The sequence below is a fragment of the Ischnura elegans genome, chromosome 3 (assembly GCF_921293095.1).
Source record: "Ischnura elegans chromosome 3, ioIscEleg1.1, whole genome shotgun sequence".
NCBI lineage: Eukaryota > Metazoa > Arthropoda > Insecta > Odonata > Coenagrionidae > Ischnura > Ischnura elegans.
In genome coordinates, this window is record NC_060248.1 from 2,518,894 (window position 1) to 2,773,062 (window position 254,169).

General features: G+C 39.3%; 4 protein-coding genes and 2 long non-coding RNA genes across 6 annotated transcripts; 4 read left to right on the forward strand and 2 right to left on the reverse strand.

The window, feature by feature from the left end:
• The first annotated feature begins 15,190 nt into the window (after positions 1-15,190).
• LOC124154936 lies at positions 15,191-17,174 on the forward strand. Its single transcript, XR_006864050.1, has 3 exons — positions 15,191-15,223; positions 16,413-16,645; positions 17,088-17,174. It is a non-coding gene; the product is annotated as an uncharacterized LOC124154936 (long non-coding RNA).
• A 174-nt stretch (positions 17,175-17,348) lies between these two features.
• Positions 17,349-18,055, forward strand: LOC124154937. The gene is made up of 2 exons (XR_006864051.1): positions 17,349-17,454; positions 17,604-18,055. It is a non-coding gene; the product is annotated as an uncharacterized LOC124154937 (long non-coding RNA).
• Positions 18,056-65,035: 46,980 nt separating this feature from the next.
• Positions 65,036-69,701, reverse strand: LOC124156651 (piggyBac transposable element-derived protein 4-like). The gene is made up of 3 exons (XM_046531309.1): positions 69,421-69,701; positions 67,671-69,214; positions 65,036-65,206 (listed from the first exon to the last, which is right to left on the reverse strand). Exons 1-3 carry the CDS (start codon positions 69,557-69,559, stop codon positions 65,036-65,038), a joined length of 1,854 nt encoding a protein of 617 aa, XP_046387265.1. The 5' UTR covers positions 69,560-69,701.
• Positions 69,702-76,501: 6,800 nt separating this feature from the next.
• On the forward strand, positions 76,502-194,293 carry LOC124155329 (protein FAN-like). Its single transcript, XM_046529056.1, has 17 exons — positions 76,502-77,035; positions 77,106-77,339; positions 77,427-77,634; positions 95,819-96,004; positions 96,085-96,156; positions 113,395-113,609; positions 132,877-133,039; positions 144,143-144,297; positions 145,824-146,005; positions 161,685-161,816; positions 161,904-162,077; positions 164,432-164,684; positions 173,698-173,925; positions 180,265-180,353; positions 186,285-186,429; positions 189,989-190,107; positions 192,355-194,293. Exons 1-17 carry the CDS (start codon positions 77,022-77,024, stop codon positions 192,459-192,461), a joined length of 2,676 nt encoding a protein of 891 aa, XP_046385012.1. The 5' UTR covers positions 76,502-77,021; the 3' UTR covers positions 192,462-194,293.
• Positions 194,294-216,863: 22,570 nt separating this feature from the next.
• LOC124155330 (transcription and mRNA export factor ENY2) lies at positions 216,864-220,298 on the reverse strand. Its single transcript, XM_046529057.1, has 3 exons — positions 219,957-220,298; positions 219,724-219,869; positions 216,864-217,000 (listed from the first exon to the last, which is right to left on the reverse strand). Exons 1-3 carry the CDS (start codon positions 220,004-220,006, stop codon positions 216,924-216,926), a joined length of 273 nt encoding a protein of 90 aa, XP_046385013.1. The 5' UTR covers positions 220,007-220,298; the 3' UTR covers positions 216,864-216,923.
• A 1,777-nt stretch (positions 220,299-222,075) lies between these two features.
• On the forward strand, positions 222,076-222,927 carry LOC124156652. The gene has a single exon (XM_046531311.1). It carries the CDS (start codon positions 222,076-222,078, stop codon positions 222,925-222,927), a length of 852 nt encoding a protein of 283 aa, XP_046387267.1.
• The last annotated feature ends 31,242 nt before the right edge of the window (positions 222,928-254,169 follow it).

A 254,169-nucleotide genomic window follows, 5' to 3' on the forward strand; every position in this document is an offset into this window, starting at 1 on the left:
GTTCAGAGGGGGAAAGTGTTCTCTTTTTAAGCAGGGGTTCTGGATACTCACAATTGAGAGGAGCATGGTGGAGGTTCTGTGTGGCTCAGTGAAGGGATGGTGAATTGTTGCAGATGCGATGGGCACGGGCTGAGAGGGAGTAGGGGATTGCGTGTTTGGTGTGAGGTGGATGGCAACTGGTGTAGTGTGAGTATTGTTCATGTTTGGTGGGTTTTTTGTGGATGGAGGTGATGAAGGTATTGTTTTCAAGGCAGATGTTTATATCCAGGAAGTTAAGGGAGGAAGCAGAAATAAATGAAGTGAAAGAAACGGATGAGGTGGAATTGAGGGATGCTATGAATGTGTCAAGCGAATCACGCCCATGGGCCCATAGTAAAAATATGTCGTTGATACACACACAGACACACAATGTTTTGGAAAAATGAAATGCACGTAGCACATAATATAAAACATCAGAAATTATTATACTCGACTCGATACTCGCGAGTAATTTTTAACTTGACTCGAGATCAAGAAAAGCTACTCGCACATCCCTACCAATAATCTTTCAAATATAACTAAATGCTCCCTGCCTGAGGATGAAATGTAGTACGAGCGTTATGATTGACTGAAACACAAAAATTAAAAAAGTCGTAATAGTTCGTACAATCCCTCCCGTGCATGAGTTCGACTGTTTGCACTCCCTCCGTTACAGGATGTGCTCTAGGGTGTTACTTATTTTTTATTTTTTCTCGGATTTTTGATTTCTACCTCTTAAAATATGCTATGGGGTGTAGAATGGATATCCTAAAAATTTCAGCTAAATTGTTTAACATTTAGAGGTCGCTCAAAGAGCATAAATGCAATACCATTAAATTTTCCCAATTTTTTAAAGTAACACCATTTTCAGGGGTAACGCACGATTTTACTGCCCTTTAGGGCCAAAATTCGCTCCATTTTAACGTCCAATCAACAGTTTTCCAGCAATACAATACTTTTCCGCGAGCTACAGCCGCGCGTCACACCCCTGACGCCGAGCTGGTCGCTCGCAGGCCGCATCACGGTCAACTGATAGGTCCTGCGCCTCTCATTTCCTTACGCCCCCCTCGTGCCTTCCCTAACGAGACTCGGTGGAAGACGGGAGGAGTTACTTAAAGACCTGTTTTGTTTTACATAGTTATAAATTCATGAGACTCTCGTTGAGATTAAGTAGAATAGGTCGAACCATTAAGAATGATGTTAAGGGTGCGATTCATAGACGACACTGAAATTGCTCACTTAACAAAGTCTCTCTTTACGGTAAAGTGAGACTTTAGCTAAAGTTCGATGCAGAGTCGTTTCAAGGATCTCACTTTATAAAGTGGCACTTTAGCTCAGGGCTTTGGCACAAGGCGGGCGAACTGTTGACAGCGTGCGACACAACAGTGTGACGGGCGTTTTCTTGAACTAACGCTATCGTTTCGTAAGATTATTTTTGATTAATAAATATTATTGCGTAAAAAATTATTTCATAACTTGTGTAATCCCACACAGCACACGGACACCTTTCGGACATCCGGTGATTGTCCGCCAAGTGGCCTATGGACATCCTACGGACAGCCGAATTCATACAAAATGATGTCCGCTGCAAGTCCGCATGTCAGTAAAAAAGGTGGCCTATGGACGACCTGAAATTGTCCGCTCTGGACACCTTGAGGACACGTTTAGGTTAGGATTGCATTTTGTTCGATACAAATAAATAATAGGTCCAGACAAGAATTTAAATAAATAAGGCATCAATTCCATGCACAATATTTATTTGGCTTCTTAAAATAATACAATGCAAGAAACTACATACATATTATTAAATTTTCTTCTTCCCCTGCAACCGCTCCTTGGCGTGCCTTAGCCAGTTTTGGATGGCAACCTCCACATCTTTTTCAGCGGTCATGCTCTCCTGCACTGCTCCTGTAATAATGAAGTATATAAACATTTCATTGTAGCAAGAAATTGTATCTTGTACGTAACAAGCAGATTACATAAGACAGGACGCTATAGTCTTATTAGTCACGTGTTTAACATTCTTAAGGTTTCAAAATTAGGAAACCTGTCCATTAGAGGCTGAATACATTTTACAAACTTTTCTTTAACTTTTTCTTGTTCTTAAATAAGAAAAGATGTTGAGTAAAAATATTAATATGTTAGTAATGTATACATTATGATTAAGAACATTTTTCATAGAACAATTGTTGAACTAGATTTTAATCCCAAATATGAGAAGACTGTTTGCCTGTTAGACCCTGGTGCACCATCTAGAAAAAAATTCTTTGATCCATCCTTGCCAGACAGCTAAGTAGAGGTCTCGAAAAAGATATTGGAAAAAGCATTCAAATGGAGGATAATATTTCTGAACAATTGGTCTCTGCTTGAAGATTATGACTACACTAGAGTGAATTGTGTTACATAAGCTGGAGCTAAGGAAGACTAATGCAGAGGAGCTGAATATGATATAGGAGTAAAGGAAACTAGAAAATTTAAAGGAGGAAGTTTAAGTGGACTAGATCTCTTGGGATTAGTGTGAAAACAGCCACACTGATTTGGCACACAAACCACTTAGCTGCATTGGCCGAGATGCAACTTAAAAAAATAGAAACTTTGAAAAACTAGCAAAAACTTGCTGTAGTTAAGGCCATTCCATGATTTAGATCTCCGAATTCTTCCAATCTTAATAATTAAAATAGATCTTCTAATGTAGTCTGGTATCGAGGCAAAAGTGAAAACCTAGCTCACTGGCAATATTCACATTTCGACAGAGACATAACAGGTGAATAGCAGCTAAAGCCTGCTGTGAGCTACTGAAATTTCTATAGCTCCTACAACAACACCTACTTCAAAACAGCTTAGTTAGCTAGAGCTACTAGAAAATAGTAGCTTCTGTAGTACTGTGCAACTACCATCCCTGTTGAATAAGTTATCCCATTCTTAAGTTCTACAGGTGTTATACATCGAACTTTTATAGAGCATGAGATCCTTTTCAACCATGTTTTTGGTAATTATACCTCCCATATGCAGAACAAAAATTGTTTTCAAATGTTTGAATTACTTGGTAGTGGAATCTACATCTGAAAATAATACATAACAATACTATTTTCTCTACCTTTAGCATGGAAGGGTGAACCTTGTATTACAAGATGTTCAATAATTATTTAAATTTACTTTATATGAGCTCCCTTAACAGGAGCAACTTGCGAAAAAAGTATCCAGACCAAAATTATTCCTCCTTGCCCAAACCTATATAATAATCAAACGAATACTTACACCTCTCTCTCATGTCTTGCTTTAGCATGTTCCAGCCAACTCTTCACTGTAACTTCCACACTAGAATTGGTGGCTGTATCGTCCTGGTTCAGAGCAACATCTGTAAAGAATGAAGACAAATAAGTATACAGACAATTATAAGAAGAGAGACATACAAACTTATAAATAGAAATAGGAACTAAATAAAATACAGATAAGGTATTTTTATTCAACTCCACTACATGAAAGCTATAGTCAGTAAATGCCTCCAGGTAAATATATCAGGTTCACGATACTCTACACCAAAATGTGTACCGATGGCTGTACGAAAAGATGCACAAGTTCTATTTTCTGGGAATAAGATTTCATGCAGCAGTTTGAGCAAATAAATGAACCATGTAACATAGCCGTAAGGTTTGTTTACACAATATATCACTTATAATTAGACCTTGTTTAGATTCATCCCAAGTTTCTTACAGTCGTCCTATAGTTTCCACTAAATTAAATGCATGGATGACTAATAGCACAGTTACTTAGTTTGTAGTTAAATTAGTTTATAATTTAGTAGGTTAGCAAAGTTGGGCAGAAAAAATATATTAAACGCTATAAAAGTTACGTCGGCATTGTAATTTTTTAATCCCTAAGCCTTATCTTTACTGACATAATAGATCATTTATTTATTTAGGACCTAAAATCTTTAATTATTAACCTAGTTCCATCAAACAGATAAAGAGTATAAAAACTTTTTGTAAAAAGGCTAAACATTGGTGGTTATCCTATCATAACCTTAATCGCCATATCCTATCATAACCCTTCGACCTGAAGACGCTGGCAGGATAGCCAGCGAAACTGTTGTCAACCAACAATCTGACGCGGAAGAAAACCCTGGAGAAATGCAGAGATCAAACCATCGACGCGGAAACCTACGCTCTAACATCCTATCATAACATTAATGTTCTTTTTCGATGCGTGCGTGAATATACATATCAAAAGAAATCACACTGTGTACTCCGATTTCAAAGAATTAATAATTTACGTGAAACCTATTAATCATATATGCGTGTTGCAAAATCCCCCGGTTACACGTAAGTACAATTCCTAGTTATATATATATATTTTAATATCACGAGATGTGGGTCAATTCCTAGTTATATTTATTGCCAAGAACCCTACTTGATTTGATTTAGGAACGGAACCAAACGGACCGTTCGGACAACAAATTCAGCCGTAGCCTACGTTATCAAAACAACAGGTTCTATTTTATTCGCTAGCACTTACATTATTTCCTATACGTTCTCGCGTACAGAGACTATAGTACAAGAACTTCCACTTTAAATTATATCATGTAAACAAGGAACAAAAGCGAAAATTTCACCATGAACAACGGAAAAAGACGCTACCTTTAGTTGCCAAGTAACGGTTTTACCGAGACGGTCATGTTGTTCCAAGCAGAGCCATATTTTTCCTCGAGATGTTACAGGCTGAGTTATAAGAAATATAAGGAGCATGCGGAAACACTATACTGCCGACAGTGAACGCCAAGAAAAAATTATTTGGATGTCACATCAAACTTACTTGGAATACATGTAGCTGCATCTTTGTAACCGCCAAACCACCATGCTGTCTCCGGTGTTCCATTCCGGTTCCTCTGTTGGAAAGGAGGAACGGAGGAATGTGGAGAACCATGGGAAAATCTGTATCGCGGAGTAGCGGTAGATTCAAAATTCGTTCGCCACCAAAAAATCTAGAATTTCAATATAAAGTAAAGGTACGGCAGTACTTACCTTCTATTGCCTATCCTTAAATTGGACAATTACAATGTCTAATCTGGGAATGAGGCCATCGATGCCGTGATAATTTTAGGAGAATTCTTACCATTAAAAATTAAAATGAATTTAAAGCGTTATGTTTCATTAAAATACTTTCCAATCAATCGCCTCTGAGATTTTTTAATCCCTAGAGTGTAAATATTAATTAATCAATAAGTTGAAAGAGTTCATTTAACCTGCAGGAATGGAATGTCCCCGAGACGGCTACGCGACGTCGGCAGGACATTGGTACATAATATAAAATTTCAGTAAAAATCGATAAATTCCATTATTCCTGTTGTTAATTTTTGTAAAAGTTGCTAAATTTAAGTAATTTTTATAATCATGAAAGAGTACGGGTTTATTGTTCATCCAACGCTTCTCAACCGTACAACATGCGGAAATTTTTAATTTTTTGAAAATTGCTAAAATTGTTGCTAAATTTGTTAAAACTTTAAAAATTGTTATAAATAATGTAGAGAGTCATAAGTTCGTTCAATTGTTGTTGTTTAACCCGTAAGGCATGTAGAAATTTTTAACGCTCGTAAATGTTACTTAAATTGTTGCTAACTTTGTTTAAACTTAATTAATTGTTATAAACAATGTAAAACTTAAAAATAGCGTACATTTGTTGTTCTTAAACTATAGAAGCGGTAAATATGTCAAATTTTTTTTTTCGTTAAATAGTTTATAATTTCCTCCCAGAGTCCACACTCCAACAAGAGGATTACACTTGGTTACCTAAAATAATCCTCAAAATAACTCTTCCTCCACGAAAAATTTCCTCTTCCTCGATCGGGAGGAAGTATTCTGGCTTCAGAAACGAGAGAGAGTTTTTTTTCTTTCTCCCTTCTCCTATACTCCCTACTCGGAGGAGGATCTCGAGACTTTCTCTCGGAGTTCCTCCTTGAGGAGGTGAGTGTTTTAAGAGGAAACCAAAACTCCGAAACCCTGCATAATGGGACACTAGCTGGACGTCCGCTGGACATCCAAGATAGGACAGTGTGCGGACGGATGGCCAGGACAGCCGGCGGATGTCCTCTGGCTGTCCTGAAAATCCGCGGACACTGAGAGGACGCGACGGACGCGCAGCGGACGTCCTCTGGCAACGATGTGCTGTGTGGGATGTCACTCAGTTGGTATCTTTAATAATAAATAGGAAATATGAAATATGTGTGCTTCCTCTGTCTCACCCATTGACCAATCATGAATCGGCCAATGAAATTTCGTCTCCTCATTTCGAAAGTTTTGATCGTTAGGAAAACATCTACTTACTGTGGACCGGTTAGATCTTGTGTTCTCGCGATGTACGGTTTTAGGCGTTGTTTGTATATAGTTGTTGATTCTATTTTAACTTAATTATCTCTACATCAAGTTTTCAAGCCTGCGTGTGGTGTGTGAAGTGGTTGACAACGTTATATTTTCGAAAAAGTCACGTATATTCAGCCCATTAACGCTTATGTATAGTGATCTTGATTTTGCTTACGAATTTTTGTTTTTAAACAATCTCATATTCAGTGCAGTGAAGTGGCCACTGGTAAAGGAATTTTCTTTGTGGTGTTCCTATCCCGTAATTTGTGATGACACTGAGGAATTATAGTTCGCTGTGGGTACGAGGACTTATGCGTACACAAGTGAGGCATAGAGAGATTCTTGTCAGGCTTTCGCCATCCTGTGTATAGTGTTTATTTATATACTAATTCAATTCATTGTATTTGGCAGGTGAGTGACTTTTATGTGAACTTTTATGAAATAAATGGGCATTTGCTTTGCACATGTTATGATTTTATTTAAATTATATCCCGCATAGTATCCCTACCGCATGCAACACGCAAAGCAAGAATAAAAGTGGAATGGGGACTGGAGGGGAGGGGGTACGGTAGGGGAGGGTGCTAGTTTACGGAAAACGCCCGCAGAATGCGCTGTAGTGGCCCCAGCCGCGTCGTCCGCTACGCTACGCTGTCTACACTTTTTAACATTGTGTGTCACGACTGTGCTTTAGCTCCTAAAGTCTCGATCATGCATTGAAATTTTGAGTGTTGGCAATGAACGCTGCGAAAAAGTGAAGAAAAAGATGACACACGATTTTAAATGCGTACTTGTTTACAATAGGGAACTTGCATATATTTCAGATATAATCAATAGCCCCAAAATTATATAAAAATATATGTTTGCATACCTCGGTGAAAGTTTTTTTTATTATTTTATGACGTGGTTTACGATATTTAATGCATCAAAGTTCACGAGAATTTTCAAATGCAAGTGAGAAGCGAAAACGCCCGATGATTGGCTGGTAGAAAAGTGACGTCATAGTTCAGTACGAGGAGAGACGGCGGCACGGTCATAGTAGAGGTTGCATACTTACACATGCCACGGCGTGGTTATGATTCATTTATTGAAGTGCAGACGTATCGCAGTTGTTCATTGTGACTTCAGGGCTATTATTTGATCTATTTTTTCTTCATTGAAAGCGATAGATTGCGTAAAGATGAAGGAATATGGTTATTCTTAGGCTGATCCTAGCAAGCTTCCTGTTACTGATTCCATCATGATAACAGGGTATTTTAGTGAAACTGTAGACTTCGTCGGCGCCGAAAGTCGATTCCGAGAAATGGAAAGGTAGCTGATGTGCATCTGAAATGTTTTATAGTTCATAACAAAGTGAGACTTGCGTATAATATTGGCGAAAGCGTATACTCATGTGAAATGTGTATTCTTTTGGCAGTCCGGTAGTCTTATGGTGAACTTATTTCCACCTAAAAGCTTTCGATGATACTTTCAACTTAAAAATACCTTGCCTGGAGGGCGACAGGAAGCTCTGAAGAAGCCAGACTATTAATGTTTCAATTTAGTAGCGATAATATAGACGAACTTCCAACACAATCTACCATCTTGTGACTCAAAACCCCGAAGCCACTTCCTATTCTGCAGAAAGAATCGGTCAGTCGCTCTTCGATCAATATAATAAACACAACGTATTTAGGTGTTAATAAGTTACTTTTGTAAAATGTAAATCCTTCCTAATTTAGCATTAAAATGTGAATGTTTTCCAAACAGAGTCTAATACATAATGGGAGCTTTTCTCACGATATATCTGAAACTCTAAAGGCGAGCTCATCGTCATTGCGATCGGTTGTCACTTAAAAATTCCGAATCGGAAATCCTAGAGGGATGATCTTCGACGATGACCATGATCACCTGCACTCTCACTATCACTGGAACCCGTGGTGAAAATATCATCCCAATCCAATTTTTATTTGGTTTTAACTGGGGAAAGAGCAACATAGAACTGCGCATTCTTTGGGCAACTTTGGGTTTGACTTTCCCTCAAACACCCCATTTCCCCTGTAGTGCATCAGTCCTATCTTTTTACGATGGCCTGACAACCTTTAAATGGATCCTTTGTTTATCCTGACAACCAAATAAATGGAAATTGCTGATCCACACGTCTTCCTCTATCTCCACAGTTTCCAAATCAAGGGCCGCGGAACATTCCTCTTGTGACTCAACTTTTTCTGAAAAGCAAGCCGGCGTAAAATAAATTCAAAGAATGCTGCGATTCATTTTTTGTGACCACCTCTGGATTCCATTCTTTTTCCATCTACAACTTCCTTTATCTTTCGGGGTAAACTATGGGACAAGAGTTTAAATAATATCATTACCCATACAAAAAAATCTGTGCTGCGACTGCACTAAATCTGCACTGTAACTGGACTAACCTCTGTGTTTAGCACAGTCACAGTACACTTTTCTGTACTAGACTGTACTATGGCAGCTAGAATTTGAGAAGAACTGTACTGTAACAGTGCTGGATCACTGTGCTTGAACTGTGCTAGAGCTCAGACTGCACTTTGACTGGGCTGGGTAACATGACTGGAGCTGTACTATGGCTCAAACTGGACTGTGACTGGGTTGGGTAACCGGACTGGAACTGTACTATACATAGACCTTGGATATAGCTATATTCAAGGTCTATGGTACTATAGCTCAAACTGGACTGTGACAGGGCTAGAAAACATGACTGGAAGTGTACTGTGGCTAAAAGTGGACTGTGACTGGGCTGGGTAACATGACTGGATCTGTACTATGGCTCAAACCACTGCGACAGGGCTGGACTTAAACTAGTCATTGACAGGAGAAAGTATTTCCTATATTATTTCATATTACGATCAACTATCATTACCATGAGAATATGAATGCGTAAATCATATAAAAATTTATGCTGACATTACAGCGGCAATGCATAGCTCCAGCTTGCTTATTATTTTGGTAAAGTATGGTCAAAAGAACAACTTCCGCCGATACTCAGCCATCTTTGTTAGAGCATTGGTGTTGAACCGTTTGTAACATTACTTGTTTACGTGCTCTGAATTCTACGCTGTACTGTGACGTTACGTCGTAAAATCTGGTTGATTTTTCACGTAAGTCCAGACAAGGGAAATACTCCAACCGTCGGTCACATGCTGGATCAGGGTAAGACTCCACAAACAGAAAAACAGCTCACAAGAAAAAGGTAGCCAAAAACAATTTACGAGTTATTACCGTACGATATCTATTCAAAGTAGAGTATTCAAAAAATCAGAAGTATTACAGAAAACAATGATAGTAAATTCATGATCCCAAAGGAAACATTACCAGCAGAAAATTGCTCTAAAAATCTCATGGCTCACAAGACATGTGACTCCCAGCAGGTCTCGACCAGAAAGAGAGCTTGCCTATGCAAGGCGAGACAGCATTTGAGGGGAGGGCTTCTTCCAGGGAGTGGAGGGGTAGCCAGGCGAATTCAACAACCGCCCACTGATGCGTCACTGCCCCTGCAGAAACGGCCGCTCCACAAAACACCATTCCCTGGTTTTGAGACAACAGCCAGCACCCAGAATTTTCCCCTCAACTTCTGGGTTGAGACATCAGAGGAATCGTTCATTGGAACACATGGAGGGGAAGGAGATACTGGGGTGAGGTGTTGGAGGGAGAGAGAGTTTGTGATAGGACAATGGTAAAACTTCTCACTCCAAGTGCAATACTAAGGCCTTAGCACCGATTTCCCCTTGCTTGCCAAGGAGAAGTATTTCTCCGCAGTAGTCCTATATAAGTCTTGCATTGCAGGTAGGTTGGTTCGGGGTTGGTTCGGGGTTGTTTCGGGGCTGTTTCAGAGGCTGATTCCAGAGGCTGAGTTTCCAGAGGCAGGGTTTTCAGAGACAGGATTTTCCAGAGACAGGATTTTGCAGAGACAGGATTTTGCTACAGGCCTTTTGCGCGAAAAATCCTTTGCGCGAAAAAACCTTAGCGCGAAAAGTTCTTGGCGGGAGAAGTTCTGCGGATAAGTTCGGAGGAAGTTCGAGGAATTTCTGGGGGGGGGTACCAGAAATTTTGGGGGGGGGGGGACACTAAAAAATGCCACATCCTCTGTGGGAAAATGACCACAAAAATTGCTTGAACTTGGGGACCAAGACACGTCCACCAAGAACTGATTAATGCCTAGAAAACTTATCGAGGCATCACAGGTCCACTGGTTTTCACTGGATGAACCCCCACTGTTTAACCCCCATGAATTTCACAAAAACCATTATTCAGTGGTTAGAATTGAACTGAATATAAAAAGTTTATTGATTGAGACAATAGTATTCAAGAAATATCACTCAAAAATAGTTTTGACAAGAACATACATTTTTATCACTCTGTAAATAATAACCTCAGAAGTGATGTTTGGAATTCAACAGAATTCTTAAGTGAGTAACATGACATAATTACAAGAGTGAGACAAGAAATATTGCTGAATTGATATAGAGTAGATTAATTAGTATTACATAGCAAGAAAATGAAATTAATAATCAATATGTCATAATGTGATGCTTGTTTCGGTGAACAGTGAATCAAAATTACAAATAATTATCATCAGCGACCAGAAGGAACTGGGAAGATTTTTATTGGTATAACACCAGGATATCTTTACCAAACTCAAATGTTCCTTTTCTCATCAGAGATATTTTGTGGTTTTTTTTAAAACCAAGTAAAGCAATACAATAACCACCCCAGTGAAAATTTTGTATACAATTTCTATACAGGATGTATACAATGTACACATTTTGTATACAATTGTATACAGCTGTATAGAATGTATAAAATGTGTAAATTGTACACAATGTATACAATTTTATACAGAATGTGTACAATGTGCACATTTAGTATACAGTTGTATACAGCTGTATAGAATGCATAAAATGTGTAAATTGTATACTATGTATACAATTTTATACAGAATGTGTACAATGTGCAAATTTTGTATGAATTTGTATAAAGCTGTATAAAATGTTTAATTTGTATAAATTTTATACATTTTATGAAAATTTATACAGTTGTGTAGGCTGTATAAAATTTGTACATTTTATACAATGTAAAGGTATGCGTACATCAATGTGTAAATATCTGGGTTTGGGAGTTAAAGCACCACAACTATGCTCATTTTCTATTCTTTACACCGTAACGCATTTTTACTTTAAAAAATGGTGTTAAAATTGTTGCTAATTATTTTTAAACTTAAGAAATTATTATAAACACCAAAGAGTTCCAATAAACCATTCCTTTATTGTTGGTTAACCGAATTAAATTAAAGAAATTGTAATATTTTGAAAATGTTTCTAAAATTGTTGCTAACTTGGTTTAAACATTAGTAATCGTTATAAACATAATAGAATAAGAGTATCACTCATTCCACGTTTCTCAACCGTATAAAATGTGGGAATTCTTAATTTTTGTAAAAGTTGCTAAATTTGTTTACATTTAAGTAATAGGGAAATTGCATACTTTTTATAAACAGTATGCTGAAATACTACAGTAAACACTTAGTACCGCAAGATACTTTTTTCCGCTAAAATTTCAGTTTATACACTAGAAAATGACTCCCAAAAGTCTCCCGAGTTTCGCGGGCTAAAAAATACCGCCCCCACTAATATTTGGCCGTGACGTCATAGTTCAGTAGGAGTCCAAGATCCAAGCCCAAACTGCAGGTTTGGAAGAGCCACGTTGCGTTTAAAGGAGAACATGGGTGAAGTAAGGAAAAATTACAAGTGGTGCATTGTTCCTCTGTGCAATAACACCCCAGAAAAAATTTTCGTCTGCATTCCCACGGAGGAAATTAGAAGAAAAGCCTCAATGTATGCCGTCTGTCGGGATGAGCGTTACGGAAAAATAAGAGTATAATAAACAGAATGATAAACCCGTGTGCTATGTGAGCGAAGATAACTTTAATATAAATAATATTTCCATATTTCATTGACTGAATAACTTGAAACTGAGATTTTTCGATAATTCGGCCGCCGTAGAATAAAAACTCAAATTTACAACAAAAATCGAGATAGGTGTTTCTCGATGGTTACGGATGGACTCAAATTATTTATGGCACTTGTTCAATTTCAGTTACGGAAGGACATAGAAAATTCCATGATGTTTAAAATCAAGGGAGGAAATATGAAAATATAGAGCAACGTTGATCCTCATGCATTCGAGTGCCAGCCAAGAAGACAGCGTTTTCTTCTACTGTCGGCGTCAAAATGATGAGCCGCTGTACTTTGCAAATTTATATCCTGGCTTTACTGCATGCTATAATAATGAACTATACGTCATTTTAAAGGAAATTTTATCCTAAATTCTGATTTATTTTATTACAAAAAAATTGAAAAATGTAGACACGGCCTGTGCAATAAATGACTCCGCGCACCGAAAAATTAGCCGTTTTGTCAATTTCATGAACTTGCAAAACGTCTACAGCATTCATCTTCCACATTAATTTACACTCATCAGTGCGGATTAATAAAATGGCTTTTGGGTATTTTTAGAACTTTTATTTTGTTATAAATTAATGAAAATATTTAAACATTATCTTGTCCCATAGTTTACCCCGAAAGATAAAGGAATTTTTAGATGGAAAAAGAATGGAATCCAGAGGTGGTCACAAAAAATGAATCGCAGCATTCTTTGGTTTTATTCTACGCCGGCTTGCTTTTCAGAAAAAGTTGAGTCACAAGAGGAATGTTCCGCGGCCCTTGATTTGGAAACTGTGGAGATAGAGGAAGACGCGTGGATCAGCAATTTCCATTTAGTTGGTTGTCAGGATGATCCAAGGATCCATTTAAAGGTTGTCAGGCCATCGTATAAAGATAGAACTGATGTGCACCACAGGGGAAATGGGGTGTTTGAGGGAAAGTCAAACCCAAAGTTGCCCAAAGAATGTGCAGTTCTATCTTGCTCTTTCCCCAGTTAAAACCAAATAGAAATAGGATTGGGATGATATTTTCACCACGGGTTCTAGTGATAGTGAGAGTGCAGGTGATCATGGTCATCGTCGAAGGTCATCCCTCTAGGATTTCCGATACGGAATTTTTAAGTGACAACCGATCGCAATGAAGATTAGCTCCCCCCTTTAGAGTAGGTTTCAGATATATCGAGAGAAAAGCTCCCAAAATGTATTAAAGACTCTGTTTGGAAAACATTCACATTTTAATACTACTTTAGGAAGGATTTCATTACAAAAGTAACTTATTAACACCTGAAGACGTTGTGTTTATTATATTGATCGAAGTGCGATTGACTGATTCTTTCTGTAGAATAGGAAGTGGCTTCGGGGTTTTGAGTCACAAGATGGTAGATTGTGTTGGAAGTTCGTCTATATTATCGCTACTAAATTGAAAAATTAATAGTCTGGCTTCTCAGAGCTTCCTGTCGCCCTCCAGGCAAGGTATTTAAGTTGAAAGTATCATCGACAGCTTCGAGGTGGAAATAAGTTCACCATAAGACTCTACCGGACTGCCAAAAGAATACACATTTCACATGAGTATACGCTTTCGCCAATATTATACGCAAGTCTCACTTTTTTTATGAACTATAAAACATTTCAGATGCACATCAGCTACCTTTCCATTTCTCGACATCGACTTTCCGCGCCGACGAAGTCTACAGTTTCACTAAAATACCCTGTTATCATGATGGAATCAGTAACAGGAAGCTTGCTAGGATCAGCCTAGGAATAACCGTATTCCTTCATCTTTACGCAATCTATCGCTTTCAATGGAGGGAAAATAGATCAAATAATAGCCCTGAAGTCACACTGAACAACTCCGATACGTCTGCACTTCAATAAATGAATCATAACCACGCCATCGCATGTAATCAATTCAAGTAATATGGCCGTGCCTCCTCGTACTGAACTATGACGTCACTTTTCTACCAGCCAATCATCGGGCGTTTTCGCTTCTCACTTGCATTTGAAAATTCTCGTGAACTTTGATGCATTAAATATCGCAAACCACTTCATAAAATAACAAAAAAACTTTCACCGAGGTAAGCAAACATATATTTTTATATAATTTTGGGGTTATTGATTATATCTGAAATGTATGCAAGTTCCCTATTGTTATAATCAACAAAAAGGCTCAGCCAACTCTTCTCAACCATACAACATGCGGAAATTGTTAAATTTTTAAAAGTTGCTAGCTTTATTTAAACTTTACATTTTCTTATGAACAATGTAGATTAATAAGTTATTAATTTGCTGTTTTGTAACCCGTAAGGTATGTAGAGATCGTTAATGCTGGTAAATGTTATTAGCATTGTTGCTAACTTTGTTTAAACTTAGTTAATTGTTATAAACAATAGTAAACTTCAAAATAGCATTCATTTGTTGTTCTGAAACTATAGAAGGGGTGAAAATGTAAAAAAATAATTTCTCGCATAAAATCTCGCAAGTGAGCACGCTTCTTATTCCCGCCGATTATATTCAAATAATCGATTATGCAAAATAATCGGATGTCCATAATCGATTCAATAATCGCAATAATCGAAAGCAAATAATCGATTATTACGTACAATCGATTTCTTTGCCCATCTTTTGTTACCGTTATTTTGTGATGGCGAATTTAGCTGTGATGAAAAATATTGTTTAGTAGCAAATATACGTTGAAGTATGCTATGGAAGAAGAAAATAATCCGTGCTTCGTAGTGAATACTGACAAAAAGGGATTGAAAGAATACTGTTTCATGCACAATTGAATCAACGCCTGAATAAGTTTTTGAATTCCCGGAAACAGTGGCTTTTAGCGTCACGAAGAGATTTAAGAAGTTGCCATTGTCAGCATCAACCCATCTCTGCTGTGCTGCATGTTAATGTAAGTAAATGGAACATTTTTTTTCCATTCGATACTTATGTATGATTAATGAACCGCCAATTACTATCCATTAATTATTTAAGATTACTCATTATTTTATTCTCAGGGTAATTACAATTTAGCATGGTCTTTACTTTCGCTGGCATAGTGAAAAGAATCCATTCAGACGGTTAAAGTTGAAATATCAGGGTTCTCGCAGTAGAATCCACTTTGTTAACAGTTCTTTATGACATTAGTCTCAACCTCAATTAACTCATTTATGAATGATTTATCTTGAAAATGAGTAACTATTTTGAATATGTCGAGGAATAATAGCAATTAATAAGCTGTTCTAAACATAGCCATCAGTTGAACTCTCTCCGATCGTTATAATTTAGGCATTGATTTGTGCTTTAGTACATTTTAACAGACAATCCACTTGGCTTAGTGTGTAGTTTTATGGGGAAACACAAGTGCTGCTGCTAGAGCATTCTCTATGCAAAAAAGAGCCTTGAAAGTTATGGCAAATGTGTCCATCAGGTCTCCTGGAAAGCCATTATTTCTAAAATATAATATAATGACACTACCAAGTATGTACATTTTTTACTGTGCATTATTTGTAAAAAAGAACCCTACCTTATTTTTACCAAACTCCTCGGTTCATGCCTATCTGACCCGTGGGAGTGAAAATATACATATTTTACAACAATTATGTGCCAAAAGAGGTCCACATCACTCTGCCTCGCTCATTTTTAACAAATTGCCTACGAGTATAAAACATATTTCAAATATTAATGTTTTTAAGACAGAATTTAAAAAATTTTTACAGCCTAAGGGTTATTATAATGTAAATGAATTCTTGTCTGATAGTGTATGACAACATGTATGTTTTGATGTTCTATGTCACATGTTTGACCCATGGAACAATAAAGATATTATTATTATTACATATTGCACTCAAGGGCATAAGTAACACGTTTCTAAGTTGTTTCTGTACAATAAGATTGCAATCCTTAAAATTTTTGTTATGTAATCAATTACTCGTGTTTGTTGATAGAAAAATTAGTGGTATATTAAAATCTATGGTTATCACCTGTTTGATAAGCATGTAGGCAGGATTTATGATGATTAAGTACCAAGTCTGCTAAGGAAGTATAATGTAAGCAAATCAATTGGTATTAGTGTATTTATAACAATTTTATATTTACAGGCTGCAGTAAATTAAAACAACATAATAGCCAGTGCCTCATGTGGATGGGAGGAATGGCACCTGGGTTTTCTCACTTGGAGAGGAAAGTAGGTGCTTTATTGGCTTGTGACCCAAAGCAAAAGGGTGCTGCTGTGGAGGAGATGAAATTCAGCCAATTGCCATTGACATCAGATGAGGATTTCATCAAACTCTGCCGTAGGATAAGTGAAGATCCCTCATTTGAGCCAAAGGTGGTAAGTGAATAATGATAATTTGTGTGCTGCCATCCTGATTCAAACAATGTATGATTTTTTAAATGAAAGAACAATTAAGTTTTTGTAAGAAAGTTTCATAAGAGTTTCATTTGTAAGAAAGTTTCAGAAGTATATCTTGAGCTCGCCAGACATTCGTAGGTGCTTGGAATTCCAACTGCTATAAAAATACTCAAGTACAACATAATTTTGAAGTGGGTATGGATTAATGTCCAATGAAATATTAAAAAATTATGGTATGATTATGGTATGATTGGATTTTTGTTATTTCATATGCACTTGTGCACACATACTACATGTGCATACTAACCATGACAACTGTGTTAATTTCATTGGTGAATTTTTCTTCTGGCTGAAAACATGATTTTTATTATTCTTGTATTAGCTGTTAACTCTTCATTGATTTGGTCTTTTTTATCTCTAGATGCAATGTTTGGTAGCAGTTGAATGAGCACTTCTACAAAATATGTTGCGTCGTCTTAGAATGACAATGTAGCAGAGCTGTAAGCCCTTACAGGCAAATTTCAGAAGAATTCGGTTAAGAAATCATTTTATAGCACTCCAGTGTGTCCTGTTATTTTTTATGAGTGCATCCAACAAGATATTCTAAGATTATTATAATAATTGATCATTGAAATGAACTTTTAACTTATTACATTAAGTGATATTAACAATGTTTTTTATAATTTTATAGGTGTATGCAGAAGGGTCGACCGTGATGCATCAGATGTGGAGCTGAAAGGGTGTCTGAGTAATTGGCTCAACCAGGCTAAAGTCGGGAAAATAAGATAGTAAGTAGTTGCTTCTCATTTCTCTGCCACACTAATTCGATCATCCCAGACATTTTCTTCATATTTTCCATTCCCTCTTACAATAGGTATACACTATAATGTTCCATGATGTATCATTTCACATGGAGTAATTACTATTTTCTCTTCAGGGATTGGCAGGATAAACAGACTGAGGATCAGGCTGATGAAGACAATAATTTTGCTTAATAAGTTCATCAGTAACGATCTATAAGTATGTAACCATGTAAGTTCCATGCGCAACCTTGTACTCCCATAACTAAACAAGAATTCAAAAGAATGAAGTTTTAATTTTACATTCTCACAGCCAATCAGCATACTTGTGAATGTTTTGATGAAATTCGAGCAATATGTTTTTACCTTTTGAAGATTTCTGTATTTTAGTTATTACCATGTGTGGCCTAGGGGGTCATAAATTTTTTAAAGTGTTTCTGTCTTTGATGTTTCCTATTCAGTTTGTAAGTATTTCACTCACTTCATTAATAATGATTAACTATCGATGACTAGATATCTACTTTCGGTATGTCCACCGCTGCCTCAGCATGTACATAATTAATGAGAAAAATAAATTCTTCAGCATTTATTTGTTGCCCATTTTATTAAATAAATTTAGCTCCCAAATTCTGTGCATGTGAAATGACTAACAATTGATAGAGTGGAAAATTTTAAATTTTGTTGTTCTAAATTAATCATTATTTAGGAGAGCATTTTAAAAGCAGAAATTTTAAGTCAGTTTTTCCTCAGCAAGTGTCACTACAGAAATGGTAGGTGTGGAACTAGTTTTCCTAGTATGTAGCAATGTGACACTACACATTTTCAGCAGGTGTGATGTGACAAGTTTGATGCGACAAGTTTGCTGCAAGTTTGATGCGACAAGTGTGCTGCATGTTTGAAAAAGCATAACAAGGCGGTTTGATTCAAGCTTGCAGGCTTGTCATGACAAGCTTTCTGCAAACTTACAACTATGTCGTGACAAGCTTGCAGCAAGTTTAGCATGCTATCTGGGATCAATGTTAACACACATAAAGAACTCAGAACAATATTTCAATTGCCAGCTCACTGAAGAGTCGATGAACTAATATTGTCCACCAACAAGAAGATAAAGGTATCACCAATTATCAATGGGAACACAAATTAAGAACTCAAAAGAGTAATCTAATTGCCAGCTCACTGAAGAGTCCATCAGCTAACATTGTTCATCACAGGAAGCTAAAGTTCTAAATACAAATGTATACAATTTTATACAGGATTTCCTGCATAAAACTGTACACAATTGTATACAAAATGTGTACATTGTATACAAATTTGGCTTCATACAATTGTATACAGTGTATACAATTTACACATTTTCATACACTGTATACAATTGTATACATTTCATACAATTGCATACGTTTCATACATTTGTATACATTTCATACAATTGTATACATTTCATACAGTTGTATACATTTCATACAATTGTATACATTTCATACAATTGTATACATTTCATACAATTGTATACATTTCATACAATTGTATACAGTGTATGAAAATGTGTAAATTGTATACACTGTATACAATTGTATGAAGCCAAATTTGTATACAATGTACACATTTTGTATACAATTGTGTACAGGTTTATACAGGAAATCCTGTATGAAATTGTATACAATTGTATACAAAATTTTCACTGGGGCAACCACTTAGTAAATGGGCAAGATTGGGTTGGTGAAGCAGTTGGGTTCATCAGAACCCTGGGTTGTCCCATTAGTTGGGTTCAACCACCTTATCAAAAATCAACGATTGACAAAAATGGGTTTTAACTTCTACCCAAAATTCATATTGCAACCCAAGAGAAAGTTAGGGTCGACCAACAAAATATATACCCCATATTATATAATCATTAAGTACAAGTTTATTCAAAAATACGGTTATTCACTAAATAATTATTAGTTATCAAAATACCAGCAAAAATATTCAGCATAATATGTGTCTCACTTAATTAATATACATTGGCATTAGTATTTCTCCCTTTAAACCCTCCATGTTTGTAAATATTATCAGTCCATAATTAATTATCAATAAAGAATCCTCCAAAATTCAACAAGATTTACATAAATGACAATAGATTGCACTAATTTCCTCGATTTTCCAATAATTATTAACAATTTACAAGGCATATGGTATTCATGTCAGCTATTGAACAAGTACTGACTAAATTTAATCAAGATGTGTATATATATCTCTCAGAATTAATTAAACAAGTCAAAAAGAATCATAGGCGATGCTAACAAAATGAGAACTGCATATTGCATCAACAAAAGAAATCACTCTAAATTTCACTCTTCAATTAACAATAGAAATGAGAGCTACATGCTGGTTGCGACAAGATGAAAGTTCATACTTGTCGGGCGATGAAGGTCGCAACTCAACGCCAAAACCACACTAAAACACAGTAGGCAGTCTTAAGATCAGCTGATCAATTCAATCACTCAGCCATCGATAGAATATCGAACACTGCAAAATCACGACACTTATCACTGTCCAGAATTGTGAGAATGTCCATAAAGTCTTGGTGGAGGAAAGGTGACACAAAACACAATTGAATCTTAATAACTGGGGCCACCTCCACAGCTTATCTGGAAACGAGCCATCTCGGGGATTTCCCCCCAAGTTAATCTCCCGTCCTCTCCCTCCAAGCACCCATAATTCCTCCACCTTACCCCATCTCACAATCACAGTAGACCAACACTAAATTACATGAGTGAATTAAGCAGATGAGAATAAGCAAGTACAATACAATATTTCAGAACAATTTCAATTACAAGCATAGAAATAGACTTATTATTCATTAATCAAAACAATATTATTAGGAATCAAGAGAAATTCAACACCGAAATCAAGCATCAAATAGTATTTGAGAAAGCAAACATTAGCATTCATTGAAAAAAAAAGAATAAAAAAAAATCAATGATATTTCTCTCCTTTTAATTACTGGAATTACCAATGCCATCATGATATGCCTTTAAATGAGAAACATGACAAATTTTCTCTTTCCCAGGAGAAACTTCCAGAATAACTGTTACAGGAGAGAGATACTTTTTAAGGACGAAAGGTCCATTCCACAGAGGTTCCAGTTTTGCCATTTTCTGTTCACCTTTAGAACTGATAGGATGGTTTTTGCAGAGAACAAGATCTCCCACACAGAAAGTGATTTGGGAGTGAGATTTATTATAGGATTCTTTATACCTATTTCTGGCCTTTTTTAAATTAGCAATAACATGATTCAGGAAAACTTGTCTGTCACTATCGCTGAGATCATTCTCGAATAAAGATTTTGGAATGTCCCACTGATTAATTAAAGGATGCTTTAGTTCTCTGCCGAAAATTATTTTGGCAGGAGAATAACCACTGCTCTCATGAGAGGCAGTGTTCAAGGCAAAATTTAAGTCAGCAAGCATAGAGTCCCACATATGGTGAGCATTATTGCACAAAATAGCAAGTGCAGATTTTAGATTTCTATGCAATCTCTCTACCTGATTAGAACAGGGATAGTATGGAGAAACAAAAATTTGCTTAACCCCCAGTTGCAAACACATCTCCTTAATGGCATGAGATTTGAAAACTTGTGCATTATCAGAAACCAAAAATTTTGGAAAACCGAATTTTGGAAACACTCTTTGAGTGAGTATTGAAACAACCGAACCGGCCGTAGCCTTGCGAACTGGCTCAAGAAAACAAAACTTAGAAAATCCATCAATAAGAGAAAGTACATATTGGTGTCCACCTTTAGTCAGAGGTAAAGGACCCACAAAGTCAATATAAAGTCTTTCCCAAACATCAGAAGGATTGTGCGACGATAGCATGCCAGGAGGTGGAGCATTTCTGGGTTTACAAGTTTGACACAGATGGCATTTTCTGACCATGTCATAAACCTCTCTTTTCATATCCTTCCACCAAAAGTGTCTGCTAATCTTATCATAAGTTTTAGCCATGCCCAAGTGAGCAGACATACTAGAGCAGTGAAAATATTGAAAAATCATAGGCCTCAAGACCGTAGGCAAAACAGCTCTTCCTCGCTTAATTTTAGAATTCCCATAACATAATAGCTGTCCCTTCAGAAAATAGTTTTTGTCGTTCAAGGAATTATTATTAATCTGATTGAAAATATCCTTTAGAACGAGATCAGTTTCTTGGTGTTTTCGAATGTCGACAAATGACAAAGGCAATTTATGTAACACACAAGAATAAGGAACAGCTGACTCCTTATGAGTGTTAGATTCCACATCTAAATGACTATTTGTAGATGAGGATGGCTCAATGCGAGAAAGACAATCTGCGACAGAATTAGATGCTCCTCGAACATGATGCACAGTGAATTTATAAGAGGATAATTTAAGAACCATCCTGCCTAGTTTGCCCAACTGCTTAGGATGAGAGAAAAGCCATGTCAAGGCACCATTATCAGTGTACAAGTGAAATGGTTTTACTTGTAAGTAAACACTGAATTTTTGAATTCCAAAATGAATTGCGTGACACTCCAATTCATAAGAAGAAAATTTACGTTCATGTTCCAAGAGTGCCTTACTAGCGAAAGCCACAGGGACAAAATCACCATTTACTTTGTGATTCAAAACGGCACCAACCGCCAAATTACTGGCATCGACAAATAAATGAAATTCCTCGTCAAATCGAGGGAAAGATAACACTGGTGGATTGGTGAGAGCTTTCTTCAACTGGCAGAAAGCCTCATTTTCAACGGCTGTCCATTGAAAAGGAACATTTTTACGTTTCAAGCGATTCAGTGGCATAGAGATTTCAGAATACCTTGGAATAAACTTGCAGTAAAACCCACAAAGTCCAATGAATCTGGCCACTTCCTTCACATTTCTGGGAACTGGGAATTGTTCAATTGGTCTCACTCTCTCAGGATCAACTTGCAAGGTTCCATTTGTGATGAGATGGCCCAGAAAAGTGAGTGATTCCACACCAAGCTTAACCTTGTCCTCGCACACCGTCAAACCGGCACTGCGTAGTTTGTTGAGGACAGCATTAACATGAGATACATGGTCTTCAGCAGACTTGGAATAGATACACAAGTCATCAATATATGGGTAAACACATGAATATTTCAAATCGCCCAATACTTCATTAATGAGACGAGTGAATATTTGAGGAGAATTTACAAAACCAAATGGCAATCTATTATACTGGTACACTCCGAACGGCGTCACAAAAGCAGTTAATTTCTTAGAATTCTCAGATAATGGTATTTGATGAAAGGCAGAATTGAGATCAAGAACAGTAAAATATTTTGCATCAGCAAGATATTGGAATGCATGTTCAACAGAAGGTGTAGGATAACCGTCCGATTTAACAACTTTGTTCAACTTACGGTAATCAACCACTAATCTTTCAGATCCATCCTTTTTAGGCACTAGAAAAGCTGGCGAACACCAGTTTGAATTGGAAACCTCAATCACTTTCTTATCAAGTAAAGATTGGATGTGCTTCTTCATTAAATTTGCCTTTGGAGGTGACAATGAATAAGGATGGGATCGAATCGGAGTAGAATCTAGCAGTTCAATTTCGTAGGTCATAACAGATGTGACCCCCAATTCTTGAGAAATCACATCAGGATACTTTGACAATAAACCCTTCAACTTATCACACAGCGTGAATTCAGTGGACGACAGAACATGTGATTCGGATGAGTTACTAACTGGCGCCGATTTAAACGCTTCGCAATTGTCCGTAAAAGAAAAAAGAGAATTCGGGGCAATTTCAAAACTGACGTTCGCCGGACGAATAATCATCTTTGAATTACAAATGAAATCCACACCCAGTAACACGGGAAACGGGATTTTAGCTAGATAAAACACGTGGTTCCAAGAAAACTTGCCTATTTGAACCTTGAGTGAGACAGAGGAATTAATATGAAAAGGCTGCCCCGACACAGTGATTAAATCGACGTCAACATTCTTACGAATAACCTTTCTCCGGCAACATTTCAGAGAAGCAAAGAAATCTTCATCACACAGTGAAACTGAACACCCAGTGTCAATTAAAGCCTGGCATGGCATAGAATGAAGATTAATAGATAATATTGGCAATCGAGTCGAACACTTGTCACGGACGCTCATCAAACTCACGGCAGGCTGAGTAAAGCGTCGTCTTTTGCGACACTCGTTCACTTTGTGGCCAGGTTTATGACAGTAAGAACAATTAATAGGAAAAGAAACTTCCCTAGGCGCACTGGAAGAGGCAACAGAAGACGGATTCCTAGAGATACGATGGAAAGTGTTGGAATATTCAGCACAGTCCATTAAATGTTTAGAAGCCTGCGTGATAACAGAGTCCAATTCTACAAATGTGTTAGGCTGATTTGAGAACATAATTGCAGATTTTGTTAAAGGATTTAACCCTTGAATAATGAGTCGCACAATAGAAGACTCGGAATACTGCAAACCCAGCACCTGAGTGGCATTACGCACAGAACACACGAAATCGTGGGGCGTTTCGCGAGGGAACTGAAATCTTTTAACTTTCGTAGTGATCAAACGATCAAACTCTCTGTCACTAACAATTCTAGCCCAAACTTTTTCTGTGATTTGAGACCATGCGAGATTCAAGTTTAACATAGACAACCAAAAATGACGAGAGCTGGCAGGTAGTTTAGATACTACAAGGTACAATAACGTTGACAGAGGAACCAAGGACAAAGAAACGATTTCATTAACTTTTAACATGAAATTAAACCAATTCTCACTGTTTGACACTTCAAATGGCGGAAAATCACTGAGTAATTGTTTGACAATCACTAACCCTTCAGAAACTGGCAATGTCTGAGAAGCAGACATTTCGTGAGAGACGTGAAAATCACTGCTTTCCTCGTGCGTTGGGCGAGGTGGAACCACTTCTAAAGAAGATTCCCGTTCATTATTAGAAACTTCACTTCCTACGGACACATTAGCCGTACCCCTGGCCTTACGATCCTCGCCCGTGGTTAAATAAGTTTTTTCGTACGGGTTGTCAGTATTACCTCCAGGCATTTTGAGAAGTGAAGTGACGACAACGAGAAAAAGAGAGAGAAAGAGCGAGATTTAAAACTATCTATCTCTGCTGGAAGAGTCCAATCACCAAAAATAGTGCGAGAATAACGAGCTGCTATCCAAATTATCAAGAACATTACGAGCATTACGAACATTAATGTCAAATGGCATATGACCACGAGGAAAAGTCGGCAACACTAGTCACGTAATCCCACACGAACCAAAAAGCACTTAATGGAACATAAAATAACTCACTTTTAAGAGAAGAAACAACCAGAAACTGCAAAAAGTGGAGAAATAGTGGAGAAATGTCACCATTGTCCAGCACTCGGGAGACCTCGACGAAAGGACAGGAAATCGAACCACGCTCTGCTACCAAAATGTGACGTTACGTCGTAAAATCTGGTTGATTTTTCACGTAAGTCCAGACAAGGGAAATACTCCAACCGTCGGTCACATGCTGGATCAGGGTAAGACTCCACAAACAGAAAAACAGCTCACAAGAAAAAGGTAGCCAAAAACAATTTACGAGTTATTACCGTACGATATCTATTCAAAGTAGAGTATTCAAAAAATCAGAAGTATTACAGAAAACAATGATAGTAAATTCATGATCCCAAAGGAAACATTACCAGCAGAAAATTGCTCTAAAAATCTCATGGCTCACAAGACATGTGACTCCCAGCAGGTCTCGACCAGAAAGAGAGCTTGCCTATGCAAGGCGAGACAGCATTTGAGGGGAGGGCTTCTTCCAGGGAGTGGAGGGGTAGCCAGGCGAATTCAACAACCGCCCACTGATGCGTCACTGCCCCTGCAGAAACGGCCGCTCCACAAAACACCATTCCCTGGTTTTGAGACAACAGCCAGCACCCAGAATTTTCCCCTCAACTTCTGGGTTGAGACATCAGAGGAATCGTTCATTGGAACACATGGAGGGGAAGGAGATACTGGGGTGAGGTGTTGGAGGGAGAGAGAGTTTGTGATAGGACAATGGTAAAACTTCTCACTCCAAGTGCAATACTAAGGCCTTAGCACCGATTTCCCCTTGCTTGCCAAGGAGAAGTATTTCTCCGCAGTAGTCCTATATAAGTCTTGCATTGCAGGTAGGTTGGTTCGGGGTTGGTTCGGGGTTGTTTCGGGGCTGTTTCAGAGGCTGATTCCAGAGGATGAGTTTCCAGAGGCAGGGTTTTCAGAGACAGGATTTTCCAGAGACAGGATTTTGCAGAGACAGGATTTTGCTACAGGCCTTTTGCGCGAAAAATCCTTTGCGCGAAAAAACCTTAGCGCGAAAAGTTCTTGGCGGGAGAAGTTCTGCGGATAAGTTCGGAGGAAGTTCGAGGAATTTCTGGGGGGGGGGTACCAGAAATTTTGGGGGGGGGGGGACACTAAAAAATGCCACAGTACGATGGATACGTCGATGTAAGATCGACGCTAAGAACATGAAGAAGTGAACTTTACTTCAATTACATCAAAATTAGCTACTTAGCCGAGAATTTTTCTTGCGGGTGAAGTGATATCGTCGATTTTGCTGAAATCCGTGTGGTTCGCGATGAATCAACTTTCCACGATTGATTTCAACGACTCGCAATCTACTCCTTGCGAAGCACGAGAGAGTTGAAAAAAGACATATCTTTATTTATACTCTGCTGCTGGAGGTAAGTACTCAACTTCTCTAAAATTAAATTCAGACAAACTTAAACAGTCAAATTTTGAAGTAACACTTTATTAGATATCAGTATGTAATGTTTTTTCCTTTTAATTTCAGGAAGGAAGCCAAAGAGGCAAATGAATTGAGCGGCCATGCCTTAACAAGACTTTCATTTTTATGTTTATAATCATGAGTATATTTGAATTTAATAAATTTCTTTTATTTTCATATCTTATTGTCATTTATTGTGCTCCACGGCGTTAGTACTGAAACTTCATCAACAAAAACTATCGAGGTGGGCATATTTGTGGCAACTAGACAAATAGCACTGAAGTAAATTTTGGTGGTTTTTATGTTGAGTGCCCGTTGATGTGCAGAATAGGATTTGTCAATTTTTCTCATAGAACCTAAGGGCTTCGATAGCACTATTTTTAGTACCATAAACTTTGTTCATATTAAGGAAGTGGAACGTAACAAATTCAGTGAGTGTCTGTTAGGAATATGGTTTATCTTTCCTTAGACTAGTCAACATTCGAATGAGTGTAGTCGTTTTGGCCATTGTTATCTCTTTGCGGTTTTCTGATTGGATCAGGCAACCAATCTTCAAACACCTAAAAAGGGAACTATATATCTCTGCTAATTGGCCTATCTTGATTTAATTCTGCTTCTTGTTTTCAATAAGATATACAGGGAATGCAATAGCCACATCAAGACTCAATTATTGATTCATGGACAAAGTATTACAGTAAAAACTGTGCTATGGCAACTGTACTATGACTGTGCTAAGGCAACTGTACTCTGACTGTGCTATGGCAACTCCACTGTGACTGTGCTATGACAACTCCACTGTGACTGTGCTATGGCAACTGCACTCTGACCGTGCTATAACTGTACTGCGATGTTTCAATTCAAGTGCAGTTTAAGTAGAGTCACAGTACAGCCCTTTTAGCACAGTTACAGTGCAGCTTTAGTACAGCCACAGCACAGATTTTTTTGTATGGGTAATTTATAACAAAATATAAGTTCTAAATATACCCAAAAGCCATTTTATTAATCCGCACTAATGAGTGTAAATTAATGTGGAAGATGAATGCTGTAGACGTAGTAGTTTTCCTTAGGTTGAGTTGCAAAGTTCATGAAGTTGACAAAACGGCTAATTTTTCGGTGCGCGGAGTCATTCATTGCACTGGCCGTGTCTACAGTTTTCAATTTTTTGTGATAAAATATAGCAGAATTTAGGATAAAATTTCCTTTAAAATGACGTATAGTTCATTATTATAGCATGCAGTGAAGCCAGGATATAAATTTGCAAAGTACAGCGGCACATCATTTTGACGCCGACAGTAGAAGAAAACGCTGTCTTCTTGGCTGGCACTCGAATGCATGAGGATCAACGTACGTACAAAATATTAAAATACAGAGCAACGTTGCTCTATATTTTCATATTTCCTCCCTTGATTTTAAACAATATGGAATTTTCTATGTCCTTCCATGACTGAAATTGAACAAGTGCCGTAAATAATTTGAGTCCATCGTAACCATCGAGAAACACCTATCTCGATTTTTGTTGTGAAGTTGAGTTTTTATTCTACGACGGCCGAATGATCGAAAAATCTCAGTTTCAAGTTATTCAGTCAATGAAATATGGAAATATTATTTATATTAAAGTTATCTTCGCTCACAAAGCACACGGGTTTATCATTTCGTTTATTATACTCCTAATTTCCCGTAACGCTCATCCCGACAGACGGCATGCATCGAGGCTTTTCTTCTAATTTCCTCCGTGGGAATTCAGACGAAATTGTTTTCTGGGGTGTTATTGCACAGAGGAACAATGCACCACTTGCAAGTTTTCCTTACTTCACCCATGTTCTCCTTTAAACGCAACGTGGCTCTTCCAAACCTGCAGTTACTGGGCTTGGATCTTGGACTCCTACTGAACTATGACGTCACGGCCAAAGATTAGTGGGGGCGGTATTTTTTAGCCCGCGAAACTCGGGAGACTTTTGGGAGTCATTTTCTAGTGTATAAACTGAATTTTAAGCGGAAAAAAGTATATTGCAGTACTAAGTGTTTACTGTAGTATATCAGCATACTGTTTATAAAAAGTATGCAATTTCCCTATTGTTTCTAGCGACTGGGTTTTCGTGTTGTAATTTGCTAAGATTTTATTAAGCTGCATTTTCTCGTTTTCTCATATTATGTGCGAATGTAAATGAATACTGATCATTGAAAGCTTTTCCCCACTACCTTTTTTGTACGTTAATGACTGAGTTAGCTGAATAAAAGCTCACTTTTAATTAGCTTCGTGCATTGCCCTTCGATGTTTCCAGCGATGTAAATATTAAAATGATGATATTTTCACGACATTTTCTATGATTAACTGCAAACGGTTGTTAGGACTACATGCTAGGCGAGGTTTGAGGGTGTACTTTCATTGAAGGTGGGTGAAATAGTGAAATTCTCTCGCGTTAACTTGAAACTGTACCAATTATTTGAAGATATACCGATCAGTGGTTGTCTCAGTTGGACGCATATTTTGAATGAGGTATGGGTGTTTGCTGAATTCTTTTCTGCTTACCAATATTTTAATTCTTAGAATGTTGAGCTAAGGCGTTATATACTATACTAGAGAAATGGACATTCAAGAATACCCACATCATCAAAACCAATGAATGAATGGCCACACAATGAAACATTTTGAATGTGAGAATGGATTTATATCAATAAATATCTCTTTGTCTGCTTCAAATGATGCCTCGACATATGTGAATACCTAACCCGAGTATCCATTCACGAATTTTGTAGTAAAAAATGTCAATGAAGTCTGTGATGCTGTGTAAATGAAATTTCATAACAATCCTACATCCTCGAGAAAACATTGCTTTGTTGCAGATAATATGATTATGAAGGAAAGTATGTTTTAATTTTTTTGCTGCCTTTCATGACGAGATCTTACATCATCATTATAAACATTCAAATGCATAGTCGAAAAAGGAAACAGAAACTCGACTCAATATAGTTTCAAAATCACAGAAACATGTTAAACGTGATATGGAGGCATACGGCAAGAGTACATTAAGCTAAATTTGAATAAAAACGCTTAAAATGCAATGCACGGTATAGAAGCTAGCATTTGGCTGACCAAACGACATGAAAATCAAGTCTTCGCGTACGAAGGCTATTGACGCCAATGTAAACAGAATTTTGCTATCATATTCAAGTATCTTAGGAAAATCATGGAACATAAACGCATAAATAACAGAAGTACTTAACAATTAGCTTGTGTACAAATGCAACATAAATTATGCTAATATGTCCAACCACTTACTGTGTTGTAATTATCACACGACCGATAGAGTTTAACTTCAAAACATAAGTAATGGGTCATCTCCATCAATACCGACAGGATATATTTTCAGGGAAAAGACATATATTACGTGTCTGGTTATTTCTTGAAACACGCCACTCTGCTGCTGTATTCTCACCAAAAAATTAGTTCCTATTCATTTCCGTAACCCAAATATCTTCATATTTCAACTTCAATAACAGCCGGTGCCGCCATATTTATTTATCCGTAAAGGACACTTTAGCCCTAAAGTGAGCTCCGGTTGGGCACTTTACGGTAAAGTGACGATTCGGCCATTATTCTTCTAAAGTGGCGTTTATGAAACGGAAAAAGCAGACTTTAGCCCGGCTAAAGTATACTTTAGCCTAAAGTGTCGTCTATGAATCGCACCCTTGGACTATGGCTGCTATTCTGGATGGAATAGCATTATGCTATTCTCCGATATTGCAACCGATGTTGCTATAATATAGCGTATTGCAACGCCTATGCTATTTGGTATTCAGAACGGTTGCAATTCGTGTTTTTACTACACCGGAAGACGTAATTCTCAGAATAGCATAGGCCCGTAGCAATTCACTATTCTGAACGGCGAATTGCAACCGGTAGGCTTGCTATAATATTACGCGGTCTTCGAGGCCGAGCTATTCGGTATTGCAACCCTGAAAACGTGCGTATTGCGATGTCGAATTGTTTTTCTGAGGTTAAAGTAACATAACCAAGCATTGAAAAATGGAATAATAGCCAAAAATAAAATGTTATCTGCTTTATTATAATTAAATAATAGTAGAATAAGTGATGAATATTTAACTAGTTAAGTGAATTGGTTAGAAATTAACATTCGAGCTTAATATATGAAGCTCAAGCTTGCTTCATCGACAGTACGAAAACAATAACAATTAATGCAAAGAATTACTACGATTAGCCCAAATTTTCCGAGTTTTATTCATATTTACAATTCATAATTTTATTTCATCACTTGACTTGCTACTAAAAATATCATCAATGTAGGCTATCAGGTCGATTCTTGAAAATTTTCAAGCTTGTGTGAACACAGTAACTCGCCAAATATAATAACAGTTATAGCCTTCAATGAAAACCATATATTACCATAATAATACCATATACTTTGATCAGCCGTTCATTTCCTCAATTGGACAGTATATACAAAAACATGCAACGAGTCGAAATTATTTTCCCCACTATAGTAATATTCCCTAATATATTCGCTACCTTCTACAATTAAAACTTAAAATTTACAAACTTATAACACGGGCAGTCGACTTGAATTACTTGCTTGAAAACAAAGGATTTCTCCGAACACCAATAAAGTTTCCGAACAAATATGATTCGCCACAAACGTTTAATGGAATATCCATGCACTACATCATTAATGCAATATATATCATGTGGAATTGAATACAAATTGTTTCCTCTATAGGCAAGTTAGTTATTCACACAATTAAGTTTCAGTATATCGGCACAGTTCAGGGTCTATCAAAAATTTCAGTGAGCATATTAAAATCAGCTGATACGAAAACAATAATAAGTGACACAACAGCACTTTCCACACGATTCACTTTTTCACAGTTGTTCCATCCATCCTCAAATTCACCATCACATCCCTCTGCTTTTTCCAAATATGCAGCTGAAATATTGATACTATTCCATCATATTACATGAAAGCACAGCGGTGACGTTGCCACCTACTTCATTTCCTAAACAGAGAATGAATTGAAATTAGGGAGTCATATAATATAAAGCTAGTATTAGAAACGAAAGCTTCTAGTTCATACAGTAAAGCTATATCGTCACGATCAAAGCAATAAAAGTTGGTACATATTTATTTTGATATGCAACGAACAGACAGACTTCGAAGCCTAAGACAATTACGAAGAAAATCAAACATATTTAGCTTTCAATGATTATTTCGCATAACATACATCTCACGATAAAGGACCGATCGGATATAGGTAAATGATTCAATATTTATGCCCGATAAATCATCATTATAACAGTAAAATTATGACCTAACCCACCTGTCTGAAGCCATTGTGATATTATCAAAACAACAACAATCAGCTGATTTCCTAAACGAGATTTTCAAAGCGTATTATATAAATCCACGGTTTAATATAATTTTTAAATGCAAATGAAGCAATTATTTGTAATTGAAAGTCAATATTCCATAAAATACAGAAAAATACATAAAATATCTTCTCCCTCATTGGTTGCGCAAACTGTTCAGAAAGTTTTTCATACGGGAAGGGGCGGAGCTTCCAAATAGCTCGCGCAAGAAATAGCATGCTGCTATTCCGAACAAAATTATTACTACGCTTCATTCTGAATACGGGGTCGTTGCAATAATGACCCGCAGAATAGCATATGCTATTTTTTGCAACGCTTATCCAGAATAGCAGCCTATGTATGTTTTCTTACCGGAGTTTGCGTGTTTCATACACCCTTTAGCCTCATCGCTGTCGGATTTTGAATGGCGTAGAGTAAATTTTCGGAGTCGAGACACTATTGATAAAAACAATGTCGTTCATCGCACGCAAGTCTATTGAAGTATTCCTAATCGGCGTCCCAGCAGCTATAGCCGTTTCTTTCGCGAAAAATAAGCTGCTTTTGATTCGCGAAGTGCTGCAGGGCTGCTATTATGGATGGAATAGCATTATGCTATTCTTCATTATTGCAACCGATGTTGCTATAATATAGCGTATTGCAACGCCTATGCTATTTGGTATTACGAACGGTTGCAATTCGTGTTTTTACTACACCGGAAGACGTAATTTTCAGAATAGCATAGGCCCGTTGCTATTTACTATTATGAACGGCGAATTGCAACCGGTAGGCTTGCTATAATATTACGCGGTCTTCGATGCCGAGCAATTCGGTATTGCAACCAGAAAACGTGCGCATTGCGATGTCGAATTGTTTTTCTGAGGTTAAAGTAACCTAATCAAGCATTGAGAAATGGAATAATAGCCAAAAATAAAATGATATCAGCTTTATTTTAATTAAATAATAGTAGCATAAGTGATGAATATTTAACTATTTAAGTGATTTTGTTAGGAATTAACATTCGAGCTTAATATATGAAGCACAAGCTTGCTTCATCGACAGTACGAAAACAATAACAATTAATGCAAAGAATTACTACCATTAGCCCAAATTTTACGTGTTTTATTCATATTTACAATTTATAATTTTATTTCATCACTTGACTTGCTACTAAAAATATCCTCAATGTAGGCTATCAGGTCGATTCTTGAAAAATTTCAAGCTTGTGTTAACACACTAACTCGCCAAATATATTAATAGTTATAGCTTTCAATGAAAACCATATATTACCATAATAATACCATATACTTTGATCAGCCGTTCATTTCCTCAATTGGACAGTATATACAAATACATGCAACGAGTCGGAATGGTTTTCCCCACTATTCGCTGCCTTCTACAATTAAAACTAAAAATTTACTAAATTATAAACACGGGCAGTCGACTTGAATTACTTGCTTGAAAACAAAGGATTTCTCCGAACACCAATAAAGTTTCCGAACAAATATGATTCACCACAAACGTTTAATGGAATATCCATGCACTACATCATTAATGCAATTTATATCATGTGGAATTGAATACAAATTGTTTCCTCTATAGACAAGTAAGTTATTCACACAATTAAGTTTCAGTTTATCGGCACAGTTCAGGGTCTATCAAAAATTTCAGTGAGCACATAATAAAATCAGCTGATACGAAAACAATGATAACTGACACAACAGCACTTTCCACACGATTCACTATTGCTAGATTCACTTTTTCACAGCTGTTCCATCCATCCTCAAATTCACCATCACCTCCCTCTGCTTTTTCCAAATATGCAGCTGAAATATCGATACTATTCCATCATAATACATGAAAGCACAGCTGTGACGTTGCCACCTACTTCATTTCCTAAACAGAGAATGAACACTGAAATTAGGGAGTCATATAATATATAGATAACATTAGAAACGAAAGCTTCTAGTTCATACAGTAAAACGATATCGTCACGAGCAATACAATAAAAGTTGATACATATTAATTCTGATATGCAACAAACAGACTTCGAAGCCTAACACATTTACGAAGAAAATCAAACATATTTAGCTTTCAATGATTATTTCGCATAGCATATATCTCACGGTAAAGGACCGATCGGATATAGGTAAATCATTGAATATTTATGTCCGATAAATCATCATTATAACAACGAAATTATGACCTAACCCACCTGTCTGAAGCCATTGGGAAATTATCACAACCACAACAAACAGCTGATTTCTTAAATGAGATTTTCAAAGCGTATTATATATTTCCAAGGTTTAATATAATTTTTAAATGTAAATAAAGCAATTATTTATAATTTTAAGTCAATATTCCGTAAAATACAGAAAAATATATAAAATATCTTCTCCCTCATTGGTTACGCAAACTGTTCAGAAAGTTTTTCATACGGGAAGAGGCGGAGCTTCCAAATAGCTCGCGCAAGAAATAGCATGCTGCTATTCCGAACAAAATTATTACTACGCTTCATTCATAATACGGGGTCGTTGCTATAATGACCCGCAGAATAGCGTATGCTATTTTTTGCAACGCTTATCCAGAATAGCAGCCCAGGGGCGGAATTCTGTACACCGTACCGACGATTGTCGGTGTCGGTAAGCCGGTCCTACCGATAAGTCTCGGTACGAGCGATTCAGGAGACACGTTTTACCGACGATTGTCGTTATCCCACCGACAGTTGTCGGTAAACCCGTCGGTACATACCGACGATTTCAAAACGCTCGGTAGGACCTACCGACAAATTTTTAGCAACATGGCGGACTTTTGTTTACACTTTTCGGCCTAAGCTGACGATTTTAAATCATAATCTACGACGCTAGATCCGTGGAAGCGCTCTAATTGTATGTTATTTATAATAAAAATGATTGATTAAACACTTGAAACGTAAAATTTACATAGTGGGAGCAGTATTTAACTTTACCAATGTTACACGTATATTACATTATGCGTTCCAATAGCGTAAGGTATTTTACATTATAAATATTCCGTAATTTTAAGTATGTAACGTATTGCTTTGCTTTTAAATTACTCACAACAAGACACGATAGGTATCTATTGTTGATTCGTAAAGTTTGGATCCGAAATTAATTTATGTTTTCAATAAAAACGAATGCTTATTGATGCACTTTCAATGAAATATATACGTGGACATTTCGTTCACTTTCATATTAACTTCAATACCCTATGTGAGCATCTGAGAATGAGGTTTATAATGAAAATAACTCTCCTACCTTCGTAAGTACTCTTGAGAGCATCAGACAGCAACGACGAAATAGAAAAAGCATATTGCTACTATATTTTAGAAGAATATAAATGGCATCACTTAACTCCTCTCACTCTTTGACGTCGTTACCGGTGCACAAAACTTCCCGTAAAATTAATGCTGAATTTACTTTACCATACTAACCATACACCGTACGGGACTTCAAGATAGATTTTCATTATTACTATAAGAGCAGTGAGTAGGTACGTACCGTGTATTCCATCGGTAGAAAGGGGCAAATAAAAAGAATGATTGCACGAAACAAGGAAACATTTAATGAATTATTCATCATAAAACTACAAAAATTTCATTTCAACACGAGAAAACCTTCATACTTTCAACGGTATATCACAAATTAACACTGATCAAGCATATTTAGTCAAAGTCATATCAACGCAAAGTTTGAAATAACACACAAATGGTATCAAAATGCAAAAGTTAACACTTCCAAATAGATAGCGTAAAGTATGTCACTCAAGTTCACAATCACAACACTTGACGCGATGATATTGATGATATCTTCCGTGACATCCGCGGAATCTCGATGTTTTTCTCAACGAATCTATTTTAAATAGCCCAAAATGTGAATTCAAGCGACAAAAATGTTTTCTAATTAAAGAATTACCCTTGTGGAAGTATAGGACTTACGGCGAACAATGAGGCAAACGATTTAAACAAGCCGTGGCTCAAGATGAAGCTACATTGTTACAATACTAATAAAAATAATTTCGTCACTGCTAATCCCAAGAATACAATTAAAATAAGCGTAGGTGAACAATTATGTAGCAGACAAAGTCCTCTTCAAGACAATTATACTTGAAAATTCCAATACATTGAGCACCAAATGTTGCCGGTGTTCTTCTATCAACGACCGTTGAATCCTTGAATATAAAGGCTTTTTTACTTGGGCTAGAAAAAATCCGATAGTAAATACAGCAAAATCTCGGAATACAAGCCACATCGCACCAACGGGAGTAAGAAATTGTGTTCGCAGAGTGATTAAACATCGTAAGTATCTCACAAAGCAGTGATCAACTCTTTTTAACTTCTTCGCGGGCTGACGAATAACAGATGGCGTTTTCGGAGCCTCATTTGTTTAATGCAAAGAAAGGAGAAATATGATTGGTCGAGGCGCCTAGCCTCGCGTGCGGGTGCCACTTTCGTACCGACAAAAGCAATACGTCACGAATTTGTCGGTTGCACCGACAATCTGTCGGTAGCGGCGTTTTGTGAATCACATTTCTATCGGTGCTACCGACGATCGTCGGTAGCTACCGACACCGACGATCGTCGGTATCCGTGTACAGAATTCCGCCCCAGTAGGGGCTTTCTCTAACTCGTTAACGTTTTCTTGTTAACGGGTTGTTAACGAAAGTCCTCTCTTGCAACGACACCCTCTTATCGAAAGTGTGTTTCTGTATCTCACCTTAACGACAGCTCGTCGTTGCAAAACAAGACCACGGCTCGTCGATAGCAAACAATACACCGTCGGCGCCTGCGAGTGAGGCTAGAATTTTCAACCAATCACATGCCTAGATTTATTCGTTCGGTAGCATTAAGAAGCAGTGCCTAACTACGGTAACTAGTAAACGATAAATAGTCACCATAAATAAACAAGAAGCTGCTAAAGAACGCACCGGTCGATTTGGAAAATAATAATAAATGACGGAGAAAACTGATGAGTATCCCACACAGCACATCGTTGCCAGAGGACGTCCGCTGCGCGTCCGTCGCGTCCTCTCAGTGTCCGCGGATTTTCAGGACAGCCAGAGGACATCCGCCGGCTGTCCTGGCCATCCGTCCGCACACTGTCCTATCTCGGATGTCCAGCGGACGTCCAGCTAGTGTCCCATTACGCAGGGTTTGGGAGTTTTGGTTTCCTCTTAAAATACTCACCTCCTCAAGGAGGAACTCCGAGAGAAAGTCTCGTGATCCTCCTCCGAGTAGGGAGTATAGGAGAAGGGAGAAAGAAAAAAAACTCTCTCTCGTTTCTGAAGCCAGAATACTTCCTCCCGATCGAGGAAGAGGAAATTTTTCGTGGAGGAAGAGATATTTTGAGGATTATTTTAGGTAACCAAATGTAATCCTCTTGTTGGAGTGTGGACTCGGAGGAAATTATAAACTATTTAACGAAAAAAAAATTGACATTTTTACCGCTTCTATAGTTTAAGAACAACAAATGTACGCTATTTTTAAGTTTTATATTGTTTATAACAATTAATTAAGTTTAAACAAAGTTAGCAACAATTTAAGTAACATTTACGAGCGTTAAAAATTTCTACATGCCTCACGGGTTAAACAACAACAATTGAACGAACAATTGAACTCTCTACATTATTTATAACAATTTTTAAAGTTTAAATAAATTTAGCAACAATTTTAGAAACTTTCAAAAAATTAAAAATTTCCGCATGTTGTACGGTTGAGAAGCGTTGGATGAACAATAAACCCGTACTTTTCATGATTATAAAAATTACTTAAATTTAAACAAATTTAGCAACTTTTACAAAAATTAACAACAGGAATAATGGAATTTATCGATTTTTACTGAAATTTTATATTATGTACCAATGTCCTGCGGACGTCGCGTAGCCGTCTCGGGGACATTCCATTCCTACAGGTTAAATGAACTCTTTCAACTTATTGATTAATTAATATTTACTCTCTAGGGATTAAAAAATCTCAGAGGCGATTGATTGGAAAGTATTTTAATGAAACATAACGCTTTAAATTCATTTTAATTTTTAATGGTAAGAATTCTCCTAAAATTATCACGGCATCGATGGCCTCATTCCCAGATTAGAAATTGTAATTGTCCAATTTAAGGATAGGCAAGTAGAAGAAGTAGTAGAAGATAGAAGGTAAGTACTGCCGTACCTTTACTTTATATCGAAATTCTTGTTTTTTTGGTGGCGAACGAATTTTGAATCTACCGCTACCATGGTTCTCCACATTCCTCCGTTCCTCCTTTCCAACAGAGGAACTGGAACGGAACACCGGAGACAGCATGGTGGCATGGTGGTTTGGCGGTTACAAAGATGCTGCTGCAAGTAAGTTTGATGTGACTTCTAAATAATTTTTTCTTGGCGTTCACTGGCGGCAGTATAGTGTTTCCGCATGCTCCTTATATTTCTTATAACTCAGCCTGTAACATCTCGAGGAAAAATATGGCTCTGCTTGGAACAACATTACCGTCTTGGTAAAACCGTTACTTGGCAACTAAAGGTAGCGTCTTTTTCCGTTGTTCATGGTGAAATTTTCGCTTTTGTTCCTTGTTTACATGATATAATTTAAAGTGGAAGTTCTTGTACTATAGTCTCTGTACGCGAGAACGTATAGGAAATAATGTAAGTGCTAGCGCATAAAATAGAACCTGTTATTTTGATAGCGTAGGCTACGGCTGAATTTGTTGGAAGTCCCAACGGTCCGTTTGGTTCCGTTCCTAAATCAAATCAAGTAGGGTTCTTGGCAATAAATATAACTAGGAATTGTACTTACGTGTAACCGGGGGATTTTGCAACACGCATGTATGATTAATAGGTTTCACGTAAATTATTAATTCTTTGAAATCGGACTACACCGTGTGATTTCTTTCGATATGCATAGTAACGCACGCATCGAAAAAGAACAATAATGTTATGATAGGATAACCACCAATGTTTAGCCTTTTTACAAAAAGTTTTTATACTCTTTATATGTTTGATGGAACTAGGTTAATAATTAAAAACTTTAGGTCCTAAATAAATAAATGATCTATTATGTCAGTAAAGATAAGGCTTAGGGATTGAAAAATTACAATGCCGACGTAACTTTTTTAGCGTTTATTATATTTTTTCTGCCAAACTTTGCTAACCTAATAAAATATAAACTAATTTAACTACAAACTAAGTAACTGTGCTATTAGTCATCCATGCATTTAATTTAGTGGAAACTATAGGACGACTGTAAGAAATTCGGGATGAATCTAAACAAGGTCTAATTGTAAGTGATATATTGTGTAAACAAACCTTAAGGCTATGTTTTATGGTTCATTTATTTGCTCAAACTGCTGCATGAAATCTTATACCCAGAAAATAGAACTTGTGCATCTTTTCGTACAGCCATCGGTACACATTTTGGTGTAGAGTATCGTGAACCTGATATATTTACCTGGAGGCATTTACTGACTATAGCTTTCATGTAGTGGAGTTGAATAAAAATACTTCATCTGTATTTTTATTTATTTCCTATCTCTATTTATAAGTTTGTATGTCTCTCTTCTTATAATTGTCTGTATACTTATTTGTCTTCATTCTTTACAGATGTTGCATTTAACCAGGACGATACAGCCACCAATTCTAGTGTGGAAGTTACAGTGAAGAGTTGGCTGGAACATGCTTAAGCGAGGCATGTGAGAGAGGTGTAAGTATTCGTTTGATTATTATATAGGTTTGAGCAAGGAGGAATAATTTTGGTCTGGATACTTTTTTGGCAAGTTGCTCCTGTAAAGGGAGCTCATATAAAGTAAATTTAAATAATTATTAAACATCTTGTAATACAAGGTTCACCCTTCCATGCTAAAGGTAGAGAAAATAGTATTGTTATGTATTATTTTCAGATGCAGATTCCACTACCAAGTAATTCAAACTCAGAAGCTACTATTTTCTAGTAGCTCTAGCTAACTAAGATGTTTTGAAGTAGGTGTTTTTGTAGGAGCTATAGAAATTTCAGTAGCTCACAGCAGGCCTTAGCTGCTATTCCCCTGTTATGTCTCTGTCGAAATGTGAATATTGCCAGTGAGCTAGGTTGTCACTTTTGCCTTGATACCAGACTACATTAGAAGATCTATTTTAATTATTAAGATTGGAAGAATTCGGAGATCTAAATCATGGAATGGCCTTAACTACAGCAAGTTTTTGCTAGTTTTTCAAAGTTTCTATTTTTTTAAGTTGCATCTCGGCCAATGCAGCTAAGTGGTTTGTGTGCCAAATCAGTGTGGCTGTTTTCACACTAATCCCAAGAGATCTAGTTCACTTAAACTTCCTCCTTTAAATTTTCTAGTTTCCTTTACTCCTATATCATATTCAGCTCTTCTGCATTAGTCTTCCTTAGCTCCAGCTTATGTAACACTTTTCTTCACCTCCACAATTCACTCTAGTGTAGTCATAATCTTCAAGGGGAGACCAATTGTTCAGAAATATTATCCTCCATTTGAATGCTTTTTCCAATATCTTTTTCGAGACCTCTACTAAGCTGTCTGGCAAGGATGGATCAAAGAATTTTTTTCTAGATGGTGCACCAGGGTCTAACAGGCAACAGTCTTCTCATATTTGGGATTAAAATCTAGTTCAACAATTGTTCTATGAAAAATGTTCTTAATCATAATATATACATTACTAACACATTAATAATTTTACTCAAAATCTTTTCTTATTTAAGAACAAGAAAAAGTCAAAAAGTTTGTAAAATGTATTCAGCCTGTAATGGACAGGTTTCCTAATTTTGAAACCTTAAGAATGTTAAACATGTGACTAATAAGACTGTAGCGTCCTGTCTTATGTAATCTGCTTGTTACGTACAAGATACAATTTCTTGCTACAATGAAATGTTTATATACTTCATTATTACAGGAGCAGTGCAGGAGAGCAAGACAGCCCCTGAAAAGGATGTGGAGGTTGCCATCCAAAGCTGGCTAAGGCACGCCAAGGAGAGGTTACAGGGGAAGAAGAAAGTTAAATAAATCGTATGTAGTTTCTGGCATTGTACTGTTTTAAGAAGCCAAATAAATATTGTGCATGAAATTGATGCCTTATTTATTTAAATTCTTGTCTGGACCTATTATTTATTAGTATCGAACAAAATGCAATCCTAACCTAAACGTGTCCTGAAGGTGTCCAGAGCGGACAATTTCAGGTCGTCCATAGGCCACCTTTTTTACTGACATGCGGACTTGCAGCGGACATCATTTTGTATGAATTCGGCTGTCCGTAGGATGTCCATAGGCCACTTGGCGGACAATCACCGGATGTCCGAAAGGTGTCCGTGTGCTGTGTGGGATATCATTTTAGTAGTGGATTCATTTACTGTTTTTATGATGTGTCGTAATATATTTCCATGAAGAACAAAATAAAATAAGGGGGAAATTAGTGTAAGTAAGCATGTATATTCAAGGATTCAACAGTCGTCGATGGAAGAACATCGGCAACTTTTGGTGCATTATGTATCGTAATTTTCAAGCATAATTATCTTGAATAGGACTTTGTCTGCTACTTACTCGTTCACCTACGCCTATAATAATTTTACTCTCGTGGTTATAGTAGTGACAAAATTATTTTTATTAGTATTATAACTATGTAAATTTCGGAGTGCATCTTCAGCCACGGCTTGTTTACATCGTTTGCCTTATTTCCGCTATAAGTCCACAACTTCCACAGCGGTAGTTATTCAATTAGAAAAACTTATTGACGCTTTCATCATATTTTGGGATGTTTGAAATCAATTCGTTGATAAAAAATACCGAGATTACGCGGATGTCATGGAAGGAATCATCGCGAGTGTTGTGATTGTGAACTCGTGTCACAAACTTAACGTTTTTTAGTGTCAATTTCTTGAGTAAAGATTACGGAAGTGTTAATGTTGTTGGTGTTGTTGTTACTTATAATTATATTCTACGCAAAGCGAAGATAAACAAAATAAAGTAAACATAGAAAAAAATGCGCATTTAAGGAAGTAATATAAATATTTTCATAGTCGCCCACCATGTTGAGGCATCGAGTTACTGATTAAATTCACACAAAAGCGAAGCGTAGCATAGGTTTGTCGTTGGTAGCCACAATTAGGCATAGGAAATCACTGCAATCAGCAGCTGAAAATGATACTAAAATAAGTGTATGCCTGTACCCATCAAAACACAGGCATATTTTTCGTTGGGACTTAGTTTAACAGCATTGCAAAAGTTAAAAGTGACGACTAATGTGTTCTGAGTAAATGAGGGAAACCGTAATTATTTTCGTGAACGGTGGCTTTAGCCAGCCAAAAAAAGGCGTCAAAAAATCCGTCAGTGTTACGGCCACATTGGGGGTTATTCAAAAGGTTATTTTGAATTAAAAATGCGGCGAAAATTAGTATTCTGAACATTCCTAAGTCGTCTTCTCTGCACTAGATGCTTAATTACATTTGCTCTCTCCTCAAGATGTGGTTAGATCCCTACCTAAAAAGTTAAGACCCATCAATCGAGCCTAAATAAACTGCCGACTGAAAATAATCGGAGCACTATAATTGGAATGTGTAAATATTATTTTCACAAGGTAAATAACTTTCTTAAATCTACTTCAAACAACATGTTTATTCCACCGCAAAAACTAGTGTCTCTGTTGCCACTTTTTATAATCAAATGATTGCTGCAAAACGTTTTAATGCTTTCCATCTCCTTTGCAAAAGTGTATCTATAATTTTTCAAGTAAAAATACCTTTATCGCCTTGTGGTAGCAGAATTATAACTTTGCCACGCACTGAGCAACCGATACCTAAAAGCATTATAGCGGGCGTCGATAAGCTTAAGACGGGCTCCCGAGTCCCCGGATAAGCTATCGGCATTTTTCGTTAGTGCTATCGAGAAAATATCGTTAAGCGAGCGTAGAGAAAACCAATTGTCGTTAGTGAAGATTTTCGATAAGCTAACGACGCAGCAACGTCGATAAGACTTGCTATCGAGTTACAGAAAGCCCCTACAGGTGTTCTATCACCACCACTTCTCCCTGAGACAAGGAGTGTGCGCCAATACGAGACTAACAATGAGGTCCATGGTCCCATTCCGGACTATTATGGCTGCTATTCAGGATGGAATAGCATTATGCTATTCTTCGTTATTGCAACCGATGTTGCTATAATATAGCGTATTGCAACGCCTATGCTATTTGGTATTACGAACGGTTGCAATTCGTGTTTTTACTACACCGGAAGACGTAATTCTCAGAATAGCATAGGCCCGTAGCAATTCACTATTCTGAACGGCGAATTGCAACCGGTAGGCTTGCTATAATATTACGCGGTCTTCGAGGCCGAGCTATTCGGTATTGCAACCCAGAAAACGTGCGCATTGCGATGTCGAATTGTTTTTCTGAGGTTGAAGTAACCTAATCAAGCATTGAAAAATGGAATAATAGCCAAAAATAAAATGATATCAGCTTTATTTTAATTAAATAATAGTAGCATAAGTGATGAATATGTAACTAGTTATGTTAATTGGTTAGAAATTAACATTCGAGCTTAATATATGAAGCACAAGCTTGCTTCATCGACAGTACGAAAACAATAACAATTAATGCAAAGAATTACTACGATTAGCCCAAATTTTCCGAGTTTTATTCATATTTACAACTCATAATTTTATTTCATCACTTGACTTGCTAATAAAAATATCCTCAGTGTAGGCTATGAGGTCGATTCTTGAAAATTTTCAGGCTTGTGTTAACACACTAACTCGCCAAATATAATAATAGTTATAGCTTTCAATGAAAACCATATATTACCATAATAAGACCATATACTTTGATCAGCCGTTCATTTCCTCAATTGGACAGTATATACAAATACATGCAACGAGTCGAAATTATTTTCCCCACTATTCGCTACCTTCTACAATTAAAACTTAAAATTTACTAAATTATAACAGGGGCAGTCGACTTGAATTACTTGCTTGAAAAGAAAGGATTTCTCCGAACACCAATAAATTTTCCGAACAAATATGATTCACCACAAACGTTTAATGGAATATTCATGTACATCATAAACGCAATATATATCATGTGGAATTCAATACAAATTGTTTCCTCTATAGCCAAGCAAGTTATTCACACAATAATTTTCAGTATATCGGCACAGTTCAGGGTCTATAAAAAATTTCAGTGAGCACATTAAAATCAGCTGATACGAAAACAATGATAACGGACACAACAGCACTTTCCACACGATTCACTATTGCTAGATTCACTTTTTCACAGCTGTTCCATCATCCTCAAATTTACCATCACCTCCCTCTGCTTTTTCCAAATCTGCAGCTGAAATATCGATACTATTCCATCGTAATACATGAAAGTACAGCTGTGACGTTGCCACCTACTTCAGTACCTAAACAGAGATTGAATACTGAAATTAGGGAGTCATATAATATAAAGTTAGTATTAAAAACGAAAGCTTCTAGTCCATACAGTAAAGCTATATCGTCACGATCAAAGCAATAAAAGTTAACAAAATAAATATGTACCAATTGGTACATATTATGACATGCAACAAACAGACAGACTTCAAAGCCTAAGACAATTACGAAGAAAATCAAACATATTTCGCTTTCAATGATTATTTCGCATAACATATATCTCACGATAAAGGACCGATCGGATATAGGTAAATGATTCAATATTTATGCCCGATAAATCATCATTATAACAGTAAAATTATGACCTACCCACCTTCTGAAGCCATTGTGATATTATCAAAACAACAACAATCAGCTGATTTCCTAAACGAGATTTTCAAAGCGTATTATATAAATCCACGGTTTAATATAATTTTTAAATGCAAATGAAGCAATTATTTGTAATTGAAAGTCAATATTCCATAAAATACAGAAAAATACATAAAATATCTTCTCCCTCATTGGTTGCGCAAACTGTTCAGAAAGTTTTTCATACGGGAAGGGGCGGAGCTTCCAAATAGCTCGCGCAAGAAATAGCATGATGCTATTCCGAACAAATTTATTACTACACGTCATTCAGAATACGGGGTCGTTGCAATAATGACCCGCAGAATAGCATATGCTATTTTTTGCAACGCTTATCCAGAATAGCAGCCTATGTCGAGAATTCAAATATTTCAATAAATACGTGAAATATATAAAATAGAGGCACTGTGCAGTGAGTTGTTAAAATTCAAGATTTATTTTTAACGGTGACCTATGCAACAGCTAAAGAATGGCATGGAATTGAATGAAAAATTGGATCAGTTTTTTGATGTTGCCGCTCTAAATGCTCTGGAAGTTATTCAAAATGATGTGGATAAATTGCTCTTGAAAATACAGAGGCGACCGGGACATCCACTTCAAAATATCCTAAGCTAGCACTTATAGAGAGAGAGTTTTCAAAATGTTTATCTTTCTGAAAAGCTTCCATGAAATTATTAGTTTTAAGTTTCTGCTAGCACCAACAAAACTAATCACCTTGATCATAAACAAATGCACATTATATGAAATGCATTGTAAACTGGCTGCTTGGGGTGGACTTGGTTTGCCGGGACAGCTATAGCGCGCCTTAGCCTTGCCACATAAAGAGATCCTTATTCTACCACTTAATAGAGAGAGAGAGGAGTCAGAAAAGTCGGCGCGTCGAGTGGAGAGGAAGAGAAGATATGACGACTCAAGTAAAAATTTCTCCCTTGCAACTTGACTGAAACTACCTTGAAACTCACTGCCTTGCTTCTATGTTGAAACTGCATTGAAATTGAAACAAACCAGTGGAGTTTGGGAGAGGGAAGGCAGTGCAGTAGCAGTGCAATTAAGAACTCCAGCTACTCCAATGAAACTCCCTTGGCTGACTAAACTGAAACTCCCTTGGCCACTAACTAGACTGAAACTCCCTTGGCTACCAGCTAGACTGAAACTCCCTTGGCCAGCTAGACTGAAACTCCATTGGATAGCTAGGCTGAAACTCCCTTGTATGCCAGGCTGAAACTCCCTTGTTAATCCATTAAATCCATTGAATCCATTAAAATTCCCCTGTCAAATCATATGAAACACAGTCAATTAACAACTTGCGCAACCCAGCCAACAGTGGATGATCACATAACAGATTTCTCCCACAACTTTGGATGCATGATAAGAGATAAAGGGTGGATAGGTGATTGCGATCAACAATAGTTATTATAACTGCAATGACCACAACATTTTTCAAGACACAATTTATTAGAACATGAAAATACATCAATAAATTAATAACTGTTAAAAGCACATGCAAAAATATTCCAAATGAAAGAAGTCATGGAAGTTAGATGCTCCTGAAAAAGAGAAGAAACATGACTGATGAGAGTCACAAACGACTTAACTCAAAATCAAATTATCAAAATTGCACATGAAAAACTCTCCTTTTACTTGGCTTATTAGTTATGAGGTGCATTAATGTGAACCATTCAAATTATAGAAAGCAAAACTTAAATTATCACTGAGGAAGCATGCGCTTTGCATCATAGTTAAATGAAAAACGAAGCGATGACTCGTTACTTAGGCTATGTGTGAACTCCAAACGAAAACCACGTAAGATTCCAAAACATTCAGCAGTAACCAATAAGTATAAGCAGTAAATATACATTGCACTATAGCGAAACATACCCGCATTCCTTATTTCTTCGAAAGCCCGCTCGAGCTCCGGTCCTCCGCAGGATGACTAACGGACGGCGCGGCATTGATGACCGATCCTCCTCGTCCGGGGTATCCATGAGGCAGGAAAAGTGGACGGCAGTCGCCAACGCGTTGAAAGAAGTTATTGGCTGCATGACCCCCGAAAAAGGAGCTTGAAATCCTTAAACGTGCCTGGATTAAAACACGAATTCAATGTCAACGTTCTCATGGCTAAACATGGAAGGAATAAACATGCCATCAGAGAAGTTAAAACGCTTACCTCCAATTATGACTGCAGTCACCATCACCGACCTCGTTCTCCCCTTCACCTTAATTTCGATTAATTCTTGCCGTTAACAAACGTCGAAGTACCGGGAAAATATTTATGCCATCAATCTTTTCATGCTAAAACCCACGCTCACCTCGCTCCTAGCAACTTGAGAGAAATAACGGCAACCGACAGCTTGACGCGCGGGAAAAGGTATACGTGTTGCCAAAAGCTAAATTAAAAAAAATACATTGCCGCTGAAAACAGGGGTCGCGTATATGTCCGGTAGAAGGGTTCCGTATGTTGGCAAATCTTACGATGGGTGGCACACGCGCAGCAAGGGAGAAGCAGTTCAAATTCATGAGGGAGAGGGGATACCCAAATGCTGCAGCAGCTCTGTGGCAGGGCAGTTAAGACATTCGGCAAGAGAGATTCAGTGGAGTTATTAAGTTGGCCTGGCCTTTGAGCCTACTGTCCAGCTCAGTGCCAGTAGAGCTCATGTGCAGCAAGGGAGAAGCAGTTCAAATCCATGAGGGAGAGGGGATACCCAATGCTGCCGCAGCTCTGTGGCAAGGCAGTAAAGACATGCGGCAAGAGAGACGCAGTGGTGTCATAAATTCGGCCTGGCCTGAGCCTATTGTCCAGTTCAGTATCAGTGGGGCACATATGCAACAAGGGAGAAGCAGTTCAAATTCAATGGACTTGCAAGGGAGAATGGCATCAGAGTTTCAGTTGAGTGCTCTTTTTCTTGTTGAGGACAAGGCAGTGCAGTGCAGTGACAAGGTTGTTTCAAGGCAGTTTGAGCGCATTCAGTGGAGTTTCAGCCCAGAATCAGCTCTGTTTCAAGGGAGAAATTTTTACTTGAGGAGTATCGCAGCAAGTCTGAATTAAAAAGTACACAGAAAACTAAGCAGGCCTTGTAAAACTAAATCTCTATCGATTCCCTTTTCATATAATGACATTGTTGTTAATGATACATTTTTATTTTAAGAAGTGACGATATCTTGAGCAGTGAGGATTGTTTCTGAAACGGTTTCTATTGATGATATTCCAACGAAGTCGTCAATTAAAAGATAGATGGGTAGGAAAATCCTAATTACACCCCAAATTGCTTTCAAATGCCCAAGGCAAAAAAAAATCTTTTATGCCTTGGGCATTAGCGCGAGAGGAGCGGCAACGGTTCTTGTTGCTACAATATAACAGGGGTTACTGTCTACTAAAGGAAATATTTACTAATTCGTTGAATCAAGTAAGTAAATATTATTTTGCATATTACGTCATTAAATGCTTCGATAAATCTCATGGCCGATTGATGAAATAAAAACAACATTGAAGGTTACATAACTCACCGGAACTGCCAGTGGGCGGGCCACTGCTGAGATAGTTCATGACTGCGTTTAAGAGTGGAGATTAGCGAACATAATAAAGCATCTTCAATTGATTCGACAAGCGCAAATATAGTTAACTACCTGTTTTCATATCTTAGGCTGTCAGTCTTTCATGTTTTTTTTTGGATTTTTAACATAAAAATTTCTTTTTTTTTATCATTAATTAGGTTCGAAGAACAGTGATGTAGTTATTTTGAAGGATAAACAACAGAAAACACTCGATATGAAAAACGCCAACATAGTTCTCGTATTTGACTCCTCCTTTCTTCCACCGAGTCTCGTTAGGGAAGGCACGAGGGGGGAAGGGGTAAGGAAATGAGGGGCGCAGGACCTATCAGTTGACCGTGATGCGGCCTGCGAGCGACCAGCTCGGCGTCAGGGGTGTGACGCGCGGCTGTAGCTCGCGGAAAAGTATTGTATTGCTGGAAAACTGTTGATTGGACGTTAAAATGGAGCGAATTTTGGCCCTAAAGAACAGTAAAATCGTGCGTTACCCCTGAAAATGGTGTTACTTTAAAAAATTGGGAAAATTTAATGGTATTGCATTTATGCTCTTTGAGCGACCTCTAAATGTTAAACAATTTAGCTGAAATTTTTAGGATATCCATTCTACACCCCATAGCATATTTTAAGAGGTAGAAATCAAAAATCCGAGAAAAAATAAAAAATGAGCAACACCCTAATGTGCTCGCTTGTAGTCCTGGCTCGTCCTCTGTTGAAAGTGATATCGACTGAGATGATGTCAGACGAATAATCAAAAAGCCTTATATCATCCTGCATATTTCTGCATGCCACATGCCTTCTTACACTTCCTTGACGTGCTTTACATAGTTTTTCCAGTTCTCCGAAGTAGTAGTATCAAAGCTTTCTGCTAATAACTCCACCTCAGTCTTTGTGAAAGTTGAATTTTTCATCCCGACGTTATGTATTACCATAGAGTAAGTATACTCTAGAGGGCTCACGGCATAGGAGGAAATCGTATCGACAGTTTTAATTCTCAAAAAGCAGGAAGATGGCACGACAGTAGCTAGCCAGAGGCGAGAGGGTCTTTTTCTTCAAGGTCACCTCGCCTATCCCCTTTCCTTCCCGCTCCCAGTCTTCCAAACTCTTCGTCAGTCCCCCAAGCATCGAAGGAAGGGAAGACGATGTTTACATCGGCCTGAGAGAGCATAGGAAAAGGAGAGGCGACGCACGAAGGCCGAAAGTTTGACCAAAATCAGAGATTATCGTTGGATGTCTTTGAAAATTGCTCTCTACACGTTTTTTGGCATGCTACTTTCATTTCTGCAGTTATTTTTGCGAAAAAATATTATTTTAGGCGATACGTGGAACTTTAACTTATTATATGGCTAATCGTAACGCTGACTGCATAGACGAACGCAAAACATGATAAAACATGAAAATAAATGATAATTAGTTATGACGTATGAGTTAATGATCTTTGAAATTAGTCAATAAACAAAAAAGGCTAAAAAGAGGGTTGTTGGGTTCATTGACTTACGTTAAAGAGGTGCGATTTCCAGATTTCGTGAGGTTCTTCTGTATGGATTAAAAGTAATTTTTAAATAAATGTCAAAATAGTATTTAAGTGACTCTTTTATTCTCATATAAGCATAGTTAATGATTTATAACTTTACGGATTATGTATTACAATTATTCATCATCAGATTCTTCCCAATCCCACCCATCCCTCTCTTCGCATTCGCTCGCAGAATTTTGAGACTCTAGCAAGACCAAGAGGTCACGAACCTCCAGCGAAAGATCTTTAAGGCCCCGACATTTGTTCAGTCAGTTCCTAATGTGCTTATAAAAGGGTTCGATGTCAGGATCAGTCACCGGAAAATATCCTCATTCGTATGAATTCGAGATATTTTTCTCGCGTAATGCTCGCGGTATTTTCTAATATCTTTATTGCGAGATTCCTGGGCCTCCTCCGATAGTTCTTCAATAGGAAGAAGAGCCGACTCGATTACATCTGCACCATGTATGCACTTTGTGCTCCGTGGGTGGCATGCAAACCATCCATAATGTCTCACAAAATTTTACGCTGTATCTAAGCAGAACTTCTTAAATTTTACCGGATCAATCAATAATCCGCAAGACAGAGATCTCAAAATTGTTGAGAATTGAAAGATTAACTCTTCTTCTACTCCTGCAAATTACTTGACTTCAAGCAGCTTCGTTTTCCTAATTTTGGAGCGCGCAGTAACGTCAGTAAATTGTTTACTTGGCCTACCCCTTTGTATATCCGGATGTACCTGTTAAAAAATGAGACTACTAGAACAATATCCCAGGGGACCCCATGTCACCATTAAAATACTAGGAAAATACGAACCCGAGGTGCTTGGAAGGTTGCGAAATACATCAGGGAAATCAACAATTTAGTTCAACCAGTTGCCATTCCTCTAAAAAAAAAAAGAGATTGATCGTGAACTAGCTCGCCATCTTCTCTCGTCGGAATAAAAAAATTTCATGTTCAAAAAATTAATAAGCTCAAGTTTTGCCTTTCATCTCCGTGTAATCTGAAACAACCCCCTAGATATGCATTCAAATTCCTTGTTCGAGCAACTATGGTTTTCTCTTTTTTCTCCAGCATTTTTCCGTGCAGTTCTCGCCGTGTAAATGTCCATGAAATTTTTGACAGTCAACAATAATTACACAGGTTTGTAAAAAGTTACACAACAGTCCTCTTTCTACAAAGTTTAAATATAAAATAGAAGGGAAAATATGAAAAATAGTGCGTGCCTCGTCTAAGACCAATTAAAAAAAAAAACGGAAACTAGAAACGGAAATAAATGAAACATAGTATACCTGCTCAATAATCCTTATTTATGTGGTTGTCAGGAACTAATAAATTACTGAATCACATTTTTTAGTTATCACATCACTATGACTTCTTTGTGAGATCACTGTTAAACACAAAAACTGTGGCCAAAATAGGACTTCTCAATTAGTAATGGGTATGCGTTCACATCGACAGAAAAGGAGAAACTGAAGGGTACCAAAATGTTTTGACCGCTATTTGGACGGAGTTAAAAAGAAGAGCCATGGAAATGTGGCCATTCCCCCAGATAACTTGTAGGGGTAGGGTTGGACCCCGTAAAGAGAATGTGAAATGTTTAGATTTTGTGCGAAAATGCATGCTAGCGGCGGACCTGCAATACAACCCGTCCAAAAGGAGGCGGGTGGAGGGTAAAGACCTCATCTATTAACACGTGTAGCTTCAATTGCAGGTCATACCGCCCCTAGGAAAGCAATAAACTCAAGTTGGGTGGTGCACCAAGTTAAGATAACAAAAGGTCCCGACTAAGGACCACGTCCCTAAGGTCCGGCATGTGTTCGGGAAACGGTTCTCTTGCCACTTCGGATTGAAAGAAAGGGAAGCCAGTAGTGGATTTTCCCATTAGCAGAGCATGCAGCCTATCGCATTTACTTCAATAGATAACCAAAACGCGATTGAAGTCGTTCTGAGAAGCGATCGAATACAATACAATTAACGCTAAAGACCTGAAAAGAAGGAAACCGGTTGGGTTTTTAATGCATACTGTGTGGAATACAACAAAGTTTATTTTTGTGTCTTCTATATATCTTTTATTAATTAAAATGCTCATTTGCAAACTTTGTTGTATTCCACACAGTATGCATTAAAAACACAACCGGTTTCCTTCTTTTCAGGTCATTAGCGTTATCGTAAACCTCTAGATAAATACCTGAAAATATCGAAACCGGTTGAGTTTTTTCATTAGTACTGTATTGAATACTAAATGGTTTAGTTTTGAATTTATAATGTCGCCATACCGCGAAGTGAATTCACAAAACATTATTCCGAATATATATATACGTTCGTGATCGTCTATTTCATCGCCTGGTGTGGTCCTAAAAGTAAAAATTGGTCTTTAGCAACTGCTAGATTAGGAGAGGAAAAATTTTTAAATGCACGTTTACAGCACTATTCATAACATCTTCTCAACCACAATATCCATCTAATTATTAATAATATTTTCACCGCGGGAATAAACTGCCTCACGTTTGTATCCTGCCGTTTTATTCTGCCCTCAGCCTTGCTAATAAGGGACATGCAAATATCCTCACTTATCGTCAGTTATTATCGATAATATACGGGAACATCGGCGACCAACTCCTTCTCCATCATGTTTAGCATGCTTATTCCAACGCTTTCATACCCCCTTTCCAGCCAAGGCCAAGTTCAGCATTCTTTCTGTTTTCTTTTTTTCGCCTCTTTAATGTTCAAGAGGCCTGCTCAGACAATTTCGCCTGCTAATAAAGACAGAATCCTTCACTTCCATAAGCTTCCAAATTTGTTTACATAAATATCGTCCTTTTCCTTTTCGTCCAAATGATTTGCATCGTGGGACACCCCCGTCCAGTTGCATCAAAATATTTGCAATTTGCATCAAAATTTTTGGACAATTATTTTGATGCAAATTTGACCGTGGGACACCGGCTTAACCTATGCACAGTGGTCGGAAATCGAAAAACGCCGGACAAAAGTCCGAAATGGCTTTTTTTGAGGTAGACAATTTAAATTTGGCACAAATACGGGGAAATAGTTGCTGATTTTGAAATAGCAAGTCATTTTTATTAAGTCTCAGCCGTTACGGAGTTACGGAGGCTTAAACATGACGAAATTTCGAAAAACACGCCATTTATCATTTTTCTTCGAAAATGTAAAAAGTTACGCAGATGGTAGAGTAGTGGATGGATTTTCATGAAATTTTTAACATGTTCATCTGTCATTATAGTTTCTTGCCTGTACTTTGCATAAGTTTCAGACATTTTTGTTGATATTTGTGTGCTGTAATGTATCAAAATGGCGGAAGCTTTTTTCACGCAAAATTTCACTTAAAGCAGTCATTATCTTTTTTATAAGAAATATGTATGTCGAGATATTTCGTAATAATACTAAGAAAACATATTTAAACGTTTGTCTGCAAAAGGTTTGGGAAAAAGTTTGCGGCCCTGAGAGAAAATTCGAATTTTCGACCGCGCGTCGCGGTCCGGCTCCACGCAGCGGACCCCGGTAATATCGATTGCGTGTGATGGTTGAAGTTGTTTGCTCCTAAATTCCTCAATGTTGCCTTTTTCAAGGAAAAAACACTTTTGTGGTTTTCCTAAGGTGCTATATCGAAGATATTTTGAAAGCAGTATTGGTCATTAGGTCATAAAATGGCGGACATTTTGTTACGCAAAAGTTAACATAAAGTAGTCATTATCTCTGGTTTTAGAAAAATGTATATCATGATTTTTTGTCAGGGTATTAAGTAAACATAATTTTAAAGTATTCTGCAAAAATCTGCGGAAAACGTTTGCGACCCTGAGAAAAAATTCCAATTTTCGATCGCGTTTCGCGGCCCGGCTCGGCTCAGCGCGGCCTCGAAACTCCGACTCCTCGCACTGACGAATTTCTGAGGATCTTAATGTCCTTTATTCGCCTTACTCAAGACATCCATGCTATGGTATTACTTAAGCACAAACCATCTCAATGGGATTTAACTCGCAATGATATTGTGGGAGCAATTCTTGTTACACTAGCAGTGACGTGCGGTCTGGGAGACCGTAATAAATCAAAAGTTCATAAAATGTTGCAACGCCATATTTATTGATTTGTTTAATTTTTCTTTAAATGCTTAACTATTCTAAAACTTATATTCAAATTTATACATTCCCAATACGAACCAATTTGTGAGTAAAAATTGTTATTTGAAGCAGGATCAAAAAACTGATGCCAAAAACATGAGTAATAATTAATTATCATATTTATGTATCAATATTTCACCAGATTTAAAAGTAAGGCCTTAAATGTTAAAGTTGAAAGGCTAAGTAGTAAGTAGCCATGAAATTTATCCCGCTAATTCCTTCTCTTGATGCATTCTGTAAGTGATCAACATTACAATTTTTCACAAAAGCAGACACAAGCTTTTTGCATTGGAAAGATAAGAAAGAGGCTTTCCGTGTTTTTGTACGGCAAGAAAAGCCTACGTATTGTCCGCATTGTAAGTATCGCGGGATGGGACGGGGACTTCCGTTCTGCCTGCCCCCTCTTTCCACCTCACGCAGTTCGTTCTCGCCTCACACGGGACGCCGCGCCGCGCCGCGCCGCGCCGCGCCCCCGCGCCGGCAGGAGAGAGCGGGGGCGACGGACGGATAGCCAGAAAAATACGCCGAGTGCAGAGTGCGTTGTTGGCGGCTGCAGTGCTCGAACGTGGATGCAATAAAACACTCCTGTTCTGTGGAATGCGGGGTTTTCTTTTGATTCGATCCTGCCTCCCCTGATGGTATTGAACCCTTACAGCCAGGGGCGGATCCAGGATTTCTTTCTGGGGGCGGGGGGCACAAGGATACCTCGTAATTACAAAACGAACGCTATGATGATGGGACCGTATATTAAATTTTGCATATTTTTTAACGGTCTGGGGGGGGGGGCACGTGCCCCCTTGCCCCCCACCCCATAGATCCGCCTATGTCTGGCACGATGAAAGTATCGTATTAATTAAGATATTGATAAGGCACTAGGAAAAGAAAGAAATGTAAGTGAAGATGTGAACCAGAAAGTACACGTCTTTTGGAGGCAAACAAGTATTTGTAATTTTAATTATAGACAATCAGAGTAATAATAAAAATGGTTCAATCTGGTCAGATGAGTAGGATAACAAAACACATTGAGGTGAGGTACAGATTTATGAGCAGGAGGTATTCGGAAGGATTATTTGATTTACAGTTTTTTCCCTCAGAAAATCAAGTAGCCCATGTATTCTAACGAAACCGTTATTGAGTGTAAAGTTTGAAAGATTCAGGAATTTTATTCCCCCGTGTGATCGAGCAAATATTTGATTAAAAAAATCAATGATTGCTAGAAGTTTTCTTGTGGAAATGAATCAGATTATTTTAATTAAACAATGCCAATGAATTAATATTACTGATGTTAATGTGAAGAATGTTTGTAAAAGTAAGTTTTAAAAACTTCCAAAATTATTGTAAAAAGTTACGTTATTACAAAAATTGGTTGAAAAAATTTTAACCTTTTGTTGAAGTTGAAGGAAATACAGTGATAAATGGATGACTTCCGTATAAAACCAAGAGCTGGAGTAAGAGCTAAAATTAATAAGAGCCCCAAAACTTTCCTAGTAATTTTATATTCCTACCAGATTCAAGATCTTCAAATTTTACTTGTACCTTGGCTTTATTTCTCTCAACCTTTACATCGTAGGCAAACTTCAAGTATGGGTATTCAATAGCGTAGTTTCCTTCATCAAAGAAACCGAAAGGCATTGATTGCGAATCGTTACCCACCATTAGTGTATTCATAATATACAAATTATTTGGGTTTAGAAAAACCGGTTTAGACGAATGGGCACGGTCAATTTTAACCTCATTTGAAAAGGGCCAGATTGGCGCCCATGCGATGCCACTCCACGTGACGTCACAGGGACCTAGTTTCTACACGAGTAGATGGGAGTTTTACCTCGTCTGAGATTACCAATGCATGCATGAGGCACAGAGCTCAGGGAAACATCTCTTCATAATCACCCATTAAAATTGCCTAGGGTCGGAAAGTTTCCTTCGTTTGATAAGGCATTAATAATCCTTATTTAAGGCAAGCGCTACTTGCTAGCAGCCTACATCGCAGCAGCGCACATACCCTCGCCCAAGGTCACCTCACACGGCGACAGCGGGAACCAGAATGACGCTACACCGACTTTTCCCGGCATTCATACTTAGCCGTCAAGTTTTCGCGCGCCTGAAATTTTTCACTTTTCATTTTATCGCTAAATATAGATATCGTCACTTAGAAATCTTAAAGCGTGAAATACGTACTCCAGGAGTAATAGCCTTTCGATTAAGGCAATTAAAAAATAGTAGGAAACCACCCTATTACGTACTCGCGTTGGGATTGAAGGGCGAAGGATTGATGATAAAATGACACAGTTAAGGGAAAATATGTTTTATTGGTGTAATCAATTTACATGGATTGATTTCAAATTCATTTGCGTTGAACAATTTTTTCTTCAGCGCATTCCATGCCGAGCCCAGGAGGCCGCGCTGTCGGCTCGTTATCCTGTTTAATGTGGGGATTCCCCTTCCGGTTCCCTTCGGTTCCGGTCAGGCCTATACCACGCACCCCCGAGGTGAGAGTAGGGCCGTGACCCTCCTCTGGCCCCGTTCATTCTCACTCACTCCACAGCTTGCAGACTGAGGTGCCACTCGTGAAAGATGTCCTCCACTGAGAGGTCACCTCGAGCCAGCAAGATGCGCTCGAAAGACCCATATCAACCAGCGGCTGAAGGTGGCGATGGGACTCCGAGCCATCACCACTGCGACCACTGCCATCGTGGGTGACGGGTCCTCCTCTCCTTCGTCTTCCATGTCCCCCAGATAGCCTCCCTCCGAGATTTCGCTGGACGCATCCGACGATCTCCCTCCACAACTCCCTCCATCACTGCCTCAGCCAGGACCGTCACCTCCTCCTCCGCCCTCATCCTCCTCCTGGCGTCGGCAGCAGCAAAGAACGCAGCCCATTTTCACTCTTAGCAATGGCTTAACGAAAACAAGTCCACGACTAAGCAGCTACTGAGGCCAAATGAGGAACCAAAGCAATGGTCTCCATGGAAGTCCCATTGTTGCTCAGCGCCAGAGCCTTGAACATCTCATTCATGGTAACGAATGAAGGGTACTTGAAATCCATTGTTGCCTACGACGTGATTGAGATCTTTGGTCAGCCATAAGATTAATAAAATATAAAAGGAGATATCGCGACAAAAAATCATTAATCCTGAGAATAAAAAATCATTTTGATTTCAAATTGAAATCCCTCGGTTTTATTGATTTTTTGAATTTATTCCATTGAATGAGACCATCATGAGAAATCGGCAGCTGGTTCAGTTTTATTTTGAATGAAATTTTTATATCAATTATTGTTAGCGGAGGAAATTAAACATAAACGTTTGGTTTGATTGCTCACATATTTTTAATTAACTGACATTAAGGTAGCCCTGATAAGGGCATTGAAAACGTCTAGCACAAGAGGAGCTAAACGGTTGAATATTTATTCGGGATTTTGGAATAAATTTTAAAAAATCAATAAAACCGAGAGATTTCAATGTGAAATCAAAGCAATTTTTAAAATTAATTTTTTAATAAACGCACGAAGCATAATATTTCATAAAACGTGGTTTGATTGCTCACATATTTTTAAATAATTGACATTAAGCCAAACACCCTTGAAATGGTTCGGAGCATATTACGTAGGTGTAGTATTTTCGTTCGTGTGATGCACAGTGACATATCCTTAGGGCCGAAATCGCCAAACTGAAACTGACGAATATTCCGAAAGCGTCCTGACGGGCGCGTTACCTCGTCATCTAGGTTACAATATGCAATTGGGCCACACCAAAGCTTTGAAGAGTCGCTAATGGCGGTCGCACAAAGGGTCGAATATAAGAGTGTTTCGCTACTCCAATGAAACTATAAGTTGGGTCATTCCACCTCAGTTCTCCCAAAAAATACCAATTTTTCCCTGTCACTCACGCATTTAGACCACATTTTCAAGTTATGTTGTTCTTACTTGTTTCTTCAATTTTTTAAATGAAAATATTGATCGGTTGCGTAGCGACAGGTGCGTGAAAATTCTGACTTTTTAAATAAATGTTACTTTACTTTTTATCCTATACCTCGAAAAGTATTGCATCGTAATAGTTCAAAGTACTATTATTAAATTAATGACATATTATTTATTATTAACTTTATTTAACTTTTTAATTTGATACTTCCAAATAGATTTTTCTCATACTACCTACGCACTTGTTGCCGCTCATTTTACCTCCTTTTTTTTCTTTAAAGTCTTTTTCTGTCTGTTTGTTTGTCCGTCCGGGAAATATTTTCATAAAGTAATAAATATCTTGCAACTCGAATGCCGTCACTCACGGATGAAAATGGACGGAGAGAGGAGGAGCTTACGCTCGAGAACCACCGGCAAACTATCCACGAATTGGCTGAAAAAAACCGGAAGGCGTTAAGGCCTGGTTACATTAGAATGTACAAGATTAAGTAAATTTTTCTGAATGGTTTTCTGAACAGATTCTTGTACATTCACATGGACAAGATCCGCGAATAGGTGCAGGTTACACGGTACATTTTATTCGGACATTTTTTCGTACAATTTTAAATGCGCAACAAATTATTTCAACTTTAAATATAAACCAATGGGGAGCATGCACACTTTTTTAATAGTACTAGAATAATAAGATCCTTACCTCATATGTACTTGCCGAAAATTTCGCGGATAAATAATGTTTTATAGCTGAGATATGAGTCTTTAAAAAATAATCTTCATCGACTGTTTGAAAACACGGACACGCGAAATTTCGGGGTTCAATTGGTTCCAATTTACAAAATACATTGTATGTGTACTTCCTGCTAGGGGTAAACGAAATTCACCACTATTTTATTCTAATTATTGATAACATCTATAAAAAATGTTATCATTCAAATAACAAAATGAGTGATATTTCCTATAAAAACTGGATTTCATTTGTTTTGTGTTCGCCTTTACGTACTACTACACTGTTTACACTACGATCGTATCGACGTTGATCCGTATGCGCGTAACATCAAAATGTCGTGTAAACGCGCAGAGTTACCATCGTAGGCCTTAGTACCTAGCACTACCGAACTTACGATGGTATGGTCATTTATTCGAACGCAATGAATTTTAGAAAAATTAAGTGCATAAATAAAATTTGTACAACTCTTTAAAGATGCTTCCTAACAAAATATTAATTATTCTTATGCTTAATAAATCACTACGAATTGTTTTTAATAACTTTTTGAATCATTTCCCCCTGCATTACGTTAAGTTCTGTACGTTCAGAGTTAGGTACTAATGCCTGCCATGGTAACTCTGCGCGTTTACCATGGTTAGCGCTAGTGCGTCGAGAATAAAGAGTTATGAAATGAAGATCGATGCATATACAATTATTTCGCGCCGTTGCAATCTTGATACGATAATTGATATTTCATAAGAAAAACTCTAGTAGGTATATCAAAGATATAAGGCAACGATTGAAGACATTATTGAGCACGCAATGGAAGTATATAAGAGGAAAGTTTTTTTCTTATGTTCTATTTAGCAAATTATATCATGTATTCTATACCAAACCATTTTTATGTATTTCTTCATCTACAGGTTAACCCATAAATATATCTCCTTACATTATACTTCACAGATGATGGAACATAACAAACATACATAAAGTATAAACCAATTAAAATCGTTGCATAAAGGATTTCACGATAAAATTCACCATAATAGCTATAACATTTAGATGAAGACATGGAGAAATCAATACTTGTGCCGGGTTAAGGAAATCTAAGCCCTTTCTAGTTAAATAATGAGAGCAATATGTACTGTCTTTAATGCGTGAATATTCTTAAATTTTTTGACATATTCTCTCGATGAATCCTGGATTCTTAAAGGCTTCACGGACAGTTATGACTAGTTTTAGTTTTACCTCATCATTCTGGATAGCTGGGAGTTGAATGCATAATATGATCGATGGAGATTAAAAACAAGCAGGTGAGGATTTGTATAGTTATGACGGGATCAATTAAAATTTACTAATAAAGGAGATAGGAACAATCTAAATAGGAATGTATTATTTTGTAGGGGAATAGGGCATTTTTGGAGGATCGTATGCCGTGCAAGGGTTTTCAAATTGACAAGGGATTGAAGATATGAAGTATTGTAATCAGGCAGTGAGATTCCTAAATCGTAATAATTTAATTTCAGCAATTTATTTTGGACACGTTCAAGCCGGATTGAGTCGATATTATAATAAGGTGACCAGTTAACAACTGACTATATTTGGAACATAGCAAAGCATCTACTGTCCTTATGGCATGGATATTGTTAATTTATGGACAGATTCTCATACCCTATGAATTGAACTTGAGGAAAAACTCGGAGCACCGTTTTGTAAAAGGCATGTGCTGGAAGGGGTAGTCCTTCGCACGGATTATCAGATATTTCCGGTCTTGATTTCCGTGGATAGACCGAAAGACCCAAGGTGAAATTTGCGACTTATTTCCAAACCGTCAAAATTTGATTGCTTTCATGTACCAATGCATTGAAATGAAAACATTGCTGTTACAACGTATGAGTATTCTCAGTTCAGGATACATAACCAAGGATTACATATTTCCCGGTATGGATGGACAAAAATCTCCTTTTCGGCCTTCCGAGATTTTTCCCCCTGCGCGCGCAAGGAGAGTTGGCGCGAGGCAAGGCGAGATAGCTTGCCCCAGCGGCGCCGTAATATTTTTTCGTAAGATCAAAACCTTGTAACTCCCTTCCAAATTGAGATGAGTAAGTGATTTTTTCACTAAAAATAACTCTGAAGTTCTTTTCAAATTTGATACTCAGCATACAGGGACCTACGACGTAAGAGACGTAAGTTAGTTGGCGGCTACTTTTTACCTTACAAAAATCCAAATCTTCGTGTCCTAATGGGTGTAACATCGGTATAACAAAAAATTTTCCCAACAACTGTGAAAAAGGTGAAGACCGTCAAAGAGAAAACAGTATAAAGAACTTTGTGCAGAAGATTCAATCCAATACAATCGACGGGCAGGCGGCAATAGGGAACTTGCATATATGTATTTCAGATATAATCAAGAGCCCCAAAATTATATAACAATATATGTTTGCATACCACGGTGAAAGTTTTTTTAAAATTATTTTATAACGTGGTTTGCGATATTTAATGCATCAAAGTTCACGAGAATTTTCAAATACAAGTGAGAATCGAAAACGCCAGATGATCGGCTGGTAGAAAAGTGACGTCATTATTTAGTACGAGAAGGCCATGTAGAGGTTGCATATATTTGAATGCAAGCGACGCGACGGCGCACAGTGGTCCCAAATCGAAAAAAGCTGGCCAAAACTCATTTTTTCGACGTTTTACGAGGAACTTTTGAATTATGTATTCGGATTCTACAGGATATGGCCTACAATATTTCGTACCTGATAGGTCTGTGTGATTATTATGTTGACCTGTGTAACCCATCAAACATGGGCATGTTCAGCCCAAAAAGCCCGACGCGTAGAAATAGTCGATTTTAGGGCAATTCAACTTAATTAATGACTGTTTTAATTTCATGGGATTCATCTATCAATTTTTTACGGTAATTTTGCATATTTTGCACAATATAATGATAATTTTTGTTCGTTTCAGTGCTTTTTATAACAATATTTAATTATTTATAATGTAAGCTGTTTTTGGGCCTGTTTTTAGCAAAATGCGTCGATATAGTTTTGTGCTCCTCCGTGCTCCTCGAAGATTCCTATGCAGAATCCTTGGGAAGAGTATGCACTACAAGATGGAGAAAAGAAATCTTGCCTTTCCGACATCTAGAGGGTTTTAAGTTGAGCAGTGCACCGCTCCGCTGAGGGCCGGCGGAAGACCGAGTGGCATTATCGCTCAAATATTCCTGTATCGGCGGTCGAATTCTCATGATGTATACTTAACATAGTTCTACATTCTGTGAGATTTCATGCATCAAGTGTTTCACGCCTATCTTATGTATACTCATCCTTCAAATATTCATGAAACCAATGAGGACCGGTTTTCATGCTCTTAATGAGACAAGTTATGCGTGATCAAAAGCAAATACACAAGCCACTATGCGAGAAACTTACAGTAACCGCTAGATGCCATCCTCTGCAAAACTTCTCTCATATTTTTTATAGAGAAGAGATCCCTTACATGGTGTACAGCGTTGTCAGCACGTTCTCCCGCAATAAGGTCTTGGCGCTAAGAGAAATAAATGCTCCCTATTCCCCTTGGGGCCCCAGTGCCGCCAAGAATTGTTCACAGGATAATTTCAACAGCCCGTAGACGTAGATTGGGTGGGATGAGGAGGGAAAAATTCTTCTAAACCCAGCAAGGGTGCGTGCATCTTGCTAGTGCATTTTCTTTGTTATATAGTAACGGAATGAGGATGACGGCCGCCCTCAACATGACCATTGCATGGATGTGGGGATTACTTCCAACCTAGTCTTATTTAATGATTTGCTTAGTGAACAAGTGTTGTGCTCCTAACTATGTTAACTCTACTATCTCGAGAAGTTTCTCCTGTCCAGATAATTGTAGCACTTGGTTTGCTTTGGCATTTAAATTTCAGGGTACCCCAGAAACTCAGAGGCAAGTCTATGTAAGCTTGTATATTTTTTATTCAATTTCAACTCATAATTTCCGATTTTTTATTTGTTTAAAATAGACAATTTTTTGAAATCACATTCTTCGTTTTAGCCGTAAATATGAATTATGGGTGCCGCAAATGTTACATGCCTTGCGGTGTACAACAAAAATACAGAAAGAAAAGAATAATATTGTGGAAGAGTGCTGCCACCTTTTATTTAATTATGTCGAACTTTCACTACAAAGCCTGAATCTGTCGAACTTAGAGAAAAGAATATTCATTAACAAATAAGAAGGAATACGTCGTGGAATATTTGGTAACAAGATTTCGACTGAATGAAATCAAGCATGCAAAAAATATTCTGACGCGTTTTGCGCGAAGAATGTTTTCTCGAAATACATGAGAAAGTGGAACCAAAGCTCGAGGACGAATGAACATTTCAAAGAGACTTTCAAAAGCTGGCGCCAGAAGGAAATGAAATTCCCTCCAGAACTATATCAATATCTCCCTCTCGCATCTAGTGAGTGCAAATGACTACCATGTGTGCACAGCTGGCGAATATATGCAATGTGTAAAAATAATCATTAATTAATCTCAATCGTTAAACTTTTAAAGGAGTTTTAATTCAGGATTTCATTTCAGACGAGATGGAAGGATAAAGTTATAGCAAATAAGAAATAATGGACCTGTTTCCGCAAGTATAAAAAATCTACGAAGAGATTCTTTATATGCATGAAATATAATTATTGATGTGATTTACAATTTTAACCACAGGTATCGTTGAAAGACTTATCCATCGACTTTCAGTTACATTAAAATCCCTATTCTACGGCTTTGAGATAGTTAATAAAGAAGCCTTCAGCCAATATTGCATGGAAACAGCGGGAATCGGTGGAGTTTGCTTACTAAAAATGTCGTCTAGTACCGAAAACATGAATTCAAAATAGAATTATAAATGATTTTTTGTTCCAAATTTCATCTCAACGTCGAAACAAAAGCCTGAAGAAGATATTCATTCCCGTGCCTTAAGCACAAGCTATACGGAATAAATGGTTCAAGGCTGCTCCTGACTCTTACCTATCGATGATATTCTGTTTTGAAGATAATTTGAAGGTATTGTAAGATCAAATTGATATTTATATTATAATAATTTACTTAATAGGTACCTCAGTCACATCAGAAAGTGTGTTGAGTCAAAATATAGCATCTTCTGCGTAGACCTAAGTAATGCATAAACTGAAAGTAGTTTGGTTAAAGAATTATGGCGCGACTGTTATTTTACACGAACGGACAAAATGCGTACTTTTCCCATGATATGTGCACATATGATAACAAACGATTTTTGTTAAAGTTAATCTTTATTTGATGAAATTAGTAAATTTATAGGTGATACAGATATAAAGGTACACGGCAGGTCGCGCGGCTGATTGGTACTCCACTGGTGACGGATTTATCTTGCTGATCTAAAAAATTAGCTATAATACCTCGAACTTTGAAAACTCGCAATCTAGGCAGTCAAAGTACATTGTAGGAATACACGAGACCATTCTAGCCCAGAATGTACGTACAATGTTGAAGTCCTTGGTTTTCAAAGATTGACGTATTTTATACGCCAGCGCGCCCGGTCCAGGATTATCAACTTTTATTTCATCCTATTTGATAATTGAAATTATATTTCCGAATGGCTCTTTTAGCACTGCTACTGAGGTAAACTGGTAGGTACTGAGTACAAGGTACAGAGGTAGGTACTGAGTAAGTATACCTACTTTGGAGTAATGTGAATTACAAGTGTTCGAGATATATGGTATTTTATATTCGCTTTGTGTTCTTATTAATTATGTCTGTACGCATATTGTTGCTTGCCGCGAGCCTTTAATGGTATGTGCTCTTGAAGAGTGAAGTATTACACATACCGTGCTCTTGCAAGAGTGGTTTTCATTTTTAATGTGGAAGTTGGTCAGTATAAGAAAAGAAAAAAATAATATTTTACCGTTCACCAACCATTGTAGTCATCGTATCTCTGCGTTTGTAATGACACTGCTAAAATACCTAAATGCCATTATGATGATAAAAAAAATTGTCTCGTGTCAATGATTGCTGCAATTAAAATTAATGATAAACTTGACGCCGTATGATCAAAATGAAGACAACAAAGAGTAATGGCGTGACGAAGTCTAAAACCCTGGTTCTTAGAGTGAGATTCTTTCATTGAAATCGTACACGCTACCACTACCCCACCCAACCCATTACCTGTGGAAGGATATTTTGGGATATACAGGGTGGTATCCAAAAGTAGTAGGACTGATTTTTTTTCCGCGCGGGTGGAAAGATTGAGGGGGGTTTGCAAGATTGGATATTGTGGTGGGGAGTCTTGGGAAAAATTGTCGACATGCGGCAGTCGCCTCCGTGCATTAGTTGAGTGTGGACAACTGTTTTCGTGACCTCCTGTTTAGACGCCTCGTCGTTATTTGCGATAGAGCAAAATTTAGAGCAGCGGTACGCCATCAAGTTTTGCTGCAACATTCGAAAATCCGCAACCGAAACCAAGAAAATGCTTACGCAAGCCTACAAGGATGATACCATGAGCCATTCCTCGAAATTTGAGTGGCACAAGTCTTTTCGGGATGGCAGGGAGCTCGTCGAGGACGACCAACGCGCCGGGCGTCCGTCAACCTCGAAATCGAAAGTGAAATCGATGTTGATTGCATTTTTCGACCGTCATGAAATTGTCCATAAGGTGTTTGTACCTCCTGGGCATTCTGTAAACGCAAGATTTGACGCGGAAGTGCTGCGAAGTCGGATCACACGCGTGCGACCAGACCTGTGGCTCCACCACGACAATGCTCCGTGCCACGGCGCGTGGATTGTGAGGGATCTCCTGGCCAAATTCGGCGTTTCCACGTTGCCTCACCCCCCGTTACAGCCCTGATGTGGCACCACCGAACTTCTTCCTGTGCCCCAGAACCAAGAGGCAGCTCAAGGGGCATCGTTTCAACACGGTGGAAGCGGTCCAAGCGGCGACGACGAGGGCGCTGAACAGCATTCCGGAGGACGACTTCCAGAAGGCCTTCACGACGTGGACGACTCGCTACCAGAAGTGTGTGGATGCCCAAAGGGCCGGTTTTGAAGAGTATTGAGTCGGTATATCAAAATGTTCAATAAATTAATTTTTAAAAAATCAGTCCTACTACTTCTGGATACCACCCTGTATATATAACTTGTGAAAAGTAACCCATGAAAATTAATTAATTACAGCTAACTAAGGTTCTAATTGAAATAGATGGAGCAAGGTACGTGGTCTCCCCTTGTTAGCCTTAACGCCTTGCATTTCAATGGAGCGTTGTCCTGTCCTCCCTTTTCAAAAATTCAGGGACCAGGGACCATCAAAGTTTGGTATACCATTTATACATCGTTGGAATTTTCCTTCTCCCAACCAAGATTATCTTTTCTTGAACCCATCCTGGACAGCGAACCATTGCAACAACCAGCCAGCACGGAAATAAGGCTAACATCCCATGATTCTAGTTGCGAAGGGCGAACGTTCCGGCCGGCGTGAATACATACGCAACGAATAAGTCTTGCAGCAAACGTCTGAAATAGGTTTATTAGTTTAACTCAGTTCTTACAAAAAAAGTTTTGGCATGATAAACAGCATTGTGCCAAAATATACCCAGCGAAAAATAAATACCATCATCTATTTATTAAAGATTCAATGTGCTATTCGTTCTACCTACTCTTTCCAAACTTGAAGTTAACACGTAAATGAATATTAATATATTATGCAATGATGAAGTCATTTACTCAAAAGAGAAGCAGCCACATATATATTATGAAGATATTTTATGACAGCAAAACCCGGATAACCTCAAAATCAGTAATTTTTCTATGCACTAATAGTGGTAGAACTATACGGCGTAGAAGCTGCATTCTGCTACTTCCTTGTGACGTCACGGCCAATATTCAACATAGACACCCGTTTTAGCGGCCTTTGAATTTTTCCATATTTCGGACGGTCATCTCGAATCATGTATTCACTATTAGGATTTAAACTTTGGTTTTACGACATTATGTTATTCTGAACTCTAATTTAAAAAATGTATTTGGTGCATTTGAAACACTACTGTACTTCCCTATTGCATAATTTTCATAGACAGTATCCTACAGTAAACACTTAGTACCGCAATATACTTTTTTCCGCTTAAAATTCAGTTTATACGCTTGAAAATGACTCCCAAAAGTCTCCCGAGTTTCGCGGGCTAAAAAATACCGCCCCCACTAATCTCACGCCGTGACGTCATAATTCAGTAGGAGTCCAAGATCCAAGCCTAGTAACGTCGTAGCTGCAGGTTTGGAAGAGTCACGTTGCGTTCAAAGAAGAACATGGGTGAAATAAGGAAAAATTACTAGTGGTGCATTGTTCCTCTGTGCAATAACACCCCAGAAAAAAATTTCGTCTGCATTCCCACGGAGGAAATTAGAAGAAAAGCCTCGATGCATGCCGTCTGTCGGGATGAGCGTTGCGGAAAAATAAGAGTATAATAAACGGAATGATAGACCCGTGTGCTATGTGAGCGAAGATAACTTTAATATAAATAATATTTCCATATTTCATCAACTGAATAACTTGAAACTGAGAGTTTTCTATAATTAGGCCGCCGTAGAATAAAAACTCAACTTCCCAACAAAAATCGAGATACGTACGTGTTTCTCGATGGTAACGATGGACTCAAATTATTTATGACAATTAATTATCGATTCCCAATATTGCATGGAAACAACAATAATAATAAATAATTGCGCTCCCGGCCTTATGGAGATCAACATGGGAAACGAATCTCCATAGGAACCCATACTGTCGACTGAATGTGTATAGGCCGTTTTACACGGGGCACGGAATTGCGCAGGTTAGAGCTGCATTAATTTCTAAAATGGCTTGGAATTGCGCGAATGTATGAACGAAATTAGAACAGGGGCTATTTTGCTGTCTCGCATCCACGCATTCTCGCATGTGTTCTAGCAATTCACCGCTTTACACGACGCAATTTTGATTGCGCCTTCGCGCGTACGTCTGATTGCGCAGTTCCGTGTACCGTGTAAAACGACCTTAACACTTTGAGTGCTAGCGCTTTAAAGCCTCATCCTTACCCCAGTGCTGGGCGTTTTTACGAAAGTTTAGAAATTTTTAATAATTTTACTACAACACATAGAAATTGAAAATAAAGACGACCATGTTGTTTATAAATTTATCTTTAATTATGTGTTTAGGTGTAATATACGCAAATAATATAATATTTTTGCCATCTCTACAAAAATAATCAATTTTCTTAAAAAAAGAAAATTGAAAATTCCGGATTTGTAATACAAATGATAATCACAATTAAAATTAAATATACATTTTCCTTTCAAATACCATTATGTGAAGTGTGAGCATCATTTTTATCGACTATTTATGTTACATAATTTTTTTTTGTATGATATATTTGAAAGCATGGAGATACACAAAATCCTAAATGGCAAATTTTGCACTCAAAAGATGTGTCCTTTCTCCTTGCCTTCCCTGCTTCCTCTGTACCCTTGTCAGAGCACACTTTACATCTTCTTTGAGCCTTTTTCTTTTCTGGGGGAATTGGTATTCTACTGAGAAAATGTTTTCCGGAGAGACGGGTTAGATGACCTCCACTGGGACCAGGTCCTGATGAAGGTTCTTCCTGAGTAATTGCAAGGTCACTGCAGAGTTCCTTCATGAAAGATGTCATTGGAATTTTTTTCCCTGTAACTTGGTTATACAAGACACATGCATTTTGTACTGTCATCAAAATCATGTGGAAAGCTAATTTCCTCCACCATTTCATACTACGGTGGTCAAATACACCATAGGACATACGCTGGTCAGAAAGGTCTACACCAAATTTTTTCTTATTATAGTTCACCACTGCAGCTGGCTTAGTTCTTTGGTTACCTCTTCTATCACTATAGGTCACCATTTCTGATGTATGTCGTGTACTTATGATGTATACATCACGCTTATCCTTCCAACATAACACGAGTACATTACCTTTCCTCCTGTAAACTTGTTCCCCACGACTTAGTTGAGGATTACGAAGAGCACTGGGCATCCCTCTCCTATTTTTTTGCGTTGTTCCTACCAACCCCGTTTGGAGACCTTCCAATTCCATGGCAAGCAAGGGACTTGTATAGTACCTGTCTGTATACAAAGTATGCCCTTTTCCGGCTAAGTTTCCAAGAAGCCTTGTAACAACATCTTTCACAACATTGTCCTGACCGCAAAATACGTCGAAGTTCCAAATATACCCAGAATCAGATTCAGAGAGCATATATAACTTGATGCCATAACGGCTAGGTTTCTGAGGCATGTATTGCTTGAAACTTAGCCTCCCTCTGAATGCACACATGCCTTCATCGATGGTCACATCCTCTGCCGGTTGGTATGCACATTGAAATCTACTTCTGAGCAACTCGAACATGGGACGAACCTTGTGTAGAGGGTCAAAACCTGCCTCCCCTTTCTTCTTTGCACTGGTGTTATCATTCAAATGAAAATTAGCTAAGATGGATAGGAATCTATCCCTACTCATGACACTAGGGCAGAAATTACATGATATGACCGGATCTGTGCTCCAATGATTGGCCAAAGATGGCCTCTCACTGATGCTCATGTGCAAAATAATTGCTAGGAATTTTCGCACATCACCCAGTGTAACAGTTTTCCACTTCAGCAGCCTGCTGTTAGGAGATATTTGATTCAAACTCCTCTTTTTCTGTAAAATTTGCCGAGCATAAAGATTTGATTGTTCCTTGATGATTTTTATAATATCATCATCAAAAAAATAAGAAAAAAAATCAGCAAGAGGAGTGGTTTTGTCGAGACCAGTTTCCTCAACCATACCAGACATTCCGGTGAAAACATTTATATTTGGAACATGGTCTATTTCACTCCAACCTCCATCTTGTGCATCTGCCATGATCCTTCGTCCACCTCTGCCTCGTGGCCGCCCTCTTCTCCCTCTCAAACCCCTTTGATTCATGGCCGCTGCTTCGGTCTCACAATCACTGGTGCTACTGCTGTCACTCGAATCTAAAGGAACAAAATAGAAGTATACAAAACAGGCATTTGAGAAACCAAGTTGAAAATATTCAAGAAACCTTGAGTAATATGTAAGAATAAAATTATCTAAAAAACGACCTTACGCAATATTTCACAAGTAACGTAAGTGGGCTTCAAGAATAACAGAGGTCGTTACGCAGAATAAAAAAAATACCAAATAAAAGACATTAGCTTACCTAAGTCAGATGTCACTTCGTTTAAAATGAAATCTGGATCATCTTCACTAAGTTCAGCATCATCAGAAGTGCCACTGTCATCCCATTCCCGACGTAGTTCTCTAAGAATATCTTCATCACGGAGCATAGCGTCGGCCATGATGACTGCTTTTTCCACAACTGACAGGGTGATGCAATACCTATATTTTTTCGGTCATTACTGTAGTGAGCTGCCATCTAGAATATTTTCTATGCACTAACTCGTGTAAGCAACCGATCTAAGTAGATTTCAGAACGTAATATTACGCTGGCTACATAAAAGACGAACAAATTCAAACTGACGTAATATTACGTTGCCCGCAGTTCTACGAAGATTCACGAGAACGTAATATTACGTCGTTAGCACTCAAAGTGTTAACACTCAATAGAATGGTTTCGTCTCTTACGCCTGTAATATCTGCAACCAGCTAGACATCTCCGCATTTGCGATGCCTATATTCACGGCGGTGTTTTGGAAACCTGTGTAGATGAGCGATTCAAAAACTTTATTTCCGCGACCCCTTTTAGGCCATAAGTTTTAGCCGCGACCCCCTAAAAATGACCGTTCGAGTTTATGTACATAGTTCACCATATTACGTGTATACATCTCGCGACCCTCAGTTTGGGGACCGCTGCTTTAGATGAATATATTTTCGGCAATGAGGGTGGAGGAACAAAGCAGGTAGGTGAGCTTGAATGATCCCATTTCCCATATTTTCATCTCTATTACTGAAATCCCTCGTGAGATCTTTTCACGCCGATTAATTTCAACGATTCTTCGCTGATGAATTTTTTAAACCTTCCTTGTAGACAAATGACGTTATTCCCATCCCTGTTTATTTTTCCGCTCCGTTTTCTGACTCTAAATTTAGGCTCAAATATCATGTTTTGGGGGAGTATAAGCATTGAATCACGTGGAAACGAACACACAGGATTTGGATATGGTTCTGCGTTCGCCTGTACGAATTTATTTTCTTCTTTAAGAGAAAAGTGAACAAAGGAGTGAATGATACCTTCCAATTACAATAAGTGTTATTAATACTAAGAGAGTCGATTAAAAGCAGAATATGATATCGAAGGGATCGGATTAGTTTAGTGGCTAGAGTGTTGACTTCACAACCCGTAGACCCGGGTTGAAATCCAGGTGGTGGCTGAGATTAGATTTTTCATAGAATACTCGATTCGACTGCTTGGCGGGGGGCACAAGTACTGCTCTCCATTGTCCATTGGATGGGACATTAGGCCGAGGTCCCCTCTGGTTAACGCCGACACCGGGTTTCCCTCCACTCGTCTTTCCCTCCCCTTGGGCGCAAAGCGCCTTACATGTCGTCCGCCTCCTCCAAATACGGGGGAGGTTCAATGATAATGCAGGGGATGCGGAGGAGATAAAGAGTGTGAATGAGTGAATGAGTGGTGGCATGAAGGAGGAGCGGATGACTATAGCGAATGGGATAGGTAGTACTCTTCTTTTAGAAATATTAAAAGATTCAGACACGAGCTTCACCTCTCTCTTTGTTTTGACTAAATATTTTCACAATTTATAGCATGCATTTTTGGCTAAATAGGTAAAAGAAGTGTGGGAGAAGTCATCTGTGGGCAGTAGAAATAAACCGGTAGACCTTGAGTAAAGCAAGCATGGATGACAAATGAATAGCAAGGTGCGCCATTCCTCAGTTGGTGTTGATTATTGAGATGGGGATAACTAATTCATGTATTATTTTTTATCCTTTAGAGAGGCTGTTCTCTTTTATAATTTATATGCGCTTTTTCTTTTAGTTTTAATATGACAAAGAGAGTCAGAGAGCATCTGAGCGGCAGAAAAGTGCTCTTCTTTTCGAAATCTCAAAATAATTTAGACTCGTACTTCTCATTCCTCGTTGTTTTGACTAAAACTGTTCGCAATTTATAACATGGATTTTCGACGACGCTGGTGACTGCAGAGCACTCTTTCTCTATCGATAGCAAAAATACACTGGGCTTCTCGAGGGAGCAAAAAGCTGCTGGAATGGCAGTTTAAATAAAAATATATGATACCTTTTCTTTGGATATGGAGGGCATTGTGTACTTAGTAAAAGCGAGCTATCTCAGCAAAAATAGAATTTATAGCGAGTATTTTTTTTCTAGGTTCTTGCGTGTGTCATCTACTCATAGCCATCAGCTCTTAACATTGGCGAGACTAAAGAAGATTTGAGCATAGCATTCTACATCTACATAATACCCTGCGAGCCACCTCTAGGGTGTTTGGCAGGGGGTGATCAATCACCAGCATGTAGCATGCAATTGGACTCCCACATTCACACCACACGGCCCAAAAAACGTCATGTATACTAACAAATTATACTTCCATATTCTGTTAGAAATAATAATAAAATTAAGAAACATGCATTAAGTTTTACATAGGAATAGTAGTAGTTTAAATAGCATTAAGTTTTACACAGGAATTCCAAATGAATCTTCTCCGTACACAGCAGTTACAATACGAATGATGACGCCTGGAAATCCTGCCGAATCGTTCAAAAGGAGTTCCAAATGTGTGGAAAGCAGTTCCACACGAACACACTCTGTACAAAGGAGTTCCAAAAGTCATACTTCTAATTTTTGGTACAAATGAGTGGAAATGAGATTCACAGCAGTTCCAATGCAGATTTTGGTGTTCCAAAGCAGTTTCAAAAGGGTTCTAAAGCAGTTGCAAAGCAAAAATGTTTCCCTGAGTTGGTACGTAGTGAAGATAATCTTGTCACATTTCAAATCGGACCCAAAATACGATTTAAGTAACAAGGAAAATAGAATAATTTTTAAACTCATTCGAGTGAATATTTGGGAGTTCCGTTTCCATCAACTGACTTGCGATTATTTCTGAAACCACTTATGCATTTTTATTGCATATATTAAAGAATTTTCGTTTTCTCGACTAAACGTATCGGACTGAACCTGGCCATGGTATGTTGGCGCGTAGAAGACATTTCCAAAACAAATGATGACGTCTATAAATCGCATGGATTTGTTCACAAAGAATGGCAAACGTATGGAAGGCAGTTACACATGCATCTTCTCGATACACAACAGTTACAATACGAATGATGACGCCTGGAAATCCTGTCGTCTCGTTCAAAAGGAGTTCCAAATGAGTAGAAAGCAGTTCCACACGAACACACTCTGTACAAAGGAGTTCGAAAGGGGATTACAAATGATTTACAAACGTCTTCATATTTCCAATTTTTGGTACAAATGAGTGTAAATGAGTTTCACAGCAGTTCCAATGCAGATTTTGGTGTTCCAAAGCAGTTTCAAAAGGGTTCCAAAGCAGTTGCAAAGCAAAAATTTTTCCCTGAGGAGTCTTATGGTGAACTTATTTCCACCTCGAAGTTGTCGATGATACTTTCAACTTAAAAATGCCTTGCCTGGAGGGCGTCAGGAAGCTCTGAGGAAGCCAGACTATTAATGTTTCAATATAGTAGCGGTAATATCGACGAACTTCCAACACAATCTACCATCTTGTGACTCAAAAACCCCGAAGCCAATTCCTATTCTGCAGAAAGAATCGGGCAATGGCACTTCGATCAATATAATAAACACAACATCTTCAGGTGTTAGGAAGTTACTTTTGTAAATAAGGCCTTCCTAAAGTAACATTTAAATGTGAATATTTTCCAAACAGAGTCTTTTAAACATTTTGGGAGCTTTTCTCACGATATATCTGAAACCTACTCTAAAGGCGAGCTCATCGTCATTGCGATCGGTTGTCACTTAAAAATTCCGTATCGGAAATCCCAGAAGGATGACCTTCGACGATGACCGTGATCACCTGCACTCTCACTATCCCCGGAACCCGTGGTGAAAATATCATCCCAATCCAATTTCTATTTGGTTTTAACTGGGGAAAGAGCAACATATGAGAGAACTGCACATTCTTTGGGCAACTTTTACTTTCCCTCAAACACCCCATTTCCCCTGTGGTGCATCAGTCCTATCTTTTTACGATGGCCTGACAACCTTTAAATGGATCCTTGGTTTATCCTGACAACCAATGAAATGGAAATTGCTGATCCACACGTCCTCCTCTATCTCCACAGTTTCCAAGTCAAGGGTAGCGGAACATTCCTCTTGTGACTCAACTTTTTCGTAGAATAAAAACTCAACTTCCGAACAAAAATCGAGATAGGTGTTTCTCGATGGTTACGATGGACTCAAATTATTTATGGCTGTTGTTCAATTTCAGTTACGGAAGGACATAGGAAATTCCATGATGTTTAAAATCAAGGGAGGAAATATGAAAATATAGAGCAACGTTGATCCTCATGCATTCGAGTGCCAGCCAAGAAGACAGCGTTTTCTTCTACTGTCGGCGTCAAAATGATGTGCCGCTGTACTTTGCAAATTTATATCCTGGCTTCACTGCGTGCTATAATAATGAACTATACGTCACTTTAAAGGAAATTTTATCCTAAATTCTGATTTATTTGTCACAAAAAAATGGAAAAATGTAGACACGGCCAGTGCAATGAATGACTCCGCGCACCGAAAAATTAGCCGTTTTGTCAACTTCATGAACTTTGCAACTCAACCTAAGGAAAACTACTACGTCTACAGCATTCATCTTCCACATTAATTTACACTCATCAGTGCGAATTAATAAAATGGCTTTTGGGTATTTTTAGAACTTATATTTTGTTATAAATTAATGAAAATATTTAAACATTATCTTGTCCCATAGTTTACCCCGAAAGATAAAGGAAGTTGTAGATGGAAAAAGAATGGAATCCAGAGGTGGTCACAAAAAATGAATCGCAGCATTCTTTGATTTTATTCTACGCCGTTGCTTGCTTTTCAGAAAAAGTTGACTCACAAGAGGAATGCTCCGCGGCCCTTGATTTGGAAACTCTGGAGATAGAGGAAGACGTGTGGATCAGCAATTTCCATTTAGTTGGTTGTCAGGATAAACCAAGGATCCAATTAAAGGTTGTCAGGCCATCGTAAAAAGATAGGACTGATGTGCACCACAGGGGAAATGGGGTGTTTGAGGGAAAGTCAAACCCAAAGTTTCCCAAAGAATGTGCAGTTCTATGTTGATCTTATTTCCCCAGTTAAAACCAAATAGAAATTGGATTGGGATGATATTTTCACCACGGGTTCCAGTGATAGTGAGTGTGCAGGTGATCATGGTTATCGTCGAAGGTCATCCCTCTAGGATTTCCGATACGGAATTTTTAAGTGACAACCGATCGCAATGACGATGAGCTCGCCTTTAGAGTAGGTTTCAGATATATCGAGAGAAAAGCTCCCAAAATGTATTAAAGACTCTGTTTGGAAAACATTCACATTTTAATGCTACTTTAGGAAGGCCTTATTTACAAAAGTAACTTCCTAACACCTGAAGATGTTGTGTTTATTATATTGATCGAAGTGCCATTGCCCGATTCTTTCTGCAGAATAGGAAGTGGCTTCGGGGTTTTTGAGTCACAAGATGGTAGATTGTGTTGGAAGTTCGTCTATATTATCGCTACTTAATTGAAACATTAATCGTCTGGCTTCCTCAGAGTTTCCAGTCGCCCTCCAGGCAAGGTATTTTTAAGTTGAAAGCATCATTGACTGCTTCGAGCTGAAAAATAATTTCACCATAATACTCTCTACCGGACTGCCAAAAGAATACACATTTCACATGAGTATACGCTTTCGCCAATATTATACGCAAGTCTCACTTTTTTTATGAACTATAAAACATTTCAGATGCACATCAGCTACCTTTCCATTTCTCGACATCGACTTTCCGCGCCGACGAAGTCTACAGTTTCACTAAAATACCCTGTTATCATGATGGAATCAGTAACAGGAAGCTTGCTAGGATCAGCCTAGGAATAACCGTATTCCTTCATCTTTACGCAATCTATCGCTTTCAATGGAGGGAAAATAGATCAAATAATAGCCCTGAAGTCACACTGAACAACTCCGATACGTCTGCACTTCAATAAATGAATCATAACCACGCCATCGCATGTAATCAATTCAAGTAATATGGCCGTGCCTCCTCGTACTGAACTATGACGTCACTTTTCTACCAGCCAATCATCGGGCGTTTTCGCTTCTCACTTGCATTTGAAAATTCTCGTGAACTTTGATGCATTAAATATCGCAAACCACTTCATAAAATAACAAAAAAACTTTCACCGTGGTAAGCAAACATATATTTTTATATAATTTTGGGGTTATTGATTATATCTGAAATGTATGCAAGTTCCCTATTATCGAAAAATCTCAGTTTCAAGTTATTCAGTTGATGAAATATGGAAATATTATTTATATTAAAGTTATCTTCACTCACATAGCACACGGGTTTATCATTCCGTTTATTATACTCTTATTTTTCCGTTACGCTCATCCCGACAGACGGCATGCATCGAGGCTTTTCTTTTAATTTCCTCCGTGGGAATGCAGACGAAATTTTTTTCTGGGGTGTTATTGCACAGAGGAACAATGCACCACTTGTAATTTTTCCTTATTTCACCCATGTTCTCCTTTAAACGCAACGTGGCTCTTCCAAACCTACAGTTACTGGGCTTGGATCTTGGGCTCCTACTTAACTATGACGTCACGGCCTAAGATTAGTGGGGGCGGTATTTTTTAGCCCGCGAAACTCGGGAGACTTTTGGGTGTCATTTTCTAGTGTATAAACTGAATTTTAAGCGGAAAAAAGTATATTGTGGTACTAAGTGTTTACTGTAATAATTCAGCATACTGTTTATAAAAAGCATGCAATTTCCCTATTACATACATTCATTTTACCAAGATTTCAGAAGGAATTTGCTTCTAAGCCTTGAACAAATCCGGTATTGCTTCGTGTGATATTACTAAACTTTTTGAGGCCACTTCTGGAAAATTATGCTAAAAAAGAAACGGACGCTGTAGAAGGTCCTGCGCTCAGGAAAGTATCGCTAAGAGAACTAATTTTGACATAAATAGCGTCTGTTTCAAACGTTCGCCATTCATTCCCATACGAATTTTGTTCTCAAAACAGCGCACCAGCGGCGACAATTGGAAGCTCCAACATGCGACATGCGACCAACTCCAGACGTGCTCGCATGCTCATTCTGCCCTTGTTCTGCCCGTTTACAGCTCACGTTGGACGGCGAGTTGACGCTTCGAGGCGAGGAGGCGCTTGGACTTGACGGACTTGACCAAACCCCTAAATCCTCTGATACGTTCCATCACGTTCCATGGTTCCATGGTCATGCTCTTGGGCGCAGAAAGAAGCAGCAGCAGACGAGTTGCACGGGGCATGAGGACTACTGTAATTGACAAGTAGTCGAAAGCACTGTTTCGGATATGTCATACATTTAAACGTTTGACATTATCGTTATGTTACAGCCTAGCCCATAAGAGTTTTAATAGGTAGCCGTAATTCCTGTATTCGTTTATTGCATTACTAAATGCATCTCTATCGTTAATATAACTAGGCATGAAAAAATGTTATCTCCAGGTTTGGATCGAAATTCTTATGTGGAATGCCTCGTAAATCATGACAAATATTTGTTGATGTTCAAGTTGTTGCTGATTATTTTGTTGACAAACATTTGGCGATATCGACCATGGAAAAGCAGAGGTTCGTCATATCAAAGTGTTTCCCCTATTGCATTGTGAATGACATATTAACAGAACAAAAACTGTTTTAGGTTTTCACTCCTCTTGCTGGATCCGGGAGAGTATTTTTTTGAAGATTTCAGTGCCGTAATGGTTCAAATGAATCGGAATGGAGAAGGAGAAGGCCTGGAGGAACAGCTGGGGCGAGTGAAGATGTGCTCAAAATCTATAGTTTTTGATCCTAAGGACTTCAGGAAGCCACTCCTTAAAATACCTCTGCGAGACTGTTCGAATATCAGTGAATTGGACGGATGTCAAACACCGAGGTAATTGCCTCATGTTTTTGCTTTAAAATGCTGATTGACGTATATACCATTGATTATTTAAGAATTTTTCTGCATTACATCTTTCAGGCTGTGCTACGAAAAAAATGCGGTTGTAGTGAAGACTAGGCAGTACATTGAAATGCTGGAAGGAAATGTGATAGCACCTTACAAATTCATATCCACGGAAAACACGTTTATATTTGTGTTGAACTACGTTAAAGTGAGCGATTGTTTGCCTCACCTATGTCAACTGCATCGTGCATCGGGGTTGCCCGTGGTGGAGCAAAACAGCATGGTAAGAATGCTCTTTTACTCCTTACGAGGCATTAGGCTCATCTCACATGAATGGCTAATTCTATCGAACTTTATTTCATTACATCTTCCAGGCCATGTTTTCACGGCTTGAATTTTTCGACGCGAAAGGCCGAAGGCAGTGTTTTCACGGCTTTGCGGTCAAGCATGCCAAGTGGGTCCCAAGTGCCATTAGGGTCCATAGGCGCGACCCTTTCTTATTGTCCGTGTGGGTATTATCTCGGCCCATTCCGGCACTTAATGTCCCACTGAAGGAAGGTCCCACATGGTCACTTATTGGTTTATAAGTTAGAATAATTAAAAACGTACATGTTGCATTTATTGAAAATCAATGCCAAGAATTACATTCTGGATACCTCTGCTGATCGGTTCCAAATTTTAAACAGAACTCTAGCATTTGCATTAATGGGGTTCATCATCACCTAGAACAAATTTTGGAGACGCTAAGGTTAGATATGTATTTTATTGTTATTTTCAAACCTTAATAGCACATTTATAGAAGTGATATTGTTATGATTTACATCTATAGATACGCATTACCCTGTTAGCCACATTCTAAGTGTACATTTGCGGTGACATTTGGTGAAGTAACCGATTTAACTCCTATGAAATAAAGCCCTTAATATAATGTAATAATATATGATTCTCGTAATGTAATGAAATATAATTCTCTAAGTTCTATGACGTGAACCAAAATTACACCGACTATTTTAATAACCTCTTATCAACATTTGAATACAAGCGTATTATAAATGAATTTCGCTATAAATGCTAATTAATACATATACAAAAAAAGTCGTAAATTTACTGTACAAATAAGGAATGTTTTACGTAGACACGCTCTACCCAGGTAATTACCCTCATATCCTGGTTCTATGGGGAGGTTACATTAAGGTGGTCTGCCCTGTGCACCTCACAGGCTTACTTCGGGACACATTAGTGCATTAATGTTTTCTTGGGAAAACCTAGTACCCTCCAACTGGCACATACAAGAGTAGATTGGTGCAAGTAGCCTACTACTGAAATATGTGGAAGAAATTAACCTCACTCTTCTCGGAATAACTCATTTTCTTTTCAAAATTTTCTTGGGGTGTATTCAAATTTAGCTGTTAACGCTCTGTATGCATTCCACTACCTATATTAGGGATGGTTTCTGTAGAAACACGCTGTGCGATGCAGCCCATACCATGACTGAAAATAGAGAACTGCTCGACCCAGGTCATTACCCTCATGTCTTGGTTCTCTGCTATGCTAGGTACATTGAAAGATTTCTCCCTTTAAAATATTTGTTGGTCTATGGTATACATAATGCCCTTTTGCTTGAAACCCTAAAAATAATGGTAGAACTTCGTTTAAAAGTTCTATAGGCATTGCAAAATGAAATACATTGATGAACTGACATTTGCTGCAATAGTAACAATTTTAAAAAATTAAAACCGCAATAGTAACAGTAAACTGACGGCAAAAGTATGCCATGATGGGCTGCCTTCGGGAAAAGGGTCGAGGATTATATTTGCCCAGTTGCCGAGGATAGGGTCTGGCACCCCACTAGGCAAGGTCATTAAGTGGAGGACTACCTGGACAATTCCTTGCCAGGAAACCACTCCGTACTGGGCGAAAAACAAATGCTAAAAGCCTTCGAACAGCCAAAACCAACTTTCCATGAAGGAGCCCGGCGCGAAAGGCTCAATCTTATGATTTCCAACTTCTGAAGAAAGAATTTAGAGAAGCACAGAATTTACAGATGAAATCTCATTTGAAGGGGAGTTTGAAAAACTTTGTGCTTTTCCACATTTTTCATCAGTTCTAACTATCTTGAATAGTCATCAAAAGGCTCAAGTTTTGCGAAGATTAACAGAATGATTAGTGCACCAGAGTAGCAACTTTCATCAGATTTCACAATCTTGAATAGTTATCGAGTTACCTTTATTTTTTTTTCCCTTTAGTTTTTGTTATTTAAGAGGTACAAAGGTTCAGAGAAATAAGAAAGCCGTGCATTCCAGTCAGACAACAATACCCAGACTGCCCGATACACACGTATCGAACCTTTTTATTTATATTGGAAACGTCCAAACAAACAGAATTGCATACATTCCAACACTCCACCTCAATTCTAGCAATGTCCAAAAAAAAATGAAAAAAACAAGCATTCAAATGTGGAAACACACATTACATAAATTCTTTTAAATGTATATACAAAAACATAAATATCTTTCTTTCTGAAGAATAAGAAAAAGAACAACAATAAATATAAACAATTTAAACGAGGTCTAGTTTAAACTACGAGGTACGTCCGCAAAGTAAGTTCCGTTTTGAAATAAAAAAAGAACAAGTACAGATACTTCAAAGAAATTTGTTGCATAAAACTCTACCACTCTTACACGATTTTTCGACGCATATCCCGTGATTCTTCAGGTATTTTTCACAGCATGGGACAAGTTTTTGTACACTCCCTTCGTAGACTGTTGCCGCCATTGTAGTCTGCCATGAGGTAACAAGTTCTTTTAGCTCATCGACACTGTTGTACCGCTGACTTTTACGGACAGACTTTTCGGCGCTGAGTAAACCAGTCAATAAAAATGTTGGTTGCGAGAGAATTAAGAACCAGCATTACAGAACCAGCGCCGACAAATGCTCACGAAAGTCGTGGTTTTCATTCACGACAATGCCTGACCGCACCCTGCGGATGTGACAAAAAGACTACAACAGGGCCTTTGACTGGAATGTTTTTGACCATCCCCCATACACCCCCAACCTTGCTCCAAGTGATTTTCACTTGTTTCTGCATTTGAAGTCTTTTCATGGCGGACAGCGGTACAGCAAGAGCTACGAGAACATATTACCTCATGGAAGACTACACTGGCGGCAACAGTCTACGAAGAGGGTGTACAAAAACTTGTGCCACGCTATGACAAACGCCTGGAAAATTGCGGAATCCACGTCGAAAAATCGTGTAAGAGTGGTAAAGTTTTGTGCAATAAATTTCTTTGAAGCACCCGCACTTGTTTTTTTTTTTTTTTAAAACGGAACTTACTTTCTGGATGTACCTCGTATTTGCTTCACACCCAAACCAGTGCGATGATAGAGAAAAGATTCACCAACTAGTCCTTTAGTTAATATGTCTGCCTTCTGTTGAGCAGTTGGTATATATTTTACTGAGAGAATTTTCTTCTCAACTAAGTCTCTCACAAAATGATACTTAACATTCATATGTTTAAGTCTTTTGTGTTCCCACTTTGTTAAACAGGCAATACATGAACTATTATCTTCATAGATAGTAGTTGGGTCCTCTACTCTTTCACCAAAATCATCAAGAAATGCTTCAGCACTCATAGCACAAACTGTTCCATATCCTGTATCATAATCTTCTAGATAAGCAGGTCTTTTCCTTTATCTGACTGACCTTCTGACTTGATCATCTACTTCCCATTCTCCACCTAAATTCTTGTCTCCACCTGAATTCTGCTCTCCACCTGAATTTTGAACTCTCTCTGCTGGGTAGTACTCTTCATTTTCACCTTGATTTTCTTTCCAGTATCCTAATTCCCTCTTAGCTTGGAAATTCTTTTCATCAAAAATTACATCTCTTTCTCTGACTATCTTTTTTAGTTCTGGATCCCAAAGTCTGTACCCATTAGTGCAGTACCCTACAAAAATGTACTTCTTACATCTGGATTCTAGCTTACTCCTCATTAATTGTTTAGGAGTGTGCAGGTAGGCTGTACATCCAAAAATTTTTAATTTATTTAGATTGGTTGTTTTCCATACCAGAGGTATGCTGGAACTTCCTTTTCCAGAGCTTTTGTGGGAGTCCTGTTGATTAAATATACAGCAGTAAGTACTGCTTCCGTCCACAAAGCTTTTGATAAACCAGAGCTGTGTATCAAACATCTTGCTTTTTCAAATATTGTACGATTCATTCGTTCTGCCACCCCATTTTGCTGTGGCGTGTATGGTATTGTGGACTCAAATTGTATACCTCGTTCTTCAAATTACACTTTAATTTCATTGGTAACATACTCCCTGCCATTATCACACCTGAAACGACTTAACTTTGTACAAAAATGAGATGTTGCCATTTTCTCATAAATCTTCAGATAATGAAAGGCTTCTGACTTTGTTTTCAAGAAATACACAGCAGTAAAATGAGTATAATCATCCACAAATGTCATTATATACTTCATCCCATCATATGACATTGGAGATACTGGTCCAACCAGATCACTATGCACAAGTTCCAATGGACGTTTTGCTCTGAGTCTTCCGTGCATGTGTGGTAGTTTTGTTTGCTTTCCAGTCACGCAATGCTCGCATATACTCTTGAACTTATCTTCTTTAATTCCATCCACCAGTGTGGTTAATTTCTTTAAACCATCTTTGGAAATGTGTCCTAGTCTTTGGTGCCATAAATGTTCTGCTTCCATTGAAAGGCAAGCTGTGTGTGCTCTCCGAAAAATAATTTTGTATAATTTTCCACAGCGCCTGGCAACTGCTACTGTTCGACCACCTTCCAAAACTTTTCCTATTCCATCTGCAAACAGCACACCATAACCATGAGAATCCTATTTTTGAACTGATAGGAGATTCATCTCAAGATCAGGTACCCTTAACATGTTTGCATTGTGTAACTTAACCCATTTTCCGTTATTAAAAATAACACCATCAATATCCCCTTTTTCTTTGGCAGTCATCAGCTGTCCAGTTTTAGCAACTTTAATGTAGATGGGTATCTTCAATGGAGTAACATTGCTGAGAGGAGTTAGTTCCCCAACTAAATGCTCAGAAGCTGCAGAGTCTAAAGTAAAACTTATTTCACCTTCAGACTGTGAGCTTGTTCCCATAGCAGTTGATTCCTCCTCCATTGTCATCTTCTTGTCTTCTCTCTCCGCATGTGCTGCAAAGCTGATTCCGTAGTCGTCTGCTGAAGATTCTTCATCATCGTTGGCTGCATGAGCGTGCCCACTTTTATTTTTACCCTTCCAGCATTCAGCCCTTAAATGACCTGGTTTACCACAGTTGTGACAGGGAATATGAAATTTATTTTCATTCTTTACCTCCGCTACGTCATTCTTCCGTGTATTCCGATAGTTGTTCTTTACTCGTTTGGACTGTGTAACGAATGCCGTCGTAGATAGAACTTCAGAATACATATCCTGCTCTCCGTTAGCCAAAAACGATCGCTTGGATTCTTCATCAAGTAATCTGTTCTTCACAAAAGCTAAGGTTAGTCTATCAGTAGACATAGTCTCTATGGCTGTGACGACCACGTTATATTCTTGTGGCAAGGTAAGCAACAAATGACAAATTATATCCGGCTCACTCACATTGGCACCCGTTGACTTCAGTTGACGAATCAGTCGATCGAAATGAAGAAAATGATTTTCTAGATTTTCTTTCTTCGGGTTATGTTGACAAGCCGGAGATAAAAGCTGTCTTCTAATTTGTAACTGAGTAGCTAAACCTTTCCTTTCAAAAGTATCTTTCAGCTCCTTCCATACGCTGTATGCTGATATTTTTCCTTTTGCGTACTCCAAATGACTGTTCGCAAGCTTCCGAATTATTAGTCCTTTGCATCTTTTGTCTCGACTCCGCAATTTAGCGTTCGCTTCTTCTCGAGCTGTACGTTCCGACGCTGCTTCATTTAGGATCGGTCCTGGATAAACTGGTTCTTCCTCGGTGAGTGTCAAGAGATCTAATTCATCCAATAACATTTCCATACGAAATTTCCAGTCGTCGTATTCTTTCCCGTCGAACAAGGGAACTTTGAATCTGTCGTCTTCATATTCCGCCGCCATTCTTCAGCGTAAATTTTTCCGACAGAATTTCAATGTTAACTATTGCGGAACGTCGTTGTTAAATGTATCTCGAAAAATGATGATTATGATTCTAATTGAAGCTTAATGACTGGGTGCCCATAACCTGTTATTTAAGAGGTACAAAGGTTCAGAGAAATAAGAAAGCCGTGCATTCCAGTCAGACAACAATACCCAGACTGCCCGATACACACGTATCGAACCTTTTTATTTATATTGGAAACGTCCAAACAAACAGATAGAATTGCATACATTCCAACAGTTTTTCAATGATTAACAGAAACACCACAACACCAGAAAATATTTCACATGCCTTTATCAAAGAAAGACTCCTTTAAATAACTAATGAAAATATTTCTGATTCTGCATTAAGCCAACAATATTATTATCTTATGTAGTGGTATGTTTCACTACAGAAACTTGCCATTAATGTTTATACATGAACACGGTTGTTTCACTTAGCACAAACAAACCTCCAAGGTACACAATACTCTGATACAATGCTTGTAGGGGTCTTGTCGGTGATGCAGCACTCGTACATGTAATACATATTATGTACAAAAATATGAGTAATCGCTCAAAAACTGTAGAGACACAATAAATTATTAAATGAAAACACGAAAGAACAAAAATCGCATCAAGACTTTCACCATCGCTGAATAACTGAAGAGATGCACGAATGACTTCATTCAACGCTGCGGGGATTTAGCACAGGTTAAATAACACTAATATAATTAATTTTTTTCTCCACAACCAACAACTTAAGCACAATACAGACCACAAGCATGTAAGCATTTAGGATTGAATTGGTTTAGGGTTAGGGTATTGGCATTGCTATTTTCATTTGCTATCTTTCGTAGGTAGGTGGCATGACTATGCCGGCTATATTTTTTTTAATGGCGAAGTAAGGTTTTAACGTGCTTCACTATTTTAGATTGCATGCTCATGTCATATGCCTTTGTGGGTGATAATGATTTCCAAAGGGTGAAATGGTGAACAATACAAAATGCAGATGATGTACATTAAATTTTATTTTCATTTAGCATTAGATGTGAATTTTTGTAAGATGGTAAAGTACATGTTTCCTCATTTATGACATTATTTTAATTTCTGACCATGATTTTGAACTAAATATTCCAATTGAACCTTCAGAAAAGTTAATTTTCCAATCAATGCAGTAGTGAAGCCTGTGCGAGAAAGTTTTCTACCTGATACTCATTTCAGGAGAGTTTCACATAAATTTTACAATTCAAATCTGTTGGAAAGGACTTGTGGAAAACACTTTCAGGTCAATAAATAAGGAAAAATGTTTCCAATGACATTCGATTCAGTGTCAAAACAGTCCATGTGGACAGGACTGGATTTACCCAAAGTCACGCAATAGGTACCTCTCCATGGATGAGCACCCTTGAGCGCTCACTTGAGCCCCCACTCGCATGAGGTGACAGCAGGCATCCCTTGGACAGCGACAGTATGCAGTATGATTTGACCAAGTTAAAAATTAATACGTAAAAACTGAAACTAATAGTATTCACAAGCAAACGTCTCACAAGTAATCTTCATTTAGGCCACGTATCGCAGTTCTTACTATGAATATTCTGCGAAAATCTGAAAATGATGTAAATTTTTACTGCATTAATATATTTTCATTTCGTGCATAATAATATCAATTCCAGTAAACCATTCAATAATATGAATATCTAGGAATAGATTTGCAGCATCTATACCCCATATTACATACCTGATTACCAAAAGCAACGATGGCATTTTCTTTCTAATTACACGAGGGAAAGACTAATTCCATCGTGCTTGGAAATCTCTAGTTACTTCTTATTTATGTAAGAGCCCTAGTCTATTGAAAAAAGGAATCACATGACATGAAAAAATATTATATTTACCCAAAACAAATTCTATACAATCAAAATGGTGACCATTTTCAAATTATATATTATATACAATTACGTACAGTCATGTATGTTTTACCATTGTAGGAAATACCTCTCTTGCAATTTTATAACAATATATTTAACCTATAATACTATTTACAATATATGATACTGAAATATATAATACTATTTATGCCTCCTTATGAAAGAAAGAAAAAAGCTGGGGACAGAGTTGGGGATAATCCTTACAGCCAGGTGGAGCGAAACCCTTAGGACGGGCTCGCGGGGTACACTCCTGCGGCAGGGACTGTAAGCGTTAGCTTTTCTTCTCTACCACCAGAAGGGGAAGGACGGGAAGGAGCAAGGAAAGGAGGCGTCGTCGGGCTCTCATCGGGGAAGGAAGGGAGAGGACGAGGAATCCTGCACCGTCACAGAGGCGGGCGGGCCCTACTATCAGCGAAACCAAGCTTACGCTATTAATGTTCTAACGACCTTGGAGGATTATTCTATGAGGAAGAATAATCCAACAATCAAATCGTTAGAAAATCCTTACAGCCAGTGTAGATATCTGCGGTCTCTTTCCTAAGCCCGAGAGTGCTTGCACCGCAATAGTGCAATACTTGCACCATCGATACTTCTTTCTGCCACCTTCCTCTTGGATGAGTTCAGGGAAGTGAGGTTGAGATAATGATGGTAAAAGTGGCTTGGGATAAGGAATGTAGGATGGAATTCCTCCCCATAGTGCCCTTTCCAGGTTTCGACCACCCTCGACCCATGAACCTAAACCTCTCCCAACCGGCCACCCAATTGAAATTTTTATAGATCTGCTGCTTTCAAAAGTCTGAAACCATTCTTTCCTAAAATCTCTTCAGCCCAAACCCAACCTTTCTCAATCGGAGAACATTGCCCTCCGAAAACTCATCCACAATCCTGATATAGTCATAACCTCAGCTGACAAAGGATCCACAGTAGTTCTCCTGAACACTTCTGATTACATTAAGGAAGCTGAAAGACAACTGACTGATACCTCCTCATACACACTCATGCCTCATGACCCTAACCCCACCTTCCAGGAAAATATCAAGTCTTTTCTCAAGGAACATGCCCCACCGGAAGGCCTCTCTTCGTCTGACATCTCCATCCTTTCCCCCCCAAACCCACATACTCCACATTTTTACATTTTGCCAAAAATACATAAACCCAACCACCCTGGCCATCCTATTGTCTCATCTTGCAACTCACCCACGGAAAGAATATCCGCTTTCATTGACTATTACCTCCAACCACTAGTTTTGTCTCTACCATCCCATATCAAAGACACATATAACTTCCTAGACCGTCTCCAATCCACCCAAATTCCTCCTGACACCCAAATTACCATGGCCACTATAGATGTCACTTCTCTCTACACATCAATTCCTCATTCTGAAGGTCTTTCTTCCCTCCGCCACTTCCTTTCCCAACGCCCTACTCCTCATACCCCTAGCACCGACTTCCTCTTAGACCTAACTAATATCGTCCTAACGCACAATTCGTTCTCATTTAATAATAAGCATTATTTACAGATCAAAGGTTGCTCAATGGGTAGTAGATTCAGTCCCTCCTACGCAAACCTCTACCTAGGCCACTTTGAACAAATTTTCCTTTCCCAATATCCATTGAAACCCCTCCTTTGGCTCAGATTCATTGATGACATATTCCTCCTATGGCCACATGGTAATGATTCCCTCGACAATTTTATTGCTACTCTCAATTCCTCATCCTCTCTTTCTTTCACCTCAACCATTTCTAATTCCCAGATTACCTTCCTTGATGTCAATATCTCTCTTGTCAACAACAAATTTCTCACCTCTGTCCATGTAAAACCCACGAATAAGCAGCAGTACCTTCATTTCAGCAGTTGTCATCCTTCCCATACTAAACGCTCCCTTCCCTATTCCCTGTCCATTCGAGGCCACCGTATATGTAATAATCCTGATGCCTTGAATAATTTCCTTCACAGCCTTCACCGTTCCCTCCTCCAGAGAGGCTACCCAGAGTCCCTTCTACGTAAAAAAATTCTCAAACACAAATGCCCCCCAGAACCGTGCAATAGAAACAAACCACGAGACCTTTCCCTCTGCACCACTTACTTTCCTGGAATACAATCCCTGCAATCTATCCTTAAAGACCTCTTCCCTATTCTAAAAAACAATAAGTCGACGGCCAATCTTTTCGCCAAACCCCCTACTGTCACATTCAGACGACCTGCAAACCTTTTAAATTTATTCTGCTCTACTAACCCCTTACAGAAGTCACCCACTACTCCCATTAGCACACCTTCGCCCTGCGGTCGTCCTAGATGTAAGTGCTGCCCAATTTTTACCCCTCCTTCTATCCCCAGTCATCTCGTCTCCTACCTACCACCACCTCCTGCGGCCTCCTGTACCTCAAAAAATGTAGTTTACCTTATTCAATGCAAGCACTGTCCCTCCTTTTATATAGGCAAATCCTCAACTCCCCTTAACCTTAGAATCAATAACCACAGAGCATCATGCTCTTCCTCTGACTTTGCATCCTTCCCAGTGGCGAAACATGCGGCCACTCATCAGCGTCAATTCAATGATTGCTACAATGTTTCAGTTTTAGCCTCCCTTCCCCCCACAGACCACCCACTCAAACTTAATTCTATTGAATTAAGCTACATTTGGCTATTCAAAGCATTTCTTCCTCCCGGCTTAAATATCCACCGCTAATCCCTTAATTGCCTCAACCCACTTCTTTTCCCCCCCTCTTTGGACCCTACCTCCCTACCTCCCCTCTATTTCCCCTTCCCTCAGCTATCCTTTATCCTCTACCTACAGTCTTTTACCTAACTCCGAGGAAGGTGGTAATACCACCGAAAATTTAGTTATCTAGTGAGTTTCTATTCTTTATTGTGTGTTCTGATACTGCCCATCCTAGGGTTTTTATGATATTTACCTCGCCGAGGAACATTTCGAAGTGTATATATATATATATATCAGCGGGTTGACCCGCTATCGTCAGTGCTGAAGGTGAACTGCTGCAGGCCGATCCTCCGGAAGCTCTCCTTGGTGAAGTAGTGGGGGTGGAAGAAGGGGAAGGGGAGAGGGGGGAAGGGAGGGTAGGGTTTGCTTTGACTATTAGTGGGCAATGTTTAGCCCGGGCATTTCAAACGCCTTTTCAACCCAAATATGTGCCATTTCCCTCGTTCTCACCTCGATGATGGTTGCCTTTTCTGGCAGAATTTCAATGATTGTTAGGGAAAAACATTTATCGAAGGAACTATTGTGTGAGGCGGTGTGAATGGGGACGGGTTCATGAAAGGGGGGGGGTTTTGCAGGAGTGTCTGTGGTTGTTCATTCGGATGGATATGGGTGTGGTGCATTCTCCTATGTAGTACGAGGGGCAAAAATTACAAAGTAGCTTGTAGACAACGTTGAAGGAAGTACAAGACGGTATGGAGGAGGATCTATTGATGACAGGTGAAGTGGTGGGGCGTAGCAGAGGGCAGCATTTGCAACGGGGGCGGTTGCATGGAGTAAGGGAGGAGAGTGGGGGGAGTGTGTGTCGGAGGAGGGGGCGGGTGGATTTTAAAATATTACCTAAGTTAGGTGCTCTTCTGTAGGCAATGGAGGGGCAGGATGGAAGAAGAGCAGCTGTGGTTTTGTTTTTGCTGATGATGGGGTACAGATCTTTTAATATTTTTTTAATTTTTTGAGTGCCAGGGAAGAATGTGGTGGTGAGATTGAGTTTTCTGGTTTGTTCTTTTTTGGTGCGTGGGGTGTACTGTTCAGAGGGAGAGAGTATTTTCTTTTTAAGCAGGGATTCTGGATACTCTCGTTTGAGGAGAGCATGGTGGAGGTTCTGTGTGGCTCTTTGAAGAGATGGTGAATTGTTGCAGATGCGATGGGCGCGGACTGAGAGGTAGTAGGGGATTACGTGTTTGGTGTGAGGTGGATGGCAACTGGTGTAGTGTAGGTATTGTTCATGGTTGGTGGGTTTTTTGTGGATGGAGGTGCTGAAGGTATTGTTTTCAAGGTGGATGTTTATGTCAAGGAAGGTAAGGGAGGAGGCAGAAATTGATGAAGTGAAAGAAACGGATGAGGTGGAGTTGAGGGATGTAATGAAAGTGTCAAGCGAATCACGCCCATGGGCCCATAGTAAGAAAATGTCGTCGATGAATCGGACCCACAGGAGAGGCTTGAGGGTTTGGGAATTTAGAAAGGAGCTTTCCAGGTGGCCCATGTAGAGGTTTGCATAGGCTGGGGCCATTCTGGTTCCCATTGGGACTCCTCGCTTTTGTAGGTAGATGGTGTCGTTGAAATTGAAGGCGTTTTTGTTAAGAATTAGTTCGGTTAATTGGATGGTGAAGTTGGTGGAGGGAGAGTGAGGCTGAGGGCGTTGGGCAAGAAAATGGTTGAGGGCATTGAGGCCTTCGTGGTGGGGAATAGAAGTATAGAGTGAAACGACGTCAATTGTCGCCATTAGGAGATTGGTACCGGTAGGGATAGGGGTTGAGTTAAGTATGCTTAGGAAATGATAGGAGTCTTTTATGAAGGATGGAAGGGTGGTGACAAGAGGTTGCAAGTAGTGATCTAGAAGGGCTGATATTCTTTCGGTTGGGGAATTGCGGCTAGACACAATGGGGCGGCCTGGGTTATTGGGTTTGTGTATTTCGGGGAGAAGATAGAATTGTGGAGTGTTGAAATCAGCAGGTGAGAGAAGATTAATTAATATATATATATAAAGTCTTGAGGAAAACGCACTACGCGATAGTATAAATAACGGACAAAATAAACACTAATAAAAAACGTAGGAACACATAGAAAAGGACACTCACAAAGAAGCTTGCAAACGTTTCAGCGGGTTGACCCGCTATCGTCAGTGCTGAAGGTGAACTGTTCACCTTCAGCACTGACGATAGCGGGTCAACCCGCTGAAACGTTTGCAAGCTTCTTTGTGAGTGTCCTTTTCTATGTGTTCCTATGTTTTTTATTAGTGTTTATTTTGTCCGTTATTTATATATATATATATATATATATACACTACTTCACTCATTCACATGGCGCCTTAAGCGCAAACATACATATAAATTCAGAGTTAAGGAAAGAAAGGGAAAGGAACATGGAATAGAAAAAGGACGAGGAAAACGGTGCTGTGGTAGGTGGAAAAAAGCCAGAAATCAGAGGGTAAAAATGCGGCCTGACTGGGACTCGAACCCAGAACCTCCTGGTTGCCGGCCAGGTGCTCTGAGTGGTGAGCTGCCCCAGTGCCATCTATTGGTTACTCTCGTGGGCCACAGCAAAGGAAGTTTTCTGTGTATAAACCCCCGCCGAAATCATGGTAAATCTAAGCGTCCTGGTAGCGCAACTGGTAGAGCACCTGGCCGGCAACCAGGAGGTTCTGGGTTCGAGTCCCAGTCAGGCCGCATTTTTACCCTCTGATTTCTGGCTTTTTTCCACCTACCACAGCACCGTTGTCCTCGTCCTTTTTCTATTCCATGTTCCTTTCCCTTTCTTTCCTTAACTCTGAATTTATATGTATATATATATATATATATAATTTATACATACATACAATAAATGCTATAAATAAATAACCTAGTTCCAGATAGTAAATATATATGATTTTTAAAATGAAACTAATAAAATTTGTCATTCTCATGCATTAATGGAAAGAAATAAAAATAATAGCATACAATTCAGAGGAGAAAATGAATGGAAATTGGCTTACCTTAAGGTAAAAGAAAAAAATTCTCCCGATCCTCCCAGGAAAGGTTGCTTGAGGCAGTGCTCACAAATGCGCTGCTGAGCAACTTTAGGGTGAAAAAGGTCGTAATAGAATTGAACCGAGCTCTGACGGAGGGCCGGAACCCTCGGGGTACGCATGACGTGATATCACGTCATGCCACACTTGAGGTGTTAATAAATAACAGTAGTTCACAATAATCAAGGTGAATATTATGTTCTGAGTAGATACTAATGTTACATACAATATTTGTCAGCGTAAAAGGAGAGGTACTAGATTGTACAGTCATATAGATATCCATTCACAGAATAATTATTCTTCTTGAATAGGAATACTTACAACCCCCTTCAGGATCTTCAGAGTTTTAAAGATAGGATCGGAGGAAGGTCATCATATGGTGTTCTTACTGTAATTCTAATTGCCCTTTTTTGCGATGTAAATTAATTAGGTGCGTGAGGGGATGAGCCCCAAAGGCAAATGATATTGTATGACATTCGGGAATAAAAAGCACCGTGGTATACTGTATCCTTACGGGCGCCATCTGTCCAGTACCCAATAAAAAATGAAGGCGTGCTAGCTATGTCGGGCAAGGGCCATGAAATAGGTTTCTCTACGAGTCACTCAGCAGGTCAAAGGAATGAGGTACACTGCAACTCAAAAAATGCAATAGAAAACATTTATTTCATCTCAATCATTAATATTAAACTACAAGACGAAAAGAAATGATCCCTTCATTGATGAAAACAGACGGAGCGTGTGCCCAATAACTCATTATGGGCGCTAGAAGGAAGTGAAATGTAAATGCATGGTGTCAGCCACAAAGTGATGCCACAGCAACCACCAGGGCAACTCTTACATATATCCTCCCCCCTGCCCAGTGGAGTTACAATACAGTGAGTGAGTGAGGCAGATAATTTAACAGAGTTGCTGAAGTGGTATGAAGGTAGCAAGTAGAGCTAAGTCTATTGGCTAAGATTTCAATATTTTCCCAAGGCATATTACTACTTATATATGTATGTATGTATGTATGCAGAAATTTAATTAGAGGTACATTCGTCATTAGTCAATAATCCTACGATTGGTTTGACGCACCTCTCCATTCCTCTCTCCTATCCACCAACCTTTTCATTGCGAAGTATTTCTTCTCTTTTACATCCTTTATATGTACCTCATTGTCCTATTTTAACTCATTCAGGACCCTCCTTTGCCCTTCTTCCCTCCCACCTGTCCTTCAACGAAATGTGGTCAACTAAGTTGTCCCACCTTCTACTTGAGGTTTATAGAAGAGTCCTCTTTTCTCCTTTCACTCTTCTTAGCAGCACTTCCTCATTACTTACTCCACGGCCAATCCATTTTATCTTCATCATTCTTGGGTAGCATACATTTCAAATGCTTCCACTCTTGACTTTTCTGCTGCCGTCAACGTCCAAGCCTTGCCCCCACTGAGAATCAGACTCCATATGTAGCATCTGATTAATTGTTTTCTTACTTCTGTACTTGTGTTCTCAGCTGTAAGAATAGTCTTCTTTTTGTAGACAGCCCTCTTTGCCTGCGCTATTCTAATGACTATTTCTCTCTTGCTTCGTCCATCGTTGGTAATTCGGCTTCCCAGGTAAGGAAACTCTCTCACCTTTTCAAGCTTGTGCTTTCCTAGTTAATGTTTGTCTTAGCCTCCTCTCTTCTGCTGCATACTAATATCTTAGCCTTCTTTTTTTTTGATTTTCAGCTGATATCTGGCCATTGTCCTTTCCATACTTGTCAAAGTCTTCTTCAAGTCCTTCTCTGTCTCGGCTATGATTGCTATGTCATCAGCCAAGTGCAGCATACTATTTTTTTCTCAATGCTTTCTCCTTCATTTCATTGATGGCTTTCTCGATGTAAACATTAAAAAGTATGGAGGAAAGTGCACACCCTTGTCTCACCCCTTTTTCTGTTCTTGCTTCTGCACCGTTGGGTCTGCATTTGATCACAGCTACTTGGTTTTAAGAAAAACTATGAAAAATTCTACGATCATTGTAGAGAACACCTATTTCTTTCAGAATTCCAAGCATTGAATTCCATTCCACATAATCAAATGCCTTCTCTAAATCGACAAATGCTATGAAATTCAGTTTATTGTTCTCCATTCTCTTCTCTATTAGCAGCCTAAGAGCCAAACTTGCTTCTCTTGTGCCCTTGCTTTTCCTAAATCCGAATTGGTCCTCATCCAGGAATTCTTCTGCTCTTCGTTCTATTCTCCTGTAAATGATTCTTGTTAGAATTTTCTACGCATGTGTCGTTAGGCTTATGGTCCTAAAATTTTCACACTTCTCTGTTCTCTTCTTTTCAGGTCTGGGAACGATGATGTTCTTCTCGAAGTCACTGGGTAAAATTTGTTTTCAGTACATATCGCAGGGAATTTTACAGAGTGAAGGCCTTTTCTCCTGCATTTTTCATTGGCTGTGCTGGAATGTCATCTATTCCTGGGGCTGTATTCTTTCGCAGGTCTCTAATTGCTGCGTCAAATTCCGATCTTAAGATGCTCACTCCCATGTCATCAATTTCTATTTCACTTTCTTCTTTGATAATTTTTTAGCTAAGTTTGCTTCTGTTGTATAATTCCTCAAGGTATTCCTTCCATCTCTTGGCTTACTCTTCGTTTTCAATTAGAATATTTCCATTCTTGTCCCTTATGGTGTTGCATCTTGTGCTTCTTTCCTTGAAATGGTTCCTCGCTATTCTATAGGCCGCTTTCGTTTTCCCTTGTACGAGGTTATTTTGCATGTCCTTGCATATGTTCCTCATCCACGCTTCTCTAGCTTTCCTCACTTTTCGGCAAATCTCGTTCCTTATTCTCTTGTAGCAAGCCTGTCCTTCCTCATCATTCTAATTCTTATACTTTCTCCGTTCTTCAATGAGGTCTAGGACTTCATCCATGATCCTTGGCTTTTTCTAAACACATTCTCTTCTCCCTAGAACTTCTCTAGCGGCCTCCTGAAACCTTTTTTTTATGTTAGTCCAGTTATTCTCAACTGAGTTTTCAGACTGATCTAGTCCTATCTTGCGCTCCACTACTTCTTGCTGATTTTTTGGCTCCTTTAGTTTCTCTAATTGCCATGCGTTCTTCGCTGATTTCTTTCTTTTCTTGATTTTCAGATGGCATTTCATCTTCACTAGATTATGATCACTGTCGATATCTGCCCCCATGTAGCTATTACAATCCTTTATCTGGTTCCTAAACCTCTGCTTCACTAAAATATAGTCCAGTTGAAATCTTTTTTTGTCTCCTGGCATTTTCCATGCATATCTTCTTCGCATGTGATTTTTAAATAGCGTGTTGGCAACCACTAATTTGTGTTCTGTGCAGAATTCCAGGAGCCTTTCTCCTCCCTCATTTCGACTTCCTAATCCATATTTTCCGGTTATCTTTCCATCTTGACCTTTGCCAACAGCTTTGCAATTTCCTAAAACAACAAGGTTTTCTTCAACCCTTGCCTGTTTGATTGCTTCCCTGTTGATATCGTAGACATCTTCAACTTCTTCATCCTCTTAGTCTGTCGTGGGCATGTAAACCTCTACAACTGCGGTATCTACTGGCTTAGTCTCTAACTTTACCATAACTATCCTCTCATTGTACTGTGAGAAGCTTTTCACATGCATTCTGCCGCTATTTCTGAGCATTGTTCAAACCCCAACATTACCGTTTAGAGATCCTGTGTGGGTAATCCTATAGCATCCACTCCAAAAGTCTCCCTCCTCAGGCCACTTCATTTCGCTGATTCCTAGCACGTCGATATTCAATCTTTGCATTTCCAGCTTAAGTGTTTTTAGCTTACTGCAGGTCCTATGTAATCTCATGTTCCATGTAACCTATCCTCATAACTTGATCACAATGTAACGATGTACCCTCTCGGGTAGTCTCTGCCCAGAGATCCAAATGGGGGACCAGTTTACCTCTGGAATTTTTTACCTGAGAGAATTCCATCATGTCAGGTTATTTAGAGTTGGATTAGCTGCAACTCCTGGGGATAATATTGTAGTGGTTTTCCCTTGCCTTCCACGTCACAGTACCGCAGCTGTTAAAGTAAATGTTACCACGCCTGCAGTGAATGAGTGTCGCTGTACTGACCACCTTGGTCTCCGCCTTCACTCATATGAAGAAGAGCTGCTGCCCTCTCCCCTGGTTGGTGTGAGGCATATTTGTTAGTGGCCTCCCATTGACAAGTCACGGCATCTTCAACGGTTTAATGTATCATTTAGATGGCCTATCTTACCCAGGGATAGACCCATAGCACCTCAAATGCAGCTGCTTTTTGTCCATGTCTGCTTATTCAACTCGTAAACTCGCTTATATCGCAGCTGACTTCTATATCTAGAGGTTGGCTCACTATCCGCAACCCAGTGGACGCATTCGGTGGTTAAAAGCTCAGCTGCGAGATGGACTTTTTATCAATTTTAATTAAAATACTTTCACGGAGATGACTTTTACATACAAATTGAACAGTATGTGAGTTTTCAATGTTTAATCTCAATTCATCATCAACACACTGGTGAATAATCTTTCTTTCCTTTTGGTCGTACTTGCACCGGGGGTGACTGACAGATGAGGGTGCTGAGGAGTGGGATAGAGTAATAGGAATGATAGGATGAGGTGGTTGCAGATTTCACTCTGAAAAGGTGGTTGATTTCATCTGCTAACGTGTTTAACGTGTTGCACTTGTTTGGTTTTTGATTGCAGATTGCAGCCATAGTGTTCTCACGGCAGGCAAGGGTGCCCTTTGACCCCCTGTGGCTGGACGACCTCAACGAGGAGGTGAAGGTGGAGGTGGTGTGCTGTCGGATCACGCCGCTCGTCAGTCACCCCGGTCGCATCATTGTGACCAATGCCTGCCTCTGCTTCCAGCCTTTCAGCAACGTTGAGCAGGTGAGTGAGTGTGTGGGTTGTGCTCGTGTCCGCCCTCCCCTCTGATTGATGCTCTCTCTTCTCCTTGCATTGCGTTGCAGTGGCCTGTGCTCAAAGTGCAACTGAGGGACATCCGTGCGATCGTGAAGAGACGCTTCCTGCTCAGACAAACGGTGAGTTCACCTTCGTGAAAGTGAAATTCGTAATCGCCCTTATCCATTATTTGAGAAAAATTATTTGACTCAGGGTATTTCATTTGAAGCATTTCCAAACTTGTCGAATAATTCTGTGTATTGCACAATGCGTACATAGTAAGATAAAAGTGTATTTAATGGCAGGGAAGAGACATGCAGTGATAAAGACTGTGTTTTGAGGCTTCCTCTGGACATAACATCATCTGTAGGCAACATTCTCAAATATAATCATAATCATAATTTATTCAACATTAAACATAATACAATGTAATAGTCTTCATCAAAGAAAAACTAAAGCTAGAATATACAATTTAGAGTATTGCTCTCCAGAAATTCATTGAGTGAATAGAAAGCTTGAGTCACTATCCATGAGTGAAGAACACCTTTAAACTTTCTTTAAGTACAATTTCTTGCCTCTTGAGGTAAGTGGTTGAACATGCAAAGTTTAACATGGTCAAAAGAATTTTTTATAGTTGACAGCCTACAGTGGGGCTGTAACAGATTATTTTTGAGCCTTGTGTTGTAATGGTGGACACCAGCACCAGTTTTATGGCTGTCAATGTTCACTTTTACATTTATTAAACATTTAAATATATATAGACCGTACAATGTCATAATCCCTTGCTGTCTGAATAGTGGTTTGCAGTGTTCCCTTACGTTAGAATTGGTAATAATCCTAATGGCTCTTTTCTGTAGAATGAATAACTCTTTAGAGGAGGAAGAATGGCCCCAAACCTCAATGCCATAGGAGAGGTGGCAGTGAAAAATGGCAAAGTAAACTGCTCGAAGATGTTCAGCGGGAATGAGTGTTTTCAGTTTTCTAAGAAGGAATATGGCTTTTGATAACTTAGCAGTTGTAGAGGATGTATGACAATCCCATAATAGTCTGCAGTCAAGGTCAAAGCCCAGTAGCTTTAAATTTCTAGTGTGGTACAGTGTAGGGCTTAAGGAGAACACCATTTGTTGGGTTTTATTTGTGTTAAGGGCAAGCCTGTGTGCTGAGAACCATTCTTCGGCCACTGAAAGGATAACATCCGAAGGATAGGTGGGGTCATTTAGATCATGTATCAGAGTAGTGTTGTCAGCATATAAAACTGACGTGCAAGGAAGATGGTGTGGGAGATAATTTATCAAAATTAAAAATAAAAGAGGACCAAGGACTGATCCTTGTGGTACACCATGTGTTACGTTAAGAGGGGCAGACAGTGAATTATTCACTTGAACACATTGCGAGCGGTTTGTTAAGTAGGACTCCATGAGTTTTAATTCGGTATTATTGATACCATAATATTGTAATTTTCTAAGGAGTAGTGGATGGAAAACACAATCAAAAGCTTTAGAAAGGTCACAAGCTGTTAGAACGAGAGGATCTATTTTCAAAAGCCTCCAGTAAGTTATCGACCTCATATTTGATGGCAGAAGATGTAGAACGACCTTGACGAAAGCCATATTGAGAGGGTGTAAATAGGTAGATTATTCAATTCAATTCATTTATTTACGGGATAACCCATTAACCATATTCTTACATATAGTTTTACATATGATAAACAATACAAAATACTGAACACACATGCAATAAACCCAGAAAAAGAAGAAAAAAAAATCTATACAGAATTGCACATCAATGAATAAAACATGTAGAGAGATACAACAAAATAAAATTTAAAGTATAAACATTATTATCGTGAAAATGATTGTAGAGCTGAAATTTAATGACTTTTTCAATTATCTTACCAAAAACAGGAATGTTAGAAATTGGGCGGTAATTTGCTGGTGAGGTTCTATCACCTTTTTTTATGAATAGGGACTATTTTCAATATCTTGAGTTTTTTTGGGAATGAGCCTGAGTGAAAGCAAGTATTGCAGATTATTGCAAGGGGTTCACTGAGTACATCTGCTAATTGTATGATAAGGTTGGCAGATAATCCATAAATGTCGGTGCAGTTTGATTTTCTGAAGCTTTTGATAGTTTTAAAAATGTCAGTGGGAGTAACCCACTGCCATTTGAATGCAGGTGCGGTTACAGGGAGTTCTCTAAGAAGATCAGTGGCATCAGCAGATGGGCTCTTTAAAGAGGAGATGATGAGATTGATTGAGTCAATGAAATGCTTGTTCAGGCTTTCAGAACAGAAAGGGAGTTCTGAATTGAGATGTATAGAGCCAGTTTCAGAATTAATAACTTCCCAGGCTGCCTTTACTTTATTGTCAGCCTTATTAATTAGAGTACCATTTGCCATAATTTTTGACTGATTTATTTTATTTATGTGTATATGGTTGCTCATGGCCTCACTCAACACACTTTCACGTCACTCACCAATGCAATTAGTTGACAAGCCTATGAAATGAAATAAAATATTATAATTAGGGATGAGTTGATTCCAAATGTCGATTCTCGATTCCACCGATTCTCGGGCCCGGAATCGGAATCGAGAATCGATCGCCTAAAGTCGATTCCGATTCCATCGATTCCAGGAAGATAAATGCTTTGAGCATAGACTATAAGTTTGGGGCATAAATGCTGCCACACATCTAAGCGGCCGCGGTGTCAGCCTTGCCCACGCGGAGGATACGCCCGGCACACGGGTGCTGCGACGAACATGCCTAAGAGACCTCGGAAACATGAAAATGTTGGCAAGAGCGACAAACCGACTAACCCTGAAAAGGTGCGTGTTCATGAGCAACTCTCAGAGAAAAAAAATTGGAAACCTTGGGATCGGGAAGCAATGCATGCGTTTTCCGTTCTTTTATGAACTGCTGGTCACGGCAAGTCAAATTGTTACAATTATGAATCACATTCGGAGAATTCATCTGGACCACCAATTTTAAAGTATAATAGATCGAAACATATTTTTTTTTACTTTCAAATGATATTTGAAGCCTGATGATAAGAAAAATGTGCAGAGAGCGAGTTTTCCTGTGAAAAAAGTTTCTTACAAATTGTTTTGGAGAGCGGTTTTTTTTATAAATTAAACTTTTTTAGACTAACACGTGCCTGCGTCAATAATAAAAAAATTAGACACATTCGTGTTTGTATAGCCCAGTTTCATCAATGCAACCCTTGAGGAAGTTGATACTTGCTTGGCATAAGCCGCCGCGGCCTCCGGGCGGACTCGACAGGTTGCGTTCGGCCGCCACCGTGCACCCGCCAGGCTGCTCTGGTGTGTATCGACGCCATGAACGCTACATTATTGTTAAGCCACCGCGGCCAAACGAGAATGTAGCCACCGCGGCTATTGTTATTTTTAGGGATGGTCGTATCGGATACCTCGGATCCAAATACCTGCAGATATTGCCCTTCATCGGATCCAAAGTCGCGGAAGACATCGGATCTGGATCCGAAATTTTAAATAATAGCTTCAGTGAGTGAAACTCCCCATAAGGGTGGAAAAAGTTCCGATTCTCTCTTCGAATGCGTCGTCGCATGCGATTCTTGTCCTACTCATGAACCGTTTTATTTGAAAGCTCTCGCAGAGGTTGCAAGTAGAATTTCAGCCGTGGTCAGGATTTTCAGCCAGAAAATAAAAAAGGCAAAATACGACTGGCACATAGTGTGACTCTTCCCAAGAGATTGAACAATCATCGGAGGAATCTCACCACCATAGGATACTAACCACGTCAAAAGTAACTACGTCGCAAATTTCAGAAAACCACCCTCGGCCGTCCATCAGCCCGTGCCTGTTGTTTTTTTTCACATCCGAAATCACACGGACCAAAAATCATTGTCTTCTAAGGAAAATATCATATCACACGAAAACAATTGAAGCGTGTTTCATCCCTACCTCGTCTCACCAACTGACCTTTTTTGGCCTTCCTGCTTCAATTCTCCGTTTCTAGACGACAAATGCTAGGAGAGTGACTTTCTGGGCCCAAAGATATTTTGATAGCTTCGACAATTAGATGATATGCACGAGATTTAAAAAAGAACTAGACCAAACGAGACGCATTCCTGACGATATTACAGTTTATTTTTCAGCTCTAATTGATTGCCACTCAGTTTTCTATCTACAATTCTACAATTACACTTAACTGATATGCAACATTGTCCAAACAGCATAATTTTCAAAGAAACAAGCGCAGCATTAACCCCTCAAACAATTAGAGACGGATTGGAAACGCCAACTACATATATCACGTAGCGCGCCTGGCTTCGTTTTGAAGGCAACGACATCATTGAAGCAAGATCTGACTTCTTCATCCTTGAGTCCCTCATTTGTAGCCTTGTTGTTTGAAATACGGAGGGAGCGTGCTCCTTCCTCTCCACCTCTCCTTTACGCGCTCCTTCCCAGTGGCGTAGCCATGGGGAGGATCCGGACCCCACCCCCCGAAATATAAAAACACAGTTATTGTCCTTCACAAAAGAAAACAAAATATTGAAAAATCAGGAATTTACAAAAATTTTCTCTAACAAATTAAGTTTTTTGATTATAAAAAGTGTTAAAATTAGTTTAAAACCCATTATTTAGTGCCTGGTTTTTTCAACAATTTTCCCCCCTGGTTTTGGATCACCCCCCCCAATTGAAATTCCTGGCTACACCACTGCTCCTTCCCCTCCACCTCTCCTTTACGATCTTCTGCTGCCCACTCCTTCCACATGCTGAGCGGTTGAGCACCTCGTCGCACGTGACGTTAATGCCGTTTTAAATACTTTTAATTGTGTTGCTGATTGCGCAGTTGAAATTTAATTTAATGATGCACCGTTAAAAATGTCTTTCATTGTGTATAAACATTTCCATTGAGATAAGGAGAACCAATGAATGCCATGTGCATGCACTGTGGCGTAAATTATCGCGAGGATGTGCTAAATCCACCTCACTGTAACTGAAGCATTTTCAGGTGAAACACAAGTCCGTATGCGATGAGAAAGTAAAATTCGGGGGAAACGTGCGTGAGGAAAATTTGAATTCAGTCGATAGCAGGGGGGTAGCCAGGAATTTTGTTAAGGGGGGATCCAAAACCAGGGGGGAAAATTTTTAAACACCTGGGTACAAAGGAGAGGGTTTCAAACTAATTTTAACGCCCTTCATAATAGAAAAAAACTTCATTTTTCAGAGATTCAATTTTTTTTTCATTTTTGTAAATTCATGATTTTTAAATACTTTGTTTCCTTTTATGAAGGAAAGTAATGGTGTTTTTATATTTTGGGGGGGTCCTCTCGCTACGCCACTGGTCAGTGGTTCATCCTAAGATTTTTCCTATTTTCATTTCCAAACCCAAGCGTAACAGTTTAGGCCTTGAGTATGTAAAGATGTTTTTAAAAAACAACGTGAAAGCCCATAAAATAATTTTTAATTTATAAAAATATTGAAATGTGTATGAAAATCTAAAAAGCATTCCATTGATTGTATGTACCCACAAAAAACTTGAATAATGACTTTGTAAAATCGCAGGAATTAAAAATGCATTTGGATTCGAAAATATCCGATTCGAAAGATCTGGCTCCAAAAATCCTGGATCCGTCCAACCCTAGTTATTTTATTCCATTTGTAACGTAAGACGATTCATTTTCAGAACCTTTTTTATTTCCTTCAATTCTCTCCACAATACTCCACAAAACCTCTCCTTTTTCACATCTCACTCAACAATCCCCTCTCCCCAAACAAACCCTTCACAACCAAAATAACAAATTCAAAAAATCAGACGTTACAGTCTTTCCTCCATCCTTTTAAGAAATTTGTCCATAAATGTTTTAATGCTTCAATCACTGGACAAAATTTTATTGCGATGCCGTTGGAGTACCCCTTGCCAGATGGTGCCACACTCGAATACTTACCGACTTCCAATCTATTTGATGTCGCCCATCGCCCTGCTTAGCGCATCCGCGTTCTTATGAGCTGACCCCGGCCGATGCACGATCTCAAAATCGTATTGTTGAAGCATCAATGACCATCTCAACAGCCTTGGATTACTTCCTGACGTTCTATCTAGCCATCGTAAAGGATTGTGATCTGACACTACCTTAAAAGGTCTGTGGCCATCTAGATAAACGTGGAGTTTTTTTACCCCCCAAACTATTGCCGCACATTCTTTTTCTATGGTGCTAAACTTACGTTCGGTTTCATTGAACTTCTTACTCAAGTATACAATTGGGTGTTCATGTCCTTGATTATCTGCTTGACTAAGAACTACGCCAATTCCCAAATCCGAAGCATCCGTTTGCAACACAAACTCTTTGGAAAAATCTGGTGCACTAAGCACCGGTTCCGCCACCAGCATCTTCTTCAACTTATTGAATGCATGATTGCATTCCTCAGTCCATTCTATCTTGCCTTTCTTGGATTTTCCTTTTAATGCATCTGTTAAAGGTGCTGCTATACGAGAAAAATCAGGAACGTATCTTCGATAATATCCTGCCAATCCCAAGAAACTTCTTACCTCTGTTTTGGACTTCGGTGTCGGGTACTGTCTCACAGCCTGAATCTTCGTGCCTACCGGAGACAGTTTACCTTGTCCTACCATGTGACCAAGATACTTCACTGAATGCTGAGTGAGTCTACATTTTCCTGGTTTTATTGTTAAATTTGCAGCTTTGATTCTAATCATTACTGCTTCAAGATGTTTCAAATGTTCATCCCTAGTTTCTGAAAATACAGCTACATCATCAATATATGGCACAGCAAATTTCTCTAATCCTCTAAGTACTTCAGTCATTAAACGGCAAAAGTCATGTGGAGCATTTTTCAATCCAAAGGTCATTCGTAATGGTCTAAAAGTTCCAAAACTGGTTATAAATGCAGCGTAAATACTTGCTCGCTCAGTCATGGGAATCTGCCAGTAACCCGTAGTTAAATCAAACAAGGTTATGTACTTAGCTCGAGCTACTCGCTCCACGCATTCCTCTACATTAGGTACCGGAAAATACTGTGTTTTAATTTTTTTGTTCAATCTTCGATAATCCACACATGGTCTTGGGTCTTTCCCCGGCACTTCCACCAAAATCATTGGAGATGTGTATTCGGAAGGGCTCTCTGTGACTATTCCCATATCCACCATCTTTTTCACCTCCTTCTCCAAAATCTCCGTTTGCCGTGGTGACAAACGATATGGCTTGATTTGCACCTTCTCTGAATCGACTAACTCGATGTCATGCTGTATTATATCTGTAATACCGGGTTTATCCGTAAATATTTCTGCATACATCTTCAACAATTCCCTAAGACTACTAATTTGAGAAAAATTTAAACGATCAGGTAATGAGCTTGCTTTGATCCATTCTAGATCTTTGGGGTTGTTGTCCTGAACAATCCTCGTTTCACTGTCAGGGACTTGTGATAAAAAATTTACTATCACCTCCATCGTTTCTCTTTTATGGTATTTTTTTTATCATATTCACGTGGAATACTTGAGATTTTGCCCGTCGCCCAGGCAAACTGACCACGTAGTTTGTGTCGGAGAGCTTCTTCTCAATAACACCAGGATCCATCCATTGTACAGATAATTTGTTCTTCCTTCCCGGCATTAATACCAGAACTGAATCCCCCGTTTCAAAACTTCTGTGAGTTGCATGACGGTCGTAATATATTTTCCTTTTAAGCTTCTCCTCCTCCATTTTCTCCACTGCCAGTTCACGTGTAACTCTGAGTTTATTCAACAAATTAAACACATACTCCACCACTGATTGTTCCTCCGGATTCTCTTCCAACCATTTTTCTTGTATCAACATTAATGGGGTGCGTAAGTTTTTTCCGTATACCAATTCCAATACCAATTGGTGCAAATCCAAGACTTTCATGCGTAGTGGTCCTCAATGCAAATAAGGCAGCCGGTAGATATTTGTCCCATTCGTTTCCGAAATCTACACTCATAGCTCTTAAAACCTTTTTGAGTGTTCGGTGCATTCTTTCAACCGGATTAGACTCAGGATGTTGAATAGATGAATGTACAATACTAATACCACACTTGTTAAAGAAACTTGTAGTCAGCTCACTGGTAAAAGACGTTCCACGGTCCGACTGAACTTCATGTGGGAAGCCTATTCGACAAAATAAGTCAATTAATACCTCCACAATCGTTGGTGAAGAAATATCCTCAATCGCTATTGCTTCGGGAAATCTCGAAGACACGCATATCGCCGACAAAATATACCTCTTCCCTGATCTAGTTTCTGGTAGTGGTCCACAAGTATCGATGTTAATTCGATAGAAAACTTCTGACATAGATGGAACAATGGTTAAGGGAGCTTTCTTTCTGTCACCTCCCTTCCCAGCCTTTTGACATGCATCGCACGTTCGTATTTAATTTTCCAGGTCAAGATACCACTTTGGCCAATAAAAATATCGCGCTAGTTGACTTTTTGATTTTGTAACACCTAAATGGACTAGCGTTGTCTCATGGCATAGTTGTAAAATCTGAAACCTATACTGCGTTGGTATTACAACAAAATTCTTCATTTCGTTTAACTTATCCTTTCTTCTCAGAACAAGCACTTTGTTTCTAAGAAAAAATCCTTCTTCATTCTTGCTCTCTGCCCCTGCGGGTTATAATTCCCGAAAACATTCCTGTAGCGATGAGTCATTTTCCTGTGCTTCAATTAATTCATCTTGTCTTATTGAGATCACGCTATTCGCCTCTTTCGGCGTTCTGCCGACTTCAAACCGGCATCCTCCTTCTTGATTTGAGTCTCTATCGCCTATTTCCTCTGAAGATTCCTTATTTTTCCCTTCTTCCATATGTTTTATTCGTTCCGCTTCTAATTCACCTCTTCTCTTTGCCGCTCGAGTCTGCACCGTATTTATCCAATGTTTTTCTTGTTGCTCTAATTGACATTTTTCAATTAGTTCTGTGGTGGTATTTCCCAAAATATATACACCGCGATCCAAATCATTCTGTACTACCACAGCCTTCCCCATTACTCGACCGAACTCTCCAATTACTTCTACTTCTGCTATAGGAAGAAAACGATCGCGTACTTCTAAAGCTTGCTGTATCCAAACAGTTTCTCCTGTATACATGTGTGGGGCAACATATTTCTGAGCCACTACATCGATTGTTGCACCTGTATCTCGTAATATCTTCATTGAATACCCATTTACCATTCCCTCTGTCAAGTATTTGCCAAACATATTTTTATTATTTTCAATTTTTAAAGAACCAACGAATTCTTTTTCTTCGTTATCCTTCGTTTTTTTCTTTGGGCAATTTGCGAGAAAATGTTGAGTGGAACCACACCCGTAGCACTTGGGTTGAAACCTCTTTTCGAAATTAAGTCCCAAAGACGATGATTTAGGCATCTTTTCCATAGCCAAGTCACGCCTTTCTTCATCAGAATTTACAGAAACAGTCTTCGGCTTTGTAAACTGGATCCTTTTATTTTGTTGATCCTTAATGTAATGATCGGTGGTTTTCCGTCCCATGCTTTCTCTAATAGCAAAACTATCCAACTTCTCAGCCAATACATTCGGATCCTTAAAATTTGGCCATTCGTCTATCAGGAGATCTCGCACCTCTATGGGTACTTTTCTTTTCATCTGATCAGTCACCATCAGTCCTTTTAACTCCTCAAAAGAAATTATATCCATCCCGTCAATCCATCCTTGGAAATAATTAGTCATTTTATATACTACATCACTCCACGCCATACCATTTGATTTGGACTGCTTGTGAAATAACTGTCTGAACATTTCTGAGCTCAATTTGTATTTCTTAAGCAGTAAATTTTTCACAAATTCATAACTATCAGCTTTTTCCCTAGGTTCTCGAGAAATTATATCATTAATCTCGTTTGATAGTAATCCCGTCAAGTAAAATACTAATTGGTGTTCCGGAATACCGGCCCTATCTGCCTGCCTTTCAAAACGTTCAAGATATAAACTAATGTTTTCCCCGTGAGGATCAAATTTATCCATATGCCGAGTTATATCTATTTTCGGCAGTGTCCTCTGAGCGGTCTCCGTCTCCAATCCATCACACTCGCGGTTTAAATTGGTTTGTGAAAATTTTAGTTTCTCTATTTCTAACTGAAAACTTCTCTGTCTTTCAGCGTCTTCTCGTTCCAATCTTCTCTCTTCTGCCTCTCGTTCCCGTTCCAATCTTCTCTCTTCTGCTTCCCGTTCTAATCTTCTCTCTTCTGCCTCTCGTTCCCGTTCCAATCTTTTCTCTTCAGTCAAAAACTTCAGCATCTCTTTAACAAATTCCTCATCATAATCTTTACTTTTTAGTATCGCTTGTTTGTACTCTACGACTCTAGCTTCCCTCCCCACGTCAGCTCCTACTTCATATGCGATTTTGCACAAAACATCTTTAGGGACTCTAGCCAAATACGACATTGTTTAAGTTTTTCCGCAAATCTATCACCTAAACAACTCACTAAAATGAGGAAGTCAGAAACAGCACCCAGTATGCTCACACCATCCGGCAAAAAGGGTACTCACCTTTCCCGAAGCAAAAACGCCACACCAGCAAATTAAACTTCCACTTCTTCCGAAAAACACCAAGTCGTCTTTGCTTGCAGCTCCAACTTCTCAATGTGCATCCTTCCTTGAAGCAAATACCATCTCCAGTCCGCTTCCTCGAACCAGCAACCGTTCCAACGCTCAAACCGGCCGCTGCGTCTTCTCAATTTCACTCAGGCTAATTTTTCCAAACCTGTGTCAAACATCCCATCCTCGTCGCCAGAAAAACGTGGGCTCACACTTACGTCTGTAACGTAAGACGATTCATTTTCAGAACCTTTTTTATTTCCTTCAATTCTCTCCACAATACTCCACAAAACCTCTCCTTTTTCACATCTCACTCAACAATCCCCTCTCCCCAAACAAACCCTTCACAACCAAAATAACAAATTCAAAAAATCAGACGTTACACATTCAATTCTTAAATTTTAATATCAGCAATATTACAGATAAATCAAAATCCCACCTGTTAGAAGGAATTAGAATCGATGGAATCGGAATCGAGAATCGGGAATTGATTTGAAGGAATTGGAATTGGAATCGGAATCGAAATAAAGTGGAATCGACTCATCCCTAATTGTAATATACCTTTGTATGTATTAATTACTTATAATAGTAAGCCATCCCGAATTGATATTACTCATTGATATTCTTGACGGTGTAATTGATCACGATGTAATTTTAGCAACCTTAAAAACAGAAGTAGAAACAGCTGTAAAACCAAAATGCCAAACAAAATTTTATTTGATAGTTGTATCTTCATTAAAATAGGCGAGATATGTAATTGTTCATCTATGGACTTCGTAACAAAAACAAAGGATAAAAGCTCAAATCTTACTCCAAGGAATCTACAAACACATTCAGCAAAACTCGAAAAGTTGTCATGACTCCAGCGACATCCAGAGGTTGGAGGGAGACCCACCCCGGAATGCGGGATCGGGTAATCATTTTGTTGAAGGAAAAACTCGTCGAGCTGAAGTTTTAAAATACCTGGGGGTGCATTTATTTGTTTATTTCCTCTGAAAGAGTGAGTGCCAAGGTATAAGGGGCCGGCGAGGTCCGCGGGGCTGAGGCTGGATCTGTCCGGAATGGCCTCTCTGGGGATCTCCGTGGATCTACGGCAGCTCTGGTGGGGGTTCCAGCATTGGCAGCGGGTCCAAGAACTGCAGTCGGTGTGGTGGCATCAGTAGCCATGTCCACGACGGGATGGGGGAAGGTTCGTCACTGGGGGCACGTGTTTCAAAGTGGGTTTTGTCCTTTTACGTTGAGGCACAACAAAGTAATTGTGAAGAACCTAAGTAGTACCACAAGGATGTTAAATGGGACCAATAGAAATATAGAAAACTGTAACATTAGGTCAAAAAGTCCAGTATGTTAGGTGAAAAATGAAAGAAACTGGAAGTAAAAGAAAGTTATGCCTTACGAAGCTCAAAAACCAAAAGATCAATGCGTGGTGCAGTGCAAAATTTCAAGAAAATGCGGTATAAACTTGTGTAAGAGACGCACTTTTTTCCCAGAAATGCTGCAAAAAAAGGGGGTGCAGCTCTTACACGAATTTCTTATCTCCCCCTTCATTTGTTGCAAGTCCAAGGGGAACTGAGGAACGTTGGTTTTCAGCGTGAGTCAGTCATCTGAAACCCTTGGACAAAAACAAGCGGCAGGCCGGGAAGTTTCTCCCTTAGTGACGTGTTTTTACAATGCTCCTGTTTGCTTTTCTTACTTGTAAGCACCGTGCTGTTACCTCAGAGGTGAACATGGAAGAGATCATGGTTAACGCAGTTTGTAATATCATAATTACGTGCCAAAATCACGCGTTACCTGGGACATAGGCAACCTAGCCAAACATTCCTGCATTGATCGTTTTCCTGCATTCATCTTTTTTTTATGTCCATCTTCCTGAAAAACGATAGATCGAGGTTCCTCTGTACTTTCCTGGGCAGTCGAAACTTCCTACATGTTTGTCTTCGTGGCTTCCAGAAGGATTGATCGTGTGAAACACGGCTTATGCTATTCCTTCAATATGTTCTCAATCTGGTGAATTGAAAGGACAAGTGAATGCATTATTTCTAGATTTTAAGAAAACCTTCAACATGGCACCTCACAAAAAGCCTTAAAAAATACCTTCATGCAGGTTAAATGAAACAAGAGTAAACTGGATTTGTGACTTACCGCATAATTAAAGGCAAAAAATAGTTTTTGACATAATTAGCTCTGATGTAATTTGAGATCAGTCAGGTGTCCCGCAAGGAAGCACAATCACTCCATTTTTGTTCATCACATATATAAATGACCTCTGATCGCAAATTAGGAGTTAAATGCATTTATTTCCTGATAACACTGTCATCTATCACAAAATTAGTGATCATAAACACACTAGGTGAATATCAACTTAGAACAATTTTCGACATTTTCCTCCTTCAGCCGGTTGCCAGTCACAACTAGAATGTACTGGCTGAAAGACCTCTCTGCGTCCATGCTGCTTACTGGTGCCCAGATTGTGTGGAGTGCAGCATTTCCAAACTCCAAAGTTTTTTCTTGGCAGATGGCAAGAAATATTTGCCTAAAATCTCGGAAGGGTTTTCTCTCAACCTCTCTAGTAGCTGCTGTGGAAAACTTATGTAACCATTTACGAATAAGGAAGGCCCTATGTCCAGTGGAATACTGAGGGGGGTCCAGAACCCCACCCTCCAAAGTATAAAAACACCATTACTTTGCTTCATCTTAAAAGAAAACAAAACATTAAAAATCATGAATTGACAAAAGATTTATTTGAAAAATGAAGTTTTTTGATTGAGAAAAGTGGCATAATTAGTGTGAAACCCTCTGCTTATTGTAAGTCCCCTGTTTTTCAAAAATTTTCCCTCAGACTTGGTTTTGGACCAATCCCCCTCCCCCAACAAAATGGGTGTCTCTCTAGCTTCACCTCTATCGCTCTCCGCCACAACTACTATTTTAAAATCGTAAGACAGCTAGCTCCGCCCCCTTGCGTAAATGCCAACAACACAAGGTGGGTGGGTGGTCGAGGAACAGGGTGATGCATTCTCCGATCCATAAGCTTGAGTCAGACGTGCGTGCTGACGACATTTTTGTCGCTGGCAGGTACTGACCCTCTTCCGACCGACGACATGCAGCAGGGATCAGGTGAAATGTAACTACGTACATGTACTTTCCAGGAGCGGATTTTTTATGGCGACACAATCTCTACGTGATGATGTCATGAAGGAACCTCATTCATTGTCAAATGCTAGTGGTGGGAGAGCAAAACACAAAAAGTCATAATCGATAGTCAGATAGAGATCGCTCACCATCTTTGGCAGCATTTTATGTAGTGACCGTTTTGAAAAAACACCATTCTCAGGGAGGATGAAGGGGGATGAGTGGAAAGAGAGGGAAGAGGGTTTTTGTGTCTTTTTGCATAGGTTGGTGAACTCACCAATTTCACGCCTTCAACAAGTTCGCAGCAGAAGATTGCGAAAATTGGCTGGTGATGTCAGTGTAGCTTGCCTGCTCCCACGTCTAGTTTGAGTCCCAGTCAATAAGCTGGAAGTGTCAGTGGAGCATTTCAACCCCACTAGGCACTAAATTTACAAATTTTGCCATCGAAAAGGCAAATTTGCTGTTTGAAAATCACAAAAGTCCATGGTCATCACGCCTATGGCACATGTATTCATGTGCACCGCATCAATGTCGCATTTATGGAATATGCAATTTTCATGTATCACGAACGAGTAGTTAACCATTGAAGAATCTTCTAAAATTAATGAAGAAGTTTTCCCCACTGCTCATTGTCTGCTGCTATGCTGGAGCAGACGTCCATGTAAACTTGAAGCATTCCTCATCAGCAAGGTGGTAAAATTATTCTGTTTTATGAAGGAAAATTTAATGGAAATAATACGCCCGGTGTAGCCTTTCACTAAAATGCAATGATTCTGGTGCTTTTGTGTGTGATTCTATTCTTGATAGGGATTGACGGATCCGGATCGGATCCTTGATTATCGAAGCTGGATCTTCGGATATTTTCGGATCGTATTGCATTTTCAATTGTGTGCTATAAACGGAGTAATTATTCAAGTTTCTTCTGGGTAAATACAATCAAAGGAATGCTATTTAGATTTACATGTCTAAAAATTTTTACTGAATAAAAATCGCTTTTATAAGCTTTCAAATTATATTTAAAATACGATAAAATCTGTGCACGCTCTGGAGGATATATCCATGGATGTTTGGATCTGAAGTATCCGATCCGACCATCCCTAATTTTTATTAAAGGTCACAGAAGATAGGGAAGTTGTATGAAACTCATTAACAGATAATACGCAACATGGCTGATCGCTAGAGGTCCGTGAATTTCGCGAGATGCGATATCATGAAATAACGCGAAATCGGTGAATAAAAACTAAATTTTGCGTTTTGTGCGATTTTAGGTGGATTAGCGAAAAACTCAGATCTAATGAGTTATAATCTATTAAAGCCTAAGCCTTCATTGTTTATGGCTGCTGACGTTCATTTGTTTTATCTCATTACGATTCCAAGGTCAATTGGCTCATTTAGTCTCGCGCATAACGCACCCGCATAATATCGCGCACTGTTGTGACTTCTGCACCAGAATTTGCCGTTAAATTTATCACAGCCTCTCTCTTCGATTCCCATGTATCAATCCTGAAATATTTAGAATGAGGCGCTTTCTCACCTTAAGAATTAGAAATTATGAATTAAAAATGTGCAGAAATTTAACGCGGCCGCGGAAGATTGGAAATACAAGCTCACGCGCCTGGTACGCGTCAATGCTGAGCAGTAATTCCGGTGACTCACCACGATGCATTAGACAGCGTTATTGGATAACTTGTTGCAGGAAAACCTTGAATGTGGGTCTAATGTAACAATTTCGTTGACTTAAACACGGCCGCTGGCTGGGACCGGGCCACTGTTCACTGCACGGCCCACAGCGTAGCAGAGAGCCATCTCGTCTGAAAGCGGCCTGAATTTCACGGCGTCATGATGTGAACGGCGACCGGCGAAAAGTCGTTTCGTCAGAAAGTGGCCTCAATGTAGCACTGCCTGTATTTCACGCCGTAGACGGCGCACCGCCGGGCCGGATTGAAATGGGCGATCACGGCGGCCGTCAACGCCGCCATGCCGTCAACTGCACGATTTGATTCGTTTAAAGACATCCATAGACACATATGGTTATTTGAAAGCACGAAGTGGTAGCAGGAGAGGAAGGAACAGAAAGGATAGGAAGAGAGGGGGTTCTCCTTATTAGCAGACGTATCATCGATATTCGGCTCTCCACTGAGCTACAATGCAAAAAAAATCATTTCAACATTGGCCAAATCTGATATCTATTTTTTCATGTGAGAAGGCTTCTCATTCTAGATGTTTTGTTAAAGCACATCAGTAGGAATAGACATAAATCTGTGAAAGAAAGGGGACCCGCTAAATGACAGCTATCATTTGATCACACAGTCACTTAGTCAAAGAAAACAAAGGAGGAGCTTGTTGCTGCTACTATAGAAATTTTTAAAGGCTTTAATTAGTGTTGAGAAACTTGACAATCCAAAAATTCTGGAATGGCTCTTATACACACACATAAGTATACACATATGAGGTAGTGGGGATTTGCCGTTTGCCGATCGTATTCACCAAGACTAAATACTTGAACCATTCACATACCTTGAACGAATATAAGTAGAACCATTGCTTTCATTTTGTTTTATCAGAAATTTTGAACAATCGAAATTGTGTTAACTGTTATGTAAAATGCTTAATAAAAGTATAAGTATTCATGAAATGTGAACCATAAAATAATAAAACGCCTATAAACATGAGAAAATTGTAGCATTATAATAACACCGCCAAGATTTTCTATAACACCGAAATCACATGATTTTAAAACGAATTTTAGCAAAAAATAAAACCACTTTCACGGACCTCTACTGATCGGTTGTCTGCTTTATCTTCTGATGTATGTACTAGGATGGTTTTTTTTCAACCTCTGATGGGGTATGAACAAAAGACAAAGTGATTTGTTGAAAATTATTTCGTTGTTAAATATTGAGCACACTTGTGGAGTCCTTTCATCATAATCGCCTCAGCTATTGAGGAATTGGTCGTGCCTGCGTACCCTAAGTACCTTCCTACCTAAGTACCTACCTAAGTACCTTCTTCATAGGATGTTGCTGCCAATGACTTCCATTGAATGTTGCCTTTGTCCTGAACCTCATCGCCCGTTTGAAAACGCTTCCCTCATAGCCACATCTTCATTTTAGCTTAAAGATGGAAGTCACACGGCACTAGGTCGGCAATACACGGGGGGTGATCGAAAATGTCCCATTGAAATGCTCAAGGAGTGGTTGGGATACGTCAGCGCTGAGATGACAACGGGTGTTGTCATGGATCTGAACACTCCCAGGACTCAGCATGCATCCTCTTTTGTTTAGAATGGGAATGGGTGTAATGTTTCACACTGTTTCATGCTATAGCCAAATTGCATTAAAGAAAAATTCTCTTTTGTCGGCATAAAAGTCAAGGCATGTCAATGCGGAAGCCATTTGGCTGTCGCTCAGCAGTGCACACTTGGCGGGAGAATCAATGGAGACAGTGGAGTTAATGAGATTGCCGCTAACCTAAAACTAACGACACTACGGTGAGGAATGACTGTGGTGTGGAGGATGTGCAGTACCCAGCTGTCGTTTGTATGGTGTTTCTTGTGAGCGATCGGAGGTTGAAAAGAAAGCGCCCTCGTAGCCCCGAAAGATGAAATTAGTGCTGCTTTTGGTGGTTGATGTCACTTGGGCGAGAATGCCTGGCTGCAATTGTGATGTTGCAGGCGCTGGAGGTGTACTGCCGGCAGTCGTGCAGCGCTCGCAGTGTGGGGCACGTGCTGCTGAGCATGTCGAGCGAACGGGAGCGTGACTTGGTGCATGACGCGGTGTGTCGGGAGGAGGCGACGAGGCTGGAGGATGCACGAGGCCACGCCCACATGACTCTGCAGTGGCAGAATGGCGTCATTTCCAACTACGAGTACCTGCAATACCTCAACAGGTGAGAGCAATGATCATGTGATAGAACAATCTCCCAACTTAACTGAAATGCGTGCGCGTTGTTCTCAACATGCTTTTTGTGGATTTTGGCTGAGCAGAATGGGGCGGAGGGCAAAGGGAGCCCCTGCTGCTGGGTTTGCCCAGAGTCTGGCCTGGAGCCAATTGCAATATTTTTGCTCTGCTCTGAGTCAATTGACGTGCTCTGCCAGTCGGGCCTCCGCACTTCTCCGCCTCCGTACATAACTAATATCCACTCCCGAGTCTTCCCACCATATGTATGGCCTTCAGTGAGCTTTCCTCTTTGGAGCCGTTAGTAAGGTACACGTTTTTGAGTATCATTTTTGGGAATTCACGCAAGTGAACCTATACTTCACCCAAATATGTTGAGAAAGGATAACATGTATGTTTTAGGAAAGAAATGAATGTGGATAATAATGTTTCTCTCTTTACTTCCCCGATAATGGAAGATGCTTCTCCAGTAGTAACCTTGCTCCTGTTGACATTAAATAAGAGAGACTTATTATGTAAACATGGCACCTTACACCTGGCATCAATGACCTTGATGACGAATAAAAAGTCTTCCTTTTTAACGTCCGCAAAGATGATGGAGCACGGCAGCCGGACGGAGAGCTCGAAAAGAATTTACTTCAAATATTCGCCAGAAGATCCTACGTAATTTATGGTCGTAACTGAAGCATAATAAACATAACTAATTAAAAAGATTGTACATTAACCTGACAACATGGAAGGAACTACAAATATTAACCTACAAAGGTTATTTTGGAAACGAGCTGTTAACATTGTTTTTCTTTTTTTCGTATCACTGAGGGATAGAGGGCGTAACAAATGGCCATCATACGGGCTGCAATTAAAATGTTGTATGCATTAGAAACAAATATCTATCTTATGCTTGGATAATTATAGCTATTCGCTAGTGACTACAAAATTCTCAGATTAACCCATTAGTCTATAGCGTCTGATATATCGGATGCGCGTGTTAAATTTTTTTCCTGGGATCCAGTGGACAAGCGCTACATTGTGATACTAATTAAGTTCAAATTGATGTCTGTCTTCACCACTGTGCTAATATTTTAGTTGCCTCCTTAATTTTATTGGCTTGGGAAAAATTTATGTGAGACCTGGTATTGAAAATATTTTCATTCACCCACATGGGGTACATGATTTATTTTTTATTCAAGTATTTTGCACTAGAAGATGGTAAATTTTATCTCATTTTTTTCCAAAGGTTTATTTTTTTATTTTATATTTTCTCAAGGTTTTTCTGTATTATTTTTTATCTTTTGTCAACACTGAAAAATGATATTGGACACCATGCACGGGGGTCAGTTCTCGTAGCAATCTAAAGATGGCTGCTCTTATATTTTAACCACAAATTTTTATTCTAGTATTGTATATCTAATAATAAAATTAAATGAATTTTATTTAACGGTAGAATACAAACATATTGTAAGTAACTATCCATAGGAAGATTAATGGCCTTGGCAATAAATAAATATATAGACCCAATGGAGGTGCCATTGGTCGTTTATATTTATTTGTTTGCAGACAAAGTGGCATATATACTATAATAATGTGAACCTAGCTTTGGAGAAGGAGGAACTTATGACAATCCTTGGTGAAATCATAATTTCAGGCTACGCTAAATCTTATTAAACGCATATATAAGGCTGCAATTTCACTCACTGACTGACTGATTCATCACAATTCGCAGCCCAAACTGTGATAGGTATTTGGCTTATTGGACGTAAAAGTAAAAAAAAATTCATCGGGAGAAAAAATCTGAAAACTTGAAAAAGTCGATCATTTTTCGAGATATATCGACTTGAATTAACATGGGAGCCTTATGGGACTAAAACTTTTTCGCTTTTATTTGGTGCTTTTAAACGTCTGAGGATCATGATATTCAATGGACATAAAGTAGATTTTTAGTCGATTTTTTGATACGGTTGTCATGGCGACCAATTGATATTTAGTATTTTTTATTATTTTTTGAACGTTTTCTATGCTTTTCTTATGGAAAAAGTTTAGGAATTTTTTTGACCAACTTGCAATAATCGTAGGACAAATTCCTTGTAATATAAGGTGTAGGATTTTTTGTTTGATTTTTTGGCTATCTTGAAATGTTCATGCGTCGAAACAATTCCGAGGAATAAACGATTTCGATTTTACATTGTCGTGAAGGGCGAATTTTCAAACTCGGATTTCGGCTTTGAGACATGTGCCATATGAAAATTTGGAATCTCCTAGAAAAACCGTAAAGGGTACTTCGTACACTTATGATCTACCTTACTTTTCCCGTAACCATCTTTGTTAATTCATAATAAAATTCCGAAAAATATTCTGCACGCGAAAAATCATTGTCGCCATTTTTTTGTGGAGCATTCAATCTTGGATATCTTAGCAACCGTTTCAGCTAGATGAATGAAATTTTCAGGGTATTACTTTTATCAAAAAAGTCAACTTTTGCAATGATGACCATTTCGCTCGATCGATTCATGAGCGAGTTATATCAATACTAATCTCCTTAGTTACGCTTTAATCGCTAAAAACTTTTTTGTTAATCAAGTTTTGAATATGAAAGTCAGAAATATAAAATCTGATAATGTGTTTTATGAGACAAATGTTAAATCAAGCGGATCGAATGATTAGAGCTGAAGTAATTATCGATCAAAGTGTGCATTCGATAGATCCCTTTTTTGGACTTATTTACATAGTCACGGGCATATAAATTTTATTATATTGGTAAGATAGAAAAGCTCTATGCACACATGCAAATAATTTTGATGAGTAACGATTCCTAATGAAAATATATCGATATGAAATTATATCGATAGGACTCATTTTCTTCTTTGCTATTGACCGTACCTCTCTGATATTTTCAGGGTAGTACCTGATCGGTAATATAGATGTTTCGTTATAATAAGGGCTCCATGGCAACCATAGTTTTCATTTTATATCGACATTTAATTTCAATGTAAAGTAAATGGTGATTCACTCATATTGTTTTTACGTACGATTTCATTCAGGATTTCAAAGTGGTTGCTAAGGCTGGAAGTGATTTTTGATGTCTGGTAAACCAACTCTACTACACGTAAGCGTAACCAATTCATTATTTTGGTTTAAACATTGACTTATTTTTTTACTTTCAATGACGTTTGCATGCATTACACCATTTCAAAATGCTTAACTGTATTTATGTATTTTTTATATTTGATTGGTTTTAACAGTATTAATTTCCCTTTGATAATATATCTCCTTTCCAAAATTACATACTACATTATGCATCATTGAAATACGAAAAATTCAATATTCAAGGCGCATCCTTACCCATTCTTTCATCAAATCATTTCAGTCGTATTATTGATTGCCTAATGTGCGGAATAATTTCAATCATAGTAACCGGTAATACTGACCATTATATACCAGGGTTGCTTTTTCCCGTGGTTATTTAACTACACGAAATTACGGATAGTTTGCTATTAAAAATTGTAATTACATTTTCTAGCATGCGTAGGGCCTATATGTTATGCCTGCTGTATACTTCTTTACCAACGCTGAAATTTGGGGTTACGGAGACTACACCCTCACGTAATTCATCGTTTAAGAATGTTTTACGTTATATGGGATTCAATTTGCTGTGAATATGTAATGATTATGAAAAAATCTTGCGCGACCGGTTATGAAAGCCGTGTTACGCTGATTTGCGTTGGTGGCGCCATCTATTCAGTGATAATAATAATAATTTATTTGTCCGGCGATTTGTTCTCACAAATATAGGACACGTCAATTATGGTACAAAAATACACAGATACAAAAAACTACAAGGTATTACCATACATCATGTAAAAAGCAAGGTGTTATGGATGAAGAAAATCATCCACAGAATAAAATAACTTTTTCAAAAGAAACTCGCGAAGCTTTGATTTGAAGAGATATATGTTTTTGACTCCCTTCACTTCTGGTGGGAGTTTGTTAAATAGCAGTAGGCCCATGTGCCAAGGTGCATAACTTGAGTTCTTGGATCTTGTAAATGTTTGATGGAGGCTTGTAGAACTCCTTGTATAATGACAGTGGTAATCTCCATTTGTTGCATAATTCGAAAGATTCTTTTTTGCACAGACAATTACAGCATACATATATACACAGGGGAGAGGTAAAATGTTGCATTTCTTAAAAAGAGGGCGACATGGAGCATAAACAGGCACCTTGCCGATAATACGCAGTATCCTCTTTTGAATTTTGAAGATTATTTTGGAATTGGGTCTAGGGCCCCAGAAGAGTATACTAAACATTACATGTGAGTAGAATTCACCATAATAAATTGATAATAGTACATCAATATCTACAGTTTTTCGGATAGACAGGATCAAAAAACAGACAGAACTCAATTTACTGCGAAGCTTCTGAATATGTTCCTCCCAAGATATTTGATTATCAAGAGTTACACCCAGGAAAGAGGAACTGAGGTTTTGTGGAATAGGTTTACCATCAGTCTTGACAGAGATCTGTGGTTGCTGTTTATTCTTGTTGCAAAAGTAAATTAAATTAGATTTCTCCACATTGAGGAGGAGAGAATTTTGATTACACCACTCTTGTAAGACACGTGCTGCATCATTAGATTTTAAGGTCAGGCTTTCCATTGATGTGGCAGACACTAAAACATTGGTATCATCAGCGTACAATACTGGAAGTACACCTGGTACATATTTAAACATATCTGGGAGGTCATTTATAAATAAAAGGAACAGAACTGGTCCCAGAACTGAGCCCTGGGGAACGCCCATGACAATTTTTTTCTCAGGGGACATAAAATTGGTTCCATCCCTTCTAAGGACAACACTTTGTCGCCTATCACTCAGGTAAGACTCAATCCACTTGTAGCCTGCACCTCTAATTCCAAACATTTCAAGTTTTTGCAGTAATAGACCGTGATTGACACAGTCAAAAGCTTTAGAAAAGTCAAAGGAGAGAATAAGTGATTCTAGTCTGTTATCCAGATCATCTAATATTTTATTTTATATAATAATAATAATAATATAATATTTTATTCACAACCTGGTAAGTGGCAGTCGTAGTAGACCTTGATTTCCTAAAGCCATGTTGATATAAAGAAATTGCTTGAGTTGAAAGCCAATAAGTAAAAAAAGTTGAAAAGAAAAAAAGTTGAAAGCCAATATAAAAATATATTTTAGAATATCTATTTTCATGTGTATTGTTAATAAAAAAAAACTTTCGTGCATGGTGATACTTTTGTGTCCTGATATTTTGCGTTCATATTGCCATCTCCCACCTCACAAATAAGAGCAGGTTTAAGAATAGCTAATTTTATGGCTGTGTGTGAAAATAATTTACTGGCCAGGCGATAGCTATCTTTCACATTATTCCGCGCTCATATATTTATGAATAGATGAACAGTTATGATGTGTATGAATTGTCGAATTTTTATAAATAAACCTCAAGGAATATGCGAATGCTGGATTTTTTTAGGACGGAGCGTTTGAGCTTCTCTCAGTTTAAGTGTGGTAACATTTAATAGATTCGCGCTTTTTGGATTTCTGTCTTCGTAATTAACTTGATCGGCTGGGTATTGGTGCATTGAATTGGTCTCAGTCCGATAGTAAAAAAAAGCTGTTATATTTTTTAAAGTATGTTGGGTTCAAACCTTCATAATCAGAAAGAGAAAAGCTACAATTCTGGGACAAGGGTCAAAATACGAAAAATCGGCGATATTTCACAAGTGCATCCGTCGTTAATTTTATATTTCTCTCCATTACGTAAATATTCTATTCAAAACGGTCTTAATGCTTATATCATCGTGGTTACTAAGACGACGTTAAGTATTGTTGAGAGCGAAAGAGCGTATCCTCCGTCTATTTCATCGATCAAAACGATATTGTGTTTTCTTTCCCTTTTTAAGCGACATTATGGACCCAATACTCGAACACGTGTGACACAAACATGTTCCAACCCCCCTCTCGAACCCGCTTGATAAAATCAAGCGCCTATCGACTCGTTTTTTTATATAAAAGAGGATGTCTTTTTGCTTGTCTGCTATGCATTTCCATACGGCTACACGGATTCCGACCAAAGTTAGTACATACATACATACATAGGTGCATCTCATGCTCCCAAACCCCGTGGTGCTACTTTTGGTTGTGTCCCTTGCGTCCTGTGAATCATTTTCTCATTATCAGTGCCACCCATTCCTTGTCCTCTGCATGCTCCCCCACCTCCCGATAGCATCCCCATTCGCTCTGCCATTTTTGCGTATCTTCCAGTTCCAATCCTGCATTTTCTCGCAACTTCACCATTCACCGGTAAATGGCCTTTGAATATCCTTGCTGTCCTTCTAACGGTGCATTTCGATAGATTGTGTCTCTTCTTATGTTCTTTCATATATCCCTATTGAGAGGTCAATATGACCATGAATTCCAAGTTTTAACCCTTTCGAGACAGCAGAGTTTTCGTCTTAGCATGACTGCTGTAATGATTCCCAAGAGACTCGTCTTTCTGGTGGTGCAGTGCATTTTTGGAGGACATTCATTTGTCTGTAGGGTCTTGCGGATAATCACACGCTCTCAGGTCCAACCTTTTTCAACCTCCGAGGGTAGTTGTGCTCCCTACTTCCCGGGTTTACGACCCTACCTGCGGCATTGGTTCATGGTCAACGTACGAATTGCTTGTATGTATTTGGCACATGGATAATTGTTGCTTGCACATAAATTGCAGACTTTGAATTGAATTCCTCATTTTTTTCTGAGAATTTTTTTCAAATTTTAAACGAAGTTCTAAGGTCAGTAATAATGCATTTTATGCAGCAACAATTTCCATGTTGATGTTTACACAGACCTCGAGATATAAGTTAATATTTATCGTAGAATTTCGTTTAAAAATTGTAAACGCTGCCCATAAGACAAAGAATTCAATTCTTAGTTTATATTTCTTGAGAAAAGAACAAATATTTATTTCGAAAACTGACAGGACAAACAATTGCATTACTGCTAAGAGGGGTAATGAAAGACGAGGGGTCAGGGTGCCTGCTCCTGGATTCCGAGAGTAAAGCGTAAGCCGCGCAGTGTTGGGTCCCAAAACAAAGACATCGTACACCAGCGACCATCATGAAAGGGGGAGAGCTAGGAAACACGGTACAGTGGAACCTCGTTAAAGCGAGTACGGGCTATAGCGACACCCCCGCTATAACGAGAGATAGCCGATGCACCGTCAATTGACCCTATAATAAGCGTGTTAAAAATTGGTTTTTACGAGACCCTTTCGGTGTTGGCTCTCGCCATAGCGAGGGTTTCACCGCCGGAAGACTTTCATCAAGACTCCTTAACCTCTGTAATTGCTAGGGATCTGTTAGAAATGAAGTTAATGGAGTGCTGAGTCTCAAATTTACGTGGTAAACTGTCGTTCGATAAATATAATGATTGACGAAACAATGCTCTGCATGATTTTTATTCAGTGCGGCGCTTATAAATTGTTTGAATAGTTAGTCGTTGTTTGAGAAAGGAAATTTAGTGATGCAAAAAACATCGCCTTTCGTCTGGATTTATGCTTATGTTTATCGGATAGATGTTTATCTGTCGCCGCACCACTCCCGTTCCTGTATATCTGTTCGCAACAGGTATATTGGCTATCATTTGCTCCACCTCCGGTAAAGCGACAATTCGCTATAGCGAGTGTTTATTAGTGTACCGTGGGGTGTCGTTATATCGAGGTTGCACTGTATATATGTACACGGCATTCGTCCAATGGTGTGAGAAAGTCTCGGACGAAATATGCTGCTGTCCTCTCCCAGGTCAAGAAACGCCCACACGTATATTTACGTCTTTAGTTAAAGGGAAAAGGTTAAGTATCCCCTTCTCTGGGAACTATCTTTCCCATGCAACACTGGTGGGATAACATTCTTATAGAGATTTGTTTATGTGCAAATAGAATGATGTCCCCTCACATTTATTGGAAAGCATGTGCTGTAAGCAATTTGAAACTATACTACGACATTTACTCCTAAATGACAGTTCGTAGAGTGAAGGAAGTGACCTGTTCAAAATCAGACTATTTTTGACGATGCTTGAAACTGCCTTCGAATTTTTTGGCAGCCTAGAAAAGAACTATGTAGTCAACTGTTGAGAGCAGGATACCTTATTATGGGAAGCATTATGCGAAACAATGTATCATTGGAAAGCCTATTCATTTTGGTTTTGAAAATTGGGACTTATATGTACTAGTATTGGCTATAAGGTCACATTTCAAGTGTACACTGGTGCAGATGCCCACAAACCTCGACAATTCGGTCTAAGTGCAGTTGTTGTTGTACCCCTTGTAAATGCTGCTAATGTACCAAAAGATGTAAGATATGAGTTTTCTATCAATGCTTCATTACTGTGAAACTCATTAGGCACCTTGCTTCCCTAAATATCTGTGCAAGTGGTACAATACATGAGAATAGAGTAGAAAATTGTTCTCTCGAGATCAAGGAACAAAGAGGTGCTTATTGCTTTAAAAGTTGTAATATTGCTCTACTTGTCAGGTGAAAAGATTATTATGTCGTCACTCTTGCAACAAACTATGAAAAGTTTTCTGTTGGTGCACATAAAGATGGTCAAGATAGAAAAAAGCAATAATTCTGTACTTCATCCTAAAGTTTTCTTGTCTCATACCCTAGGAATGGGTGGAATTGATCAAATGGATCAGTAAATTATCTTATCTTATCTATATTGATCCATATAGGTTCAGAATAAATAGTGGAGGCTAAAATCAGCCAATTTTTTCGTGCGCCTAAATGTGTGGCTTCTTCATCCAAAAATAACTGAACAGAAAAGATTCTCTTTTGAAATTTCGCTGGTCACCTGCCTTGATTATGCTAAAAAAAATTTGAAAATCATCTATCCAAGGGAAATGTACCCCTTTTCCCATCAATTCTGGTAGATTTGATTGCCTAAACCTCTAACTTTTATTTATTATTACATAAAGACGTAGCATAGAGTGTAATGGTGAACAAAATTCATTTGTAGTAAATGCAACGTTGGGCTTCATCCAAAACGTTTCCGGGAATATCATGCAAAAATGTCGGAAATGAATTATGTACCTATCCACTTGATATGCTGTTTACTTATTGCCTTGCAATAGCAAATAACTGTCATGATTTGTGTACTCATTCATTAAATAATTTTAGTAAAATTTCCATGGGAATGAACCACAATACACACTACTGCTCCCTGTGCATGGTGTCCAATATATCGGACGGGCTATATTATTTAAACTATTTATTGTAAAAATTTAAAAATGGCATACATAAGTTAAAATGAACCTTATTAGCCAGAATAATTACTTTTTTTAATGAATATTCGAGAAAAATAACTTTATGCACTAATGGGTTAAACTCTTATACAAAAATTTTCATGATGTTAATTGAGTATGTTTTCAAAATTGGACGGATAATGAATTGGTTTGATAACGAATCAAATTCTGAATCTTCCGATAGGTTACGTAAAATTAGAACAATACTATCACATTTCTTAGAAAAATTTAAAACTGTTTATGCCTTAACGTGATTTCTCCCTAGACAAAGGAGTAATACCTTGGAGGGAAAGATTGAGATTTAAAACATACAATCCAGGGAAATTGGTGAAGTACAGATTATTGGTGCGAATGGTGTGTGATAGCGATAGGTTATATTTGCAACATAGAAATATACACAGCTGAAGGAAAAAAATTAGAGGAAACCATATCGACCCTTTTAGATCCGTATTTACACCATTGGTATCATGTGTTCCTAGATAATTGTTACAATAGCGTACAAATAGCTGAAAATCTTCTAGCGAAAAAAATTTGAGTTTGTGGAACCATCCGTGCCAACAGGGGGCTTCCCACTGAATTTAGGCATGAAATAAAAAGTATGAAGAAAGGTGACTACACATTCTGTAGACGGGGGGAAGTTGTGCTGCTTGCGTGGAAGGACAAGAGGGAGGTGAGGATGATTTCCACAATCCATAACTTGAGTATGGGCGAAGGAAAGCGAAACAGATAGACGGGATGGAGAAATATCCATCGCGGATGTGTCGAGTTTATTTTGCTAATAAACTTAGGAAGGAAACTTGTTATATCTGTGGATTCTGCAAGGTTCCTGTGCACAAAGGAGCACGTTTCACCAAATACCATACAAGAACTAAGTACAGCAGACTCTGGATTATCCAGCTGCGGTTTATCCATGCACGAGTTTTACACTTTTTCGATGTTTTCCACAATCTTTAAAAAAATAAAATAAAAACGACCCATAAGCACCAGGATATTTGCATTTTAATGCTAGGCTACACCAGACTAAGTAATTCTATTTGAATTCCCTTCATATAATGGAATGGAATTCTTTCGTTTACTTGCTGATAAGGAATGTTTCAAGTCTACTTGGACCTCTGCTCTAGCATAGTAGATGACAGTGATTAGCGGCTGGAAAAAACTCTTGATTAATTTTTAAAGATTTTTCAATGTTTGACCAATCGTAAATCAGGAAAAATATTATTAATGATCTTTAATTGCATATTTCATTTCGCAATTATTGCTGTGGCCTCGCGTGCGGTTGAATACGGCCCAAAGGAACCAAAGATTTCGTCACACTCAGGCATGTTTACGCCTTGTGTAGGGCAGACTGGAGAGAAAGGGAATACATAGTAGAAGTGAAGAAGGCAGAGAGGGAAGTGGAAGTAGAGATAGCATGAGTCATAGTCAGGCACTACCCTGCGTGGACAATTTTCCATAAGTCCTGGTTTTCCGTAACCACTGCTATGCAATGGCGTAATTGCACGCCCGTTGCCATCATGGGAGTTCCGTATTCCTCTTTTCCAAGCATCACGGTGTATGTTCGCACTCAGTAATCATGGATCCGTGATTCGCTGCAGTTACAATCCAGAAAATGCGAGTGCGAGACGCAAGTGCGTGGCATGGTGCCTGACAGTGTAGTTTCGGACGTCACACAATGGTTTTGAAGCATCCGTGGGCACCACTTTTCTGAATCCGTGATCTTGCAGCCACAGATGCGTGGTTTTCGGAAACCAAGTACGACACGGAGCAGTAGGAATGAGAGAACGATCACGTCATCACCACGAAAAAGATCGCGATCAGGGAAGGAAAGCTCTGAATGAGAAAGCAAATTAAAATAGCCTACAATGTCATAAATAATATTTAATTGTTTCATTCACGTAAATTATGGAAATTAAATGATGTTCAAGTGAAAGTTTGGATTATTCTTGTTTTCCGATTAATCGTGCTGCCTCTCTCTCCCCATCATTAATTAGCCCATTTGGGTAGTCGAGAATGTGCTGTACTAACATCTCTGGTCAGTAAAACGCTTTCAATTTTATTAAAATACAATAATTAATCGTAGAGGGCGTAACTTGGTGGAAATCCATAATAGCAAGAATACAAGGATCAAGAACTTTGCTATTTCCATGTAATATTTTATTAGCACCGACCATGGTTTCGTTACAGAGTAACATTATCAAGGTGTTAATCCTTGATAATGTTACTCTGTAACGAAACCATGGTCAGTGGTAATAAAATATTATGTGGAAATAGCAAAGTTCTTGATCCTTGTATTCGTGTTATTAAAATACGTTAAAAAGTAAACATTTTATGAGGGTTTTCATGTATCAGTGTCATTTAGCATAAAGCTCCTTTAAATGCCTGGTCCTACCCAATGAGATTGGAATTAAATACCCAGTCCGCAGCGTGTTAATTTGAAGTCCTATTAGAAGGTATTAGCATCAAGCAGCAAAGTGGAATGGTCTTTAAGTGCCTTGAAACCTAATTTAGGTTTTTCTTCCCTGAAAATGAATTAACGAGATTACATTCTATTCCAAAATGATTCTGTCTCATCAGCGTTAAATTCTAGTTGTGGGGGAAAGGAGCCACTCTCAACCACAGATTGGAGTTCATCAGAAAATGTTGCAGCGACTGTGCTATCTCCACTTGCAGATTCACGTGAAATCGTAGCACTAAAACACGTAGCTCGAAATTCAAAATTCTGGAACCAATGAGAGCTTCCACTAAATGTCTTGGAGCAATCACCACCCTCATCTTTCTTTTTTTTTAGATTCAAATAAAGCCACAGTTTTGCACAAATAACTACCTGTGATAGAGGAATATAGTTCAACCATTTATTATAAACCCATATAATTAGTAGCCTTTCCATTTTTTCCAGCAATGAACTTTGCGCACGTGTTCACCGCTTGGCTGTAGGTGGTGTGTCTGATGTCTATGATGTTTTAACTTCATCTTTATTCAGAATAATAGTGTGGACTGTCGACGTCGTGAGCTTGAACTTACGCACAATATTGCTTTCACGCTCTTTATTTTCAAAGCAAGTGATCACTTTCAATTTCTCTTCTTGGTTTATGCTTTTCCTTGATAACCCCTTTACTTTTCTGTCTGCATTCCTATTTTTTGCCATTGTTCACTTGATTTTTACTCCGTATGGCCCTTTCAAAATCAACTTCTACTGCTGAACAACTGCCGCACTGTATTCCTGAGATGCCCTCGGCTGCTGGAAAAAATAAAGCCAATGTGTTTGAGATTCTCTCTCAGACCCTTTCACACGTTGATGCTATTCATACGCGACTGAGCATCTCCTCCCCGAGGACCTTGAAGACTGGATGGGTGGACCCTTGACATGACCTGCCTGATAACCTTTGACGGCAAATATGATGTCTCAAACCATATCGCTCTTAAAGAACTCATTTCCACTAGCTCCAAACTCAATCGATGATCTAACTAAACTGATGTTATTCAGTTAAGGAGACGAGGTAAATTACTTCAGTAGGTCGGCTGTCCAGATGCATGACGAGTAATGTTATTGGTAGAGGTCCATGAATTTCGCAAAATAACATGAAATAACCCGAAAAAATGCGAAATCTGTAAATAAAAACAAAATTTGTAAATAAAAACGAAATTTCGTGTTTTATTTGCGATTTTAGGTGGATTAGCGAAAAACTCAGATCTAATGAGTTATAATCTATTAAAGCCTATGCCTTCATTGTTTAACGCTGCCGACGTTCATTTGCTCTATCTCATTATGATTCCAAGGTCAATTGGGTTGTTTAGTCTCCCACATAACACATCTGCGTAAAATCGTGCACTGTGGTTATTTCTCCACCAGAATTTGCCGTTAAATTTATCACAGCCTCTGTCTTCGATTCCCATGTATCAATCCTGAAATATTTAGAATAGGGCGCTTTCTCACCTGAAGAATTAGATATTATGAATTTAAAATGAGCAGAAAGAAATTTAACGCGGCCGCGGAAGAGCGGAAATGCAAGCTCACGTGCGCGGTACACATCGATGCCAAGCAGTAATTCCAGTGACTCAACGCGACGCATTAGACAGCGTTATTGGATAACTTGTTGCAGGAAAACCTTGAGTGTGGGTCTAATGTAATAATTTCGTTGACTCAAACACGGCCGCTGGCTGGGACTGGGCCGCCGTTCACGGCACGGCCCACGGCGTGGCAGAGAGTCGTCTTGTCTCAAAGTGGCCTGAATTTCAAAAAGTGGCAAACAAATTGTCAATCGAAATATTTCTCCAAGTATTGCTGTTGGGGAGCATAACCTCTTCACGATATCAGAAGGGCTGTTGTTGACTGAAAACGATCCACCAGGTTATTTACCAGCATACACTTCTAAGTTGTAAGCATAAAATATTCTAGCATCTACCTCCCAAAGCAAAATTTAGTATCCCGTATTTGTTGGGCATACTTGGGATTTATTGCTGGAATGTGCAAAGACCTCGAAAATCCACAATTTTCTCATAAATGGTTGTGTATTCACCAATAATGTAAGAACTTTTACGATTGACTGTCAAAATTTTCAAATATCTCATGAATCGCAGCTATCCTATCAATTTTTTGTCTAATTTGCTGTTATTCTTTGTATTTTCAATAATTTTCACTAGCAAAAAATCACTGCCTGTATGCTAAAAAAGAATACTCCCAGTTTTGTGGCGGAAACTGGCACAGTTGAAACTTCAGCGAGAAGAGCACCTCCGATTTCTGTACACTCTCTAGTCAGAATGACCGTGTCCTCCAAATTTTATGGCTGCCGAGCAGCGAAGTGAATTCACTTTTCGAGAAGAGGCCTATTTATAACGAGCCGTAACTTAGAATATTGTGTGAAATCATTACAAGTAGCTTACTTTTTGTCAACTATAACGCGCTTGTAATTACAGCAGGAAGAGCAACAGTGGTTTCTCAGACATACTCCCATACAATTAGTTTTGACTTTCAAAATATCAAGCCGATTTTTCAGAAAAAGAACCTTCACTAGGAGTTTAGTGTTAGAAGCTACCCATAACAGCTTACATTGTGTCTATACAGGCAATCAGAGAAAAAGAATAGGCTAAGAGTGAGAATCAAAAATGTAATGCAGGCACTCACGTAGAGCCTGAGGGGCTCAGACCGCATGCATATGAAGCAAAAGTATCATATTCCAACCTTATGATAGGTTGATCGGGATATTCTGCGCGAAAATGTAGCCAAAAGAGGTAAGGAAAAGGTAGAGAAAATCTGAGCGCATTATTGAGAATTGGTCAAGAACTATTAAGAAAATACAAACAATGTGAGCCTAGCAAGCTCAGCGCGAGTTCCGAAGGGTTAAGGATATCGCATCTGCTTCTAAGCTTAATGAAGTGGAAAGTGAGGCTTGGGAGGCCTTTCGAGAAGTGTGCAGTAACTTTCTAGGGAACCATAAGTCACCTGATTACAAAAACATTGTGGACAGGTTAATTACTTCATTTCGTCATATGGGATGTAATATGTCCCTAAAGTTATACTTCCTGCATTGCCACCTGGACTTCTTCCCTGAAGTGTACAGGTTGGGGGAGGTCTCTGACGAACATGGAGAAAGGTTTCACCAGCAAATAAGAGGCATGGAGAGGCACTATTGTGGTAAATGGAGTGTGAATATGTTGGAATGTGACATGGGATACACCCTGTAGTAATTACAAGAGGAGTAGGAACACCAAGTGACACATAAGTTTTAAACTTTAACTTTTTATGCAATTTTATTTGCATGATTTATATTGATTTTTAATTGTAATGTGAAAATTATGATGGATGCAGAATAGCATCTTTGGGTGGATATTGAACCCCCCCACCCTCCTCCCTGCTAACTGGTACGTCCTGGAGAAAAACGGGTTATCAATTAAAACTAAGAAGTTCAAAACTTATAGGAATCACTTATTTTCGTTCATGGGAGCAAAAAAAAAGTTTCATTTTGCCGACCAGTTTAATCACATTTCATCAAATTATTTCCATGTTACCACAAAGTCAGCATTGCGTAGCTTAAGTAAACCACATTACTTTGACATGCGATTCCATATAAGGAAGAGAAAATTGCAAAAACTGCTTTATCATAAAAACAAAAGCACGTAGTCATAAGTTAATTTAGTTACTTATTGATTTTTAATTATCTAATGAAATTAAAAAAATATAACTTCGGTGTTCAAAAGAAACACACTCTGAAACAGTCCGTCTTGCTATTAGATAACCTAACTAATGGCATTGCATTATCATTATTAGTACTCTAGCAGTGGAATGGATACCTCATTTGATTGGTTGTATTGGTGGTAAAAATCTGAAATTTGAAAATATCAGATGAGCACTGACTTGACTGCTGATACTGATGCTACCAATACCATGAATATTGGCCAACACCTTATATCGGAATCGCTCCCTCCCTATTCAACACATCTACATCTACATAATACCCCGCAAGCCGCCTAAAAGGCGTGTGGCAGGGGATGTAAGGACACCAGCTGTTTGCAGCTATTTAAAAAAAAAAGAAGTGCTCTAACGAGGTTGGGACAAGCGTTTATTAAAGTCCTTTATTGTTCGGGGGAAAAACGAATTCCCATATCTATCCGTTCGGCAAAAAATCTCTCTTAATTTATCGCTTCTGTCGGACCTGGAAATATAGTGTGGCTCTAAGATTATGTTCTCTGTGTCGCTCTTAAAGATATCCATTCTTAATTGTTCAAGCAATCTAAGCCTAGCGCGCAGCCTCCGAGTCTCCAACGGCTCCCAGCCTAATTCCCTTAACATCTGGGTAACACTGTCTGTACGCCGGTACCGGTTTTTGACGAAACGCGCAGCCTTCCTTTGTATCTTATTCAGTTCGCGGATTAAGTCTTCTCTGCACTGGATCCCATACACTCGCTGCATATTCAAGGTGTGGTCGGACGAGAGCAAAATAGCACCTTTCTTTTACTTTCTCATCCGAAAATCTTCCCACAATACGCTTGACGAACCCTAATTTCTTCAGGGCTATGCCGCAAATATTCTTTATATGTGTTCCCCACGTGAGGTTCGAGGTTATCGTAACTCCCAGGTACTTCACTTCGTCTGTTGCCTTTATGCTAATGCCATCCACTGCATAAACATTGTTAGTGTTGGACGAATTCCGCAAAAAATGTACCGCCATGCATTTGCTCAGATTAAGTTCGAGTCCCCACTCTTGACTCCACAAATGAACGTTGTTTAAGTCCGATGATAGATTTCCATAGTCAGAGTGATCACTAATTTCGCGATAGATGACAGCGTTGTCAGCAAATAAACGTATTTTACTGCTAATGCGGGAGCAGAGATCGTTAATGTATATAATGAACAACAGTGGGCCGATTATGCTTCCTTGTGGAACACCTGATGTAACTTTTACAACATCAGAGCTAATTCCGTCAAGAACTACTTTTTGTTTACGATCTCTGAGAAAGTCGCGTATCCAGTTTACAACTGTTTCGTTTAATCCGCATGACTGTAATTTGCATAAAAGTTTGTTGTGAGGTACAGTGTCGAAAGCTTTCTTAAAATCTAGAAATAGTGCGTCAACTTGTCTTTTCGATTCACCGGATTTTATAACGTCGTGAAGAAAGAGCGCGAGCTGTGTTTCGCAGGATCTATTTTTTCGGAATCCGTGCTGACAGTCATGGAGGAAGTTACGTCTGTCCAAGAAAGTCATGATATTACTAACAACGATATGTTCAAGTATCTTGCCTATAATTGATGTTAGTGAAATTGGACGGTAGTTGCCTGGGTCATTTCTGTTTCCCTTCTTGAAAATGGGTGTAACGCTTGCAATTTTCCAGTCGGGCGGTAACTTCCCTTCGGAGAGTGACTTCTTGAATATGATCTCTAAGTAAGGCGCTATCTGTGGGGCTAACTCTTTGAGGACACGCGCGGGTATTCCCTCCGGACCCGGAGATTTACTATTCTTAATCGATTGTAGTTGTTTAGTTATCCCATCACGTTTTATAGATATTTCTTCCATCAAATCCTCTGTATATGGGATGTCTAAATTGAATTGAGTATCGTCAGTAGTGTATACACTTTCGAAGTGGGCATTTAAGGTGTTAGCTTTGTCAATATTTTCGGTGACAAGTTTACCATCTTTATCAAATAACGAATCTACGGTTGAATGTTTTCCCTGAAGCTCTCTCGCGTACGACCAAAAGGATTTCGGATTTTCTTCGAGTAATTCACCAAGTACTTTTTTCTTAAACTTTCGCATTGCAGTTCGCATTGATTTCTTGGTTATTGAGCATTGAGCAGCGTAACTTTCTTTTGCTTCAAGTTCCTTCGATTTATTACGAGACGTGATGGACTTTCTGTACAAGTTGTATAGTTTTCTCTGTTTCCTAAGTTCTCTTCTGACATCGTTGTTGTACCAGCGAGGTTCCTTATTATCACATTTCAGTTTTTGCGGAATATGTTCGTTGATTCCTTGGCGCAGAATTTCTAAGAAACGTGTCCATATTACATTTGTGCTTTGGTCCTTTGATGTAACAACGAATTTTTTGTAGGAGTCATTAAGCATCTCGCAAATCAAATCATCAAATGCATTAGAGGTGTCTGCTTCTTCAGAGACAGGTGTCCAATCTATATTTCCCACATACTCATTGAACACATTTTGGTTAATATTTGACTCAAAACATATTCTTTGTCCCATTTTTAAGCAATATGCATAATGACCATTCTGTCTCATACAAATGGTTGTCACTGGATGGGAACTTTTACCCTTTAATGGTGTAATACTGTATAAGCGTGTGTAAGAGGCGCACCCCTATTTTGAGCATCGAAGCTATGAAGAAAAAAATGTGCGGCATTTTTTAATTTTAATGTGCGGTGTTGCAGACATATGAAATTTCGTCTTTCAATGCTAATTGAAAGAGGAATTTTTGATAACTGTGGCAGTAATAGCGGTATAAGAGGGAGTAAGAATATAAGAGGGAGTAGAAAGAGTTCCGATCCTCTCTTCGCACACGCCGTTGCTCTACGATGCTAGTCCTACTCACGATCAATTTTGTTTAAAAGCTCTCGCAGGAGTATTGCAATAGAATTGCAGCCATGGAAATTTTTAAGGCAAAACACGACAGGCACACTGCATGAACCTTTCAAAGAGATTGGGCAACAATCAGGGCAATCTCAGCACCGTAGGATAATAATCATGTCATAGATTTAACGGAACCACACTCGGCCCTCCATCAGCTAATGCCTCTGCCATTTTTTTCCCTTTCCAAGACCCCACAGGAAAATATCAAGTTACAGGAGAACAATGGAAACGTGTTTCAATCTTACCCCATCTCACCAACTGACACGCACGAGGTTCTAAAAAGAATGAGACCTAATGCGACGTATATCTGACAGAATTTAAGTTTTTTAAGCTCTTATTGATTGACACAAAGATTTATAGTTAAAACAAGGCTACTAATATTCAACATAGTCCAAACAGCACAATTTTGGAAGAAACAAGCATAGCATAAGTGCATTCAAACATGACGAGACGGACTGGAAACTTCAGGCAACGCAAACTGCATATATCACATTGCTGCGCCATCGCCCCTTCGCTTTGAAGGCAACGACGTCACATGCAAGATCGGACATGTTCTTCCCTTGCTCCTTCGCTGGCTGGGGTGCTTGGAGAGAATCATGATGGTTGGCGGTCTGACAGCATTGCTGAATTTGAAAAAGTGCCAAAAAATTTTGTGAAGATTAAAAGAGCAAGCCATGGACTTTAATTCTCTCCCAAACTGCCTGCAACTTGGGTATAAATTTTTTCTGTGTGTTTTCAGTCATCGCTTCATCTTGGCTGTGTCCATCATCATGTGTTTGTGTTGCTGTTTGATTTTCAGTCCCATGTGGTTATGTATTTGATGATAGTATAGCCATCCCTCTGGTGTAATCTGTTGCACTTTGTATTTTGCAGTGTTGCTGACAGAACTTACAATGATTTAACGCAATATCCTGTTTTTCCGTGGGTCCTCAACGACTATTCCTCAAAAGAGCTGAATTTGGATGATCCTGCAAGTTACAGGGATCTCAGCAAGCCCATTGGCGCCCTCAACGACGTGCGCCTGCGCAGACTCAAGGTGAGCAAGAGAGGACGACCTTTCCTACACTTTAGCCCTTCCATCAGCCTTCACCCTCCAGACACATTCAAAACATTGAGTGAAGAGTTCTCGGGATCACCACCGGGTCAGGAACTCCATATTTGCCTCGGATGTTTCGATCTCCGACTCGGTCATCGTCCTCAGGGCTATGAATATGAATCATTCACAGCCCTGAGGACCGAGTCGGACATCGAAACGTCGGCAGATATGGAGTTCCTGATCCGGTGGCGATCCTGAGAGCTCTTCACTCAGTCCATTCGCCGGGAAAGCACGAAATCTTTATTCAAAACATTATATGGAGGTGGGTCAAAGGCCATTGTATTCAAACGCAAGCGGAGGGATGGGTGATTTAATGTTGACCTCAGTGTTTCCATCAAATATGTAGCGTATTTCTCGAAATAGAGCTCCCACCTCATAATTTTGGAGCCTTATATTATATTATATTATATTAATATGTACTTATATGTGTTTATTTATTTTCTCAGAAGAAGCAATACATCGTGATAAAATCATAAGTGTACAGGGCAGGTCAAAAGAAAAACAAATTCGTAAAGCAAATGAAATTCATAAAGGAAACACAAGGCTGTCGACAGCTGATAACGAGTAGTATCCTGTGAACTCGGTGACATTGAAGTGACAGGCGCTGGCTCACTGGCTGACTCACCATCAAACAAATCCTCCCCTCAACCGCACTCTAGTGGATGCCCATTACAAAAGGAGCTCGGCCTGTTTCACTACTTCTTTCATTTACTTACTGGCGCATATAAAATATCCAAGAAGGTGGCTCCCAATGCATTCATTTTGACCCTTGAACAGCCATGTTTCTATGTGTTAAAAAAAGAAGGAAATCCGATTTTTGTAGGTGGTAGAAGAGGAAAAAAATATTTCACCTAAGAATGTAACATAAAAATTGTTAGATCATTTAAATATTTCCTCAAAATGTTTTAGACAAGACATTATTTTATACACACAAAAAATTGAAATTCCTTCAATGATCAGTTTTAAAGTTATAAATGATTTACTTGCCATGTGCAAAAACCGGCAATTCCATTTAAATCTCCAACCTACGAGATGGGACTCTTTTAAATCTTCTCCATGCTTGAAGGGTCAAATAGTGTGTTGGCAACCACTAATTTGTGTTCTGTGCAGAATTCCAGGAGCCTTTCTCCTCCCTCATTTCGACTTCCTAATCCATATTTTCCGGTTATCTTTCCATCTTGACCTTTGCCAACAGCTTTGCAATTTCCTAAAACAACAAGGTTTTCTTCAACCCTTGCCTGTTTGATTGCTTCCCTGTTGATATCGTAGACATCTTCAACTTCTTCATCCTCTTAGTCTGTCGTGGGCATGTAAACCTCTACAACTGCGGTATCTACTGGCTTAGTCTCTAACTTTACCATAACTATCCTCTCATTGTACTGTGAGAAGCTTTTCACATGCATTCTGCCGCTATTTCTGAGCATTGTTCAAACCCCAACATTACCGTTTAGAGATCCTGTGTGGGTAATCCTATAGCATCCACTCCAAAAGTCTCCCTCCTCAGGCCACTTCATTTCGCTGATTCCTAGCACGTCGATATTCAATCTTTGCATTTCCAGCTTAAGTGTTTTTAGCTTACTGCAGGTCCTATGTAATCTCATGTTCCATGTAACCTATCCTCATAACTTGATCACAATGTAACGATGTACCCTCTCGGGTAGTCTCTGCCCAGAGATCCAAATGGGGGACCAGTTTACCTCTGGAATTTTTTACCTGAGAGAATTCCATCATGTCAGGTTATTTAGAGTTGGATTAGCTGCTACTCCTGGGGATATTAATGTGGTGGTTTCCCCTTGCCTTCCACGTCACAGTACTGCATCAATTTCATCAAAAGCACACGAGTTTCATTCTCAACAGCACAACACCATGTCAACCATTGCTATATTCATTTTTGCTGTGAAATGATAAAAGAATGTTACTTTGAATGTAGCCACATCATTGTTTAGGCAAAGGAGAAAGTCAAGTTTGGATTGCCTTGACAACTTCTTATGTCATTTATTATTATTATTATTTATTTGTCCAAAGACCATGTGCAAGAAAATACAGTGATATAGGACACGTCAAGGTATGGAGAAAATACATGAATAAAGCCATAGAATGATTTTAGAAGCCATTATCATCTTGTGGAGACTATAAGAGCTGTTGTCAGGTCCACCAATGACTCTGGAGTCCCATCTACCCGGTGCAATGACTTGCTCAGACAATGCAATCGTATGTGATTAAAATACGGAGCATGTTAAGTACTTTCTCAGGAACTTGAGTTGTAAGTTTGTAAATGGAAGTTCCTTTTTCTGTTATCAATTTAGCTTGGTACGATACCACTCTTTGTGAATCGAGGCCTATGTTTTTATCCAATGAGTTTAACCTGACTGTTGGCATTCATAATTCTTTGAAATGCATGACGGGAATGCATAGGTGAAAACGAGATCAGTATTCTCTTTAAGCCTTACACCGGTTATGCATACACTCATTTGAGGTGCTGGTATAAACAAATACATATTCAGAAAAATATTTGACCCTTACACTTGACTAAAGTGTAACATTATAATAATAATAATTCTTTATTAATTGCAGGACATTTGGTCAACATGTATAGAACAAGTCAAGTATGTACACAAAACAAAACATAAACAATGAAAGTAAAAATTAGAAATTCAGATGCAATGACATAAACTCATCAATAGAGTAGCAAGAATTGCTCACCAGATACCAGTACAAATACCCAGAGATTTAAAATCCTAATGGCCCATTTCTGGAATCTAAAAAGCCTAATACTGTATTGAGAGTGGCCCCAGACCACAATTCCATATTTCAGCCTACTGTGGATATAAGCATGGTGGACAGAAAGGGCCGTTTTGGTGTTGGTGAGCCCTTTGATCCTTCTTAGGAGATTTGTAACATCCATATGCCACTTTGGTACAAAGAATGTCAGTATGCATTTCCCAGGATAATGCTTCATGCTCATGTAGTCCCAGGAATTTCGTTTCATTGGAAGAACTTAAAATTTTTCCATTTTTCATCAGAAGTGGAGTAGAGGTTATTTTCCTTTGATGGGTATGAAACTGTCTATGGATACTTATGGATAAAAATTAGAGATGTGCGAATAGTATCTAGCGAGTAGTAGGGAAACAACTCCCACAAATTTCCAGTTCACAGTTCCTAGCAGTTACCGTGAACAAAAATATAACATGAGTCGAGCACATCAGTAAATTGCGCAACAAGCTTAGTTCAACATGCTTTCTCACAAGAAGCATCAGGCACACTGTAAATAATGATGACTTATTGTCTATTTACTACAGTGAATTTTATTCTCACAATATTTTCAGTCTCCTGTTTTGGAGTTCCTCTCCTTATGCTACTGAAATCTTCAAAATTCAGAAGTGCATTTTAAGGCTGATGTGCAATGCAATGCCCCCCACCTATGATGCACCCCACCTCCTCTTCCACTCTTTAAAAAACTGTCTCTCCTGCCACTCTCATGCATATATGTATATCTATGTCATTAGCATGCATGTACAAAATAACATTCTTCTTCTTGAGATGGGTCGAATAGCAGATTTCTCGAACTCGAATATCGACATGGAATATTAAATCATTGCTCTAATATTCGAATACCTTGAATACTAAACGATGAATGCAGGAATGTTTGACTCGGTTGCCTATGCAGCAGGAAACACAAGATTTTGGGGAGTAATTTTGGTTTCCTTTACAGTATTCGAACAGGAATTTAGCTGATTAATGGAATATTTTAATTTTATGGAAACCATTGGGCATATACCGTATTTGACGGCATATAAGACGCACTGGCATATAAGACGCACCCTTATTTAGAAGGCTACACACAAGGAAAAAAAGTTTCAATAGTTCGCACGACAGCGCCGTACCACAATAACTTAAAATGTGGTTTCTTTTAGTTCTCACGTTTCGTAAAAGCCAAATAAACAATCATTGAATGCAATTAACAAACGTATTTTTATTAAGGAAAATTAACAAACGGCAAGCTATTTTGACCATGATATGTAAATTCCAAAAATGAACAATTGAGTGAACGGCAAGCAATCGAACATAATACAAAATAAAGCAGAAACAATAAAAAATACAGATTCAAGGAAAACGTTGCCTATCATGAAATTAGACTTTAACCACTTTCAAAACCAAAAAAAATCCTTTTCACTGTCATCATCATCATTGAAAACGAGAATATCGTCATCACTACTGTTTTCGTCATCGCTAGTATCACCTTCTTCGAATAATGCGTCGTCTTCTGTTCCGTCAAGAGCATTACTGATTCCGCACTTCTTAAAGGACTTAACAATTATTTCAGCCTTTACGTCCTCCCAAGATCTTTTTACCCACTCGCATACTTGTGAAATAGAGGGCCGCTTCATTCTACCTGAGGGTGTGAGGGCGTGATGTGCCTCTCCTATCCACTTGTTCCATCGTTCTCGCACTTTTTCCTTAAATGGCTTATTCACCGATACATCTAAAGGCTGCAATTGGCTAGTCAGTCCACCAGGAATGACAGCTACCTGGGTTTTTAATTCTCTTGCATTATTCTTTATGGTTTCAGTTCTATGGGCGCTAAAATGATCCAAAACCAAAAGAGAGGGTTTTCTTAAGAGTCCACCAGGTCGCCTCGCCCATACCTTCTGTAACCACAGTTTCATTCCAGCTTCGTCCATCCAGCCTTTCGGATGAACATGAACAATTACACCCGTTGGAAGTTTTTCTTTCGGATGAGTTTTTCTTTTGAATATGAAAAACGGCGGTAGTTTTGTACCATCAGCACAACATGTTAGAACTACCGTATATCGGGTTTTTTCATGACCTGTGGTTTTTATGGTTATTGATTTAGACCCTTTAATACTCACAGTCTTGTTGGATGGTACATCAAATGTGAGTGGAATTTCATCCATATTTCCAATTTGACCGAGCTCAAAAGAAGTTTTCTTGCGTGCATTTATAACAAACCTATGAAATGCTAGTATTTTTTCTTCATAATCTGCGGGCATTTTCTGCGCAATTTGTGCGCATTGATAAGCCTTGCCTTTTCATGAACCTGTAGCACCAGCCCTCAGACCCTGAAAAGTTCTGAATCCCATGTTTTTCTGCAAATCCTTTGGCCTCATTGATTATCATTTTGGTTGAAACACTTATCCCAGAATTCCTCTTATCTACCAGCCACATTTTTACAGCATTTTCAAGCTCAGGCCAAGATGGAGCTGGGCATCGAAGGTTATGTTTTTGGTTTTTAGCAGTCTTCAGTTGATCTTCCTGCAGTCGCCAAGTACGTATCATTTTTTCGGTAGGTGGTGGACCGAAATGCCTTGCTGCTGCTCTGTTTCCATGCACTTTGGCGTAGTTTAAGACTCCTAGTTTATACTGAATTGTATAGCTTAATCTCTTGTTTCCTGTAGTCATATTTTCCAGGGTATTATTTTTAAGCAAACAGTTTTAAGCACAGACACCGACACGTTTATACAGAGTAGCACCGATACCGACACTTGTGTCGGGCGTCATACGTTGAACAAGTAGTATGTACAATGTTGTACTATGTGCTACTCCCCGCTTCTCCGCACCGAGGGCGGAGCGAGCGCTGCTAGTTTTGTCTGCTTTTTGACGGGAACGGTGCGGTGTCGGAAGGAAACCACCCCAGTTCTCTCTTTTGAGCTATATTTTTGCTGTCAAAAGTTTAGTTAAACCTGATAAAATAATTATGGTAGATGTAGAAAAAGTTGTGTGCGTCTAGACCTTTATCCGAGCTAAAAATAGCATTCAGTATTGAAAGTTAACCTGTGTCCTTCACGTATAAGACGCAGGTAGCTTTTTTGAGACCAAATTTAGGAAAAAAAGTGCATCTTATATGCCGTCAAATACGGTAGTTGATTCAACTAACATCTATTTCAAATATCCTAAGGGGACACACTACCTCGCAAAAAAATGATTGCCTGCCATCTCGGCATTTACACTGCTACGATGGATTTCTGTCTGATGTATACATTCTTATCTACCAAACGCCATTTCAGTGGCACGCCCATCTGATACTCGGCTTCATCCAACTTCTTATTTTCAACAGGTAGCTCGCTTTACCCCCACTCCTGCTGTCAAGTGCTAGCGGACAATCCGAGGCATTTTTCAAAATACACTCGCTTCTCCACTGGATTTTCTTCAATTATTTTCAGGCCATCTTTGGAAGTTCTCATGAGATAAGCAGATGAATTGGAATTGGTATCAGGGAGAAACCAAATATCCTGAGAAAATATCCCTTTGTCTGTGACTGTGATAGTCGAGATTTATACCATAACTCATATATTGTAATTCGATATATGTTTTCGGAAAAATATACTGCATCAACTTCCGAGAAGCTCACCTGCGAGGATATCGAGTTTCGCCAGAATGCTAAGTCTCTGTCGTATTTTGACATTTATTTCCTTGAGTAAAATGCTATAATAAAGTCAGAAATGCGTTGCATTTGGTCTTATGTATTCTTTTTTAAATTATGCGCACATTACTAATATTTCAATCCAATAAAGGTGTAATATCAACCGATGAAAGTCATTGTTAGACACCTTTTGGGCTAATTTATGCCTTATGCACTGACTGGTTAATTTTACCCTTTTTGTATTTTTATAGAGTCCCTGCGTATTGCCTCCTCGGAGGGTATATATACTTCCTCTCGGTGGTTGGTCAGTGGGAGGGAAGGTCAGAAGAGAGAAGTCAGAGGAAAAATAAGAAAGTATACCATTGATTAATGAAAAACATCTCATAATTCCTGGAAATGGCATCAAGTAACTCACCTTAATCATTATGTCAATCAGTTAGTCATGATGATTAGATTTGATAAGCAATGACATTTTGCAAAAGTTGCAGAAAAATAACCACATAATACACAAAGGCTAGTATGATGCAGGTCAATTTTTCTTTAACGAAGTTGTATTCTTTTATACAAAATCATGATACTGTACACCTTTAATATTTTTTGACTGACAGATATCATGAGATACTTCTTTAATTGATAATACCGTATAAGCGCATGTAAGAGGCGCACCTTTTTTTCCCAGAAATTGCAAGCCAAAAATGGGGGTGCGTCTCTTATACAAACTTCTTATCTTCCCCACCTTCCCTTCACCGGTGGCAAGTCCAAGGGGAACTGAGTGGCCTTGGTTTTCAGCGTGAGTCAGTCATCTGAAACCCTGGGTCAAAAGCAAGCGGCAGGCAGGGGAGTTTCTCCCTTAGTGAAGTATTTTGAAACTGCTCCTGCTTGCTTTTCTTGAATGCATCGCGCCGTCACGTCGGTACCCCAGGGGTGAACATGGAAAAGATCTCATGGGGTTTTTTGCTCCAGAGGGCACGCTAAAAAGTGGGCAGCATTTACACTGCAAATAGTAATTGCATATCAAACGTAGAGAAACGCGTAGCTTTGAAGGACATACCTGGTTAATAGTCAACATCTGTCTTGCCGAGCAATTTCCATTATGCTGAGGACCTGATTTTTCAAAAATCATCTTCACACACTAATATGAGGATTTTTGCAACTGAAAATTATATTGGTGTCAAAAGCTGCGCTTTAAAAAATTCGAACGAGTGTGTTCATTGTTGGACTAAATTGTGGATGGAAGAAATCAGAAATGCTTATAAGTGAAGAGGGCTGAAGGAGTGGTCGAGGGGAAGGAGTGCGCTCCCTCCCCTCCGTATTTCAAGCTACGAAGCTATGAGCGAAGGAGCAAGGGAAGAACACGTCCGATCTTGCATGTGACGTCATTGCCTCAAGTTTCCAGTCCATCTTGTCTTGTTTGAATGCGCTTATGCTACGCTTGTTTCTTCCAAAATTGTGCTGTTTGGACTTTGTTGAATATTAGTAGCCTTGTTTTAACTATAAAGCTTTGTACCAAACCATTAGAGCTTAAAAAACTTAAATGCTGTCAGATATACGTTGCGTTAGGTCTCATTCTTTTTAGAACCTCGTGCGTGTCATACAATTGCTGAAAGATATCGAGATATCTTCAAGCTCAGTAAGTGACTCACCTAGCATTTGGCCTCCAGAAACTAGGAGAATTGAACCTGAGACCGAAAAAGGTCAGTTGGTGAGATTGGGTAAGGATGAAACACGTTTCCATTGTTCCCCTGTAACTTGATATTTTCCTGTGGGGTCTTGGAAAGGGAAAAAAACGGCAGAGGCATTAGCTGATGGAGGGCCGAGTGTGGTTCCGTTAAATCTATGACATGGTTATTATCCTACGGTGCTGAGATTGCCCTGATTGTTGCCCAATCTCTTTGAAAGGTTCATGCTATGTGCCTGTCATGTTTTACCTTAAAATTTTCCACGGCTGCAATTCTATTGCAATACTCCTGCAAGAGCTTTTAAACAAAATTGTTCGTGAGTAGGAATAGCATCGTAGAGCAACGGCATGTGCGAAGAGAGGATCGGAACTCTTTCTACTCCCTCTTATACTGCTATTACCGCCGCAGTTATTAAAAATACCTCTTTAAATTAGCATTGAACTCTTTCTACTCCCTCTTATGCTGCCATTACTGCCACAGTTATCAAAAATTCCTCTTCCAATTAGCATTGAAAGAGGAAATTTCTATAACTGTCGAAATTCCAGGCATACGTCTGCAACACCGCACGAATGCAGCAAAATTTTTTTCTTTATAGCTTCGATGCTCAAAATAGGGGGGTGCGCCTCTTACACATGCTTACACAGTAATCTCAGTGTGACACTAAGGAACTCTTTTCACTAATGATAGGTACATATCTGCTATTTTTAATCAACTTGCCTGATATCGCAAAATGTTGAGATGAAGCAAACAAGCGAGGGTCCCATCCCTACCCACCGGGGAAACACTAGGGAGCGCCAACGCATCACAGTCCCCAGCATTCAGCAGAGAGTAGGAGACGGACGTCTATTTCCATCTCTGGGGGCAAATCTTCCTTGCTGGTGGACAGCATTGGTCCGCCACCACTCTTCATCCTCTCCTGCCTTTCATTTGCCAGCTCTTTCTGTTTCCTCATCTTAATATTACCCCGACTCTTCCTCTATTGCTTTGCAGTATGCTGTGAGGTAGAAAAATTATCCGGTAGATTGAGGATTATGACCCAAAGTAAGTCACTGGACTTGTAACCAAGCTAAAAATAAATACCCATCACTACAGCCACAATTGATAATGCTACGTATATTCACAAATTTCCTTACCTTGCCACGAAATAACAATTACAGCTAATCCACCACCATTGCAGAGTTGTTGTAATTGTTACCGCTACCCTGCCGAAACCAAAAGCTTCACAACAATAATTCCATTAACATTCCATCAACTTGGAATTTTTGTTGTGAAGCTTTTCATTTCGGCATAGTAAAAAAGATTTACTTGTATTGCACGACGCGAATCACATCTCATCTTGTATGGAAAATGAAGGGAAATACGCTTCATGGAAAATCTCTGGCCGCAACATAATCACGAAGGTTCTTTGCAATCTACCACCAAAATGCACTTTAAAAGGATTTCAGCAAAGAATGGAAAACAAACTTCAAAGACAAGGATCAAGAACTTTGCTATTTCCACATAATATTTTATTAGCACCGACCATGGTTTCGTTACAGAGTAACATTATCAAGGTGAAGATTCAGGTAAATTGACCGTATATATATAGCAGGAGCCGTAGGTTAGAGGGAGGTAAGGGTTGGGGTTGGAGCTGGGTTTGGCGTCACTGTAGGTGGGGTGGGTGGCGGGGTGGATGAGTACGGGGGAAAGTGGAGGAGGGGGGGAGCGAGAAGGGTAAGGTGGGTTCTCGCTCCCCCCTCCTCCACTTTCCCCCTTACTCATCCACCCCCCCACCCACCCCACCAACAGTGACGCCAAACCCACCTCCAACCCCAACCCTTACCTCCCTCTAACCTACGGCTCCTGCTATATATATACGGTCAATTTACCTGAATCTTCACCTTGATAATGTTACCCTGTAACGAAACCATGGTCGGTGCTAATAAAATATTATGTGGAAATAGCAAAGTTCTTGATCCTTGTATTCGTGATTTCCACCAAGTTACGCCCTCTACGATTAATTAATTAAACTTCAAAGATTTATCACCTGTTTTTAAACCCCAAAACCAATGATAATGAATGATTGCCAGCAACTTAGGATACGTACATGTTACCAACAGAGTTACACGGGTTATGTTAGATTTTTGTTGAAAGTGAGCAAGCGGTCTTGCAAACTGCTGCCTGCATTGGAAGGCTGCAATTGCTGAATGGCTCATTGTGAAAATGTCTCCGAATTCCTCGATAGTTTAAAAATAATGACTTTGTTAAATAGTTAGTGATTAATCCGCAACTATTTTTCATTATTGAAACAAACATCTTTTCAACAATCAAAAAATGCATTTATCACCATCATACTTCCTAAGTTACTTACCTTCCGAACGAATTCATTCGAATTAAATTCGTCCTGCACATCCAACCAGGCTCTCCCCTTTTTCGCATTCGATAATGCATCCATCTTCTTGCTCTCCAACACCTCTTGATGTCTATTTATGATGCCAACCAAGAACTTCATCTCTTCCCTTGAAAGTCGGACAATCATATTGTCCTCCATTTTCATTGATGAAAGTGATCCTTCTTTTTGTTGATGTCTTCCGGCCTCCTGCCGCGATGAACTGTGGGCAGCAAACATCACACTAAGCATGATTCAGATATGAGAATTTCAGCGATCAACTCAACACCCACTGTTTTGAAAAGGAAGAGTTGGGTGTTGCTGTACGAACGTTCTTGACTGCGAATAGGAGGTGGAGACACAACTCTTACTCTTCCCACTCCGGCGATAAGAGTAAGAGTATTGTTTAAAAATACGTTCCCGTAAAAGTTGGAGGCTGCTCGAAGTGTTGAATTGCAGAGTCTACATGGCCATTTTTAGAGAAGGACAAGTGGTTGGCAACAAAGTCTATGAGTGTGTTAGTATAGTAGTCTCTCCCTTAAGATTCCCACATTTGTACTGGATTTGTTGTGTCATCTAGGTTTCAAGTCTATTTTTTTTCCTTGCACTTTCAGGAGCGCTACGATGAGATGCCCCCTCCCAAGTTCTTGTACGGCTCCCACTACTCTGCGCCTGGGTTTGTATTGTTCTACCTGGTGCGCAAGTATCCTCATTACATGCTGTGCTTGCAAAACGGGCGCTTTGACCACCCAGATCGAATGTTTAACAGGTGAGTAATTGTGATTTGCCCATCTGGTGCATTGAAATGCATACGATTCATTGGCTGCAGCTTCTGTTGGGTTGGGTCTGTGATACTGGTCAACGAATATTCTAATCCAAACGAATTTTCTAACTATTTCACATTTTTTATTTATAGAGTTGATTTATAAGGTTACAGGTTGTAAGTTTAGGCATTTTTTTTAGTTTTTAGTTTGCATTTTTTTATTTTTCATGCTTATCTATAATGTCTTTTTCTTATAATTTTTTATGCATACGATGACAGATTTCATTTTACCAATCTCTGGTGCAATAATGCAGCTTTGATTTCTTGCTACTTCTGATCCAAGAATATGCAGTGCATCTTAGTACCCAGGTGAAAATGTGTGGTCTGTGACTGAGCTGGAATGGGGGTGGTCTGCAGGGGGTGTGGAACTGGGAAGAAATTGAAACATTGCTCCCCAGACGAGTATGGTTTCAGCTGCAAGGCTAGCAGCGGGAATGATGAAACACAGGCAAGAGAAGATAGTGGGGTATAGGACGGAGAAATATCCATCAGAAAAAATTGGTGAAGTACAGATTATTGGTGCGAATGGTGTGTGATAGCGAAAGTGGTTATATTTGCAACTTAGAAATATACACTGCTGAAGGAAACCATATCGACCCTTTTAGATCCATATTTACACCATTGGTATTATGTGTTCCAAGATAATTGTTACAATAGCATACAAATATACAACAATTGCCATGAGAAAAAATTCCCCTGGACTGGGAATCGAACCACGGACCTTTGGCTTTCCGGGCCACTGCGTAGACGCTACCCAGGTTCTTTAATTCCCATGGCAATTATACCGAGGCTCATGGTACTAGGTGTTAGGCCCTCGCGGTCCATCAAGGATGGCAACGCGAGGGAGAAAGGACTTCCAAGAAGCCACAACCGGTTGAGAGAGAAATATTACACATACCGCTTTGCGCGGCTTTAGCGCAGGTTGAGGCTGGTTGAGGAATTGATTTGTTAACTGATGTACATACATGTATGATCAGAGCAGTTTAATGTGCAATTTATGTATCAACTAGAAATTTTGTTATTTGAATTTAAGGAAGAGTTTGAATGTGGCTGGGGAAGGACGAGGGTTATTCTCACAATGCCTCATGTTAACCTACATTAACTGATAGAATACTGTTTACACTGAAATCCATCAGTCTCAACTCCTTGTCCTTAAGGAAGCCATACCACATTGAGGATGCGTCCATTTGATGTAGGCATCAGTCAGGGATTTTGTTGGGGGAAATTTTTGAAAAACAAGGTTCATACTACGAAGAGGGTTTTAATCTGATTTTAATGCTTTTCATAATGGAAAAATTTTCATTTTCCACAGAAATCTATTCTAAATTCATGTTTTTTCTGTATTTTGTTGTACTACTTAACTTTCCTCTCAAGAAAAATGGTTGTTTTCAAGTATGCATGTGTTTTTCTCTCTAAGTATTGGGTCGTGGTGAGATGGATGATGACATTTGTGTTTCCCCCTGGCATTGTAGTGTGGCCGACGTGTGGAGGAACGTACTCACCAACATGGCGGATTTCAAGGAGCTGACGCCCGAGTTCTTTGACGTGGACGGCGGTGGAGGCGACTTCTGCAACAATGTGTACAGCATTGACTTTGGTCGCAGGCACGATGGCTCCCCTGTGGGCGACGTTGAGCTGCCCCCCTGGGCTAGAGGTGAGCGAAACGTTCTTTTGGTGATCAGCTTGGAATAGATGCAGGTCTGTGGCGCAACTCCAAAAAAAGGTGGACAAGGTGAAATGTTTTGCATGTGATTTTGGCCAGACCCTTTCCCTTGGGCTACAACCTAGTCGCGGTGGAAAGGCTTGTGCGTTCCTATTACCGCTAGAGCTGCACTGGTGGGATTAATTCTAAATTATTCCCGGTAGGGCCACCCATGCCAGATAGGTCGAAGGGTAGGAGCTAGACGAAAGGTAGTCCACGTGATGGTGTCACGTGAAAAACACTGTTGGAATGGAAGTGGGAAACCCTACCAACTATCTCTTCCCTGAACACATGGAGTACAACCAAATGAGCCTCGGAATCTCATCGCCCGGGACCCGTCCGCAAAGGGCGGGTGTCGGGCACGGCAGCGAGGTCGGCAAGGTCCTCGGGGTCATTAACATGTGAAATCCTTGCACAGACTTATCATCATCATCAGCAGCAGCAGCAATGAAGAAGGAAGATAAGAATACCAAGAAGGTGGGGAAGAAGAAGTCGGCTATAAATGTAGGGACGTAGAATGTGAGGACTATGATGAGGGTGGGGATGTTATAAAATATCAAAAGGGAAATGGATAAAGGGGGGATAGATATCTTAGGATTATGCGAGGTGAGGTGGAGGGATGGGGGGGACTATTGGAGTGATGGGTATAGGGTTATATATAGTGGAGGGGAAGAAAGCCAGCGACGGGTAGCTTTAGTATTAAACGGGAAGTTGGGTAAGCGTGTGGTAGGCATAGACCAGGTAAGCGATAGGATTCTGGTGGTAGAAATTGAGGCGTGGCCCACCAACCTCTTGGTGGTCCAAGTTTACATGCCCACTAACAATCATAGGGAGGAAGAAGTAGATGAGGTGTATGAACAGCTCGAGGAAATAATTAGACACACAGCGGGTAAGAAAAATCTGGTAGTGATGGAGGACTGGAACGCTTCAGTCGGGGAAGGGAGGGATGGAAACGAAATAGGAGAATTTGGATTAGGAATTCGGAACGACAGGGGTGAGAAAGCAGCAGAATTTTGCAAGAGAAAGAAGTTATTCATCACAAACATGTGGTTCAATCATCATAAAGGGCGAAGGTACACGTGGAAAAGTCCAGGGGATGTGGGGAGATATCAAATAGACTACATTATGGTAAGACAGAGGTTTAGGAATAGCATGAAATACGCAGTTTCCCAGCAGCAGATGTGGATTCAGACCACAACCTATTACAGTAAACTCTCGATTATACAAAGCAGGATTTTACGAAGTTTTCGATTATACGAAGTGATAGTGCGGTCCCGGCGAAAAGCCTATGGTAAATACATGGTGCTATTCGATTATACGAAGTTTCGATTTTACGAAATGTTTTGAATTTACGAACTCCGGATCTGTCCCCAGGAGCAAAAGGCATTCGTTTATACGAACTATGGCGAAATATTTGTCAAAAAAACTAGTTACGCCGGCGTATGTAGCTAAGAAAATCAGCACTTCCAACTGTGGTTCATCAAAAGTGTGAAATCGTAAATGATAGTGCAACTTTGGAGAGAAAGTGTTTGCCTAAAACCTCACGGTGGGAAATTGGGGGAAGTAGGAGTTAAGTAAAATATCGCGACTGACATAATGCCCCTATTTACGTGCCTATTCGTAAACATCGCATCGACAATACTTCGAAGTTTAACATGTTAGGAAGGTCGCGCGGGGTATTTCGTACACCCCTAATTAACCCTTTGCACTGCTGTGAACGTACCTGGTACGTTCGCAAGGCAGGCTGCTGTGAACGTACTTCGAAGACTACTTTTCGCCGAAGCACTTTGAAGGGACCCTAATCGGGGACCCTTTCCTCGACGAGCTCACCCTCGCTGGCCCCTCTCTTCGACCTTGAGAGCCTTTCTCCCCAAAAGTGACCGCTCTGACTGCATTTTGAAAATCTATCAATCAATGCCATCATCAAAAATTATTGTTTGCATTGCAGTCCTGCCAATCAGACATTCAAGTACGTCTCTGAACCGTGTTTCTGCGATGAGAAATAGCGATATATAATGTTTGGAAGGAAATTTCTTAGCTTTTCCACAAAAACACACACTTTATTGCCGACTAGTTTCGGGTACACTGTACCATTTTCAAGACTAGTCACTAGTCACTAGTCTTGAAAATGGTACAGTGTAACCGAAACTAGTCGGCAATAAAGTGTGTGTTTTTGTAGAAAAGCTAAGAAATTTCCTTCCAAACATTAAATATGGAATTCTACAAAGTAAAGGCCTCAACTATTCAGTTCATCAGAAATAGCGATTTAGTTAACTGTGCTAAAATGGCCAAGTTAATAAAATTGTCATTTTTCATAGCAGGAACATGGTTCAAAGACGTACTTTATTTCCTCCACTACAATCGCAAATTGCTGGAAATCGGCCGGATTCCCCTTGATAGCGCATCATGAGGATGTTCTCGAGGCTGGTAATTGATACAACTAGCCTACCAGTAATTCTACTGCTATAATATCACGGCTATAGTTGATTCGTTACGTTATACCTTCAGGAAGCTGCAGCGGATAAAATCGCGGAGGAGATTCGAGGCTTAAAAGATGATTTTGAAAAATTCTTGGAAAAAGCAGGAAGAGCACAGCGCGCAACATCAAACGATTATATTGCCCTTGACGAGATCTCCGGGCTTGCGACAATGGGACGCCGGCTCATACGTCGGAAGAAGCAGCGGCCGGGACTAGTCAGAGTAGCAGTGACGATGAAGATGAAAGTGAGGAAGTAATTTCACCAAATAAAAAAGAAGTACATGCTGCCCTCCAAACATTAAGATATTTTGATCTGGCTAACGATTTAGATACCCAATTTAATTCCCATTTATGCAAGTGAGAAACCATGGTGGAAGCGGCGATGGAGAAGGGCAAAAAGAAAAAAAAAATTTTCTTTTTGCCCTTCTTCTGCAGTTTTTTTTAAGCAGTATCTTTTCGTGTATACAATAGCCTTCCTAAGTAAACAACTTAAATATCTTAAGTATTGGGCTCTATTAACCACAAACTTATTTTTCAGGCTACTCGTAATGAAGACGCACTTCTAACTCTAACCATGAACTTTCTTCTCGCGCGTCTCCCCGTTTTCCCATGCCGAGAGATCTTTCTTTCCAAAGTCTTAGTTGACTTCCTCCCGCGGCCTTCCGCTGATCTTGCTGACACCCACCTTACGCATCCCAAACCCCTCCTTCCCCAGCATTGCCCATTCACTCCCCCCCCTAAGGTTACGGAGATTGAGTGCGTCGTAGAAAAATACGCCCCCCAAACGTAAACTGAGGCAGAGCTGAAGGCCCTTTCCCCACCCTTCTTTCTCCTGCCCCCTTCACCCCACCATATGCTGACCGCTTCTTTCCTCAGGCAATCCCCATCCCACTCTCATTCACCCCACCTACTGGGAACGTTCCCCGATTGTGGAGAAGGGCATGGTTCATCTTTACCTGCAACGGGGGGAAGTTATTAACCGGAGAGAGGCTGAAGAAGTATCTTCCACTGTTGGGGAAATGGTGCCGCGCTTATAATTGTCTCTCTTCTTCTCTGCTGACGTTTCAATTGAAATTATTTTCTTTGCTCTTTCCTCACTATATTTATTTGCGACTATGGCGCGACTATTTTTTAGTGCCAAAGCTAAGAAAATCTTTTCTCTATGTCAATGACTCTTTGCATAACTTTCAATAGGGCGGAGAAAGGGACACGAAAACTAAATGAGGTGAATGTACAGGTTTTTGCGTGTCATTTTTGGGAATTCACGCAAGTGAACCAATACTTAACACACGTTGAGAAATGATGAAACATCGAGGTCGAGATCTCTTGTAGGAAAACAATCAATGGGATAATAACGTTTCTCTCTTTATTTCTCTGATAATGGAAGATGCTTCTCCTGTCGTTTTCCGGTTGGAACCTTGCTCCTGTCGCCATAAAAGAAGAGAGAAATACTATATGAACATAGCACTTCACACCCGGTATGAAGAATATGGTCCTGATGAAGAATTAACTCTTTCGTAGCAATGTCTGCTAAGATGACGGAGCACAGTAACCGGACGGAGAACTCAAACAGAATTTACTTCGAATATTCGCCAGAAGATAATCATATCCTCCGTAATTTATAATCGTAACTGAATCTCAATGAAAATAACTAATGGAAAAGATAGCACACTCAACTGAAAATACGCAGTAACTCGAAATATTAACTTACGAAGGTTATTTTGGAAACGGGTGGAGGCCCTCTTTTTTCTTTTTTTTTTTCTCGTCACTGAGCGATGGAGGGCGACATAAATGGTGGTTAGGCCGGCTGCCGCAAAAATTCCGTGGGTGCTGGGAATAAATATATATCTTACGCGAACTTAATTGTTGTTATTCGCTCCTAACCACAAATTTATAACATTAAATTCTTATAATAAACTTTGCAATTCATTGTTTGATTACGTTTTCTAAACTGGTCGGGAATTTCTTAAGCGATCGTTGATGTTGAAGTTTGAACGAGAAATGGGAATTTGATGGTGGTATAATTATTTAACGATCTTTCAGAGTATAAATCGATAACAAAAAGCCTTTTCTATGAATAATACCGAGAATAACCACCGAAAAAATTTAAATAAAACCACTAAAAACACAAAAGGGCGGAAGAAACAAAAGCGAACATTTTTTCGTGACGTATGAAAAGGGTTTGAATTTACGAAACTCGATTTTACGAAGTTCCAATTTTCCGGTCCCACTGACTTCGTAAAATCAAGAGTTTACTGTACTTATGAAATGCAACGTAAGACTCAAAAGACTCATGAAAGCCAGGAGGGTGAGGAAATGGAATGTAGAAGCACTGAAGGGCAGTATGAGGAGAGAATATCAGGAACTAGTGGAAATTAGTACACGGGAGATTGAAGGTACGAATACTGTTGAGGAAAGATGGGATAATATTAAAACTGGAATAGCCAATGCGGCGGAGAAGTCAATTGGCTACGTTGACAGCAGAAGGCCTCAGGTAACAGTGGCAATTGTAAAAGAAATGGAGGAGAGGAGGAAGTGGAAGAACGTGGACACAGAACAGGGCAAAAGAATGTATAGGGAACTAAATAATCAATTACAACGTGAAACTAAGTGGGCAAGGGAGGCTTGGTGGAAAAGACAGTGTGAGGAAATGGAAAACTTCCAGAAGGATGGAGAAGTAGGTGCATTGTACGCCAAAGTTAAGTAAAGTATCAGAGGACAAGCCATGTCTAAAATTAATGCTAAAAATGGGAAGTTGGTCACCGAGCGAGAAGGGTACAGAGTAGATGGAAGGAATACGTGGAGGATCTGTATGATGGAAGAAACAGGCTGGAGAGATTGACTCTAGAGGAGGAAAGTGCAGTGGAGGAGGATAATCTTGAGCCGGGGATATTAGATTCGGAAATAGAGAGAGCACTTCGTGATATGAAGGCTAGGAAAGCAGTAGGTGTGGACAATATCCCGTGTGAGCTTCTAAAGAATCTAGGGAAGGGTAATAAGAAAAGGTTTTTCGAACTAGTGCGCTGCTAATGCGGCATTAACAAATTCAACAGCACAGCTCGTAAGCAGTTAGGCATTGCATCCTATGTTAATAATGGATATAATTGATAATTCTTCGAAGGTAATCATCAAAATTGCCATAAATTCATTTCAGTTGAAAATCACGATTAGCAGTATAAAATGTATGTTTTTTAAAAAAAATTTCGTTTACATTTGGTGTAACCGTCGAACCAAATTATAATAAATGGGTGACATTTGCCCCTAATGTAGACCAAATATAGACGTCTACATTTGGTATAACCCCAGACCGAAATTATACCATTATAAGTTACCAGTTGACCAAAAATGGGAGACATTTGCCCCTAATGTTGACGGAATGTAGACCTGATGTAGACCAAATGTAGGCAAACCATGAGGTTTGCTGTATACCAGTTATAGATGTCTACATCTGGTTTACATATGGTATTCTGCAAACTTTGTGCTTTCAGGGAACAATTAAGCAAATGCCTCTTTGAACTCCGGCAGTAGGGAAAGTGATCCTACGAAAGGGTAGTTTGAAACAACAATGGATAAGATTCAGGCCTATTTTTCATTGTGCGCGCTAATGGCACAAGTGAAAAAAAATAACCTTCAATAATACTTAGTTTGCGAGTTCATGCCAGGTAACAGAAACACCTTTTTTCAGAACAGTTATGCTGTATAAACATTTTTTGTTGTTTTCAATATTATTACATTTTGTTGACAGTTCAAAAGTGGATAAAAATGATTGGTTTAGAAAAATAGCTCCAGTGATTGACTATGAGAAATCTTGCTGTGGATGAAAGCCTAATGAAATTTCGTGGCAGGCTCTGCTATGTCCAGTATAACCCAAGTAAATTGCTCGATTTGGAATCAAGTTCTACAGGATTTGTGAAAGCTCGCCAGGATACTGCCTACAGTATTCTATTTACACTGGAATAAAACCGCTAGGTGCAAAGGAAATTCCTTCAAGTGCAGCAATAGTATTAGAACTTTTGTATCCTTACTTTGGCAAGGGTTACACTGTGGCATTAGATAATTGGTATACATCAACTGATCTCTTTCTTAAGCTAATTGGTGAGATAACTAATGCCATAGGCACGGTTAGAATAAATCGAAGAAATATGCCAGCAGAATTAAAAAATTACAGTACAGGAATGGGGAGGCAAAAATTGTACATAGCAATGGAATCACTGCTGGAAAATGGAAAGATAAAAAGATGTGCATGTTAGAACCTTTGACCTTAAGATGCTGGCAGGATAGCCAGCCAAACTGTTGTCTATAAACAAGCTGACGCAGAAGAAAACCCTGAAGAAATGCAGAGAGAAGACGTGCGTGCACTAACAACATACCACAATGCCTTAGAAATAACTGACACTGGAAAGAAATCAGAAAGAACGAAAAAAGCTATCAAAAAAGCTAAAGTAATTCTTGATTACCACCAGTGGCGCCGACTCCATGGGGCTTGAGGGGGCCTGAGCCCCCTCAATAATTCGTTATGGGTGTGAGGAAAAAAATGTGTCAGGCTTATCGATTTTCCCCGGCGTGTCCAGATATCGAGATTAGAGTTCTCAGTGTTCTAATGTTGATCATATGACTCCTCTAAAAGGCTTAAAAAACTTAAAACTAACTACTTATAAAATTTCCCGGGGAAAGATCCCCGGTTTGGGCCCCCCCAATATTTTTTGTAAGTCGGCGCCCCTGATTACAACGTACAAATGAATGAAATTTACAGGCAGGATCAGCAATGAGCATTTTCGTTTCCAGTTATGCGTCGCCAATGAGGATGACCAATGCCTTGATGTGATGTCAATGGGTTTGCGGATTTTTCACGTCAGTGGGCAGTATAAACAAAGGTTCGATTCGAATCTTGTTGCAAATGTAGAAATTATCGTATCTTGAGAAGCATTTCAGGTAGACCATTGAAATTAGGTGAATAGGTACATCATGGCATTGTTCATAAGACACATTGAAAATATATTTGTTGGCTGGCCTAACTTTTAGTATGGAATGAAAGGTGGGAGTTGACCAAACGGTCGATTCAACTCCAACTGCGCTTTCCTCTACCGTCTCGTCCTCCTCGCTGTTCTCCATAACCTCTACTTCATCGATATCACGTCCTTCCATATACTTCAGATCCTTCTTACGAGTACCCATTGTATTAAATATCTAAATTTCCAAAAATGTGCCAAAATTTTGCCCCTATGATTACCCTCAGTCATTCGTTTCCAAAAGCTAAAGCGCCACTTACTCGAACATTTACACCACACAAAGAATAATCGGGTCCTACTGTTCGGGCGCCACTTGTGGCGTCCCACCCCCGACTCGCCCGGATACCACAATAGAACCGGGGGGAGACGTCGCACAAAAAATAAAAAAAAATACAAATCCGCGAAGATCCCTCCCGCATGGGACCTACGGGACAAAACTATGCCACTCACTTCTCGTAATTCAAATAAATAAAGAAAATATTCCCCTTCTGTGAGGATGATTGCGGGTGGGGGGTCCCCGATTCAAACTGATGGGTGACGTTCGGGCGCTGATGCATTCGTCCAACACGCATTTACGGGAAGGAAATCAGACGGGGTGAAAGGAAGGACGAAGGATATTTTTAATGGGGTGACCCGTGGAGGAATCAGGACAAAAACACTCTCTCAAACACTTTCAATTAAACAAAATATAATTCACACAAATAAGATTGCATATGACAAAAAAAAAACAAAATGAACCCTCTTATACGCTAATGAAATATGAATTGGTGAAAGCCACTTATGAAACATCGATGATAAATTACAATAAAAAAAAAACAACAATATAAATTGGTTTCTAGATGAAAATCAATATAGAAAAATGATGATAACAAATAAAAGTTCGGTGGTGAACACGTAAATATGATACAAATTCAGTGATTTCTTGGCTGGGGAGGTAAATGATAGTCCATCCCGTCGAATATAAATTTGGGGTGCGAACGTTAATTGTACTTGGTGACTGATTTCACTTTCACTTATGTAACGGGTGCGTTCCGTGACTGTTTGTCTTAACTTGGCTTGGCAGGAGACACAAGGGGGCTTTGGGGGGGGAATAGCTGCAATCTTACTTTATCGTAGTCCGAGTCTGGACCAGGTCGGATCCAACACTCTCTCGTTCCATTTACTGCACTCCTTCCTCCCTTGTTGGAGGAAGCTGCATCCGGAACGGAGATAATGCGTCCTCTTCAGCTGGTCCTTTGCTCCTTCGGACGGGGGAAGGGATTCTCCTTCCAGATCAATCTTTCTGGAAACTATTTGGGCCCCTTGTCTCCTCCTGCCGTGCGTCGCACTGATTTTGGGCATAGGCTCCGCCCGACAGTCACTTAGGAATTCTCTCGTTCTCTTTCGTGCACCACCTTTTTATCATACCTCAACTAGGGGTGGGGGTACTGCACAATGAAGGGAGGGAGGAGTAATACGCCACTCACTCAGGGAAAACCCGAGCTCCCCTCCTCCCACACACACACACTCACACACAACCATACAAAAATCGGCGAAAACACATTCATCCCCTCTTACTCATCCACGCCTTCCTCCACGGGCCAGGTTTGGGGGTGGGGTTTTGGAAAGGTCGTGGAACGAGCGGGTAAACAGGTAGGGAAGAAAATGCGCCGAGTAAAATGTATTGTAATGGGGCTTGAACCATTACAATACAGTAAAACTTTGATTTTACGCAGTTGGAGGGACCGAAATATGGGCACTGTGTGAAATCAAAGTGTGTAAAATCAAGAGTTGGTATTGAGGAGAAGTATAGTTTTCAGGATAACTCTTGCTCATTATTTTTTAGAACCCTTACACTTTTAGTCATACACTTTTGTATAGTTCTGATTTTAGCCAGAACCGGATCCAGAAAAAGTCTCATATGTGAGGCTTTACGGTAAAAGAGCATGAAATCCTTTTCAATCGTATCAGATATATGTTTCCTGGATTCAGTTACTCATTTGGAGGCAAGAAAATGAAGCCTAATAATCTTATTTACTCACAAGCACCACCACAGATGATGTGTTACCTTGAGAGAAACAACATTGCATTCCTGAACAATGTTTCCCATGGTTGAATAACATGGTAGAATTGCTAGCATTTCTGGCGCTAAGATTACTTCTGTTACCCAGGAGAAACATCGCAATGGTGATACTAAATGCTCGCAGAGAAGCTAATTTTCGAAAATATTCTAATTAAAGTAGTTTTCAGGAAATCCGTTTAACCACCTGCATACAAAAAAAAGATTAGAGATTGAAGAAATGAGATATCTAAGGATTGTCATCCAAATTAACCCCATTAACAGGGAGCAAAATTTTGCTAATACATCACAAAGGCTTTACACCTGGTGGGCCTGGGTTCAAGTCCTGGCAGTAGCAGAAACTTATCAGAGATGGCCCTATCCCTACTTGAGAGTAATGTGGAGGGCACTTCCAGTGCACCACTCTGTCCAGCAGATGGGTCGTTAAGCCCTCGTCCCTTTAAGGCCTATCATTACAACCTGGCTAATAGGGTTCCAATCCCCCCAGCCCTTACTTCATGGCGCTAATGACCCCAGCTATCAGTTACCTCCTTCCAAATAGCATACCAAAGATAATACGGAGCACATAGGACCCGGGATATTCGGAAAATCAGATTTTTCCGGTGTTTAGATCACTTTTTTAAAGTGAGCTATTTAAATAACCGCGCAACTACCGTCATGCCACCAGCACAGAGTATAAAAATATTAATAGTCCGGAACAATCTTCCTTCTTTATAATTTTTACGTATTAAAAAAACATTTTCCCATGAAAATTTAGCATTAGTAGATAGAATCTACCGGGTATAGCTTCTCTGTCGGCATTCTTCCGCGAATTCAGCGCCGGGACCTTCGGCTCACAGGCCGTGTGACTCATCTTAACGTAATATTTTGCTTCCCCACATCTGATAACAACACCGGACACTTTTTGTATTTCGATTTAATGGTACTAAGCCATTTCTGAGTTTAAAGGGACTGCCTTATCACTCACGTCTTGATTTGACTTCAATGATTGCATGACGATTGACGACGCGAGTTATTCTCCGAGGGCATTAACTCCCGTTCCGTTAAAAATAAACGCTTGCCACCTATCGGAGTTAAGCTAATAGCTATTCAAGTTCCAACCAGGTTTCATTTAAACCTACTGAAAATGAGGTACAAGTTGAATCAGCTCTAATAAGCGCGCCGCGCAATCAACTTCCCCTCGCCTCCATTCGTCCCGCAGATGTGGGGTTAGCCATGGGTTAGCCCACGGAATGAGACAACGTATGCTGCTTTTACCATCGTGTTGAATCACCATCGACTTACGTCCATACTAGAAGTACGACTATCTTTTTTGGATCACCTTGGAAGCCAAAATGTTGGCACGGGAGGATTTTTAACGGCCAATTTCGCCGTTATATTTCGCTGGGGCGAAGGAAAACATAGTGTTCGCAAAATTCTAGAAAACCTTCCGTTAGGGATAGTTATTCCGTAGTTCATAGTTCCGGATTAACGACCATCTACTGTAATTACATTAAATATGTTATAAAAAGCGGCGATCAATAAGTCGAATAATAAACGAAAGGTGATAATGTTAATATCTCCGGCGATCATCTGTCTTAATCACGCATACACGGCGAAAGCCGTATATTTTGGGTTTCGATATCCTTCTACGGCAAATTTTAACTAAGAGCGATATTCGCGTTCGTAAAGGAGCCTGAAATATTAGTGAGAGGTCGTAGGGGGAAGCAATAATTAGATTTGCGATGTTTTTAGTTTCACGCTCTACAGCGCGACGTCATTTCAACCGTTCTTGTATTCATTTTTGCAACTCATTTAGACGAATAAATAACCCAGCCCCCTCCAACTCCCGGCCGCTAGGTGGCCCAAAAGCTTCCGTGCGAGGGAATCGCCGATAGATGGTGCTAGTGGGTGTTTGCGCGTCCAGCATTACGAAATTGCATTGAACCAAATATAATACTTGATCGCTGGAACAACGAATTTAAAATGCCTTTAACTGAATTGAACACTAAGAAGCAATTTAATAGCCTTTTAATTTCATTGACAGCCAGTCAGAAAGTCCATGTACAAAAAACATTGCCTTTAGAAGAAATTGAAAATGAGATGTTGTCGTCTGCTAGCAGTCGTATTTTATTAGCTCTACTTCGTAAAAAAGAAGTTATTTGCGTCCTGATCATCATATATTTATCGCTAACGGCATACTGCCTGACATATAATTATCAAGGTATCGGTCCCCAAAAAAAAATTGGCGATACAGACAATCGAGTCGGCGTTTCCTCCTCCAAGGAACTCCAGCACAATTATGCTGAATGGGGAAACAAGTTTTGGCTGCAGAAATCTCCTTTAAACTCTCATTAGGTCACCTTAAACAGGCAATCCTAAACTGGTAGCTACGATGATACGGTTATCTCCGATTCAGAAATTACAAGATCCGCAATGAGAATAACTGGCCCAAAATTAATTACTGAAAGCTACACATAACGACTCATATTAAGATTAGATTAAGACTTAATGGTTATTCTGAAATGGAAAATGTACGTTTGAGAACCCTAATTAAGACTTTAGGCACAACAAAAACACCTTGCTAAATTCTTAACCCAAGAAAGTCACAGAAATACTGTAAAGGAAAAGGGGACGGTAGGGAAGGGAACGGTAGTTGAAGGAAGTGATTGTTGTTAAATTTAAAATGCATTTATTCATGAAAGCACAAGCACTATCATTAACACTGTACAGGCGAGCTTAAAGGATAAGGGCAAAGGTTGGAAGTGTGAAAAATGTAAATAAATCTCGAAGTTCATGAAGATTTGAGGGTTTTCCACGGTTGTGGCAGTATCACTTCCACCAAAAGATCTGGAGATGAATGACCGCCTAGAAATAGAAATTTTTCAAAATTAGGCAAAATTTAAAAAAATATATTTAAAAAATGAGTTGCAATCCTAGGTCGTATCAGTTATAAATGTGGAATGACAGTACTTTTACCACAAAAAATCTCCACAGTTAGCTAATAATGGCGTTACACGAGGTTATGCCACACAAAAAATGTGAGGCTTTGAGGCACGAGAAAAATATCATAATGAAAGGGTGGGGCCAAATTTTTGATTGCAAATATCAAGAGCTAAATTCATCCTTTCAATTCTTAATATTACCACCATTTACTCTATTCTCATGACTTCCTTTTTTATTACAGATAGTAACCCCTGCCCCTTTTCAGCAAAAAATATCCTGACCACATTACTGTTGTTGCACTTTGTTTACAACTACAACAATTTCTAAACTGCAATGGCAGCAAATCCACAAAGTAAAAAAAATATGAAATTAATTATACTTCAACATCCGTAGGCGGATCACCGTTAGTCCGTGTATATTATTGTACGCTAAACAACATCAATACTTGCATAAAATGAGCATGGATGCAAGCATAACTATCGCTAGGGTGCCATAAATCTTATCCCACCAGATAACAGAAGCTACCATTATAATTTCACTGTCATTAAGTCCTAAAACTAGAGTAGGATGCACATTAACACTTTCACCATGATCATAAAAACATAAATTCTCTGCACAACTGTATCTAATAGGAATGAAACAATACAAGTTTTCAATTCGTGGTGGAGCGATATTTTTCCTCCTCTTTCTGTACTGACACAAAATTCTTCACTAAATATCTAAAGCCATCAATTAATTGCTAAGCGAGCTACGAAACCACCGAGGTTATGCAATTGTAATTAAGTACAATAACACAATTAGTAAAAACTGATGGAACTATGCCTCCACGGCAACATGGCATGATATTATTTCGGTATTATGTGAAAAACATGAACCATTGATTTCCCGCGAAGATAAAAATAAAAATTTCCGTAAATAAATATCGGAAGCTTTGCCATATCCTCTTTAAAAACAAGAGAAAGGGCATGCATGGAAGAGTAAACAAAGCCGCCATTGCAGATACTGCAGTATTTCCGCTATCTATTTGCACCGCTAATTTATTCTTAGCGAATAACACATATTTTCAAATAAAAAACGAGGTCACTGAGATCTAAAACCACGAAAAAATTACCAAATTAACGATAACAGAGCCATAAAACTAACATCGGTAACCCACCGCATTTTGAGTACTTACCACTGCTTTGAAAAAACTTTTATTTTCAGCTCAGCATTCCTTCCTGGTTTTCCTGTATCTTGTAGAATTATTAGACACATATCAAAAGCGCGATGCACGAACTATCTTCAAATTTAATAGCTTTTTAGCAATATAACACATCTTCCAAGTGATGAGCTTCGCTGGTTCACCATTGAAATGAATGTAAAAGCAACGCGATACTGGGCGCGCGACAGGCTCGCAGCGCCACTCTGTAACGAACTAAAAAAATTGAATAACGTGGGAGGATTTTGGGGCCAGCCAACCAGCGGCGTAACAGCCGAGTTGGAGGGGGCTGAAATAACCTAACTTCATATTGCTCCAGTCGGGATTTTCAAAACAAGTCGAAAGACAACTGCGTAAAATCAAGATTAGCGGCCTCTTTGGGGCTGGGGTTATGCTGCGCAAAATCGAAAAAACTGCGTAAAATCAAGAAAAGATGTAAAATCGAAGTTTCACCATTGGAATTCCCTATGCTTTCCGGCCGGACTTGAGTGTCGCTGCGTAGAAACGAGACTTGATGTAAAATCAAAGTGCGTAAAATCGAAGTTTTACTGTATAGTGCATTACCTACCTCTGGAAGCGTCATTGCAAGAAACATCCTGTACTGCAAGGGTTTTGTTCGAGAGTAGGTTTTAAAAGAGCTCTGTTTTGTGTGTGTTATATCATGCAGGGAATACTTCTTAAGGTATTCCGCCAGGATCGGAGTCCTTTGTTCCACAGCTTTGGGTTTACACCGCAGGCATCACCTGTAATTATGAAGGGAGATTTCGCTTCCATGCTTTCAATTGGTATAATCAACCTTCCCTTTGAACACTTGAAGATGTTGATTCTCAATCTATCACTGAAATATTATGTACTCACTCCACTTAAGCCTTAAGCATGGTCTCTTTCTCAGTATAGTTCCCACAGGCTGAAGCTGGCAAAACCACCCGCACAAAGCTCAGCTAAGCTTTCAACTCTTCATGTTCTGCATTCCTCGGGCACTCTTGCTTTGATGGCTTGCCCTCCCGTACCACGGCAGACTTATTCTTCTCTTGTTTTTTTTTTTAATTGTGAGCAGCAAATAGGTAGAAAAGTTGACTATGTCACTCTAGTATTACATGTTTTCATTTTCTCGACATGTTTTGGCCATAGTGTCCACCTTCAAATGCATTCTATTCTCGCAACTCCACGAGGTGAGGCGCAATCCCACGTTGCAGGAGACACGAGTTACTAACTTGAACGGTCTGTTGCCCACGCATTGCTCATTCATCTCATTGTCATGGGGACCGTGACATCTCCCCCCCTTTCCAAAAAAAAACCACGCAAGTGACGTTAAACGAGGACTCACTGTACCTACCAAGTTATGCTCACTTGCATTTTTCCATCAGAGCAATGGTCACCTTCCGAAGCAATGGCCATTATCATTAATGATGATTATAAACTCCATCTACATACCAAAGGTGCATGGGATATTAGATACCAATTAGATTATGAAAAAAATCAATACATTTCCATATTTAGGCAGTGATGCTCTATTGGGAATAGTGCTATGTGAGCCTCCTGCAAATTTCACCCATCTACTGATATTGCTCACGAAGAAATGGCGATGAGGGTATTTCTTATCGGGACCAGCTTAGACCATTTTTCAGGGAGAAATGGCAGCGAATGCCAAGGTCACATATGCCAGAGCGTCGGAAAATTTCAAAATTAATTAATTCATTTACTATGTTGATATATAAATTCAAAAGAAAAACTAAAGTTTATCCATAATTATTCGATTCAGTTTTTTTTCTCACTGTCTGAATAGTTTTAGTTCTGTCTGCCAGCTCTGAAATTGAAATCCCATAAGATCGCGTCTAAATTGATATCTCGATACTCTGGCTTTGAAGCTCCTTCCCATTCGTCCAATGTATGTTTTATGGCTCTGTCGACCTTTGATCCCACAGAGCTTGTGCATTGTGTCTCTCTCCCTTTTGTTGCAGACGCCAAGGACTTTGTGGGGAAGATGAGGAGCGCCCTGGAGAGTGAGCACGTGTCCTCGGTGCTCCACCTCTGGATTGACCTCATCTTTGGGTACAAGCAGCGGGGGGAGGAGGCCGTCAAGGCTGACAATGGTGAGTGCGTTGGTTTGGCCGATGCCCTGTCGTGCCCAAACGGTCGACCCCTTTTCAAACACTCTCTCTCCCTCTCTCTCTCCACAGTGTTCTTCCACTTGTGCTATGAGGGTGCACTTGACCTGGACGCCATAGCAGACCCGAGCGAGCGCCACGCCCTGGAGGTGCAGATAATGGAGTTTGGCCAGATACCAAAGCAGCTGTTTTGCCTCCCCCACCCATGCCGAGGGCGAGCGGGACCCCAAAGGATGAGCACCCTCTGTGAGTCACCTTCGTACGTATGCAGTAGCCTCTAGTTAATGCGGACAATGTTAGTACGAAGCAAATCATTGTTCCCGATGAAAAGGCCTATCCAAGCTAGAGTGAAAGAAATGTTATTACGAAATTTTCATTTTTACAAAATTATGAACCTAGTCCTGGTCCCAGCGGTTACAAAATGAACTTTAACGAAGTTCCACACATAAGCAGCGACATTTAGGTGGATATACACTGCGATAAAGTTTTAATAACCGCACCACATTTTAGTTCCTCTCGTGTACTTTGCCGAAGAGCATCAGTTATGGCTCTATATTGTAACCGGTGCCGTTTGCCCGATAACATTTGGACGTGGGAGATGTGAGTGCGACGGTAAAGGAAGGCCGTTTTTTTTGTTAGATATAAGTTCGTCTGTATGTGTGAGTGAGTGTAAGAGGGTTTTGAGTGTGTGGTATGAGTCATTTGGGTCCCCATTTGATGTTTCCCCATTTTCTTCCCGACAAAAATGTGAAATTCTCTCCCCTTCCCTCCTTCAGCGTGCCAGACAGACGGTCAAGAAGAAGAAGAATGTGGTTTCCCCATGTGCATCATTCCTTTTTTTTTTTCCCCCTGACCCCCCTCTCCCCCCCTGGTGATCTCTCCCCTTAAAGACTAAATAACGTGGTCTACCCAAGAAAAAAGGCTTCTTTGTTTTGGCTTTTCCACGTAATCAAAACGCTCCTAAGGGTAGGCGGAGTGTGGGAGACGGCATGAGAGATGGAGTGGGTGGACAGATCCTGAGAGAGAGAAAGAGGGTGCTAGATACGAGTAGGAGTTGTACGGTAGACTCGTTGGTACCAAGAAAAGGATCGCCCAACTGTTGCCAAGAGGTCATCTCCCACTCGTGAACCTGCCAGAGAGGGTGCAGGGCAGCCTATGCCGCGGAACGGAATTGCCACCATCAACAGATCGAGAGCCCCAAAAATTCAACAAATTGTAAGAGAAAAAGCCACGAAATCGGCCCCCCCCCCCACCCCCCCAAAGAACAGAAGAAAAGTCCCACTCCACCAAGTCAAGAAGAGAATTCACTAAAAAAGTTTATAAAGTTCCCTCGCACAAGTAGAGAAGATGACAGTACCACCCCCTATTACAGTGTGAACTTAAGTGCAACATTTATTTTGTTGTTTTATATTTCCATTCCCCCCCTTTCTTTTTTGTATCTTTTTTTTTGTTCCCTTTTCTTGTGGTTTTCGTATGGGTTATGAATGTGAAAAACGTGTAACGTGATTTTTTTTTTGGTCTAGGTTAAGGACTTAAATTTTTCTGTTGTGGATATTTGAGAGGCTGCAGCCTAGTGAATTATGCGTTATATTTCATTGAAATCCAAGGAAAAAAGTTAATTTTTCCTTTTGTTATCGACTTGATTCTATTTTTAAATGATCATGTTTAAAAACTTATTAAATTTATGTTGAGTGAACTCAAATTTTGAATTTGGCATCTTTCAATTTGGCCGATGTTATGCTACGTGGTGTGTGGGGTAGAGGAACTCTCACTGTGGGCACAACCTGAACAAAGTATCATTGAATCCGGTGTGAATTTAGGAACTGTTCAGCGTTTTGCCCGTTCTTCCTATTGTACAGTAGACTCTTGTTAATACTAACGATGTTATTACAAAGTTCTCATTTCTGAGAAAAATTACCTTGATAACTATCCACAAGGAACGCGGAACGCAGTGTCTGGCTGTCTTTCATCCTGGAAGCACTGAATCGTAAGGTATGGGTTTGAACTAAATTCATGAGGGAATGTGCGAAGGGCTTCAGTCGGTGCCTAGCGAGTGTCTAAGCAGCAAACAGTGGAGTAGAAGCAGAGGACATACATGATAGCAGTGAAGACAAAGATGAAAGTGAGGAGGATACCTATCTTGAACATTGGGCTCTATTTGCCTCCAATTTATTTCCCTTACTCAATGTATGGGGCTTCCACTGTATCATGAGACCTATATTTTCTATTTTCTAACGGGGATGTGACTGTGCAATTGAAGGTTTGTTATTCCCTAGGAAGCCACCCATAGAGGTGCTTCACCCAAAAAGACACAAAACGCACTCCTAAAACTCAACTTTATGCTGAAAGGCAAGCCATGAAATGGCTCTCAGCCCACGGGGGCACAATTGCTAGGGCACAAATTGGTCAAGTGCAGGTACTTTGAGGGCCTTAATGCACCTACTCTTGAAGCGGGAAACTCAAAAACAGTGGAATTCTTTGCTCTCATTCCTAAAAAACGAATTCCTGTGAATTTGATTTCTTTGCTTTTTCTGGATACATACTGTGTGGATGGGGTCTATTGGCATGGATGAATTTTTTTGCTCATGTGTTTGTTGCAGCTGGGCTGACGTGTCGGCTGCAGCCTCTGGGAGTGCCAATGAGGTCCCACCGCGCCACCGTGATGGGTTTGGCACTCCTGGGTGACCAGGTGCTGTCCGTGGCGCTGGACTCGGTGCTCAGGATCCAAGAGGTGGGGAGTGGACGGCAGGTGCGCAGTGCAGCAGGCCTCGGGGCACTTTCGGCCTGTCTCGCTCCATGTGCAGACCACCTGTATGCCAACTTGGTTGTGGCTGCATCCAGGGACAACACGGTGTAAGTCTGTGGCAACAAAACAATTGCTTGAACTGCTCACATCGCAAGGGGCGTTGAATTGTTGATGATAGCTAAGAGCTGCTCTGCTGCATTCACCACTGTTAATTGCCAAAGAAGGGTTTGATCCATCCTCCTGTGGTGCTTCTGTCGAGTCAATTGAGGCAAGCTGCACTCCAATTGGCTGCCCTCTTTCCGGGTGCTTTACACAACTCATGACTTGGAATGCTTTGCCTGCCGAAGATCGTGATGTATCCAAGGAATCTGGAAACAGGCGAAACTCGCAGCCGATCAGAGTGCTAGGCTCAAAGTTTCTGTTGTTTGAAAATGGAGCGTTTTTTTCAACCAAAACATCATTTTACTTTTGGTTCCCAATGGCGTCAGCTATCCAATGTTAATAGTTGGAGGCAACATTTTCTCCACCCTGCGTATCGTTCTGTGATTCCACAAAGTGAAGCAAGTGAATGTGCTCTGTGTGCACTGCCAGTGGGATGAGTGCTTGGCTGATGAAGGGCTGCTCCAGGCTGAATTGTGGGCAAAAACTTTGTCCATTGGAAAGAAAAGAGAGGGCGAGGTGCCACGGGGAGACTCCACTACACTGATTGTGTTGATGTTCACACACCTGTAGTTTAGTCTGGGGTGAGCTCTACATCTACACTACACGCTACCCCATTGCAAGCTGCCTCCATAGGCATGTGGCTTAGAACACCAGCCATTAAGAAATTAAATAGAAATGCTCTAAATGGAATTACACATAGAATTCGTTAACGACCTTTATTGTTGGGGGGAAACGGATTCCTATTCCAATAAGTTCAGGAAAATACACATCTCTCTTAATTTATTATTTTTTGTTGGACCAGTAAGTATTTTGGGTTTCTCACATGTTCTCGTTGTTGATATTAAAGGTACATATCTATTCTCGGTTGCTCAAGAAATCTAAGCCGTGCACACAGCCAGCGAGTCTCTAGCGGCTCCCAAGTTTCCTGACCTGCAACAGGCTCTTAAGAAACTTTCAACAGGTGCGAACTCACTGTGGCCGCCTTTGTTGGACGTAGAGGACACATCCAGAACATTCCTTACTGTGTATCACAAATATTTCTGATTGAATGCTAGAAAACTTAAGAGGCCAGCCGAGTGACCGCCAAGCAGTCCGTCCATAGGCAAAATAGTGTAACCTCTCGGACTGCCCTTGTAGCCTATAATGGGCCAAAAAATGACTTTTTCCAGGACCAAATATGCCCTATGCATCAAAGTTGCCAACTTAAATCAGATCCAAAATTTCTCAAAATTGGATATTATTAATAACTGGGCCCCAAAGTTAAAAATCTTGCGAACATTCAGGCTGACTTTAGATGGAAGCAGTTATGCAGAGTACTGCACTAATCATTAATCTAATACTGCACTGCTTCGAATCCCGTTTTTGCAATAAATAGCAATAAATCAATAGTATCCGCGAATACCTTGAATACTAGAAGGTATTCAATACTCGAGGTCTCAAATAATTATACTAAAAGTACACTCTCGAATACTTCGAATTTCACACCGTACACTGTTGTTGGTAGTTGACTCAGAAAATTATAAAGAACTCTAGTTGTTTAGTGCATGCAGCGCCGTTATAGGCAAGTTGACGAACTACATCAAATTCGCAGATGAGAGCGGGGAAAAGAGTTCGATGTGGGGAACCAAAAATGATTGGGTGAAAAAATCCAAAAATCCCCGGTTTCCCCCACTAGGAGAACCTCACTGCCGTGGGATAGTAACTACATAGCACAATTCCCAAAATGCGCTACCCCCTCCATCCATCAGCCCTCGGCCTCCGACGCTTTCCTTCTCTCCGAAATCAAACAAAAGGTGAAAAGGTCCCAGCTTGCGTAGGATTCGGATAGTTACATTTGCGCATTTCCCAAGATCTGCTATCCCCATCCATTCAGCACTAGCCCCCCTCTGAGGCTTTCCTCTTCTCCAAAATGAAAAAAGGTCCCAGCTCGCACAGGGATCATATTATGAAGACCTTAGCTTAGAAAAAAATATCAAGTTACACAAGAACAATAGAAATGTGTTTCGCACCCCCCCTTTTCTCCCCCACTGACCTTTTTCAGCCTACCTGCTTCGAAGTTCCCAGTTTCTGGAGGTCAACCACTGCATGAATCACCTATTAGCCCAAAAGGTGTCTAACAATGACTTTCGGCAATTGATATTACACCTTTATTGGATTGAAATATTAGTAATGTGCGCATAATTTAAAAAAGAATAAGACCAAACGCGATGCATTTCTTACTTTATTTAAGCATTTTACGCGAGGAAATAAATGTCAAAATACGACGGAGACTTAGCATTCTGGCGAAACTCGATATCCTCGCAGGTGAGCTTCTCGGAAGTTGATGCAGTATATTTTTCCGAAAACATATATCGAATTACAATTTATGAGTTATGGTATAAATCTCGACTATCACAGTCACAGACGAAGGGATATTTTCTCAGGATACAGTGGAACTTGGTTAGTACGTTTCTGAAGGGACCACGAAAAATGAACGTACTAACCAGGAAAACGTACTAACGAAGAAAGTAAATAATAGCAGTCGGGGTTATTGCAATCAGTGAAAAAGTCGTCATAATTACAATTACTATCGGTAGTTCTCATAGGATCGCCTTCCTGAACTCTTTTCACATTTAAAATCAAGAAAATGAGCGCTACATTGAAAAACAACTATCTATGTGACTAAAAATCGCAATTTTTCATGGACATCCCGGAGACGATTTCATGATTACGGCGTCTATCTCCCGTGATTAATCCTATATATATTTACAGAACGAGGACGAATTAAGCTCAGACAAGCGAAGACAAGTCATTTTTCTTTCTCACAGCGTACTCGGAGAATATAACAACAACCCGGAGTAAGTCAACTGGTTTTTTAAACATCATAAAAATTGGGCAAAATTATATTGACTTTCAAATTACGGCAACAGCCGTAGACATTCGCTTCTGGAATGATACCATTTCGATTGTAAAATCGATCGATATATCGACTGATGACATGCAAGATTATTATATTACGACGTAATTACAAGAAAATTTTATATTAAACAGTTGAAATTTACTTTCAAAATTTGTCTAATGTCGTCTGCTTTCGTTCCGAGATCAAGTATTTTTAAATGGAAAAATGGGTATTTGAGCTTCTACGGCCTCAATGGATTACAGAAGAAAAGGAATATCTCAAATGGCCGTATAGATCTCCCTGCTCGTCCACCTTGCAAAGTCGAAAAATTTTGCTGCGTTGAAGTATTTTGAAGATAAGCTTCGCGTGGAGATCCAGAGGATCGTCTGCTCCCGCAACAGTAGTCAAGTAAATACGCACGACGTCGAGTTTATGGAGCAGTACTGCTTTAGATAATGTGGGAATTGTCTAATACCGTTAAGACTCATTTCTTCATCATGATAACTCGTGCAATAGCAACAATTGCCCACTCACGAACTTTGTGCGCAGCAGTGTGCACTCCCAAGCGCTCCAAAGGCAACAGAAGGTGAGGAGCTCGGGGTGGGGAAAATTGGGGCTTCTTATTGGCTGTAGTTTTTCATAGTCAGACATTCCCGAAAAATGGGCGCATTTTATTTTTCATCACGTCACAAGAATTCAGAAATGCATTTGGATAAATTACGGTAGAAGAAAGAGATGTGGAATGAATAGAAGAATGTTAATGGCTAATAATAATAAATTAAATCATGAATTCAGACGTTTGCGACCCTTAAGAAGACACTAGAGAATGAATTGCGGGTTGCGTCACGGCAAGCAATTGAGCGTACTAACCAGGAAAGCGCAATTTTTTCAAACGTACTAACCAAATTCTTTTACCTGTATTTTGTTCGAATGGTACTGGGACCGAGGGAAATCGCCGTACTAAGGAGGAAAACGTACTAAGGAGGAACGTACTAACCAAGTTCCACTGTATTTGGTTTCTCCCTGATACCAATTCCAATTCATCTTCTTATCTCATGAGAACTTCCAAAGATGGCCTGAAAATAATTGAAGAAAATCCGGTGGAGAAGCGAGTGTATTTTGAAAAACGCCTTGGATTGTCCGCTAGCACTTGACAGCAGGAGTGGGGGTAAAGCGAGCTACCTGTTGAAAATAAGAAGTTGGATGAAGCCGAGTATCAGATGGGCGTGCCACTGAAATGGCGTTTGGTAGATAAGAATGTATACATCAGACAGAAATCCATCGTAGCAGTGTAAATGCCGAGATGGGATGCAATCATTTTTTCGCGAGGTGGTGTGTCCCCTTAGGATATTTGAAAGAGATGTTAGTTGAACCAACTATATGCCCAATTGTTTCCATAAAATTAAAATATTCCATTAATCAGCTTAATTCCTGTTCGAATACTGTAAAGGAAACCAAAATTACTCCCCAAAATCTTGTGTTTCCTGCTGCATAGGCAACCGAGTCAAACATTCCCGCATTCATTGTTTAGTATTCGAGGTATTCAAATATTCAGGCAATGATTTAATATTCGAACTCTATATTCGAGTTTGAGAAATCTGCTATTCAACCCATCTCTACTTAAAATGCTTAAATAGTGTTATAAATACGTCATATTTGGTCTCATTCTTTTTTGAATAACATGCACATTACTAACATTTCAATCTAATAAAAGTATAATAGCAGGGATGCCGACATACAAAAAATATTGGGGGGGCCCGAACCAGGGATCTTGGCCCGGGAAATTTTATAGGTAGTAGGTTTAAGATTTTTATGCATTTTAGAAGAGTCATAAGATCAACATTAGAACCCTGATCACTCGACTCTCGATATCTGGACACTCCGGGGAAAATCGACAAGCCTTAGACACGCTCACCTTTCGCGACTCTTTCCACGATTTGCGTTCTCAACACGCATTCAGCTTCATAGCTACTTCCTCCCACAGTCTAGCAGCATCCTTTGCTCCTTGTGGGGTAGAAAACTTTCCCTTGGCAAGATCTTTATTTGCTGAAATACGAAATTGGAAACATTAATGCAGTAACTTATTTTGTAGGCAAGGCACAGCATGTTAATCACCTTCAATGAACTCCAGCAGCATTTCCTTCTGCTCCTTATTAACTTTGGACACTTCCATAATGCCCTTGGTGAACGTGTAAATGAATTTGGCATACTCTTAAAACGTCATTAGCAACGCAGTTGTTGAATTCCCTGGCAAAATTATTTATGCAGAGAGGTGGGCGATGATTGGTTGCATGGAGTCGGGAAGCACTATCCTACCGCCCCTACTACTTACCCTTCCGGCATCGCAACGTCTTGAAACAAGAATCTCCCCACCCCCTCAACCTGTTGACACGTTGCCATAAACAATCATTTCTCCCTCGCACCACTCTCCTCGAAGATGATTCGGGCATACCGAATTCCACCTTGAACGCTCGTTGTGCAAGATCGGTCGTGCGAGTGCATTCGCATACGAGATATTTCGAACGGACTCAGCCATAGAACCCCAGAACAGGGAACTTTGATGTGGGCAGGGTGGAAAAGGTCAGTGGGCGAGAAAGGGGGAAGCACCTACTATCCCATCCATCTATCCTTACTATCCCATGGTGCTGAGCTTTTCACCATGGTAATTCCATCTCATGGGGAAGATTCAAACTATGTGCCTGTCTTTATTAGCCATAAAAGATACAATATATAGTAGAAGCTCGGTTTTACGAGTGCTCTTAATCCCTCGGAAATTCCTCGCAAAACTGAGTGCTCGTTGTAACCAAAGGAGTTGAATAAACCCACCCAAGTCTCATAATTGCTCGCATTTACAGTTTTTCTTTTGTTTCAGTGGTATTATACAATGTTACACTGGTAGAAAGTCATTATCAGGCACAATATTATTGAGTATCAACATATTTAAAGAAGGAAACGGGATTTTCATTTTTATAAAATAATAATTCCCCCAGTTTCGGTGATTTTATTTCCATTCTTGTATTTTTTGATCGCCAAAGAAAGCTACAAAAACAGTGTAACTAGTCCGAATCACTATGTTTGGAAAGTGGTGTAAGTTTTTGGATAATTTTGTGAATACATCTTGCCGACAAATCTGTTTTGTTGAGTTTTCGATTGTTTACATCAGTCAGTTGAGAAAAATGGCTGAAAGATTCAGTGAAATACATCATGATTCGGTGATGGAAGATATTTCTCGCAAAGACATTTTTCCCCATTGGAAATGTAGTCAGCTTTCGTCTTTAACATCACACCATTTATGGGCAGTCCTGCAGACCTTTGTTGACAAAACCACATTAACATTGCAGATTCCATATGTTGCCCTTGCCGTAAATATTTTTGGCTGTTAGGTGTTCCTAGTTTGTTCACTAATGCACGAATTGTATCTTTGTTTAATATTGTGAACTAGGTAAATGACGAGATACCAAACCGTCTCCAGATATCAGTCTTTAAAGTCCAGCTACTTTGGCGCTCGTCAAATAATTTTTACGTAATGTCCAAATGTTTACGTTTCCCGAATGTGATGCACTTGCGCAAACCACCTAACACTTCCACGCCCCTGAGACTGAGTACACTCCGCCCCTCCAAGCAAATAAACTCCACCCCTTGCACACATCCCAAGTATCCCTTGCTGTGTGATTGGGTGCATCCAGTCGACGGGATGGAAGAAGTTTTTCTATCGCTCTCCTCTGCTGAATGCTGAGGCCCCATAAATTAATTCTGCCTTGGATCGTGCTCAAAGGATCGGGTGCATTGAGTTCACTTTCCCTCTATGCAGTCTGGCCGCAGATAATTGTTCGGGGTAGGGGATAACGTTGCCAGGTAAGAAAGGGAAACACCCACGTTACATGTAAACAAAATGATTCTGTGAAGAAAGTAGGCGGAAGGAATGACGACCTCGACGGACCCAAAGGAACCATCCGTTGGTGTTTGGTTTTGCAGGCTTGTTTCTTGGCTCCGCATGCATGTGACAACGTTGAATGACTAGGCGAGGGTGTGAGGTGCATTGTGGGGGCAGTGATTGCCTGTCTACAAACCATGCTCGCACAGAGTTCTCCGCTCCTCCTTTTGGGCTATCATCGGACCTCTATCTGTGCACCGAACAACTCTCGCCGGCCAGAATTCGCTGGATTAGCGAAGAAGCATATGCTGCATCGTAAAATTAGGAGCGGAATATTTTTTTGACAAAGGAGTCTGTATTGTGGCATCCCACCCCTGGCTCGCCCAGATACCAATATAGAACCGGGGGAGATGTCTCACAAAAACAAAAGAAAATATATAAATCCACGTGGATCCCTCCCGCATGGGACAAACCTATGTCACTCTCTTCGTACAATTCTCAGAAATTAAAAATATTCTCCTTCTTTGGAAATGATTGCGGGTGGGGGGTTCCCGATTCAACCTGATGGGTAACGTTCGGGCGCTTATGCACTCTTCCACAATGCATTCACGGAAAGAAAAATGAACGGGGCGAAAGGAATGGCGAGGGATATTTTTCCTTAAGATGACCCGTGAAGGAGTTAAAACAAAACACTTACTCAACACTTTCAGCGAAACGAAATATAATTCAAACATCAAGACTGCATATGACAAAACAAAAAGAAACACTTATAAATTATTGATGTATGAGTTGGTGAAAACAATTTATGACTCATCGATTATAAAAAGAAAAACTCAACAATAAAACTTGATTTTCAAGATGAAATTGAAATAGCAAATGATAACAACAAAATATAGTTCGGTTGTGAACACATAAATAATGATACACTTTTTAATTATTTCTTGACGGGGGAGGTAAATGAAAGTCCATTCCAACGAGTGTTAATTTTACTTTGGTGATTAATTTCACTTTCACTGAGTAACGGGTGCGTTTCGTGACTGTCTGTCTTGACACTTGGCAGAAGACTAGTGGGGGCTATGGGGGGGGGGGGGGGGGGGGGGATTGTTGCGATCTTACTTGATCGTTGCCCATGGTTAGACCAGGTTGGATCCAAAAAACTCTCGTTCCATTTACTGCACACTCCTTTCTTCCTTGTTGGAGGAAGCTGCATCCGGAACGGAGGGAATGCGTCCTCTTCAGCTGGTCCTCAATCAGTTGCGTGATTTGTTAGGCCCCTCGTCTTCTCTGCCGTGTCGCACCCAAATTCGGGCATGGGCTCCGCCCGACACTCACTTCAAAATTATGCCTTTCTTCCACGCGCGCAAACTTTTTATAATCCCCATCTTGGGGTGGGGGCAACGCACAAGAAAGGGAGGAGGAACACGTTATTCACGGGAAAAACCCGAGTTCCCGTCCTCCCAAACACACTCACACACAACACTCACAATCTTGCGTAACCGACATTCATCCCCACTTACACATTCACGCTTTCCTCCACGGGCCGTGGTCTGGGGGGGGAGGGATTGGGAAAGTTTAGTGGAAACGGAGCAGGCAAGGGAAATGAATGCGCCGAATTGAATGCACCTCGTAATGGTGTCTGAACCATTACAGTATATAGGAGCTTTTAATCATCACCATGAGATTCAAAAGACCTGGTGTAGTAAATAGTATTTTTAATTGTGCTCGCATAGTAAATAGCCCTTGAGGGTAACAAGCATCTAAGCAAGCCGGCACTCTTTGCTTTCTCATGGGTTCTATTTGGTCAACCCTTTTTAGAAAAGCATTTAATCCAAGTGAATCAAGTGCTGAGAGAAAATGGCCCAAGTGGGATTTCGATTGGGGGTAACTTGAGAATTTGGAAAACTTCTCAATGAATGTGTTTTTCGCTCATGCTATTCCTCCACTGTCATGATTCACTCCCTCCACATGATACACGCCACCTCCTCCCATGACCTGATCATTACTTGCATCTCTGACGTTAGGTAATTAATCTCACCAACATCACCTTACCCCACATCCTCTCCTTTGTGCATGTATTGACTTGCTAAAAGGGTAAATGTTTCTCCATGATGTGTCCTGTGCACTCTTAACTGGGTGCTCAGTTAGCTTTTAGAAATGTGTCAGTTGGATGTGTGTGTGTGATGATTTCCTCTGGTTGTTGCTGCAGTGTCCTCTATGACGTGGAGTGTGGCCGCGTGGCCGAGAGGCTGGCCTTGCATCCGGACGCCATCTCGTGCCTCTCGTGGGCTGGTTGCCTCCTCGCCACTGGTTCGTGGGACGGCAGCGTGAGGCTGTGGCGCTTGTCACCCCCTCCAGCTCTCATTGGGAACCCTGCTAGGGCGCTTGTGGCACAGCTGGACCACGAGGCACGCGTCACTTGCATTGACCACTCAGAGTAAGTGTGCACTTAATGTGGGTGTGTCTCATTGATTGAAGTTCGTACCATAGGAGTCTGCTTACTAAGATACAGTGGAGATTCAAGGCAATGGAGAGCCCATTCGGTACAGCCACACTATGGATAACCAGGGCGGCCGTGAGTTAATGCAATGCACTGCACACAGCTTTGTAGGGTTGTCTCTGGTCGTGTTGCCTGAGAGCCACCTGAATTTCACGTGAATGGCTGCCAACAAAAAGGCATTTCGTATGAAAGCAGACTCAATGTAGCATTGTCTGTATTTCACCCTGTAGATGGTGCATCGCCGAGCCAAATAGTTGCCGTGCTGTCAACACCACGATTCAACTTGTTTGAAGACATCCTTAGGGACCGATGATTGGCTGATGGTGCCGTGCCGTGGATGGCGGCAGGAAAAAAGTCAGCTCATTTGAAAGTGGCCTAAGCAGCTGCGGCTTTTGGCGAGAGCGACAAACTGACAAACCCTTAAATGCGCGTGTTAGCGAGCAACTCTCAAAAGAAAAAAAAGTCATGCAACCGGAAAGAAATGCATGCATTTTTTAATATATTTTCACTTTTTGGCCTTAATTACGCTGCAGACCATTTCAGCTTTGGGTTCCAAATTCAAATCCTTGCCACTGTTCCGAGCCGGTCCCAAAGTATTGACTTTGTGCAACCTGTTCTCGATACCGGTTCCACAGGCCAAGAACCGGCAGTACGGAGAACTGGGTACTGGAAGCGACCCATCTCTAGTTTAAAACTTTTACGTGTCTCAAATTCATAGCTTTAACAATATTTCCGCAGAGGTTTAATGACGAAAGAAAACTAGTGCCATAGATGCTCGTTACTACGAAGTTCATGGGACTGAAAAACCGGAGGTTTGTAATTACGAAGTTCACAAGAATGTTTCTTTTAGAAATGAAATTGACAAAAGATGGATCTGATTAGATGATAGTTTCTTATAATTTCCACGAAAATGAGCATAAATTGCGCTCTCTAGAATTTTTTGCTGCTAATGCAATGTATTTCTTACAAAATAATACCTTAAAATATTATATTATGGAGGTATTTCCTCCAATTAATGGTCCGTTACGCATCAACAATGTCTTGTGGGCATAAGGTCTAATGAAAGGAAGAAAAAACCAAATAATATCATGCTGCGCGCAAAAGCAAAGGAAGTGGAGGAAAGTGGGAGGCCAAAGGAAAAAGAAAAGGGAAGGGACAAGCCGAGAAGCCAGACTGAAAACAGTGCATACGATCAAATGGGCGTTGACCTCAGCCGGTGCGGGCCATGAACCAATTTTAAGTTGGCCGAGTAGTAGGTATAGTCCAGGTAATTAAAAGTTCACATGTATTGACAAAATGTTCTCCAGCTTATACAGCTTGTTTGGCACCTAAATACACGGAAAGAAGGACTCTGACAATGGGAGGAGAGTAAGTTTGGGGGAAGAGAGTTTACCTTGCCCGTGGGTCAGTTAGGGAAAGAGGAATTGAGAATAATGGTCGACAGGGTGGTCAAAAATGGTGTAACGCCAATTGTACCCCTCTAACAACTACCCATGCTAAATCTCAGAACCCAAAAGACGAGGGTAGTACCGTGTTACATAAATTTGCTCTCAACTAGCTAGCAGTGGAGAAATCATTTAATGAAAACTAAAAGAACCACGAGGATTCGTCCGGGACACCTCACGCAAGGGATCAATAAACCAAAAGAAAAGAGAATCACTTCCATAAAACAAACCGTACCACAACTTGGGCATTTATTTAACAATTGCACCTTTTGAGTTTTCTACAAAATGACAATTCCATTAAACAAAATAAGATTTTCCCTGATCCACACTAACGACTCCAATCCACTGACATCACAATTACCCCTGCACTCGACGAACCTCACACACATGAGTAAATAAATTGGAGACAAATGTCCACTGAATAGTCCCAAATATGGGTGCCCCCAAAATTACAACAATAAATTGATCTTTCCCCTTAAACCAAAATAAAACCAACAGCCACATACCTTACGCTAACACGCACACAATCATACAACCCACATACTCCGAAGTCCATGCTTCAACACTGAGAATTAATTCACGTCAGGAGAGTTCAAGTTAGGTGCGTCCAGCGGGAAGGTTGCAGACTGAGAGAGCGATCTCTTTCGCCTCGCCGACTACCTAGCACCCACAGTGTTGCCGTTTTTCTCAACACCGCGTAGCAGACGACACAATTTGTCGTCTGTTCGGCCCACGCGCACTCTTCTCCATACGCGCGGGTCTTTAAACTGGCATTGCAGTTGGACCGCTGGCCGCCCGTCGTCCAAGTTACTCCGCCATGGTCAGCCGCGGAAGTAAAGTGGCGATCTTCTTCAAGACTGCCCTCAGAGAGGACCAATCTCTTCGCTGCAGTCCTGCGGCATGCCTGTAAACTTCCAATTCATCTCCCTCTCCTCTCAACATTCATGCTCCACTAACACATAAAAGAAAACAATGAAAACACATTGACACTCATCACACACGTAACGTAAGTGGCTATCTGGCCTCAATGCTCCCCCCTTTTGGGACACGCGAGACGATACCGAAGAACAAAAGAAACAAAGTTAGTGGATTGAAGTCCCAAAAAGAACATACATGTACATAGTTACAATTAATAATCTCTTTACATTATTTCAATACATAATATATATAATATATATTTATTTATTTATTTTTTTTTTTATACATTAACTTCTCCCACCTGCTCTTCGACCTCCAACCTTCCCGGACGCACTTTACGCATTACAATGGCCTTTTGGATGAATCTTGGCAACGGAAAGAATAATTCGAAGCAAGGGTTAGCTAGCGACATAAATGTCAATTTAGGGCTTATTCTCAAAAAGCAGTCAAGTAAAAAAATTTAAAACGTCCTAAATGAACAAATCTGAAGAGGATGGAAGAGATTACAAAAATTGGAGAAGGTGGCAGACTGGAAAAAAATTTCCTGGATATAGACAGTTACTTATACCACTTATTTTTGATGTCATTCAAAAAACTCAAGAACATATCCAGTTGCCGATCAGTTCCATTCCAAAGCACAATAATATCGTCAACGTACCGGTACCAGTATACCACAGAATTTAGTAGGCTATGCCCTGAGCTAAAAATTTTCCTTTCCAAACTATCAACAAAAACATCTGCCAGCAACGGAGAAAGTGGTGAGCCCATAGCGAGGCCACTACTTTGTTTGTAAAATTTACCATCGAACTTGAAATAATTTTGTGCCACACATATTTTGAGAAGGGTGGATAATTCGTCCTTCATTTTCTTTGCAATATTGGCTGCCCCCAGGAGATCTATTGCTAGGCCGGTTGCTTCCTCTGGTGGCACACAAGTGAAAAGGTTGACGATATCAAAAGATACTAGTCTTTAGTTCTTCGGAGGTATGATGTCTTTAATTTTGTCCACAAGATCAAGCGAATTTTTGACACCATGCTTAGACTTGAATGCAGAGTGCTGCGAGATCAGTTGAGTCAAGGTATGGGCAAGTTTGTGCGCTGGAGCGCTTATACTCGACACCACTGGTCTGATTGGTGCGTCCGGTTTGTGAATTTTAATGAGCCCATAAAGCCTAGGAGGAATAGGGTTTTTAGATAACAAAAAATGCTTATCTTTGGGTTGGAAAAGTTCTTTTGAGCTTCGTATGACATCTCTGATAGATTTTTGGTACTTCTGCGTAGGGTCTTTCTCCAACAGTGACAAATTTGATTTTTGAATAAATTCATAGCACTTCTTAATATAATCCTCCCGCTTCAAAATCACCAGGCAATTTCCTTTATCAGCTTTCTGAATCACCAAATCTAAAAAATAAGTGGCAAAATAAGTGGTATAAGTAACTGTAAACTATATCCAGGAAATAATTGAATACCTCAAAGTTAACCAAGAGTTAGTGAATTTTGGAAAAAAATTTACTCTCTCCGAGTCTCGAACCCTGGTGTTTCTATATGTGCGGTGCGGTATACTATCACTAGGCCAAACCGTCCCTGAAACAATGAGCGAAATTTTTTAATTAAATTCAATGTGACCATATTTTTAAATTTTTAAATGCTTTTTTCTTTCAAACCCAGGCGTATATGGACAAAACCCTTCAACAGTATTCCTATCTAAGTGTCTTATTTCAAATAAAAAAGGTTTCATCTTATTTCTTGACATCACTTACGCAAAGTCTCCTTGTGAGATGCATTCGCCATTCCGAATGACATAAAAAATACGTCATTGAAAAGGCAGAGCAAGGTATGTGGGCACCCCTTGTAAACGTGCCTTTAAATAATTTGGACCCCCTATGCAAATGTGGACTCGGAAAGATATCTTTCCAGCTGTAGCACTATGTTAGCTGATAGGAGAACAAATCTAAAAGAAGACAATTTGGCCACAATGGCTATAATTATACATCTGCATTAGCATATATGTACATGTTGAATGCATTATTGATTACAGTAGACTCTCGTCATTACTAAGTTCACAGGACTGAAAAACCAGAGGTTCATTATGACGAAGTTCGTATGAACGTTTCTTTTAGGAGTCATCGAAGAAAAAACATGCCTTGCCAAAATTCCTTGTCTCTTCAATCTCCCATGCTTATAGCCACACTGGGGAATTGCTTCAGAGTCATGTGTATGATATACACGATTAAATTACATACATGCAAATATATAAACACAAGCACATTCATTTGATTTTATCAATAGAAGAATTCAGCATGATGCAAACCGAGGGTTGATATGGTCCCCATTAAGTCGTTGCTATACAGACAATATGTGTTCAGAGTCCTTGCTCGTAAATTGATAAATCTATGCAAAGATTCGAGAAATGCTGTTGTCCTGCAGAATGCAACACTGCACTACAATGGTATGTTCACTCACGATTTTAATTCACTAACGAATTGATCTAGCTGGGCAAGCGACGCAGACAGAGCCGAAAAATATTGCTGTGCACAGGAAGGAAACAAGAACAGGCAAAATGCTGAACAGTTCCTGTCCTCACAACGGTTTAAATGATTCTTTGTTCCGATTGTGCCCAAAGTGCGAGTTCCTTTGAGCGACACCACATCGTATCAGCCGACTCGAAAGGCACCGAATTTGAAATTTCGTGCACGCTTGAATTTTTTGAATATTCGTATCTCTGAAAGGTTATAAATGAAGTGTGCACAAGAAGAGGACTAACTGTATGTCCAATTTAGGAGCAGAAATGAGTGGGTCGCCATGATTTGACTGAAACGGAGGTTATTATATGATGTTGCGTGCATACTGAAGTATCTCCTACTGAAGAAAGAACCATAATTGATGCTCTTGGCATTGTAAACGAGGAGAACTTCAACATAACATAGTGTACCTAAATGCTGTTATTTATCTGTGGAACTTTGTAATTGAGTTCTTTTTGTAACTGCTGCGACTGGGACTGAGGTTTGTAATTTTGTAATAGTGAAAATTTCAGAATAACGTTTCTTTTATTAAATACTGGATAGGCCTTTTCATCAGGACCAATGATTTGCCTTGTAATAACGAGAACTTTGATGTTTGATTGTTCGTATTTACAAGAGTACTGTAAGAGCAAAATAAGGAATCTAATTGCCCTCAGTTAGGTGGTAAACATATATTGGAGAGGATACGTCCGAACGATTGAGAGTTTATTGTAGGATTGTAGGGCGAGAGAAGGACGCAGAGGCAAGAAGCAATCCCAATAACCAATTGGGATATGAATATTTTTTCCCACTTGAATGAATTGAATGAATGAAATTAATTTATGTTAAATGTCATTCAGCCAAAAAATAATCTTCAGCCTTTGAAGTCTCTGCAAATTTAAGAGCTAAAGAAGGACAAGCAACCTTTTACCGATGACAAGAACCAATCACTTAAGGTGATTTGTTTGCTAATTAAATTTTCTATTAAATGAGATAAATATTACTGTAGGTGAAATTAATGTTTAGGCAAAAAATATAGTCCTTAGCCATTGGTAAATGAGCATACAAGCGTAAGTGCTAAGGAAGAATATGGAGAAGATGTTTTTGAGTTGATTTTTTTTGCTATCTAGATGGTCGATCAAATGAAATTGATATTGTCGTGCATAAGCAACATTGCAGACTGCTTGTGATTTAGAAGACATATTTCATGCTGGGTAACTCTATCCTTAACAAGTTGAGTAATTCATAGTCCAAGTAATTCTTGTATCACAAATGCCTTCAAAAGAAAAATTATCTGTTTCATGTTGGTCTCAAGCCACTATCTAGATGTTGAAGAATCGTTATGTCTAAAAAAATGCATGAAGCACAGGATGTGGTTGGCTCTAGAGGTTGTCTCACTTTGAATTCTTTTAGGAGGGCAGCGCTGCTTGCTTCTGGGACAGAAGACGGTGACGTGCTTCTCTGGTCGTTGGTCACGTTTGCTGTGCAGTGCCGGCTCGAAGGTGTGTTATGGTATTGATGCTCTCAAGATGTGCCTATTCATTCAGTTTGCTTTGAAAACAATTGCATTTCCTGCTACATAACCTTATATGCTTTGTTTGTCTGAACATCAGCCTTTGGAGCTGGAATTACTGTCGTGTGAACTCTCAAAATTGTTGGTGCATTCTGTCAATCTTGCCGTAAAATTGGTGGAGTCACGTTGCCTTCTCAAGGAATACTCTATAAATATGTGTAAGAGGCGCACCTTTTTTCCCAGAAATTGCAGCCGATAATGGGGGTGCGTCTCATACGTAAATTTCTTATCTTCCCCCCCTCCCCTTCCACGGTCGCAAGTCCAAGGGAGTGGCCTTGGTTTTCTGCGTGAGTCAGTCATATAAAAACTAGAGATGTGCGAATAGTATCCGCGAATACTCGAATACCTCGAACATTAGAAAGTTTTCGATATTCGAGGTTTCGAATAGTTATGCGAAAAGTACTGCCTCGAATACCTCGAATACTTTGAATTTCGCGTCACACACTGTCGCACGTACGTCGTTGGTAGTTGACTCAGAAAAATGTGGAGATCTGTAGTCATTTAGTGCTCGCAGCGCCGTTTTACGTAAGTTGACGAATTACATCAAATTTGTGGATTTTAGCGGTGAAAAGAGTTTGACAAGGGGAACCGAAAATGGTCGGGTGAAACAATCCGAAAATCCTCGATTCCCCCCACCAGGAGAACCTCAGTGCCGTGGGATAGCAACCATAAGGCATTTCCCACGATCCGCTATCCCCCTCCATTCAGCACTTGCCTCAACCACTCTGACGCTTTCCTCTTCTCCAAAATCAAACAAAAGTTCCCAAATCGCGCAGGGATCGCATTACAAAGACCCCCGCTCCGAAAAAAATATCGAGTTACGAGAACAATAAAAATGTGTTTCACGCCCTCCCCCATTTTCTCACCCACTGACCTTTTTCTGGCTACCTGCTTCGAAGTTCCCCATTTCTGGAGGTCAACAGCTGTGTGAGTAGCGTGGGATACTTACATTAGCGCATTTCCCAAGATCCGGTATCGCTCTCCATTCAACACTAGCCCCCCTTCTGAGGCTTTCCTCTTCTTCGAAATAAAAAAAAAGGTCACAGCTCGCGCAGGGATCATATTACGAAGACCTTAGCTTCGAAAAAATACCAAGTTACACGAGAACAATAGAAACGTGTTTCGGGCCCTCCCTTTTCTCCCCCACTGACATTTTTTTCCTACCAGCTTCGAAGTTCCCCATTTCTGTAGAGGTCAACCGCTGCATGAGTCATCTATTAGCACAAAAGGTGTCTAAGAATGACTTTCGTCAATTGATGTTACACCTTTATTGAATTGAAATATTAGTAATGTTCGCGTAATTTCGAAAAGAATAAGACCAAACACGACGTATTTCTGAGTTTATTTAAGCATTTTACGCAAAGAAATAAATGTCAAAATATGACTGAGACTTAGCATTCTGGCGAAACTCGATATGAGCAGCAGAGCTTCTCCGAAGTTGATGAGGTATTTTTTTCCGAAAGCATATATCAAGTTACAATTTATGAGTGGTGCTATAAATATTTATTGTTACAGTCACAGACGAACGGATATTTTCTCAGAATATTTGTTTTCTCCCTGATAGCAATTCCAATTCATCTTCTTATCTCATGAGAACTCCGAAAGATGGACTGAAAATAATTGAAGAAAATCCGGTGGAAAAGAGCTTGTATTTTGCAAAATGCCTCAGATTGTCAGCTAGCACTTGGCAGCAGGAGTGGGGGCAAAGCGATGTTAGTTGAATTAATTATATGCCCAATTGTTTCCATAAAATTAAAATATTCATTAATCAGCTGAATTCCTGTTCGAATCATTTAAAGGAAATCAAAATTACTCCCCAAAATCTTGTGTTGCCTGCTGCATATGCAACCGAGTGAAATAATCTAGCATTCATCATTTAGTATTCGAGGTATTCGAATATTCGAGCAATAATTCAATATTCGAATTCGAGAAATCTGCTATTCGAGGGGGAGGTAAACGACCCAACACTGTTTACAAACGTCCAAGGCCAGGGGTAGACAAAAGTCTCCTGGTATGAGTGTGTGGGGTGCAAATAAAGGACAGTGATTGGCCATGAGGCAGGTGCCTGGATTTCCAATTTCTCATTCTTTTTTGACTTCTTTGGCAATTTACGAATTTTCACGGAGAATTATCAGTGCATAATCTACCATCAGTCAGTGCTGTTCTAATGATGAGTAAGGGCAAAAAGTTGCACTCTTTTACGGGTGCAGAAAAACTAAGAGTGATGAAAGATGGAAAGAGAGAGCAAGCAGGGAAAGAGCGCTCAGGCGGTTGGATGTGCCGGAAGCATGTGTGAGACGATGGAGGAAGGACGAGGGTGCATTGCATTGCTCCAGACAACAAATAGGGGAAGAAGATCCTTCTGCCAGCCACCCCATAGTGGAACAAAGGCTGACGCATTACACCAGGGATAGACAACAATTTGGCTACGCAGTGTCGACGGAAATGTGTGTTTTTAATGCGCTTGAGATGGCCAGAGAGATGAAGATGAGCCATTATCAGTTTAGGGCAAGTGAGGGATGAGTTTGTGGGTTTTATAAATGGAATGGCTTTTCCATTGGAAGGACGTCAGTTTCTGAGTGCCTTCTCTTCAAATGTATGAAGAGAAATAGCTCTTTCCTTTCAAGGGCTCTCACACTAACTAAATTGTAAAATTCACAGTTTTTTTCACGGTCTAAATTTCGTCAAATCCACAGTCTATAGATAAGGAATTTTAGACGGAAACATTGATCACGCAACAATCACCGGCCGCACGTTAGCTAAAAATTTATCAAATGCTGTGAGTAGAAACGCAGCAAAGAAAGTGCTATCCCTCTTATGACGTACGTATCTCTCCTATCGTTAGCAAAATTCAGGTCTGGCTGAAGGTGGTCGTGTGAAGTGAAGAGGTGTCTGATTTGTCGCATAGAGGGTTAGCGTACCTCTTATCCGTCTCTACCAATCACTGGCCAACAGGCTGAACAGTTGTAAAACTGACCAAGTAATTATTCCTGGGAGATGACTTCAGTTTTGCAGCCTCTAGATGTCTTTTGATTTGTCAATTGTGGTTCTCCAATCAAGTATGAGAGCCATCAATCATGGCTAACATGAAGAGGCATTACACTTAGTGGATGATGGCAGGCAGACACTGGCTGTAAACAACACCAACAGGACGAATAAAAAAAACCAGGTCTAACGCAAATATGCCAGTGGATCATTAGTTCTTGGAAGTTGATTCCTGAAGACTTGGTGATGAAAAGAAGGTTTCAAGAAGTGCTGCATTACTAATAATTTGGATGTGAGTCACGACTTTATGACCAATGACGAGGAAAATTCCTCTGGATGATACCAGCGACATAGAATGAAGGTCAGAGAAAATGATCATAATATTCATGGAAGAGTCCTATGGTGCATAACTAAATTTATTTTTTGTCTTCTGATCCTTGTATTATTTCTTATCACAGGCACAGCGAATCCGTTAATTGACACTTTTTTCAGAGTGTGCCGAAAGTGCGAGTTCCTTTACTCCACACTGTGTCGCACTGGCCGTCGTCATTGAATGTTCATATCTCTGAAAGTTCAAATAAATCAAATGTTTGAAGAAGAGGACATGCCGCTCTTAATTTACGAGCTGTAATGAGTGGATCAATCACCATGATTCCACAGGAATGAAGCTTATTTTATGATATTGCATGCATACTGAAAAAAGAACTACAATTGAAGTTCTTGATCACACTGCATTAGGAGAACTCAAATGTAGCACAATGATTATGACGTATATTAGTATGTAAATTTTGCAATAAGGTTTCTTTTACTGTGGATTGTTTTATCCTTTTCATCGAGACCAACAATTTGCTTTGTAAAAATGAGAACTTTGCAATAACATTGTTTGTATTAACAGTAGTGTACTATATTCATGTTTTGAAAATAATTGCTTATGATGTGGCATTTGTCTGCTGCACTGATTGTGGCATTTCAACCGTTGGTTTGCATATTTACCGTATATCTCCGAATATAGTCCCCCCCCCCAATTTTGAGACCTCAGGTTTGGGAAAAATTTTAAAATGTAAAGGAAGGCAATTTTTCTGTGGTTAGCAAGTTAAGATTCTAGATTCGGTAAAAACTATTATTTTCTGTGAAGATTAAGAACAAATCTGTTCACATATTTTCCATCACAACAAAATAACTATACCTAAAACATGTTGTGATCCATTGCATGTATCAGTAATTTATAGTTCCTTAACCAGATGTAATGAAGAAATGAGAAATTTTTTTAAGTATCCAAGGCTATTGTATTTTTTAAACCTTCACAAATTATTAATATTTTTGATTTCCAAATGACTACAGACAATGTCAATATATAAGCTTTAACTTAAAGCCCATAAACAGTATTGCATTTGGCCCTGAAACTTCCTTAGATCCAGTGTAACACACCCATCAAGTCATCACAAATCCAAGTGACCTGAAGAATTTAGGAAATCTAAATAAAATTGTGTTAAATAAATTATAAATATTATAAAAATATTGCTATCAAATGCCTGCTAAGCAAAACAATTAAACTACAGGACTTACAAATATCAAAGTAATAAAATTAAGAAATAAACTTTTTCCAACAAACATTAAAACTGAAAAAAAATTATATCAATTTTCAATGCCTCGTCGCGAATCATTGCATAAGTTACACAAAGAGCTTCTGCTCTGCATTTGCTCACAAATTCGACGATATTTTCCTCTAATTCTTTGAATCTGCCGCATCGAGACCCCCGAAATGACTTCCGCGATGTATTAGCGCTTTGCAAGCGCTGTGAATACTATGATTTACGGCGTATTCTGCAACGGCTATTTTTAAATTGGCATCGAAACTCCGTCTTTGAAGGCCTCTAATCTGCGGCAGGATTGATCCTCATCTTTCTACTTGATCCATCACCTCACTGTTGAACGTAAAATTATTTTTAATAAAGAAAATATCGCGGAAATAATTGCGAAACATTATGCGACGTAATTTATCGATCCTACTTACCCTGACGAATTGAAGATATTCCTCAATAAATTAATTACACTTTCGATGCTGAGTCGCTGTATTTCGATCAAATGCAGTAATGCCGGCGCTTCTGGTTTAAAGTCGTCGATTATTGCGCCTTTTCAGAAACAAATGCATCACCTATTGCACATTCTTGTCCTGCGAAGGCGGTAAAGGCAGTGGTTGTAAACACGAACCGCACGGGCACATGGACGTATAGTAGCTACGGACGCAATGAAATGCTAAATCGTCACGAAAGGTTCACTTTATCTGTTTATTTTTCGCAATTATTTAAATCGTGTAGTTATTAAATGAGCGACGGGTACATATACTATTGATTCAATTCTAGTGTTCGATTAATGTAAAGATAGTGTGTGTTTAGTTTTCATTTTAATTATTTACTGTTTTGCATCATTAAGTGATCAGTGTCGATTGAATTATTCTAACAATACTTTTCCAAGAAAAATTAGCGGCTACCCGATGGATTCCGTGAAAACGCATATTCGATATGCTATTTGAATCGGAATAATCATATCTGTACAACATTTGTGGTAAAAATTGTCTTAATTTCCGGTAAAACGTGGCAGTATTTACTAATATCTCCGATTATAATCCTCATAAATATACTCAAATAGAAAGACTACGAGAACATTAGCCATTATGCCATTATTTATTACTTTATGGTCACCTTTAGTATGCTAAACTGGATTACACTCGATTATAGTCCCCCCCCTTACTTTTCCGCGGCCATTTTTGGAAAAAAAGGGGGGACTATATTCGGAGATATACGGTAGTTGTTGCATTTGCCGAGAGGCTGATCCTTGTGTTGTTATTGACCCATTGCACACATCTCCTCTGCAGGTCACTCGCCCAGCGGTGTCACGGCCGTCAGATTCAGTGCTGATGGAGCACGCCTCGTGTCGTGTGGCATGGACTCGTACTTTCGTGTTTTTGATTTGAGTACCAGAATGCAGGTGTACTGCCGAGCCATGGACGAGGCGTTGAGGTACGTCAATTGACCTCTCTCATCAGTGAGTGCATTGTCATGGGATGATGTGATCCACCTCAATCCGATTGCACTCTATTGAATGGATTTTCGTGATGGAATCTAGTGTGCAATGTGGTCAATGAATTTGCATTGCTGCCATGGTACTTTTATTCGTAAAGTAAGGCTGATGAGTAAAAACTTTTTTCTAGGGATGGTCGGGATTGGATACATTGTATCCAAATATCCGCAGATATTGCCCTTCACTGGATACATTGGATCCAAAGTCGCAGAAGACATTGGATCTCGATCCAAAATTTTAAATTATTGCTTCAGTGAATGTAGTGCCCCATAAGAGTGGAAAGTGTCAATCAAAAGTGACCATGTTGCAGATTTCACTAAAAAACCAACAACCCCCGCCCTCGGCTTATGCCTCTGACCTTTCTTTTTTTACTCTCCGAGACCAAACAGACCGTTAATCATTGTCTTCGAAGGAAAATATCAAGTTACATGAGAACAATGGAAGCATTACTCATCCCTTCCCCATCTCACCAACTGACCATTTGTAGTCTACATGCTTCAAATTCACCCCATTTCTGGGGGCACCTGATATGTGGGCCACCTATTGGACGCAAAGGTGCCTAACGACAGCTTTCGGCAATGGGATGACATGCAAGAGATTCAAAAAAGAATGCAACCAAACACAATGTTTTTCTGGCAGTATTTGTTTTTTTTAGCTCTAATTAATTGGTACAAAGCTTTCTAAGTTACAACAAGGCTATACCAATACTCATACCTATCCAAACAGAACAATTTTCAAAGAAACAAGTATTGCATGAGCACACTCACACAAGACGAGACAGACTGGAAACGCAAACCGCTTATGTCACGTAGCACACCTGGTTTTGCCCTGACGCCTATGACATTCCAAAGTTGCAAGATGGAACGTGTTGGTCCCCTGTCGTCGTTCCTAGCAAGACAGAGGGAACTCATTCCATCCCTATTACTTCTCCTCTATGTGCTTCTGCTCCCCAACCGCGCACCAAGTGGTCGTCCCCCACTGTTTAAGTTCATAGCAGTCGATGTCTATATCACTCTTAATTGTGTTGCAGATTGCGCAGTTGCGATTTAATTTAATGATAAACTATATTTAAAAAATGTCTTCCAAAGTATGGAAACATTTCTATTTCAATAGGTAGAACTCAATGTGTGGTATGTGCACCATGCACCATGGCGTGAAACTGTCTTGAGGAAGTGAAAAATCTGCCTCACCACAGCTGAAGCATCTGTGACTGGAACACAAGTGATAAAATTCAGGGGAAACATGTGTGAGGAAAATTTGAAAATACCATATTTGCACGAATCTAAGACGAGGTTTTTTTCCCTCCTAACTCTGGCAGAAAAGAGGGTTTGTCTTACAATCGGATGCAAAATTCTCGACGTCAATCGGGTTGCATAATTTATGTCGGAAAAATTATTGACACCTGAGTTTGCCACCTGATAGCTATACAACGAAAAATCAACGTCAAAAATAGCTTAACAGTAATTTAGCATATTTAATTTTGCGTTCAAGTAAAAAAAAAGTTTTTCCATTTTTGGGCTGCAGGCAAAGATTCGGTGCGTGTTGATCGGTCGCTGGGTGCACTTCTGCCGTGTCCGCCAGATTGCCTGCTTTACACTGGGTTCGGCTCCATTCAAGTTAAAGCTCGATCGACTCACAAAATGTTCGTGTGATTGGTTACAATATACCTAAAGTGTAACGTTAAAGCCTCAATGCCGTCACGGAATAAACCGCTACAAAGTCGTTGCATTTTTCTCAGAGCTACGGTAAGAAGGCAACATGATTTGCCTCTGATTAGAGAGATCGATTCAGTTGTGATTCCGTGCCTTTCAGAGTATTACGATGGCAGAGAAAAGAAGTTATTACACTGCCACTTTCAAAAGAAAAGTTATTCAGTGGAACCCCGATCTATCGTACCCGTATTGATCATTTTCCCGCATTCATCGTTCGCCATTTCTGGTCCCAAATAAAGTTCCATATAGACAACGTAATTCTTTCCTGCATCTCCGAAGTATCGTATTCCCACATTGATCATTTGAAGATCATGGTCCCGACGTATAATTTTCCCGCATCCATCTTTTGACGAAAATGAGACGAAAGAAATACAATTTTTGGCCAATAACGACAGGCATATAGATTAAATCTTCCCCACGAAATGAAACTACCATTGGGAGAAGCTCAAAGCCGTGGGATAGTAACATAAGCGCATTTCCCAAGATCCGCTATCCACCTCCATTCGCACTCGCCTCCCCCCTCTGACGCTTTCCTCTTCTCCAAAATCAAACAAAAGGTCCCAGCTAGCGCAGGGATCGTATTACGAAGACCTTAGCTTCGAAAAAAATATCAAGTTGCACGAGAACAATAGAAACGCCTTTCACCCCCCCCTTTTCTCACCCACTGGCCTTTTTCAGCCTAACTCCTTCAAAGTTCCCAGTTTCTGGAGGTCAACCGCTGCATGCAATCACCTATTAGCCCAAAAGGTATCTAACAATGAATTTTGGCAATTGGTATTTTACTTTTATTAGGCTGAAATATTTGCAATTCAAATTCAACAAAGAACGAGACCAAACACGACATATTTCTAACGTTATTTAAGCATATTTAAGCCAGGAACTAGTTGGAAAAATATGATGGTGATTTTTGGCGAATCTTGATATCCTCGTAGCTGAGCTTCTCAGCAGTTAATGCGGCACTTTTTTCCGAAAACAGGATATCTGGGTATTATCAGTCATCAATTTACGAGTTATGCCATAAGTCTCACTTGTCAGAGTTACTGATGAAGGGATATCTTCTCTGGATATTTTAGTATACTTTTTATGTATTTTTTTCTACCCATAGTATTTTAATAAAGTCAGGTTTCATTTTCACTAGTTTAATTTTATTCGTCTTCGGACCATGGCCCCTCCGAAGAAACAATTAGTCGAATCAACGATAAGACCTAAGTGTCTCGATAAAGTACCATTATTCCAGTCATTACGCACCAAAAATCCTGCGTTTCCTGGGACATAGGCAACCTAGCCAAACATCCCCGCATTGATCGTGTATCCCTAGAAAAATTTTTTTCCCATGGTGGAGTTCCAAAAAAGGTTCCAAAAAAGGTCTTAGAATCGTGTTCATCTTAGATTCGTGCAAATGCGGTATGTATTAAAATGTGCGTGACAATCAAAATAGCATTCCTTATATTGTATTTACCCTGAAGAATCTTGAATAATAACTTCATTTTATAATGTGCAATTAAAAAACCATTTGGATCCAAAAATATCTAATGATCTGATATCTGAAATCAAGGATCAGAAAAAAGTCCTGGTTCCATCCATCCCTACCTTTTTTCTGTGCATTGACCTCTGAAAATGTTGTCGTTGGAGCTGATTGTAATCAAGGAACGTTTCCAATTGTTGTTGAGCACCCTGAGCTCCCATCAACCGATAATACTTTTACAATTTAATTCGATTATGGTGTAATTTTGAAGTACCCGTCACAGCTCTCTGTTGTACAGCGTGAATGCATGTATTTTTGCAGGTGCTTGGCATGGGACTCTAAGGGACAATGGCTGCTGCTTGGGGGTGCACACGGCACCCTCTTTGTGTGGGACGTGGAGAGAGTGGAGATGGTGCATACGCAGACTGCCGCGCATCAAGGTGCGTACTTGTTGGGGTGATAGTAGCATCTCTTATTGGGGGTCGGAAAAAAATTACCATTCTTTCTAGTGTAAATTAGATACCCAATGGCCCCCTTAGCTAACCCCCCTTCCCCCATAGATCAGCCACTGGTTCCACGCACTGATGCGTTCAAACTTCTGGAGGAGAAATTTGAAGGTGGGACAGTAATGCTATTCCATCATACGCTTACTTCCACTTTTTTCAAATACAACTGTAGCTTCTACAAAATGGCCGATGGAGTTGCGATGGGATCCCCTTTGTCACCAGCCACTGCTAACTTTAATATGCAGGATTTTGAAGAAAAAACCCTTTCATCTGCTCCTTCGTTTCGTCCCGTGTGTTTCCTGAGATATGGCTGATGCCTTTTTCATACGGCCTCATTGGCTGGTTGCTATTCATGCTTTTTTGGACTGTATGAACAACCAGCACCTGGACATCCAGTTCACAATGGAGATAGAGGTGAATAACAGGATTGCCTTCCTTGATGTCCTCGTCCATTAAAAAAAATGGAAAACTGCGTCATAATGTCTACCGGGAACCCACAAACACAGATCTGTACCTCAATGGCCATAGTCATCCCTCTCACAAGCAGAGCTGTTCTTTCCACTCTGATACATCGTGCGAGAGCAATTTCTGTCATGGAGTGTCTTCCTGCGGCATTGAACCATCTGCCATACGGATGGTTACAGAGAGTGGCATATCTTATTGATAGCAACATGCAAAAGGTGGGGTTATTTTATGGCCAAAAGTGGTGATAGATTTTTACAAAGTTGATGTTATTTTTCTCTGTAATTGGTGTTATCTTAACGGCAAAATAATTGATGTTTATTGAGAGGCATTCTTCCAGTGGCCCACCCATTGCCCTAAATTTATGATATTATTGACCAGGGATAATTTAAGCAATAATATATGCACATGGAGTATTCTAATCTACTCAATTTAAACGAGTGCCATACACCATTAAACAGAAAAACCTTTGTGCATCAGCAAAACGTTTGATAAGCAAAATTGCTCAAGAAAGTGAAAATAAAATACACATTTTTATCAAGCTGAGATAGGCTGTGATGGGGTGTACATCCAAGGGTAAAAACTCACTCTCAGTAAGCTAGGATGACATGAAGGGAGTGCCTTGCAATTCAATGATAAAACACAAGTAGACAATGTAAAAAATAGGCTTAAAATTGTGAATTTCATTGGGCCACTTAAAGTATTATTTAAAAAAAACAAAATATTTGTAGTATGACGTGTAACTTTTGAATTATTCCATCAGTTACGTATCTCTTCCATTCCTTAAGTCCTAGACCACACTACTATCTATTCCATAAGTACCTCTTCGATAAAGGACATTATGTCCATTGCTTAATTTTTCAGGAGAGCAGGTTTGCTATTTTTTTTATTTGACCAATATTTACTGGAAGGTTAGGTTACTATACCAATAGCACTGTGATATGAAAATTTTGTGAACTTGTTACCTAACCTTCTAGTAATTACTGGTTAAATTTTAAAAATCTGAAGGCTGCTCTCCTGAAAAAATTAGGAAAACAAACAGTGTGTCCTTAACCAGTACAGAAACATCAATGTGTGAGAGTGAAAGGCGATTCCTGTGAATGTAGATATAATTCTGCTGGTCTACTGCAAGGATCTGTACTTGGTGTACTAACTTTCTTAATTTCTGTAAATGATTTCCTTTCATGGTTTTTTTTTTTTGCTTTCTGCTCATTGCCTACATTGCAATAAGAGCCGATGAGGACGGATGCTGGTGCAAGTGAGCCAACAAAGCTGGAATCAAACTCCATTCGAGCAAAAGCCCAATTGGAATTAAGATTAGCGGATGGGTGGAGTGCAGTGAGCTTCAGCATGTCAGAGTGTTTTCTTTTGGGCTTTTCCTCCCTTTAGACTCACATTTGGACTCACCGTTTATGTCTCACCATTACAAGGCTCTCTGGCCAAGTTGGTGCATAATAAGGTTTCCTATCTACCATGTTTCACTCAGTTTCTGTGGGCCAATTTAAAGGGAGGGCTATGTAATCAACTTATTTCGAAATAATCTTTTCATAATTGCCACTCTTTGTATTAAATTAATTTGTGAATTCCTAAATGCATGGATCTGAATTGGAAAATCTGCTATCCACATTAAACTTCTCAAGCAATGCATTGGTCCACTCACTATAGCTGTGATTGCATCACCTGGAATGCTCAAATGCAGAGTGGTTGTATATATTGCAGGCGCAGTGTCTTGCGTGGCCATCTCGGCAGATGGATCGGTGGTGGTCAGTGGTGGGGAAGACCAGCGTGTGCAAGCCTGGAACCTCGTGACCAGCAGCGCAGTGTGAGGTGAGGGAGGCACTGCGATTGTGAAGCCCTTGTCTCTCTCTATCTCTCTCTGCACATTGTCTTCATGCCACATGTGTAGTATTTACTCTTCAAGTTTCTCTCATGATCCTGTGATATAAATGATGTCTTTTCTATTCTGTGGCGTTTGCTTTGGTCTCTTGAAATGAGTCTCTCAACGTTATGTGAAACCCAGGTGCTCAACTTGTGACTTGTACCACTTCTTCCAAGATGATAGAGTTGTTTTAAAGATGATGAGATTTTGGCTGAGAAGGTTTCCCTTGAGAGGGTGAAATGGCCAGCCAGTTGCAGTTGGTGGTGTGCTTATAATGCTGTTTCTAAATGTGAAAACAACGCAACAGACAAATGGGAATGGCAGGGAGGGGGCTCTTTGTGTGATGCCATGCACCACGCAAGAACAATTTGTTGCATAGATTCAGGAATGGGTGGAGTGTGAGTATTGTTTTGATATTGGACTTTTGATGACTGCCACCCCACAACCTTATGTTTTTGCGTGGCCTGGGATGCAGCTGATCTCCATTGACTCAAGCTGCATCATATGCATCAAATTCAATAAATTCCTCCACATGAATCACCAACTGTTGGATCTGTACTTTGCAAGAGAGATGAGTCAAAAAGAACCAAACTGCCAAAAAGAACTGTTCACTGAAATGAACCGGTTTCAAAATGAACAGTTCTCTACAACTCCCTGTTCGTGTATACGCTGCAAAATTGCTGCGTATTCAGTCCAACAGGTATGCTCACCAAGAGGTATTTTGAACTGGAGCTTACTCCAGCTAGTGCGTGGTGGCTACAACAGATGGCAGTTACGACGCAGACCATCCAAGGCTGTCGAAGTGCGTCATAGACGACCGAGCCCTTCCCCTCCCTTCTCTTCCAATCCCCTCCGTCCACGAAAACGAACATCTTAACTGATGAATGGTTTGAACGCCCTGATATTTTGAACGGGTGTTCATTTTTCTGAAGCCATTCATTTCCCGAGGGCATTCATTTTGCGGAGGCCATTTGTTTCCTCTGGCCGTTCATTTGGGATTGTGCGTTCATGTTGCGTGGATTTCGTGCTCATTCGAACATTTGCATTTGGTGAAAAGGATGCGATGGTACAGCTTTGCTGTCGATTCACGGGTCTGTCATCTGTTTGTAATTTTGCAATGGTTCAAAGTTAATTTAATCCTTAATGCATTTTGTATCATAAGTGTATGATACACTGCATTCATTACCAGTCACTATTTCTGAAGGGCACAATTCTTCCTCTCCAACACATTGGACATGATACACCCCATTGTTGTACTATTTGGTTCTCAAAGCAGTCATTGGGTGTCAAAGGTGATCAGCTTGTAATTTTGTTGAAGGAAGTCAACTGCCCACATGAGAAACAAGCAGAAGGATTTACCCTAGTGATATCCATTTATGTGATTAGTAAAGTTACGGGAACCAATGAGAAGTTTTCTATGAGTCTGTGAAATGAAAACCTTTTGTGAACAATTGCCAAATCTGTGATACATTTCCATTTAATTATAAAGTTATCTGTTAACACAATGTATCATATATGTGATGCATATTAAAATGTTTCCTTAAAAATTAAAATATAGCAGAAGAAGTTATTAAAATGTAATAATTGAAGTTTTTCTGGATGTATGTATTTTGTAAAGACAAATTGTTTTTGGCACGTGTTTGTGTATTTGGAAATTCCTTTCTGCGGCCGAGGGTTAAGCATTTGCTTGAAACTTTCTTTTGCTTTGTGTTATATGGATATGCAAAAAATCTGTTTCTGCAAATGGAAAAGTTAAAAAGAAATTTTTAAATAATGCTACATCCGCTGTTTATTTTCTTATTAAATTATTTGTGATAATATTAACTTCTAACTGGGTTAATATAAATTTTACCCTGAGTTTCGCTTCAAGGTCTGAACAGATGATTTTGGGAAACACAAATTTGGCTCCAACTTTCTAAAAATTACTTATTTGTATGTAATGTAATTACCTACTAATCAAAGGGGAAAGACTTTGTACTCTTACGGAGAAAGTCTACGGAGGCATATATCCATCACATTCGAAGGAATGAAAACAGAATGCTATATCTACGGTGATTTCATTTGATGACATTAGGTTTTCACGTCATGATATTTTATGTATTATATTATGACCACTTAGCTTAATTGCACATAAATACACCTCAAATCGTTAACTCTTCCTTTTTTCTCCATGTTTGATGCTTAAATATGTTACTGAATTCCATGGCTGTAACATATTTTACTATCTTTTTACATTCTACCAAAAGTACTGATTGGGCAATGAAACTAATTGTCTTTCTCACCATCTTACGCATTCCATTATTGACAGTTAATTGTATCGTTAGGGTGGATAGATACCTGACAAAGGCAGAACAAGGAGAAGAAATTGATATCTTTCCAAGGGAGTCTAAAAGAGAGATTCACTAATAATGTTTATATTCAAAATATTTATAAAGAATAGTTAGCTACAGTGGAAGCCCGGTTTAGCGAGTATGGCATTTTACGAGAATTGCATTTTAGCGATTGATAGCCTTTGAACCACCAAACGGCCTATGTTTTACGTTTAAAAAAAATTGGATTTATTGAGGTCAAAGAATTCCTTCCACAGCGTACGCTCAGTATTAAGACAGATATTTCTTGAGGGCGATGCACTGCTGAGCAATCATTATCTATTATGTTTTGTATTATCTGTTTATTAAACAGAAAATACAGGATGAGTGTCAGATCTACTACACCTAAACCCAGTTATGTCCAAGCATTTTAGTGATTTACGATTTTGAGTACACTCCGCTCACTCCCATTTTACGTTCTTCTTTTGTTACGCCCAGCTATCAATGAAAGGGGAATGGGAGAAAGATGACAGCGAGAGAGAGAGGGAGTTAGTTCCCCCATCTTCCTTGGCTGGCTTCGTCTCTATAATATTACTAATGGCTTTGTCTTAAGTGTGGGAACTTACATTGTAGTGAAACCCCCTCCATCTTTTCCCGTGTCAGGTAATGAAGTTGAAAGTGCATTGTCGTAGTTAGATCGGCGCCCTTACATTGACTTTCGACTTATGGAAAGCTACAGCAACGTTACCTGTCGCTGCATGCTATCCGGCATTGTATATTTCGATGTTTCATTTATGGATAGGAATGTAGTTTGATCAAGACATCGTCAGCTATTGCCACGTAGGAAAATCACTATTATTACCAAGATGGTTAAATGACAGTCAGCCAAAGGTTAGCGAGCGAGGCACCGCCGAGTAATCAATTGTAAAAAATTTGTAAGAGCAGAATTACTCTGCTGATAGCAGAAATACTCTTCCTAGCGACCAATCATCGTGAATCTTCGTTATCTCTTCTTCATTTTCTCCAAAATTCATTATAATTCAAAGTTCAGCATCATATCATCAGAACTGTGTCGCATTTCTGTGCAATCCCTAAAATTTGTTTAAACGAATGGCTTAACTTAGATGCTGGTTACCCTCAAGGGCTATGTACTGTGCGAGCACAATTAAAAATGCTATTTACTACACCAGATCTTTTGAATCTCTTGGTGATGATTAAAAGCTCCCATGTACAGACTCCTTTGTCAAAAAAATATTCTCCTCCTATTTTTACGACGCAGCATATGCTTCTTCCCTAATCCATTCCCATGCGGTGCTTTCATTGTAGGTATGTAAACCGCCCAGGGTTATTTTTTTCAGAGGAACTGAAGATTTTGTACATAAGTAACAAATTTATATCAATGCAATCACTATCCAAAAAACCCTCGGACTACAGTGTGGGCGGCGAGAGTTGTTCGGTGCACAGATAGAGGTCCGATGATAGCCCAAAAGGAGGAGCGGAGAACTCTGTGCGAGCATGGTTTGTAGACAGGCAATCACTGCCCCCACAATGCACCTCACACCCTCGCCTAGTCATTCAACGTTGTCACATGCATGCGGAGCCAAGAAACAAGCCTGCAAAACCAAACACCAACGGATGGTTCCTTTGGGTCCGTCGAGGTCGTCATTCCTTCCGCCTACTTTCTTCACAGAATCATTTTGTTTACATGTAACGTGGGTGTTTCCCTTTCTTACCTGGCAACGTTATCCCCTACCCCGAACAATTATCTGCGGCCAGACTGCATAGAGGGAAAGTGAACTCAATGCACCCGATCCTTTGAGCACGATCCAAGGCAGAATTAATTTATGGGGCCTCAGCATTCAGCAGAGGAGAGCGATAGAAAAACTTCTTCCATCCCGTCGACTGGATGCACCCAATCACACAGCAAGGGATACTTGGGATGTGTGCAAGGGGTGGAGTTTATTTGCTTGGAGGGGCGGAGTGTACTCAGTCTCAGGGGCGTGGAAGTGTTAGGTGGTTTGCGCAAGTGCATCACATTCGGGAAACGTAAACATTTGGACATTACGTAAAAATTATTTGACGAGCGCCAAAGTAGCTGGACTTTAAAGACTGATATCTGGAGACGGTTTGGTATCTCGTCATTTACCTAGTTCACAATATTAAACAAAGATACAATTTGTGCATTAGTGAACAAACTAGGAACACCTAACAGCCAAAAATATTTACGGCAAGGGCAACATATGGAATCTGCAATGTTAATGTGGTTTTGTCAACAAAGGTCTGCAGGACTGCCCATAAATGGTGTGATGTTAAAGACGAAAGCTGACTACATTTCCAATGGGGAAAAATGTCTTTGCGAGAAATATCTTCCATCACCGAATCATGATGTATTTCACTGAATCTTTCAGCCATTTTTCTCAACTGACTGATGTAAACAATCGAAAACTCAACAAAACAGATTTGTCGGCAAGATGTATTCACAAAATTATCCAAAAACTTACACCACTTTCCAAACATAGTGATTCGGACTAGTTACACTGTTTTTGTAGCTTTCTTTGGCGATCAAAAAATACAAGAATGGAAATAAAATCACCGAAACTGGGGGAATTATTATTTTATAAAAATGAAAATCCCGTTTCCTTCTTTAAATATGTTGATACTCAATAATATTGTGCCTGATAATGACTTTCTACCAGTGTAACATTGTATAATACCGCTGAAACAAAAGAAAAACTGTAAATGCGAGCAATTATGAGACTTGGGTGGGTTTATTCAACTCCTTTGGTTACAACGAGCACTCAGTTTTGCGAGGAATTTCCGAGGGATTAAGAGCACTTGTTTAACCAGGTTTCTACTGTATATATGAAAGTCTAACTTAACCATAAGAGGAGCATTTAAAAACTTTTCTGGCACAAAAAGGTGAATAACATCTGACACTGAGTTGATAAATGTTAATTCTGGCTTATACCACAAAGCAGATACGTATGTTCGTGTATACAGATAACCAAGTAAAGGTCCGGGACAGAATTTGCTTGAAATCACTATGCATAACATGCTGTACAAACCATGTGATACCACATACTTTCATACACTCTAAACGCATAATTTTCACCCAATCTTGAATACACCTGTTTTTGGCTGCTGTATTTGGCTATTGTATGGGGTCAGGATCGTCTATATGAAATCCACCGTCTGAACACCAGGAATTTCTGATGACAATGGACCTTTAAATGTTACATCTAGCATCACAGAATTCCTACCATAAGAGGACGACATTATTTAAAATACATGTATGTATTTGAATACAGTAGAATCCTGATTTAAGGTTTTTCAGGGGGGACAAAATTTAAAACACTAAATGCGGAAAAACACTAAATGAGGACCTGCCATTTTTTTCAGGTTTTAGGGTCTGTAATGATTGGAATGGCTTTTTATGAATAAAAAATATTATTTTAAGTAACTAAAAGGTGCTGAATGCAGCCAAAAATTCTTTAATGAAATGTTCTCTGTCCTGTGAAGGTTGGATAATACTTTTCAGGAATCAGCTAAAAAAATGAGTACTTACCTAGTAAAAATAAGTAATGAGAGGATGACAATTGTTTTAATGAAATATTTTAAGAAAATTCTAATAAACATCAACTTAAAAGCATTCCCACACATTATTATTATGGACATTAGTGATTCCATTTTTATGCATATTTCAGTGGTCTCGAAATTTAGAATTTTTTCTGTAAAAGTGACATGTAGGTGACTATAGCATTTCTAATATAATAAGAAAAGGTGTAAGTAGGTTCTCGAAAAATCATGAGGAATGAGTGAAATAAAGGGACAGCAGAAGATCGCTAATCCCAAATTCTCAGCTACCGAATATCTAGTAAAAGGGAGGTTTTCTGGAATTTTGCCAACTTAACGTTTTCTGTTGCCTCGGCGAAACAAGGGATTTATGAGCCTTTAAAAAGCCTCCTATGCGCACATTTTGGATTTCGAGGTCATCCAAAAAAGTAGAATCTTATTTTAGTATGCGTTATACAAGTCGATGGTGATTCAACTCGATGATAAGACCAGATTCCTTGTAATATATCCGCGGCCTTATGCAGGTCGAATGGAGCCGGTAGAAGTTGCTTACGCGGCGCGCTGATCACCTTGACTCCGACTCGCCTTGTTTCTCGGCAGCTTTTAATAAAATTTGGTTGGACCTTGAATAACGATTAGCTAAACTCTGTTAAGTGAAAAGGTTTAATCTTCAACAGAACTGGATTTCATCCAAAAATTGTCAGTGCCTCTGGAGTTTGGCAATTTCGTCAGGGTTATGATGTCGAAGTCAACCACCAAGGGATACCTGCCGGATTTTCGTATTTTTCCGCGCTCATCTATTCTACCGTGAGTATGCAGTGATTTTTTTCCAGCATGAGCGATTTATTTAGAGTCATGGACCGTGATAGTTCGTCAAAACTCCGATTGTCATTCTCTTTTGACATTAATTGGCACCAGATAAATATTTTTGAATCAACAGCGATATCAGCCGCATGTCGATAAATTGGCTCTGGGATATATAAATTACGATGTAAAATAATGTTGTTCCGTAGGGAAAGAATGCTCTCACTCACGGTCATGACAGGGGAAACACTTCCTCTGTTCTGTCGCTGTTCCTCCGTGGAAACTGACCATGGATTATAGAAAGAATCTTCTAGTGAACTGCGCAATTGATATTGGGCCTCCTCTTTTTAACAGAGAAAGTAGCCGACTGAAAAAATATTGGGCTAATAATCGACTGCCCGTAGGGAGGTTGAAAGGGGCCATCAATTGAAAACATTACGAGAAAACCATTATTGTAGCGGCCCTCGGAGGATAACTCGTGTCATCAGTCGTCACGTATCATCGAAGTCAAGTTCAAGAAGTGAAGGATAAGGTAGTTCGAGGATATTAAGGAATGACTTTGCTCCATTAGATCGGATCTGATACAAAAAGCGCCTGGTGTTTGGATCAGAAGGGGAGCGAAACGTTACGAGAAGACAAATCACCCAACTTGCGAGTTGAAGGTCGCAGCGCTGCGCTCGCGGAAGAAAGCAGTTGAAGAAGCGTTCCCCGGTAGATTCTATTGGCTCTTGGTAAACTTTCATGAGACTGTTCTTGTTGATGAGCATAAATTTGAAGATTTGGATGAACCGTCATGAAAAAACGTTAAATCGGGCAAAAAAATCTTGAGCGGGACAAATTTTTACGACCATAAATGCGGAAAAACGCAAAATGCGGAAACACTAAATACGGATAATTTTTACATTGTCCTAATAGGGAATGAATCGGGACCCAAAAAAATAAACGCTAAATGCGGAAAAACGTTAAATACGAAGACCTTAAATCCGGATCCGACTGTAATGTATTTTCGATTCTTTTGTAATTTATATTTTTATTGGAAATACAATTTAAGAATTTTTTACAACTTAACTACAATTGAGAAGTATTTTGTGATTCCCTGTCGATTTCTGTAACAATAAAGTCTGTTCATTGTCTGTCAGTTGGCTGTTCGTTCCCTGTTCCCTGACCAAGAGAGAACAGGCAGGCGACTGTTCGTAGAATGTAAATTGGAACGCCTTGTCTGTTCCTTGTCTGTGAGAAAACGGTTACTTGTCTGTACCCTCCCTGTTAAGAAAGCGGCATTCTCTGTTCCTTACCTGTTGGACCACAGACAATGAACAGGTAGGGGACTGTGCGCTGTCAGTTCATTGCCTGTTTTCTTAGGTTGTTTGTTCCCTGTTCCTTGACCAAGAGAGAACAGGCAGGCGACTGTTCGTAGAATGTAAATTGGAACGCCTTGTCTGTTCCTTGTCTGTGACAATGTGGGAAGACGGTTATTTGTCTGTTCTCTCCCTATGCGCATACTTTGTTCCTTAACTGTTCGCTGTTGCTAAGTTGGACATAATAGACAAGAGATAATTTATGTAAACATAGAATTCAAAGTTGAAATTCATTTGAATGATTGCAAGAAAAACTTTTATTGTGCTTTTCCACATATTCCATTAGTTATAAAAATCTTGAATAGTTGCAGAAAAGCAAGCTTTGTCATCATTAACAGAACAACCACTACACCAACAAATATTTCACATGCCTTCATCGAAGAAATATGTACTTCCTTAAATTAATACAACTCGGATTCTGCACTATGTCAATATAATACGTGTGATTTTAAAAGAGAAACACGCCTTTAAAGAATATTTATGAACAGGATGATTTCACTTCTCACAAACAAACCTACAAGAAAGACAGTCCTCTGACAATGTTTGTCGGTTCTTATTGGCGACGTAACGCACATACGCATAATACAAATACAATACAAATCTCAGTACTTGCTCAAAAACTTAAGAGACACAATAAATTATTAAATAAACACTCAAGAACAAATAGCACTTCACGACTTTCACTATCACTGAATGGATGCACGAATTACTTAATTCGTCACTGCGGGCACAGGTTAAATAATAATCAAATAAATAACTGTTTTCTCCGCAACCAACAACTTCACCACAACGCAGTTGACGCTCGTAAACTGTCCGGATAACGGTATCGGTTATTGGTTATATCTTCTATAGGTAGGTAGCAGCACCACGCTATCTTTCCTTCCTTGTTGAGAACCTGTTCACTAGCTGTTCACTGTTTTCTGTTCGTACCCTGTACCGTGAAACGGACTATGAACCGGCCCTTGCCTGTTGACTGTCCGTTCACTATTATTGTCTGTTCGTTCCCAGTCCGCTGAAACAACAGAGTACATACTCTTTGGCTGAAACATACGGCCCCTGCCTGTAATTGGCGAAGTAAAGTATTTAACGTGCGTAAGCCGAGCAGATAGCTAATATAATTTGCGTGCTCACTTCAATAACCGTCATCCGTAGTTGATGGTAATCGTGATAATGAATTCAACCCTATATAATTACTGTTTAACCCTCTCCCTATTGAAGTTTAAATGCCTCATTCTCCGCTCCGTCCTAACCCGGCCGAAACCGGCCGCCGCCATTTAAGTCGCTCCTCCATAAACCGGCCGAATCCGCCCGGCTTGGTCTGCTCTGTTTGGGGCAGCCTTTTGAGCTTCATAGGCATCTGTTTTATCTTGAGAGTGTTTATCTTTGCTAGCACAAGCATCCTTCCTATCTCTCGTTTCATTAAGAAGAAGCAGAACGTCGTCACCATAAGCCAAAATCCCGAGACAATAAGGTGCTTTGTTCCAGCGTGGCACATTAACTGAGAAGTTGTTTAAGCTCTTACGATGGGATTTTTCGGAGGGCCAGTTTTGAAATGGTGTGATACGAAAACCCTAGGCCTGCCCTGTGTTATGTAGAGTGACTGTCACATCTAATGACGATATTTCTTTCTGTGTGGTCACACACAAGCTCACGCTTTTCCTATCTCACATGGCAAGGAGGCGAAGCTCAGCTGGTCAGCTAAAATGAAAAGAAAATTAATCCCCCTCAGTTCTGTTTGTGGGTGGTCACAGGCACTCTCACACTTTTCCTATCTCATATGGCGAGGAGGCAAAGCTCAGCTCAAATGAAAAGAAACCTAATGCCCCTCAGTTCTGACCATGGCTTGGTTAAGTGAGGATGCTATCGCAGAAGAAGTGAACAGAAGCGAATTTTCGAGTGATTCAGATGGTTCTAGTTGTTTGAATGGAGAAGAAGGATACAGTGATAGTGTCAGATCAGGTGATGTACCACTGGAGGATGACGTTACCCCAAGCACGTGTGATTTAAAAGGTGATGATCAGGTGCATGACTCTTGGAGAGACACCCTGATTTTTGAAGAACCGTCGGAGTTCAAAGAAGAGAGAGGGCCTATTCATAATTTGGCGATAGGTGAAAATGAATTTTCCTTCCTAAAATATATGCTAGGGGGCGAAGTTTTTTTTCACAACATTGTCAAGAACACAAACAAATATGCAGAACATCTTCAACATTCCTCAGGAAAGGCTGACAAAGACTGGGTAGATGGTACGTGCGATGAAATGGTGGCATACATTGGAGTGCTAGTATACATGGGAATATTCGATTTGCCTGAAAGCAAGGATTACTGGCATAGCCAAGATATTGACTGCTCAATTGTTCGTGACTGTATGACCTTTGGAAGATGGACAAACATTTCAAAATATTTCCATATTAGTGATATAACTCAGGAAAAAAACAGGGAGAGGAGGGTTTTGATGTATTGCATAAAATTAGGCCGGTTCTTGATGTAATGGAAACTTTTCAGCAAAAGTATAAACCGGTAGAGAATTAAGTGTTGACGAGGCGATGGTTGCTTTTAAAGGACGTCATAAAATTAAACAATACATCCAAGGAAAGCCAACGAAGTGGGGATTTAAAGTTTGGGTTTTAGCAAGCTTCCATGGCTACGTTCTGCAGGTAAATGTGTACTTAGGGAAAAAAGATAAAAGAAATCGTAAAATGTTTATTGGGACGCAAGTTGTAATGAATTTAATGAAAAACTATTTAGGGAAAAATCATCATTTGTACTTTGATAGCTTTTTTTCGAGTGTGTCTCTCATGAAATTACTACTTATGAATAACACATACGCATGCGCTACTACAAGATCATCTCGTATAGAATGACCTCAAATACTATGCATGGAGTAACACAGAAGAATTTTCGTTTAGCACTTTACAGGCAGATGATAAGGAAATTCTCCTCGCGTATAGTAGTGGGACGTAAAAGAATCCTTCCGATGGGCACATTTTCACAGAGACAGCAACACTCTTTTGTAAAGATCGTGGGGAGAAAAAAAGGGTGCGCCTATTGCAGCTTAAAGAAAAGAAAAACTCCTGCTGGTCGGAGCATAGAAACGTAATGGAAAAGCATTGGATGCGATTTACCTCTTTGCAAAATAGGATGTTATCATCAATATCACCAAGAAAATGGATTTGAAGGAGGGAATTAAATTCAATATAAGGTAAGACCAACTTCTTTCAATAAATTAATATATTCTTAAAACGTATACAAATTTTAAAACAAATCACTTAAATATATTTCAAGTTATTGTAAGTTAATTAAAGTAACCTGCGTCAGTTCCTCATCGCGGAGAAAAATAGGTCTACCAGTGGGGCAAATGGGTATTTAAACTTCGTGCATGACGGGGAAATGTTTACGGCCGGTTTCGGGCGGTTTAGGAAGGAGAGGGTTAAGTAGATGATATTTTCTTTGGATTCAATCAAACTTCCTTGTACTCAATTAAATTTGGATTAATCCAAATTGTTGTCCAAATTCCGAAACCTAAAACAATTGTTCGTACGTTGTTCATAATCTGTTCTCAAAATCTCCAAAAGGTTCCGAACTGACAGCGAACAGGCATTATTTTTACGAAAATCGATAGGGTGTTTAGTGTTTGTTCACTGTTGCCTGTTCATTCCCTGTTCGGTGAAACACTACCAACCGGCCCCTGCCTGTTAAAAGCTTGTTCACTATTGTTCCCGAAATGCTTGTTCCCAGTGAGAAATGGGTGGTGGAATCCACGTGGAACCCACATGGAATCCACGTTGAGTGGTGGATATTTGGTGGTGGTGGATATTGAGTGGTTGGACCCACGTGGAATCCACGTTGATTTCAAGTGGATTTTTGGTGATTAGCATTAAATGTTAAACAGAATTTCTAATTTGTGGAACTTAACTCTCTGGTGACATTGCGTCATTTATCATCCTGAAACCATGCTAGTTATGTGAAAATGTATCGCACATTACGCTATTTAAAGCTGGAAAGTAATTCATTGATTGGGTGATTCATCAAAATTAGCAGCCCAAACTGTGATATGTGTGGGTATATGGAATATTGGACGTAAAAGTAAAAAAAAATTCATCGGGAGGAAAAATCTGAAAACTCGAAAAAGTCGATTAGTTTTCGAGATATATCGACTTGAATTAACATGGGAGCCTTATGGGACTAAAATTTTTTAGGTTTTTTTCGGTATTTATAAATGCGTCAGGAACATGAGATTCCCTGGACGAAAACAAGATTTTTTGGTTGATTTTTCAGTGTGGTTGTCATTTCGAAAAATTGATATTTAGTATTTTTTATGATTTTTTGAAAGTGCCCCATGCTTTTCTTATGGCACTACGTAAAGAATTTTTTTGACCAACTTGCAATCATCGCAGGACAAATTCCTTGAAACGCAAGATACTAGATTTTTTGGTTGATTTTTTGGCTATCTCGGAATTTTCATATGTCGACACAATTCCGAGGAATAAACGATTTCGACTTTCCATTGTAGAGGTGGTCGAATTTTCAATCTTGGATTTCGGCGTTGAGACATGTGCCATATGAAAATTTGGAATCTCCAAGAAAAACCGTTAGAGGGTTCTCCGAATCCTCACGTTTGAGCTTACTTTCGCCGTATCCCTCTTGGGTTATTCATAATTAAATTCCGAAAAATGTCCTGCAAGCGAAAAATCATTGTCGCCATTTTTTTGTGGAGCATGCAATCTTGAATATCTTAGCAACCGTTTAAGCGAGAGGAATGAAATTTTCAGATAAATAATATTATTAAAATAGTCAACTTTTGCAATGATGACCATTCCGCTCGATCGATTCATGTGCGAGTTATATCGATACGAATCTCCTTGGATACGCTTTAATCGCTAATAACTTTTTTATTAATCAAGTTTTGAACATGAATGTCATACAAAATACGACTGAAAATGTCATTCATCCGACAAAAGTTAAATCAGGCGAATCGATTGATTAGACTCGAGGTTATGATCGATACAAGGTTGTATTCGATTGAGCCATTTTTTGGGCTTATTTACATAGTTACGGAAATAAAAATTTGAACAATATGTAGGGAAAAAAATGAATTATGCGCACACAAAAATTATTTAGATGAATTATGTTTCCTAATGAAAATACATCCATTTGAATTTATATCTTTTTGTATTAGGCCCCCGTAAGAAATACACGCATCCCGTCCAATTACGTCACCAATATAAGAACATAGGCTAAATTTTGAAAGCGGGGATATTAGAGAAGGCAGGGATAAGGGAGTGACCATAGAAGGGATATCAATAGGATTGCGGATTTTACAGTACAGATGTCAGCAGTGTCTAAAGTACGATTCGATTAGTATAGCAAATACGCAAATTGGCATAACTTGATAAGTGTGTACGTTGGACCAATGAAACATGGTAAACAGGTACATCTTGGTATTCCTCACGATGCACAACAGAAATATGTTTTGTATGTAGTCTAACGTGCGATATATATCGAATATGATTTTTCTTCAAATATATCGAACTGCTATAACATATAGGATTTTAAATCCAAGGGCATAGTTGACCAGGTATTATATAGAAGATGCCCATAGACTGAAAATTAAACCAATAGCATTGCGGATTTTACAGTACAGATGTCAGTATGATCGAAAAATCGATTCGATTATTATAGCAAATACGTAAATGGGCATAACTTCAATAGATTTACCGTTGGATCAATGAAATTTGGTGATTGGGTACATATTGGTATTCCTCACGATGCCCAATGAAAATTTGTTTTGTACGTAGTCTCACATTCGATATATATCGAATCTACTTTTTCTTAAATTGTATCGAATTGCTATAACATGTAGGATTTTACATCCAAGGACAAAGTTTACTAGGGATTAAATAGTAGATACCCATTGACTGGATTTTAAACCAATAGCCTTGCGGATTTTACAGTACAGATGTAAGTATGATCGAAAAATCGATTCGATTATTATAGCAAATACGTAAATGGGCATAACTTCAATAGATTTACTGTTGGATCAATGAAATTTGGTGAATGGGTACATATTGGTATTCCTCACAATGCCCAATGAAAATTTGTTTTGTACTTAGTCTCACATTCGATATATATCGAATCTACTTTTTCTTAAAGTATATCGAATTGCTATAACATGTAGGATTTTACATCCACAGGCATAGTTGACCAGGTATTAAATAGTAGATACCCATAGACTGAAAATTAAACCAATGGGATTGCGGACTTTACCGTACAGATGTCAGTATGATCGAAAAATCGATTCGATTATTATAGCATATACACAAATTGGTATAACTTGAAAAGTATACCCGTTGGACCAATGAAATTTGGCGAATGTGCACATCTTGGTAATCCTCACACTGCCCAACAGAAATATGCTTTGTATGTTGTCTAACGTACGATATATATCGAATATGCTTTTTCTTCAAATATATCGAACCGCTATAACATATAGGATTTTACATCCAAGGGCATAGTTGGCCAGGTATTGTATAGTAGACACACAGACTGAAAATTAAACCAATAGCCATGCGGATTTTACAGTACAGATGGCCGTGTAATCGCAAGATCGATTCGATTATTCTATCAAATACGCACATTTGCAAAACTTGATTAGTTTATACGTTGGTCCAATGAAATTTGGCAAATGGGTACATCTTGGTATTCCTCACAATGCCCAAATGAAACATATTTTGTGTATAGTCTCACGTTCGGTATTAATCGAATCTACTTTTTCTTAAAATATATCGTATTGCTATAACATATAGGATTTTACATCCAAGGACATAGTTGACCAATATAATTATGTGGAAGATAGCCATAGACTGTAAGTTAAATCAATAGCATTGCGGATTCAACAATACAAATGCCAGTATAATCGAAGAATGGATTCGATTATTATAACAAGTACATAACATTGGCACAAGTTGAATAGTGTATCCGTTGGACCAATTAAATTTGGTGCTTGGTACATCTTGGTATTCCTCACAATTCCCAAAGGTAATATGTTTTGCATGTAGTCTCACCTTTGATGCATATCGAATATGCTTTTTCTTAAAATATATCGAATCGTTATAACATAGGATTTTGCATGCACGTACATAGTCGACCAGGAATTTTAGTGTTGATGATCAAAGATTGGAAGGTAAATCAATCGGATTGCGTATTTTCAATGCACGTGTCAGTATACTTGATAATTCGATACGATTATGATAGCAAATATGCCAAATCTTTTTTGCAAATTGGAATATCTTGAGAATAACTATTTTTTAAGACCAAAGAAATTAGAGGAATCGTTACAATTCAGTATTTTACAAACTGCCATATGGACATTCGTTTTGCAAGTGGAATATCTTTATATATTTATCTAAAGAATCTGCGTTGTATTTTCAAGAGTGGCTTATCACAATGCTTATGGACTTTAACAGTTGAAAAATAACCACATAATCAACACTCTCTTGAAATTTTTAAAACCTTATTCCGATAATGTGTCAATGGTTAACTTAATGGATCAAAGAATCAATTATCCGTCAAATAAAATCATATTGAAAATAACAAATATTTCTAACAGTGAAAAATTTAGTTCCTTACCCTTTCAAAAAACGGCGGGGAAATTTTTTAATATTAAACCACTTATGGGCACATGACTCGAAAATATGTGACACAACTATGTTTCCACCCCCCCTAATTACCCGCTTGAAGAATTCAAGCGCCCAATCGACTCGTTCTATTTATATATAATTCGTGGAAAGGCAGCCATGAGAGCACATGAAAAATCGTAGACACATATATAGAAGGTTTAGATATAGAGTGGTTGAGGTTTTAATGGTTTTAGGACAGCACCTACTGCTGTTTTAATTTTTCCACCAAATTTCCACGTGGGTTCCACGTTGATTCCACGACCAAAAACACGTGTTATCCACGTTACATCTCCACGTGGGTTCCACGTGGATTCCACCACCCATTTCTCACTGGGTTGCCTGCCTGTTAAGGAACAAGCTGCAAACAGAGTACAAACTGTTGGTAGGCTGTTCGTAAGTTGTTCCTACTTGTGAGTGACCCGAGATTGTTCGTTGGCTGTTTATAGTCTGTTCACTAATCTCCAACAGGCTATCAACAGACTTCAAACGGACAGCGAACAGGCATTGTTGTTTCAGAAATCGACAGGGTTCCAAAATACATGGTTTAAACCAGTTTTTTGGACCATTGGACAGCCCTGGCCAATGGCCAAAGCCATAATGATTGCTTGCCATAGTGTGATGACAATGAAATAAATAGGGAACTTGCATATATTTCAGATATAATCAATAGCCCCAAAATTATATAAAAATATATGTTTGCATACCTCGGTGAAAGTTTTTTTATTATTTTATGACGTGGTTTGCGATATTTAATGCATCAAAGTTCACGAAAATTTTCAAATTCAAGTGAGAAGCGAAAACGCCCGATGATTGGCTGGTAGAAAAGTGACGTCATAGTTCAGTACGAGGCACGGCGGCACGGGTTGCATAATTGAATACATGCGACGGCGTGGTTATGATTCATTTACTGAAGTGCAGACGTATCGGAGTTGTTCATTGTGACTTCAGGGCTATTATTTGATCTATTTCTCCTCCATTGAAAGCGATAGATTGCGTAAAGATGAAGGCATATGGTTATTCTTACGCTGATCCTAGCAAGCTTCCTGTTACTGATTCCATCATGATAACAGGGTATTTTAGTGAAACTGTAGACTTCGTCGGCTCGGAAAGTCGATGCCGAGAAATGGAAAGGTAGCTGATGTGCATCTGTAATGTTTTATAGTTCATAACAAAGTGAGACTTGCGTATAATATTGGCGAAAGCGTATACTCATGTGAAATGTGTATTCTTTTGGCAGTCCGGTAGAGTCTTATGGTGAACTTATTTCCACCTCGAAGCTGTCGATGATACTTTCAACTTAAAAATACCTTGCCTGGAGGGCGACAGGAAGCTCTGAGGAAGCCAGACTATCAATGTTTCAATTAAGTAGCGATAATATAGACGAACTTCCAACACAATCTACCATCTTGTGACTAAAAACCCCGAAGCCACTTCCTATTCTGCAGAAAGAATCGGTCAATCGCACTTCGATCAATATAATAAACACAACGCCTTCAGGTGTTAATAAGTTACTTTTGAAATGAAATACTTCCTAAATTAGCATTAAAATCTGCATGATTTCCAAACAGAGTCTTTAATACATTTTGGGAGCTTTTCTAACGATATATCTGAAACCTACGCTAAAGGCGAGCTCATCGTCATTGCGCGATCGGTTGTCACTTAAAAATTCCGTATCGGAAATCCTAGAGGGATGACTTTCGACGATGACCGTGATCACCTGCACTCTCACTATCACTGGAACCCGTGGTGAAAATATCATCCCAATCCAATTTCTATTTGGTTTTAACTGGGGAAAGAGCAACATAAAACTGCGCATTCTTTGGGCAACTTTGGGTTTGACTTTCCCTCAAACACACCATTTCCCCTGTGGTGCACATCAGTCCTATCTTTATACGATGGCCTGACAACCTTTAAATGGATCCTTGGTTTATCCTGACAACCAACTAAATGGAAATTGCTGATCCACACATGTCCATTCTTATCTCCATAGTTTCCAAATCAAAGGCAGCGGAACATTCCTCTTGTGACTCAACTTTTTTTTTGAAAAGCAAGCAACGGCGTAGAATAAAATCAAAGAATGCTGCGATTCATTTTTTGTGACCACCTCTGGATTCCATTCTTTTTCCATCTACAACTTCCTTTATCTTTCGGGGTAAACCATGGGACAAGATAATGTTAAAATATTTTCATTAATTTATAACAAAATATAAGTTCGAAAAATACCCAAAAGCCATTTTATTAATCCGCACTGATGAGTGTAAATTAATGTGGAAGATTAATGCTGTAAACGTAGTAGTTTTCCTTAGGTTGAGTTGCAAAGTTCATGAAGTTGACAAAACGGCTAATTTTTCGGTGCGCGGAGTCATTTATTGCACTGACCGTGTCTACATTTTTCAATTTTTTTGTAATAAAATAAATCAGAATTTAGGATAAAATTTCCTTTAAAATGACGTATAGTTCATTATTATAGCATGTAGTGAAGCCAGGATATAAATTTGCAAAGTACAGCGGCACATCATTTTGACGCCGACAGTAGAAGAAAACGCTGTCTTCTTGGCTGGCACTCGAATGCATGAGGATCAACGTTGCTCTATATTTTCATATTTCCTCCCTTGATTTTAAACATCATGGAATTTTCTATGTCCTTCCGTAACTGAAATTTGACAAGTGCCTTAATAATTTGAGTCCATCGTAACCATCGAGAAACACCTATCTCGATTTTTGTTCGGAAGTTGAGTTTTTATTCTACGGCGGCCGAATTATCGAATAATCTATGTTTCAAGTTATTCTGTCAATGAAATATGGAAATATTATTAATATTAAAGTTATCTTCGCTCAAATAGCACACGGGTTTATCATACTCTTATTTTTCCGAAACGCTCATCCCGACAGACGGCATGCATCGAGGCTTTTCTTCTAATTTCCTCCGTGGGAATGCAGACGAAATTATTTTCTGGGGTGTTATTGCACAGAGGAACAATGCACCACTTGTATGTTTTCCTTATTTCACCCATGTTCTCCTTTAAACGCAACGTGGCTCTTCCAAACCTGCAGTTACTGGGCTTGGATCTTGGACTCGTACTGAACTATGACGTCACAGCCAAAGATTAGTGGGGGCGGTATTTTTTAGCCCGCGAAACTCGGGCGACTTTTGGGAGTCATTTTCTAGGGTATAAACTGAATTTTAAGCGGAAAAAAGTATATTGCTGTACTAAGTCTTTACTGTAGTATATCAGCATACTGTTTATAAAAAGTATGCAATTTCCCTATTACACCATGTATGGAAAAAATCACTTTGATTACATTAACAGCTCAAAAACATTGAGAATGTGTTGAAAAAATGTCATCACTTTAAAACTTCGCATTTTTCCAATTTTAAGCTTAAATAAGTAGCCAGGTTTTTTCCAATGCATGGCTTGGAGAGTGGTACCATGTGTTAAAAAAATAAGTATATTTTGGTGTCAGTGGTGGATTTTTAAAAATATTTCTTCTGAAATGTCTACACAGTTACACTTTCATGAATTTTTTGAGGTACATATTTTTGAAATCCATTTCACATTAAAAACAGTGAAAGTGATTTTGAAAAGCAATTCCACATGGATTTGCTTGCATGGACTAGATTTTGACATTGCATTGAAAAATTGGATTTATTCATTTGAAAAATTACCATCCCAAAGTAAAGTGGAGGTTAGTTTAGAGGGAAAAGGTTCATTTGTGTGATGATAGCTGGGGGAGGCATAATCTCTGCTTCATAATTTCTTCTTTACTCCAATCATGCATCAAATGCAAAAATAGTTTAGCTTACTTGTCCCATTTTCTTGAGAAGAATGATAATTTGGATAAAGAGGAATGGTTGTAGAAAGACGTGGTAACAGTGAAAATTGCCATGCAATAAATCTCCAATTGATGACATGTTGCTGAACTAGCAGGAACAGTCACATGAAAACATGTGAATGTGAATTCTTTCTGAGAAAAGTGAAAATAGGAGTTTGCGTAATAGAAAAATATATATCAGAGCAAATTCATAGGAAATGATAAAATTTATTTGAAAGTAACCATTACAGGAAAGTTTTATGGCAACAAACGGAAATATTTCCAATCTAAAGGTTTTAATGTAATCAGTCAACTGGAATGAATACTATGAAAGGCATTCTTTAGAAGATGTTTCCCAAATTAACCTCAATATCTCTGAAGTACACAGTGGACTGAAAAAAAGTGTTTTTCTAAGTAAAGGTCTGAAAATTAGCTACAGTATTAAAAAATAGTTGACAATCAATAAACAGAATGTTAATTCCCATGTCATTTGCCATTGTCTAATTATGGGCATACAAGCATGACAAAACTTTGAGAGAACAGAATTTCCATAGAAAATCTTTCAGGAAAAGTACCTGCTGATGCTATTGGAATGATTTTTGTTGATGGCTGTATCATTTGTTGAGATGATCAGTGCTGGTAAGAAACCAAGGAAAAGTAATTGCATTGGAGCAATAGTGTGCAAGTAAGTGTGTTTGCTGGGTAAGAGTGCGTCATTGTCAAATGTCTCGATTTATACCCAGGGAGAAATGGGTGGTGGAACCCACGTGGAAATTAGGTGGAAATGTAACGTGGATACCACGTGTTTTTGGTCGTGGAATCAACGTGGAATCCACATGGAAATTTGGTGGAAAAATTAAATCAGCAGTAGGTGCTGCCCTGAAACATTCTTATACATTACCATGGCATTGTATAAGAATGTATAAAAATTTTAAACAGGTTTATACAATTTTTTCATAGGGGATACCATCATTTTCTGCTCCACCATCAGGCTGTCAGTTGAAAAATAAACATATCTATGTAATAAAGAAATATTACATTCATGTCATTTATCCAGAATTTTCCCTGTGGGTCCAGTTTGAATATTATTATCTAGAAAATATCTTCTCAAGACATCTTGTAGATATCAGAAAAGGGAATATTCAGAAGCCTACAAAATGTCTGGAAGCTATTACAAAATATTTTATGGATATTTTATGCTATGATGATCCTTTATCTCATCTATGAAATATTGTTAATTTAAAAATTTTTGAGATGAACCAAAGCATTGCAATGCACATTTGCTTTCATCATGAAGAACTATCTGCACATGGTTAGGGAAGAATTTAAATTTACTGCTTATTCAGTGGTGGTGGTGGCGTGTCAGGGAATACCTGAATAACTGGTGCCTTAGTAACTCCATTACTCTTTTACTCTAATGTCTCCCTTAGTCTAAATATTAATAGCACGGATATTCCTCAAGTCAATTCAGCCAAATTTCTAGGATAACACATTGACTCAAATGTTTCATGGGACACCCATAATGTTTTTTTGGCTGATAAACTTAACTCCATTTGATTCCTCGTAAGATCCATTTGCCAGACAGTGTCAAATGACATTCTCCTTAGTATTTACCGTGGCATTTTGCAGACTCGAATTGAGAAAACTGTTGACCGAGTCTTGGCATTTATTAATTGTTTGATTGGCTGTTTAAATTTGTAACCATTTAATTCAGAGGAATATGTCTGGTCATTGGAAATGGCTAATACATACGTAGTGCTTTGGTGAATGAGGGATTTAAGCCTTGAGTGCCGTTATTTTCGTTCTATTAGGGCAGCTCCAGACAGTTGCAGTGGCAATGGCTAGGAAAGTGTTCGTCAACTACTAAATGGTGATGAAGCAGAGAGAGTGCACACTCTTACACATAACGAGAGTGGCGCCGCCAGCAGAACACCCACTATGAAGCCATGAAGGTGAGCAGATCTGCCATCAGAGTGGGTCTCCTTCTGCACATACCTAATAGCCCCAAGGGCATGGTATTGCCAAGGCATGCTTCCCCAAGCACCACAGAGCGCAGGAGCATCACCAGGAGCAGAGGTGAGGGAAATCAAAGGGAAAAAGATGACCGTGGGCCTCCCAACCATCAAAAACACCAAATGACCATGTGGGTCATCGCTACATTTCAGTAATCCAAAGAGAAAAATTGAACTCCATGCACAGTGATCGAAAAGGCACTTCTAGCATCACGAGTCTCATCTGCAGGTGTATTAAATTTTTGGTAAAACACTTTTATATTTATTTATTTGTTCTCATCTGCCTGGAAACAGCTCATCCAAGGCCTTTCTTTACAAGGGGAAACATGCAAAGAAGGACGGACACTCACAAACACCCATGCCCTGCGCGAGGGCAAGCTGAACTCACTCGAACCCGCCACCTTCGGTTTAGCAGGCAGTGACTTCACCCTGCCAACACTGAGGCTGACTAAGTCAAAAGTTATTATATGTGTGATGACATTAAATAATACAGATTTTTTCCCCTTGTTTTGACCTCATTTAATTAATGATTTAATAATTCTTGGAGTATAGATCATATTGGTATATATATATGTGTAATGCAAAAAAGTTTTTGGCCAACGTTTCACTTTATTTAAAACTATCATCAGGGCTATGAATGAAAAAATGAGAACAATGTAAAATACAATGAGAATATACAATATTGTTTCATAAATAAATGTTACGAAAGAGTTTTGGGTGAACAGGAGTTGGAACCCCTCATTTGCCAATTGGCGCCACACATTATGGTTACTTCATTTTTTCCAACAAATCCAGCATTTATTATCGAGGTGACCCATTTATAAAACGTTTGAGCATGATTTCGAGGGAATCTGTGGATTATAAGAAGAATTTGGATGAATGTTTTTTGAAAGAGGTGAAATATTCTAGCGGATATTTCGCATTGTTGCCTGTACACGGTCAAAAGTATGTGCTAGAATGGTGTATGAAAGAAGGTTTCATTGTCAAAATCAAAGTCAAATTAATTGTTTTTTCTGTAAAATTATAAATTTCTCGTTAATTATTTCTTTTTGGTTTAAGTACAAATAAAATTATGTATTTAAATTGTATGTTTGCAGTAATTTTACATATTTTTCAAAAAGTTCATCGTGCGCCGACCAGGGGGTCCAACTATGGTCGTGCCAGTTTTTTTCACAATAATATAATTTTTAAAAATTTACAAGAGAATACACGAAAAATTTCGACATACCTTAGTTTTTCACATATTTATTGATATTAGGTTACTAAGCTATTACCAACCCTAGTTACCATTAATTTTGATTAATTAAATAAAAATTAAATTTTGCTGCGGTTTTCAATGTGTTTTTTTATTAAAACTCTTAATTAATTTAGATATGTGAACCATTTCTTTGAAAAGTCTTTTTCTCAAATTAACTTCATGATCTAAAATTCCAGAGTTGTCAAAATCAAAAACATGGCCATTGTTTATGCTACGGCTAGCAAGAGCACACAGTGTTATACCACCTTTTACCAATGACTTGTGTTGAGGAATACTATCTTTTAAATATTGTGATGTTTGTCCTAAATAGCAAGTGTTACCATCAAGGCATGAAATTTTATATATTATATAAAATATATTTTATTTCTTATATTAATTCTTTATATTTATGTTTTTCAATAAACTGAAACGTTGGCCAACAACTTTTTTGCATTACATATATACAACCTATACTCCAAGAATTATATTTTATCATTAATTAGGTAATACTTAAAATACTGTTTTGCATGTTAGCACTTCCTGTTTGAGAAAATATTCAGAGAGCAATTGCATCAAGCAGTCTTAAGAGTACCTACCTCATTGTAATCATACTCATTACTTTTTCAAAAAGTATTTAAATTAATCACAAATTTGATGGGGTAATTATAACTGAGCTCAATTACATTGTTGCAATACTGTTCCCATCACTGTTGGCCACACTTCAAGTAATGCAACAATACGGTGGTTTCCTATTATTTTTTATTGCCTAAATCGAAAGATTATTGCTCCTGGTGTACGCATTTCACGCTTTTAAATTTTCAAGTGACGATATCTATTTTTCGCGATTAAATGAAAAGTGAAAATTTACAAGCCAGCGAAAACGCAACGGCTAAGTATGAATGCCGGGAAAAGCCCGTCAGTCTGGTTTCCGCTGCTGCATTGGTGCTAGGCTATGAGCGCTGATATGATGCAGGCTTCTAGCAGGTACCAGAGTATCCTGTTAGCAGGTAGCACTTGGCTTAAATGAGGATTATTAATACCTTATCAAACGAAGGAAATTTTCCAACCTTAGGCAATTTTAATTGGTGATTATTAAGAGCTGTTTCCCAGAGCTCTGTGCCTCATGCATGCATTGGTAATCGTAAAACTCCTATCCTCTCGTATAGAAACTAGTCCCTATGACGTCATGTGGAGTGGCATTGCATGGGCGCCAATCTGGCCTTTTTAAATGCAGTTAAAAATGACCCTTGCCACTTGTCTAAACCGGTGTATCTAAAACTAAATAATTTGTATATTATGAATACACTAATGGTGGGTAACAAATTGCAATCAATGCCTTTTGTTTTCTTTGATGAAGGAAACTACCCAATTAATTTGTATTTCGAATGCAGAAAATTGAAAAAGGAGTTGCAGACAGTGGAATTCTACAACAAAAAATAAATCTTAAGCAATTCTACTTGAGGTGGGAAAATATATTTTTCTATAACGCTAGACACAAATTTACAGGAGAGCGACCAGAAACCAATGAGGAATCGGAAAAACAGAACAATGAATGAAAGGATACGCTTGCACATAGGAAAAATTTATTGAAAACTCTCTTACAGGCAGCAGGTATCTAGGCTGTTTCTATAAATTGGCTTGTTGCACTAGAAATGATTTTATTTTTTGCAGAAGTTCCTTCTTAACAGAGTCTGGCACCCAAGCTGTGAAAAGAAAATAAGGGTGACAGTTTAATATAACATCGTAACAATCACGTTGTGTGTGACACCCATTAAGCATCGAGCTACACTGCACTCAAGGCTACTGCTGTGAGTAGCCCTCTCTTCCTCACCACCCATGTACATACATACATACATACATATATATATATATATGAATGTTTAAAAACACAGTCACTAAAAATAGACACAAAATAAAAAAAGGAAACACTCACACGAAAAATAAAACTGAGAGACTTTCGCGGTTGTAGCCGCTTCATCAGTCAAGGAGAGAATGAGGGGGAAGGAGTGTTTTGGAAAAAGGAGTGTGTTGGCAAAAGGGGAAAAGTCTACAAGCCAATATACACCCTGGTCTGAATGTATCTTGTTAAGTTAGCCCCGCCCCAATACACCCCTCCCCTCTTCCCATCACCTTTTCCCCTTTTGCCAACACACTCCTTTTTCCAAAACACTCCTTCCCCCTTATTCTCTCCTTGACTGATGAAGCGGCTACAACCGCGAAAGTCTCTCAGTTTTATTTTTCGTGTGAGTGTTTCCTTTTTTTATTTTGTGTCTATTTTTAGTGACTGTGTTTTTAAACATTCATATTATGTGCTACGTTGCATCGCAAAGAAAGAGATAGAAACATAAATGCAAGACGATGACACACTGTGGCGTGGAGATGGAATGAAGGCCGAAAACACATGGAAAAAAGTTCACCTGAACCGGGAATCGAACCACGGACCTTCTGCTTTCCGGGCAGATGCTCAGACCACCGAGCTATCCAGGCTAATCTAATCTCCAGTGTTTTCGGCGGGGGTTTATACACCAAATCCCCCGAGGTCTAGCCCTATCATTTGGCCAAGAGATGGCTCTGGGCGTAGGTCCCGCCACGAACGAAGAATTCAACGCGGACAGAAGAAGAAATGGAATTAAAGATGGTCACAATCACACACACAGCATATATATACACTATACAAAACGGCATTCATCATTCAAAGGCATAAAACCATTCACTTTGTATTTTCCACAGAATCCAGGATTTGTCGGCTGCCACCGCCTGCAATTTACAGCAGGCCTGCCAACTCCTTAAAATTCCACGCTCAGCCAGAAGCCTTTTCCAATTTCATTAAATATTTGATTTCTAAACCCAAATTTCTCTTACTTTCATATTTATCAGCCAAGATAGTTAAATGACATTTAAATAGTGGCGCCAAGGGGCCCAAGCCCCCTCAAAAATTGGTTATGGGTGTGACTAAAAATGTGTCATGCTTGTCGATTTTCCCCGGAGTGTCCAGATATCGAGATTCGAGTTATCAGGGTTCTAATGTTGATCATGTGACTCTTCTAAAATGCTTAAAAAACTAAAAATACACTACTTATAAAATTTCCTGGGGCAAGATCCCCGGTTTGGGCCCCCAAATATTTTTGTAAGTCGGCACCCCTGTTTAAATACTCATTATTGACAGTTGAAAACTCTCTACTTGCCAATTTTATGTGTCCTCTGTATAAATTATCCTATGCACACTTAGTGCAAAAGCACTCATTACCAGCTAGAAGACAGCCTATTCACCACACAAACATGCACGGATTGAAATTTCAAACAACTGATAGCTCAAAAGGCAATCGTTAGAAGAGAGAATTATGGCTATTAAAACTGCAGGCATAACCCTTATCAGGCATAAGTCATTAACTGATAAAATAATAAGCTTCATACCGCATTCTGCACTGCTCAAAACAAATTCAAAAACTACATCATCACTCTTAATATACCACAATCCCACTCACTTACGTTATTATCAGTTATTTATTTTTAATCTGACTACCAAATTATTCACTTTAAGCCGTTTGTATGTAAAGTCGTTCGCCGGGACATCTATCAAAGTCTACTGAATGACTGATCCAAATGTTCCCTAATCAACGCACATATCAATCCATACAGCCATAAAATTTTGAGGATATATTTCCTTAAGCTTAGTCATGCATGCAAGGATTTTTACACAGAGACACATTTTTACGGACACAGAAACACATTTTTACGGAGAGAGAATTTATGGGATCACCCCATTAATATAATAACTTTCTGACTGCCATACGAAGAGCATTGAAATCCACAAGGCCTTTACACCTTTTCCACTTCTAAATCATTCCACCACGACCAGTCAATCGGAAGATTATCTCAACAGCTGTCCAAAATGGTTCGCTACCATTACTTCGATGAATATATCAATGAGTGGACTCCCTTGTGACCTCCTTAAAATCTATTCTTCCTCAGAAAGTTGGCCATGTCTACAATAGCTATGCCACCAGGGTCTTTAAACGGTAAGAACAGAATACGAGCACAATGCAATCTAGGACTCAATTTAATGGACCTTTGCGAGAAACAATTCTCAGGATTGTTTTTACCTAACGTGAACTTTTAGACTCCCTTTAGGAGAGCACTGAATTCCGAGCAGACCTTTATTCTTATTGAAAATAAATATCCCTGTCATACAGGTTAACCTATTTGTAACGGTTGATTCCCTCTTTACAAATTTGATAGTATCGAAGACAGCGTGCAGAGAAAATTTAAAACATATGATATTGTCTTAACCCGTGACGGGAAAGGGCAACAAGATGGATTAGAAAACAAGGATTTGTGAATAATCGGTACAATTACATCAACGGAACCTACCTATCACCACATTACGAACTACGAACATCATGTAGCAAACGATCTTATGACGTACCTCTTCCTTTTGGGGTGACATCGTTGACTAAATCGTCGACCGTGACACTCTCCACCCCTCTTTGTTTAACAATTTCCCTGCAATGCATCTTAACTTGGTCCCTCCAACCACATTCTATCAGTCGAGTACGCAGAAGGTCTTTCAGCCTGCTCAGTTAAATTGTAAACTGTGATAAGTGAAATATGAAAAATAATAAATTAGTTTCAAGTAATTCTCAAATAAAATACACCCACCTTTCTTTCTCTCCTGTCTCTATTAACTTTTGATTGATAGCAGTTTTCATGCTCTCCACAATAAAATTCCAAACTTTGAGAACAAGAGGCCTTCTACCGTCACGGATAAAGAGCAACCACTAATTTGAAATAACTGTCATTACTTGATATATCATACAATTAACAAGACCAAGAGACCGAAACTAGATTCATAGAAAGGACGACTAATTATTTTCTTGGTGTGATGATCATCACTCCACTAACATAAACATGTTAATTCCTATTCAGTCCCCTTTCCCTAATCCGCATGAACCGGCTGTATCATCAGGTAAATACAAAATATGGGGAACACGGGGATACAGATTGCAGGTTGGGTTTAGTGATGGGGTGAGTAACATTCAGCAACGTCGGATGACGCCACTTGTGTGCTAGTTCTCGTTTCTGCCGTAGGATAACACTGCTCTCGCTCAGCGGTATTTTTGAATCTTCTAAAACACCCAGTACAACACTGTCCAAAAATTACTTACCAACTTACAGCAATATAAATCAATTATTGAATGTGGAACTTGCATGATTTTTTTTATATCACAGGCGGAAAGAAAATTATTTTCTGATTTCAACAAAGAAAACCGCATGTAAACCTGAGTTTTCCTTTGCGAGATATTCAATGATAAATATAACGAATTTTAATGCACGACAAAAACTCCCTCACCCCCCAAGCCACTGCCGACGAAGCCTCGATGACGTCAAAGGTGCCTAAACATCACACGAAGCAATAGGGAAATTGCATACTTTTTATGCTGTATGTTGATGTACTACAGTAAACACTTAGTACCGCAATATACTTTTTTCCGCTTAAAATTCAGTTTATACACTATAAAATGACTCCCAAAAGTCTCCCGAGTTTCGCGTACTAAAAAATACCGCCCCCACCAATCTTAGGCCGTGACGTCATAATTCAGTAGGAGTCCAAGATCCAAGCCCAGTACTGCAGGTTTGGAAGAGCCACGTTGCGTTTAAAGGAGAACATGGGTGAAATAAGGAAAAATTACAAGTGGTGCATTGTTCCTCTGTGCAATAACACCCCAGAAAAAAATTTCGTCTGCATTCCCACGGAGGAAATTAAAAGAAAAGCCTCGATGCATGCCGACTGTCGGGATGAGCGTTACGGACAAATAAGAGTATAATAAACGGAACGATAAACCCGTGTGCTATGTGAGCGAAGATAACTTTAATATAAATAATATTTCCATATTTCATCGACAGAATAACTTGAAACTGAGATTTTTCGATAATTCTGCCGCCGTAGAATAAAAACTCAACTTCTCAACAAAAATCGAGATAGGTACGTGTTTCTCGATGGTTACGATGGACTCAATTTATTTATGGCACTTGTTCAATTTCAGTTACGGAAGGACATAGAAAATTCCATGATGTTTAAAATCAAGGGAGGAAATATGAAAATATAGAGCAACGTTGATCCTCATGCATTCGAGTGCCAGCCAAGAAGACAACGTTTTCTTCTACTGTCGGCGTCAAAATGATGTGCCGCTGTACTTTGCAAATTTATATCCTGGCTTCACTGCATGCTATAATAATGAACTATACGTAATTTTAGAGGAAATTTTATCCTAAATTCTAAAGAATTTGATTACAAAAAAATTGAAAAATGTAGACACGGCCAGTGCAATAAATAACTTCGCGCACCGAAAAATTAGCCGTTTTGTCAACTTCATGAACTTTGCAACTCAACCTAAGGAAAACTACTAGGTCTACAGCATTCATCTTCCATTCGAGACAGCACCCGACGAGCGGCCCTTATAAGGACCATTCTGTCATCAACCTGACAGACTCACCACTGGATGAAGCCACCAACGCTATACTCTCCAAAGGCCTAAACTTTGCCTTGGCCCCTAAAGCCATACCGACGGAGAAAATCATCACCGGGGTTGAATCTGCTATCAGAAGGCTACCGAAGACAGAGGCGGATGCCATCAGGGAGGACGTAGCGGCTACATTGCGAAAAGCTCGACCGCCCACACAGAACACGACGGGAGCCGAAAGGATGGCATTGAGGAAACTGAAAGAGAACACCAACATTCTGGTATTACCCGCAGACAAGGGGAATGCCACAGTCGTCATGAAGAGAGAGGAATACGACAGTAAAGTCAGAGCCCTCCTCCAGGAAACAACGTACAGAGTGCTGAGGACGGACCCGACGGCCAAAACGATTCGGGAGGCGAAAGAAATTATCAAGAAATCCTCCATCCCCCATGAGGAGCAACGTACCCTTCTTGCGACCGCTCCGAAACCACCAAGATTTTACGGGTTACCTAAAGTCCACAAAGAAGGCATCCCGTTAAGACCCATTGTGAGTCAAATTGACGCACCTACATATCATCTCGCCAGATATCTCGCTAGGCATCTACAGCCACACATGGGGAAGACGTCATCGCACGTGAAGAATTCAGCGGATTTCGTCGAAATACTTCAAGGAGTGACGATGGAGGACAAAGACATCATGGTCAGCTTCGACGTTGAATCTCTCTTTACAAACGTGCCCATAGACGATTCGTTGGAAATAATACGAGGACTACAAACAAAAGGGTTCCCGGAAGACTACGCCAACTTAGTGGAGTTCTGCCTAAGGAAAACTTACTTCACCTGGAACGGACAAATATACGAACAAGCGGAGGGGGCGAGCATGGGTTCTCCACTAACACCAGTGGTGGCTAATTTATTTATGGAGAAATTTGAAGCGGAAGCCATGGACAGCTACAGTAAGAAACCCAAACTGTGGCTAAGATATGTGGATGACACCTTCGTTATTTGGCCGCATGGAGAGAAATGCCTACAAGACTACCTCCGGCATCTAAACGCCCAACATCCTGCTATCAAGTTTACGATGGAAGTAGAGGACAACAACCAGCTCCCATTTTTGGACGTCCTAGTCAAAAAGAAGAAAAACGGAAAACTGGGACACGCACGCTAGGAAGAAGACGCACACTCATCGCTATCTTCACGCAGCCTCCCATCATCATCCAGCTCAGAAACACTCAGTGATTTCCTCACTAATGCGACGAGCCTACGATATCTCCGACGCCGAGTCCATATCATCGGAGAAAAATCTACTCATAAAAACACTGTGACGGAATGACTACAGTGGACAACTGGTCCTGAAAAGGGCCGCTGAAGCGGAACATCGAAGAAAGAAGGAGTTAAACGAAGACGTTTTAACATCTAATGAAAACACCAATGAGAAGGAGGATCAGACGGAAGCAAGGGCACACGCAGTAATTCCGTTTGTATCTGGCACCTCAGAGAAAATCTCTAGGATTCTACGACAGCACAACGTCGTAACAAGATTCACTTGTGTCACCAAGACTGGCGATGTGCTACCGGGTCCAAAAGACGTTTTGCCGCACGACATTCAAGAAGGTGTCTATAAGGCGCCATGTTCATGCGGCAAAGACTACATAGGAAGACGTGTAGATCAATGAAAGTGCGCATCCAGGAACACAGAAGAGCCACAAGAAATAAGCAATTTCAGCTCTCCGCCATTGCGGAGCATGCATGGAGCGAACCCGGACACCAGATACTGTTTGACGAAGCATCAGTTGTTGCAAAAGAAAATAGATATTATCCCAGGCCAATAAAGGAGAATATCGAAATATTCAAGACACCGGAAAACATGAATAGAGAAGACGGCTACCCTCTCCACAGTTCGTGGAAGAGGGTCATACGAGAGAAAAGAAGGTGGACCAATCAGCATCCAGCATGAAAAAATGGCGCCAAAAATGAACTATATAAGTCACCAAAAATTGAATCCCGACATCGACCTAAAGACGCCGGTTGGAATACCGGAGAAACTGTCATCGACATGAAGACTGTATACATTTATACTCGAAAAACAGAAATACACAATTTAAAAATTTTCCTTTTCCAGACTTAGGGTTGGATGAAACGGGTGCTTCATGAGTCTATTTTCTCCCAACTCGGGAGAAAACGAAGTTACAGACTTAGGCCCTCGAAATAGCCAATTTTAGAAATTCCAGGATTGAGACAGCGCGCTTTCTTAGCAAACATATGCGAAAAAATAAGGATTTTACTATTAGCGAAATGACAATATCTGATTAGTGCAGTAAATTTGAAATTGGAGACAACAGTTTTCGTCTCATGGCGCCATGACTCCTGGGGAAGTTGCATGAAATTTTTTCATCAAGATAATACAAGATTCTTATTGCAATTTTCACCAGGAATCCATTTTCACCTACCAAACTTCTCGTAAACCATTGATTTTATCATTAAAATGCATTTAAAACAGTGAAATGCGTCTGAAAACGCGAAGTTAGCAAGAGATTGTTGGTGACGTCATTTCTCCCTACGGCGTTTTCGTTTTGCATGTACGGCCGCAGAAGCTACAATGAAGCAGTCGTTGAATAATTGAATATTTCGGTATTTTTTTAATCCGTGTTTTCTCTCAGACATTTTATGACGTTATTTAGTCACGTCAAGTATATTTTATCCATTTTCTGTATTCGTAGAACAAGAATATATCGAATATATGCGAAATCGAAGACGGTTTCGTGAAAAGGCTGTTGCGATAATCTCCCAGAGGTGAATTCCATAATGATGGCATTATATTTTTAAAGTAACCCAGACTTTTTGGCTGCAGAATTTAGAAAAGTGAAGGCTTCGCGGTTGGTTTTTCTAGTTTATTATGGCATTACTGGACCAGCTTTTACGAATACAGTAGTAGCTACTCGGCCTCCGTTGAAAATTTCTGCATGAAATGTTGATGCATCTAGTTAGTGCAAATATAGTTTATATGGTACAAGTTATGATTTTTTGCTTTCTGTTAATATCAGCTTTTTGATTCAGCATGTTGTGAAATGCTTTCTGTGCACAGATGTAAGGTAATTTTCTGCACACATTATGCACATTATACTATGGACAGTTTTAAGGTTTGTTCTGTATGCATACTGTCTGAAATGTGTACAGGTTTTGACAGGTTATGCACTTTTGGAGCCGCTTTTACAGTGGCTGCTTAACGATAGGCATAAGCATAAGATAATACAGCTTTTAATGTTAGCTATGAAATTTCTATTAGATGCCTGCAAAATAATTATAAGCTATTTAGCAAACGTATGACAAAATTCGATCATTTATGCTATAGTAGGTGCGCAACTAATCTCTCGCTGTTTTTTAAATGAAAAATACATCTTTATTTAAAAAAAAGGTTATAAATGAATCATTCAAAGTATTTTCCGTCGCTTCCTAAAAAATTTCCCCATCATTGAGGCGGAGCCCGAATATCGTTATGGTAGAAGTGATTCTCTTTTAAAGCTATCTTCTAATCCTGCTTTTTTGCACCAAACGGTTGTCAATGCAGGAATGAAAGACAAGCAACTTGTATTCTCTGACCTTTCTTATTACTCTCTCCACATGGGCCCTAAAGCTTTCTATTTGCTTAGTTAGCTTAATTTCATCTTGAGAGCTCTCTACATTCTTAGACACTCTTGGTGGTCTAATTAACTCTCAAATTTTACCACTGAATGAGTGAACAGTTAGTTTGAACGCGCGATCTACTTTTACCCCACAGCCTTTTAGAATTTGCTCAAGAAATCCAGTCTATGCGAATGACACTATCTATTGCCCGGCCACCATTACCCCTCGAAATGAAATTTTCTAAAGAAGTATCATATGATTTATTTTTTTTGATTGAGTTTAGATAGAAATATTTGAGCTATAAACAATTCATTGATTTTATAGTAATGTAAAAAATGATTCCTTTTGAAATTATTGCGTTTGAAAAAACATTATTTCTATTTTTCTTCACTATCAGCAGTATAATGCACTGATTAGTACGGTAAAAAAACGGATTTAGAGTTTCCTTCGCAATTCATTTTTTTACTTTATACCTATCGCAGCGTAATAAACTAAGCGCAATTTGTTATACCGACCGCAGTAAAAAGAACTGATCCATACAATAGAAAATGTCACTCACTGCAGTGAGTACTGATCTATTTTTTTATGCTGCAATTCAGGTTATACTTTGCCAACTTGGGTTACCTAGTTTTTCATTGCCTATATCTAAACAATCAACAGTTGACTGTACATGCGAATTGAGAGCAGGAAAGGGAATTGGCATATTAAGCAACATCTTATTTTTGTCAGACCAAAAAACTAGATTTTTCAAAAGACTAGCCACCGGAATAATGGAAGCAGAGAAATATCGTGCCGCTGTCGAGGGTGACACATTGAGATCTTCTAGGCTAAAATATTGAAGGATTTGTTGAATCTAATTTTCCTGAACATAGTAATAACAGGTAACCCAGGCTTTCCTGAAAGCATATTGACATTAAAATAATTTTCACTATCTACTCTTAAATACAATGCTGCCTTTTTTCCAAGAAAAAACACAATATACTTGACCCTTTGGCTACATATGTCCCTGTCTGATTCCATGTCAGTCACTTATCATACTCATAGGAGAAGTAGGAGCATTGGCGGAAACAGGTTTCTTTTCTGAACACCAACATTTTTTTATTCTGATTTCAATTGGCATGACTTTTCCTGACCTCGACTTTCCACAATTTCCTCAGGTTGTATTTCCTCCTATGGCTCTAAGTCAGTTGATTGGAGGAGGTAGTGATTATGCATCAATGAGTTTCTTACAAATTATACACTGCAAATATGGTTTCGAGGGAGTTCAGTTGGAATACTATGCATCTGAATCAATTGATTTCGGAGAGAGGGAGGGTAGCCTACTGTATGCACCCTTTAAGTATTCTTATCATGATTAATCATTAACGAATTCAAAACATGCAATAATAATAAGACATCGGGTACTACGAGGGCCGTCAACCTACGATAGCTCAGCAAAAACAGCATGCAAGCGACAGGCGGGTACTGCGCGAACAGGGCACCTGCACTTCCTCCGCACCACACGCTCAAGTCATTTCTCAGCATAATTCTGTTATAATTACTTAAGGTAAAGTGATCTTCACGAACAAATCCCGTCGTTTTCGTCGACAGAACGTTCTTCCTCTTCATCACCTTAACCCACTTCTTTCTTCTCGCTTTATTATTCGACATAAAGACGAATATTTTATTAGAATTTCGAGATGTATTTGAACGCATAGGCACCACGCAATATTTATTATTCGAGGTTATAAACAGCACTTCACGTCGGTAAACATACCGTCTTACTGGCGTACGTATACCGCAACAATCTCGATGCTCCACGCCTTGGACGTTAGCAACTCTGTTTGGGGAGAAATGACGTCACTCCTCTTGGACACACTACTTTCGTTCGCACCCCCCACTCCTCCACTTTGACCTTTACTATCTTGAAAACTAACGCTAGTATTGAAATTTCCCCCGGTAGATATTCTTTCCTAGAGGCTTGCTATATTTTGAAAGAGTTTTCAAAAAATGTGAAAATTCCCCATTGTCGAGTGTTAGTAGGATTACAAGCTATGTACTTCGCCACAATCAATGAATGTGACGAAAGCTTATAAGAATGCGCAGTAAAATATTGAAACTGTTGGAACAAAGAAAAATATTTAGGTTACATTGTATTAAAGTTCCATTTTGTCAAACTCTTCGCTTTGACGTTATTCTTAACGTCAAAAACGTTCAAAATTTTTATTAAAAATTAGTCTACAGAGTAAGTGATCTAAACGATGATATTCTTAAATTGAAAGTGCAATGAACAGTCTTATTTCAGTTTGTGTACAGTATGTTCATTTGATTTTGTCGTAGACCACACTCATTCAAGAAATCCCCTTAGTGAAAATGCTCCTCAATATATTGAATATAAAATCTGGCTAATAAGAATTTTAATAATATTCTCATCTAGGTTCTGATGAAACAAGTAAAAGAAGTTAAGTGGTTGATACTCTTCATTTCCAAATCCTGGAAAAGATTGATTACCAAACGTGGGATGTTTGGGCATCCATATGGAGTCCAGAGTAAGACATCCAATGCATGTCCACAAGTGGGACAATTTGGACATCCATAGGAAGTCCAGTGGGCATCAAGTGGATGTCCATGGACGTCAGCCCTGTCATCCAATGGATGTCCAATGGACGCCATTGCAGTGGCTGGGAGGTATTTTTGAGAGCTAACGTATACTTATAATTAATTTTACTTATTCAAAATAGTTTTTAGGGCAATCGACGGACCATGCAAGTTCCCCATTCAACGAAAGTTTTCAGGAAAAAGGAGACAATTGAGAAACATCAAAGGTTAAAAAATGCGATCATAAAAAGGAAAAAAAGATGCATACACATTACACAATAATGCCTCAAAAATGTTTGAAGAAACACACAATTTATTATAGCTACGAAGCTTATTGTTTCCAAAAAAAAGAAAAAAAAATTATGTACACACAACACATATATTTAAAAAAGAATATCCCACTCCATATTTTGACAATGCACGTAACAGGTGAGGAAATCATAGTGTAAATTTCCTTCGCACTTGCTGCAAAGCCACTGACACACACTTTTACGTGATGGCTGTCTGTTTGCGGAGGCTCCATGATGAAAGTCATCACATGCCCCGACACAGCACAGTTCTTCGCATGGTGTGATGCCACCCACACACCTTTACTCCAGCACCATGAGGACATCAGGTGTTGGAGTGGAGGACACGATGTCCGTTCGGCAAAATGGGCATTCTTTACCCCTCAGCTATTAGAGCAGCCACGTAGGTATCCCACGGACCTCCACTGCTTTCCCGATATTTTCCAGGCCCTGGACACCTGGCTACGATGTCCCATTGGTGAGGCATCAACTTCACTGAATGCACCACGCCGAAAGTAAACCCCATTCACATTCTCAAAGACATACTCCAGTTCTGCCGTAAACTTATGTGGAAATTCTTCTGGGAGACCCATCCTAACCCCACCCAACAATCCTCTACCGTCCATAGTGCACTGACGAGATTTAAGCCTCTTTCTTCGCACGAACCCAAACCTCTCCCCTCCAACCATCCTATCGAAATCTTCAGTAATCTCCTCCTCTCGTAATTTTCGGACAGATCTTTCATAAAATCAATAAAACCTTAGGACAACCTTTCGCAAACAGAAAAGTTGGCGTTCAGTTTCCTCATCCGGACATCGTCATCACTCCGTCAGACAAAGGGTTTACGGTGGTCGTAATGAATGAGGCTGCTTACAATAACGAGGCGCTTAGGCAGTTGTCCGACGCTTCGGCGTACCGACCCATTCCTGCTGATCCCAATCCCCAATACCGAGAGAAGATTCTTTCTTTCCTCGAGGAAAACGGAACACAGGAAGGATTAACAGCCCAAGTAATCGCATTACTATCACCTTCCAACCCCCGTAGCCCTCATTTTTACATACTACCTAAAATACTCAAAGCTAACAATCCCGACCGTCCGATAGTTTCTTCTATTCAATCTCCCACAGAACGAATTTCTGCTTTTGTTGATCATTATCTCCAACCCATAGTGCACTCTCTTCCTTCATACATTGAAGGCACGTATCACTTCCTCCAACGCCTTCACTCGACCACCCTTCCTGGAGACAAAGACGTCATAATGGCGACCATCGACGTCACATCTCTTTACACCTCCATACCGCACACAGAAGGCCTATCCGCTCTCGAACACTTCCTTGAGTAGCGCTCCACTCCACAGATTCCGAGCACAAAGTTTCTCGTCGACCTCTCCGAGATAATACTGAAACACAATTCATTCTCGTTCAATAACAATCACTACACACAGTCTAGGGGGTGTGCTATGGGGAGCCGGTTCAGTCCGTCTTATGCCAACCTTTTTCTTGGCCGCCTAGAACAGTCTTTTCTCTCCCAATACCCACTCACACCCTCCCTTTGGGTCCGGTACATAGATGACATCTTTCTCCTGTGGCCACATGGCATGGAATCCCTAACCACTTTCATCTCCGGCATCAACTCATTTCCATCCGTAAATTTTACATCCTATTCCTCCTCCACTCGTGTCTCATTCCTTGATGTGGACATTTTTCTCACGAACAATAAATTTCACACCTCTGTGCACATTGAAAATACTAACAAACAGCAATATCTACATTACAATAGTTGTCATCCGACACATACAAAACGCTCCCTCCCTTATTCTCTTTCCATCCGTGGTCACAGAGTATGCAATCATCCGAACTCCCTAAATAGATTTCTTTCTAATTTACACCATGCTCTCCGGAGAAGGGGTTGCCCGGAATCCCTCCTCCGAAACAAGATCCGAAAAAACCGTATGTCCCGAAACAACTAGAGGGGGATAATTCGTCGCAGTTTCTTTCCCTTTGCACGACCTATTTTCCGTCGACTTATTGTTTTTTTAGAATAGGGAAGAGGTCTTTAAGGATAGATTGCAGGGATTGTATTCCAGGAAAGTAAGTGGTGCAGAGGGAAAGGTCTCGTGGTTTGTTTCTATTGCACGGTTCTGGGGGGCATTTGTGTTTGAGAATTTTTTTACGTAGGAGGGACTCTGGGTAGCCTCTCTGGAGGAGGGAACGGTGAAGGCTGTGAAGGAAATTATTCAAGGCATCAGGATTATTACATATACGGTGGCCTCGAATGGACAGGGAATAGGGAAGGGAGCGTTTAGTGTGGGAAGGATGACAACTGCTGAAATGAAGGTACTGCTGCTTATTCGTGGGTTTTACATGGGTAGAGGTGAGAAATTTGTTGTTGACAAGAGAGATATTGACATCAAGGAAGGTAATCTGGGAATTAGAAATGGTTGAGGTGAAAGAAAGAGAGGATGAGGAATTGAGAGTAGCAATAAAATTGTCGAGGGAATCATTACCATGTGGCCATAGGAGGAATATGTCATCAATAAATCTGAGCCAAAGGAGGGGTTTCAATGGATATTGGGAAAGGAAAATTTGTTCAAAGTGGAGTTCAAATTAAAAATACCATATTTAACTGTTTCCATTCACCCCCGATTCGTTTCAATAGAAAAAAACATGAAATTCAAGTACTATTTCTATTCACCCCCATTTGTGGGGTGAATAGAAACAACATGTTTTAATTTTTTCTCTTTAAAATCAAATAAAATTTAAAAAATTAAATACTATAAACAAATAGGTTTAACAGAGACCTGTTTTTGGGCAAAAAATTGTTTATATGGAACAACAAAAAATTGTTTATATGGAACAACTACTTTTGTAGTTGTTCCATATAAACAATTTTTTGCCCAATATAAATTTTAGTTCATTGAGCCCATTTAAATATGCAAAATTTCAAACCAAAGTTGAAATTGTTTCTATTCACCCCGTTTTACCGGTAGTTCGGACCTCCCCTAACCCCCTCGAAATATTAAAGCACGTTTACTTTGCTTCATAAAAGAAAAATAATCATTAATTTTTAAATTTGGGGGGGTCCAGGAGTCCGAACCCCCCCTGAAATATAAAAACACATTTACTTCGCTCCATAAAAGAAAAAAATGAAAAATCATCAATTTTTATATTTCGTTGGGGGGGGAGGGGTCCGGACCCCATTACACCCCCTCCCCCCTAAAATCCGAAATATAAAAACACATTCACTTTGCCTCGTAAATGTAAAAATTGAAAAAGTCATAAATTTCTATATTTTGGGGGGTCCAGTGGGTCCGAACCCCCCCCCCCAAATATGAAAACACATTTCTTGCCTTATTAAAGAAAATAAATTTGAAATGTGGGGGGGATTGGGGGGGAATCGGACACCCCAGACCCACCCACTCGCTTTTCCACTGATTGAGGCTCAGTAATACACAAAATAAAGCGATCACAATGATAAACTGTGTTGAAATTCTCGTCTAATTTTAAACCATCTGGGGGGGGGGCACGTCCCCCCTTTCCCTTAGGGGGAACGTGTCCCCTTGTCCTCCCATAAATCCTCCTATGTTGGCCGGGATCATTAGCGAATCATTTACCCTGAATTTTCCCAATGGATGCAATTTGAATATGAATGTCTAGAAAATATCTTCTCAAATATATCTTGTAGATATCGGAAAAGCGGACATTCAGATATCCACAAAACATCTAGAAGATGTCTATAAGATATTACGAGATATTTTCTAGGCATTATCTGAAGATAGATATGTTCTAGATATTTTTGTAGATATCTAGAAGATATTTTGTGCTGTGGGTCAAGCCAACATAACAAATATTGCTGCCATCGAAGACTTTATAATATGTCGTATCTTAATACATAATGTATCTTAAATCTTAATATATATTATATATATCACTCTTAAAATATGATATGCATACCTGACAAAGCATTGATAGTTTGAGGAAAATTTTATTCAAAAGACAGACGGTAACCAAATCGTCCCTTCATATTAAAAAAAAAACTGCCAAGTCATCTGTCATAATAGCAACACTCATACCGTTGACACCCTTGTTGCAGGCAAATATCTGCTCCTCGGCAGGTAGATTACCAAGAAGTGGGAATCTTACTCTGTTTTGAATGTATTTGGTCTGAAATAGGGTAGCAAACCTCTGAAATCAGTATTTTACCATAAGTTCAGATGTAACTCATATTTTCATATTCACATTACTTGCATTTTGCCATCCAGTTCCACCAACCATTCCACTTATGGAATACAGAGATAGATAGGTTGTTAACATGGACAGTTGACTCCTCGTGAAATTTCAATGGACTATGGTTTTAAAAAGAAATTGTAAAGTAAAATCCATTAAAACATTTTATTGAAATCAAAAGGTTAACAGAGGGAATATCTTTTTTCTCCAGGATTCCATGGCCCTGTCAACCAGTGACTTCGCTAAATTTTTGTCATAATTGACAATTTTCATTTCAATTTTGGAATTGACTTCGTACTTACGGTCAGCAACGCACAATCTTCCTTTTTCCTTCCGATAAAACGACATTTGGAGTTGCAGTCTGACATGGCATCTAATGCCCACTTTCCCACAGCTGCTAATATAATTTAACTTGCATCTTTCAGATATGGGACACTTCACCTCTACCATATATTCAGAACTAATGGCATCAAGCGATGCCACAAATTCAGATTCCACATCCATTTTTATTTCGGCAGCGGAGTCTGTACCCCAATGACCCAAAAAGGACACGTATCAGCAAAATCTTTCCTCATACCTTCCCCATCTTTTTGATGTGCCGATGGAACTCCCAAAAAGCTCTTCCTAATTCTTACAAGCGGACCGACTAAATCTTTCTATCACCCCTCGCTTCATCTCATGTCAGTACCCCCTCCAACCTTAGAACAGTCGGCAGGAGTGGTGCACGTCAAGAGATACCCTAATACACCGTTTAATAGACCGAAAGTTTTACAATTTATTCTCGCTTCCGATCCATCGTGAAGACGATTAAAATTCATTCGCTCGCATTTGGCTTGTTGAAATCGACGATGACCCATCTTCCTGGAATACACCCGTGTGCAATTAGTGTGTGTGATGAATCATCAGCATTTCGCCTCTTTTTGCGCAGAATTATTAGATGTAATTGTGAAAATAACAAATCTCTACTTTGATTCTGTTTCTTATAACTGAGTATTCTTCTGATTCAGATTAACTGGCTCTTATTAGTCTCCTTTTTCTCTCAGGTGCGTATAAAATTTCCTATGTTGATATTAGGGAGATTTGGAGCAAAGACGTCTATCAAATTTTTTTCCCGTACATTGAGCTATCGGATTTTTTTCTACGGTGCATTAGTTTTTATGACCTTAGCACTAGACTATAAAGTAAGAAAAGTGACTAGTAAGCCGCAGTTACTGAGTTCATTAATAAAATATCCAACAAATTTGAATTTGCAAATACACCATCAGAGTACATCACGATCCTTGAGCAACTTACACCATTTCGAGGCCGATGTCCTTTAACGCAGTATCTTTCGAAAAGCCAAAGAAATATGGTAATGAAATCATTGCTGTGGTGGATGCTAGGAAATTTTACGTAAAAATTGAAATTTATATGGGCACGTAGCCAGATGCCCTTTCAAAGAATCCAATTCACCTCATGAAAGTTTCAAACGCTTAGCTGAACACATTGAATGCAGAGGAAGAAATATTACCATTCACAATTAGTGTACCAGCATGCCTTTGACAGTAGAACTTTATCAAAAAAAGATAGGCTATAGTAAGGACGATGAGTAAGAACAAAGCAGACGTTCCTCCTGAATTTCCCCCAAGAAAAAATAGAACCTTACATCATAGGCGAGCGGCAGGTGCCCCCCCTCCAGAAGCAAAAATTGCAAAAGTCTTTATGCAAAATCAGAACTGAATTGAAACGAAAGCATTCAACAAATTTTCTGTAAATCCACGAAAAATGATATAAATTAGTGGGTATAAATGTGTAACTAAATTAAAAATATTTTTTTAGGAAATGATATTATAAACTAATAAAGCGCTGTTATTATTTTCTGAAAATATTTGTTTCATTCACCTTTTCCATGCTAAAATGTTACAACTTGGCTTGCGCCCCCTTCTAGACTATGGCTTGCCCCCCCCCTCCCCCTAGTTATGACCCTGGGCTTACCCTTGTCTTACATCCTTCCCTTTTTGCTTACTCCCGACATTTCCGCGTTGTAATACCTACGTTTCAATAAAATCCACGTAGTAATTATTTCTGCCATTATCCATGACGCAAGTATTACTGCCTCAAGTGGTAACAAAATGCTTCCTGGCATTAATATATCATTTTACAATACTATCAAGGGGGTGTGGATTCATTCAAATGATCAGCATTGCTTAAATTATCACTGGACGGAATGAAAATCGGCCCTGACACCATTCCTGCTATTTCGTTATAAAATGACCTCCTAAATCCGAATATGAACTCTGTTTTTCTCCATCACCCACCATTTTTGGGGAAGCCCCCCCCCCTCCAATTTTTACCACTATTTAATTTTTTCTAGGGGTTTTGAGGGGTGCAAAACTTCTGAAAAAATAATATAATGGTAAAGCTGTAGATTTGAGGGGAATCATTCTCCGTAAATAGTGTAAAACCGCATTAAAAATTTTGCCGTTTTTGCCGCAATTTTGCCGTTTTTTCGCAAATTTTCACGTAGATATTTTTAAAAATTTCCAGCTTCTATTTCATATCATCTTCGAAAAATAATAATACATGACAGCAAGAAACGGCAGTATTAATAAAAATATTTTGCCTTATAGCATAGCAATAATAATTAAAATACATGTAGCAATAGATTCGCTTTACTACTCTGGGCCTCGCAGTTCCTCTCCCGCTCAGGCTTGGACGGCAATTCAAAGTAATACTTTCTAGTTCAACGAAGAATATAAAACTGAGATTTTATATTTTCATTGGATTAAAAAAGTATTCTTTCTCCTTATTCATGGAATTCCACAGAGTATCAGCCTCTCAAATCAATTATGTATGTTGAAGTTGCCATCATCTTCCCTCGGTATACCTCTGGCGATCGCAGAGTCAACTCTTTCGGTGTTCTGGACTAAATTGTGAATTGACTAAAACATCGCAATAATAACCTCTATCTTTAATTATTAAAACTGCTTATAAATTTTACTCTGGCTGCCGAATTGGCGGTCAGGGCTAGGATTAGGGCTAAGTGCTTGCTGCACCACACTTGTTACAGTAATTTGACCAAATACTTGGTGAAACTAATGTAACATATGGCACGAGGTTGCGCCTAAATGGATGCCAATATCTTACAAAAGGACATAAAAATCTTTTCCTGTAGGACAAGAGCGCCAACACTGAAATTACTTTTTACGTAAGATGAAGGCTTGGTTTTTTTACTGTAATTAAATGCATTGCTGATAGAAATGATGATGCTATGTGACCCAGAAAAATGGAGGCTGTGTATGGATTCGTCAAAGACAAGCTTTGAAGTGGTCCTGTTGGCCAATGGGAATGTCGCCTTCTGTCCTATCTGCATACTCAGCTTTTATGAAGGATAAGTCCGGAAATATCAGCCGCATCCTTGAAAATATTAATTATCGTGATTATAATTGGTAAGTTTGCGCTGATCTGAACGTTGTCGCTCTACTCATGGGACTGCAATCAGGCTTCACAAAATACTGCTGCTCCCTTAGTGAATACAACAGCCGCGCCCGAGAAAAACATTACATCTTACGGAAATGGCCTCTGCAAGAAAGCTTCACCCATGGTTATAAAAATATTTCTCATATTTCCCTAGTCCCGACAGAAAATATTCACTTGTCACCATTGCACATCAAACTAGGATAGATGAAATACTTTGTGAAAGCAATCGACAAGACAGGAGCTGAATTTCAAATTTTAACTAAAATTCCTTTTCTTAGTGAGGGTAAAAACAAGGAAGAAATTCGTTTGCCCCAATATTAGGAAAATTTTCCAAGATTAACGTTTATGAAACACCTGAATCATAAAGAAAGTCGAGCTTGGCTTGGATTCTGAAAAGTTTTAGAAATGTTTGGGTGACAAAGAAGTGATGATTATGTCACCCATGTCGAGGAATTGCTGCCAGCGTATTAGGCCATGGGGTGTAACATATCACTAAAAATGCATTTCCTACATTCACACCTGGACTTTTTCATAGAATATTTTGGAGCAGTTTAAAATTAACATTGGGAACGGTTCCATGAAGATATCACCAAAGGAGAGGAGATTTTCAGAGAAGTTGAATGCGGGCGTGTTGGTATGTACATTAGGCCTACTGCTGGTTTTTCTATGAGAAACTTCTACCTCAGTGTATAAAGGGAAATAAAATACCAAATTACTTATGCTATTCTGCGTTCTTCACATTTGTTATTTTTCTCTTTGTTGATGCGCGTGTGCTATTGAGGGCGCAAGCGTGGTAGCGTGCCTTCTGAAATATTGGCACACATTTTTATTATTTTTACCATGTCGTGTTCATAAATATTTTTATCATCGCTGATACAAGCTGTTTATATATTTTTCCACCATTTTGGGATATTTCGGGTAGAGTAAGAAGGAATGGGAGCTGATATATGAAGAAAATAAGTAAAAAAAAACGAAAGAAGGAAAGGTTGGTGATTTTTTAAAGTGTTTTTTTTTAGTCATCACCGGAAACTAATCCCCCTAAATGTACATCCTTACCATTAATTATCATGTTTTAGAACTTTTATACTCTCAAAAGCCTAATAAGAAATATATATATATTCTAAAATAATCCTATTCATTCCTCGAAATTATTGCAAAAGTGATGAAAATTAGAGGGGGGCTTCCCCCCGAAAATGGTGGGTGATAAAGGAAAACGGATGTCATATTCGTATTCAGGAGGTCATTTTACATAAGAATCAGCAGGAATGGTATCAGGGATCGTGAAAAAATTATTTTTTGCCGTCCAGTGTTACAGTATCGGCCGAAGAACGAAAATGTCCCTTTCCGTGGGATATTGTCTCCCTTTTCTGACGCAAAGCGACTGATACCCTTCCCGTATTGTTTGATTTCTTTGCGATTTCCCTCCACCTGTTGCAGTTGTTGCACAATAAATGATTTATGCACTATACTACTGAGCAGTTCATACCGTAGGGTGGTACTTCAATCAATTTCTTCGTAACGCTGCTGTCGCCATCACTACGAATGAAATGACAGTATTGCAGTCAGTGGCGGCTCGTGAGTCAAATGCTGGGGGGGCGCACTCCACCGGGGGGTCGTAATTTTTTAAATATTTCGTGTATTTAATTAAGTTTTTACGGCAATCTAGGAATAAAATTTTGTGATGCCATATGTTCCGTTTTTTCAACAAAAATACTTAGTTTTCTAAATAAAGCTTGATTAATAAATACTAAATGCAGTAGACTCTCGGTCATACGGAACGGCTTAGTCCGGACTCTCGATTATACTGATCAATGATCTTGAAGAATAAAAATATATTTGCTGCGATATTTTGCAAATACAAACGAAAATACGTAACTTTAGGTTTTAGCGCCTACATTTTTCGTGCGGATATGCGTGCAATACACTTATGTTGTTCGTTTTGCAATCATAATGCGTTATTTGTCAAATCTATACAGCATTTGCAATTATTTAGGTAGCAATGACACTTGTAACACCTGAGGAGGGAGGGGAGTGTCACTGACTTCCACTATGTAACAAACACTACTAGAATGCGCACGCTTTGCTATTGCAGATGTAGTAAACTTTGAATGCGGTGTACGCGTTGCTTCTTGAATACAGTATGATTTAAAATCAATAATTAAACATTTCTCACACATTTTTAACAAAATCTGAAATACTCACATGCCTTTAGTTATATTGCAGAAGTCCATCCTTCTTTCCTTTTGTCCAGCAAAGTGATCAATTACACGTTCGTTGAAATCAGCGCCAGACAACAATTTCTTTCCGATTGAACACATGGCAAGGGCACTAGGCTATAAATAAACAAGGGACGACACAAAATAAGCCGACGAAAAATAAGACCAAAAAGAACAATTTGGGGACAATTTTTCCCTATATTTCCCTAAAACATAAACGAGCACTGTTGATTAATTAAAAATTGTCTTCTTGAATGTACACACAGCACTAAGAAACTTCTTAATCGGCAATTAAGCACAGTTAACTCCTCGAAAATGATGTCTGAACTCATTTCACTCCGTTCTTTCCGAGAGTCTTGCCGTTACTATAAGGACGACTTAAGGGAGATAGAAATCGTGGTCCACTAATGCTGATTCAGCTGAGGGACAAATTTAAGGTCAGCAAAGGCATTCTAGCAAACAAAAGACGTCACGGACCATCTCCTTGAGTCTAAGATTCATATGTGGTAAACATACGAAACGCCTACGGGTCGCACTTGGAATAACCATGTCTTCGAAATCATTGCCATGATATAATAGAATATAAATTCTAGATCGTAAAAGAAGACGACTCTGAACCACAGATAGGAGCTGTAAGGATCTCCGCACTGATATGAATTCTTCGAAGCCACTTAAATCAGACCCAAGTGGACATTTTCCGTCAGACAGCTACCGCTCTGCCGCTGAGGAATTAGGTGAACATGAACTAATAGAAAAAGGATGGCTAGAAAAATGATGAACCTACACATAAAAGGTGCATTGTACGCGGAACTTCTTGACATTCATTGAATGACTATTTAAAGTCACGTTTTACGGGTTTAATCATGTTCAATCCTTCACCCTTTCACGCACGCACCTATTTCTTAAATTATAAATCAGTGGGGAATGTTAACTGATTTTTCCTAATATTGCAGGTCTTTGATAAATTTATCTGAATAATAGGTTCCGCATTTATAACCATCGGGAAGATACGAATACATTGTTAAAGCCTAAATATTATAATATTAGTTTCCCCAAGGTTCTTGAAATTCGTAATCATAACAGAACTGCGGCAAATACTCGAGAATAGTTTTTCTACGTCAATACGGCCTTTAACTGGTTGGATTTTATGTGTTCCGGAATTCAAACACCAAAAAACGCAAGCATAATGAGATAATTTATATTCTGTAGCAATACCTACCAGTAATTAAAAATTAAAATCGTATAACTACACCCAGTACAGTGACCATTCTGATTCCGTACGTCCCTTTTCTGTAGCAGCACCAAGTAGACGCCAGATTATACGCCCGCCGGCCTGCGCAGCGATGTCAACTGACACGTCGCTCTGCGCATTCTCGGACGACGTCCCAAGACTTCCATAAGACACAACGTTAGACGTGCCATAGCACCAGCGGCCCCCACCACTACCACTCTCCATATAACTGCATGGGGATGGATTGGGACGTTCTGGCCAGCGCCCCACGGCTACAAATACGAACTTCTCGCGCTATTTCTTTTCGTTTTTTTCTAACACTTTCGATGTATGCGACTGAAAAAACACTCTGATTAATTAGATGGATATATATTTTTTTTACTTTTTCTAATATTTGGGAGGGGCGGCGTCCGAGAGGCTTTATGGGCAAGCCGCCACTGATTACGTCGAAGGATTATAATTACCTGACGACACAGTGATATCGTGGCAGTCGAGGCTCAGATTCGTCTTCGACGCTTCGTCGAACACCATGGCGGTATTACAATTTTTGGCCGTAACTTTATGTTCCGAACAAAGCTCACACTTCACCCGGCATAAATTATTAGATCTTTTAAATCGCACATGTCCACTCGCGCTCTTAATGTATTCTTTTTTTATTGATTTGGAATTAAGATTCATAATGTAAACATATCGAAAAGGTCACAACTTTGCTAATAATGACGACCTACTGCAACAGAATTCACATAAACACAAATTATATATTCATTTATCTTGGTATTTCAGCTGATGTGTACCTGTCACCAGGGTCGGCCTTAGGGCGGGGCGACCGGGGCCCCTGGCCCCGCGCTTTGGGGGGCTCCGCGTTCGTGAAAAAAATTAAAATATACGATAGTTTTGAAAACGCAATTTCAACTATTACTGTATTGTTAAGTCCTTGCTAGACAAAAAATAATATTATGAAAAAGGAATAATAATGCAGTAATTTTTATTGTGCAATTGCGTTTGTCAGTAAAGTAGTGTGTCGTGTGAGTGATAACAACGAGTGAGAGAACTTGGCATGCGTGAGAGCGGGCGCGGCTAGGGAGTTGAAGGCGTAACTATACTATTTTGAACTCAACTGCGTGATGGTATCATAACGGCGTAATTACGAAGTCTGAATTTGGGAGGGGAACACATACTTAGCCAGAGATTGGTAGGGACTCAAAATGCTCGAGTTTGTAGATGGGGTATAGAGTTTAATATTTTAAGTGAAGGGCCCCGCGCTGAAGGTTCGCCCCTAGCCCCGCACCTGCTAGGGCCGGCCCTGCTTGTCACAGCTCATTAAGTACTCCATCATTACGAGAGAGAGTCGACTTCGGGCAGATTTCCGGACTCCGCACGAATATATCCAGCTTTCATGCCGATAATTCTATTAAGTGTGAAATAAAAACAGCTTGCGTACTTCTTTTAACTTGTGCTACAGCACAGGAGATGTATATCTCAAGGTAAATCCACTTTCCAGCGTCTCGAACTGATAAACACTTTGTTATGCCTGGTTACCATGCCACGGGACGGCATATATGACGTCATGCGTCATAAATGCCGTAAAACGATATCATTATTTTCAGGGCGCTACTGTTCAATTAATATGCGTCACTCAGGTTAAAGAAAAGTGACATATTAAAGATTTTTGATTTTCTATGCGATGTATGAGTTAGATTGGCTGTACAAAATCCTTGCAAGTTCTCCATTGCATTTTTTTGGCGTTTCCAAGTAGATTAATATTGTAAAAAAAATCAATGTCTATGCTTTCAAAGTATATTTCGTACATAAATATTGAATTTTACGGCATTTTTTGCGACTTTTTTCATTGCTTTCGTTCTTTAATATTTTCGGAAAAGTAGTATTTTGCATCTAGTAATATACATAAAACATACCGGTCGATGTGTTGTCTTCCCGATCCCCAGGAAATGGTTTATGTCCATATTTTGTTCCGTATTTTAGGACTGAAATTTTTCGCCAAAAATATGTTTCAATGTCGCGGTAGACAAGTCCAATTACCCGGAAAGGCCTTTTTTCGCATTTTCCATCAGATTTTCAGATATTTAACATGACGGTTTTCAAGAAAAATTATTCAGTAACGAAGGCATTTCACTCAAAAATGGACTCTGAAGCCACTTACCCCTCGCTCTGCCTTAAGAAAATATCGAACTTGTGTCAAGTTTGTCAAGCTTGCAGGACCTTCACTGGTGACGAATGCTTTGGAAAGCAATGGAGCTATTGCGAAATGTTGGCACTGCCGCACTTCAATTCGCAATAATCATCTTGCCTAAATTTCCTAAACAGACTACCATAAACTTAAAAAAAAACTAAAAAAAACGCCATCTCGAACTGCTACGAAGCAGTTTGCATGGTGTACAAAAGAGTTCCAAAACGGGTGACCGACTGGTACAAATCAGTTCCAATGTTAATTCCAAATGAGCTCCAAAGGTTGAAAATTAGTTCCGTAGCAGTTTCCAATGGAAATCCAAAGCAGTACAAAATCTGTTACATATGAGTTAAGCCTGAATCACGCGATCATTTTTTTTCGTCGCAAGTGATCACTATCGAGATCACTTTTCCCGTCGCGAAAAGCAATCGCTTTTGTGATCATTTTTCTGAATCACACGGTCACTCCCGCCATCGCTTTTCGCATCATTTCCAATATCTCAGCTCGTTGTCATAGGACCCACATAACGAAATTATATAGCGTGTTTGTTTATCTATGTCGTTCCACGGTCGTTCCCACAATAGGGTGGTTTCCTATTATTTTTTATGGCCTAAATCGAAAGATTATTACTCCTGGAGCAGGTATTTCACGCTTTTAGATTTTTAAATGACGATATCTATTTTTCGCGATCAAATGAAAAGTGAAAATTTTCAAGCGCGCGAAAACGCGACGCGTAAGTATGAATGCCGGGAAATCTCTCCGTACGACGTATTTCTGGTTCCCGCTGCCGCCCTGTGAGGTGACCTTGAGGCGAGGCTTAGCGCTGATACGACGCAGGCAGCTAGCGGGTAGCTGAGTACCCTGCTGACTGGTAGCGCTTGGCTTAAATAAGGATTATTAATACCTTATCAAACGAAGAAAACTTCCGACCTTAGCCAGTTTTAATAAGTGATTATTGAGACATGTTTCCCTGTGCTCTGCGCCTCATGCATGCATTGGTAACCTCATACGACGTATAACTCCTATCTTCTCGTATAGAAACTAAGTCCCTGTGACGTCACGTGGAGTGGCATCGCATGGGCGCCAATCTGGCCCTTTTCAAATGAGGATAAAAATGGACCATTGCCATTCGTCTAAACCGGTATTTCTAAAACGAAATAATTTGTATATTATGAATGCACTAATGGTGGGTAACGAATCGCAATCAATGCCTTTCGTTTTCTTTGATGAAGGAAACTACCCCATTGTCAAACGTTGCGCTGCAATCGCTCCATGGGGGAATGCGTTCTGATTGGCTGATATGGGGTTTTAGTGACGGTTTTAGCGACGGAAAAAGCGACCGGACGAGTGATGAAAAATAGCGATGGGAATCCTCATCGCGATCGCGAAAAACAATTGCCGCCGACGATCATTTTGCGCAGTAATCGCGATAGTGATCACTTTCGCGGCGAAAAAAATGATCGTGTGATTCAGGCTTTAGAAAGGTGTGCAAATGAATTGATGACATGGTAGGACGCTATGACGCCATGAACTGCTGTGTACAGTGTTTCAATTCCACAGCAGTTCGAAAGCACATACAAATCAGTGGTACAAAGCAGATAGATGACAGTTCCAAATGACTTACACAGCAGAAATTTTTCCCTCTGGCACTCAGGGAAGTGTGAAGTTGCGTACATTTTCACTCCTATATCGAGATTTTTTTCTAGTACTACCGGAGGGCCTTGTTCTATTCGACATTTCAGTATTTTACGTATATTTAGCCACTTACGTGGAATATGGTAGACACTTTTATTTTTAATTTTATCCCTCTTTTCAAATCCCAAGGACCGTTTATGTATTTTAAGGCCTTTGGTGAACTAGGCTTAGAATATCTCCTCGAAATAAAACTACCATTGGCACAATTTACTCAAGCGTATGTGTGTAAGAACGCATTGGGTAACCTCTGACCGTTATTTTTTACTTTGAGGCAATTCACATATTTTACTTCGACCAAGTAGAGCTATTATAATCAGAAAATAATGTCAGAAAAATTTCTATACGCAAAGAAACAATTATTTTTGCATTACGTATTATACGTTGCCGTTTTATCTGGAACATACACGTTTAGATATTTCTTGTACGTCGGTTCTCAAGGTTAACGCTTACCTCTTTTTCCGACTGCAAAAGAGCAACCTCATCAGTCTTGTGTATTTTGTAGGTGTTATCTATTTTATTTTAATATATTTTATATGTGTTAACTGAGGTTTACGTTGAGGATGCTAGTATGTGGGAGCTGAAGTAAATATTCTCGTCTGAAAGGTTTTGGTCCATATTGCAAATGCGTCACAACATGCAGTTCTTCAAGGATAACCGAGTATAGGGATCTCACTAGTAGGGAATGGGAGACATTTTAGGTCTACCTAATGCATGATTGTATGAAGTATTGTAAGATTGCCATCCATCTCTGATTATTGGAAAAGGTAGGAAAATATTTTCGATTTTGCCTTCACAGCACTACTTCCCAGGACCGATTTCAACTAATTTTCCGTTGCATGTTTTTTGCCAGGAACCTTTGGAGTAGATGATCCGATACCTAGAGACCCCTCGCATAAAATTCGACCCCTTTTCAATTTATTCACTCAAAGAATGAAAGGAATTTACTATCTGCGTAAATAACTCTGCTTCATGAGTCCATGTTGCTTTGTCGTCACAAACACGGTATAACATTAAATATGCATTCTGAGCGTAATGGCCTCGTGCAAGATGCTATAATTTACACTGGGGCGAAGGATCCTGATGTTGGAGGCAGGGGACATGCAAACAAAGTAGTGCGAAAATTAATCGATAGTTTTTTTCTCTGTGGGCACAGTTTATACAGTGACGTAGCCAAAATTTTGAAATGGGGGGTTTTTACCGGAGATTTCGGGGCCCTTCCGGAGGGCCATTTTACCAGTTTTTGGCGCCTCAACGGGTTGTAACCCAGAACCCGCCCTCCCGAGGCTACGCCACTGAGTTTATGCATGGAAAATTATAATAATTCTGTTGAAATATCTATTGAGTTACTCAAAAAGGACACTTACACCACTGAAACTCTTAAGGACAAACAGAAGAAATAATTCTCCTCACGTTCTAAACAAGACTCTAAAAAGAGGCGAATCAGTATACCTCTAATGGTATAAGATGTGCAGAAGTTCCAGGGCTGTGTTTGAACCCTTTTTTCAAAGAATTTCACAATAATTAGTTTTTTTGCAGCATTAACACCAAAGAAAACCTCAAAAAGATAAACTACTTTCGTATTTTTTGGGTTTTTTACTTTACTTTGTGGTAGAATTGCTTAGACTCTTGACTTCACTAGGAATCCATAAACATTTATTTACTTCACATATAAACATTATTGTTGTCAATTACATAGTAACCTGAGAACATATTTACTTTACTCCAACACAAACAGTTTTTTTTTTATAAACATCTTTTTATTTCTCTCTTCTTCTTCCTTCTTTTTCTTCTCTGCGTCCAATTTTTCTTTTTCCGCCTTTTCCTTCTTCTTCCTCTCCTCTTCCTCTTCTTTCTTCTTCTTCTCTGCTTCCAATTTTTCTTTTTCCACCTTTTCCTTCTTCTTCCTCTCCTCTTCCTCTTCTTTCTTCTTCTCCGATTCCAATTTATCTTTCTTTTCTTTGTCTTCTTTCTGTTGACATCCTCTCACCACCAGTCTTGCCTTGTATCGACCATCTTCTTTCCTTTTAAATATCCACTTGTTTGTTAATATTTGCTTTCCTGCTACTCTTTCTTTTTCCACAATCTCCCAGGTATTGTTCTTCAATAATGAGTCTTTTTCTTCTTTGAGTGCATGCGTCCATTTTTCTTTGTCTTCTTTTTCCATTATCTCACTATAAGTCAGTGATACCTCATCTGTCTCACATCGCATAGCATAATTCTTGTATCTTGAAGGCGTTCTTAAGTTTACTCTGGGTCTTAAATTTCGTGTGGTTGAATCTCTTTCTTCATCTCTTACTTCTGGTTCATTTCTTTCTTTATTTCTTGTTTCTTCCCTTTCATTATTTTTTCTCATATCTTCATCTAGATCTTCTTCACTCTCTCTAGATTCTTCTAAATTCTTTTCTTTACTTTCCTCTACTTCTTCTTTTTCCTTGTCTAGATTTTCTATACTATTACAAATTCTAACTCTCCCGACATCTTGCTGATTTTCACATATATGGCTTTTATTTTTAGTTGGAGATTTTTCAAAAATCACATCCCTAGAGACAAAAACTTGCCTTTTTTCTGGATCCCACAATCGGTATGCATTTCTGGCATATCCAATGAAAATACATTCTCTTGATCGATTGTCCATTTTCTTCAAAGGCTTCAAAACTTTGGCATAGGCTTTGCAACCAAATATCTGAACCCCTTTCAGATTCGGTTTATATCCAAACCGCAGTTCCACTGGTGTTCTGTCCACAGTAGTGCTCGGACATCTATTTGTAATGTATGCTGCGGTTAAAATGGCATCTCCCCACATTTCCTTGGGTAGGTTTGCATCAAATATTAATGATCTAGCTTTTTCAAGAAGTGTACGATTCATTCTTTCTGCTTTACCATTTAATTGAGGAGTGTAAGGCACTGTATACTGTAGCGCAATACCCTTGTTCTTACACCATGACTGTAACTCTAAAGCACAGTACTCTCTTCCATTGTCACATCGTATCACGCTAACCTTTTTGTTAAATTGATTCTCAACAGAGTTTACAAACTGCTTCAGACATTCAGACACCTCACTCTTATATCTAATAAGAAATACTGTACAAAAATGTGAAAAATCATCTATCATAGTTACAAAATATCTTTTGCGATCATGAGTCTCAATCTCAAATGGTCCGCATACATCAGTGTGAATTATTTGCAAAATTCTAGTTGCTCTCATTCTTTCAGTTTTAAAAGGAAATCTGGTTTGTTTAGCATTCACACAAACAGCACAAAAATTATTTTCGTCTATATTAGCAATTTCTTTTGGCACACCATCACATAATGATGCTATTTTCTTAAGACTTTTAAAATTTAAATGGCCCATTTTTCTGTGCCAATCCATACCTACATTAACTGTCTGTGTTAACATGGCTTCATCAGTTCCATTGAGATCAACTACAAACATTCCATTTGCTCTTTTCTTACCTTCTATTACAATATTTTGTTTTGGCATAGGTATTTCACCAGTTAATATTCGAACACTATCCTTAGTAAATAATACGGTTCCATTATTCTCTGTGATTTCAGAAACAGACATTAAATTTTTAGTAAGTTCCGGTACACACAACACCTCTTTTAATTTACATTTATTTAGATCTAGAGTTCCTACTCCTTTGACTGTCATAGTTGAATCTTTTTTAGCAACCTTTACATTTTCATTGTACTTACGCAAATTTTTAACCATTTCGATGGAATTTACCATGTGTTTCGTTGCGCCACTATCGATCACAAATTCAAAGATATTATTATGATTAAGGTTAGCCTCAGAATCCGCAAAAAATGCTAATTTATCTTTTCTTGAGTCCCTGTCTCTATACCTTTTTTCATTATTCTGACCCTTATTTAAAAAAAAAAAAAAACAATTTTTTTCGTCATGATTTGTTTTCTTACATATTTTGCAAGATTTTTCTCGAAAGAAACAGTCCTTTTCATTATGATTTGTGCGTTTGCATATTGTACACCCTCTTTTAGGACATCTGGGTTTTACATGACCCTTTTCTTTGCATAAAAAACACACTGTATCTATTTTATAATTAATTTTACCGTTTTTGTAATTTGCCGCGAATGATACCACATCTGTTTCGTTTTCCGTCTTCAGCTTCGACTCTTCTATTTGAAGACGTGCGCAAAGGTCCTCAATTGTTTTATCTGGTCCTCTCACGGAATCCCATGCGCTCGAGAAATGCCGGAAATTGTCTGGCAGGATGGACATCATTTTCGTCATTATCATGAGATCGTCGACGGGTTGTTTTAGTCCGTTCAGTCTATAAGCAATGTTTTGCAGATTGCTCATGTTTGTCATGACGTCCTTCGAACTGTCATATTTGTATGCGTAAAATTCTTGTAGGAGTTGACATTTCTGAGTCTCTGTGTCCTTTTCGTATATTAATTTAAGTTTCTGGAACATTTCTTTAGCTGTTTTACAGGTCATTATATGGTGGACCACGGATCTATCTATTGTTGAGACTATCCAATATTGGGCCTTGGCGTCTTTCATGTTCCATCTCCGCGTCTCTTCTTGATTCATATCTTTTTTCTCCTTTAAATCTTCACCTTCAATTACTTCTATCATTTCCTTGGCTCGGAACAGGATTTTAATTTGGAAAGACCACATAGAGTAAGTTGTTGTGTCCTTCAATTTTTGTATGTGCGTAATATCTTCGCTTGACATCGCCATCTCTTTTTTTTCGTTTTTTTCCTTCTTTTATTCTTCAAATTTTCCTTTTTTACTGCAATTCTTGCCGTGAGCCCATAACCTTTGGGTTTTTTTACTTTACTTTGTGGTAGAATTGCTTAGACTCTTGACTTCACTAGGAATCCATAAACATTTATTTACTTCACATATAAACATTATTGTTGTCAATTACATAGTAACCTGAGAACATATTTACTTTACTCTAACAGTATTTTTGCATGCAAAGGGCCTAGCAGATTAAGATGGCGAAAAGTGCCCCCCGATATTTTGAAAAATAAAAAATATACACTTAAAGTGCATCCAAAATTATGTGTTTACCCAAAGTTTCAGGTCTCAACAATGGAAAATAACACCAGAAAAAATTGAAACCCGATTTTTACTTTTTTAACCATATCTCCAGTTTTTATTTTCATAAAATCGTTTTCTTGATTTTAAATTGTGTATACTATTATGGTTTAGCGTCTTGATTTTTTTTTCAAAATTTTTACCCCGAAAACCAAACTTTTACATAAGTTTGAAAATTTCAAAATTAAATTAAAAATTTTAGAAAGCAATAGACCCGCCGAAAAAAATATATGTTGTTACCCCTATTTTAAAGTATAATCCTATTTTTTCAGATATTTAAAATTGGTGGAACAGGGTCAAAAACACGAATAAATGCTTTCTGCCATTTGCATCTATGTATTCCAGGAGGATATTTGATTTGATTTAATTGTTGAGAGCAACGATTGTTGATCAGTTTCTAATATTATTGATTAATAATAAACAATAGCATAAACAATGCCTATCACACTTAGGTTAATCGTAATTATTGTTTATAACTTATCTTGTAAGCTTTAATTACCTATTTAATGCGTGAAAATGGCAGAAAAGGTGATAATTGAATCGTCTTGTCGAATATGCATAAAGGCCGTTATACATGGGGCATATCATTCCGCAGGTTAGCATTGAAAAAATTTGTTGAAATTGCAACAATCCGAGCATGCAATTAGAGCAGGGGCTATTTTCCCCTCTAGCAGCAGTGCATTCTCTCGTGCGTTGTAGAAATTCACTCCTTTATTCGACGCAATTTTGACTGCGCCTTCGTACATAGGTAAGAATGCGCAATGATGCGTCCCGAGTAATCGGCCTAAGTCACACTAGTACAGAATTTACGGCACAAAATATCATTAGGCAAGACCACGTCATTAATTTCCTTAGAAATTCCTCCATAAACTAAGCTGTGTCAAGGACTTTGTAAGTCCGATTATTTCCTTGCAGTGAATGCCACACCTAATACATTTTTATCCATATTCTGTCTCCTTGTAGACATAATTGTCCGTTAGAAAATATATTGGCATTAATGTAATACTCTAGTGATGAAGTTAAAAACGGCCCATATTTGAAAAACTGAGAAATAGAACGGGTATGCAATTTAAAAATCCATTCATATGTTGCAGTAGCTAAACTTTGTCCAAAATAATTTTAAACAATAAATCCATTATAGTATAATATAATTCATAGAAAAGAGCAAGTTTTTAATCGAAAAAACTCTCTAAATATATTGTTACTATAAAAGTTTCATTATACTATCGTTAGTATTAAAATCTCTAACTCTGTCAGTTATTTACAGTAGGAAATCATAATTCTTCGCATTCCTCAACTTGGAAATGGAACCTTCTATAACTCAACTTCGTGTGGCATAGGGCAGCAGCCTGGTTCCTTTGGAGCACGATAATTGCTCAAATGCCACCAATGCTCCTTTCGAATGTGTTGTCTCTGGTTCCTTTTCCATCTCAGCGAATACCAGGTGTCAACGCACGAGATCCTTCGACTGCCCCACGTATTTCCCCTGAATTGGACTAACCCATACAACGCACATGCTCTTTTATACATATGCAGCGAAACATTCATGGAAATTATAACATTCATGGAAACCAGCCTCTCATTTACCAATTTTCTCCGAATATTTTTCTCTCTCTGTGCTGCACCTGACTCGTCTATATAGTATCACATTCACCGATTAAAATTAAGCATCAGAGAATGCCTATTGCTTCAATATATAATATATAAAACCCGATGTGTGACAGATACCCCACTCACTGACCACTGACCACTCACTGATTCACGTATACAAATACCCGACCACTTCTGACGTTCTGGGAAGACGAAATTTTTACCGTGGGTGGGGAAAAAATATTGATCGGGAGAAAAAATCCGAAAACTCGAAAAAGTCGATTGGTTTTCGAGATATATCGATCCGAATTAACATTGGAGCCTTATGGGACTAAAACTTTTTCCTTTTATTGCCCACTTGTAAAGGTCACAGGAACATGAAATTTCGCTGACGAATACTAGATTTTTTGGCTGATTTTTTTATGTGAAATTTTTTGCCATATTTCGATTTAAAGTATTTTTTATAATTCTTTTAAATTTGCATTGCTTTTCTTATGGGCCTATCCTTGGATTTTTTTAAAACCAAATTACAATGATTGTAGGACAAAGTCCGTAACGTATAAGATACAAGATTTTTTGGTTGATTTTTTGGTGTGGTTTTTTTGCAATTTTTTGATTGAAAGTAGTTTTTTTACTTTTTTTAAATTTCCAATTCTTTTTTTATGGGCATATTTTGGGAATTTTTTTAAACAACTTGCAATAATCGTAGGACAAATTCCTTGAAATGTGTGGTACTAGATTTTTTCTCAATTTTTTGGCTATCTTTAAATATTCATGCGTCTAACGAATTTCGAGTAATTAACGATTATCGATTTTCCATTGAAATTGCGACTCCTACAACGTTCGGTAACTTACAACACATCCGCCGTGAAGTTTGCATTCTCCCAACACACAATTTTAGATTTTTCGGAATATTTTTTTGCCACTTTCCGACGAGGTACGGACACCAAATTCACGTGAGTGACGTCTTTCTCGTGCCCCTACGTGCCTCTACCAGGAGAACGCAGAATATTTAATTATAACGGGTGACACCGTCGAAAAACCATGCTTGCACAACAGCTAAAGAGCCGGAATTTTTATTGAAGGTAATCGGTACCGCGTTATACGGGACAAGCACATAAAGTCCCCCGATAACCCCCTTGGACCCCCCCCCCCAAAAAAAATAAAAATTACCTAATAAGTCGTATAATTCGTGTACCATTCATCCGAGTTGCATAGTCAGAATGGAAATTGTGTCGGCTATATTTACCCGTCATTTTCAATTATCCAGGCCCATTTACACACCCGCAATAAAACTTCTAATCCGCTCCCACACGTGGAACAGCCGAATGGGGGTCTTACGAGGGGGGAGGGCGCCGATAACACTTGGGCGGCGAAGCCGCTTATAGACGAGGAACAACGAAGTCGTTCCAAGGAGTCGACGGCTCGGGGGGACTCCGGTAACCCTTTCGCGGAGCCGTTCCGAGGAAGTAGCGGGGTATTGTATGGCGGCTACCACATTCTCCGGGAGACGAAGCCGACCCCTGACGAGGAACGGCGAAGCCGTTCCGTGGAAGTAGCGGGGTACTGTTGGGTGGATACAACAATCTCCGGGAGACGAAGCCGACCCCTGACGAGGAACGGCAAAGCCGTTCCGAGAAAGTAGCGGGGTACTGTTTGGGGGTTACCCCATTCTCCGGGCGGCGAAGCCGACCCCTAACGAGGAACGGGTAAGCCGTTCCGAGGAGCCGGGGGAGGGTCGGCTAAGCCGTTCCGAGGAAGCAATTAGTAACCGTTTGGGGGCTACTTCTACCTCCGGGCGGCGAAGCCGACCCAGGACGAGGAACGGTGAAGCCGTTCCGACGAGTCGCGGGAGGGACGGCGAAGCAGTCCGGTGGGGGCGGCCAGCGAAGCCGGCTGGGGCGGGGTTCTAGGTAGCGTAGCCCCGCGCGCGCAGCGCAGCGACTCCCTACGATAACCGTGCGGGGATCCCGAAATGATTCGGAGGAAAAATCCGAAAACCGGAAGTTTCCGCCACTTGTCGTCGCTAGGACGACAAAATGGCCAAATTCGCGCAATAATTTCATCCCTTCTGCTCCCCTCGACTTAAATTCAGGTGTATGATAACGAAAATGATTATTATATATGCTCATAACATCGTCAGCGAAATGTAGGGAACAATTTTCTTTCTTAGTCACTGGTTACTCAGAAAAAATTAAAATATTCCGAAAATCACCGAAAATTACGATTTCCAAAGGATTAACACAGGATTTTCTCATTTTTAACCTGACCGATTTCTTTGTAACTTTGTAGTTACATACAGCTATGCATTATCTTTCAGAAACCATAAACATTTAATAAATGATTTAATCGATATAACGGCGAAAAAATAAAAATGACGGGCACTACTAATTTTTCCCGGGGAGAGATTTACTATTTATTGTATTACTCACGAAATATGGATGTCATAGGGGCAAATTCTCTTAGATATGATAGTAAATGGATGAGACCAAATAACATCGTCATCTTTAAATCCCCTGAAACCCCCCAAAAATTAAAATTTTCATATAAGTGGCCTTTGCAGGTATCTTTCGTCACAATTCCGCCGCTTTTCCAAGCCTTACCACTCATCGCTACGGAATTGATGCGGACGATTGATGACCCCTGGCAGTACAAACCTATAAACCCCCGGTGCACACACATACACCCCCCAAAAAATAAAATTTTGCATATAAGTCTACTTTTTGGGTACTTTTTTGTGACTATTCCACCGCTGGTTCTTACCCCAACGACTCATCCCTACGGAATTTATGTGAACCGATGGCGACCGCCAGGAGTACACACATTTAAACCCCCGGTATCCCCCTGAAAAACCCCCATATGTAAAATGTGCCATTAAGTCTCCTATTTGGGAACTTCTCGTAAACATTACGCCGCACTACCCGTCCCCTTTGAGATCTAGATCCGGAATATTTGGTGAGGGCTAGCCACCGTAAACCATACGGGAAAAATACCAGAAAACCCCCGATCACCTCCTGGAACATCGCCGAAAAAAATAAAAAAAATTTAAAGTCGCCTTTCCGAGTAGTTTTCGTCACAATTTAACCGGTGCCCCTACCACTTATTGAAACCTCCTATAACCCCGTGAAACCTCCCAAAAAATTTCTAATAAATCGCCTCTCCAGGTAATAGAATCGTCAGACCACTGTTCCGGACCCCTGGGACTTATCGGCACGGAATTTATGGGAACGATTTGTGACCACTGGTTTAACACAAGTATAAAACCCACGGTATTCCGTTGGAACCCCCCGCAAAAAAATGAAAACTTGCCATTAAGTCTTCTTTTATGGGTACTTGTCGCCACCATTACTCCGCCTTGCACTACCCTTTACAATCACCGCCACATGATCACTGTGGACGATTGATGACTGCATGTATAACACAATAAAACCCCCGAATCCTCCTCGGCACCCCTCTCGGTGGAGAAGACCATTTATGAGGACTAAGCGGAGCAGCCGCGGGGGGCTCCTCATCCCTAAGGCGGAAAAGCCGCCCTACAACGAGGAACGGCGAAGCCGTTCCGAGGAGTAACTGGCGTAGTCGAAGGGGAGCTTCAGTAACCCTCAGGCGGCGGAGCCGCCCCGACGTCAAAGCGGCGCAGCCGCTGTGGGTTCCCCCCGCAAACGAATAACGGTGAAACAGTTCCGAAATGCCCTTGCCCTTTGGGCGGCTATGCCGACCACTGACGAGGCCGACCCCTCTAGTATTAAGCGGGGTAGCCCCGGGGGGGCACACTCAACCTCTAGGCGGCGAAGCCGCCTCTCAACGAGGAACGGCGAAGCCGTTCCGAGGAATGAGTGGGGCGCTTCCCTACCCCCTGGCCGGTGAAGCCGGCTCCTAGCCTATTCGGGTGAGATTATTCGAACCAATATTCCTCGAACAACCACAAATGTAGACGGCAAAGCCGGATCCGGGGATTTTAAGGGTCGGAGCCCCTTAGCGAGCGCGCGGAGCGCAGCGAGTTTGCCATGTATATACCCCTACACACACCGTCATCCTGCCCCAAGCCGATCCAGCATGGTGCGATTTAATCTACTCTCTGGGCTATTAATAAGTATTAATATATGTAATGTGTTTTAGCATGTGAATTCTATATAAATAGGTTTTTTTATTTTGTTGTATTATATTTCCACTACCTAGTGTTTATTTCTCTTTATTTTACCATTATTTTGCTTAATTATGCTCAATAATCCGCCACTGATATGTTGGC

Coding starts and splice junctions, on each gene's coding strand:
- LOC124156651 (XM_046531309.1), bottom strand. CDS start 69,559: ATGGCCGACGCTATGCTCCGTGATGAAGATATTCTTAGAGAACTACGT. Junction 69,215..69,420: donor CGAAGTGACATCTGACTTAG/GTAAGCTAATGT, acceptor TTGTTCCTTTAG/ATTCGAGTGACAGCAGTAGC. Junction 65,207..67,670: donor GTACAGAGGAAGCAGGGAAG/GCAAGGAGAAAG, acceptor CACTTCTGGTAG/CGAGTCGTCCACGTCGTGAA.
- LOC124155329 (XM_046529056.1), top strand. Junction 161,817..161,903: donor GGCCGTCAAGGCTGACAATG/GTGAGTGCGTTG, acceptor CTCTCTCCACAG/TGTTCTTCCACTTGTGCTAT. Junction 173,926..180,264: donor ACTTGCATTGACCACTCAGA/GTAAGTGTGCAC, acceptor GAATTCTTTTAG/GAGGGCAGCGCTGCTTGCTT.
- LOC124155330 (XM_046529057.1), bottom strand. CDS start 220,006: ATGAAAACTGCTATCAATCAAAAGTTAATAGAGACAGGAGAGAAAGAA. Junction 219,870..219,956: donor GAGACAGGAGAGAAAGAAAG/GTGGGTGTATTT, acceptor TTAACTGAGCAG/GCTGAAAGACCTTCTGCGTA. Junction 217,001..219,723: donor TGTCACCCCAAAAGGAAGAG/GTACGTCATAAG, acceptor TTCTTTTCACAG/CTTGGGTGCCAGACTCTGTT.
- LOC124156652 (XM_046531311.1), top strand. CDS start 222,076: ATGAAGAGAGAGGAATACGACAGTAAAGTCAGAGCCCTCCTCCAGGAA.